At 34.0% G+C, this 288,283-nt stretch overlaps 1 protein-coding gene and 1 long non-coding RNA gene across 7 annotated transcripts; one reads left to right on the forward strand and one right to left on the reverse strand.

Moving 5' to 3' along the window:
* Positions 1-19,301: 19,301 nt before the first annotated feature.
* Positions 19,302-230,155, reverse strand: PDS5B (PDS5 cohesin associated factor B). Of its 6 annotated transcripts, none has more exons than XM_031960713.1 (36): positions 230,106-230,155; positions 177,197-177,314; positions 176,379-176,505; positions 171,316-171,519; positions 163,053-163,139; positions 162,843-162,940; positions 160,824-160,950; positions 158,401-158,481; positions 149,042-149,182; positions 141,388-141,503; positions 137,398-137,492; positions 131,223-131,368; positions 124,763-124,914; positions 123,290-123,403; positions 108,394-108,475; positions 101,902-101,950; positions 97,207-97,346; positions 96,322-96,437; positions 86,118-86,223; positions 83,464-83,624; positions 74,400-74,523; positions 70,997-71,155; positions 70,184-70,252; positions 69,320-69,456; positions 67,070-67,193; positions 61,955-62,159; positions 45,882-45,996; positions 44,827-44,959; positions 42,029-42,148; positions 39,928-39,990; positions 38,684-38,829; positions 35,741-35,840; positions 31,214-31,653; positions 31,012-31,119; positions 27,929-28,070; positions 19,302-22,585 (listed from the first exon to the last, which is right to left on the reverse strand). In XM_031960713.1, exons 2-36 carry the CDS (start codon positions 177,289-177,291, stop codon positions 22,550-22,552), a joined length of 4,458 nt encoding a protein of 1,485 aa, XP_031816573.1. In that variant the 5' UTR covers positions 177,292-177,314; positions 230,106-230,155; the 3' UTR covers positions 19,302-22,549. The 6 variants fall into 6 exon arrangements, with proteins under 6 accessions (XP_031816573.1, XP_031816574.1, XP_031816575.1 ...); XM_031960712.1 differs by having other exon boundaries at positions 22,550-22,585; positions 31,012-31,122; XM_031960714.1 differs by lacking the exon at positions 31,012-31,119.
* On the forward strand, positions 127,983-145,890 carry LOC100914030. Its single transcript, XR_147686.3, has 3 exons — positions 127,983-128,151; positions 144,678-144,771; positions 145,527-145,890. It is a non-coding gene; the product is annotated as an uncharacterized LOC100914030 (long non-coding RNA).
* Positions 230,156-288,283: the final 58,128 nt, after the last annotated feature.

Here is a 288,283-nt window from a genome sequence, read left to right on the forward strand (position 1 = left end):
TATTCTAAAATGTGATTTTAATGACACTGCTCTCTTTGAGTTCTCCTCCTAACTATCTTATCTATCTTATTTATGGATTACTAGTACTACTTACTCCTCCTCCTCCTCCTCCTCCTTCTCCTCTTTCTCCTCTTCCTCTTCCTCCTCCTCCTCCTCCTCTACTACTACTACTACTACTACTACTACTACTACTACTACTACTACTACTACTACTACTACTACTATTACTACTACTACTATCAGCACTCCTCCTCCTCCTCCTCCTCCTCCTCTTCTTCTTTCTTCTTCTTTTCTTCTTTTTCTTCTCTTCCTCTTTCTCCTCCTTCTCTTCTTCCTCCTCCTTTTTTTCCCTCCTCTCTTCTCTCGTCTCCTCTTTTCTCCTCTCTTCTTGGCCCCTTTCTTCTCCTTCCCTCCTTTTCTCTTATCTTTTTTCCTCTCCTCTCTTCTCTTCCCTGCCCTTGCATCCCATCCCCTCATCTCTTCTCCTTTCCTATTATCCTCCTATATTATTTCACTTATATTGATAATCTTGTCAGTTCCCATAGATTGAATTATCTCAGTACAAATAATTCTCAGATTCATTTGTCCAGCCTTAGCTTCTCTCATAACTTCTAGTCTCAAAATCTGTCTAGTGGACATTTCAAACAGTTTGTCCTGTAGACATCTTAAATTCAACATGTCCAAAGCTGAACTCATTATTTTCTACCCTCAAAATTTCCTATTACTATAAAAGAGCACCATCATCTTCTCTGTCACCCAGACTCACTCCCTCAAAGGCTACAGTACTGGAGTTTATAACCTTTCTGTCATCTGTGATTCCTCATTTTCCATACCCAATCAGTTGTCAAATTCTGTGGTTTTTACCTTTGTAACATCTCTCATTTATAAGTCCTCTTCTTTCTTTCTTTTTTTTAAATAGCCTTTTATTTACAGGTTATATGTATGGGTAACTTTACAGCATTGACAATTGCCAAACCTTTTGTTCCAATTTTTCCCCTCCTTCCCCCCACCCCCTCCCCCAGATGGCAAGATGACCAATATATGTTAAATATATTAAAGTATAAATTAAATACACAATAAGTATACATGACCAAACCATTATTTTGCTGTACAAAAAGAATCAGACTCTGAAATATTGTACAATTAGCCTGTGAAGGAAATCCAAAATGCAGGTGGGCAAAAATATAGGGATTGGGAATTCAATGTAATGGTTCTTAGTCATCTCCCAGAGTTCTTTCGCTGGGCGTAGCTGGTTCAGTTCATTACTGCTCTACTGGAACTGATTTGGTTGATCTCATTGCTGAGGATGGCCAGGTCCATCAGAACTGGTCATCATATAGTATTGTTGTTGAAGTGTATAATGATCTCCTGGCCCTGCTCATTTCACTTGGCATCAGTTCGTGTAAATCTCTCCAGGCCTTTCTGAAATCATCCTGTTGGTCATTTTTTACAGAATAATAATATTCCATAATATTCATATACCACAATTTATTCAGCCATTCTCCAACTGATGGGCATCCACTCAGTTTCCAGTTTCTGGCCACTACAAAGAAGGCCCTCTTCTTTCCTCTGATACTACCATTATGATGGTGCAGACCCTAATTAATCACTCATGCCAGGATTATTGCAAAAGCTTTCTGCTTGTCTTCTCTCCCACTCAAGTCCTTCCCTCACACATCTGTCAAAATGATCTTAAGCACAGGTCTGACCATGTAATCTGCCCTTCCCTAGCCCACTCCATCCCATCCAGTCTCTCCTTCTTAGCTCCAGGATCAAGTAGAAAATCTTGTTTGGCTTCTACCATCATAACCTGACCTTTCCTGGCCTTTCCTGTCTTCTTATACCTTACTCCTCCCTCCCTCCCTGCTCACTACGTGCTCCAAAATCCAGTAACACTGGCTTTCTTGTCATTCCTTAACAAGACACTCCTTACACTGGATATATCCCCCATCTTTGGAACTCTCTTCCTCCTCATTTTTAGCTCTGAACTTCCTTGACTTCCTTCAAGTCTTAGGAAATGTTCCCCCATCTGCAAAAATTATTTCCCAGTTCTCTTTTTTTTTTGGGGGGGGGGGAGAGAAGCGAGACCTTTTTTTTTATAAATAATAATTTTAATAATAGCTTTTTATTTCTCAAAATACATGTAAAGAGAATTTTCAACACTCACCCTTGCAAAACCTTGTGTTTCAAATTTTTCTCCCTCCCCACTCCTCTTCCTCTAGACAGCAAGTAATCCAATGTGCAATTCTTCTAAACAGATTTCCACATTTATCAAGTTGCACAAGAAAAATCAGATGAAAAGTGGAAAAGAAAAAGAAAAAAAAAGCAAATGAACAACAACAACAACAACAACAACAACAACAACAACAAAGGTGAAAATACTATTCTGTGATACACATTCAGTCTCCAAAGTTCTCTCTGGATGTGGAGGGCTCTTTTGACTATCATAAGTCTATTGGAATTGCCTCTATCACCTCATTGTTGAAAAGCACATCACAGTTGATCATTACATAATCTTGTTGTTGCTGTCTACCATGTTCTCTTGATTCTACTCACTTCACTTAGCATCAGTTAATGTAAGTTTTTTCAAGCTTTTCTGAAATCAGCCAGCTCATCATTTTTTACTGAATCTTTTTCTTATAAAATAATATTCCATTATTGTTGGAATCTTTACAAACTGTTAAGCCATTAGAATTGATAGAGACAATAATTATCTAATGGTTAGGGTTATCATTGATTTGATCTTAGAAGGAGACATTTTGGGCCAGAACTTGAAACAAGGTACTAAGTACAACTGATAGAAACGATGCTTGTGTTCACACCTTTAGAGAGCTCATAGAAGCAAGAAATATTTAAATACTCATTGGAGTTCACATGTTTGGGAGATTTCAGGGTTTAGAAAGAGATATCTGAATTCACACCTCCCTTAATTCCTGCCTCCAGAAGGCGGAGTCAGCCTTTTACACTCAGCATAAATACAACTCCAGTGAGCCACTCAAGAGACTTATTCCGGAACATTGACTGGGGTCGGAGAGGAGCACTCTGGGAAGAAGCCTATAAGCCCTCTCTCTTGAAGGCAAGAGAGATTCATTGCATCTTCCACCTTGGTGCTGGCTGGAGTCTGAAGGACAAACATTTGGATTTGGAGACATTCGGAGGGAGCTCTTAGAACCAAGCAGAGAGACAGGCCTCAACTAACTGGGCTATTTTGGAAGGAGAAAATAAACGTTTGTATTTTTACCAGCTGGCTGCATTTTGGGTGATTATTTACTTGCAACTGAAACTAAAGCTGCCTCCAGAAAACCTCCCTGAAAAACCTGCTTTCTCCCAGAGAGAACTATTATTATTTTAAAGAACAAAAACACCAACACATTAGATTCATTTATCATAACTTATTCAACCATTCCCTAATTGATGTTTCCAGTCCTCTTTAATCTTACTGCCTTCCCTCTGTTGATCATCCCCAATTTATCCTGTATATACCTTGCTTGTAAGTAGCTGTTTTCTCCTCATTAGACTATCGCCTCCTTGAGAGCAAGGTCTACTTTTTGCCCTTTTAAAAATTCCCCAGTGCTTTGCACACAATGGATAATTAATAATTGTTTAGTGTCTGACTGACTATGATTATTTTAGTTTTTAAAAATCAGAATCAAGGGGGAGCTAGGTGGCCCGGTGGATAGAGCACCAGCCTGAAGTCAGAAGGACCCGAGTTCAAATTTGGCCTCAGACACTTAACACTTCCTATTTCTGTGACCCTGGGCAAGTTACTTAATCCCAATTGTTTCAGCAAAAAAAAAAAAAGAAAAAATCAGAATCAGAAGACCCAGTTTTGAAACTGGGTCTTCTGATTCTGATTTTTTTTTTTTTAGTTCTTTATGCAAATAACAACTTTTGTTAGTTTCAACTTCCTTACCTATGAAAATTATTTATACTTCTTACATACAGAAGTGGGGGTCAAAGAGAGAAAAAGTGGAAAGGACCATATAAGTGTTAGGTATTGTTATTCTAGTACACTAGAGTATAGGAAAGAATGTCATTGTAATACAACAGTAAGATTTTTATCTGAGTAATTTAAGAAATCCAAACAAATATAATAATAAAATTGATGATTTATCATCATTTGAACTAATAAAAATTTAGTCTTCTCTCCCACTCAAGTCCTTCCCTCACACATCTGTCAAAATGATCTTAAGCACAGGTCTGATCATGTAATCTGCCCTTCCCTAGCCTAGGGATCTTGGCCCTGTAATTAGATTCTGACAATTACATGTAAATATTGTTAGACACAAATAAAATGAAATCTCTTGATTTACAAGTAAACCTGTTCATTTTTAATAATTAGATTTCACTTAGCAGCTCTCTAACCTTGGCATTTACACACAAAAAATTGATAATTATGTAAAGATTAAGGGATTAATGAAGAATATATCTCCCAAACAGAAATGATAGACAAAAGGTAAAATGACATGAAACATGGTTCTAGTCACAGTTTAGCTATGAAATAAATTCTAATCATTATAATGTGCCTGAGCAGAGATAATTCATGTTTGGTCCTCCCCAAGTGTAATCTGACAGAACCATAATATTAGAGAAATATCAGGAAAATTAGGGGAATTCAAATTTAAAATGACTTACTTTGGGAAGGTACCCAAATTTCTAACATAAATAAAGATAAAGCAGCTCAGATTGGCAGATGAATATCCTGGACTGCCCCTGACTGGGAAAGAGCAAGAAAGGCCTCTGACCCATGGATGAGGCTAGCAAGCAGGAAACAAGAAAATTTGGGAATCCTTTTCTGAGCTGGAAGATTGAACCAAGCAAGCTTGAAATATAGGATTGAGAACTGACAAGAACCTTGGAGATCAACTAATCTAATATGAGAAAATCATGAACTGAGAATTAAAGCAGGCTAATCAGAGTTAGGGTTAGACTAGATTAGGGTCATACAGTAAAGGAATATAGGTAGAAAAAATAAGCAGGCTTCACCAGAACAGGTAAGCCAAAATGGCAGGATGAAGATGAAAATTATCAAGAGGATGAAAATAACGGTGGCTAAGGTCAGACCACCACAGGATTACTCCTTTGAGGAAATAGTTGTACCAATTAAGACTTGAAGCCAAATCTCACCTTTTTGCAAATTAATCTGAGAGTTCCTGGCTTAGCCTATCCTACAATGGCCTGCTCTCACTTAAAAAAAAAAAAAAATAGCTCATTAAAAGGTATTAATCCACTGGGTTAGTGGAATAACTCATTTTTTTTTTTTTATTTCCTCCAAGGCTATGTTAGGAGAAAGAGCTAGTATATTGCTGAGGAGAATAAGAAACTTCCAGCTGAGCCTGAAATTCCTTAAATCTCTTGACTTTTGGCTATCTAATGTCTCTAGGATTGGAGCTACTGTCTCTGTGATGGGATTTATTATCTGGTTGTCATATAATTTGAGGACTTGTTGACTTAATTTCATTTCATGTGTATTCTTCATGACTTTAGTTCTATCCCTTCTTGGTTTGTATGTTTCCAAATGAGAGTCCTAACTTTTGCTTATCTTCATATGAAAATCATTTCATGTTCATTATTGTATTTGCCTATGTTGAGACATAATTTTAGCCATTTTTATATTTTTAAGGAGCACAAATGGTGTCATAGAGTATTGGAGTTGGAAGCCAGAAGACTCATGCTTAAATCTTCCTTCAGACACTTTCTGTGTGATCCTAGGAAATCATTTAAGCTTTCTGGGGCATGGTTTCCCTAAATACAAAATTAAAGCTTAAACTCTATAACTCTAAGGTCCTTTTTCATCTCTAAACTCATTATTCAAATGTGTACACTAAATTAAGCCTGTCATTCTCCCAACTCCAAAATGTTCCCAAAATTAATTTAATTCATTTACATTTACATTACACTGTGCTCATATTTTCTGACTCTTAATTCACACTAAACCAAACTTTTATCATCATTCAGTTGCATAAAAATTTATCAAATATAAGATCTCATTATATATATAACTGACTATACAATTTTAATTAATTTGGCAGAGCAAAACAGCATCTCAAATGGTCTCTTCCACAAAGGATTATCCCATGCATCTTTCACCATTAGGCTCAATGAATGGTACATTAAATACCTATGCTCATCAAAACATAATAGCCCTGTCAATAAAGCCAAAAATCTGAGAAGGAACAAGAGGAAACATGATATTCAATACAAATGAGAACTGAAAGGCTCAGAGTTAGAGACAGGAAAAGCAAAGGAAGAAAGATGACTGAATTGAATTGAAAAAACTTTTGTACTGGCTTACACTTCGTCACTTCACTAGTGATGAGTTAGTCACAACAAGGAGTGATTTGAGGTCCAAAATGGTGACAGGGCACAGAATGGAAAAGGTACTATCTTTAATACCTAATTGGTCAAATTTGTTCTGAAATTAATTATAGCATGGTCTTACTTACAGTGAGATATACTCTCTTATTAAGGTAGTAGCAAATTAGAACTTAATGCAAGTCAAGTTTTCTTTTCAACTTTAAGAGGAATAGAGAACCGGACTGAAAATTTCAAGAATCTTTTATTTGGTGACTGGATCTATTAGATAGTATAAGTTAGGAACATCAGTTGGGAGCAATGCTATATTTTCTGTGCCATTAGGAGGACTGACTAAATGAACTAAACTGTTGTTTTTTTGTTTTCCTAAAAGTCCTGGGTTTGGGGACTCAGAATAGATGCTTTAGTATTTGTTGGTTCCTCCCTTTATTATTTATGGGTTTATTAAAAATTATATATAATAATCAAGGATATCTACTGTTCTGTGGGGAGCCAATTATGTTTCTGCTGAGGAACATAACTCGTCTCCAATGAGAGGTAGCAAGTTAAGGAAGAGGATGGGATGTTCCCAATGAGTAGGAACTTAGAGCTGTTCTCATTGGATAAATTCACACTAACCACACTCATATATTGTTGTTTGTCCTTCATTCTCAAAGAGGATCACGACATTAGGGAGATGATGCCATTATGTGCCAAATAAATTGGATTTAAATGAGGCAGAGTTATGCAAAGTCACTTTCTCCTCTGGAGCCATCTGAGTCCAGTGGCTAGAAATAGATCAGGATGGCTAGAAATGGCCCCAAATGCAGTGGAAGACCTTGGCTTTTTTAACTAAAGTCTAATAGATTTCACTTTGACTGAGGTAATCCCCAATCAGTGATTAAAGCTACTCAAGAAATGGAGCAAAGAATGGCTAAGGTAAAAAAAAAAAAAATTAGTCCACTCTGGGAAGGGAAGATTCTCAGGGTTTCTGTCCAAAACAGAAACAATTATTTACATTCATTCTGAGCCAATTTGGGACCAAATGATGACTGGTTATTTGGTGTTGGGGCTGGCCTGGGACCTACATCAGATAAGAGACTGAGCTAGAGGATATGTGGCCTAACATCTGAGCATTACAGAGAGGTTGGCAACTCCTTTGTACCATCCCTCAGGTGACTGAGCCCAGAATTTGAATAGGAAAAGGTGAGTGATTACCAATGCCTCCTGGTGAATGTAGGTGCATATGCATATAAATGTGTACCTGTGTGTATATAAATGTGTTTCTATGTATGTGGATGAAATATATGTGGAAATGAAAGAAAGCCACTCCATTATATGTATGTATGTATACATGTATATGCATACATATATACATACACACACATAAATATATTATGTATGCATATATCTGTGTATACATATGTATATATAAAAATCATGAGATATGATACCACATTAATTACAATTATAAATACCACATTAATTATAGTGATAAATTTCTTTCCACAATATATAATCTGATAAGATACAGTTTCTGAATAAATGTCTTTCAACATGCATTACATTTGTAAGGTTTCTCTCTGGTGTTGAAGAAGACTGCTTCTACAAATAAAAGTTTTTCCACATAGATTACACTTTCTAGTGTAAAAATCTCTGATGACCAATATATATAAAGTCATACTTATATACATACATATGTATGTGTATCTGTATACACATATATGTGGACATACACATAAATATATTATTCAAAAATCCTCTCTGGTCATTATTATTAAAAAAGTTATATAACATGGGGAAAAAAATGATCAGTAAATAGATTCATCACTCTCTTGGAGTGGATCCAGTACAGAGTCAAGTTGAAGTGCAGTTCCCTATAGGTAGTAAAGTCCTCCTGGACTTCCATTTGTTCCCATTTGCAAATGCAAATTATTTATTTTATATATATTTATTTGTAAATGCATATTATATTTGTTTGTATTAAGTCCTGGAACAGTATCGAGTTGATGACATCTATACTCACTCAGGGGATTAAGTTATTTATCCACATAGAAAAATCAAGTGAATGAAGAATGCTTACTTGATCAGTGAGACAGACAATCTGTGGAGATAATCCATAAACATGTATACTTTGGACCAACTGCAAATGACAGACAAAGAGTAGGATAGAAAAAGTCAAAGGAAGAAAGCAAACTGCAAAGTTCTTGTAAATAAGCCCAAGTTCTTCCCTGAGAAATGGTCTCTCTTTTTAATATCTTGCTCTGTTGTATGTCTTATAGGGAAAACTAATCTCCAGAAAATTTAAAATGAGTATAATTGCAAGCCTGAGGGAGTGGTATCATAGTGTTGTCCTCTATAATAATGCAGAAAATAGGAGGAGAGGTGGATTAGGGGCAAAGATACTGAGTTTTGATCATAGTAAGCTTAAAATATCTACCAGATATCCAATTTGAGATGTCTGAAAAGTATTTAGAGATGTGAGATCAGAGTAGTAAGAGAAGACTTGAGAATCATCAGCATAGACATAGTAATTAAATCCATTGGAGCTAATGAGATCACCAAGTGAAGTAATATAGAGGGAGAAGAAGAGATTGAAACTAAGCAGAAGAGTGGGGATAAGAGTAGTCAGATGAAAAGGGATAGAGTAGAATTGCTCAAATAGGTAGAGGGGTTATTTATCCTTGATAAGAAATAAGGTCACCTCATCATGTTATGGGTAGCCAAGAAAACTAAACTCCATTTTGTTTGCACTTCCTCTATCTGATGCTGCTGGTACTGCAACCTCCATCCTGTCACCTTCCTTACTGCTGAAATAGCCAGGACTAACCTGTCCCTTAGGGCTGTGTTCCAAGAGGTCGCTAACCTGGAGAGTTTGATCGTATCACCACCACCTCCACTCTACTTTCCTGTTACAGCCCAGCAAACAGTCCTGTCCAATCCCTTATTCCTGCCCTGCAAGCCTCCAGCAACAGTCCTGAAAGCCTGAGATATCCTGTATCCAATTTACCTCTTGCCTAAATCAAAAGCTATATAAGTTTTACCTTTTGTTTCATTTGGTGAGTCTTTGTTGGTAATAGTGGGGAAATAACGCTCGCCAGTCCCTAAATTTATGGTATTGAGTTTGGGTGTATTGGTTCTGGCTTGGATTTTGGTTTGTGGCAGCAGCTAAAATTTTACCCACAACTTGATTCAGGGTGAAGGAGATAGGAGCAGACGGCATTGACTGAAAAGAGATGAGGAATAGAGCACAAAAGAGTTCCTTGTGAACAGCCTCAATTTTTTCTGTAAAATATGAAGTAAGAACTCTGATGAGAGAGGGGAGAGGAGAGAGAATCATGGAAGGTTTGAGGAGAGATGAAAAGTGGAAGAGTCACTGTGGAATGGGAGAGTTGATTAGGAAGATGTAGTAGGATTGCCTAGCAGCAGTTAGGGCTCAGTTGATGTTATAAAACATAAATTTGTAGTGGACCCAATAGAAAGTGTTATTTTCTCCACCATTCAGCAGCACAGTATAGATACAAAAACTAGGAATGAACAGTGGAAGGGATCCAAGGTTGAGGTTTTGCTAAGTGTAATTAGCAATATGATAAGAGAGAGGAATTTAAGAGAAGAGGATAATGTACGATTGTTTAATTGACTCCTAAGGAGACAAGATGGAAACAAGTGGCTAGAACAGAGAAGAAAGCTGGGAGAGAAGAGAGGGCTCAAAGGATTGGAGGTCATTGGTGGTGATGAAGGTTAGGGTAATGAAAACTAAGGGAAAGGGAAAAGCCAATAGATTAAGACCAGTTAAAGGGATTTCAGAATTCACTGAAGTGACATCATTGTGTGTAACTAAGGTGAAGTGGAGAAACAGCTCATGGAAGAAAAGTAGATTCAGGAACTGAATGATTAAGGTATTTGAAGAATAATTATTTATGTTGTAGTCCCCAAGTGTGAAGGCGGAGTTGGGGAGGACTGAAAATTTTAAGGAAGATATCTAATTGTAGAAGGAAGGGGGGGGTAACCTAGTCCTCTGTAGATAATCACTACCAGGATTTGGGGGGCAGGTAGGTGGTATAGTGGATAGAGTGCTGGGCCAAGAGTCAGGAAGACTCAGTTTTGTGAGTTCAAATCTGGCCTCAAACATTTACTAGCACCTGTGAGACCCTGGGCAAGTCACTTAACCCTGTTTGCTTCAGTTTCCTTACCTGTAAAATGAGCTGGAGAAAAAAAAAATGGCAAATCACTCTAGTGTCTTTGCCAAGAAAACTTCAAATGAGGTCATAGAGAGTCAGGCATGACTTAACAAAAACCAGGGTTTTGATTGGGTTGTAGATATGAATAATATGAACCTCAATGATAGAAAGGTTACTGAATGAAGGAAGAAGGGAGAGGACCTAGAAGTGGCAATGAGGAGCAAAGAGTATCCCAGCGTTGAACAGGGAGCCTTAAAATTCCAAGGATTTATGATTCTATTAAGAAGAAATTTACTTAGTGCTCAAAATTCATTTAAAGTATAGTTCCATTCACTTTTGTAAATGGAAATATTTCCTCAGCTCAAGCACATTATTTAAATTTTAAAAAGGGCAGCCATCAACTACATTTCCTCTCTTTCCTGCATTGATCAAAGTTGGAATCCCTCCTTACAACAAAAAATAGTAAAATGCTTCCAAGGCTTTAGACTGTGACAAATCACTGAGGATGTAGTATGAATAGTTACTTTTGAATCAGCAATACTTTAAAAATGACAGAAAAAAAAAAAAAAAGAATATACACTCACAAAAGGAAGTTGTCCTAAAAATTGTCATTAACAGAGTTGGCTACATCCTTAAAGCCATTTAATGAAAATTTCTTGTGTAAGTGCTCAAAACAAATTCCAAAGAAGTTTACTTATCTCATATTGAGATTTCCCCAATTTTTTCTCACCAAGCATTCCATTACCACATGGCTGAGTTTACAGCCTACCTATACTAGGTTTTAATTTAGGAAACAATATAAAGTGGTGTGATAGAAATTATAGGCTAACTAGCATTTAATAGGCATGGGTCCTTTCACATCTGTGAATGACTTTTGACAAGTCATTTAACCTATTTCATTTGACATTATCATTTCATATTGTTCTAGTTAGCATAAAGATGCTTGCCACACCACCCTCGTTAGGATTATTTTGATGATTTAATAACACATCTCCATGCACTCTCAAGTTTGCAAATCCCTTTTTTCACAACCTTTTAAGTAGCACAATTATTATGCCCATTATATTCATGATTTTAAGTTTGATTGTAAATTTTCTGATGGCAGTGACTGTGTTTTGGCTCCTTTTTTGTATCTTTTGACACAGTATCAGGCACATAATAGTTATTTAATGAATGTATCTAACAGTATAATTGATAAGCTCATCTTTGTACATTTTTGCATTACTGTTATCTTTTGTTTTTTCCCCTTAGCTTGAAGAAGGGAACCCAAAACTCAAACTCCTTGAATTTGTGGGACCTTGCCCTAGGAAGACAAGATAAACAACTTCATTCTGTTATCTAGGTGGGGTTGGTTCAGTCCTAAGCTAAAGAATTCCAACCCTATTCAATTGAAGATTTTCTATTCAATTCTAACTCCATCCACCAGCCTCATCAGGAAGGGGAGCAGGCCTGGTTTGTACCCAAAGACTTCTATTATAAAAAGAGCCAATTTGGGGCTCAATCCTTGCAGAGGACCTGCCATGCCATGCCATGCCATGCTATGCCAAGGAAACCTCTGCCCACTGGGATGATATTCTCTTCCAGCACTACCCTTTCTTTATCCTCATCCATTTCCCTAATGAGACTCTAAACCTCTTTCAGGATTTCTCTGCTTGAAACTTTACTTCTCTGTCAGACATTGTTTCTAAGGAATTCAGCCTTTCTATTCATGCATAGTAAAGGCTGACTTCCCAATGCCAATGACCTCTTTTATCAAACTAGCTTTATCATGTTTGTAAATTCTTTTACAGAGAACCTCTGTGCCACCAGAAGGGAGTCCCCCAAACTCCCTACCCTTGCACCAAATCCCAAGGGGGTGTAGGGGAGTCAAACCTCTCCATTTGGTTCCCTGAACCCCAAACCTGCCATTAGACCATATCATTTAACTCCCTGACTACCAGAAACCCTAATCTCATTTTGGTTCCCTAAATCTAGACCTCATCATTTGGTTCCCTGATAAAAGGGAACTCCAAAACCTAAACCTCATCAAGCTGAGTAAGGGAAATTCAATTTTAGGTTAAAAAGGAATATTGGCAGAATACCTCTATATCCAACATACAATTAGTATTTTTCCTTTTACCAAGAATGATTCTAAGAATGAAAAATATGCTGAGTTCATTGTAGAGGACCAAAGGAATTGAACCTTCAAATCACTGTGGGAGTACTCTGGGATAGAGGACACCATTCTCTTTGTAACTTGCAAGGGAAATTAATATAGTGAGGATAGAGGATGCTAGTGTGGATTTTCATAAATTCTAATTAGATACATATTCAATGATGTTAGAAATCTTAGAAATCATCTAGTCTTTTACATTCCCTTCTAATTGGCTCGATCTTGGTAGTTTTCCCCTCTTTCCTTTGACAAGGAACTATATCTTGTTGTTCTAGACGAAGGGGTCCTCAAACTACGGCCCGCCGGCCAGATGCGGCAGCTGAGGACGACTATCCCCCTCACCCAGGGCTATGAAGTTTCTTTATTTAAAGGCCCACAAAACAAAGTTTTTGTTTTTACTATAGTCCAGCCCTCCAACGGTCTGAGTGACAGTGAACTGGCCCTCTATTTAAAGGACCCCTGTGGGTATGACAGACAAGGGAGAGAAGGAACAGGTGCTCAATTAAGGAAGCTAGTTATAGTATGAGAAGGGAAGAATTGCGTTTAACTGTCACACAGTTAGTATATTACAGAGTTCAACTGAGCCCAGCACTTCTAGATTCTTAGACAGGTTCTATCATTTACTATTGTATACTACTTTTCCCAAAACATTGAAAGTATTGGGCTGAAGAAATAGAATGTTTCCTAAGCTTGGGCATCTCATTCACACTTCATACAAAGAAATCCAGTATTTCCTAGACTCTGTGGTGAATATTCTAGCAACTTTCCAACTCCATTCTGCTGTATTGAGGAAACAGAGTATTTAATTGGGAGCAAAGATGACTACTCTTTATAGAGTATGTGTGTGGACGCCTAAGTCATTTAAAAATTAGTACATTATCTCTAAATTCATAATTCAATTGTTTTTACATATTCTATTTTACTGCATTTCACTGCTTTGAATTCAGTTATCAGACAGTCTGATGAAAGATCCATGTATGGAATTCATGAGCTATGAATTTGAATATGTAAGTACTCCCAACTGCACCATGAAGGGGGAAACAGCAATAAAGAGATCTGAATTGGCCATTACATTACTATAATAATTTCTTATGATTAATGTATATAGAATCTATGATTTTGTCAAACTATATCAAGCAAGGTATAAAACAGAACTTGCCAAAAATGTTTGTCATGGTCATGGAGGACAAGATGTTCAGCCAAGTTAAAATTGAGCCATAATCACATTAATGGCCTAACTTGGAGTCCTAAAAGTTTTAATATATTTTGATAACTCTATTTCAAAGTATTTCCTTTGTAATCTTATTTTTTATGACATTTTTTTTACTTAAAAAAAAATTCTGAGAAAGTTCCACCAGACTGGTGGGTTCCATGACACAAGTTAAGTTAAGCATCCCTGTCTAGACTATGATATGCACATTTATGTTAGTCTGCAAAGCTAGACTATATACATATATATTAGACTAACTTGGTGACTGAACAATGAATTGAACAGAAGAGCAGTTTTAACTTTCAAAAACTGAAGAATGGTTTTTATGATCCCAAGTTTTTCCCTGAAACAAAGGCCCACATTTTAGCAGATATTTTTTGTTTAAAGCTGCAAATTGTAGACTATTGACTGCAAGTTGTAGACAAAGACTTGCTGCAAATTGCCCCCAAATGTAAGGTGTTGGGCATAGGACTGTAAATATTACCAATGAATTAGGCAGAAATGATGTAAAGAATATCATTAGATTTATTTTGTATCTGAAAAAGACCAGAAATGTAACAACCAAGAAATGGATATTCTGCATGTACCACACTGGCACCTAAGCAATGTCAGAAAGTCCTCACCACAATTGATAGCTCTATTGTGAAAGATTTTATTTCAGGTCTTTTATTATTCAAGTCTTTAAATCATTTCTTGAGTCCTTAAAGGCTTTTTAATTATTAGTTTTTTCTTTACCTGGTTTTGACCTATCCTAGGACATTGAAATTTTTCTTGGTGTCATTTCCTCAATCTTTCCACTATTTGCTAATCCTACTCCATGCCCCTTAACTCTCAGATGGATGTCCTTTGTTGTGATGGGGGAAGACACTTATGCAATTATTGCTGAGGGAAGACTCCATTAAAGGCAGCTAGTTAAGTGTCCCTGTGATTATTCATTCCTCTTGCAGTTAATTTCAAATGTTCTTTTGACTCATTAGCTGCTAAAGACATTTATTTGGGGATGGGGGAGATGTCAGTTGGGTAAACTTTGATGTGATTTCAAAAGCTTTTGGTCTATCAGAAGTTGCAGCTAATTTCACTTTCTTTGTAGTAGTTTTGAAGCTGTCATACTAAATTCACTGGGCTGGGATCAGAATGGTAGTGGACAGTGACCCTACCCTTGACTACGATTATTTGTAAATGACTTATGATCGCTCACCCTGCACCCAATTTTACACAAAACCTTTCTTGATCTTTTCAGATAAGTTTTCTCTCAAATTTTCTCAGAACATTTTGCTAATACTTCACCTTTGTCCCTATTAAAATATACTTTTTATTATGCCTATTTGTGAACGTCACATTTCCTCATTAAACTATAAACTTCTTGAGGTTGGAATCTGTATTGTTTTTCATCTTTGTATCTTCAGTAATACATATCAATCTTTAAAATGTTTGCAAAACATTTTACATATTCCATTTGATCCTCAAAACTATGAAATAGGTACTATTATATATCTTATTTTACAATGAGGAAATGAGACAAAGTTTCACAACTTCTCTATGGTCACACAGCTAGAAAGTGGCAGAATTTGAATTCAGATTTTCTGAGGACCAAGGCTTGCACACTCCACACAATACCACAGTGCCAGTGTTTGGAACTAAGGACAGCAGAGATCTGTACTGAAGATTATGAAACATTCTCAGACATTTCAAGTATGAGAAAATAATGCTTAAAAGCACAACTTCCTCAGTCTACAGCAACTACTGGATCCTGCTTCTTTTTTATGTAGTGGGTGCTTAGTAAATTAATTTCAATAAAGATGGTTTAATCAATGAATTTAATAATGGTGTGACAATTTAGATTATATGAATTCATTTTTTTCTTTATAGTTTCTTTCACTTTTCAATTTTTATTAGTCTACCATTGAACTCCATTAAATTTCTAACAAATTAAAACATTCTAATTCTTAGAATGTCACTGTAAATAATTCTAAAGGGAAACATTTAAATGGTTGTACAGACATGTCTAATATTCTCAGACTTGAGACTCTGAACCCATAGTTAATGGAGGGACACTGATCCAAAGACTGATGAGTGCCTTGCCTTTATAAACACTTATCTCCCTTTCTGAATCATTTAAGTCTTACTCTCGTAGGTGTCTCCCCCCACCCTCAGCCCCCAAAGTTTTCTTGTAACCTCTTGTGGTAATCTCAGCAGCTAGTGGACAATCTAGAAGATGTAGCTGCCTCCCACATGTATAAATCAAGTCCCAATTTCTCTCCTCAACTCATAGTGCATCACCAGTTGTTTGACTTGACTACCCCATAGGCATCTCTAAGTCAACATATCTAAAACAGAATTAATGATAATTCTCTCTAAATTTATACTTCTAGATGTCCTAATTTCTCATTAAGATAGATTAAGATAGATCTTTCCAGTCACCCAGGATAACAGCTTTTTTGTTGTGTCCAATTCTCCACTTGGGATTTTCTTGGCGGAGATACTAGAGTGGTTTATCATTTCCTTCTCCAGCTCATTTTATAGATGAGGAACTGAGACAAACCTGGTTAAGTGATTTGCCTAGAGTCACACAGCTTATAAATGAGACCAAATTTGAATTCAACTCTTCTTGACTCTAGGACTGGAGCTCTATCCATTGCACCATCTATTGCTCCCAGAATGGCAGCCTTAGTCATTCTCAAACTCTTCTTTTTCAATCCCCAAGTATAATAAACTTTGTCAATTTTATTTCTACAATGTCATTTTATCTATTCTCTTCTGTCCATTCAATGACTACCCCAATCAGGTCTTTGTTACCTTTTGCTGGGGCTTGCAAAAGCTTCCTAATTGGTATCTCTAATTCCAATCTTGCTTTTATGTCTCCCATTCTCCATGCAGTTGCTAAAATAATCTTCCTAAAAAATAGACCTAAGCACATTACCTTTCTTTCTGAGCATCTTCAGTAACACTCTTCTAGTACTGATTTAACAAGCATTTATCTACAATGTACCAGACACTGTGCTAAATATTAGGGATACAGACAAAAATTAAAGACCTTAACCTCAAGGAGCTTACATTGCATTAAAGACAACAATGAATGTAATGGAATACTATTATTCTATAAGAAATGATGAACAGGCTGATTTCAGAAAAGCTTAGGAAGACTTACATGAACTGCTGAATGAAGTGAGCAGAACTGTACAAACTCCAATAGACTTAGATCTCAGCAATAGTAATCCAAAACAATTCCAATATATTTTGGATGGAAAATGCCATCCATATCCAAAGAATCTGCACTCCAAGGTTCTTTCTGGTCTCTCCTCTGCTCACTTAAGAGCTGACTTTTTTTGCTGATCTCAGTGCATGCCCAGTTGCCATTATTTCTATGCAAATGACTCCTGGCTCTGTCATTCTAGCCCCAGTTTCTCTCCAGAATTATATATTCATTTCATCAATTACCTAAAGAATGCAGGAGATCTGGGGATATTTCTTTTTTTTTTTAATGTTAAATACAATTTATGTATACATAGCCATAGTTATTTTGCTGCACAAGAAGAATCGGACTTTGAAATAAGGTAAAATTAACTTGAGAAGGAAATCAAAAATCCAAGTGGACAAAAACAAGAGGGATTGGAAATACTATGTAGTGGTTCACACTCATTTCCCAGAGTTCTTTCGCTGGGTGCAGCTGGTTTTATTCATTATTGAACAAATGGAACTGATTTGGTTCATCTCATTGTTGAAGAGAGCCACGTTCATCATATAGTATTGTTGTTGAAGTATATAATGATCTCCTGTTCCTACTCATTTCACTCATCATCAGTTCATGTAAGTCTCTCCAGGCCTCTCTGAAATCATTTCTTACAGAACAATAGTATTCTATAACATTCACACACCACAATTTCTTCAGTCATTCTCCAATTGATGGGCATCCATTCAATTTGATCTGCGAATATGTCTAAGCAAAAAGGAGACATTCAGGAAAGAATGAAAATTAGGAATAGAAAGACGATTGGAGGGGTAAACTCTCATTAACGATTAGAAGGGCTGGGATCAAGAATGCAAGTAGAGGAACTAGCATTTGCAAGAAGGGTCACCTATTCTGAAACTGGGAAAAGGACAGAATGGGCGATGAAGTAATAATGGAATCCAGAGCAGAGAAGAGGGAAATCATGACACAATTTTTTCAGTCAAGTACTTGCAAAAGTCCACTTCAAAGAACTCTGAGGGTTATAGAAATATCTTCTCTACATATATTTTTGGAATTGGAACATAGTCTGTGATGAAAACTTAACAAAAAATTTATGCATATCAATTACATGCAGTATGTACAATCATGGCGTAATTTTTATCAGTAATCAAAATTTATAAAAGCATTTCTCATTTTTATTGAGAATTAACAATTAAAGGATTTATAAAACAATAGAGGATATCTCCTGGTGAGTTATTAACCAGACCTTCGTCAAGTCACCCTTTAAAAAGTATGCTTATAACACAAGGAACCATTATGTGAGAAAAGCTGGGCTGACGGAGTAAGGGGTGAAATAGGGAGGAGGGGGAAATTTTTCAGAAATCTTAAGGTTCTGTTCTCAAACCTATCTGAAGCCTTCTGAATAAAGTTTTTTTTGAAGTAATCTCAGAACTTTTAAAACAATGCAGATTTAGAGGGACATAAGTCAGATAAAGACTTGGTCGATGATAAGCATCATAAAATCTGTTAACTGGGAGGTAAAGTTATGTTAGCCTTAAGAAAGCAGTTAATGAATTTCATTATAACTTCAAAATGCTGAAGCTTTCTGCATTATACCTCCATTTATCTGCTTTTCATATTTGAGCAGAAAATGTAATTTGGACCAAGGTCTTTTGTTACCCTAAAAGATCCAGAGGCATTTTCAGTTTTTGTTTTTAATTTGTTGATTTATTGCAATTATCCCAATGAGTCCTCCAACCAAATTTCACTATTCTAACATCTCACATTTCTTATGGATCTCTAAAATTTTCTACTGATGTAAAGTTTTTTGGAAGGAAGAATTTCATTTATTCCTTTATGCTTATTCTTGCTTTAGTAGACATTAGTGATAAATTTTCCTGGACAAAAGATTCTTGCCTTGAGGACATTCTGATCCATAAAATATAAAGTTAAGATTAAATAATATTTGTATTCCCTTGAAAAAATTCCAAAGGTGCAAATCTTTTATCCTTATTTTTTGCCCTAGGTGATTTTCAGAGTTTAAATGGGTTAACCTGTAATTTGAAAACAAAAATTTATTCTCCAACCAGGAGTTTAAAATATTAATTTATCAAAATAAATTTCTTATTAGTGGCAGATAAATTTATGAATTATCCAATTTCTTCTTTTGGGAAAAAGTTAAGTAAAGACTTAAGACACAAAGGATAGGAATTTCCCCCCACTCCCCAAAAAAGAAAAAGGTGTATCCCACCCCCCACTGCACAAAATACTGATAAAACAGATGCTGAGACTATAGACAATGAACATAGGATGTATTGTGTGCAAGAAGTTGCCACCAGCAGTTATTTGTTTCCAATATTACTTATTTATACAAGAGACTTCACAATAATAAATATAAAGTAGATTAATTCTCGTGGGCTTTACCATTTTTCAGTGGCAGTTGGTACCTGTCAGTCAAGACTCTAAATGCCAGATCTAGACAATAAATTCAGCACCATTGGTTACATTAATTTTCTTCATTATGTAAATATAAGTCTCTAAATTTACAGATCAACAATATTCCTATTCAGGAAAAAAATGGGATTCTATTGGGACATTAAAATATGAAGATGAAAATCTATGAATCTATGGTTGAAAACTGATTTTCACATCTATTTTATTATTCAATGTTTTATAAAGTGACATGAAAGGTATTTTGTTCCTTCTTAACAAAAACTGTCATTTATTTATGTCTTAATTTAAATCTCCCCCCCACCCCCAATTTCAAAAATTTCCTAGGTATCTACTATTTGATATCATACTTTCATGGTAGTGAATGTAATTTATCCTTTACTATTTGGAAAAAGTTTTACTGCCACTTTTCTAATCTATATCAACCCAGACATTAAATTGTAATGAAAACTGGATAGAATGGTGCTGCTACATGGTACAGTAAGATAACCTATCTATAATATCCTCAGAATAGCATGTAGGAAATAAATATGAGTGTTTTTTTTTTAATTGCACTACAGCATGTATTTTAATAATAACTAAAGAAAAAAATATGCTATTAGAAAGGTTTTTATGCAGTTATTTTTGTTCTATTTATCAGCAAGTCTAGAAAATGTTAGCCCGTATAATGCAAATTTTTAAGATAGTGAGAATAATCATTTAAGATGGAGGCTCACAGAACATCAGTAGAATTTCATAACATCACTATACCTATTTTCCCAGTAAATAATGAATATTACACAAGCTGACTCAAGAGACAAACACATAACGAAACAGACAAATTAGCATTATATATAGACAGAATTTGCATTACAACATCATTATGACCAGGTGTATGTACATCATTAATGTTGATGAAATTTAGTTAACTATGATCATGCAAATAAATTTTTGATAATTCACAAGCAGTTTTAAGCTATTTTTCTTATTTTTAAAATGATCTCAAAGATATATTCAACATAAACATTTTCAGTGCAATCAAGTCAATGAAGAAAATATAAAGCTAGCTTTTATTCTTTATTTTATAGATTAAAAACTTGCACTGCTCAAACAGAAGTAGCCTATTTAGAAGAATTTTGCTAATGGAAATTTCACAATCAATGTACCTTTTAACCCAACATTAGCTGCCCTAGTGTACAGCAGTCTTCCCATAATCAGTGATGCCATCATGGGTATAAAATGAAGAATTGTTAAATATTGAGACAGGTTGTTAAACACAATTTCCTACATTAAAAAAATTAAGGTTTGACTGCTCCATTGGCATAAAGAAATATATACAAGAAAATCAAATTATTAGGATATATACATTGGAAAATGGTAAAAAGACATTTTCTAACAAAAATGTCCTCTTTATTACATCACCATCTATTATAACCTATGAAATATAACAAAAACATTGGTAGGTTACACACAAAAAAAAAAAGCTTCATTTTTTCAGTGAGATAAAATTTAATAAGTTAGATATTGATTTTTTTCTCATGTCAACTGCAAAGAAACAAAAGAACAGCATCTGAAGTAATAAAATGAGTCTAGCTAAACAAAGAAGTATTAACCTATACATTTTGGTTCAAAGATACAGTTCAAAAAACTGTATAGAGGATACTGTTGAGTAATTAATTTCTGTTTTTGCAGATTACAGAAAATAAAAAAAATTAAACTACTATTAAGTGTAGCGTAATGGTAATTCTCCTATTCCCCCCAAAGGAATTTCAAATAGATCTTGTAAGATTGCAAAATCTATAGTTGCTAAGTCAATAAAAATGTAAGCTCCAAATACAAAAAAACAAAAACATAAACAAAAACAAAACTTGGTTCACAAAAAATGAAGTACAATAATAAACTCTTGGTGGAAAATTCTGTTATGAGGCAATCATATACTACTGCTAGATACGAATTTCCAGAAAAGATTACATCCCATTTTAAGCACATTTTTCCCATAAACATGCAACTCACTATAAAATACAAAACACTTGGCTTTCAAGAACAGCTTTATAAAGACACTGCATCAATAAAATTTTTTTCTTTCTCATTAACTTACATTGTATTAAGAACTGTAATTTCACTAATGTTTATATCAGAATTCATATAATGTAATAATTTGCATTTTTTGAACATAATGTTCATGAGGAAATATCTACACACATTAACATACTAGACTATCAAAAACTTATTCAGTTACAGAATTTTATTGATACAGTAGATTAATAAAAACTGAAAGGGGATAAATGGGTAAGGAATTCAGTACATTATTTAACAGCACACACTTTAAAATTAAAATATTTTAAATCTCTCTTCCCTCCCGCCCTCTCCCCCTCCCCCCCTTCAAATGTTCAATGCCACAAAAGACCAGAATATTCTGGCACCAATACTGAGGTGTAAATTCAAACAAACTTAAGTACTATTTCACAATTTGCACCTGTTGTATTCATCATCCTATTAGACATCATTCAGCTGTAATGGCAGAGCAGTTTAGCACCTCTAAAGAGTAAAAGGTGCCCAGAAGTATAAACACTAGATTAGATACACAAAAGAAAAAAGACCATTCAACTTTCCAACAAATAGTGGCATGAAAATGACACTATTTGTCAAAACTGATTTTTTTTTTCACAGTAAAATGCCGAGTACAAACACAAACACTGACAGACACTGCTTAAGATCTAGTCTAACAAATTGTTTTCAAATCCATATAGTGAATAGTAGACCCAATAAACAGCTGGATACTGTCAGTTTTTTAAAGCCGCAAATAAAAGCTATACAAGCACTTTAGAAGTCAGAAACATTAAAAAAAAAAAAAAATTATATACAAGTTTCTCTTTAGTTCATGTCTACATAGCCAACGCACATTACTCTTTCACAAAGAACCAGTCAGTATCAACGTGTGTGTGGCTAAAGCTTGTGAATGAGGAACTGCAAATGCGTGGGGCAGTAAAAGCAAGGCTCAATCTTCCTTTCTTCAATAATCCCGATGTGCATCAACAGCTTAATTAAGCTTTAAACTTGACAACAAATGAATTCCTCAAAATTTCACTTAGGAGGCTTTTAATTATGATGGTTCATCGTCTTTCCCTTTTAGAGGTTCGCCGCCGTACCTATTAAAATCAATTATTGACAGTTTTAAAACAGGTTTTGGAAATTAAGCTGTAACTTGCATTATGGTTATCGTGTTTCAAACCCCCTTATTCTTCTTGCTTAATCTTGTTTTGGCCCAGTCTGACTGATGGCAACCCAAATTACTACTACTATGAGTCAGAGAGCAGTACCCACCCTGTGATCCTACTAGAAATGCCACTTTCCCAGTGGATGTGGATCTAGATACTTCTAAGATCTTGGCTCTAGGATAGCTATGGGTGCTCTGAAGCTCTAGTTTTCACCAGTGCCCTGCTACTATACCCTCAATACTATTAGGCCTTTCCATCCAACCTGTAACTTAAGTTTCCCATTATATGTTGTCTCCTTGAATTAGGATATCCTATGAGCTTTTTTTGAGAGCAGGGTCTACTGTGATTTTGTATTGTATTCCAGAGATTAGCACATTGTTTTCAGCACTGTTTTCCCAATATATTACATTCTTTAATTTATTTTTATCCTATTTTTCCTCATTATCTTTACCATTTAAAGTTAAGCAACACACATTTTGGATTTTGAAAAACTGTATAGTTCCTTAACTCTACTACTTCCACCAAAAGAGCCCTGGTAAAAATACAATTTTTCTGGAAACAAGAAATTTACATGTAGTTTGCTGAAATGACTAATGTCACAAAACTAAAAACTAACGTTTGCAACAAAGAACAATGAACAAATTCACTAATCAAAGATATAGTTATTGGTTTATACTTCCATTATAGATGATATAATAAGCCTCAGAGCTTGCCAAATATGTATCATGTGAAAATAAACTCACTTTGGTTCCTTTGCATGAAATTCACGTGCAAAATCATTTTATTAACCAGTCTTGAAAGGCATAAAAAGCTCAATTCAAATCAACACATTCTGGTTTGGGGAGCCTTTTTTTTTTTTTTTTTTTTTTTTAAATTAGAAGCCTGTTGATGTAGAAGGATCTTCTGTTTTATCCTAAGGCAAAAGTTCATAACATGAGGCCCAAAGACCAGGGAAGGAGTGTATAGATAAATTTCCTGTGGGGGGTCAGGAATGGGAAAGAATATTGTGAATTTGGATGGGAAAAAACTACATATTTATTTTCATTACTCTTTAACTGAAATTAAGCATTCAATTATTAATTTAAAAAAAAAAATTAAAACTTATTCTGAGAACTGCAGAGGCTTAAACACCATAGTGCCAAAGAGGTCTGTAACAAACAAGATTAAAAAAAAAAATCCTGACCTAGAAGCAATAGGGAGTTTTTTAGTCTATTAGAGAACTCTGTGGATGATAGACTGGAAGACTGGTGGGGAGAAAGGGTGATCAGGTGAGGGTGGGGAGATCAGAAGGAAGATTATTACAAGAATACAGGAGAAAAATGATGAGGGACCTGAAAAACAGGAATGATTATGTGAGTGGAGAGAAGAAAGATATGAAAGATGTTATGAAATGAGGAACCACAAGATTTGGCAGCCTATAGGATGTGGGAAGAGGGACATTCAATGTTCATACCTAGATTATGGTGAGATACTGGAAAGGATGCTGATGTCTTAAACAGAAACAGGAAAATTTGGAGGAGGAATGGATTTGAGGACGACTTCTGTTTTGGACATGTTGAATTTAGGGTGACTATGTGACACCCAGGTGAAAACATCCAACTGGTAACTGGCAATATGGAAACTGGAGTTTAGAGGAAAGATTAGTTTTTTTAAATGAAAAATGACCACAGGAGTATAAACATGGTAGAATCCTAATTAGTTAATTGCCCATAAGTTCCTCATTTTTGAGGATGATAATAACTGTTATGTCTCCAACTATAATAGATAGCAAAACAATTGTGTACATATGATTAACTGAATTAAATCCTCATTTCCACTACTTACAACAAGGACTTTTGTATTCTCTATTGCAGTGGATAGAAGACAGGGCCAGGGACAAGCTTTTGGATAAAGATCAAAGGAAGAGGAAATATAAGCAATAATGTCAATGTATATTACAGTTGCAATTACAATTGGATGGAAAAGGGAAAGAAAAAAAGTTCAAAGAACAGATTAAAAGCCTGCAATAAATTCATGGCATAATAGTGATAGAAGACTTCCAATTATCAAGTCACCTGCTAAAACCTAGTCTTTCTACTAAAAACAATTATTAATTTCTTGAACTGCCATAAAGGTATTTTCATATTTTAACAGGAGGAAGTTCTACTCTGGGTCTGATTCTTACAAAGTGGGAGGAACTAGCTGCTGGGATAGAAATAATAGGAATTCTATGCAGAAGTGACTAATACATATTAAAATTTGTGACTAAGATAAAACTCAATAATCTTTTGGAATAGATTTCAAAAGGCTCAAAGGAATTAAAAACAGGCTTCTATGAACTAAATTTCTAAAGAAGTCAGACTGGGGGAATGAGAAAGTTTTCAAAAATGAAATTCTGAAGACACAGTGAAACAATGCTAATAAGGAAAACAAGCCTTGTCTGAAGAAACCGACAGAAAATTACAAAGGAGTACCTAAGTCAACTTAGATGGTTAAGATACATGTAGAGAGGATGGAAACAAAAGCGAGTAATGAGGATAAGTGTGTCATAACTCAAAAGGAGTTAGGGACAAAAAGATTGTTAAAAGCTCTGTAGGAGAAAAAAAAAATCAAAGTTGGGAAAGGAATGCTATTTGAATGGAGTGAATCCAATGATATCAAAGAGAAGACAGAGTTTTTCAACTTAAATTTTATTTGTATTTTTTCTGCTTACCAAGCACTCAAGACAAAAGTGAAAGCCTGCTGTAAAGTAGTTTATAGTCTAACATAAAAAACAACATAATCTTGTCACTAAAGACCTAATGTAGAAAGTGAAGTTTAATTGAGATCAGAACCAAATTGAGCATTCTAAAAGAAGATGAGGAGGCAACATGTTCCAGGCATGCCAGTCCAAAGGCATCAGAAATAGGAGCTGAAGAGGTCACTAAATTCAGATAAAAGAGAAAAGGGACCAGAAAGAGCTTTATAATACAACTACTGCTAGGGATGTGAAATAATGATCCGGCCAAGGAGACTGAAAAAGGTCAGACAATTATGGGAACCAAGACAGAACAACAACACAAAAATATAGAGAACAGCATCCAGGAAGAAAGGATAGTCAGTGTCAAATAATCCAAGAGTTCAAGGATAAAGAAGAAATCATTATAGTGGATAATTAAGGGATCATTGGTACCTTTAGAGATAGCAATTTCAGTTGAGTGATTAAATTGAAAGTCAAAGGCTTTGTAAAAAATGAAAGAAAATAAAAGCAACCAAAAGTAGAAAGATTTTCTAGGATTTTGGCTGGGATAGGAAGAAGAGCTATGAGGGTAAAAGCTATAAGGATAGTTTAAAAAAAAAATCAATGATACGTATGTAAGAATGAAGAAATTTGTTTATTGGCAGTACAAAGAGAAGAGGAGATAGGAAAATATTACAGAGCTGATAGAGGGGAAATCATCTGCTGAACATCTGAGGGGATTAAATTAAAGGTACATGTAGAGGACCTAGAATTAGGGAGGAGAGTCACTTGTTCACCAGAAACTGAAAGAAAAGATAACAAGGAATAATGTCAAGAAAATATGAAATGAGGAGAGACAACAATTTCAGTGAACAACACTGAAGATACCTATATATAGGGACAAATATAGATAACTTGTTAGAATGTCAATATAAAGACTGCATAATATATTTACTTGAATTTACTAAGTTTAGGTTATTTGACCCAGAAGAATTACATTGGATGATCTGACAAAATTTGCCAAGATATTATTATCAAGCTATTATGAATAATGAATGAAATATGGAAAACAAAAAACAAACTTCAGGACTTATTTGGTGTAAATAGCTTGCTTTTGGAAAAAAAAAAAGAGGGGGGGAGAAATGATGATAAAAATTGAATCTAATAATAAGTGTAAGCCAATAAACCTGAATTTATTTCTAGCAAAATTTCCGAACATGATGCTTTTAAAAGCCAGTCTAAAATAACCAGACAAGAAAGGAGAAAGTACTATGTGTCAAGCTCTATACTAAGTTCTGGAGAAAGAGAAAAAAGGCTAAATATAGTCTCTGTGCTCAAGAGCATATATTATAATGGGAGAAAATGAGAAATAAATAAATACAAAAGATATAAAAAGTTAATAGAAGCTAAGTAATCTCAGAGGGGAAGTTATAATAGTTAGGAAGTTATAGCAGCAAGCAGGAAAGGCCTCTTGCAAAAGGTGGTACTTTAGCTAAGTCTTGATCGAAATTAGGGAAAAGTCAGTAGGCAGAAATGAGCTAAGAAATGATTGCATGCATGGGCAAAAGCCAGTACAAAGGCAGTTACAGGAGATCCGTGCTATATGGAAAGGACTGAAAGAAGGTCATTATAGCTAGATCATGAGAGTAGATGGATGGAAATTAAGGGCAAAGAACTAGAAACTTAGGAAGAAGACAAGTTATACATGGCAACAGAGGATTTCATATTTGATCCTATATAAGACAGGGAATTGTTTGAACTCACTAAGCAGGGGCATATTATGGTCAGATCTCCACAAATCATTTTTTGCAGCTGAGTGGATAATGAACTGGTGTTAGGAAGGAATTGAGGTAGATACCAATTAGATGGTTGTCAAAATAATCTAGCTGAGAGGAGACAAGGCCTCAACTAAAATCATGACTATTTAATATTTGTATGGGAAGAAAGGAATACACAAGAGAAACAGATTTGATAATGAACTGATTATTAGGTAGATTAAATCAAGGATGAGAATCTAGGTAACTGGAAGGACGATGGTTTGAAGTAGAGGAAAATATAAAAGGAAAAGTTTTTTTGGCAAATATGATTGTTTTAGAAAAGTTGAGTTTAAGATGTCTATAAAATATCCATTCAAGATGCATGATTATGTATGATTACATACTGAGATATGAAAATCACTTCCACAGAAATAAGTAAACGCAGGGGAGCTGAAAAGCTCCCCAAATGAGAAAGAATAGAACAAATAAGAGAAGAAGGCATGGGGAAAATGGTTGCTAAAGTTATAAGTTACAACTGAAGACTATCTGAATTACTGTATAGTCTGAATTGGAAGAAGAAATTCTGACAACAGTAAACTCACAGACCCTTAAAAATATTTAAATAATCAAATCCAATGACAGATTAAAGTGCCAGCAATATTAGTTCACAAATCCAGTCTAGAAAGTAGAAAACAATATCCAAATGCTTGTTTGCACACAAAGGAAAGTTTTATATTGATTTGACTAGGCTCTCATTATTCTTACTTCTTAATCCCTTTATCCCAATCTAGTTGAGGCAAGTAAAATTATAATACATACAGTGATTGTAGAAACTTCCTCTTCCTCCATTATTTCTTCTTGTGGAATGTCATCATTGACAGGAGAGCTACTCTGAAAAACATCCATCTCTTCACTTGATTCATTTTCTTTACTAGAAGCTTGTTTGGAGCGTCCAGTGCGGCTAGAGTCAAAATATAAGAAATTAAATTAACCCACTGAGCTATAATCATCAAACATCTTTAGAGAAAAAAACACCTTCAAATATCATGTAGCTTTCCATTGCTCATTTTTATCAGTGATTCTTTAAATGGGACTGAATACATTTCTGAATCCAAAACTTTGTTATTTTTAATCCAGAATAAAGACTGATCCAGATACAAAAATGTGCCAAATAGTACTAAAGTTATGCTTTTTAACCACTGAAGTAATATTTGTTCTCTCACCTACTGGTGGTGACTTCATGTCACGCCTACATTTCAAGGAGCCAAGTCTAATATCGAACAAAACTTACGTGGGAACAACAATGATAAGTCAGATATAGCAGAGCAATTTGTAAGTCAAAAATTGGTTCAAGTACCACTGCTCTACTTTGTGGCTATTCAATCTCTTCAGCAGTCTGAGCTTCAGTATTCTCATGTATTAAACAGAAGTAGCTCTAAATCAGTTATGTTATAATCCTACAAATACATCTTACAGGAATGTTGTAAGAAATTATTGAAATAATTAAAAAGCTATAAATATGTAAATCTTAAGTTTAGTATGATCTGAGACAGTGTCTTAAGTTTAATAATTCTACTTATCAATTACTGACAAGGTCAACTAGACCCAGGTTTTTCTGATAAAATGTTCTTGGAAAACTGCATTTTAAGGAGAACATAGTAAAGAGAAGTGAATAAACATACAGAAGTTTGTGTTCATCTGTGTGAATACATGTGGTGTTACTAGCGGAAAACATCAAATAAGTAGAGTTGAAGAATGTGTGTGTGTGTGTGTATGAGAGAGAGCGAGAGAGAGAGAGAGCGTTAGCATTACTTTGATAGCACATTGAAAAGGGGGAATTATCTATTTTTTCATAGTTTCAGATGCTGTTAACTCAAGAACAAGCATTCAAATTCTCAAAAGAACATAGGGTATTCCCATAATACATGGAATCAAATTCTCTTGATATTTTGTGTCCTAAGTAAACTACTCCAAAAGCTTCAAAATATATACTGCTTAATTAACAGTGAAATAAAAACAATTTAAAATCAAATGCTTTTTTCAAATATAGGTAGGTTAATAAAGATGAACAACACTGCCAAATATAATTTACATTTAAGTTAGAACTCAGCACTGAAGATTCAAAATAAAGTCTAGTGGTTCTTTTCAACAATGAAGTGCTTCAGGTCAATTCCAAAATGTGTGATGTGAATTCCAGACTTGTGATGGAGAGACCCATCTGCATCCAGAAAGAGGCCTGCCTGTGGGGACTGAATGCGAATCACAACACAGTATTTTATTTTTTTTGTTGTTTGCTCTTTTTTTTTCTTCTCATTTTTTTCCCTTTTTGATCTAATTTTTCTTGTGTACATAATAAATGTGGAAATATATATAGAAGAATTGCACATATTTAACATATAGTGGATTGTTTTATTGTCTAGGGGAGGAGTGGAAGAATGGGGGAAAGAATTTGAAAGACAAGGTTTTGCAAGAGTGAATGCTGAAACCTATCTTTGCATATCTTGAAAATAAAAAGCTATTATTTAAAAAAAAAAAAAAAAGTCTATCAGAGCTGGTTGCAGGATCACCTCCTGTGAATGTTTCTTAACTAAGTAAAGATATTTCCTTAGTTTGAAATGTGTAATCAATCCTATTCAATAACAGAAAAGAAATGACTCTATGACCTCTAAAAATTTATAATTTTCTGATTCTCAAAAAATTAATCCTTATCTTAATATGTAAGAGAATTAACCTACAAAATTTTAACATTAAGGATTTTTTATTTAGAAATTATTGGTTTTTCATTCTTTAAGCTTCCACATAAAATCACTAAAAAGAATACCCACCTGTATGGCTTTCTTTCCCCCCCACTGGAAAGAGGGGCAGGCTGGCAAAAAGGAGAATGAGGGAAGCATGCAAATCTGAGTAAGACTGCTTGTGGTTTTTGTTCCTCCCTGGTATTTAGCAGAAATAGGTATCTGATCCAACCATGAATACAACAGCATGTCTGCAAAGATTCTTTAAATTGAGGAGTTATATAACTATCTAAAATATCATTTATGCTACATACACATAAAAGTATTAATGAATTTCACTAAGTAATATGCTTAAATCATTTTATCCTGAATCTTTCTCATTTACATTTTTCAGGAAAAAAAAATGTGAAGTAAAGTAAAATTTTTAGCAAAAATGATACTGAAAACTAAAACTTATTTCTGAAAGTTGATCCAGCAGTACTATTATGTAAAACTTTTTACATAAAATATGTACCTGTAGGTATGTATGTATATATGTGTGTGTTTGTGTGTGTGTGTGTGTGTGTGTATACACACACACACACATACATATATATATATATATATATGCATTTGTGATTTGAAAACAAATATAATCCAGATAATCATTAAGAAAATATTCATGGGAAAATGAATATTTTTTATAATAATCTAAAAAAGAGCAATGCTATTTTCCAACAATCCTATTTCCTCTCTAGTATGTTCCCAAAGATGAATCTCAGAATGGGTAGGAGATTTTTTTTTTTTAAAAGAGGAAGGGGGAAACAGGAGTTCAAAGAATAGCAAGAAAAGAGAAAAGGACTTAAATCCAAAGTGCTGTGATACATTTCCGTCACAAAGAGCTTTCTTACATAATTACCACAGTGTCTCCATGTGTAGTGTAAATGAAGCATTTGGCATGCATTTATAAAGATTTGTTTTCAAGTTCAATAAATGTTAAAGTCGTGCTAGTGAGCTAAAATGGGCTCTTGATGGCCCAGTTAAAGATTGACAAAATTCTATTTTGCCAAGGATAATAGGGCTGATTAATATGTGTGGACTTAAATAGAGCACTGGATATACTATCATGAAATTTTATAATTATTTTAAATTTGTTTGCAATTTAATATTATTGCATTTACAACTTACACATTTTTTTTTGGTTGTGATGGTGATGGCGTTTTTGGTGGTCTTCCTCGTCTTTTCTGTGGTGTGGACTGTGTGGATTCAACTGCACTACTTTCAGAAGATTCTGCTCTGCTTTGGGGAAGACCCAAATTTTGATAACATCAAATTATGATTTATGATATCATAACTAAAACACAAGCAGTCAACAGTTACAGATACCCACCTCTGTTGTGCTCTCCTAGATGTTCTATGTTGTCTGCCCTTTTGTTTCTGTTCCATGTTTTCACTCTGTCTCTCTTCTTCTTCTTCCTCCTCTGCTGCTGGGGGTCCAGGTTTTTTCCTGCCTCCTCTCTTAGATGTTTTAATTGCTGGCTCTTCTTTTGGAGTGCCACTACCAACTGCTTTAGGGGGTCGCCCTCTTCTGCCCTTTTTAGGAGGACTATTCTGTTCATCCTCATTTTCTAAGGGATCTTCTTTGAGCCTCTTCTCTTCTGGCCACTGCTGTTCATCAGAATCAGACATAGCTGTGCCTCTTTTCCTCCCTCGCTGACTCCCCTTTGGTTTCTGTTCCTGAACCAATTTGGTTAAGTCATCCATACCTAATTTCTCTTCTGCATCTGTAACAGGTGTCTTCTTTCGACTCCTGGGCTTCTCAAGTTCAGACTGAAAATCACAATCAGATTATTGCTTTAATTAAAAGAATTATAACTACAGTGAAAAACATAGCAGGTAAAAATTATAGTTACCAATATTTGGTACACCTAAATAAATATACCTCAGAACAACAGTAATTAATTATCATGATATAAAAGCAGAGGGGGTGAAATTTTACAAAAAAAAAGGAATTTCTGAATTAAATAACTCAACCATTCTTATATGCAAATTGGTTCTTTTGGGAGAGGACAGAGAATAGAATGAGAGAACAGGAACATGACCAGTGATTATATCACTACAGAGAATTCTGGTTACTAATAACCTTCCATTCGTGCAAATGAGCAGGAACTATATAGTTATAGTTGTCAACTATATAGTTGTCAGAGGCACTAAGTGTGTTAAGTCACTTGCCCACAGTGATATAGCTAGACACAAGATTTGAAATTGGGTCTTTTGGATTTTTAAAACCAACCCATTAGCCACTGCATCAGAGAGCCTCTATTTAATTAGTTCTAATGAATTATTCTAGCAATCTGCAATGAACCTGTTCTTCTAGACAAGAAAGTAACTTTACAAATATATCAAGACAAAAGTAAATTCTACATAAGCATTATTAATCTGTAACTATTTCAAAGGATTCCTTTCATTTTGTAAATGAAAAATTCAAAGGTATAGAAGTACTAGTAAATGAATTTAAAGCTGATCGAAATATTTTTGGATGAAAAAAGTACTTTCCTTTCACCCAAATAATATTCCTTTCAACTACAAGTAATGAAAATTAATAGAATTTCACAGTAAATTACAATGCTGTTTATTTGGAATTTATAGCACTGGCTATAGATGGAGACTAAAAAGACTTTCTTAAGATGTTAAGTCACTAAACAATTTAATGTTTTAAGAAGTCTTTTCTCAATTACAGATTGACAATAACACTTAAGATCCACCAAGAAAGCATATAAAAAAATTAATAACCGCTCTACAGTCACATTACCTCCACGATTACTATCAGCATAGCATAAGAGAATGGAAGACTAGATGGCATCACATATACCATAGAAGATATTGGAAAATGAAGAGAGCACATAAAACCATCAAAGCTCACCATTTCTTAGGAGTCCATGTTTGACCAAATATTCTTTTTATACTCTTTGCAATGATAAAAGAAAATATGGTGTAAATCTGAGGCAGAAAAAACACACAGATAAACTGCCCTCCTAAGACTTTGGGTTAGTATGAATTACAAATACTTCTTAAATCAAGTTAAAAATTAATTCAATGTGCCTGGTTTGCAAACAAAAGTCAACTTTTCTTAGTGCTCCTAGCTTCCTTAAAATAACACAACTTAACTATTAAGCTCTTTTTTGGGGTTTATGTTAAAAAGAGACTGAAAAAGGTCCTGTGGTTATGTACCTACATTACAGTAAATTCATTATTCAAGGGCTCGTGTCATAAGAGTGGCTCCAATGACTTGTATTAGAAATATGCAAAGAGTTGAAAAGTTTTCATTAAAGAATTGTTCTCAGTTGCTCCAAAAGAGAAAATTACAAAAAGTAAAAGCAAAAGAAAGCAACTTCTCTCTCCCTATGAAGAAGAAAAATGCCTTCATAATTAAGCAATCAAGCAATGGGATGATTTGACTGCATCATGAAGCAGGGAGCTCACTCATCACATCAGATCATTTAAGCAGAGATTAGACAATGATCATCCATAGATATTGTAGACGGGATTTCTGTTAGGTGGAAGTTATGAATAGATAACTTCTTAAAATGTCCACCAACTCAAAGATTTTATGATTTTTATGGGCTGGGATTATAGGATCACTTTCTTATTCCAATTTATCATCTGGAAATAAAATTTCTTTTAAGTAAATAAAAAAGTACAAGTAAAGTTTAAATAGAAAAGGGGGGAAGTAAACCAGTAATAGGATACTACAGAAATACAATAAAAATTTTAAAAGAGGAATAATAGGACAAAGACAATATGGGCAAAATAGTTAACTAGAAAACCAATTTCAATTTTGTGTAAATTGGAATTAAGTAAAATATTTAGGAAAAAAATTACACAAAAACAATTATTTTAATATGGAACTTGGGTGACATCAGACAGGGCCAATAATAATTTATTTTGTGCCCTGAAGCACTATTATTCACATTACTTAAAGTAGCTTAAAAAAAAATCTCATCCTAATGGGCAAGTAAAAAGCTCAAAATCATTCTCAAAGTCTCTAATATTTTTATTATATTATACATTTATATTTTTATAGCACTACATAGGATTTGCATAAAGTTTTTATTCAATTAAATAAGTCAGATTATAGATGATGGAAATAACTTTATAAACAATATTGTAAAATATGTTTTCAGAAGTTTAGAACAACTTCAAAAACTGTAAATAATCTCAGCTTGGATCCTTGTGAGGATGAAAAATTTATGATTATAAAGTATATCTTATTAATAAAGTTAATAAATAATAATTAATAATTAAGTGAGAAGTATATCTTAAGGCTATGATTAGAAAATTCCCCATCAGGATATAATGAATAAAAATATAATTACTAATTGAATGGAGATTTTTTTTAAAAAATTGATTTCCTCACTGAAGACTATGATCTGGGAGACCCAGAAGCAGCAGATAAAATGGTAATTATATAAAAATCACTTCAACAAAGTTCACAAAAATAACAATTAAACCCATTATATCATCTTTTTATTTGGAGAGGTGTTCCATGCCACTATACTATAACTGCACAAGTTTCTTTTTTCTTTCTTTAAAAAAAAGTAAATGGCAAGTATAGATATCTTTTGCTCACCTAACAGCTGCTATTGGAATTCCTGTTTTGTAGTCATGGTAATTGATTCACAAAACAAGCCATTTGCTTTGGGGGAACAAAGAAGCTAGTAATGTCAATTAGTTTTTCATGGGTTTGAAAGATCAAATTGAGTATTGTTATTATGATATATGCATGATTATGCTAAGGTCATATTAAAGTGTATAGCTAGGTACTACTTCAAGTGTTCTAAAATATTTAACAGATTTACTTTTAAATGCTATTTTCAAATTGTTTCTATCACACACAAAAACTAAAACTACTGAAATTTAAAAGTTTAAGACTTATGATTTTCTAAGAAATCTGTATAATTTGTCTACTATCTAGGAAAACATGTCATGTTTGTGAAATTTCTAATTAAAATTATCAAGGTCCCTATCTTAACCTTTTGACATCAGATTACTTTTTGGATCAAACTATCCAAGAATATATTACTTGGACAACTTTTTAAATGCAAAGTACTATTGCTAATGTTATAAAGTAATATGTTACTAAATGGAATAAAATTTATTCATTGGAATGACAAATAAAAGGTAAATACTTTAATGTTATTGTAGGATTTCTTTATGTCATTATCTTAAAAACAAAACTTAAAAATTAAAATTTATAAAAGCCAAGAAATTCATAGAAACTTTTTTTGTGATAGCCCCAAACTGGGAACTGGGGGTGGGGGTGGGGGAGAATGTAAAGGGATATCCTATTTAGGAAATGGGTAAACAAAATTGTAGTATATGTATATAATGGAACGATAATTTCAGAAGAAACTAAAAATGTTTATGAAATAATGAAGATTATAGTAAACAAAACTAGGATAAAAACGTGACAACAAAAAAATGACAACACTGTAGAGAAAAATAACTTCGAAAGACTTTCCAACTGATTCATAGAATTCTGCAATGACAAAATATGAGCCCAAAAGAATGAAGATGCAATATGCTACTCATCACATGACTGTGAGGCAATAAATTCAAAAACCAGAAAGATAAAAGTTGGAAATTTGTTTTGCTGAATGACACATATTGAGGTATTTCCTTTGGGTTTGTTTTATTAATATTTGCTCAGCCGAAGAAAGGAGGGTGGTGGGAGGGATTAATTTAAAAAATTTTTTACTTGAAATATGAAAACGAAAAAAAAAATCTTCAAAGAGTGGAGCAAAAGAAAGAAAAAAATTAACTGATTTATTCTAGATTTATGAAGTTGAAAATTTCTACTACAGCATCAGTTTCACAATATAATTATTATCAGGCAAACCCAAGATCTCACTCTTACAAGATCAGAGTCGTCTCTCTTGTCACTTTTTTTTCCTGGCATGGGTGAAGACATTGAGAAATCTTCGTTTTCGCTATGATCCATTTCAGAACTGTCAAGCCTTTTAAAATAAATATTTATTATTATTTATAATTATCACATTTATCTATCTATCTATATATATATATATGTATCACACACACAGTCTCTTTCCCTCTCAAAAACCTGCCCAGAATGCCTTTATAGAATGAAACTATATATTCTTTGTAAGATTCTCATTTTTTCAGAATCTGAATAATTTAATTTTTTCACAATTCACTGAATATCAGCTGCAGTACTGTTTTTCAGAGCTTAAATTCTAATGTGAATTAATAATTTTAAAGAAATTAAGATTTTATATACATAAATTTACATCTATATAAATAAATATAGAGAGTAGAAGAGGGAAAAAAATGGGGGCTTTTCATATCTCACCAAACAGCAAGAAGTTCAATTGAATTTACTGAGCATCTATTATCTAGCACATGCAAAAAGCTATGGTGATATAAAAGAAAAATAAGACAATCCTCCCCCCAAGAGACAATAAAACATTTGCAGATGATGGCCTCAAAGGTCTTTTCAAGATTTAGATCTATGATTCTATGACCACAAAACTGATATACATGAAGCAAAGTTTTATATGACTTAATATCCACCACTGATATTCATGAAACAAAGTTTTATATGAGTTAATATCCATTAGGTGGTATAAACTTAAATTCAAGGAGAGGAACAAACATGGTCTGCTGGGAAAATAATGAGATCAACTTACACATTTGTGTTAGGATATAAGAAAAATAAAGTTGGAGTGAGTATATTAAGCAGAGAATCTTAACCCATGGGTGGAGGTGGTTCATAAACTTGTTTTTAAATTGTTTCAAAATAATGGACTTCCTTTGTAATCCTATATATTTATTTTATTTTTAAAATTCTGAGGAGTCCATAGACTTCAGAAGAATGATGAAGGGATCTATAACACAAAATAAAACTAAGAATCTATTTTATAAGAGGTCTTAAGTATCATTAGGAATGCAAGGAATTTGGATTTTACTATAGATAATGATAGTTATTTTAAGGAATAATGTAATCAAAACCATGTTTTAGGAATACTGATTTATTGCCGATATAGAAAATGGATTAAAAAAGAAACTGAAGTCAAGACAGTTACAGGGCTATTTCAGTAATATAGGCCTCAATACAAGGGTCTGAAACTAAGTGGTGGTAGAAGAAGAAATTTACCGAAGAAAGAGATATTACAAAGGGGACTTCTTGACTGGCTTTGAAAAAGTCAAGAGGGAGGAGTCAACAATGTTTCTGAAAGATTATTCAATCTCTCTAAGTGACTAGGAAAATGTCATCACTGACAAAGTGGAACTCAGAAAGTCATTTTGGAAACATAGTCTAAAATACTAAACTGAAGATATCTAAGAGAATATGTTCAGTTGACAGGCTAAAGATAGGGGATAATGTAGGAAATTTCAGTGTCAAAATAGTAATTATTGATGTTCTTGGGCAGGTATAAACATCATCACAAATGTCAGCAAGAGGCAGTATGGCCTAGTAGAATAAGTCAGACGTGGAGTCAGAAAGCTGTAAGTTGAAGTCCTGCCTCTGACAAATATTATAATCATGGGAAAGTCATTAAGTCTATAAGTTCCCCAAAACATATGAGGGTATACATTTCAAATATGCTATTCATCTCCACCTGAAGAAGTTTTGACAACAGGATTCCCTATATAGATAAAGTCTCAGCTCTGAACTATCATTTCTTATTTCCGTTTTTTTGGATCAGTTAGAAATATGACTCTCACCCCTATTCTATATATATCAAGATCACTGAAAAAGATAGATATCATTCCTCCCTTCTTTTATTTCGAAAGTATCTTATTTCATATTATCAGCTGTTATCTTGAAACTGGCAGCAACTAAAGCCTCTGTGATGTTCCACTGTAGTGAAGTAATATAAATCCAGCAAAATGGGTCTCTGAACATCTACTAAAATTACTGAAGAATTTTCAAAATTTAATTAGCTTCACACTAAAACTTTACAAAAGTAAAATGAAAAGGATGGCTTAAAATGAAAAAAGGGAAAGGGACCCGAGATGTGATTTTTATTGGTATAGGAAACTTCCAGGAGTGAAATATCCCAGGTTCACACACATTTTATCTTCTTGCTCTTACAGAATTTCCTAGAAAAGAAGTGCCAGACTTCCATGGGGTCCCAATTAGATTGAAAGGTAATTGGAAAGTTAACAAAATAAATAAAAACACAAGATAGATAATGTGGATTTGTGGTTTTTTAAGTAATATGAATCTATTTGTATCTGAGCTTGACATCACAAGTCACATGGCAAATACAGATTAGAGAAGGGACTTGCTGAAAGGAAGGAAACAAGTATTTCTATAGCACTTGTTCTGCCTGGAACTGTGAGAAACACTTTGTACATATCTCATGTGATCCTAACTACCATGGGATATAGACATTATTATTATTATTATTATTATTATTACTTTACAGAGGAGGAAAATGAACCAGATAGGAGTCAAGTAACTTGATCTGAGTCACATAGTTCACAAGGATATGAACTCAAGCTTGCCTTTCCTCATGCCATTATCTGCCTTCCTGGACTCTACCAACTCTGTATCCACTATATCACATTCTTAAAATTAGGTTATCATCATATCATTATAGGACAGTTCTTTCAACACTTGCTATGAGGAAGGGAGTGTAATCATCAGACCTTTAAGAATGAGCATTTCATATGACCTCTTTAATTCTTAAGTTGGAAAAGGATGACAGCCTATTTTAGAATACAAAGAATAATGACACATATATTTACACAAAATATTTCTGGTAGTTCGTTTTAAGTTAACTAACTTTATGACTCCATAATCATCGCTAAATGTGAACTATCTCATACATACCTTCCTTTAATTCTTCCTGGAGAACTTGGATTTGAGCTGCTACTTGCATTGCTCACAGTCTCCATCCTTGAAGATTTAGACTGAGATTGCTTGCCTGCTGATGAAAGAGGCTTATTAACAGCTCCAAGAACATTGGCTGTTTTAGGCTGAAATAAAAAAAAATAAAAGTTTGATCACCCAATTAAAAACAATAAATTACATGTTAAATAATTTGGAAACAACAAGTATTACTAGGAAAATATCTGAATATAAATCAAACACGAATAAATTGTCTTGTAAGTCTTATGTCTATTAACTAAATCTGAGCTAAGTATGGTAAGAAATGTTCTGTAATCCTTGCAACCAGGGCATTGAGGATAGTGAATCTTTTGAGTTTGCATTCTGAGAAAGAGTAGGTTAAGTTGTTCAGATGTTGGTTCTAAATTTGAAATTGTTATGGAGAGTGAGAAGTTACCAGGTTGCCTGGAGGCAGAGAAACAGAACATATCAAAACACCTGTGTTAATGAGTGGCCACTAAACTTACAGTCTGAGTGAGATAGAGACCCAGTCTTAAAAAATTCAATTAAATAAAGATAAATTTCACTCGAACATAGAGATAAAGCTACTTGGAAGGCAAATGAGTAGTTTCTCAATTACACAGAAAACAGTTCAAAAGGAAATGGAGAACTAATGAATATTGTAATTAACAACATCTTCATTCTTTGCCTGTTTCCTTGTAGCTAACAATAAACTAAATTCGATGTCAACAAGTACCTACTACTTTGCTAGACATTGTGTGCCACTTTTGAAGTTATAAAGAGAAAAATAAAATTGCCTCCTCCCTTTCCTCAAGCAGCTTACATTCAACTGGAAGAAAACAACATGTAAATAAGATATGTAATCAACAACACTAGCTATGTGCTATTGTTCTATAGAAAGATATAAGATTACATTTTGTTTTAGAATTTTCATTTTGATGTTGAAGGAAGCTGAATAAAAACTAGAGTACCATAATTTATTCCAAATTCTACTGGCTTCTTGAAGAAACACTATCAATTTATCACGCTTCAGTTTGCATTTTTGGAAAAGAGGTATATAATCATTTATTAGACAATAAGAATGTTTCTAAAAACTAATTTTTCTAGTTTATGTGAATTCTTAAGAGAAACATAAAAAGTACACAATGGAATTATGTGAGTAATTACATTAATGAAAAGAAACTATTCTACAATAAACAAACCCTTTGATTTTTGTCAATATGTACCTTTCCTGGAGTGAAGAAGGATTTCATTTCTGGAGGCAGATAATTTTTGGTGTTACTAAAGTTCTAAAAGCAAAGAGAAAAAGTAACATATATGAGATTATGTATCTATGAAATCAAGAAGATTAAATATATGATAGAAGAATAAATTCAATGTTACTAAATAAACATCATCTGAAATCTTAATTTTATTTTGAATTATTTCTAGTATCTTTCTGTGCATAAACCTCTTAACTGAGCCACTATTGTTAAATTATACTTCAGTCTACAAATTATAACTGTGATGAAGAACGTCATATTCTGTTTTTAGGGCTGACAAGTGGGCCCATTTGCCCATCTAAATTCTAATTAACTGTTTCCAGTTTCATCTTCATTCTTTGCCTATTTCCTTGTAGCTAACATTAAATTAAATTTGATGTCAACAAGTGCCTACTACTTTGCTAGGCATATTGTGTGCCAGGTTTTGAGGTTACAAAGAGAAAAATAAAACTGCCTCCTCCCTTTCCTCAAGAAGCTTACATTCATTACATTAGCCAATAAGAATGTTTCTAAAAACAACATGTATACATAAGATATGAAACATAAACAAATAAATAAAAGTACTTAGGGATAGAAAGTGCTAACAATGAAGAAAGTCAGGAGAGGTCTAATGAAGAAGAGGACACTTGAGTTGAGCTTTGAAGGAAGCCAAAGATCCTAAGAAATTAAAGTGAGGAAAGAGAACATGTCAACATTAATTACTGAGAAATGAAGAAAGGAGGCAGAATGTTATATGTGAGGGCTGACAAGCAGGCCAATCTAACTTGAAAATAAACTATGTGAAGAAAAATAATGTCTGGACAGAAAGGACAGATTGCAACATTATTTGCAAAAGCATATAAGTTTCCATTTAATCCTAGGGCAATAGGGAGTCATTGAAGCTTCCTGAGCAAGAAACTGACATGATTAGAATCAGTAAAAAGAATACCAATAAGAAGCTTTCCTGAGGGTGAACTGGAGAAGATAGGTTAGATATAGGAAGAGTAAGATTAAGGTAAAAGGTGTCAACTAAAGTTGGATGGGTAAGAGAATCTGAAGAGAGAAATGTTACAAAAATAGAAACTGGCAATTCATAGCAAATGTAAGTAAGTGAAAACAGAAAGAAAAATAAAGTATCAAAGATGATTCCAAGTTTGAAAACTCAAGGGGACTAGAAGAATGGTGGTACAGATAAAGGATGAGTTCAAAAGATGAATGGATTTAAGAATAAATGTGATCACTTTTAGACATATAGAACTTCAAATGATTACTGACCATCCAGGTGGCTATTTCTAACAAGGAGTCAGAGATATGCAACTGGAATTCAGGATAGAAAAAGGTGGACATATGTATCTGGATGACTCTACAAAGAGATAACTGAATACTTAGAGATTAGGAACCTTAGAAAGAACCCTGGGATATACTCATACCCAAAGGACAAGGCTTGTGTCCTATAATGGAGACCACACATTGGTCAGATAAGTGGGAAAAGACTCAGGAGAGGACAATGTCACCAAAAACCAAGAAAGAGAGATTATCTAGGAAGATGGATATTTAACACTATGAAATGCTGCAGAGAACTGAAAGATAAGAATCCAAAAAGGTAAATAGTGTTTAAGGGACTGTTGCTGACCTTGTAGGGAGTAGTTTTTGTTAAATGATGGGATCAAAAGTGAGTTTTATAACATTAGTAGAAAGTGAAGAAGTAGAATTATAAACAGAAGTTTTGCTCTGAATGGGAAATGAGACAACTCTTTATGCGTATATACTAGACTTTTAGCCCTAAATATTTTCATCTTGAGGCTCTACATAGTGACACTTGAGTTGCATACTTTTGACCACATTTCTTTCTTTCTGGATCCCAATTTTGCCTCTGATTGTAACTCTAACCTGGCTCACATATCAAAATATAATTCCAGTGAAGACTCCTAACCTTGCTTGAAGCTAACTTTGAACCTTAATACTTATAAGATGATTCTATCCTATTAATCTAGTCCAATTCCTAATCCTCTCCCCTTTTGACCTGACCTATATAAGCTGCCTATGACTTTATAACAGATTGTTTAAACTTACTCAAAATACCTACCTTGTCAGGTTGAGTGAAAAATCGTGCTGGAAGTACTGGGTCTTTTGGAGACTCCAAACTATACGTGGTACTCTTCGACATGATGATATTCATTGCCACATCACACACTGTGTACAGTTTCTACAATATTATTAAAATAAATATGGTATTTTAAATAAGAATAAACAGAGGAAAATGTGCCAGAAGAATTGGTCACCATTTTTTAAAATGGGAGAAAATGATGTATAATCAAAACTATACTTAAGTTGCTTATCTCATAAGGTTGTAAAAGAAATAGTTTGTAAACTGTATAAATGTTACATAAACACAGGTTTGTGTCATTATTGTTATTATTTTGGCTGAGGCAATTAGGGTTAAGTGACTTGCCCAGGGAAGTCTTAAGTATCTAGGAAGCTAGGGAAGTATTAAGTGTCTGAGATCACATTTGAACTCAGGTCTTCCAAGGGATTTCAAGGCTGGTGCTCTATCCACTGCGCCACCTAGCTGTCCCTCTATGTCACTATTTTAATGAAGAATGTTTAAATTACTAAATTTAACTTGTTAATCCTAAGTATTAAGAAAACTATATGCAGAATCATGCAAATTACAAAAATTACAGAATCATAGATATTTAAAAATCATGTAGTCCATACTCTTCATATCATAAACGAGGAAACTAAAGCCAAAATTAGGTCACTTGCAAAAAGTCACTTATCTTGTTAAAGGTAGAGAGACAAAGATAGAGTCCAGGTCTTTTGACTCACAGTACAGGCTAATTCTAGCTTATATCCACTTGTATACTAATCTCTGCTTCCAATTCTGGGAAAAGTAATCAAATCAACATTAACATTGCTTCTCAAAGTTATGTCAATTGATTGTCTTTGATTCTATTTACTATTCTTGGGATTTCCCAGACCAAAGTTTCTCCCCATCTCCACCCCTCTTCTTTTTGGGTTGTCTTCTCCAAATAGAATATAAACTTCTGGAGTGCATTTTTATCTCCAACACTTAGCATACAATACCTGATAGCACACAATGCCTGACATACATTAAGCATTTAATATGTACTTTTTCTTGTTTGTCTCTTTTCTTTCATTCATCATGGCACTTTACAAGAAAGGATAAATGCTGGTTATTTAAAAATTGAAATGTAACATCCTCATTGTTCAGTCATGTCTAACTTTATGTGACCCTATTTGGGGTTTTCTTGGCAAAAATAATGGAGCAGTTTGCCATTTCTATCTTCAGTTCATTTTACAGGTGAGGAAACAAAAGGTTAAGTGACTTCCTCAGAGTCACATTGCTGATAAGTGTTTGAGTCCAGATCTGAAATAAGAAGATAAGGTTGTCCTCCTGATTCCAGGTTCAGCACTCTATTCACTGCACCATTTAGCTGCCAAGTTGTCTTGTGATGTAAGTCAGCAAATTGTTTTTGATTTATTTATGCACAATTTTACAATTTTGAACCCAGTTTTATATTTGATACATGTATATGTACATGTGTGAATATACATACATGCATATGTAAATACTCAATTATAAAATCTGATCTTGTTATTTTAGTAAAACAAAAACTTCACTCCAGTTATTTACTTTAATTGCTCATTCTTCCTTAGGAACAATCTAATAACAATACCCATTCTAAGTAGGTTATTTCTACGTCTAAATTTAATGATCACACAAATGAACTTACTTAAGAGATGCTTATTTTACTGCAATTATCACAAAAGGTTGTGATAGGGTGCCTGAATAGAATAAGTAAATAATTCTAGACCGTAGCAAAAGATTTGTCTAAAACATAAAACATATTCAATTACTAACCATGTTCAAATGATTAGATATTACACCTACATGGAACACTGCTCTCAAATACTCTAAAATCTTGTGAAATTTGCTTGCATTTCAGATCATACTATATCTATACACACACACACACACACACACACACACACACACACACACACGTTATCCCACATTAAATAATAAATTTAAGTCAAACTGGATTTTCCCTTATAGGTAACTCAGAATATTCACTTTTAAGTTTACTGGTTAGATTGAAATCTTTTTCTTTAAAACCAAATTGAAGATACTTCTGATTTAATCAAGTTAAATAAAAGATTTATACTTTGGTTCAATAAATTGCTGAAACATTGTCCAACTCTTCTCATAACATCCTAAGATATTACAAGGATCTTCTCTTACACATGAATACATAATGATTAACACACAAATGACAAGCTTAAGTACTCAATCTACTTAGTTGTTTAGGACATGAAAAGGACTATAATTCCAGGCTGAATCACTTAGATATTCACACCTGCAACTTAGATGAGTTCCAGCCTTAGTCTGTAAGATAAAGATTTACTATTATGTTCATATCTCTTATTATTATAAAAATGTCATAAAAGGAAAAAAATAAGGACATAACTAAAGGGAATGTATGCATGTATGTCCGTATGTATGTAGAAACTTTCAAATTATTAAGAGCTGGATTCAAGTTCTGCCACTGCCAAATTGACTAGTTCCATGATCAAATGATTTAATAGTGATAGATAAAGATGTCAAATTTCTTGGGGAAGATGAGTTTCCAGACTTAGAATTAACCACAACAATAAAATCTCAAGTCTAGGACAAAAAGGGGGTGTGGGGAGAGAGGGAAAGAAAAGAGAAGGAACAAAACAAAGTAAATTAGAAGAAATATAAGACGATTTCAACTTATAGAAACAAGTTGTTTAGATGTTTTTAAATGTTAAAAAAATAGCATACTTAAAACCTAATACTTAAAAGTCAATTTATAATTTTGAACAAAAAATACTTACTTCATTCATTTTGGCATCATCTGGTCCTTGGGCATCTTTTGTTTGTTTAATATTTTCTACCATCTTTCGGATAAAGGCATGACTGTTATTTTCATTTTTAGCCATTAAGATTTCAAGGATAAACCAGAGACATCTAAAAAAAAAATGTAAGAGGAAAGTGAGTCATAATGTTAACAATTTATCTATTGATTTCACAGAATAAATTCAAGAAAACCAAAAGCAAAGGACCTAAGAATCTTCAAGGAATTCTGGTCAAGATAAAAAAAAGTCTAAGGAGGCACTAGATGGTGCAGTGGCCAAAGCACTAGCCCTAGATTCAGGAGGGAAAAAAAAAAGATCTACTAAATATAAACACACAAGCCACTTAAGCACAGGCCAATAATGAGAGTGAAATCCTTCTGAATTATTCCAAAGAATACTGACAGTGAAGGAATAAAATAAACAAAGTCTCTAGAATTAACCAAAAGGAAAAGAGATTCTAAAATGTGTGGCTCAAATATAATGTAGATATCAGAAGCAAGATTCAAATTTATTTTTAGCATTTGGAAGGAAAAGAATCACTTATTTTAAGTACTTTCTTTCACTAACATGCTACTTCTTCATATAGTAAAGGTTAACTCTAAATGGCTGTGTTGAAAAGCAAAGCTAGTTAGTATTACTACAGAAGAAAAGCTTGAAGTACATATACAGTTATAGATGACATCTTTGGTTTAAGAAGCATCTTAGTTAAAGTTGGAGAGGTTTCCTCACTCAAGAATTATCAATAAATTTTCACTTAAGTGTATGAACACTATTTAAGATCATATCTAAACTTTCAGAGAGAGAAGTCAGACTAATGAATCGAAGAAACAGTTTGAGGAAAACTTGTCGTGATTCAGACCATTAAAAAAGAAGGGACTTTACCAGAACCACTCCAAGTTTCATCAAAAAAACATAACTTAAGGAGATCAGCAGATGCTATATGTAACTGATGACAAACTACAACCCTAGAGGGCCTCTAAATGGGAAGTGGTAAAAGCGCGGTAGTGAAAAATGGGAAACATAAAGAGTCTTACTCTTTTACATCTTTAAGTTGTTCAATATCCTGGACTTTCACGTAATCTGGATCATGTGCCAAAAGATGAATAGTATAAGGGACAACATATTCTGGTAAGAGTGATAATAATTTTTCTGAAAAAGAAAAAAAAGTAGGGGAAAAGGGGAAGACAATTTGAGTTAGAAAGCAAAAGATACACACACACACACACACACACACACACACACACACACAGTCAGTAAATGCAGTGAATATGCTTTTATATGTTTTATAGTAAGCATTCCCATGGCAGATTTAAATCAGGATGTAGCCCAAATTAAATTAATACATGGCTGTGTCAGGCAGATCTTAAGCTATGTACAACTATGTCGCTTTCTCTATAGTCTCTTCCTCTATAGTCTCTTCCTCTATATTTTAACAACACAATTCTAACAAAATATAACTGAAAGCAAACGAATTCATGATTTATATGTACATGAGTATTATTGAATATATAATAATAAAACCTACCTTTTTAATAAAGTCTCATAACCTGATAAGCAAAAACCCCCATGAAGTTCATGTTTCTTCTGGCCTGGACTATTTACAAAAATATTAAGGGCTAGTGTCTATAAAAATATGCTATTTTTAATTAGAAAGAAGATGGACACATTGTGAAAATATGCCACTTTCTTAAATTTTTCTTGCCACTTTTGCCTCAAACTCATTGGCTGATATCAGGTTTGCTTTTCTTTTTGAGACATCATACTAGAGAATTTGAGGCTCAGAATGAGAAATACACTTTTGCACAAATTCATTGAGTAGATTTGTTTTGTTTTGCTACAGTAAGTTGTTACAGAGGTGTTTTAGGTGGGGAAATGGAGAACTTGGGAAGAAGAGTTAAAGTATTGATGATAATGCCAAAAGGGGAAAAAAAAAAAAAGATAGTCAATGAAGAATTTAAACAAAAATGTAGATAAAGAATTAAAGAAGTCACAGATAAACATGACAACTTTGAAGTTAACAAAAATTTGCTTTAAAAAAATGCAAGCTTTATATAACAAGCATGATTTAATATGTAATTCTTTTTCTGTTCATTTGTAAATATGAAAATGTTCATGCTTATCAAATTCAGAATAACAACAACAAAAATTAAAGTCTGCTACAGGTGAGGGCAAACCTTGGCCTTGTTCTTCACTATAACTATTCAGATCCTAGGGAAAGGATTTATTCATCAAAAAATTTAAAATTTCTTTCTTATTAGGAGTGATCTCAATATCATGGTAGTACTCCCAAGATTGTTTGGGGTCCAAACAGAGGCTAATGAAAGAAGAGCATTGTGGGTTATAAGTTCAATGTGAGTTTTTATTTTATTTTTTTTTTTTTTAATTTTCCCTAGATTTGGGGAAGGGAAGTAGGAGGGAGAATGTCTGGGTAACCATGAAGGCTTCATCTATTCTAAAATAATTCCCCAACATACAATATACATTTAGAGTAAAGTTCATAATTAATGGCAGTGGTTGTGAATTCATGCTTCATAAAATCTTGTTAACTTGTGGTCAGATATGATCAGATCATCGTTTGCATCTTAAGTGACCAATGAAAAGCTCAGATTATAAGGACAAATATCAGCTCTGCAAATTTTTTGTTTACTTATGTTCCCATTAGTCATATTATCATCAACCCACAACTAGCTTCTTTGTAGGCATCTTTTTAAGCCACATAACCATCTGGTAGGACTAAAGCTAGGCAAAATTTTAATTTTAGCCAAACTAAACAAAATAATACTTAATCAGACATAAGTAAACTATTACACATTAAAGTGAATAAATGAAGGGCAGAGTCATTGTTATACCCTGAATTTTGTGAAGCTAGTGTATCTACGTTGGAAAGCAGAATATCTAAGCTACAGTAACAGTTTATATATAATATAAATGAGGACACCCATGTCAACCTATAGGTGGATATTAATAAAAAGAAATTATCACAATACTTTCCTGCACCCTCAGTGAATTATCACATGAACCCTCCAAAAAAAACAAGAACATTTGAGATCAACAGGCCAATGCAGTTTCAGAGAGAAAAAGTCGCCCAATTACTTAGTGGGGTTATGATAATACTCATCATTTGACTCCAAATTCAGTACTCTTTCCCACTATATCAAACTGAATTCAAAAACACTTACCTATACTATCCTAATTTAATATCTAATACTGGTATCATAATTTTTCCATTCATCCATTAGTTTTCGTTAATTCTTTCCTTTCCCCTCTCCCTAAGTGGTCAAGTACTGTTGCTCTGTCTTTGCCTGGGCTTTTTTTTTTTTTTTTTGGGGGGGGGGGGGGGGGGGTTGTGCACTTTGCTTTTTTTAAAACTACCATTCATCTGAGTCTTAATCATCTTGACTAGAGGCCCCCCACTCCCATTTGCCAAAGACATCCCCCCCCTTAAAAGATTAAAATATAATTGGGAAATATTTAACAAAATAAATAAAAATACAATAGAACACAAATAATGTGTATTCTAAAACAATATGCTATGACGGGGATCTTTATGTATGTTTTGTGACCCCCTTTATATTTGAGTTTGACTAGTCAATTAGCCTCTTAACTGATATACACTAGTCAATTAGCCTCTTAACTGATATACACTGTGTAATCTTATTATATCTGGATCAAAAACTTCTAGTGGTTCCCCTAATGAAATAAAATATTGATATTAAATAATAAAATCTTTTCTCCTAAGAAATAAAATTATAAACTTAGAGCCTGCCATTCAAATCCTTTCATAACCTGATTCCAATTTATCCTTCAAGTTCTATGTATACTACTTTGTTTCATATAATCTATACTACACATAACCAACATCGTTTTAAAGGTTTTAAAAGCTTTATTTTGTAATTAAGAAAAAAGATTACTTTGAATCCACGATTAAAGAGGCAGGGGAGAGCTCTTAATTGAAATGAATATTTCTTGGAAAAGTATCATCTTACAATCTGCCAAGCAGGTAATAGGCAAGATTCCAGAGGTAGGAGAAAATTAGAGTTTTAGTGTTATGTCTATATTTGCATTCAAAAGAAGTTCACCCTATCTCAGGATAAAAATCATCCAAAAGGATTCTGGGAAGAAGACAAGAGTAGGTCAGAAAATTCTAAGCTCTCCAAATTTCTCCCACAAACAAAACAAAACTGCGCCTCAGGGCAAATGCAGACAGGTAAAAAACAAATGAGTTGGGGCAGAAGATTGGTCCTCCTAGGACCCAAATAAAGGTCCCACACAAGTTGGACATCAGGGCCCCTGTAAAGTGTAAACCCCTTCAAGCTAGCTCCACTGAAATGATGAGTGAAGAACCTTGAAAATAGCTGTGTTCATATATAGCCTCAGCCCCAACCACAAAAATGTTGTTCATCTCCTTAAGGGGGTGGGGAGTCAGGAGTAAGTCAGGGAAGAATGAGGGAGTCTCTACAGAGAACGAATACTAGGCTCATGTGTGCTGTTGAGGCAACCCTGGGAGAGAAGGAACTGGTATACTCAATATAAGTGCAAAAGCAGTGGGGAAATGAAGCTGCTGGTGGTGGGTATTTATGGAAGGAAGGAATTCCTGATTTTGGGTTCCAGATTAGAGGAAAAAACTGAAGGAGGACCTGAAGCCACAGGACTACTCTCCCCAACCTAGGACTGCAAACAATTACACTAACAAGTTTTTATTTAAAAAAAAAAAAAAAATCAAAGGAGGAAAAAAAACTAACAACAGGAAGTTATTATGGGAATAGAAAAGACAGGGATTCATCTTCAGTTCAGAGGAGGATACTGAAGTAAAAAAAGCCTCTCTTATTCTAAAATCAAATAGTTACCTGTCCAAAAAGAATTTACAGAAGGACTCAAAAAAGACTTTAGGAATCAAATGAGAGATTGAGGGGGAAAAAACAAGGCAAGAAAAACAATGTTTATGAAAAAGTCATCTGACTAGAAAAGGAGATCCAGAGTCTTAAGAAAATGAGTCTTTGAAAATTAGAATTGGGTAAGTTATAAGAGATGTTATAAGAGACAAAGAAATAATATACATATATAAAGAATGAAAAAATAAGATGCAAAACAATAGGTCTGAAGAACAGATCATGAAGACAAAATATAAGAATAATTAGACTACGTGAAAGCTATGACCAAAAAAGGAACAATCATAAAATAAGAAGTAATTAAAGAAAATTATTCTGAAGTGATAGAAGAGGAAATAGAAATAGAAAAAATCCATTGATCACCACTTGAAAGAGATCCTAGGAGGAAAAAAAAGAGAAACATCATTGCTACATTTAGAAACCTTCAGATGAAAGATAATACTTTACAAGCAACAACAACAAAACAACTCAAATATGCTGGAGCTACAATTAGAAGCATACAAGACCTACCAGCAGCTACAATAACAGACCAATTGTGGAATATTTTACACTGACAATCAAAAGAACTAGGCCTTCAGCCAAATATATTCTATTCAGCAAAATTTAAATATAAAACTGGATTTAAAAAAAGAAGAATATTCAATGAACTATCAGATTTTCAGAAGTTTGTTGCAAACAAAACTGAACTTAGATATTTCTACTCCATAGATCTACATCAGGAAAGGATTAAAGAGGGAACAATGGACAGACAGAGATACGTATCCCTAGAAAGATATATAACACCCTCCAAAATCTATCTTTGACTTATAAGAGCCAAGATCAAATGACTAATTTCAACAGACTCAATAAGGACAAACTATGTTTTATAAGTGGAAATATAAACCGTATGTCTAAGATTGTCATTAATAACAGGGTAGTCCAAAAGATTGGGATAGAGAGCTGAGTATGATGTGATTCTAAAAAGCAAAATAGTATAGGAAAAGGTAAAAACAGTAATTATGCCACTCGAAAGAGGTGCAAAAAGCAAGAAATGATACACAGGAATTAGATGGGGAAGAAGGGCTGAAAGTTATAATCATCTATTCACATCAAGAAAGGATTAAAGAGAGATCAAAAAGATAAACAGAAAGATAGCTAGATATAGAGCTACATATCCATAGAAGGATATGACCATCCCCCCAAATCTATAAATAATTAGGATGGGAAGAATAAAATAAGTTGGGATATATAGATTAACAAGAGTGGGATAAGGTATGTAGATTAGTGGAAAAGGGATAAAGAAGGAGGGAAATGATGAGGGCAGAGGATATGGGAAGATCCTGGAGGTTAGGGGGAGAGGTTAAATAATAAGCAATGGGTAGAAGTAATATAGAAAAGTCAGCAGGGATAGTAAACGAGATAATGCGTGCGTGTGTATGTGTGTGCGAGAGAGAGAAAGAGAGAGATATTATAAATACACATACATACCTTAATATGTTGTGCTTAATTAACTATAGCTTGCTTTGGGGAGATCAGAAAATTCTAAGCTTTCCAGATTTCCCCCACAAACAAAGTAAAAAGTGCACAGCAGAAGTGATTCAAGGCATGGAAAATATAAACTACATTCACAGAGAGAACTATGGAGATTCAATGTAGATTGAAATATATTATTTTTTACCTTTTTTTGTTTCTTTCTTTCTCGTGTTTATTTTCCCTTTTGGTTTGATTTTTCTTGTACAACATAACAAATATATTAATATGTTTAAAAGGATTGCACATATTTAACCTATATCAGATTACTTGATGTCTTGGAGCAGGAGAAGGTAAGGGAGGAAGAGAGAAAAATTTGGAACACAGTCTCACAAAAATGAATTTTGAAAATTATTTTTACATGTATTTGAAAAAATAAATATTATTAAGAAAAAAAGTACAGAACAGAGAACAAAGTAAAACCTATAAGGAAGCAAAGGACAATTCTAAATACAATGCGTTCTGTTATTATATATTCTTTCTTGAAATGGAAATTTATTGTTACATATTTTGAATTCTCTCATGTTCTGCTGTGCACATGGCAAGTTTTTTCCCCCTATTTTCTATTTGTTTTCATTTTTTTTAATTGGGAAAAAAAAATCCAATCCAAGAGATTGGAAGAGTAACTTCTGGTTCAAATAGGAAAAGATACCCCTCTTTCAAGGTCTGGATCAAAGCATCAGGAGATATTACTGGGATTAGCATTAAGGGCTGGGAGGTTTCAATCTTTAGAATGTTTAAGATTCTAAGTAATATAAACCTCAAAAGAACAACTAGGGGTGGGTATGTGTGTGTGTGTGTGAGAGAGAGAGAGAGAGAGAGAGAGGAAGGAAGAGGAGGAAGAAGGGAAAGAGTAAAGGGTGGCTGAGGATAAAGAGAGAGGAAAAGATTGATTACTGGGGATACAAATTAAAAAAAAAAACCTATCTAAACCTTGCCTTCATAGGGCATAGGCAGCAAAGTGGCCCAATGGATTAAGCATGGGGCCTCTGGAGTCAAGATCTGAATTCAAGACACATATTAGCTCTGTCAAGTCACTGTATGCCTCAATTTTATTGTAAATGGGAATTTTAACAGCACTATTCTCACATGGCTGTTGTGAGATCAAATGAAATATTTGTCAAGTGTTTAGCATATAGTAGGCATTTAAATGTTTGCTCTCTTTCTGATATTTAAGACTCTGAAGCATTTAATGTGTTTTTATTCACTATTAAAAAGCAATAGTCTGTTAGCTAAATGTTTAAATTTCCCATACTTCTGCTTTCTTTCTTATATATTGCTTTTCCTGCTCAAAGACTCCTCCTTATCCAGTTTAAACAATACTATGTTCTCCTTTTCTCTCTACCTTCCTTGAATTTTCCTTTTCTTCCTATTTACTTATGTTTCTTGGTTTTCCTGCTCACAACACACCTTGGACATCATCTCCTCTCTCCAGTTACAAAGCCAGTATCCTAGTTCAGGTCCTCATGACCTGACCACTTATCTAAACTACAACTAACAGCATTCTGATCTGATCTCCCCATTTTGCCTCCCACTCCAACCCATCCTCTACTAGCTCCCTAAGTAATGCAGAATTAACCATACCAGCCTCTTTACTAGTGGTTTATTCTAATCTCTAAAATCAAATATAAATTACTCTTGTTATTTAAAATTCATCTCAACCTGGCCTCTTCCTATCTTTCCAGTCTCTCTATATACTTGCTTCCCTGAAGTATTCTACAATACTATTTTACTTGCTGTTTCTTAAATATAACTTTCTATCTCCTATCTCCATACTCTTGCACTGGCTATCCCTCATGCCTGAAATGCTTTTGTCTCTTAGTATTTCCCTTTAAAATTTTTGTTTATCTTTAAAGCATGGTGAAAATGACCCTCTCTGTAGATGGTCTTTTCTGGTGGCCCAGTAGCTTGTGCTTGCATCTCCTCTAAATTTATCTTCTATGTTTTTCATACTTCTATTTTATATACATACTATTTCTTCCATTAGGCTATAAGCTCCCTAAGAACAGGGAGCCACTGAAGTTTACTAAGTAACAGTGGATAGGAGGAAAGATAACCAATACAAAGGCAAGATGAGGTCTCGTAGAAAGTGATTAAGATGGATGCACTGAGCTGCTACCTTAAATGGAATATCTAGGGGGAACTCTTCATTGTTCACCTTCCATAATCTCAAACTAGGAGGGAGGGTACACCAAAAGCAGGGGATTATTAAGATGATCTGAGATTCAGGGTTGATGTGATCTTACAGGATAATGAGACTATAAAGGATAAAATGAAGTCCAAGAAAAAACCTAGACTGGAAACAGAGGCCTTCAGAAGCATAAAAACAAACATCTGACTGGGGGGCTCCATCCCAGCAGAAGAAATATACTACTAACTTTGGACATAAACTTGGTAGGATCAATGCTATGCAGGACTTCAGCTAAATTGTGAGGCTAATCCCCTACTCTCTTCTCCCCCTCCCCCCCAAGTGGTTTTGGGAGGGTGGTTAAGCCTCTGAGACATTTGACAAGGCTCAGGAGGCATCAGAAAATGTATGTAACTCATATATGCATACATACATACATGCATGTGTGCATGCACGTGTGTGTGTGTGTGTGTATGTGTGTGTGTGTGTGAGAGAGAGAGAGAGACAGAGAGAGACAGAGAGAGAGAGAGACAGACAGACCTGAATGGGTGAAGAATTTCTCAGTACTAAGACTAAGTCACATATCTTGAATCAATTCCAAGTCTTGAATCCTGGGTTGCAGAGATCACGTGATCTCTAAAGGTCAGGCTCTCAAGAAGTGTCGCCCAGAGGAAGTGACATAACCCACAGGAAGCAAACAACATTGGTTAAGGATGGTTACTTCCTTTTAGGTAATTCAATGAGGGGGGTTGGACCTTTTATTAGTAAAAACTGAGAAGGCTGAAGCTGGTCAGGTTCCAGGAGCACATGGCCGTCTGGGCCACTCCTTGCAGGGATTAAATAAATTCTCTTTATATCTGAAGATGTCTCTGATTAGTTAATTTGGGAAAGGGCTCAAGCACCCATCCCACACAGCCGCAATATCCTTTTATAAAAGCTAATCTGGTGATAAAGGATTAAATGGAAGAGGTATTAGTTGCTGGCTCCCTAACAAAGAGAATACAGAAAGAGGTAGCTCCAGAGACAACAGCAAAACAAGATACCCCAAACTCCAACAGAGTGGCATCAAAACATACAAAAGAGCGACTAGGCCAGTATGGCTGGACTGCAAAGTACCTAAAGATGACAAATAATTAAAGTCTAATGTGCTGTATTAAAAGTACTAACAAAAATCAATCTGAAGTGTCAAATCTCACTTATTGTTTCATGATCTTTGGAAAATATAAATGAAAATGATTTTTTAAAATAAAAAATCTAATAAAGAATAAGGGTCAGTTATAGTGTTGTACTACAGGTCCTTTTTATTGTTTTGCCTCAGTTTCCCTGAACTTTTCTGCCTCAGTTTCCCTGAATTGTTCTGCCTCAATCCCCCTGGTTACAACATCACCTCTCCCTCTTAATCATTAGAATTTAAGTCTGACTACTCTTATGATTATAAACTGTAAAAGTTTAATCCAGATAAGAAGAAAAACCTTCTATCTTAGAAAATATGACTACAGACCTTCCCAATTTATCAGAATGTCCGGTGTCTCCCCCCATTCTGTCATTGTTCTTAATCCCAATTTATCAGAATTTATGGTCTTCACCCCCCATCCTATCAGAACTGGATTTATGGTCCATTGCTGCTCTCAGTGCTCAGACCTCAGTGCTCAGTGCCCCTACCTCGGTCTACCCTGATAGCTTAAGAGCTACATGTATATTATATTTCATAAGAAACTGACATTCCCTGCTGGATCCTTTGAGACATCAACCCTGGGGGCAACATGCCCCCAGCACAATCTCTCACTCTCAAATAAAACATTAAAAACTCTCTAATCTCTATCTTGCCTCAGTTTCTCTGGCATTACAATAGACATAAAAAATATAAAAATATTATTTAACTCTATTATAAGGAAGGAAATAGTCTTGTTTTAATTAATATAGCTGCAGAAAAGCTAAGCAGTTTGATGATACAAAGACTTATTAAGCTATTGTGAGAAAGACATTGTGTGAGGCACTAAGAATACAAAGGAAAGAAACAAAATTGTCCTTCCATTCAAGAATCTTTTATTCTACTGGAATTGAAGTATGTGCTTAAAACATTCTATACTATTTCCTAGTTAGAAATGAAGAGCATAGAATCTCAGAGCTGGGAAAGACCTCAGAGGTCATCTAGTCCAGTCTGTGTAGAAATCCCCTTTTAAAACATGTGTTTAAATGATCTCTGCATATTCTGTCTTCAACGATAGTTGAAAAACTCAAACTCTTGTAACAGTGTTGTTTTTTGCTTTACTTCTGTCAAACATTGTTCAGCATTTTTGTTCCAAACAACTTAATTTTTCACTTCTTTAAAGAGATACTTCCTCATAAATTCATTTTTTCCCTAATCTATTGTTTTTAAAATGTGCACTGAAAATTCCAATTTCTGACCTATATTCAAATATTCCCAATTTCTGCATTTATTTCTCTTTTGAACTAATCTGGAGAAGTTGTTATCTATGCCATCTGGAGAGTCCACAGGATTCCTTTAAAGTTTTTTTCCCCAACAGGCATTATTTAGTTTCCTTCATGTAATATTTTCTTTAATATTTTTGTTTATTCTTTGTTCAGGATTTAGAATGCTTTCTGTTGACTGACTGATCAATGTGTGAGGATTTTATTTAAGATTTTCTTTCTTCTTAATATCTTTGGTGAGTTTTCAAAAAAAAAAAAGTTTTCCCATCATTCATTTTTAATATCTCTCTTTGCTGCTGAGCAGCAAACCTCCCCATGTTAGAAGATAAGAATTCAGTATCCTCAACTCTTGTTTTGAATAGCCTGAGGGGAACAATTTACTATTCTTGGTCTTTGGTGCCTTCCCAAGTCCTATCTTCAGGTTTTATTTCCTTCTCAGGGTTGAGGAGAATTCTCATATACTTAATGAGTAATGTGTGACTCTCAAAGAGTCACTGCAACAATGACTGTAAGGCTAGCATAAGGCAGCATTATGTTTTTAACCTGTCCAATTCTTCCTTTTTCTCATGTAACTAAGCAGAATAAGGGTGGGAAAAAGAGTCTTCAGGCAAAAGCCACCACAACAATATGAAGCCCCTTTCTACTACACCAGAGTTGGAACCTAGCAATACTTTGTTTGTCCATACTCCTCTGCAAGGGTTATATGCTGGCAGATTGGGAAGAACTTAGTAAGTATAAGTATTATCTAGTGTTAATCTATAAGAATTTTATATTTTCAGAAATTGTGTTCTGTAAATTTAGTTGTAATCACTATATATTTAGAACACAATTCCTTTTATGGAAGATGAGACAATCATGAAACAAGTTAGAAAAAGTGAGCAATCTGCCCTCTACTGTGTGGGTAACTAGAACAAGTCATGTAACCTTTATGGTTCCCAGTTTCTTCATCTTTAAAATGAAGTGGGTAGAAAATATCACTGATAAAGCTCATTTTAGCACTAAATTTATGATCTCTGAAATGTTGCCTTCTAGACTTTGCTAGAAAAGCTAAAATCATGGGCTTGTCCATTACTACCTTGTCTATTTAAGACAGGCAATTCCATTTATGGATACAGAATTATGAAATTTTTCATTATATTATAGCATGACAAATTGTCACTCAGTAACTTTCATCAATCGCTCCTCAAAGAAAAGGCCTAAAATCTCTTCTATATAAATGTCCTTCAAATATTAGAGAAAATCAGGCACAGAATTTTCTCTAGGTTAAAAATATGTAGATCCTGCACATTCCTAGAGATTGGATTTTGACTTCCTTTAACATTCTTATTACCTCTCCAGTTATTGTCTTACCTAAATTTTGGCACCCAAAACCAAATACAATATACCAGATTTTTACCTCTTCATTTCCAATATAAAATCTTCTAATATCTTTCCTATATATCATATAATAAAGTAGGGAAGAATACAGTTTTCTTATAATGTCCCTTTGGGGGAGGAGGACACCTGGTGAGGGTTAGAAAACTACTATACTTTCAGTTATATAGCTTAAGAGGGCATTAAATTTTTTAGCTGCCATATCCCATTGAATAAACTCATGCTAGTCTGATTCTTAGGCCCATACTCTTTTTTCATAAAAATTATGGAAAACCCATTGTCTCTGACATCCTGTATTTAGCTATTTGTTTTCTGTTTTTAACCTGGATGTGCAGGATCTGGAGTCAGAGAAACATAAATTCAAATTCAACCTCTAACATCAGTGAATCATGTGACATCTGGCAAGTTATTTCATTTCTGTTTCAGTTTCCTTATGTATAAAATGGAGATAACATCAACTATGTCAGAGTATTGTTGTAAGGATGACATGAGCTTATATTTGTAAAGCACTTTAAAGAACTATAGATATGTTAGATAATATTATTTTTATTGTTATCATCATTATAGCTGGCCCATTATTCAAAAGTACTGACCTCATTAGTTATTTTGTGACACAACAAATCCAGTTATACCTCCTAGCTTTGGTTCACATTTAAATTTAATAAGTATACCACCTATGACTTTTAAATCTTTAATGAAAGTGTTGTGAAGAATTCAGCCACGAGCAGATTAAGAAAATCCACTAAAAATCTTTTGCCAACATCCTTAGCACTGATCACTATTCTTCAGATGGTCATTTAACGAATTCCAAATCCACAAAACTCAATCTACAATGGATGGAGGGAAGAAAGGCAAGAAGACAGCTTATTAAATGCTTACTATATTGCAGGACTACACTATGCTAAGTGCTTTACAAATATCTCTCTTAATCATCCAGCAAACAATCCTGGAAGAGAAATGCTATTACTATCCCCATTTTACAGCTAAGGAAATTAAGGGACTGGTTAAATGATTAGCCCAGGATCATACAGTTTTCTAAATATCTGACTCTGACTTTTACAATTTCTTTTTTCCTTGCTTTTTTATTATTTTTAAGTGTGAACTAGAATACTTTCATTCTGTTAATACCATTCATTCACTCATTCTGTTATCCAACTTGATTCATCTTTTGCTTTCTATTCTACCTCACCCACTGATTCTTTATGATTTCTTAAGAAATTTTAATCCTTACATCTTTCACATTATAGAAAATTTTCATTAACTTTTCTTTAAAATTTTTTGGTTATTACTTGTTTTTGGTGATAAGTAGTATAAGGTAAGGGTCAGTACAGATTCAGAGATGCTATATATAAAACAGTATAACATGGTTTCATAGGTGGATGGGATAGTAATTATACCATACCCTATAAATGATTTTTAAAAATTTACCCTTGCTCCTGCTTTGTTTGAGAGGCAAAAAGACAAGTCTGTTACTATCTCTTAATCAAAGGACCATAGCTCTGCAGATAGAAGGGACTTCAAAAGCCTTCTAGTCTACCTCCATTTTACAGAAAAGAAGAAAATGAGGCCCAGAGAGGGTTAAGCAACTTGACCAAACACAGAGAGCTATCAAAAGAAATTGCCCTCTGACCAGCAGGGTCAGGACTCTTTTCCTCATATAATCCCATGACAGGATTTGGACCGGGCTGACAAGATTCATATTTTTCTACCATTTTATAGGCTGTCTCGGAAGAATATTAGTGTTAAGAATTTTTTAAACTTCTTTTTTGTCTTATTTTTTCTCAATTACATGTAAAAAAAAATTAAATTTAAAAAAAAATTTTGAATTCTAAATTTTCTTTTCTCTTCCTGCCCTTCTCCTTGAGGAGAACAATATAATATTATTCATGTGATGACACAAAAACATATCTCCTTTTTACCTTCTAAAAAGCTTTTCATTTCACAGTAAAGCCAAGAGTGTTTGTTACAAGTCAGTCAATAAGCAGCACTTGTTAAATGTCTACTGTATACCATTAGAAACCACCAGAGAGAAATTTCAGTACAGAACTGAAATTCAAAAGGTGAAAAACTCCAGATCCTCCTCTTTGTGACTAATGACCTTGTTGTAAATCCACCAAAATAATCACTCAAAAATATTTGAGTGTACTAGTCACATAGAAATACCAAGTGGATTAAACATGCCTATTGTTAATACTATAAAATGCAGCTGGATATGCTTATAAAGCCAGTATATTTTGGAGAAATATTGTAGGTTGACAATGAAATTGATCAGAACTGAACATCAGGAAGAAAGGAGGCTGGACTGTATTTGAATTTCAACTCTTAGAAATGAATTATTCATTAAATCACAAAAGTCAAAATAGCACTCGAACTGCGAAGCTTAAAATAGTATAGAAACCAAGTATAAGTATATATGATTTTGAGAGATATCATCTATTTCTTACATTATAGGAAGTTCTACAAATATAAATGCTATTTTATTTCCCTAACATTAAATAAATAAATATTGCTCAAAAACAATTACATTGTTATTTTCACTAAAATGTAATTTAATTGCATTATTGAGAGGCAGCACTGTCTAACACAAAGGACACTGAAGTGAAGAGATTTGAATTCAAAAATCTAACTCTGCAACCAACTAACTTTGGGCAAGGCACTTAATTCCTTAGTTTTAATTTCCTCAACTGTAAATTATACAGTAGATGACTGCCTCAAATGTATCTTTTCCAGCCTTAAAATTCTATTATTTAAAATTTCTTCCAGTTTTGGGGCTCAAATTTGTTTTTATATTTTAAACTTTTTCATATTAATTCAAAATTTTTCTATTTTTAAAAATCCAACAGTATTTTATTTTCCAAATACATGTAAAGTTAGTTTTTGACATTCATTTTTGTAAAACTGTATTCCAAATTTTTTTTCTCTCCCTTTCTTCTCTCCCTTTTTCCTCAAGACAGCAAATAATCTGATACAGATGAAACATGTGCAATTCTTTTAAACATATTTCCAAATTTGTCATGTTGTGAGAGAAAATCAAGACCAAAAGGGGAAAAAAAATCACAAGAATGAAAAAGCAAACAAAAAAAAAGTGAAAATACTATGCTACGATTTATATTCAGAGTCTCCATAGTTCTGTCTCTAAATATGGATGACATTTTCCATCCCAAGTCTATTGGGATTTCATCTTATGTCCAAGAAAGAACATAGGTTTTAGAAGTCAGAGGAGCTGGATTCAATCCCTGCCCCAAACACAGATTACCTGTATAACTTTGGGGAGTTCATTTAACATGCCCTTAATTCAGGTTTATCACCTAGAAAACGAGGGTGCTGAATTGGATGGTCTCCAGGTTCCTTTCCAAATCTAAATCTATTATCCTATAATCTTATGTTTTGATTAAATGAAAGTAATAAAAAGGTTTTAAGAATTTTAAAGGTTATCAAATTAACAAAATAAAACAAAATAACACAAAACTAATATGATATTAGAAATATTTCATTTTAGAACTACAGACACATTTATAACAAAAAAAAAAATTGCTTGGCATTTCTTTAAAACTCTGGACTTAAAAGAATCTTTCCTCCTTGAAAATTTTGGAATATTGAACAGCAGTGTTACTTTTCTACTACTCATGTTTCACAACACCCTTTTACCAGGAGGAAAAAAAAAAATTGTTTCTATAAAGCCACATCTCCCTAGTTTACAAAAATTTTAAGGAATGGGATAAAGATCATCAGAAAACAAATCAGAAGGCAAAACAAACAAGATTATAAATCTTTCCTAGCTGAGCATTCAGTGTCCTTTGGCCAGATGTCCTTCAGCACTTGTTACTACGTTGCAAAATCAAGCCTCTTCCCTAGAATTCCAGGCTGCCCTTCTTAGACACCAGACTACTCACAGCATCGTGACTACTTGGTCAGCAGTGCTCATCAAAAAATCACTCTTCTGTCAAATACTCAATTCCAAGACAATTTAGAGCATCTCTAATCAAACCAATAAAAAATTTAGTCCTTTTAATATTTTTAGAGGGACTCTGGTTATAATCATAACCCAATAAAGTATTAATTCAAATCTCACACTTCTGTACAGCGCTGAACTATTACCCTACTCAAACTCAGAAACTTCCTATATAATTTAGGAGCCAAAGATGTGGAGTAGATTTAGACAACTGTGTATGATAAAATTAACAAATAATTTCTTATCAGTTTTAAAAATGAAGAAAATTAGGAAAGATGATATTCCAACAACACCAGTCTATATAAATGGCTCATATATAAATTTTTTTTCTTTGAAACGAAGTTAAGAAACAGTAGAGTTCATACCAAAATGCAAATACTATCAAGAAGAGATGTGAAGTACACAGCCAGGAACAGAGAAATACCTGTTCTCAATTAGTCAGGTGAAAACTATGATCAACAATGATCAAAGCCTCTCACTTTAAGCTTTCTTTCAACTGATAATTCTTAGATAATCTATAACCCAAAGAATATACCCACCTAGCAATAGTAGTTCTCAATATCCTGCTTTCTCTTCCTGGCCTTTTTCTCGTCTCATCTTCCATATAAAAAGATAATGAATAAAAAGCCTGACATTGAAATATTTGTGTCATTTCTGTAAGCTGACTATTTATGAAATTAAGTATTGAAAAAAATTTAAATTTATTTAAAGTAACAACAATTCAAGAAATGTAACAGCTTAGGTATGGGTTTATACAATTCTCAAATTATGTAAATTTGAAGTTTGCGTTATAATTCTGGAACACTTTCCCCATATTCTTACCACTAACTGCTGCATGTTGCTTCAGATATTCTCGTCTCACATTTATATTTTTCACCAGACACTGCCTGGCATGTGCTCTTCTCTCTTTCACTGGGTCTTTGGCACACAGTGCACAGATTGCCATGTATTCAAGTGGTAACCGTAATCTGGAAAGGCCCTTGTGAAGTTTCTGAGCAAACACTTGTCTTACTTGGTAGCATTCATCCTATGGGGGGAAAATATATTCCTTTTATCATGGAAATAACTATTTCAAGAAAGTTGATTGTTTAAGTAAACATATATAAACACACACATTTATAGATAGATGAATCAAAAAATCTTAGTAAAGCTTAAAGCCTAGTAATTTCAGAAGTATAAATACTACAAATTTCCAAAAACATCATTTGAAAGATTAAAACATTTTTATACTTTTTTAGCTTTGCAGATTTTAAATAACAAAATCTTAATAATTTATTTCCTAGGTGACATTTTCTCAGACCAGTAGAATGATAAAGTTAGTTCTCTCTACATTTTTCCATGAGGTTAGGTTAAAACTGTCCAGAAAGCATCAAAATTTCCTTGTTTGAATGCTCTTAAGGCTGCAGTTACAAATGCAAACCTTTTAAAGTCACTGAGTAACAGCTGATAAAAGTTTTTTTACAAAGCTCAAAAATCAATAATAGTAAAATGCAGCACAAGATGGTGGTTATGCTGGATTTTAATTTAATATTTTTTTTTAAATTAAGTATTAAAAATTTTTCAATTTTTTAAAAGCATTTGAAGCACTTCAGATTTCTGAAGTTATTAAAGCCAATACTAAGACTTTTGGTATACTGTGTATATATGCATTGTACATAAGTGTACATGCACAGTTATTTGCTTCAATAACTGGGTTTACTGTTTAACAAGCCAAGATGAAAGTAATAATTTATCTTAGATGTTAATCTCAAGATTATCATGCATATCTTGGACATGAACATAAACTTGACAGTCACAGATTCTTAATATGGTTTGTTAAAATAAAAAAAAAAATTGAACAGATTAACAAAGAAAAAAAGACAATGGATTTCAAAAGCTCATTTGACAAAATATTTCAACAAAAGCTTCCTACTTCTGGCAATTAATCTGGGACAAATTTCTTTTTTGTCAGAGGGAAGGGAAAAAAGAAATAAGGGGAGAATAGTAATTATTAACAGTAATTAACACCATATAGATTATTCCATTTATCAAGCATATTAAAAGCAATTAAAATACATAATTTTTCTTCTAAGTTCATGATTTTTAGCTTTGAGCTTTAGAACTGGGTGAATGTGGTCATTTAATTTCTCAGACTCCATTTCTTTTATCAGTAACATGGGGGTAATATTTGTTTTACCATCCATCTCATTGAGATTAAAAATCAGAAGTGGTAAATGATACTGTAATGTAAGCTATTTATTTAAATATCTTATTAACAAATTTACTGTAAATAAACCAAAGCTGAAATAAAATCCACTCTGTTGGACAAAGCTGAGCCAGTAAATATAAAATTTTTAAAAAGGAACTTAAAAAAGGAATTTTGAAAAGGAATTACGAAAAAGGGTTACTGTGCTTTACACTTACTCCTAAGAGAGATACCAATTTATTTCCAAAAGCAAAAAAACTTCCACGTGTATGAATCAAAGTCAAAAGGTTTTGATGCTATTGTTGTAGGATGATTTTCCCGCTTTCAACATAATGCAAAGCTACAGAGAAAATTTATTATTCAGAACTTCAAGATATCTTAGAATGGGAGGGGGAGGGAGGGTTCTTAACCTGTGATTCATAACCTAGGCTTTTTTTCTTCAATATTTTAGCTTCCTTTATAAACACATATATTTTATTTTAGACATTTAAAAACATTATTCTCAGAAAGGATCCTTAGGCTCCATTAGCTTGACAAAGGGACCTATGATACACAAAAAGATTAAGAATTTAAAATTTATCTAGTCTCTATCCATCATAATTTGAGAAGTTTTTTTGACCTAACAGAAAGACAGAAGAAGTTCTAGATTGGACAGGCTGTGTAACAAACAATAAAGATGGCACAGAAAAAAAAAGTAATCGCTGAGGATATTATTTGGATTAATACAAGAAGCAAAGAGAAGGAAGTTCAATTCTCCCAGGAGTATGTATGTGAGGAGAGAGGATAAAGGCGTAGGACATGCTAGTATCCTGGAAAACATGGTACAGTGGAAAGTCTTCAGAAGAACTGATCTGCAACTAAATATTTTCAGAAGGTCACTTAGCTTCTCTGTGCCTTTATTTCCAAGAGAAGACTTCTAGGATCATTTACAGATTAAAGGCTGAAAAATATATGTCCATAGCTAAGTAGGCGTTTTCAAAAGTTGGCCTAAGGGAGTATCATTTTTTAGTTTGTATTTCACTAAAATAGTTGATTTTTAAATCTCAATAATATGGATAAAAACCCATTTATAATATTCTGATAAAACTGGAGCAAATTCAACTGTAGAACAACTATTTTAAATTTTAAGGAAACCAAATGTTTTATGTGATACCAAAAATTAGAAGCAGTTCATTCATTCACTATTTACTGTGTATATACTATTTGTATATATTTTTATATATGCACAGAATTAAGTACAAGGTACTTATCTCTTAAATACCAAAACAAACCTTATGAGGTAATTGAGAGCAAATATTTTCCTCAAATTTCTCAGGTACAGTAAATATCACTTGAATTGACTCTTTTTAAAATAAACTTTTTTAAAAATAAAATTTAAAATAAACTAAACATACTGTTAAATGCCAAGAAACAATTAAATTTTGTTAGTTTCTATAATTTCCCACTAAGGTCCTATGGCTATCTTATAAGGCTATTTATGCTAAAAGAGTAGAAGTTGATAAAGGCACCAAAGACAGGCTACATATAAGTATGAGCCAAAAAAATATAAAGCAGTTTGAGGAATAGCTTAGTTCACCAGATGGCTGGAAGCAAAGTATTTAATTTCAGCCATAGTAACTCATGAAATCGTTCAGCCAGGCATGTAAGAATTGTGGTCTGCACTGGTAGAGGGAAGAGCCAAATAATGAAAAGGCAGATCTGCCATGTCTCTTCTGCTTTAGTATTTTTTGTTATAATTTACTTTTTCTATTTTATTAAAATATATTCTAGTATCTAGATTACAGGGGTCCTCAAACTTTCTAAATAGGGTGCCAGTTCACTATCCCTCAGACTGTTGGAGGGCCGGAGTATAGTAAAAATAAAAACTTTGTTTTGTGGGCCTTTTTTAGAAACTTCATAGCCCTGGGTGAAGGGGATAAATGTCCTCAGATACTGCATCTGGCTCACGGGCCGTAATTTGAGGACCCCTGATTCTAGAAGATTCTGTAGATTGCCAATGCCACTTAAAAACTTGAGCAATCAAAGCTACTATTCTAGGACCCCTAATTAAACAACAAAAACTCCATATATCATGGTAGAAAGAGTATTCAATTTAAAATGACCTAGTATTCAAATCCTAACCTGATAACCTGTGCAACTTTGGATAAGGTCACTTAATCTCTTTTTTTCTACCTTTATATAATGAGAGGGTTGAACGAAATGACCTCTCATGAACCTTTAAACCCCCTAATATAATCACATCTGTCTGATATGTTAACAACTCTATTAAGCAACAATTCTTATTCTAATAAGCATTAATATAACATTAATCATACAGTATTATATACACGAATAATACATTTTTATATCAACTTTACCACTAGTTAAATTCAAAAAACAGAAAAGGATGTTCAAAAATGCCTGATTGGAAATACAGCACTCAACATGTGTGACTACAAGAAAACAATTTTGCTCAGCCCCACCAAATCATATATATATAGCTACACCCTACCAAAAATCATTAATTGGCTTTGCAATAATGCATTAGTCGAATCTTTAGTAGACATTTTGTCTGGGTGAGCTACAACAGAATTTCAGGAAATTATGGTAAAATTTGGTGTTATTTCACACTATGAATTGTGTGTGTGACATATTTAGCCAGTTTTCATTGTTTATTTTCATAATTTTCAAATATTTGAAACAGTGCGAAGCTAAATATAGTGAGGCTCAACATATCAATTTGATATATGCCAAGCGACATTAAATATGGATATCATAATTACTAAAAGACAAGATGAAATGATAGGCAGTTTCTATAAAATAGATAAATAGAACATATTATGGAGTCAATTATCTGACATCGACTTCACTGTAACTTCCCCCAAATCTTATTTTTCTAGTCTAGTGTCCAATCTCTGAAACAAAGGACTCAAAATGTTAGTTTTAAGATTAGATAAAATATCATCTTAACAGAAAGTAGGACTTGACAATATTGCATATGCAAAACGAGAAACATTAGGTATCAAGTTCTGACAGAAACTGAAATCCACAGGATCTCAAAAATTACTGAAACATATAGAATTATATATGCACAAGTGGAAGACAAGAGTTTAAGATTTTATACTGACTATAATGCATAAAATTCATGGCATATTATATCACTCTTAAGAATTTCAGTCTCTTTAAAAATATTCTAAAATGATAGTTCAAATATCATATTAAAAATTCACACAATAAATGCTTTTAAGTGTAGAAGCCAAAAAATTAGTTCATTGTTTAGATATTTTCTACTGAATCCCAATCAAAAAAATTCTGAACATTACTAGATGGTTTGATCAGATCAGTTGCTGTGGATTTTTTTTAAAAAGTATCTTTCCAAGACTTCAAAAAAATGGTATCAGACTAGAGTGGTAATCACCAAAATGGCATGGCGACCAATTATAAATTTTAATTTTTTCCATTCAGTGGACTTTGGCAACACTTAAAATGGCCTAATACAGTTGTTTAAATGTTTAATGTTTAAATCCAACTCTGACATTTGTCACCTATATGGCTTTGGCCAAGGATTGCATGTCACGGAACCAAAAGATCCTTTTTCTCTATATATGCTATAATACAATCTGATATTAGAGAATCAAAAGTTCAGCACCACAGATTTAAAAAATAATTACAACCGAGTTAATTTATTATTTAGGTTTTTAAAATCTTATCATTTTGGATAGACTTTTTCTTACTGAAATCCACAGATTATAACATGTAGACATTTTCCTTACATTGATAGCTAAAGCACATAACTGATATTGTTCTAATGTGATGATTTCATGATAACAAGGTTCTTGGGCCAACTTCACAATCGCACTTCCAGCAGCCAGTCTCAGACGCGACATATCTGGTTTACTAAAAATAAAAAAGAAACATACATATTAGTTTTACTTTTTACTTTTTGCATATAATATTGCTACTTCCTGGATCTTTGTAATGACATATAACATTTATCATAAAATCAGATTCTATACATCTCCAGCATAAGACATAAGTATATATCAATTTAATGCTAACAAATTTTTTTGTTTTCCTTGAAAGAAATGACTTTTTGGTAAACCTAAATCTGTAGATATGCTATATGACTTTCAACACTGCTGTGTGTACATATGTATACATGTTCTTTAGTGGACGTGTTAAATATGGTAAATTAGCAAGTTTTAATTCCTAAGTAGTCAATTTATCACCAGTACAATATGAAATGGGGTGAAGAACTATGGATCAGTAATTTGGAAACCTGATCTGGTCAGAAAGATCTTATTTGACATTTGTAGTACATCATTTACCTCTTTTAGGTTTTAGATTTATCATCTACAAATGAGATACAGGAAAGGAAACAAATAATTGATATCTAATATGCCATGCCTAAATATTTATAAAATATCTTTTCTGAACTAGACAGCACACAAAGAGCTAGTGATGAACTGACTCAGCAAAGTTCTGAGATCAAGGCATATCTCTGACCCATCCTGACTGTGTCAAGCCATATAATTGCTAATTCTCTAATACTTTGATGTTCTTCATTTTAATAAAAGCCGTATTCCCATATCAAGCATTGACCAGAGATCTAACTCCCAAGTCAAACTATCCAAGTTTAAGTAAGCATTTCCCCCCAAAATAATAAGTAAATTTTTGAAAAGTTTTATATCGGTCATAATCACGTGTGGTTTTATGTAACTTCCCAAAGAATATGCTTTGGATTGGATGGAATACTTGGTTTAGAAGCTTGTTGGAAAGTGTCTTTTGTGTCAACCAAAATCAATAAAAAATGAAGTTGTAAAAGTGCTGGCTTTTAATAGTTTTCTGGGGTGTGAGAGATTTAGGAACTTGCGCAGTCTCACATAGCTAGTAGAAGACGAGAGACTGATTTTGACCCCACATCTTCTAGACAGCTCCCTTTAATAAAGTTGCAGAGTAAATGCCTATCTACACTGATAACAGAAACTAGTCTTATTAAAGACTCCCAATTTCACTGAAATTCCAGAAATGATTTCCTTAAAAGTGATTTTTAAAAGATCTCTACCATAGCCAAAACTGACAATGGTAAGCACTCTAATATTAGTTCCCATTTATATACAGCTATAGTTTACCAAAGCTTTTCTTATAAGAACCCTATCTTTAGCACAATTATTCCAGTTTTACAGATGAGCAAATGAAGGTTCTGAAAAATCAAGTTATTCCTAAATCTAGAGGTTAAAAGAGAAAGATTAGGGCTGATAATCATCAACATAGATGTTTTTACTGCTAGCAGTCATTAAAATCTTCAGCTAAACATTTTCCTAGCAATCTAGACTCCCTGAAATTACAAACCTCAATTGATGAAAATCAACTTTTATTTATTTTTATCTATTTTTCTACTTAGCGATTTTTAAAAGCCTCCATAACCTCCAGGTAGCAAAAGGAAATATAAGTAGTTGGAAAAGGATCATTACTCATTTCCTGGACTAAATTACAACCTTACTATAGAGTTCTCTCTATATGAATTGGTTAATTAATGTAAAAAGTTTTAGGTGACAGAGACTGGTTGAATTTTAATATTCCAATAATAAGTTAATATTCAAACAATTTACTAACATGAGAAGGTCTGAATATCAAGTAATGCACAGTAAAAAAAATGTATAAATTAATGGGGGAATAATGAATCCTGGAAAGGGAAGGAGGAAAGAGAAACATTCACATCAGATTATAATTGTAAGTATTTTTTAAAAAGTAAATTCATATTATATATTCCTTTGAGCTAACATTCAATAATATTAGATAATTTTTTAAAATGACGTATTTTTCTATACTATTTATTCAAAATGTATTTTCTATTCTATCTCTGCATACAAAACCATACAACAAAGAACCCCCTACAATGCTCCATTAGTTCCTTTTTTAACATAGAAAATACTGTCCAACATTAGTCATATTAGTCATTTTAGGATTAGGTAATTAAGTAATCATGATGTTTACATGATTCTGATTGATTAAATACATACCTAATTTTGCCCTGTTCTGTTAAGTCTCCATCGCTATGCAATATTGTTGTTAATAATCTCAGTGTAGAAGTTCCTGATTTGCTGTGATTGTTTTTCATTCCTAACAGCCATCGCACCATCATTTTAATGGCTTGAATCTAAAAAGACAAAAAAAGCAAAAAAAAAAAAAAAAAAAAAAAAGTTAAGAAATTACTGCTTTTTAAAAATCTAAGAAAATCATAAAATTCTTCAAAGACAGAGGATATCACAAAAAAGAATAACTTTCTTCTCTTCAGGTTATACTAAATAATTTCACTATCAATTTCTAAGTAAGGGATGAACCACCTTCAAAGCATCAAAGGTCATATGAAAGTTTTGCATGAGGACCCAAAACATAATTACTCAACACTCTCTCTATACCAAGTAAACAACTACTTCCTAAGAACAAAAAGGTAAGACACTCTAACCATTTCATTCCTTTGTGCCAGGGAGAACTGAACCATAATAATTTGGATCATATCAGCAATTTGAAATATCTTTCAGTGAATAAAGGAAACAGGCTAGTCAATAATTCTGAGGGACCTAGAAATAATTATGAAACTGGTAGATAAATGAAGGAAATTGAAGCTCAGTGTTAAAAAATTTGAGGACCAAGAAAAAAAGAAAGTTGACAACAAACATCTGTGAAGGGGTGGGAAGAATGGAATCTTCATATTTGTAGTTAATAAATTAAATATATTTTACCTACTTCCTACATCTTCAAAGTACATAAAACATCATGCTTTCAAAAGATCTTTTTGAGGAACAAATACAAACATTAAGGCAATCTAGTATGACAATAAGGGGCTAACATTTTAAGTTACCATATGGACATATGATACTCACTTTAACTAGTGTCTCAGGAGAAACTTCTTCATCAGGAACCCACAGCTTAGTTGTCTTTTTCCCTGGAAGCTAAACAAAATTAAAGCTTCTGAATAAAGAATACCTATATGTGCAAATATATATATATATATATACACACACACATGATTTTAGCTAAATCACTTAAAATCTCTGAACTGAAGGGGCTGAAGATGACTTTTTGAGATTCTATCAAATTGCAAAGGCTCTGAGTATAGTCTCAGCAACTCCATAAACCATGGCTGTAGATAGGGAATTTGAAGCAGGTAGCATTTAAGTTAATCTTGAAAAATGAGGTATAATTCATGTAATTAATAAGCAAATTGAGAGTGGAAGGGCAGAGAGCACAGAAGAAGAAAAAAAGGTCACTGAGCCAAAGATACATGGAAATAGAGGAAAGGAGGCAGTAATATAAGACAGCTAGAACATAAAGTAAGGCTAAGACAGTAGAGAATGATAAATATCACGTGTAATATTTAATCAAAGATCTGATTGTATCTAGTTTGATATATGTGCTCTCAATAGACTGTTGAAATAAATGAAGACTCCCACAAGTCTTAAGTTTAACAGCTTAAAACTACATTAAGATTTTTGACATATAAATGCAAACCTATATAAATTACTATATTATTACTATATAAATAATAATGTAAGTAATAAATTACTATATGCAACAAGTCTAAATATGTTATTTTCACTTTAGTTTGATTTTTCTAATTATTAAAAAATGTTCTGTATATTAAAAAACATATAAAACCTCAGTCTAACTTAAAAAGCAAAATAAAACTATTTTACCCGGTCATTCATAAGAAGATCTTTTACGATGAAAGTAGCTACCAAAGATTTCAAAGGAGCAGCAAATTGATCTGGTGCAAGAAGAGCTATGTGACCAATAGAAACCAATGGTGTTATGAGATGTTCAAGGTTGCTTGGGTCTAGGCTTTTATGCAGTGGCTGAAACAAGAAATGTTATGTTAGATATTTATATTAAAAAAAAAAAAACACTTATCAGAATAAAAAGTCAAGAACTTCACAGAAACCAGGGAAAAAAGATGTAAAGGAAGTAGATTCAGCAGTTATTAGACCTTAAAATTTTATTGTAAGGTGAGAACATTGTTAAAATGTAAAAATAATAATTTTGATTATTTTAAACTAATTTTTTTTTTTTATAAATAAAACTTAGGTAGCCAAGAACAGAAGGAATTGGCCAAAAAAAATTACACAATCTTATACACAATCTCGCAGATAGAATGTGACTAGGTCAAAATGTTGCTTTGATCTAGGAAATGAGCTGGTTGATTTTGAAAAATAGAAAGATTTGGATTTATGCTCACCTTCAGACAGGTGGAAATAAGCATAGTATACTCTTAGATGTATATCTTTGAGAATATATGTATAGGTATATTTATGTTTATAAAAAGCTATGCATGTGTAGTTTAACTGTAGTCTTCTTGGAAGTGGGGTGAGGAATAAAGTAAAAAGTACAGCACAGAACAAAAGAAAACCAAGTAAGGAAACAAAGAAAAGCTTTAAGTATGTGTTGTATTTATTACATAGGTTTTCCTAAAACGGAAATTTATTGTTTTATATTGAATCCTCATGTTCTCCTGTGTATATGGCAATTTTTTTTTCATTTTGTATTTAAGTTTAAAATAAATTTTAAAATTTACCCCCTCCCAAATCACTTAACCATGTCCTGCATTTTGAAAATTCAATACAAAAATTTGTTTTTTTGTGTAGTAACAATTTAAGATGTATACTAATTCCAAAACCCCCCAAAATTTCAACTAAGTAGTACATGAGATATAAGAAGATATATTTACAGTAATCTCATATTAAGGGTCTTAATAAAGATTGTTGTGCTATTAATATTACTTCAATAATGAGATGAAAAAGAAGTACAAAGTTTAATAACATATCGGAAATATTTTTTGTAAATAAAGATGGACATTCTGATTTATATTAAAAATTGTGAGGTGAAAAAATAATTACCTAGTTAGACCAGTAGGAAACATTAACATCTCTCTCTCTCTCCCTCCCTCCCCCCCCTCCCCCCCCCCCCCCCCCCTCTCTCTCTCTATATATATATGTGTGTGTGTGTGTGTGTGAAATATTAAATGGTTTAATTTGTGTTGCCCCAAATAGTATTCCTCTTTATTATTTCCCTTGGTCTCCCAATTCAGACCCAACTCTTCTTTTGTAGCCTAAAACCAAATACTAGGGAAATGCCTATCAAGAAAAGAGGGCTGCTGAGAACCAAATCAAATAACAGATGAACTTTGAAAGTTACACCACAAGACTAATGTAAGATATTATTGCTACCAACAAGATCCATTAAAAATAATAAACAAACAAACAAACAAATAAATGAATGAATGAAGAGTGATATGGAGACCACCTAAAATTAAAAAAAAAAACTTTCAGTAAAAATTTTCTAAATTTAAAACTATTCTCAAATATAAAACTAAGCTACATAAAAATAAGATTATTCCTTAAAATTAAAACTTTGAATGCAAAGAATACTATATTTGCTACTCATAATTAATGGTACAAAAAAAAGATTGGCAAAAAGAGGTAAAAGAGGGATAATAGGAGAAGGAAAATGAAGAGAGAAAAAAGCAGTTACAATAGAAAAAGAGTAGGATGATTCCAGAACAGATATACCCAATCATTTTGAGCTATTTATATTTCAATGATTTGAGTTAATTTAGCATACTTAATAAAAAATTTTATTTGGAAATCATAAATATTACTTCCCAGAGACCTCCAGTTGGTAAAGTATCAGATAAAAGCTTATATTTGTTATCATAACATTAAATCTCACAAGAGGGCTAAATATTATTTTAAACTGCAAAGAAAATATTAGTGGAATATATTTGGCCTAATAAAATCGTTTTATTTTGTCTATTTTTAATATATAAATTTTGGTTTTTTACTATCTGTGACTTCATCCATAAAGAGAACTTCTACTGAAGTTTTATTTGTTTTTGTTTTTTATCAATACAGAATGGCTACTACTGTAAAACTTGAAGTGTAAGGGGATGGCTGGGAAACAAGCCATTAAGTGCCATTTCACCAATGGAAGCATCAATGAACATTCTATAAGATTTACATTCAGCTTGTTTTTTAATGTCATAATTGTCATTTGATAATACAAAATAAATTTATTCAACAGAAATTACTTGTTTACTGACAATGCAATAGTTCATCTATATTTAAAAACTTTTTTCAATAAAACCCAGAGTTCAAAAATTATGTACTAACACCCTTTTATTCATACATTTAGTAGTACATTTAACAATAAACACTTAATAATCCCTATTATTTCCCTACTGGTTTGGTAAAAATATAAAATTCTCCTGATGAGCTTTCAAAAGCCTTTCACAATCGGGTTCTAATCTATGTTTTCAATTTCAATGTATATTTATAATCCATCTGCAGTCCAGAAAAAAATAGCCTTTGCTATGTTAACATGCATTTCATTTCCTATCTCTGTGTCTTTGCACTGGCTATCTCCTATATAATTTAATGCAACCTCTCCTCACTTCTATAATAAAATGCTTCTTGACCTTCAAGATATAAGACATTATTTTTTCTACATTCCCGATCCCCTCCACTTTTGGTGCTTTCATGCTCAAAATACCTTGGATTTAATTATTTTAAATATATCTATATTTATTTTCTTTTTACTCACTGTATATTTTTACATATATACGATTTTATCTCCTGCTAAAATGTGAGCTTGACAGCAGAGATCGCATTATTCATTCCATTTGATTCTTATCAATCAATCAATTATCTGTTGCTTATTAATGTGTAAGTGCTTAATAAACACTTTTTGATTAACTGAACTTCCGTAATTAATTCATGTAAGAAGTTGGGGGAGGGGAATGTATTCCTAAATAACTGTTATCAACAATAAAAGATATGGATTAGAAAGTATAATCAAATTACTTTCCATAAATCTCTAGTTTCCTTGAATTGTTAAAAATCAATTTAAAATGCTTTTCATACACCCACAAAAAATGTTTTTATAAGTTTTGCACTGAGATCTATAAATTTTCCAAAGCCATACATTCCAAAAATACATTCAATAGGACAAAATATTTCAAATATTGACCATATAGCAAAATCAAATGTTTGTATATCATTAAAATGTAAAAATCAGACTAATTTTTTTAAAACGGAATTTATTTACCTCAAATATCTGTGCAAACTGTGTCTCTTTACTGGAAAATATTGCATGGATACAGTGAATGGCATATTTGGCTTGACGTGGAGGTCCTTTTTTAGCTTTGTGATGTAGAACTGGAAGCAATGCCCTAAAATTAAGAAAAACAAAATAGAAAAATAGACATACACTTTATATTTTATTGTATATGCACTTAAAAGTATAGACAAATTTCCCAAAGGTCTATTCAAAATAAATTTTAGTACAGATTCATGTGTAGTAAAAAACTATGGTTAAAGGTGAAGTGAGTCTGCTCCCTCCTCTCTCCCCCATCCTTTACAGATGAAAATGAGAAGAACTGATTTTTGGATCAATAAGTGATATTAAAAATAATATTTGTGGTCTGCTTCCCTTTATCTATACAGTCCTGTTCCTCCCACCACAGTTCAGCTCCTTACACTATCTACCCAATCTTACACTATCTATAGAATGCAGGTCAAACTTCATTTGAAGGTCATTCTAATTTACTTTTCTATTCTAATCACCTACTGATTCTTTACATGAACTCAATATCCATTAATTTGCAATGTTCTCCAGAGATCTACTATACTTAGAAATTTCCACACTAACTTTTTGTTTGGAATTTCCTTCCATTCCGTTCAATTATCAAAGGTCCCATTTAAATTCCACATAAAAATACTTTCATTTTTACCATGCCAAATAAAAGTAACCCATTTCTTCCTCTTAATGCTACCTCTCTTGGTTTGGACAATTCATATGGAAGTTATATATATTGTTTTGTACTACAAATATTTTGTTTTCGTTATCTATTTACCTTATGTCAGGAGTCCTCAAACTTTTTAAACAGAGGGCCAGACTGTTGGAGGGCTGGACTATAGTAAAAACAAAAACTTTGTTTTGTGGGCCTTTAAATAAAGAAACTTCATAGCCCTGGGTGAGGGGAAAGGAATACTTTTCTAAGTGGGATGTGATCAATGGATATTGAATTAATGAATCAATGACCTTTAATAAATTCAGAGTGTTCTAGAACTTTCAGGGAGGTAGCTTGGTATAGAGAAAACACAATAAGGCAGTCAGAAGACCAAGTCCACCTTTAATAATGGTGTGCCATAGCTTATCATCTAAATTTCAGTTTTTACCTCTGCAAAGTAGAAATACTATTTTAATTACTTTGCCATTCTATTGTCAGAAAGGTGCTTTCTATCCTATAAAATACCATATAAATGAGCTTAAGTAATAATTATTTTAATAATAATAATAATTATATATTGTCTTCATAATGCTACCACCATACTGATCTAAATGTAGGCAATACTTTTTCCTATTCACAGGATCATAAAACTTTAAGAATTACATGGTACACAAAGGGTCCATGTTCATGTCCAAAAGTTCAATGTCCAAACAAGGGAAAAATCAAATCACAGATGACAAAATGGACAATTTACTAAACTCTATCACTTAATACAATAACACTACTACAAGCCTATATCTTAAAGACATTAATTAAAGGGGAAAAGGTCTTATTTATTTTATTTATTATTTAGTTCCTTTGGTGGTGACAAGAACTAGAAACTAACAGGACATCAAATCAATAGGGAAGTGACTAAATAATTTTTGTTATATAAATGTAATGAAATATTGCTGTACTACAAAACATGAAGCTATGCTTTCAAGAGACTCGTATGAACTGATGTAGAATGAAATGAGTAGAACTAAAAGAATAATTTATACAACAACATAAAAATAATTCTTATCTATTAAATAATCATTCACAATTTCAGACAACTTTAGAGGAAAGAATGCTGAAGTAAACATGCAGAATGAGAAATTACATTTCTGGACAAATCCCCACAGGGGAATTTGTTGTGACTGATGATGATACATATTTATTACAAGGGTTTTTGTTTTGTTTTTGCTTTCTTTTGGGGGATGGAATGAGCAGATTAACATTAAAAAAAAAAAAATTTGAATGGGACCCTTAAGAGAGTTCTTCCATTAAATTTAATTTCTTCATTTTACAAGTTACAGAAAAGAAGTGAGGTTTTCTCATGGTCCAAAGGTAGGTAAATTAGGATATGATTCCATGCAATTTAACTATAAAAAACCCAAGTGTAGCTTAGTCATTCTGTTTCTATCAGTCATCAGGATGGCATATTGTATGTGAAAAGACTGGGAAATGAAAACATCTTTAGATATTAAGAAATTTAACAAGGAATCTTTCACAGTAAGCATTTTTAAAAGTACTTAAATAATTATGTCTATATTTTTTTCCTCTTTTTAGAGGAATTTTCTGTTTTAGGTGAAGTTATGTTGAAAGGTAACTTCTATTTGGAACGTGAAAGTAAATTTTCTTAAGATGGAATGGTTAAGACCTACTATACAAATCAAAGTCACTAATAAAAGATTGTTGATTAGTTATAGGCCTTAAATGATTTTAGAACCAATAGTTTATTCCAATCATTTAACTCTAAAATCAGCACCCCAAAGGTCAAATATTCAACAATTTATTATTTTTCCACATAAAATTTGTATTTTAACATAAGTCAAGATAATTGTGACCCCTCCGTCTTGTGATAAAATAGTAAGATTTCAAAGAACAAACCTGAATAAGTAGACATACAGGTAAGCCCACATAAGATCTTTTTGGAAAGAGCCTCCTAGAAACTACAGAGTACAGTATGAGCATCTCACAGGGGGAGCTTGTAGAGGAGGTGGTTAAGTGACGAGTGATAATTTCTGAGTTTCGTGATAGTAAGAATGGTTCAGAATCTAAGAATATCCACCATAATGTAGCATAGATTTTCTATAATGTTATTCTTGAGAATATATACTATAATAGGAGCAGGTAGATGGCGTAGTGGATAGAGCACCAGCCCTGAAGTCAGGAGGACCTAAGTTCAAATCTGAACTCAGATACTTAACAAGTCCTAGCTGTGTGATACTGGGCAAGTCACTTAACCCCAATTGCCTCAGCAAACAACAACAACAACAAAAAACCACACCAAAAAATATTATAGTCACTGTTAAGGAAAACAAAAAACCAAAACTATCTCTTGGTATAAATTTAGACACTTGGGTTTACTAGGAAGAATGATGCATCTAAAAGTAACTGATTATATAAAAAGATAAATAGAATAATCTGAGAGATTTTTAAATACTGAAGGGCGACTACTACTATCTGACCGTTTTGGGTAAAAATAAAACTCCTCCCTCTTAGAGTGACATGCATTATGGAGGGGGAGGGGAACTCCACTAGAATATAAGAGCACAAACTTTTTTTTTCCCTATCAAGTGTCATTGACTAAGTAACATTCACTGATGACCATATAAGTAAGAGGTAATTTTTACAAAATATTAACTCAATTTTAAAATTAAAAAACCAAATGGTAATAACTAACAAAAACAAACAATATTGCATATAATAAATATCAGAAGGAAGTGATACCATGGCTCTAATGGATCAAGAGCTGGCCTCTAGACTACAGGTCTAATCCCATACACATTGGCAACAAGACTTTCTAGAAGTTATTTCATCTCCTGGTGCATCTCTCTTAAGAGACTCAGAGATGCCAACCACCAATGGAAGAGGGAGTTCTTTATACCAATAAAAGCAAAGGATTTTCCTAGAAGGAAGGAATTGAAAAGAGAATGGAAATGAAAAAGGAAAATAAAATACTGATTTGTAAAAAGGAAATATCAAGAAAAACCATGGGAGTGCACACAGGGATGGCAAAAGCATATGAGGAAATAAAATGCATTCCTCATTTGGTTAATGAGCACTAAAATAAACTATTACAGAAAAATTAAAATACACTCCAACACCACCCCCCATCACTCACATACACCTTTTCTGTACTGTCTTCTACAATTCAAATGACCTCTTTGAGATCAGAGACAGGCTTTCCTTTTGCTTGTTTTTTTAATCCTCATTATTTAAATAGCACAGAACCTGGCAGGCAGTAAATACTTAAATGTTAATTTCCTTTCTTCTTTTCTGCCCACTAAAGCCTGTCCATGTACTTAGCATCCTCATTTTTATGGGTGACTATATTATCAAAGCCAATCAGTCTTGAATTCTGAAGGTGATTTGACTCTACTCTTTCCTTCATCCTTCCAAATCCAATGGGTTAAGTCCTTCCTACTTTACAGATGTTCTAGATCTAGCATCTCTCTTCCTTCCCAACCTAAGATACTAGATCAGAAGCTGAATTCACCTTTGGCCTATAATAATTCTCCTACCTTGAATCACTGCTGCTGTTATTTCCCCTCTACAATCCATCCTTTGCCATCCATGTTAAAGAATCATCTTAATGCACCAATCTAATCACAATTTCTCCACTCAAAAAACTGTCAGTCTCTATTGCCTATAAAAAATACAAATCCTGCATAATTTAGTTTCAACTAACCTCTTTAGCTTTATTTCATAATGCTCTAATAAAACTGGGCATCTTCCTGGTCCCTCCCTTCTCTTAATCTTTCCCATCCTATTCTTTTCCACCCATGCTGTACCCAAGCCTGTAAAAGCCTTCTTCATTCCTATCTCACATTCAAAGTTGCCCTTATATCTCTGTTTATTGACATCCTTCTTCTCCTTCAAGGCCTGCTTCAGATACCTCTTCCTTCATAAAGCCTTCTAATTTGCTTTTCCTCGATTAATGTCGTGAAGTCAATATTTCACCCCTTTTATGAATTTAATAATTTTCCAACTATAGGAGTCTATATACCCCTTGAGTACAAGATTTTTTTTTAAATGTATGTTTCAGTGCTACTCATACAATAAAGGCTTAAAGGAAATAAAAACTTTGTCATACTGAAGTGAAATATATGGGTAAAAGAGCTTGCCTACTTTTAATCCCATGATTTATGTTTTATAATTGAAACAGAGGTTTACTTTCGTGTGACATTCTGAAAGTGTATGTATACTTTAAAATGATGTGGGTCTAGAAAATGACTGAAAAACTAAATGTGCATCTTTCAATTAAAAATTCCACTCCTGAAAATTCCACTGACATTAAAAAAAACTCATTATTTTGATTTACATTATTCTTTAAGAGATTGTGAAGTAATAGCTTCTAAGACACTATTTCAGAATGTAAAAAATTTACAAAGGGATTGAAATAGCCACAGAGTCCTTTATTTTGTCAAAAGACCTAGAGACTGATCAAGGTGATCTAGTTAAGAGTTGTGAATGAAGACACACTACTTAAAGGTCAGAGGCAAGAAGGCAAGGGCAGGGTCTAGAGTTGGGGGGGGGAGTTAAGTAGGATTCTAGTCAAGAGAGAATTGGTATGTGCATTAAGTCTACATCAGCAACACAAGATGAGAACAGAGAAACAGGGACAGGCTAAAAGAAGACAAGAGTTACTTGTAGGGTAAAAGTATGCTCTAGTGCATGGAAGGGAAGAGTCCCTTATCTGCAGGGTCTTTACTGATATGGTGAGTTGGGCAAGCCTTGTCATGCTGACAAGGTAGCACTCACAGGAATATGAACTCCCTTTGGCAAAGAGTATGCTCCCTTAGAGTTCACATCAATCAGAAAAGCCTAATTTAATGATTGTTAAATGTTTCCTTTAGAGCCAGCATTTAAATGTTAAATCCCCTTCCCCTGTTGTGCCACAGTTCTCTTTTAATGTCCTGACCCAGTTTCCCTAACTGTCCCATTTAGTTACTCTGCCTCAGGTTATAACCATTCCCTCTTAATGTTTAATAGGATAAAGGTTTTTATCCATTTTAGACATCATTAGCATATCAGAAGCCTCTCCAGTACCTCCCTCATTATGTCTTTCTAGGTGCCTGCCTCCATTATGTCATCCTCATCCTAGGTTCCTCCCCCCATTATATCATTGGTCTTGTTACCCTATAAAAGAATCTTGCACCCAACATTCCGGGCTGGATTCTTTGAGACAATAGTCTCATTCAGCCCTGAGACCAAACATGGATCCATTTGGTCCCAGTAAATCTCTCCATTTAATAAATTATTAAATTGTTCTCTAATCTCTATCTTGCTCAGTTTCTCCAGCATTACAGCCCCTACTCCCCTGCCCTCAAAACACATAGACACCTGCATATATACATATACACTTGCGTATATTCAATAAGTTTTTTTTTTTTCAGCATAGCTAAACCTTAATGGAAATATTCTACAGTAAAAAGCAAAGAAAAATTAAAAAAAAAAAAAAAAAGAAAGCGCACATTTAGGGTTAGAGCATTTAGGATTAGTTTTTTAGGGTTAGAGCACTATTGTTTAAAACTGTTTAACTGCTAATATAAAAGTTTTTATCCCTGAACTCTTAAAGGGACCAATTGATATAAACTGAGATCTTGAGGAGGGGAGGCAGGGGAAGAGTGGTCCTGGATTAGAAATCTCAAACCCTTCTGGGAGGGGCCCTACACTCTTGTTCATAGGGGAAGTAATATCATTCAACTGGAAATCTAGGCCTAGGACATGGTCAAGGCCCTCTATTGAGTTGAAAATTAGTCCCTCCAATTGCTCCCAAGCTCCAGATAAGCAAAGAAACTCAATAAAATCGAAAGTTTGTGTGCCCAGATCTTAAGTCCTAACAGGATTTTGCTGACAAAGAAAGTTGTTTTTTTAGTGTAATAAACACATTCTTGTCACAAACCTCGAGCCTATATTCACTGGGGTTTGCAAATTATTTCGCAAAACCTGTGCAATCAGCCAAGGGGATCCCACTGCTGTCAGGGGATCTCTCAACCTTTATTTCTCATACCTTAACACAATGATAATACACAACAATAATACAATGATAACAAACACACCAAGGCATAAATTATTTATCTGAACTCAGTGTTATCTGACATAGTATTTGCCACTGTCAATTTAAAACTACTACAAGCAGTATTCTTAACTTCATTTTAATCCTGACCAAGTTGGCTAAGTAATTTTCAGTTGAATATCAGTGTCAGAGATCTTCAGTGGACATCTGTCATATGCCACTGTGTGTAGTATTCATATACCCTAGTTATTATGGTAAATGAACGAGATGAGGTGAGATCTCTCAGGACAGTTGTGAAAAATCGAGTAAGGCTTCATCTATTTCAGAATTGGAGTAGGCCTGAAGGTCTTTGAGCATTGACTCAAGGGCATACCTAAGTCCCTTCTTGCTATCTTCCCATGACATCATTTTTTCCCTACTTCAATCAAATATGGGCAACTGTGTATTATTGGCAAGTTCAATTTTTTGGGTAGTTCCCACATTTAGAATGTTAAGACCTTCAACCAATGAGGATGATGGTCAGTGGTGGGAGGGGTGTTTGTGTTAGGGACTATTTAAAGTGTAAATAAAACCTGTCCCAGAAGGTGCTTCTTCCCTTTTCGCCCACAGCAACCTTTGGCTTTGCTTCAAGAGATCTCTCCAGCTTTTTATTAAATGGTGACCCCTCACCATTCTGGGCCTTACAAAAAGCATCATGTTACAAACCATTTAATTCCAGCGGGTTTTTGCAAATCATGGACAACATGGAAATGACTTAGTTCAATACAAAATTGGAATACTCATAATAGTAGTCAGTGTTGAGTGAATCCTCCTGGGCATTTGATTTATCCTATATCTGGAAAGAATAGCCTTACCTCTTTCCAAAAGGTTTTCCCCCTAGAGTTTGCTGAAATGCCTCTCAGGAGGGCCAGCCAACTGTGCCCGTTATGGTGAGGAAGCTTTTCTTGATTTCAAGCTTCAATTTGCGTATTTGCAAACTTGCAATGGCTGGTCTAATCCACCTTCCTGACAGCCCTTTAGCCACTTGGAGATAGCTGCCATAAGCCTTCCATTCCCAAACAAGCTTCTCTTTACATTCAGAATCTCCACGTCCTACAGCCAGGTCTAATATACATGAACTCCCTCTCATCAGTCTGAAATAAACTGCTCTATGTGGCAGAGTACCCCATAGATCATCATCACATCATGAAATTTCCAGTAGGATTTGGATTCTGCTTGAAATGTGCCATTGGTTTCTTAAATGACTAGCAATGTGATTGTTTAAAAGAGAAAGAACTTAGAAAATGCAGGTGAGGAAAAGGTTAGTGTACTTTTGTATTCTGCTGGATTTCAGGATGCAGTGGAACAAACTATGTTGTAATTTACAATCTCATTGTCAAAACACTGTAATATTGGGCACGTTTAACTTATTTAACTTTTGCTAATTTTCTTAAAATATTTGTGAAGTGTTATATTTTGTTTTTTAGGAAAACAGACCAAATAAAAATAGGAAAAAAAAAATACATGAATTACATAATTTTAGAACTGTTTACATTAATAAAATGGTGGGAGAAATAAATAAATAAAATAAGAAGCTAGACTTGTACAAAAGATTCTAACCCTTATTATAGAAAATATTGTTAATGAGGGCTGAATAAGACCCTAGGTCTATGTCTACCTCAGAGGTTTTATTTCCCCAATAAAAGACCAACTTGCACTGTAAACCCTAATTGATACCTATTAGATACTAATTCCTTTTTAAGGTTAGGCTTGCTAGTCAATGGTTTTAAATCCACCTTATGGTGGATCGTCTTATCATGGATAATTGCCTAAATTCTTTCTTAGGATTTGTTTGCTTTTTGGAGCTGAGGGTGCTTTAGAAACATTAAAACTAGGAGCTAGTGTCTTCCCCTTAATTAATTTCAAGTTCCACTAGGGAACTTGTCTTTTTCCATGTTAATCGCTAAAATCCCCTTTATTTGCTAAAAACCCTTATAGTGTTAGCCCACTGTGGGCAGCATAATAAACTCTTTGCCTTTTGATTTGAAGAAGGTCTAAATCTACAAATTCTTTTGAGACAACATGCAACACTTTCCTAAGACTCTAATACACTTTTGGAGTTACACCCCCTTATTCCCAACATTACTATGAGTTTCCAGGGTTTTTAAAAATTTCACCCAAATAAAAAATACATTTTAAGTTGTAAACCATACTATTGCTCTAGTTGATAACAAGTTCTGAGACTAGTCATGATTATATTTTCTGGGAAAAAACAAAAGATTAGAAAAATCTGATCTCATGAGAAGTATTTATACTTGCTTAAAAAGTGAACATAAATGGAATAAACAACTCACGATCTGATATGTGGGAAGTCTTCTTCAATTTTACTTCCTGTATTTTTGAAAATTTGTAATGCAGCTTCTGCTACTTTTTCATCATCCATTTTTAGGCAAGCCAGAAGAGATTCAAAAGTTTCCGCCGAATGAAATGAGATAGGATGTGTAAATGAGAGTACCTTAAAAAAATTATTAAAATGTTTATTATATTTGTATACCTTTATAAATATTTAAATGTTATTCTTTACCAAACTAGAAATATTATCTAACAAACACATTAGTGCTAATATGTATGAACCAGGCCTAATAAAACTTTTGACACTCAATTTCTTCTTATATATAATGAAATGGTTAGAATAGATTTCTGAGTTCTCTCCTAATTCTAACATTCAGTGATTCTCCTACCAACCATAAATTTAATTTAAAGTGGTAAAAAACATTATTAACTTTAGTTTATAATACTTTATTCCAGTGATGATATAGCTAAACTAGCGATAGACAGTGAAGAACTGATCTTAGTTTTCAAGAGGTCAAGGAAAAATTTTAGAAACATCACCTCAATAAGTAGTTTAGTTTTAATAATGCTATCATCCAGAAGATAACTTGTAAAAGTCCTTTAAATGATAATTTGGGACTACTACTTAAATGAAAACTATCACAATATCAATTTCTCACTTTCCCCACCTTGCCTGCTATAAATTTCTTATGATGAATAACAATTCATACTCATGTTCCATAACATTAACAGTCTATTTGTCTGCTTCCCCTCCCAACTTTCTGATTATTCTTTCTTGTTTATTTTATTAATTTCTCTTTTTAATCCCAGTCACTCTCCAAGGTTTAGTTTTTGGCCCCTTGCAGTAAAAATTAAAAGTTTTGGGGGAGGTTCATGCATTTTCACAACTTCAGATAATCCAGAATATGAGATGAGAGCAGGAAAAATATGATGGACTTGAAAGAAAGATTCTAGTTTCAGATCCCACCTCTGACATGTAATTAAACTCTATGGTCACAGACAAGTCTTTCAGTTTTCTTCATCTATAAAATGGGGGTAATAATTACAATGCTTAAATCACATGATTTTTGTTAGGTTCAAATGAGATAATGTAAAGAACTAAGAAGACTTTAAATATCAGTTGTTTTTATATTATCTCATCCACCTCTTCATTCAATAGATGAAAAAAGTGACACCCAAAGAAGTAAAATGAAGACTCCCCAAATCAGATCAGTAAGTGGCAAAGCAGGGCCTATATTCTATACCTAATATGCTGCCTAATGCAAACATCTACATTTTTGCTAAATTACTTTTCATCCTCAATCTATTATCATAAGCTTCAGTGACTATAAAAGATTGGATATTTAGTCACTGCCTCAGATATATAAAGGCAGATAACTGGTGTAAAAGAGTAGTAGGCATGGATTCATGAAGACTTGAATGCAAATTCTGCCTCAAATAATGGCTAGTTATATCACCCCAGACAGGTTATTTCTTTCAGCTTCAGGTTCCTCATGTGTAAAATGAGACTGAAAAGAGCAACTGCCTCAGAAGGTTGTTTTGAGGACCAACTTAAATAACATAGATAAAAGTTGTCTTTGTAAATTTAAACTACTAAACAAACAACAACTACTATCATTGTATAGTTTTAGTTAAATTCACTAATTTCTCCTTTCTTTCCATCATTGTATTATCTCTCTACCAATGGTATCGCCATCCCCTGGAAACTTATTGGATAATTCACACACTGAAAGTTTTCTTTGATTACTTCCTTTCTTTCATCATGTTTGTTACAAGTTTCAACTAGTTTCAACTACCCCCTTCTAGGTGGCTCCCAGATTTGGTAATTTTTCCTGGATGAGAAACTGAGACTCACAAACTTAAATGACTTGTCATGCTAAGTATTGACTGGGATTCAAACACAATGCTCTTTATGTTTTATTGCCTTATTTAATTAAGTACATTTTTAAATTCCTGAAAATAGGACTAAATCAAAGGCTGAGGAACATAGCTAGAGGATAGTTATAACATAAATTTTAAATTTTTCCCCCCACTGGAAATAATAACTTTAATCAGAGCCATCCTTTTGTGGGTAGTAAGAAGCAATTAAGAAGTTGATAGGCAGCAGAGTCACAGATTGGATAGATAGCCACAATACTCTCCTCACCTCTTCCCATGATAATTTAGGTAGGCTATGAGGAGATAGGACATACAGCCTTAGAGTTTCATTAGACCCACAAGTATAATTTATGCTATCTAAATATCAAATCTAAATCTACATAGCTAAATATATGATATTTAAATATTCAGTAACTTTCTAAAAAATGTTGTTTTATATAGAAATATTAAAAATAGACCAGCTTAAATTTCATCAAGTTAAACTATATATGAAACTGGAATTACTCTGTTACATAACAGTATTACACAGACCAAGTAACTAATTCTCAGTCTGGAAATACACATATATAAGTTTAAAGGAAGAAATTACATATAGAATCATAAAGAATAAGCTAAATGTATTAACAATATATTTTAATATATCAACTTATTAAATTATATGCATGACAGGTATTAGGGATACAAATAAAAAGAATGATAAAAAAACCCAACTTATAAAGAACCTTATATTTTAAAAAGGAAGATGTAAGAATGCATTCAATGTCAAAAGTGTACTTACCTTAAGCAATTCAAGGCCTGCCCTGATTGCTTGATCAGTTGGAACACCCTCATCTTCATCATCTGCTGTTCCATCTATTGACTTGTTCACTTGCTTAATAAGAGCACTAAAGAAAAAAGAATTTACCACTTTGAAAAAACATCCCTTAATACCAAAGTTAAAGAAAAAAAAAAAATTCAAATTGTTCATACATACACAAAAATTATACTTCATATAAATTCAAAATAACATTCCACATAATTTCAAAAGGAAAAACAATCACAGAGAATTTCAAAATTTAAATATAAGAAATTCCAAATTGCAGGCATCTTTTCAGAAATACCATTTTTTCTAATACTTATTATACTTATAATACTTATAATATACTTATTATACTTATAATACTTAAAGGAAGGAAAGAGTTTAAAAGATTATTGATTTTATCTTTCACATAAAGTAATCTAATAATAATGTTTACTAATTATAACCATTTATGAATATATCAGAATGCTCAAACTTCATTAGAATGATAACATGACTTGGTGGTTGACTTGTTAAAGTCTATCAACATTATAGAGTCAATGATATGATCAAAACAAAAACATCTAAATTTTTTTTAAGTACAGTAAGTTGGCAAGTTTTGAGTGCAATCAAGAATAGAATTATCTATTCTAAAAAGAAAAAGATTATCTATTCTTATAGTAAAAAAATATGAAAAACTCATTTAAAAGACACAGCAGAAGTTCACTATAACATTAAGATGGAAAAAGTCTCATAAGCCCTCTATTCTAAGCCATGCCTCAAAGGAACTCCCAACCAAAACATGCTCAACAAATGGTCATCCAGCCTCTACCCAAACACCTCCAAAGAGAGTGAAACCACCATTTTCAGAGGCTACCTTTTTCATTTTAAGGTACACTGTCAGGAAATTTTTTTCTGGCAAGAAAGTCCATACTAAATTCCGATCCACTGCCCCAGATTCTGCTTTCTGGGGTCAAGTATAATAAAACTAATCCCTGTTCTTTTCAATAGCTTTTCAAATATTAGAACTCAACTATCACACCATCCATTCTGTCTTCTCCCCAAACCCTCAGGTTAAAACATTCCTAGCCCTTCATCCAATCCTCTTATAACATAGATTCAAGGCAGTAGTTTCCTCCTCCTCCAGATATTCTTGTCAGCTTGTCAATTTCTTTTCTTTTTGGTAGCCCAGAAATTAACATAATACTCTAAATATGGTAACATCAAGGAAAAGTACTGAGAAATTATCACCTCCTTAATTCCCAGAAATTCAGCACAAGACTTCATTTTTTTCCCCTATCACATCTGATTCTTATTAAACTTGTAATCTACCTAAACCCACAGATCTTCTTTTTCACACAAACTCTTTTCTAATCCTATCTTTCACATCCTATAATTCTGAATTTAACTTTTTGGACCCAAGTACATATAAGATTTTATAATCATCTCTATTTTTTTTTTCCTTTTTTTGAGTGAAATAGTATGTATCCTCCTTTGCCCCTCAGGTTGCAAATACAGAAGCCCTTCACAGACTCAATACAGTGCTGTTTGCAAGGAAAATCTGACCAATTATTTTCCAACCTAGATCACCTCCTTAGGTAAACCTGGCATGCCCCCAGATCTTAAGGACTCCTAATACTGGTAGCAGACAGTTCAAACACCTAATCAGTTTGGCACATTACTGGTTCAGAACCCCAGCTTCAAATCTTCTCAGTAGCAGAGATTATTGTCATGGAGCCTCCACACTCAGTTTAATTTATTTAATTTCATTACATTAAGTTAAATATTTCAGACTGTCAAAATTTTTCTGAATGTGTTAATTTGATCTCTTACCCTTGTATCATTTCCCTAAAAGAACAGGGTTCTGTTTCAGATCTTCACCTAAAAAAGGCTACTGCAATCTTTAATAAAGGAGAAGATTACCTCTTTCTTCAAAACCTTAAAGATGTACTATCTTACCCTGGGAGCTTTCCTTGATCCTGATGTCTTTGCATCTCCTGAGAAAATTACTTGACATACTTTTATAAAAGCTTCTTATAAATAAATGCTTGTTAAATAGTTAAGATGACCAGAGTTGAAATCCTCTAAAATTTATTCTGTGAACTTGGGTCAATCATTTACTCCCTTTAAGGATTCAAGGAGTCAAATGAGTTGGGAAAGAGGGAAAAGCTTAGTGAAAGCTGACTGCTTTCCAGCTTGAGCTTTTCCAAGATCCTGCATGATCTTCTCAATAACTACTATTCTCTGCTTCCTTAAACTACCTTGTATAATACTTCCTTATGTTCAGGAATACCCAAGAAAAATAAAAGCTTAAGGGTAAAGAAATTTTCATGTGCCCAGCACCTACCAGTGATTTATACAAAGAAAAGGTGGTTGCTATTCATATCACTGCCTAAATTGCAGAAAGTCATCAAGCATTTACTAAGTACCTACTACTATGTACCAGGCACTGTGAAAAGAACTGACAATATATTTTTAAAAAGACAATTCACATTTTTAGAAATCACAATATGACAAGCGATACAAAATGCAAACAACTATATACATGATTAAAAGAAGTACAAAGCTGGAAAAAAAAATTTTTACAGTCAGTGTTTCTGATAAAGGTCTCATTTCTAAAGTATATAAAGAATTGTATCAAATTTGTAAGAATACAAATCATTCCCCAAGAGATAAATGATCAAATATATAAACAATTTTCAGATGAAGAAATTAAAGTCATTTATAATTATATGAAAAAATGCTCTAAATCATTATTGATTTGAGAAATGTAAATTAAAACAACTCTGAGGTACCACATCACACCTCTCAGACTGGCTAAGATGACAGGAAAAAATAATGACAAATACTGGAGGGGATGTTGGAAAACTGGGACACTAATACATTGTTGGAGTTGTGAACTGATCCACCTATTCTGGAGAACAATCTGACACTACCCCAAAGGGCTATAAAACTGTGCACATCCTTTTTAACCCAGCAGTGCCATTACTGGTCTGCATCCCAAGGAAATCATAAAAGAGGGGAAAGGACTCACATGTGCAAAAATATTTGTAGCAGATCTTTTTGTGATAGCAAAGAATTGGAAAAGGAAGGGATGCCCCTCAATTGTGAAATGGCTGAACAAATTGTGGTACATGAAGGTAATGGATTATTATTTTCTATAAAAAATGAACAAGCTGATTTTAGAAAGGTCTGGAAATATTTACATGAACTGATGCTGAACGATACGAGCAGAACCAGGAATACACTGCACACAATAATAGCAAGAATGTGCGATGATCAACTATGAGTAAGGAATGATATCATCATCTTTATAAAATATTTAATCAAATTTTCTACTTATTGGCATTAATCACATGGCATGTGTCTCTTATGGCAATCTCTCAGGTCTAAAATACATTCGTTACTCAACTGGGATTCAGAGAATTTCTGACTTCAGACTATTCAAAGTTTTTCTTCTGCCAATGGACAATGCCCTTCTTCCCTTCAAATCTTCTATCTATCTATCTATATGTCTGTCTATCTGCCTGTCTATTTATTTATTTGTTGTTATTATTATTATTGTTGTTGCTGAGGGTTACACAGCTAAGGAGTTTTAAGAATCTGAGGCCAGATTTGAACTCCAGTAAATCCTGCCTTCAAGGCTGATCCAATCTTGTATTTATTTTGCAAATATGTATACATGTTATCTTCCCTAACAGAAGGATACCTCCTTAAAAGCAGGGACTATTAAACTTTTATATTTATATCCCCATCACCAGGCAAATTGCTTAGCATAAATGATTAATGAATTATCAAAAAGTTACAATAGTGTTTTTTTTTGTTTTGCAAATTATATGGTAGAGCAGACAATTTTCAGTTGCAAGGTCAATAGTATCAAGAGACTTCTGTGTTTAGTTACAAAACTAGGATTTTATGTAGCAATGAGAAGTCAATTACAAAGTCCCATCTCCAATAAAATGTCTGTCCTCCAAATCATGTAGACTCTCTGACAGATGCAATCGAAGACACAATTTTATTCAATTTTCTGAGGATCATTATCAATCATGGTAGATATGCTCCCTCCTCATGTTCAGCAGTGTCATGAAGTGACATAAAGACTGTCCTGTTTAGGACAGTATATGTTTATATAATCCAAATAAGTGACCTCACTGCAGAGAGGAGAAAGAGATTCTGTTTGCTGATGATATTATGCTTATTTTCATCAAGCCCTAGTATATGACAGAATCTTTTCAATGAATCCCACAGCTACATAAGAGATTGAACTAAGAATCCATATAGGAAAAAAACAAGTAAATGGAAAATGCACAGTATCCAATTCTAACAAAGTTGGATAGGCAACCACAACACAGAAACTTTAGATCTTATACAACATGAATACTTTTCAAAAATAAGTGAACACTAGCTCTGGCAAGTATTAAATAAAATTTTAATTGACTACATTTTAATGATAAATGCATGATCACTGACATGGAAATTATATTAAAACTTATGTTTAAGAATAGTCATACCACTCACTTGTTAAAATAAAGCTCAAAATCAGCACCAGGTAAGAATGATATCATAACATTTAGATAATACTTTAAAGTTTGTAAACATGCATCATCTTATTTGATTCTCACAAAAATCCTATTAACTACTACAGGTAATATTTACTAATATTTATTTTACAGATATAAGAAACTGAGGCAAGAGAAGTTAAGTGATTTTATCAAGGATCATATAGTCATTAAGTGTTTCAGGTAGGATTTGAAGTTAAGATTTTCCTAATTTCAAGTTCAGTGTTATAATTCACTGGATGAAAACAAAGGACACAGATGAAGAGTATGTAATTAAAATGTTAAATCTAACCTAATCAAATAGACCATTCACATAAAAAAAAAATGAAAAATGGATAAAAGAAAAGCCATAAAGAGAGAATATCATAATATTCTATGGAAGTTTAACTAGTATGAAGCAATTAACAAAGTACATCAGAAACTAAACTACTTCAACCACTAAACAATATCCTTGCCAAACTGCCTCTTACCTCCAGAATCAAATACAAAACTGTTTGAAATCCAAAGCCCTTCATAATTTAACTCCTTCCTATTTTTCCAGTCTCCTTACATTTTATTCACTCCCATATGAGCTGTCAATGACACTGTCTCCTTGCTATTTTTCATATAAGACAAACACTACATCTTCCAATTCTAAGCATTTTCTCTCACTGTTTCCAAGCTCTAGAACACTCTTCCCTCCTCTTCTCTGACTTCTGGATACCTTGGCTTCCTTTAAAATCCCAGCTAAAATCCCACCTTCTACAGGAAGGTATGGACTCTTCTTCATATGCTAGCGCCTTCCTTCTGTTGATTATTTACAATTTATCTTTAATAATGATATGGGCTTAAGTTCAAAAGAAATAATTTCAGATGACAGAGATAGTAATAAATTGCATAGTGAATATAAGTAGGCTATAGAATTTGTTAAACTGTTAATCTTTTATTATTTGTTATCATTTCCCAATACATCCCTTCTAACCATTTTTAGAGTTTTAATTCTTCTAAGAAAGGAAAATAACTCAATCCAATAAAAATCAATGCATACATCAACCAACTCTCAACACTGTGAGCCTGGTTTCACATTTGACTGTAATATATTACTAACCTCAAATTGCATATGGGATTTGGAATAAAAGGATAGGCTGATCTTTCTTACTAATCAGATTTTTTTTTATCCTTCCAGAGAATTGCACTCTGATCCTTGTGCTCTAATAAATAACGAAGCAATGTCTGTCAAGATATTTAATTATAACAACTAATAGAAGTCTGGAAGAAATTTAAGAAATGATATTAATGAACTTCCCTAGAATAATAATATTATTATTAGTGGAACTTTTCAACCAATATTGTATTCATTGCTTATCTTTAACCTGTTTTTGACCCTGGATTCATCAAATCTTTTCAACATTTGAGGATGAAGAATATTAACTTCAACTAACAGGAACAGGAGATCAGATTACCATTGCTACTTCCAGTTCAGTCTACCAGGAATACTTACAACACTAGGAAGATTTTTTTTTTTTTGGGGGGGGGGAGGGAGGAAAGAGGATGGAAGGGACTTGTTTTTGAAGAGGTCGGGAGGAAAGGATAATAGAAAGGGAAAAAATGAAGAAACAAAAGGAATGAATTAAGGAAAAAGTTTGCTCCTTTATTATATGGCTTTACCATGCTAACTAGGTCCACTACAAACTTACAATAACCTTTACTATGTTCTCTCTGCTGCTCAGTAAATTTCAGAAATCATTTCTTGATGATTCCTCCTCTCTATTTTTCCCTCAGATGCTTTAAAAACCATTCTGGGGCCTCCATTGTTTGAAAAAACCAATTCTGTCACATAATTAACTAAACAAAGCCATCAATAATGATAGCTTCCTAAAATTTCCTCTCTATTTAGCTTAATATATTTGTCTCTTTTCTAATGCTTTCCTATTTCCCTCCTGTTTTAGAAAAAAAAATCCCCTCCTTTCCCAGACTAATGCTCTCTTAGTAATTCTTGATCCTATTAATTAATAATGGAGCCCATTTGAGTGGGAATATAGAGAAAGAAAAACATAAGCAATATCATAATGATAGTTTAACATTTACAAAAAAGACATTAACTGAAATGCTACTTTTACTCTGTTTTCCCATGAATCACAACTTTCAATTCAATAAAAATGTATTATTCACCAGCTGTATATAAGGTACCATTGTCAATGAATTTATAGTGAAATGGACATAACAAAAATGATTAAAAGAGAACCAAAATCCAAAGCAGGTAAAGATATAAGGGAACACCAAAAGATATTATCTAGTCAGGGTACTAAAGAAGCTTTCATTTATTGAATCTGAGGAACAAGAGTAAGGAGAATAACTTATAAGAACATTGAAAAACATCATTTACTTTTTTTCAGAAAGGTGAGGAAAATGGATAGCTGAAATTATCAAACAGCAGAATACATTTCAATAATTTTATAAGGCATTTTATTAAAAGGCCTTGAAAGGGACTAAGCTGAGTACTAAGCTGAGTACCAAAAGTCCTTGGTGGCCTCAAGAATTAGTCATGAAATGCATATCCTTTTACCTAATAATATCACTATTAGACATGAATCCCAAAGAGATTTTTAAAAAAGGAAAAGGACCTATATATCTACAATAATATTTATAGTTCTCCTTTTCTCAGGGCAAAAAATTGGAAACTGAGGGAACACACAACAATTGGGAAATGGCTGAATAAAGTGTGACATGTGAGTATGATGTGAAATTATTGTTCTATGGGAAATTATGAGCAAAATGCTCTCAGAAAAATCTGGAAAATTTTCCATGAAATGTACAGTATTTTGAAGTAACAGCAGTGTTCTGGGATGATCAGCTATGAATGCCTTTGCTGTTGTCAACAATACAATGATCCATGACTACTCTGAAGGACTTATGATGAAAAATGAATGAATCTTCTTAGTTCCCTGGTCAAGGAAAGGCAGGTAAAATACTCTGCAGACCACTGCTGCTTCCAAGTTGTCCTCCTCCCTCCCATTCAGTAATTTCTCTTCCATTGAGATCCAAGCTATTTATATCTATCAGTCCAATTCAAATCCTGTTAGCTGTTGTCTACAGATGCCTAAGGTCATTTGTCTTTCTTCTTCAGGGAATTCAATACTTGGCCTAGATTTTTCTTACCTCAACTCCTTACCCTCATACATATTTATTCTCTAACACCCCAATCTTTCAGTTCTTCAACCTACTCTCACCTCTTAAGCTATTTATTCATCCTATCTCAGTTACATAGAAATATGATCATATGATCATATCATCACAAATATATCATCTAACCGTAATCTATTGGTTTTTCATCTTTCCCTCTGCCTTCCCTTACATACTCCTATATTTTCTGCTTCTACTTGGTATCACATTCATATTGAGTGAAATGGAAAACTGAGGACTTCTCAGACTAAGACTCGGCACTAAAGGTTTAAATATTAAAGCTCTGGGGAGAAGAACAGAGACTTTCCAAGAGAAAACATTTAAGAGAGAACTCAGAGAAGAATCTGATTAACTATGTAATGGCTTGAGATAATCAAGTAATCTACAAATTAGCTAACCTCTATTTGTTAATTGAGAAAAGCCTGAGGTAAAACCAAGTCGTCTCAAGTTATTTTAGAAACCTCTAATTCCTCTGACTTAATTGATTAACCTTAGAAGTAGAACAGACTCTTTTGAAACAGGTATTGCTTAACCAAGACCCTAGTGCCACAAAAGCCCACCTATATTCCAGAGACAAAGGTCAAGTATTCCAATGATTTTAGGAGGATTAACAGGAGATGGGTGGATGAATAGTTTCTGTAAATTTTTTTTGACCATTTAAATTCTCTCTCAGCTTTGGTGAAAACGCCCCTCCTCTCTCTGAGACTCCAGTGAGTGGGCTGTCAGCTTCTCACGAGATTCTGATAAAACTTCTGTTCTTCACCTTGAGATATCTCTCAGTATTTTGAATTAGGGGTTGTTATCTCACACAATATTTTATAAACATCTCTGCCAAAATAAAATATGAATATTGGAAACATTTACTACTCATTACCAAATAAATTCTTCTTTTACAACTAATTCTGAGTTACATTTTTGCAAGTTTGTTAAAAATCCATTATATTTACCCTATAGTAAAATGTCTGGACTAGCTCCCTGGAGGGCCTCAGGATCAGCCAGAGTCAGGATAAATCAAAGTCCTTGGTCTTTAAGGGGAGAAGTAAAGGATATATTTGCCAAAAATATATCCTGGATTCTGGAGTCCAGAGTCTTTAGCCTCTCTCCTCCTCCTCTTGACACCAAGTGACTCTGACTCCTCTCCCCAAGCCCTCCAATCCCTGCCTACGATTATCTCACTAACAAACGTTCAGCAAGCACCAAGGGTGAGGAGAGACAATATCTAAATAGAGCTATTATCTCACATTGAATAGGTAGCCTTAAGTGTTCTCTTGTCTGATTCAGAGTTTCAGCCCTCTACACTATAGTTAAGGTGTTTGGATCTTTTTGTTTTTAATATTGATATCTAGGATTTATTAAAGTGCTACTAGGCAATACAAACTGTTCCCAAAGAAAAGTGAATAGGGTCCCAAATTTAGAGAGGGAAGGAAACGCAGAAATCAACCAATCCAATTCTTTTAGTCTACAAATGAATAAAGCAGGGCACAAGAAAGTTACTTGCCTAAGGTCACACAGGCAATAAGACTGACACTACAGTTTATCACATCTTCAATAAATAACCAAAGAAACTCTGAAAGCTTGAAGGTAATTTAGAAATAATCTTGAGTCCCCCCCCCCCATTTTAGAAATAAGAAAAGTAAAGTATAGAGAAAAGAAAGGATGTGGTTAAAGATATAATAGTTAAAAAGAGCTTATTTCACATCAATAAATAAAAGGCATATAAATTAATTTGATAAGAGAAATAATTCAGTGTATTTAGAATGGGATTCAGAATCATATATTTAGAATAACACAACAAAGCATCTAAAATGAAAAGAAAAAACTAGTTTATATTTAACAAATAAAATATTCCCATAAATACCATCACAACACTTTTGCACAACAACAAAAAAATTTCAGACTTTGGACAAATTCATTGTTAGCATCATTTAGTACATTTCTAGAACAATGAAGCAATTTCAAATCGAAAGAAAAAAGAAGCAAACAATAACAAAATTGAGCTCTTATATACTTTTTCTTTAAAGAATATAGAACATAAGATAAATGATTTTCTATGAAATAGAAAAAATATATAACTTGTCCAAATTTAGAGGTGAACAAAATTTTAAAAACATTTTTGTATGGCGGCTCAATAACTGCTCTTGAAAATAGTCAAATCTGAAATGTCTGGGCTAAATATAATACGTAATGTTTTCCAGTAGAAAAACATTATTTTCTTTGTAATTATAGTTCACTTAGGGTAAGGCTAAAATTGATATCTATCATTTGAGTTTTGTCATTTAAAAAGAGAGATGATGTAGATATATGTTAAACAACTGTCAAAACCAAACAAGGAATATGATAATAATATAGCATAAATTGAACAATAAACAGGAGAAATAAGAAATTATAAGAAAGAACTAATATAAATAAGCAAGGGGAATGAAATACTACTGAATAAGTTTAAGAGAGTTAACAGCATAAGAGACTTTTATATTTGCAAATACCTTATAGATTCAGTATCTATATGCACTGGAGCTATCCTCTCCAGGAGGAATTTAATCATTTCCAGAAAAGGATTTGTAGGTTGTTTGGGGTTGCCCAACTTCTTGGTTATTTCACGCTGTAACACATATTTTACAATATTAATAACAATTTTCTAAAAATCCAAATAATTTAAAATAAAATACATGAATAGTTTCCAGAAGAAAAAACTATCCATGTCAAAAAAGAAGGAAAAAAATGTAAATTGAATTTTTAGCTATGCTCTCAAATCTATCAAATTTAAAATGCAAGAAAACTTACTAAACTATTCATAAACTTTAACCTAGCAATCCCATTAAGAAAGTCAATTACAAAAGGAAAAGTCCTTTAAATATCAAAATATATAGTAGCACATTTTCCTACAGGAAAATACTAGAGCCAAACAAAGTAAGTAACCATCACCTGATGAGTGGATGAACAAATTATATTCCATGTGTTTAATGGAATATTATTGTGCTATATGATCTGATTAATATGATGGAATCAAAGAAACATCAATAGACTTGAATGAACTGACAGAATGGAGAAAGTAGAGAACCAGACACAATGATTACAGTATCTTAAATGAAAAGTATACTAAAAACTTCAGATTAAATTTAAATTAAATTAAATTACCAAAACTGATCTCAGACAGAGGATGAAAATACTTTCCTACTAGACAGAAGGGATAGAGTAATTCTACTTCTACTATATTTAATGTGATTATTATCAGGTTTCTTTATTTACTTCATTATTTCTGATATAAAAGTAGGTTTAGGAGGAGTGCGCAACAAGTAACCAGCATACAAATATAACAGATCAATAAAACATTTTAAATAAATAAAAGATATTTGAAATTTTATCCTTACCACACATCCTTCAGCCTGCTTACAGGAACATGTTGGACTAACAAGCATTTCTAACTGGTTTCTTATTTTCTCATCATCTTCTAACACTTGTGTGAATTTTTTCATAAAATCCTGAGCCTTACCAGGATCAGGCAAATTTCCTTTAAGCAAATAATGAAAACAAAATTATAAATTATAAAAACTATAAATAAAGACATTCTCAGAATTTTATATTATGAATGCATTCTGTTCCTTACATCAATTTTAGGATTAGTGATCCTAAAATGAACCAGATTCTGGGAATTGGTAAAAATAACAATTCAGAGTCAAGCCTCACACAAAGAAGTCTAATTTGTATATAACCAATTAAGATTTTGTGCAGCTGAACTGTATTATAGAAAAACAATCATTAAGATGGGAAGGCTTTTATTAGAAGGGACTAAACTGATTAATTTTAGGTAGCTTTTTATAAAATGCAGTAATACTAAATGTATCAATAATACTTAATAATCAATATTAAATGTCAAATCCATAACGATATCTATTGATTTTTAAATCATTAAACAGATTCAGACCTTTGTAAGTCGTGACAACTATTAATACCTTAATGGTTGTTTAAAGAATGTTGCCCTATTTCAATTGGTTTTGTATTGGTTTTGAATAATTTGTCAAATTAGGAAAGCCTCATACAAAGGAGTTATGATCAATTAGAAATAGCAAAGAGGAAGCAATCAGCTCTAAATGGTACAACTACTATAAAATAACTACATTAAGAAAATTGAGTTTTTGGAGGAGTCAGCATTGTTTTTTTTTAACTACCTCACAGCATCCCTAAATTAGCAAAACACATATTAAAAGTAACTCACTGTTTAAATGATGATTAAATTTTTTCTTTGATTTTATCATACCAATGAGAATGTCAGTGATCATGTTTAACAAAGAGCTCACAGGGCCTACAGTATGCACTGAACTAATATAAATTCGTCTCATTTACAATATCTGATACAATTTGTTTTTAAAATTACAATAGCAGTTTTCTTATGCAGATGAAGTTCTAAATTCATGTATAGAATTATAAAGTCAAATCCCAGAAATTTAGCCTTGGTAAATGAACAATAGATAGGGATGATACAGTATAGGAACTTTCCTCCTTCTTCAAAATGCAATGGATCTATAACTTAGAAGTTGAGGGACTTGGTCCATTATGACATAGCTATTTTAAGAGGTGAGACTTGAATAATGCTTTTCCTGACTACAAGTCCAGTACTTTACCATTTAACCATACTGCTTCTCTTAAACCCTGCTTCCCCCTAATCTAAACTTTCTTAGATCACTAAGTTCAGAAATCACACTTTCTTCTTTCTCCAGTTTAACACAGGTGGATTTCTGGAAAAACACTCCCTAAGGTATCCACAACTATGCATCTGGATTAACAATTTACATTTTTAAATTCTGCAAAATATTTTACATACATTGTCTCATTTGAGACTCAATCTTGTGAAAATAATACTTGATGTAGTATTCCTTTCCTTAAAAGATGAGAATCGAATTATGAAAAAATTAATAAAACAAGGTATTCACAAAACAATGAAGTGACAAAGAAGAAAAAGTATTATAGTAGCAGAACAATTTTTTTGGTAGTGAAGAACAAGAAGGAATGATTTACAAGTAGTTTCTATCTCCATGCACACGGGAGAGAATAAATGTCACAAATAAAAATATCTTGAGCTCTCTTATTCTTTTGTTTGTTTGTTTATTTCCTATGTTCAGTAATAGGGCCTATAGTAGGTATTCCTGATATCTGAACTAGAATAATTTTTAGTAAAGGAGAATTATCAACCTATTTTCAAAGAGGTTCTCATGTAATTAACATATCTTTAACCTAAATTTTGGCTTATAGAAGATTAACTGTGAAATTAAAGCTATACATAAATTAACATTTCAAGGAATTATTCTATATAGGAAATTTTCTTCATACTCTTTAACAACTTTGTTCCCTCCGATTGACTAAAGTTCATCTCAAAACCTAAATTTTAAGAAGGATGCCCAAACCCATTAGGCTGTCATTTATCTCCAGACTGCATCTCTTCAGACTTTCTCTTCTATCTCACCAGGCTAGGAAATTTCATCTCTTTTCCTGTATCTCCTCTCCCCACCATCCCACTTTTTAGCTGCCTTTTATATGTTACCTCCTCCCTCCCCCACTAAACTGTTAATTGCTTAAGAGCAAAACTGTCCTTCTGCTTATATTTATATTTCCAGCACTAGACACTGTGCCTGACAAATGAGTGCTCAATAAATGCTTGCTGTCTTAACTTGACAAAAGCAATGATGACAAAAGCAATGCAGGGAGTTTTCCCTGAAAGGAAGGAAAGGGATAATAGAGTAGTTCCAAAAAGTTCTTTAGATATATCTTAACACTTTAACTATCAATTCAACACCAACAAGGTGCTTGGAAAATAAAAATATGTAAACAGTCCTTGCTTTCTAGAAACTGGCATTCTACTAGTTTGATATACTATGTACAAAAAGAAATAAAGCATAGAGGCAGCTAGGTGGCACAGTGAAGAGAGCACCAGTCCTGAAGTCAGGATGAACTGAGTTCAAATCTAACCTCAGATACTTAATACTTTCTGGCTGTGTGACCTTGGGCAAGTCATTCAACTCCAATTGCTTCAGCAAAAAAAAAAAAAAAAAAAAAAAGTATACATAAAGTAATTTCAGGAAAGAGAGAGAGAGAGAGAGAGAGGGAGAGTGCGAGCATGAACAACTGGTCAGAATTAAGAAAAATCTGGCAGAAACTCATTGGAATTATGCTTTAAAGGAAAGAAAGCAAAGTAAAGGATTTAAGAGGTATGGAAAACAAAGAAGACTTAAAACTTATAAATCTTAAAAGTTAAGGATGACTCCAGGGTAGAAACCCAAGCAACTGAAAAGATGGTGGTACTACCAACAAAAATGGACTTTTGTAAAAAGAATGAGTTTGGATGTGGAAGAAGAGATAGTTCAATTTTATACATGTTAAATTTGAGATACTTATTGGATATCTAGATACAGATATATAGAAGGCAATCTGTAATTCAGAAATATAATTTAGAAGAGAAATGAGGAATAAAAACGTGGACTTGGGAACTATATGCATAAATACAACTGAGAAAATTATCAATCAGTCATCCAACAAGAATTTTATAAGGCATTTGTGAGTAGGAACTGGCCAGGTACTGAAGATAAAAATACAAATGTGTGACAATCCATGTCCTCAAGAATCTTATGCTTTGGAGAAAGACAAGGCACAAGGACAGAATCATGGGGGGGGGATATATACACTTAATGAACTGAAGAAAAATGGTGATGGTCCACACCAAAAGAAACTGATAAAGAATGATGAGAGAAATAGGAGAACTAAGAGAGAAAAATGTTAGGAAGGAAAGAATATTCAGGGGGAGAAGTGATAGAACATGGCAAAAGATGCTGAGATGTCAAGACTCAGAGAAAAGGATATGGGATTAAGCAGTTAGATTACTGGTAATATTACAGAAAGCAATGCTCAAGAACCAGAGTTAATAAAGACAACAATTTCTGGTAATTTGTCTGTGAAATCATAAGACATCATAACTTGAGGCAATGATAGCGTCACAGCAAGGCTTTTTTTTTTTTAAAGGATAAAGAAGATGTGAAAATATTTGTAGAGTATATGTGGAAGAATGAAATTTGGTAAAGAAAATCTTCCCAAGAGGACTGGACAAAACTGAAGAATAAAAGATAATGAAGAAGGGTTAAAAAAAAAAATTTATATATATATATATATATATATGAAGAAAAATGAAAGAGTTCACAATAGATGTCCTCTCTTAAGGGAGGAGACAAGAACTTCTGCTGAGAGGCAGATGTAAAGAATAGTTCACACAGTCTCAGAAAAAAGCTAAGTTTTGAAAAGCCCATGTCAAAAATGTGATATAAAATTAAATAGTGAAGAACTGCCATGTCTTAGTAAAAGTTCACTTAGATTAAAAAATATAAATTTTACAGTGAGCTCAGTTGGCATGGTTGTTTCATTTTTGACAGGAGGAGTGACAGGTTAAGGGTTCAAGAAAGGCATAACTAATGATAGGGACAAGAAGCTAAAGGATTCAAGTACAGCTGATAGTATATGGTTAAATGAAGAAAAATAGTCCAAAACAGGAGTTAGAGACTAGAAGTATAGAGGAAGACAGAGAGAATGGGGAAGATCAAGTTTTGGTTAATATTAAAAAAGGTTTAAGAAGGATGAGAGAGAGGGACAGATGTAAAAATATGAAGTTATAATCATGAAGGGAAATTGCAATATTCTTAATAAAGGAGCTGAAAAAATTTGGGGTCATGTTCTCATCAATGATATAATCATTCTCATGTGTGGCTGGGGTGCAGTGAAGTTGGTAGAAATACTAATTGTGTACATAGAAGATCTGGGAAACCAAATATTTGAGGGGACATGAACATGCAACTATCTTCATTGCTTCTCTCTTGAAATATACTAAGTATCACATACAGAAAAAGAACATGAAAAAATGGCAAATCACAAAAAATCAGCAAGAAAGCTAGTGAGGATGACAATGTATCTTCTTTTCCTACATTATCATTTAAAAGCAACTATACAAAATATGAAAAATTCCCATGTAAAAGGGATATTGAAATTCAATCTTGAGAATTATATGGAAAAAATTTTAAATGACTTACTTGTAATTATCATCACTTTTGAAAATATGGCTTTACCACTGGCATCTGTCTGTAAGTCACAAAAAAAAAAAAAAAAGAAAAAGAAAAAAGAAAATCATAAGTCATTGCAAATAATCTTCATTATATATAAACATGTAAAGGATTTTTTTTTTTTAAATTTCAGGAGCATGAGGAACTCTATCCTTCACACAGACACGTTTGATTTAATAATTATTATTATTAAAGGGAGTTAGTTCACTGGCTCAGAGAGGTAAACTGACATGCCCAGGATCATGAACCACATAAAGAGTTAAAGATATTTAAATCTACAGTATCTTGATCAAAGTTGATTTTGTACTCTACTACACCATAATGCCTCTATAATTTTTATTATAAACTAAAAATTTCATTTAAAAGTTAATTTTTCATTAAAAATAATTTTTAAAAGCATGATTTACTGTGTGTTCTCCATTCCAAAGACTTGATGCCATTGATAAAAGGCAAAGTAAATGTTTTATGTTGATATGCACTGATAACATATAAATTTCATCTTTTGAAATGATATTCAAAAAGAAAATAACTTAAATTCCAAAAACATCTTACCTTAATAGTTTCTCTTCTGAAAAAATGCTTGCTAATTAGAGTATTTGCACCAGATTTCCCTAAAGGAGGCAATCCTAAATACACTATAAATCAATTTTCCCTTCTACTACAAGCAGGAACATTAGATTCACAATTTTCATATCTTTTCCAAATTATTTGTGATTAACAAATAATTTCTATGTAATTCATAGATATGTTTTCATTTCTTTATATGTTGTGACAACACAAAAACTCCAAGTTTAAAAGGTAGTTTTCTAAGTGCCTATAGAGGAAAAAAAGACAACTCTATCTCATTTATTTACAATGATAGCAACAAGGGAAAGTTGAATTATTTTTGAAAAAATACTCAAATGAGAGAGAAGCCAAAATACCTGAGCATTAGAAAGTGATAAGAATAATAAAGGCAGGAATCTCAGCAAGTCACTCTGTCACTCTAAACAAACAGAGCATATAAGCTGGTTGTAGATGGACGAATCCAGCAACAGTCTAAGTCTAGTGTTGTTCAGATACAAGTTTGGGTTACGAACTTATAAAGCTCAGTTCTGAGGGTTTGCAATCAGATATTAAAAACTGTTAGAGAGGGGCAGTTAGTTGGTGTAGTGGATAGAGTACCAGCCTTGAAGTCAGGAGGACCTGAGTTCAAAGCTAGTCTCAAACATTTAACATTTCCTGGCTGTGTGACCCTGAGCAAGTCACAGCCCCAATTGCCTCAGCAACCAAAAACAAACAAACAAAAAAAAACTGGTATAGATTACTCAGGTAGTACTAAAAGCTTGGAGATATCCAGACTGAAGGGTCCCTGACATCATAGAATAACACAAAATTTAATAGCCCCAGAAAGCAACAGAACCATTCCAGCTATTCCCTCCAAAAATGTACAGGGCTTTGATCTAACACAAAATTAAAAGACAAGAAGTAGTTTTGAAGAATGAAAAAAACAAAAAAGAATCTCTCAAAAAAAGCTAGTATGGTGATACTGAAAATCAGAACAGGCCAAATAGAAGCCAGTAACTCCATGTGAGAAAATAAAAAATATTAAAACAGTCAAGAGTGGAGGAAAAAACAAATAGAAGAAAATGTAAAGGAACTCAAATCACCTCCTCCAAAATTAAAAAAAAAATTTTTACTAGAAAAATGACCAAAGGAAAAAAAAATAAAAATCACTGGTCTTATTTGCAAATCTCAATATAAAATTTCGAGAAATTTTAAAACTGCCTATATTTCTTAGAATGAAAGGACAAAATGAAAGATGAAATAATCATTCAGTAACTTACTGAAACAACAAAATGAAAACCCTTGAGAACATTACAGCCAAAATCCTGAGCTTCACAGTTTAAAAAAAAACAAAAACCAAGCAGCCAAAAAGAAGCTATGGCTAACATCACACATGGTTTAGCTGCCAATGCCCTAAAAAAGCAGAGCTTGGGATATGACATTCCAAGAAGGTAAAGGATATAGGCTTATATCCAACAGTAACTTAACAAGCAAAACAGGATATAATCCTACAAGGAAAAAAAATAAAATCTTTACTGAAATAGAGAACTCGCAAGCTTTCTTGATGAAAAGATGAAAGCTTCACAGAAACTCTGAAGGTCAAATACAGCAACTGGGGGAGGAAGGGAGGAAGGAGTGGTAGAGAAGAGGGGAAGGGAAGACAAACATGAGTAAATAATCACAAGGGACCAAATAAGAATAAATTGCTTACATTCTTATCTGGGGAAATATGTCTCCTCTGAACCCTCAAATTAGGAAAATGAGGACAGGGAAGAAGGGGATAACAAATTTTTTATCTGAACTGATCAAAGTAAAGAATAATACACATATAGGTGAGTACAGAAAAACTTTTCACCCAAAAGAAAGGGAAAGGGGAGGAACAAGAAGATGCTTAGGAGAGATGGTAAATTTAAGTAGGAATTAATCTTGAGGGGGAAAAAACTCTTAAGAATGTACAAAAAGATTTATATATATATATATCTTTTGAGGTGGCAAAGAATGGGAATCTGAATAATGTAATATTACTGTGCAGTAAAAAAAAAAAATGAAGGAGATGGTTTCAGATAAAACTGGGAAGATTTGTAGAACTAAGGTAAAGTGAACAAAACCAGGAAAAAAATTTATATAATGACAACAATATTTTAAAGACAAAGAACTTTGAAAAACTTCAGAATTCTAACCAGCATAAACAAAAACCATGATTATAATGAACTCAGTAGTCTGTGAAATGCTACCTCCCTACTGAAAGGTAAAAGACTCAAGAATACAAAATGAGAGAAATATTTTTCTTACAAAGCCAATGTTGAAATTCATTTTGCTTGATTATACTTATTTGAATCAGGGGTTTTGATTTTCTTGCTTTCTCAACTGGGGTGAGGAATGGAGAGTGAAGCTGAGAGACAGGACTTTACTGGAAAAAAATTAAAGGGAAAAAAAAGGAAAATTTTTCCTAATCACGTGCACAACCAAAAAAAAAAAAAAAAAAAAGAGAGAGAGAGAAATTTATATGGATTTTGGATTCTACTTAATGTAAGCATTACTTCTCAGATTTTCTCTGAAACCTAACCCTCTCTATCCAAACTTTGCAATTTTTGTACACATTGTCCCTTAGTGAACAACAGTAATCATATATACATACATATATGCATATATACATTCAGACAGGCACATACAGATGAAATTCCAACAATTTACAGAACTGAACTGTCAATCTAGACAATCAATATTCTTCAAATTGCAAAATATTAACAGCTACATGACAGAAGGCTCTAAATTACCAACAATAAGTACAAATGAAAACAACCTTGAGGGCTCACATCACAGAAAATTGGCAAAGATGACCAAAATAATAGCAATACTGAATGGTGAAGGAAATGGAAGATAGGCACACCAACAGATTGTTGATAGACCTCTGAAACTTAGAAAACTATTTGGGATCATTCAAATAAAGTGAATAAAATGTCCATACTCTGCTTATATCACCAAGAAGCCACTGCCAAGAAAAAAAATCCTCATAGATATCAAAATATTTATAGCAGCATAAGTAAATGCCTATTGACTGAAGAATAGCCAAATCAACTGTGGCTCACTAATGTAATGGAATACTACTGTATTATAAGAATTAATGTGATGAATACATAACATAGAATGATGGAAAGATCTTTAAAAATTGATGCAGAACAGCGTGAAGTATGTAGTATAAGTGATATAATTTGTTCCATCACATATCCAAAATGGCAAAAAAATGAAAACAAGAAGACTATTTGTAGAGATATTTTACTAAGAGCAAAGGAAAGGAAGATGATAATGAAAATTTAAAACATTCACTGACTAAACTAAAGTTTCACTGACTAAAAAAACTTTCTGTTTTCCTGATATTTCATTATACCAATCAAAGTTCCTAAATCTTTTAAAGTCCTTTGTCTTTAGAATATTGTTGTCATTATATAAATTCTTCTGGTTCTATTCAATTCACTCTATATCAGTTTACTCTTATCCACTGTTTCTACAATTAGTGCAATTTTCTTCTGACGAGAAATGATAGCAAATGCTCAAAAGTATTTGGACAAGACAGGAAGCAGAGCCATAAGGACTTGCCTTTTATACCTCTTCATTCCCTTCTTACTCAAACCACTAGCACAAAGTCAGTTCTTTTACTTAAGGCAAGATGATACTAATATGCCTTTTTTAAAGTGATGATTTTTTTTTTTAATTTACAGTTTCATATATAACTTCACATACAATTCTCTTTTTTTTCTTCCACTTTACAGATGGAAATGCTTGTGTTTTAGGTCTTTAAGTTCAGAATAAGAATAAAAGTAAAAAATAGGAAGTGTTATAAAAATAAAAAATAGGAAGCATTTATAATAGCACTAAAGATTTGCAAATTATCTTACTTTATTATTATCTCATTTGACTCATAACAACTATGGGAGGTAGCTAATACTATTATCATTTCCATTTTACAGCTGAGGAAAATGAAGTAGGCAAAGTTAAATAACTTGCCAAACATCTACTAAATGTTTGAAGCCTAGTCTTTTTTCAAAAACTGGAAAATGATTTATATGAAACAGCTAAATTAATGCCTAGGAAAATAGCAACAATCTTCACAGGTACTTCACAGCTGGTGATTTTATTACTGATTCTTCTACATTGTGATAAAGATTCCTTGAACAATGAGATCAGTAAAATAAGCTTCTGTTTCTTTGAAAACAGTGAAGTACAATGGAGACTGTATAATAGTTGCATAAGAAATGAATAAAAATTGCATTTTCTTTGGCTTTCCTCTATACTTAGAATGCTCTCCTCCCCCCCCCATGTATTGTTTTCTGTTTTAAATCTTTTATCCTACTATCTTTTTTTTTAAGTTGATAATCTAATTTCTCCTAGATTTTAACTCATTTTATGTTCTATAAAATATAAAGTTCACAAACACATTTTTTCTTTGCATATTATTTTCTGCCATACTGTTTTCCAATTTCCCAGTAGTTTTTGTCAAATAATGAGTTCTTGTCCTAAATGCATGGAATTTTAGGTCTACCAAAGACTAAAAATAATTATAGTAATTTACCACAAAATACTGGGTACTTAATTTATTCCACTGATCCACCTTTCTATTTCTTAGTACCAGACTGTTTTGATGAGTACCACTTAATAAAGACAGTCTGAGATCTATTACAACTAGGCCACCTACTTTTACATTTTTTTTCATTTATTTTATTGATATTCTTGTCTTTTTTCTTCTAAATAAATTGTTATTATTTTTTCCAGCACTACAAAATAATTTTTAGTAGTTTGATTGACACCGAATAAGGAGATTTAGATAGATTTGTCACTTTTGTTCTCATGGTTTGACCTATCCATGAGATGAGCAATGAATGCTTTTCAAATTGTCTTTAAAGTTATTATGCTTTTAAATTAAAAGAAAAAATAAACTTATAGGATGTTGAAGTGTGTATTTTTTTCATCTGAGCTGCAAACTATTTTGTATCTTCCTTTTACAAATGATAAAATGGAGACTCAGAGAAGTTAAGTGATTTACTTGTAGTCAAAAAGCTAGAAAGTAAGGATATGAAACCAAGTTTTCATGATATTAGGTCCAGTACTCTTTCCATTCTGTTACACTGATCTCCAAAAGTTTTAAGATATTACAAAACAGTTTCCTGGATCTAAAAGGACATAAAGTCCAAGAATTTTCAAACACAAAATAATTATCCTTTATAATTAGATAGCATCTTTTCCTAATCAGCTGAGAGGCAGCCTGGTAGAGTCAAAAGGGAGTTAGCCTTAAAGCCAAAAAGATCTGGGTTCAGTCCTAAGAATGACACTAAATAATTCTGTCCAAGTCATTTATCCTATCAGTTTCTTAGGCAATGCTCTGAGACTGTAAATTGAAGGAAGGAGCTGACTTTCATTAGTAGGAAGTTCCCCACCTGGAAGTTTCCTCTATCAACTAAAATATATTTAGTTTCTTTTCTATTTGCTTTTTAAATAGCTTATGACTAATACAAATGTAAAAATGTCATAAGCAACATCTAGTACTATACTATGCATCTAGAGAAGCAAGAAATAGTAAACAAATTTTTCTCTGTGTTTATATAGTGTGTGCGTGTGTTTGTGTGTGTGTGTGTGTGTGTGTGTATGTTAGGGAATGAGCTGGTGGTAAAGTCTACAACAATGATATCATCAGTATAGGGAAAAAATTCCCTCTACTAATCCTTGTCTGTAACTCTATAGGTTTAGAAATCTGCCTATGATAATGAAAGGTTAAGTGTCTGTCTAGGGTCAACACAAGCATGCATATCTTCCTTACTACAACTCTGGGCTCTTTATCTCCAATGCTATGTACAAACTGAGAAAATAATGCACTAATCCAACATCAAAAATAATTTAAGCAATCAAAAAAATTACACTTACTTTGGGCTGTTTAATTAAATCTAGCAAATCCTTTACTTGATGCCGGAGAAGGTTCTGACATTTCCACATTTCATTCAAGGCTCTGAAAAAATAACAGATAAATATAACCCCAAAAGAAAACTATCTTAATAACATTCCAACAATATTAAAATGCTTTAAATATTATGCAGCATTCATAATTCCTAAAAACTCACAACTGAAATCTATTTATTTTATCGCCATCACCTAAGAATTTTCTTTAAACCATGTCCAATATCTATCTAATCACTCCTAAACTGTCCTAAAAAGGACAGCAATTGCATTACAATCAACTACTTAAAACAGTATCTTAACGGTGACTAAAAGAGATCTATCTGTATCAAAATGTTTTCATTTATATAATGAAGTATTGTTCCTAAGCTTGATAAATACAGAGGTGCTTCATCTTTATTGACAGTTGATTCTCAGTTGATAGTGACAAAATATAGCTTCTAGGGGAGACAGCAATAATAAGTCCCCTGACCTTAAGGAGCTTCTGTTCTAACAATAAGTCAGTGATTCTAAATCTTTTGGCTTTGGAATCTATATCCTGAGGCCATCTGATCTAAGAATGCTATTGTTCTGTCAATGATTATAAAAGTCTTCTGGCCTAGGAATATAATAACATTTTTTCCTTTAGACTTTAGGTGACTTAGACTTAACTTAGGCTTAGACTTTACTGATCATGAGACTACTGTTCTAACAACCTGTCAATGATTTCAAGTCTTCTGGTCTTAGAATAGTCCTACAAACATTACTGTCTGTTGGGCAGTGATAACCAAATTCTTGAGGCCACTCCTTGGTTCTACCTCTAGACCATAAAATTAGCATATCTATAACATGAAGATCTAGATAAATATGTCTGCTTAGGCTTCTCTGCTAAATTCTCCTGGAATTTAGACCAATTCAACTGGTGTTACAATTACAATAAACCTTCCCCTTTGACTTGGAAGAGGGTTTAAGCCTGAAAATTCTTTTGAGATAACTAGCAACACTGGTCTGTGATCCCAACCTTTTGGAGTGCCTGCCCAACCTCAAAAACAGTATGTCATATTTAAAGCTTATCAGTGTTCTTGGATTTTTAAATGTATTAAGAGTATCTTACAATTTAAAGGAGTCTATTATTAATTTAAAAAACAAATAATTCTTTTAAAACATAAAAAATTTCTGTTGTTTTATAGTTTATCATTACTCATATTTTAATATCTATATCTAATATCTAAAATCACTGAAATTATATATATGCTGTTGTTAGCCATTTCAGTATTGTTTGACTTTTTCAGATTCCATTTGGGAAAGGTACTTGGCAAAAGTGGTTTGTGTTTCCTTCTCCAGCTTATTTTACATATGAGGAACTGATTTGCCCAGGGATACAGTAGTTAAATGCAGATTAGTTGTCAATTAGTTGGGTGTACCAGATTCCAGACCAGGTGCTCTATCAACCTCACTACCTAGCAGTCTCGGCTATACATATGCACTCATTCTACATGAATACATCTTGATCAACTTCCTCATTTCATAAATGAGGATAATGAGGACCAGAGAAGGTAGCCACTTGTTCAAAGTCATACAGGTCTTATAGAGGCAAGATGTGAAATCATGTTTTTGGATTCCAGAGTAAGAGGCTTTTCTGTCACATCAAACTGTTTGGTTTGGTTTTGATGCTGTTTGAGTGGTCTAGATTAGTGGCTATAAGAGAGTTGTTAAGAATCCCTTTTAAATGGACTGCAGGTTTTAGGTGTGAAAGAATTCACTCATTCCAGAATTATTAGTTGCAAAATGAGAGTTTATTGTTAGATAGAAATCAGTTTATCAAGAGACTGACTTCTATAGTGACAGATCTATGGAAAATGGAGTTTTGCACTGAGAATGCAGTTCTCATTGGACAGAAGGTCCTGGCAGCAAAGGAAGCTACCAAGGCCCATCTGCAAAAGACCTTCATTGAAGTAAGCTGTTATATTGGGTGTCTTGGTGGGGGCTGGGACGGCCCAAGCAGGTCAGACCCAGTGGGGGCTAGTGAGTGGAGTCCCAAGTTGGCTCAGCTACAAGATGGGTTTCAATTTGAGCTGGAATTTGAATAGAATTGAATACAAGATCTTTAATTTGAATTGGAATTCTTTTGTTCAGGACTGAACCAACCTCACCTAGATAACAGAATGAAACTGTCTTGTTTCCCTCGGGTGGGATCCCTCACTGAGGCAGAGTTGAAAATTTTCTCCTTCAAGGAGTTTTAGAGTTTCAGGGTCCCTTCTTCAGTTTTACTCCTACTCTACTTGGGTGGAGAAGGAGAACACAGGAGATATCTGATATCAGTATAAAAAGAAATTAAACTTGTGGTGTCAAACTCAAATGATAACTTAGAAAACTACAAATTAATATTATCTTTGTTTTACCATATTTTTATTTAATTTGATAAACAGTTTCCAATTACATTTTGAGCTGGTTCAGGCCACAATGGGGAGTCTTGGAGGCTATATATATTCATCTAAGTCTGAGTTTGATACCTCTGATAGAGACCATATTAAAACCATGGAAGTAATAGTAACAGAAGTGAACGAAGTAGGAGAAATGGAATATTTCTACTTCTTCACGGAGTTATCCTCTAGAAATTTTTAAGCCATATGAATACCCAAAATGTTAAAGAGTTGCACATGCTCAAGTATATTTAGAAAAAAAAAATCTTCCTTTCTACAGCCACATATATGTACAAATATACACAAATACTTGGATTTATAACAGAAGACAAATTCAGGTGGGCATCATAAACTTAAGGGAAAATCTGAATTTCAATGAAAGGATAATTAGGATCCCATGGTCAAACTCTACAGGAAAGATATGCTTAACAGAAATTAGGCTCTCAAAAATTAAGTGCTAGTATGACAGAAACTAGGCACCAATATACATCTAACACCTATACAAAAAAGGTCAAAATGAGTTCATAATTTAGAAATAAAGGGTGATAAGTAAATTAGGAGAACAAGGAATAGTCTACCTCTCAGATATGTGGAGGAATTTATGGCCAAGGAAGAATTAGACAACATTATGAAATGCAAAATGGATAATTTTGATTATATCGAGTTGAAAAGTTTTTCTACTAACAAAACCAATGCAGACAAGATTAGAAGGGAAGTATAAAACTGGGGGAAATTTTTACATCCAAGATTTCTGATAAAGGCTTCATTTCTAAAATTATAGAGAGAACTGACACAAATGTATAAGAATATAAGCCACCCTCCAACTGATAACTGGCCAAAGGATATGAACAATTTTCAAATAAAGAAATTAAAATTATTTCTAGTAATATGAAAAAAATGCTCTAAATCACCATTGATTAGAGAAATGTAAATTAAGATAAATGTGAGGTACCACTACATAAATCTCAGATTGACTAAAATGATACGAAAAGATAAGGATAAATGATGGAGGAAATGTGGGAAAACTGGGACATTACTACATTTTTGGTAGAGTTGTGAACTAATCCAACCATTCTGGAGAGCAGTTTGGAACTATGCCCCTGACTCATTTAAAAAAATCAGATTTTAAAATAAAAAGGCAAAAGGGGAGAGATAAATGAAGACAAATGCAAGAAAAAGAGGATGATAATAGTCAAGAGAGAAGAAATACCAATTTTGCTTCAATTTTCACTACAAAGGAGAATGCTTACCAGACTTGTTCATCTGTCTTATAATACAACTTTGATTTTTGAGCTCGCCACATACAATTCTTCTACCCTCAATTCTTTCCCAGGCCATCTCCTCTCTTTCACAATTTGATTCTTTGGTGAACCATTGATGGTGAAAAAAAAATCACTGTTAACATTACAGACTCTTGCCTCTGTATCCTATGTGTTCATGTCTTGATAAGTCTTCAATGACTCCTACCATCAACAAACAGCCTTCATTTCTATATGGGCATATATGCTACTAAACTTAGCTGGTAAAAAAAATCACAAAATCATGGTGATTGGGACAACAAATTTGTTACATAATCCTAACTGCAGCTTCACTGCAATAAGGCAATTATTTTGCATATCCAAATCAATTCACTAACTTATTATGGCATCTTTTCCAAACCTTTTCATCTTTCTTCAAATTTTCCATGTTATTCCCCCCTATCATAATAGGCATCTAAGAGCAAGGAATATCTCGTATTTTATTGAAATGCCTTTTATGAAAAACAATTTCTTATCTTACTCTACTCAAATGTCTTCAGCCATTCTTTCTTCCTTCATTCTTGAATCACATGAAGAGATGACCTTTCCTGTCAAAGCTAACTCCTCCACATATACAGATAATACACTGCGCATCCTACCTAGTTTACCACCAGACTATATCCTATATCATCCTCATCTTCTTACTCATCTTCAGTCTCTCTCTTCCTGCCTACAAACATACATATATTTCCCTCATTCTGAAGAAACTCACTTGATCCGTATGTACGAACTACTATCCTATATTCTCTTCTTCCTTTCATAGCTAAATTCTTTAAGAAGGCTATTATTGGTATCTCCACTTCTTTTCCTCTTATTCTTTCCCTAGCTTTCTGCAGCTAAACTTGACTTCATCACACAATTGAAATTGCTCTCCCAAGTTATTTTGATCCAGTCTCAAAACTTCTGCACCATTCTTGTACTTCATGCCAAATATCTAGTCCATTGCTGAGTCTTATTATACCTTCCAAACAATTTTCATATATGTCCCCATGTTTCCTCCAATACAATCACTACCCTGGTTCAAGCCCTCATCACTTCATGCTTGAACTATTCTTACAGTCTGCTAGTTAATCTTTTTGTCTCAAATCTCAATCCAAGCCAATGATTCTCAACCCAAATGAAAAAAGTAATATTTTTAAAGTTTAGGTTTGACCATCCCCCATCCTTCCTTACTTAGTTTTCTCTAGTGGCTCCCTATTGCCTTTAAGATGAAAAATAAGATCCATTTAACTTCTGAAAATTTTCACAGTCTGGTCTCTTCCTACTTCCAAATTTTTTTACACTTTATACTCCTCTACATCTTCTATAATTCAGCAACACTACTCTGCTTGCTGTTCCTCATATATGACATTCCGTTCCTTTCTCTGAGCCTTTGCACTATTATTCACTCTTAGAATACTTCCTCTTCTGACTTTTGCTTCCTAGATTCCCTATTTTCCTTTAATTTATATCTTAATTTATTCAGGAAGCATTTGTTTTCATACTTACTAGTGCCTTCTACTCTGCAATTACCTTTCATTCTCTTATATCTACACACATAGTTTAAGTGTATGTCTCTCCTATTTGCATGTGAGCCCCTTCAAAGCAGAGAATGTTTTTCTTTCTCTTTGTATCCCCGGTATAGGGGTTAAAAAGCATAATGTGTAGAACCTAGTAAGCACTTAATAAATGCTTTTTGATTAACAGAACTTAGAAGGCAATGTTTTCTTGCCCAAATTCATGATTTTATTTGTGAATGAGTCACTCTCTGCACAGAACTTCCTCCACTAATTCATTGCCAACATGAATGAAGGCCTCTATGATTTGAACTTATATAGCCCTGAGTAATAAGTTTCAGAAGCACAACTTGAACCCAGGATTTCAAAACCAGTTCTATAACACCACAATATGTCACATCTCATAGGTCTAAAATTCAATGTGAATAAATGTAAAGACATATAATTGTGTAAGAACTGTAAAAATACAGGATACACGAATCATGATTATGCTAGTTCATGAGAAAAACAACTGTAGGTGCAACAGTGTGATACAATAACTAAGAAAGTATTGTGTTCTTTATGATCCTTTAATAAAGCCATGACAATCTTTATCAAAATACACACTTCAAAGGTACAAATTGCAACCTTTCTTTCTCTCTTTAGATCCTTTGCAATTCCTTTTGAGCTGCTTCCATAGATCCTTCAGAGATAAGCTAACCCACCAGAATCTGGTTACTAGGTTCAGCAATCAGGCTATTATCACTTTATCTCATGGTACTATCAAATCCTTTTATTTTTTCAATTACATATTACACTTACATCATATCTTGCACAAAAACAATCTTTAGTAGTGTGCTACAGTCTGACCAGGAATTTTTACAATTCAATTGAGTGACAAAACTTTGAAACTTCAAGAACTCTAATGATGCTTCATGCTACATATAGCATTACTCAAAAACTATTCTTATTAAAATTACAGTATTTTTATCCAAGAGCTACATTATAAAAGCAAAATGTCAAGGAAGAAGGAGATACTGATAGTTCCATTTTAAACTAATCTACTGAAAACATATATTAAATATTATGTTCAGACCTTTGTACCATATAATGATGGAATATTAACTGGAAAACTCTATATGGAAAACTAGAATGTATAATCTAGTAGAAACTAAGTACAGACCAACCTCTCACAACACATAAGAAAATAAGCTTCAAAATAAGCTTGTTACATGCTTTAGAAATAAAGAGTAACACAATAAATATATTAAAGAAATTATGTCATGTCATATGAGTGTACACAAAAAATGCATGACTAAACTGAGGATAAAGAGGATCACAAAGCAAAATGGGTAAAATGAATTATAAAATTTTTTTTCACCAAAAACCAGAATTCAGCTAAAATTAGGAGAAGCAGGGAAATGATTAAAATTTATACAGCAAACTACTCACGTACAGATCCCTGCTTTAAGATATAGAGAAGACTGATTCAAATTTATAAGAAATTTCCCAATAATCAAAAAGTATAAATATGTCCTTTTCAGAGGAAAAAATGAAAGCTATCAATATATGAAAAAAAAAATCTAAACAATTAATAATTAGAGAAACAAAGCAACTCTGAAGTACCACTTCATACCTATCAGATTGGCTAAGTTTAACAAAAAAACGGAAAATGACTTGCTGGCGAGGCAATGAGAAAAACGTGCATTAAAGAACTGTGGGTGGATATGTGAAGAGGTCTAAATATTCTGGAAAGCAACTTGGAACTCTCCCTCAAAAGCTATTAAAGTGCATTTACCCTTTGAGCAATATTGCTACTATGTCTATACCCAAAAAAAGATTAAAGAGCAAAAGGACACACGCATATAAAAATATTTATATTAGAGGGTGACAAAGAATTGGAAACTGAGAGGAAGCCCATTTTTTGAGGAATAGCTAAAGAAGTTATGGTAGATAATCAATATGGAATATTATTGTGTTCCTAAAAACCTAGGAAGACTTGGAGGAACTGATACAAAGCGAAGTGAGCAGAACCAAGAGAGCACAATTTGTAAAATAACAATAGTTGTAAAGATAATGAACATTGAAAGACTTAACAACTCTCACAAACACTATTAAATCACAAATGCAAAGAACTTATGATAAAACAGGCACCCTACTGCTGGATAGAGAGATAGATGATAGATGATGGATTCAAAGTGCAAATGGAAGCATTTTTCTTCTTTCTTTTAAAAATATGACTAATGCAGCATTCATTTTGCATGACGGTGCATATTTTAATGGATCTTGCCTTCTCAATGGGCTTGGAAGAGGAAGAACAGAAAGAAAATTTGAAAGTGAAAATAAAACAATTTTTAAAAACTATTTGGAGGGGAAGCAAAAGCAATCTGATTAAAGTAATTTCTGCTAAGGGTAAAAAAATCAATCATAAATAAACTTAAAACAACTCAAGTCCTACTTCACACACATCAAATTGGCAAAACTAACAACAATAACAAAAGACAAATTTTGGAAAGGCTATCAGAAGTACATTAATGCACTGGGATTAATGGGATTAATCTAGTCTAACTGGGATCTAGTCCAACTATTCTGGAAAGCAATTTGAAACTATGTCTATTCAATAAATTATTAAATTACACATAAACTCTGACTCAGTAAAAATACCACATACCATTACTAGACATATACCACAAAAAGATCAAAGAACTGAAGCAAAATGAGCTGAGCAAAAACAGGAGAACAATTTATAGGATAACTACAATGTTGGAAATTCTTTGAAAATCTGAGGAACTCTGTTCAACACAATGACCAACTATGAATCCAAAAGACAGAAATTGCAACATGCCACTCAATTCTGACAGACCAATTTTGTTTGGATATGGCCGATGCTGGAATGAGACATATTTTGCTTGGATTTTGCTGATGATGGAATTTGTTTTTACTATACATACTTGGCACTGGGGTTTTGTTTTTCTTTCTTAAAGAAGAGAGAAGAAGTGAATACTTGTTGATACGAAAATAATTTAACCAAAATTTTCTTTCAGTACTTCAAAGCAAAAAGTATCATTCCCGTTGCATACATGCAAATCTCCAATTTTCTTTCTGAAATATTGGAGCTATTTCATTGTGTTATGCTATAGTTCTCAATTTTTCTAATTACCCTGACCCTGTCCTGACTCAGTTTCTCTGCTTTTCAAAGCTCAGTCCTGCAAAACCCCCCTCCCTCTTTATCAGAATATTTGATAAGGATGAAAGATCTTATGTTTCAGACTATCAGAATGTCTCTCCCCATTCTAAGCTACCAGAATGTGAGATACTGTCTTATCAAGATGCCTCTTCCCATGCCCCGGGTGCCTCCACCTATTATGTCATCTCATTTCCAGAGGCTCACTCCACCCTGTCAAGAGTCTCATTCCTGCTCTCAGCACTCTGATTCCACCCCCTGCCTCAATCTACCCACTGAGTCTGAGCCATGTGTATATAGGTCATTGAGAACTCACATTGTTTGCTGGATTCTTGGAGATCATAGTCTCATTCAGCCCTGGGACCAAACAATGGATCCATTTGATCCCAGTAAATCTCTCTCTTTAAATAAATTATTAAATACTCTCTAATCTCTATCTTGCTTCAGTTTCTCTGGCATTATATTTTGGAGGTCCCACCAAGTTGTTAGAAAATGAGCAGGATTAGAGATAAGAAACTTTCGGGTCTTCCCCTTGGGCCTGGAGAGGCTGACCCTCTGGAATTTTTTTTCCCAGAGCCTCTGTAAAGAGAGCAGTTTCCAGCCACAACTGTGCCTGACGGTGGATACCTCCATTTTGGCCACAAGAGAGTAAATTATGATTGCACAGCCTAATGTATGCCATGTCTGTAGGTGACTTGTTTGTCACTTGTGACTTGTTTAGTTCAGAGCTCTGCTAAATTAAGAAATTTGGGAATTGGCTGTTTCAATGTTGCAATTGCACTTAGTATGAAATTTACTTGTGATCTTAAACTTTTAAAAACTGGCACTCAGATAGCTTAGATTCAGGCGAGGCTTGGATGGAGCTACTCTAGATAAGGCCTCTGGAGAACAAAAGGAGTTTATGCTAATTGCTTTGAACTCTGGTTGGAGAAACATCTGATTAGAAATTTTAGGATGATTTTAAAATTGTGGGAAATAATTTTACTCTTGCTTTTGAATGCCAGATTTGTTCTGAATATTCTTTTGGGCAGTTTTAAATTGTAGGAAATAATTTTACTGTTGCCTATGCAGGCTAGATTTAGTTATCTTTAAATGTAAGATCTTAAGAACTTGTTGGAGTGAAGTTCTGTTAACTTGCCTTTAATTAGGTTAAAAAAAAAAAAAAAAAAAGGTCTGACTTTTCTAAAGGCTTCAACTCTGGTCAAAGTTGAGGCTTAGGAAAAGTCCATTGGGAATAATGGCCAGCCACGTGGGGCTCCAGAGAAATTCATTATTTGAAATATGATAGGAAAAGCAGTTTTATAATACTGGGAATTTAAAGCTGTATTTGATTGGATTTTAAGTTAAAATATGGGTTATTAAAACAAAATGCCAGTAGCTTACCTTGGGAGTCTCTGATCTGTTTCGTCACTCCTGTTACCCCAGTTCCTTCATTAGTATTGATATCAGGACTCTAATAGTTCGGGGTTGCCTGCCTTGGTCTAACTGCATAATTTGCTCAGAAATCTGTTTCCCAGTAAGCAGCATCTGTTCTATCAGAGGGGACAGGTGGAGCTACTCCAGGCCCCACTTTTCTCCTCTTTTGGAGTCCCTGACAGACTAGGGGGTGCCTTCTTAGGATGGGCAGCAGGACTGTCTTGAGCACTGCTATTCAGCAGAGGCCGAGTTAAATGCACAAATGACCACAGACCTAACTCACAGTGAACTGTCCATCTCAAACTGGATTCTCTGGCTGAGATGTTCCCCAAATGCAGAAGCCTGTATGTCTCCCTAAATGAGGAATGCTGTTTCATGCTAAAAACTCTGGGATTATCAGAGAGGAACTGGTCCTTGTTATAAGTCCTTGCATGTTTCTAGTTTTAGGTTGGTTTATTTGCTTTACTTAGGGCTGATCAAAATTAGGGTGCTAAGACTTTCTAGAGGAAGATAATTCAATGATTTGAATATTCAGAAGAGAGAGTGTGGAATATTGTGCCATAGTTCTCAGTTTCTCTAATTATCCTGACCCTGTTCTGGCTCAGTCCTGCAAAACCTCCCCCTCCCTCTTTATCAGAATATTTGATAAGGATAAAAGATCTTATGTTTTAGAATATCAGAATGCCTCTCTCCATCCCGAGCTAGTAGAATGTGACATACTGTCTTATCCCCTGCCCAGGGTGCCTCCCCCTATCATGTTATCTCATCTCCAGAGGCTCACCCCACCCTGTCAGAGTCCCATTCCAGCTCTCAGCACCCTGACTCTGCCCCTGCCTCAATCTACCCCCCTTGAGTTTGAGCCATGTGTATATAGGTCATTGAGAACTCACATTGTTTGCTGGATTCTTGGAGACCGTAGTCTCATTCAGCCCTGGGACCAAACCATGGATCTATTTGCTCCCAGTAAATCTCTCTTTAAATAAATTATTAAATACTCTCTAATCTCTACTAACACTAATCTCTAACTAACACAAAAAGGAAAAATTTTCATCAACTTCATTATTTCAAAAAAATATATATTTTAAACCATCCTCCAATCCTTATAGGAAGTGCTATTAAGATTCCAAGATAAATACAAAAAGAAAAAATAGGCAACTTTTATTTTAAAAAATTAATAAACTTTGCCAAAACAAAATCAATGGAAGTAGATTAAAAAAAATTAATGGGTAAAAGGGAAACTTTGCATTAAAAATATTGGATAAAAGATGGATATTCAAAATTAGGGGACTTGACATGAATACATAAAACTAATACATTTTCCAACAGATAAATGATCTACCCACTGCACCACTGTTATCCTCAGTTGTTATGGCTGTTGTTTATCCTTCATTTTTGAAGAGGACCAATGACATCATGAAGATGATGCCTAGATATGCACATGAATTGGATTTAATTGAGGCAGAACTGTGCAAAGTAGTCTGCTCCAAAGGCATCCAAGTTCAGTGACAAGAAAAAAACGTCAAGATGACTGGCAATGGTCCAAGCTGAGGTGGGTACTTTCACCATTCTAAATTAAGATCCTTCCTAAGTCTTATTTTGTTTCAGGCAAATGCCCATAACAAAAACTAAGGGCTAAGATAGCTTAATTTGCCAACCCAACAATTGCAATTTACACTCATTCTAAGCCATGGAAACCTAAATAGAAAGCAAAAAGACTTCTGGCTGGGGGGCTATTCAATGAAAGCCAGAGTGATCAGAGTTCAAAGGGATAGACTAATAACTTCTTTTAAATCACAATGTGCTTTTTTAAATCCTGTTTTTTAAGAGCTATATTTCAAGAAATCATAAATGAAAATTGTACAGGATAAAAAATAAATTGTTTAGCTTTGGGAGAAAAAAATTTACAATCACACACACATCAAAGGATATGAAAAATAATTTTCAAAAAATTAATTTTAAAACATTAGCAACTATATGAAAAAATATTCCAAATTCCTAATAAGAAAAAAAAGATAAATTTAAACAATTCTCATGTTATCATTTAAGAAGCACTTCACGTATGGACTGGTAGAAGGTTTAAAAATTCATGTTTTTCTGAATATGATATAATAACTAATAAAAATGTTAAGAGGATTTGTGGGAAGGCACAAGGTACTGTCAGTAAAGTTGTGAATTAATACAACACTTGTGAAAAAATTTCGAATCATGCAAGAAAAGTTACAAAACTATTTCTATCTTCTCATCTATTGATACAACTAGGGGATATTTACCTCAAGTAGTTCAAAATCAAAAAAGCTCTATTTGAACCGAATTTTCTAATAGTTCTTTGTTTTTATTAAAGTAAGAGACTAGGGAGAAAGTAAGCATTTGCTGAGAAATCACTGAATGTATTATGACAGCAAGACAATGAAATTTTATGGAGGGACAGGAGAAAGTAATAAACATTTATATAGAGTCTATTATATATTATTCTAAGTATTTAACAAATATTATTCCATTGGATATGATTTGATTACACTGGGCCAGGAACAACTATTATTTCAAATTTCAAGAAGCATGGAAAGACTTATATATGAACTGATACAGAGGAAAGGACCCATTAGCTACTGAAAATGAATGGAACAATGATAAACAGCAAGGCAGAAGCAAATCAGAATATTTCTTATGTTTTTCAGATTTAGTTGTCAAGGATAATGACTTTTGATCTGGAGAAAACAGAAGAACTGATACACAAAACAGGTAAGAAGCTAATAAGAAAACAATTGTCCATAATGCAGTCAAGTCACCTGGCCAGAATGAGTAATTTAAAGAACTGGCAAATGTAAAGAAAAGCATGATTAGTGACAAAAAAAAAAAAAAAAAAAAAAAAAAAAAAATCCCAGAGAACATAAAAGGAAGCACAGGATGCAAGAAAAGTCAAAATTGCTGATTTAAAAAAAAAAAAAAAAAAAAAAAAAAAAAGAGAGAGAGAGAGAGAGACAATGGAATCTTTGTTTAAGCCAATTATATAGTCTGTTTCCTCTCCTTATCAGCAAAGGAAATTGCCACAAACTATCAAATAATTGAAGGAATTTAAATATGAGCTCTCTTTTCTCCCAATTTTACATATGAAATTTTAAATAATAAACAATCTCCATTTTTTTCCCCTTTGTAGTCTCAGGAAAGAGAGGGTTTTTCTACTTCTACTTGTAACCCTGATCTCTTCAAAGAATTTTTATAATCTTTTCTCCCTTTCTACATTTCAGTCTTTCTTATACATGTTATTTTTTTTTTAACATACCCAGCTTTCCCCCTTCCAAAACATAAAAATACACTTTACTAGACCCTTTTACCCCATAAGCCATTATCCTATTTCTTTCACAATCTAGAAGAATTACACTTCATACATCTCTCTACTTCCTCACCTTCAATTTCAAAATTCATAATGACGTGGTTTTCCACCACTCTACAAAGTTACCAATGATTCCTGTAATACTATATCCAATACTAATTTTTCTGGAATTGTTCTTCAAATCAGACAACAATCATTCAATAAACATCTACGATGTAGCAGATACTGCACTGTGTTAAGCCCTAAAAATACACAAAAAGGCAAATAATACACTTTCAAGATCCCATTCTAATATCAGACCACCAATGCTTTAGTGAATCTTTAGGGGCCTTTCTTCTTTCTCAGGGTGATTTGATTACTTCCCATAAGCTTAACTGTTATTACCAAGCAACTTTCTATCTATATACATATACAATGTACTCTTTTCTTCTTAGCTCCAGTTCAGCATCAGCAAATATTCACCAATATTGTATTGCAATAAGCACCTCAAACTCATCAAGTCCAAAACTGAACTCATTCCTCCCCCACCCCCACCCCAGCCAAATCTATCTCTCCTAATAACATCTTGATTTCTGTGAAGGGCATCACCATCTTTTTAATTATGCAGATTTGCAACTTTGCAATTATCTTCAACAATTTCCTTTTCTTCTTACTTCCTACCTATACCCCAATAGTTAAAAAATTGCTGTCTTATTTACTCTACTTCTAGACTCTCATATTCACCTTTTTTTTTTTTTTTTTAACTGACATCCCAGTTCTAATGGAATCAACAAGCATTCAATACTCATCTACTAAGCACCAGATACTGTGTTAAGCACTGGTAACCAGTCCTCTTCCTCAGCCCATCCAGATAACAGCCCCCTAAAGTTGAACCTTGAGTCTCTCCACTATAATCCATTCTCCATACAACTGTAATATTGATATTTTTAAAGCACAAGTCTGAATTTATCCATCTACTGGTCAAAAACCTCCAGTGGCTCTGGATAAAATATAAATTCCTCTTATTTGACTTTTAAGCATTTCACATCTGGATCTAACTTATAATTCCAGATTGATTTTGTACGTTTAACAGTTTATTCTATATATCTGGAATGAATGTTCTCCATCCTGATCTCCAGGTCTTAGAATCTCTATCTCCATTTAAAGGTTTAGCTCAGAAGCCACTTTCTATAAAAAGTCTTTCTTGATTCTCTCAACTGTTGGTTAGCAGGTCAACCTCCTCTTACCTCAAAATTGCCTTGAATAAATTTTGCGTTCACTTACCCATGCATATATTGTCTCTATGCACACTAGGTCATAAATTTCTTAAGGGTAAGGATTGTTTTAACTTTTTGCATATCTAGCACAGGTCCTGATACATAGTTAACACTGAGTTTATAACAACCACAAAAACAAAAACACAAAATAGTGCATTTATATAGAACTTGAGGGTTTGCAAAGTGAGAAGTTCAAACTTGAAGGTTTACAAACAAGATCTATTTCATTTGATGCTTACTACAGCCTTGAGAAGTAAGTACTAAGATTCCCATTTTGCAACTTGTCCAGGGTCACAAAGCTATTAAGTGTCTGAGACTAAATTTCAATTCTGCTGTTCCAGACTTTAAGCTTGAGGTACTATTCTGGGTACTACTTAGCAACCTATAAAACACTTGTATAACTGAATTTGAATATTCTAACTAAAATATTTTTGTTCTTTATATTACTGTTACCAAATGTGATTATACTGCAAAAGATGAAAACTAAAGTCATTGGAAACCTACTTCACAGCATTTAAGTCCAATGTAGCATACAGGTAATATAAACATTTCATTCGTTCTGTAGTTTCCAAATTGTGAGGAACCATGTATTGAGCAAAGATGCGTTCAACAAGCAACCTGTAAGGGAATGTTGAGAAAAAAATGTTTACTGACAAAAAAAGCACTGGTCATGTAAGTTTGAACATGGTATTTTTAAAAGATAGTAGAAATTATAAATTAGATAATTAAATAAGTTAAAAATAAATACAAAAGAATTATGAAGGTTATTTCACACTCATTTCTATCATGGGTAAAATTTGGTCAATAGGTTAAAAAAATGCTATAGAAAGTAAGTAAATTAGTATGTAGTGGCATCAGAAGTCTAAAATACATACATACATACATACATATACATATATATATATATATACTTGAAATTTTTTACAGAAATATATTAAAAACTGCAAAGCTTGCTAAGGAAACAACAAATAAATTGCAAACCATAAGCGGTACTTTTCTGCATGTCAGAAGATTGATAACTAAGAAAGGTCCTCACTTCAAAATTAAAGAAAGGTCAACTGTTTCAGTTAAAAGTAATAAAGTGGCTAACAATCTCTTTGACTATTATTACTTTGTCACTATAATCAAATGACTGAATTTGTCATTAGTACAGCTTAACCTTGATTTTGAAGACAAATTCATAATAGGTTGCTATGTTTTCTTATTAAGTGTTTAAAGATCAAAGAATTATTTTTCTCTTCTAAAATCCTTATTAAAAAAAAAAAAAACTTTAACCAACCCCCCCAAATAATAATAATAATTTAAAAGCTTAGAGACTAAGTAAATGCTTGCTTCCAAAAATTATTCTACTAAAAAATGAGGTACACTTTTATTTTTAAAAAATAAACAGAAAAACTCACACCCTGCCCTTAAGTGATTTGTAGAGAAATCAATCATTGTCATGGAGAAGACACTACAGAAATTACAGTAATGTCACAAGGGTCTATCAGCAATGACCTTTGTTCTATATTAATGTGAGAGTGGGAAAGTTTCAATTGTAGGATCAGAGAGACAAAACAGCCCACAGAGATTTTGTTAGCTACAGATACTTTTTCAAATTATTTCCTTAACACTGAAACAATCAGCCAATGGTTAGGCAATCCAAGATTCTGAAGGCAGGGTGTAAAGAGGAGATATTATGATTATAGTTTTGAAGTCAAATACTAAATCTGAACAGTATCTGATAGATAGAAAAGTTCTCATTCTTCTCTGCAGGTCTCTAGTACCTATAAGACCATCATGGGATTTTATGAATGTAAAGAAGAGCATGATTACTATACAGAACAGGAATACGCGTCCAGTCTCAGATTATAATTAGATACCTTTTAAATAGTTTAAATTAGTTGAATTCCTTATTCCGTTCCTTCATACATTTGTTAGGTTCTGATTCTAAAAGTCTTCTATTAATGAATCAATGCTCCAATGGTTTAAACCTACCGGTCATCAATACTGTTTTGATAATATATATGTAGTAATTTGTCCTTGATCCATGAAATTTGTTTTGCAGCTTCCTTTCCAGCCTCTGATTGCAACGAATATTTCTTGTAAATTTGGGCAAGTCCCATCATGGCTTCTTTTCTTACTCGCCACTTAAAAAAGAATATAGTGTTATTTTTAAAATGTCATTTTTATTAAATAAGTTCAGAAGAGGTCATACTACACATGAAATTACTAAATAACCAATTATACTTATGAATATACTCTTTAAGAAAACATGACCATATGAAAAGTTTGTCATAAATTTATATCTGATTTTTAATATTTTCATGGAAGAAGCTTTTAAGTTTAATACCTACCATGATTTAAAGATGCAAATATTAAAAATACAAATAATCAAATAAAAATAGAACTGCTTAGCAAACTCATGTACCATAATCTTTTTATTTTCCTAACAATTAAAAGTACCTCAAGTACAAAGGAGTAAGCCGTTAATACTTCAAAAAAATCTGTAATTTCAATAATGTAAATAATTCGCTACCAATGTATCACAAGTCCTGGGAAATAGCTTAAATGCATTTCTACTCACAGAAAAATATTGTCACCTAGTAGCTAATTTTTCTTTTGATTTTCAGCACAATGTCTTGCATACAATAAGCACTTAATATTTTAGAAATTGAACTGAAATAAAATCATAAATTTTCTGGATTATATTTTATATCACTTTTTATGCTCAAGTTATTATTGGTAGTATGTTATTATCTATTATATCCACTAAGCAGGTTTTCATTGTCTTTTGGCAAATCAGACTTTGGGTCTTTAAAGATTGTAGTATTTTCCATGACATATCCATAAAGCAATAAAAAATGCTGGTGTTTAAAAAATTAATGTCTTTCACAGAGAAACCTAAGACTAATAAAGAGTTATGGAATTCCCCAATTACAATACAGGCTGTGCTCTTCTTCGTAATCACTGCTGATCATCATTACCTGTCCAAAGCAGTGATCAAAATGTTCCACCATATTATTTTTGGGTTTTTTTATTACAACTTTTTTTAAATTGTGAACTTAGCAAACAACATTTTTAAACTTTTTTTTTTATTCTGAATTTAAAATAAAGCAAACATTTCTATAACAAAGTTGAAGAGAAACAGGATTGCACCTGAATATGCAGATTCAACTTGTTCTTCCTTTCAAATACACAAAGTTATAGTGTAACTTTTTTTCTCTCTCCCTTTCCTTCTACCCCTTACCCCTAGAGATGGTTACCATTAGACACAAATGTGTGTGTGTGTGTGTGTGTGTGTGTGAATTCTTTGGATACAAACTGCATCTTCATTCATGGGATTCATTCATTGCCATTAACTTGTATTTTTTTTTCAGAATGATGTGGTTGCTCAAAGTTGTTCTTAAAACTGTATAGGTATATGAGATTATCTTATCTTGGTTCTGGGTTCTGCTCATTTTGTTCTTCATTATTTTGTGCAAGTCTCTCCATGTTTTTCTAAAATCACCACGCTCATCAATTCTTATAATTGACAAGCATTTACCACATTTGTTCAGTCATTTGCCAGTTAACAGATATTCCCACAATTTCTAGTTCTTTGTAACCACAAATAAAGCTGCTACAAATATTTTAGAATATATTGGGTTTTTTTTCTTTTTCCCTTAATCATTTCCGGAAACAGACCTAATAGTGTCAGAAGTCACTGGGTCAAAAGTCAAAGTATAACAACTCTTTGGGCATAATTCCAAATCACTTTCCAAAAGATCTGATCAGTTCAGATCCACCAACAATGAATTTAAAAAATCCGGAATTTTTACATATTCCCTCTAACATTTGTCACTTTCCAGTTCTAGCATTTTAGCTAATCTGCCAGGTATAAAATGCTATCTCAAAGTTTTTTTCATTTGCATTTTTCTAATCAATAATGATTTAGGGCCCTTTTTCATATGACCATAAATTGTTTTGATTTTTTTCCTCAGAAAAGTGCCTTTTCTATTCTTTGACTATTTATCAGGGAACCACCATATTCTCACAATAGCCATTTGCATATGAGCTTGTATTCTAAATTTATTCTGACACTGGCTATTCTCCAATAAGAAGGTTATGTATTTCTTAGCTAGGGTAATTTGTATGTTGTTTTGGCATCTTTGAGTCATTGCATGAAATATTTATAGGAAATGATAAGAATCTCTGTTGTTTTTTTTTTAACCCAGTTTCTAATTTTCAGTACCAAAAGATTTTTTTTAATACTTAATACTCAAACTAATGAAATATTTCAGTCATCCCATTTAGTATTGAATTTGACATTTCTTTTAACAAGTTAAGTGATGTGATTATAGTAATCTAGTAGCAGCTAAGTGATATTGTAGAAAGAACACTAAAGATGGGATCAAGGATCAAAAAGATTTGAGTTCAAATATAACCATAGACAATTAGCAGACATGTGATCCTGGGCAAGTCACTCAATCTCTGGCTGTCTCATTTTCTTAATCTGTAAAATGGGTATAATAACAAGTTGTAAGAATCAAATAAGATAATATTTGCAAAGTGTTTTGCAAACTTTACAACATTATGTAAAAGCTATTTATTATCATCATCAAGTCAAATGATTTTGATAACATCTATATTAGGAACCAGAATCTCAAATTCATTCTTTTTTATCTTGTTCAGAGCTTATCATGTTCAGTGTCTTCTAATTCTCTCTTTGTGATAGATATATAGCACTGAAGTAATCTACAAGTTTTACTCTTCTTGAATTTAATATTAAGCCATAGTTTCTAACAAAATTTTCAACTACTTTTCTGAACAAAATCATGATGAAGTCAACAAATAGCAATTTATAAAACTTGGTTTGAAAGATTCTTCTCAAGTTCTTCATTGAATTTGTCAAGACAATTGGGATTAAATGACTTACCCAGGGTCACACAGCTATAGTGTTAAATGCCTGAGACTGGATTTGAGTTCAGGAACCATCTAGCTGCCCCACATAACCTATTAATTATCTTTACAATGATCTTTTTGCTTAGGATTATCAGAAGGATATATATATATATATATATATATATCTTAAAAAATCATTTAAACTGCCTAATAGGCTGCTCAGGACTATACATATATACATATCTTAGAAAATCATTTAAACTGCTGCTCCTCCTTCAGGGGAATTACTACTCTAGATGACAGTTTTGAGAGCTTGTCTAAAGCAAGACTGGTGGTATGAGAGATGCTAATTGCAGAATTTTTGCATCTATCTGACTGTTGATGGCAGTTGGTTGGCAGTTGATCCTTGGTAATGAAAAAGATGGGTACCCTCTCCACAACGATTTCTTCTTTCAATAATGACTTTGGAGACTGGACTGGAAATTATGTCTGGAGGTTTAAGAGTGAGTACACTATTTCCAAGGCTCTCAGGGTTTATGGTCCTGGTGGTACCCTCATCAGGTTCTGAGGAAAGATGGTAATGAGGGTGGTGGTGGTGATCATATTAATTTGACTTGTGAAGGGAAGAAGAGGCATTTCAAAGATTTGAGATCTGACCCATGTTCTGCCATATAGTAATACTAAACAAATAATAAACAGAAGTTACAGGGAAAGTTAAAAGGATACTGGATCAGGACTATATTCAAACATCTTACCTCAGACACCAATTTGTTGGAGACTCATATCCTGTGTATAAAACTGAGGAAATACATGTACTATTCACCTTGAAGCTATACTTTAACATAATTTGTTAATCCTTAAAACATTTATCTAGCTGTGTAACCTTGAACAATTTAACCTCTCTGAGATTTATTTTCCACATCTGCAAAATTATAAAAATAAAACAGGAACAGAGCTAGCAGGTCTCCTTGACCTTCAAATTTTTACATTCTATGATGTAAAAAAATCTCCATTTTGTACCCTGTACAAATGTTCGTCTTTCCCTCCCTTTTCTTTTCTTCTGCAACCTGTTTTTGTCCTTTTGATCTTATCTTTCCATGGCAACTGCTCTTTCTAAACTCGATGGTATCTCATTAGTTAACAAATTCAATATTCTAATTTTCCTTGACTTCTCTGCAACTTTAGACACCACTGAAGGCTGTTCTCCTTTAAACTCTCTTTTACATTTTCAGACACCACTTTCAGTTCTCCTCCTAGCTATATGACTACTCCTCAATTCCTTTACTGAATCCTCATCTAGATCAGCCCCCATAGGTATTCTTCAGGGTTCTATCTTGAGCTGTCTTCTCTTCTCTCATCAGTTCCCATAGATTTAATCACTATCTTTCCCACTGATGATTGTCATCTTTCCTACTCTAATCTCAATAATGCCTTTCCAACTCCCTTTCACACATCTCACACATATGTTCAAAACAGAAGTTATTTCCCCCCCCCTAAACTCTAACTTCCATATTCTTACTGTTGAGGACAATACTATCTTCCTAGTCCTCCAGTCCTGAAATCTAGGAGCCATGCTGGATTCCTCAATCTCTCTCATACCCCTATATACCTCCTACTGCGAAGACTTCTTGATTTTTCCTTTGCAACATCTCTTGAATATGCCCTATTCTCTCCTGTGACACTGTCACCATTCTAATGCAGGTCTTTATTATTTCATATCTGAACTACTGTCTAATAGTCTGCTAGTGGGTTGATTGCCCTAAAACAGGATCTTTCATGTCCATACACACACATACACACACTCCTATACCCCAACTCAATTTCCAGTAGCTTCCTATTACCTACAATATCAAATACAAAATGCTCTGTTTGGCATTCAAAGCTCTTAATACTCGAATCCTATATTACCCTAGAAGTCTTCTTAAAACTTATTTTTCAACTCATATTTTTTGATTTAGTGATACTATTCTCCTTGAACAAGTCATTCCAAATCTCCTTTCCTCCTATATGTTCTGTACACAGCTTGCTCCATTTGTGTATGTATATACACACACGTGTCAGTGTACATTTCCATACTGTCTTACCCATTAGATTGTAAACTCCTTTACATGAAGCACTGTAATTGACATACTGTAGGTACTTAATAAATTGTTTATTGATTGATCTGGCTAAAATGTGTGGTGGAGACACTGATGGTTGAAATTAATAACTGAAGAGTCAGTTTGGAGAATTTCTTTGGATTTCATTTAATGTTGATATTTCTGTCCCATATTTTAAACAAAAACTTGGCAACTAGAAAATTGTCATATAATGGTTCTGGTACATTTCCAAAGAAGATTATGTACTAATATTTCAAAACTACTTAATACATACAGCTAAAGATACTGAATAAATTTGAAACATTTACCTGCTGTTCCCTAATTTTCCTTGCCTATATTGAATAGATCACTAAATGCAATGATTCACCAAATAAATTTAATAACTGATGAGAAATCCACATTACTTAGAAGGCTCATTTGGAAGCAACTACATGCCAGCATTAGAGTCAGTAAGTCAACTAAGCATTTACTGAGTGCTTATTATGTGGTAGACAATGAACTAAGTGCTTGATGAATTAGAGAGATAATTCAGTGCTACATTAACACACGCTTATTACAGGGACAAAAGTTCCAGGCTGAAGAAAGTAAAACTAGAACTAGTCATATGTTGCTCTAAGAGAACTAGGTTGTTTTTTTTTTAAACACATGGTCACAATATCACAAACAATACTCCACTAAAATAAACACTGATCACATTGAATTAACATTAATATTGGCACCTATATCTTGACGGGAGACAGAAAAAAGAATAAGAGATGTAACAAAGCATGAGTTTCAAAGGATCTCTAAAAATCAATATTTAAAATCATAAAAATTATGGTCACCACATGAAGTAAAAGCCCAGGAATGAGAGAGAAGGGTTTAAGTTCTTGAATTTACCTCTACTATAAGAATCTCATTTCTAAATTTAACAATGAGACAATAATTATTTGGGGCAACAAAAGTGCCATTAGAAATTCAACAGAGAGGCAGTATTATTACGAGTAGAAAAGAAGACCTGCTTTAAACCTAGGAAGTTCTATCTTTCTTTCTTTTTTTTTTTTGGCTGAAGCAATAGGGGTCAAGTGGCTTGCCCAGGGACACACAGCTAGGAAGTGTTAAGTGTCTGAGGCCAGATTTGAATTCAGGTGCTCTTGACCTCAGGAATGGTGCACTATCCACTGCACCAACAAGCTGCCAGAAGTCCTATCTTTGACATAAACAGTACTGTGTGACCATCAGCAAGTGATTTCCTATCTCCATACTACAAGCAACTACCAAAACTAAAAATTAACAGAAGACTTTGTACAAGTTTTGTAGGTCTGCAAGTTTCTTCAACATGAATTCTCTATACCAGCTATTTCCCCAGTAAATGTGCTACCAAGTCTATCAAGAGAGGAAGAAAATATGAAATATTCAAATATGGAACATTTAGCATATTTAAATATGAAATATTTAGCAGCTCAAACTACAAATAATCACTCATGCCTACTTACCCGTTTGTCTAATGTTCGTTCTCGCACAAAATTAAGTAAGTGATCATTAACAAGTAGAATATCTTTTTTAGCTGCTGTAACTATAGATACAATAACATCATGTCTAATGGCTTCTTCAGGATCATGTGATCTCACTTTAAGATATTCTGAAAGAAAAAAATTTCTATAATGAAAATTTTTTAAGCTTAAACCAATTAAATAACTCATATAAGTAATGAAAACATAACTAAAAAAGAAAAAGGAATTAGTAAAGTTTAACAAAAACTATGTCACCAGGATCTGAAAAAAAAAAACTGTTTATTTATATTAGTTTAACACAAATAAGTGATAGATTTTTTTAACCATTATTTCTTTGACTTATGCTACTGCATATAAAAGGGAGAAGAAGAAACAGAATATATGTATGTATATGTATGTATATATATATATATATATCACTCACACACACACACACACATACATACACATATGTTGGTAGGTAAAAAGTTAGAGTGTATTATAATGTAAAAACAAATCTGTTCTTTCAGAGAAAGATCAGAATGTTTCCTTTATGATCCCTTAAATTATATACAGTTTTGTTAAAGGGTTGATATTTAGGAGAACATATAGTGAATGAATCTTTAGCTAGCTCTGCCATTTACTTGTTGAGTAATTTTGCTCGTTATTTAACTCATCTAGCCTCAGTTTCCTCATCTGTATAATTAAAGGATTGTATTAAATAATCTCTAAAAACCATTTCAGCTTTTAAGTCTAGAAGCCTAACACTGAAATATGAAGTAAAGAGACCAATATAATTAAAGTATTAAAATCTCTCTCAGATAGCAGAATGTTAGGATATATCAACAAAACAGAAAGTATTCATCAAATAATTAATCACTAACAGATAGCTTATCTACAGCAAACACTTTTTTCATCGAGGTCTTCTTGACTGAGAAAATGTCTCTATTTTAAAAATTTGTAATTTAACCAACATCTCCATTGATACTGATTTCCTACATTAGCAAGTAATCTTCCAGAAGTGCCACAGTTCGAAAATTGATCAACCTACCACTAAATGTTCATGAGCCTCTTTGGACTGCCAAAAAAAACCTTATTACTAAATCTTTTGTTGTTGGAAAAGAAAGAAAGAAGATGGAGAGGAGAACAGAGAAGCAGGGGAAAGTGAGAGAGGAAAGAAGAGAGGAAGAGAGATGGAAAAAGGAGAGGGAGAAAAAGAGAAAGAGAGACAGAGGAGAGTAAGATAAGGCATTTGAAGAATAAAATTTTTACTTTTTTAGCAACAGAGATGAATCACACAATAGGGTTTCTGCATACATAAAGATCCATTATTAGCATACATATCTATGTTCATCTCTTTTTCTAAATTGGTCTAAGTGGAATATATAGAATATGAAGACAAAATGAAAAGCAACCTATACCCTCAAGAGGACTACAAAACACACACACACACACACACACACACACACACACACACACACACACACTCTGTGAGGAGGGAAAAATTTTTAAAGCTAGGGAAATAAGGAAAAGCTTTTCAAAGAAAGTGGCATTATAAATTAAAGGTAATTAGGAATTCTAAAAGGCAAAAATGAAGAGGAAATAAATTCCAAGAGAAGTAGGCTAATACAAAAACAAGGAGACAAAAAATGGAATGTTGAATTCAGGAAACAAAAAGACTGGCTTGGGTTGCTAAAGTTTATTGATTTAGAGAATAACATGGTCAGACCTGACCTTTAGAAAGACTATGTTGGGAAACAGTATAGAGGACTATATGTAGACTATAAGCAAGGTATCCAACCAAGAGGCTGTTCTAATCCTTCAAGTGAGAAACAGTGCACATGTAAACTAAGATGAGGGCCATGTGGGAAAAAGGTACAATTCAGAAATATCATGGAAATTCAAGTGATTAGATTTAGCAATTAATTCAACATAGTAGATAGAGATGATGATATAGAGATAGATGAATCAAGGTTAATGCTAAGGCTGCAAATCTAGATGATAGGAAATAAGGTAAAGGAAAAGAGTTCAAGAAAATGGGAGAAGAGTTTTGTTTATTACTATTTTGTTTAGTACTATTTATATAGCACTTTTAACATTTGCAAAGTGATTTACAAATAAAATCTCATTTTATTCTTATAACCATCCTAGGAATGGATGCTATTTTGATCTTCTATGATCTATTATGATCTTTTAAAGATAAACTTAGGCAGACAGAAATTAAGTGACTTGATCAGTCACACAGAGCTAGTAATTGTTTTGATTAGATTAGAACTCCAGAATCAAATTTTAGCTCCTATACAACCAACTGCTATAATATTTGAGACATCCTCAATTTGCTGTTGTTCACTATTGCTTCAATAGTTTTTCAATCATGTCTGATTCTTTATGACCCCACCATTTGAGGGTTTTATTGGCAAGGCTACTGTAGTGGGTTTGCCATTACCTTCTCTATCTCATTTGGTAAGGAACTGAAGTAAATAGGGCTAATTGAACAGGGTCATATTGCTAATAAGTGTCTGAGGCCAGATTTGAAATCAGGAAGATGAGTCTACTTGACTACAACACCTAACTGTCCCAAGACATCCAAAAAGAAATATGAAAAAGGGTTGGGATTTGGGAAAAGAAACTAAAGCTATTACTTGTAACTGATACTTGTAAAGAAACCATTTAACCATGAATGAAAGCTGATAAAAATCAATAAAAGGAACAGAAAACAAAGAAAAAAGAGAAGGACCCAGGACAGGTCCTGAGGGGGACACTAATGGTTAGGCGGTAGGTAGGATATGGATAATGTAGTGGTTTCTGAAAACAAATTGAGAAGTATAAGAGGAAAAGACCTAAAATGAGATGTTTCTTAATGTAAGATCCAAAAGAATGGAAAGACAAAAAAGATTTGAGAGGAGTAAGTATAAGTTTTTCAGACAAAGACCAAGATATAGTACCATTTTACTGTGGCTCCCAATATCCTCTGACAGCAGAAGGTCTCATTAGTTAGTTCTCCCTTAAGCATTAAGAAGAAAAAAAAATTAGACCTAGTATTAGAGGTCCTAGCTTTAATTGAGAAATCCTGTTAACAAAAAAAAATCTGTTTTTTGATCTCTAGACCTAATTGGAATCTGGTCAAGCAATGGCCTTATTCAGTATTAGATGACTCTAGGCTGAGACTATAGGGCAACTGTTTGAGGGTGTGAAATAAAGAGAAAGCAGGAAAAGAAGAGGCCTCTCAACTAGTCCTTGAGTAGAGCTAAGAAACCCAATGTATAACACTTAGGTTTTCCTAAACCTAGCTATATATTTAAGCCATGTTTACTCTCTGGCTCAAGAATACCATACTGTCCTTTAAATCTTTACCTTCTGAGACTTCCTTATATTATTTTCTTCTGAATACAAATACTGTGCACTTTACATTGTAATGTAATATATATTACAATATACAATATACAAACAGTATCTAATCCTAGCATATAAAGGAGATGTAAATAGAAATAATTAGCCACTCCTATGACTAGGAAAGCACACACTCATATAAACCTATCAAAATCATTTGATTCATCAAATTTTAACTCAAATACTACTCCTCCATGATCTCATGCGTCTCCAAGTGGTCTTTTCTTCCTCAATATTTCTGGTTATAAAGTTATTATTGTATATATTATACTGACCAAGTGGAACATAAGCACTTCTTGAAGGAAGAGATTGTTGTGTTTCTAAATTTTATATTCTAAATGCCTATAACACTACACTGCATACACAAATAATTTAATAAATGTCTGAAATAAACTAGCAAATCAACAAACATTTATTAAATGATTACTATGTACTAGGCACTGAAGGAATACACAAAAAAGTAAAAGCATTATTCCTGCTTTCGAGTAATTCATTTTCTAATAGGAAAACATCAATAACAATGACATAATCTTGAAGGCACTATTGGATAGGATTGAGGCAAGAGGCTAGAGAAACGTTTCCTGAAAAAGATAAGATTTAAGCAGTCTGGAAGGAATCCAAGAAGTCCAAGAGACAGAGGTAAAGTAGGAGACTATACTAGGCAAAGGAGTCAAAGTATCAGTGCAAAGATGCAGAGACAAGAGAGCATCAGCTGCTAGGAAAAGCAAATGGATCAGCAGAGCTGTAGTGTAGAGTGAAGAACAGTAAAAAAAATAAAAAACTAAGAAGAGTAGAAGGCATAAGTCATAGATAAAGATATTCATGAGTATGAAAGTAGATGAGCTGTGGATGATAGCTAGACCAAAGATATGATCATTATCTGTGTATCTGATATGGAATGGAAAAGCAAGGCTTGAGAAGAGAATAGAATGAGAACAGAAGGAGAATGACCTGATGCCTGAAAGATGATACCCATTAGAATTGAATTGATAGAAAGAATACCCAATAGAAGTGAATTGAAAAGCTGTCCATGAAAACCAAAAGAGAACTGAAAAATCTGTCAACTCAATACAATTATCAAATCCCAAAGCACTACAAAACTTAGAGGTAGACATAATCCTAAGAGATCATCTTTTAATCGAATCCCTTCATTACTTTATAGAGGAAGATACTGAAACCCTAAAAGATTAATTTATAACAACCCATAGACTTCAATCTATTCTAGACCATCATAAAGATTATCGAAAAAGGCACTCTCCAAAACCAACAAAATCTCCAAAGAGGCCTAGAATGATGTCCCTTGGGCAGAGGTCAGAGGGCAACAGGAAAAAAATACTACCATGGAAGCATTCTTAAGACTGTTAATAACTTCATAGATCACTAATAATAGTGAACATGTATGTAGTGTCTTAAAGTTTACAAAATGTTTTACATATAGAACCAAAGTACTTTAAAAGTAATTCCCCCAAAGTACCTTTCCTGCAAAATTTTCCTGTTCTGACATCTCCTCAAAAATTATCTTATTAGGCAATTTCCTATTTGACTCTCTATCCTCAGTGACTAACACAATTGTTGTGCATATATTAGGTATTATTAAAGGTTTGTAAAATTCAGTTTTGTTAAATAAGTGAAATGCTCAATGGATAAAGCTATTAAATAGTAATGAAAAATCTCAATATTCCTATGAAAGTCATTTTAAACTGTTCTGAAGTCAAATATAAAGTAGGCTTCCTTATCTCTTAAGAATGCTAAGTTTCTAAAAGTATTAATCAGTCACTGACACTAGCTAACTGGGTACCAACAATGAAAAAGTGGGTTCTTAGAAGAAAATGTTAAGTCCCATGAAAAAAAGTTTTAATAGTTATTTTCATAGACATAAAAGCATTTTTACTGAAGGCTTAAGACAGAAATGATAACCTATATGCAAAGTTACTTTAAACATTTTAGCTTCAGCTATATTTGGGAACAAAATGACCTTTAATTTTAACTTTCCTAAATGTCCTAAAATATTTCCCCCATTAAAGTTCACTTCAAAAACCACAATGATAAATAACATCATTTAATTAATCTATAAACTTCTTTTACTACTTGAACTATATAAAGCACATTAGCAGTTCAGAATTTCTACATTCCAACAAAGGAGTTAGGATCTATAATTGTTTACCTTTAAACATTGTTTTCTAAAAACTGTCACTTTATAAAGTGAAATCCTCATGGGAAAACCAACAATTCAGTGTTAAATCTACTTAAGACCCCAGAAATCCTAAATCCCCTAGAAATTTAGAATTGCCCCAAGATTAAGAGATATATTCCCTCCAAAGAGTCCTAGTTTTATCAGATATCTTCTACATTACATTGTAGAGTTACAGATTTTAGCATGCTAAGGCGGCCAGGTAGGTGATATAGTAGATTGAATGCAAAGAATGGAGCAGGAAGACTCAATGTTCTAAGTTCAAATGTGGTCTCAGACACTTACCAGTTGTATGATCCTGGGAAAGCCATTTAAACTTGTTTGCGTCATTTTCCTCATCTATTAAGTGAGCTGAAGAGGGAAATGCCAAGCCACTCCAGAATCTTTACTAAGAAAACCCAAATGGGTTTCTTCAAGAGTCAGACAACTGAAAACAACTCACTATCAAAGGAGGCAAGCCTCATCAATGATGAACAAATATGGCTATCAATACAGGTGAAAAAGCAATTTATCTGTTGAAAAAATCTCCAATGTAGCATATAAAATGAATAATTAATCATCTTTTTTAAAAATTTCTTTTAAAAAATTCCTTAATACCTGTTAAATCCTTTGCCAAATCAGGATGGTTCATAAGGCAATGGCTGGCAAATTTCACACATTCAAGCCGTATAGGTACATGAATATCATTAAACCTATTTAAAATATAAAAAGAAAAAAACATTATGTTTAAAATACAAAAATAAGGAGTAAAGCGTGAACTCAATTCTTACTCCAAAGATTTATTTCATTTAAGAAAAAGACATTTTGAAAGCTGGATTAGAACTACTTGTTTCTATTTTCTTATACTACAAAATCCTAAAAAATGTTGTCAAGTCATTGATTTTGTGTGTATCTGAATGCTGCATAAAAATAATAAAAATTATTCAAATAAATTTTTTTTTTACATGGCCAGGGAAACATTTTAGAGAAGTATTCATTTAAAGAAAGGTGATTTCTTTTTTTTGAAAGTAGTCGTGTAGAATACTGAGATAACATGATTAAGTTGATTTAAAAATAAAACTCTATGATGACAACTTTATTAAGAATGTGCTGGAATGTAGCAGTATAGTACAATGGAAAGAAAATTGAAATTTAAGAAATGGTTTTCAGTTCCATTTCTGCCAACTCCTCTAGGTTATAGTGAATTTAATCAAGTCCCTTGAAGTCTCTTATCTTGTTTCCTTAGCAAAGTGTTTTGCAAAACATCAAGAACTATTTCATAAATGGACATTACTACTATTAATCCAATTTAATGTTAATGAGATAGCTAATTTTCTTCAGGGTCATTAAGTTCCTAATAATCTGAAAAAAAATTTAGAAATATAAAAAACCCTAAAAATTTACATTTTCATCAATACTCAATAATTTCAAAAATCTTAATTTTGAGAGAAAGAATCCCTGAAACCTTTTCATAATATTCCCTCCATTTTGAAGGGAGGGAAAGGGGGGATGGAGAGAGTCTAAATAAGTGATTTCAGCAGTAGGAGGAATTGCTCCTTTAGAAATTCCTTCCACAGATGAAAATTAGCATAACTCGTTTTTAACATTCTTAAAGAATGGCTGGAGCACTGAGCAGTTTAATAAGAGTAGCCAGTATTCATACAGATCATATGAAACTAGCTCTTCCTGATTTCAAGATTCTTTACTGAGAAACAATGCTTCAAAATCCTATATATATACACAAGTATGAAAATAAAAGTCAAAGTTAACCAGATGAATATTATAAATAAGAAAAAAAATTGTCTGAATGTGCCAAATTTAACCATTAATGTTTATTTACATCAAATAATCTTAATTATGGAATTAAGCACACAATAAATGGAAGTTTCAAAATTGGATTCTAGTTCATAGCCCCGTACAAGTCTCAATAAAGCTTAATAAATGAAATCTGACGTTACATTCCTCTTAATACTTTAGTTTTCCAGATTTACAAGATGAAAATAAAAATATCTACCACATACATCACAATTTAGCAAGATAATCATAAAGAATCTATAGTTCTTGTGTACAAATAATTAATTTCTAGATTAAAATTTAAAATGTAATTTAATGAAAAATTTTCTCTTAAGAGCCTTTTAAAGTAATTATTAATTAATTATTAATGTAATTAATAGTCTCCAAGAACTAGAATTAAAAACTAATTGTAATTAAAAAGCATTACTTAGTTTCAAAATATTAACTAAAGTGTTTAAAATTTTAATTTTCTCATGTAAATCACTTAATTTTATTTCAAGATTATAACTGGTTCAGAGACTTTGTAAATCACTGAGATCAACCCCTTCATAAAAGGAAGTGTGTGTGTGTGTGTGTGTGTGTGTGTGTGTATACACACATGAACATTGGTTATTTCTTCAAGTTCACATAAACAGCAAGCGCAATCAAATTCAAAACATTTTATATTACAGACCAATTTTTAATAACCAAATTCATGAGTTAAAATCTTAGCACTGAAAAAATAGATAACAATTCAAATTTAAGATATCAGTTATAATTTAGTCCAAAAGTTTATATTGTGAACACTAAAATATATACATATTCTTGAATCAAAACGTTCATTTAAATAATGGCTACAACAAAGAACCTAAATATTTTGGTAAATATTTCAATAAAATATATTTTGATATTCAAGCTCTAAATTTTAAAATTCATATAATTCTTTTAAAAAAACAAAGTATTCTAAAAATCAAAAACTATAAACATCCATGTGTGAATTATTCATGCATCCTCTGAAACTGAGCTACTTCCATTCTCAAAAATCCCATTAGGCCCTCATATAGAACACTTGATCTGGACTAATAGATGCTCTTTCTGCATTTCAAAGACAAAGAAGTAACTGCAAGATTTTTTGTTTCTATTAGTCTTGGTAACCAAATGAATTAAGAAATTGCCTAAATTAGGTACTGAGTAAATGAAATAAATATGGTACTACTAGGAGGGTAATGGAATACACTAGAAATACAAGAAATATAGAAAGCCTCAAAAATAATAGAAAACTGAAAAAAAAAAAAAAACAGTAGAAAGCTGAAAAAAACAAAAACAAAGAACACAGTGGACAGAAAAGTAAGAGTAAGAATGAATAGACAGAATCTAGAATATTAATGAGAATAAATGAAAACTTACAATTTTTTGCACAAAAATTTGTTATTTACTTCACAAAGTAAACTCAATCGTTTGAATTACAATTTATTATTATTTCTTTTGGTTCAGACCCCTGGGTTTTGGGGTTTTTTTATGCCAAACATGGTAGGAATATATGTTAAATACAATATATGCATACATATTTGTGCAATTATTTTGTTGCACAAGAAAAATCAAATCAAACAGGGAAAAAATGAGAAAGAAAATGAAAACAAACAAACAAAAAAAAAAACCACAACAAAAAGAGTGAAGATACTATGTTGTGAATCATACTCAGTCCCTACACTCTTCTCTCTGAATGTAGATGGCTCTCTTCATCACAAGATCATTGAAAATGGTCTGAATCATCTCATTGTTGAAGAGACAAAACCATTTTTTAAGAGTTAACTAAGAATGAAACCAATCAATTTCAGAAAGTCATTCTCCTTTTTGTTGTTTTTTTTTAAAGTAATATTGCAATACCTGTCACTTAATTATCTTTATACTTAATTTCAAAGTCAACTGCATGAATCATATCACATTTAGATATCATCACTAATCACAACAATGAAATATATTAAAATGAAATATTCAATATAGGAATGTCAGAAAAAAACTATTTGTCAATGATATACTAAATATTCAAAAAATACTTGAGTAGATTCTAAGTGTGAAGAGCAGGGGGGAAAATCTAACCTTGTCATCTAATCAGCTGACAAAAAAAAATTTTTTTTTAAATTTCTTATTTTATATATTTTCTTGAAATAGAAATTTATTATTATGTATTTTGAATTCTCCTCAGTGTTCTGCTGGACATGTGACAATGTTATTTTTTATTTTAATTTTTTTTCTATCCTGTTCTTTCTTATTTTGCATTTAGTTCAATATAAAAATTTAAAATAATCTTATGAATATTTTTTTATCATAGCTTTTTATTGACAAAACATATGCATGGATAATTTTTCAACCTTGTCCTTTGCAATCATTTCTGTTCCAACTGTTCCCTTCCCTTCCTCCACCCTGCCTCCTCTAGATGGCAGGCAATCTGATACATGTTAAATGTGTTAAAGTATATCTTAAATACAATATATGTGTACATATCTGTACAGTTCTCTTATTGCCCGAGAAAAATCAGATTCAGAAAGATAAAAATAACCTGGGAAGAAAAACAAAAATCTGGTAATAAATTTTACCAATGAAATCAAATTGGGAGAAGAAAAGACGGAAAGGCACATGTACAAGAATGGCTAATTATTATAAGTTCTGAAAAAAATCACATATGAGATTACTGATCATCATTATTTATGTCATGTTACATATGAAGAATTCAGACTTAATTTTTGATCTTGTTTAAAATGAAAGATTTTGTGTGAAATATCAGTAGACTTCAACATTTTCTCTTAAAGAAAGGGAAATAAAAACAGCACATACCTTCCCAAATAGCACTGCCAAAGTGGTTTATTTTGAGATGCCAATTCTGAATCCTTTGCCCCAAACATTTTTGCTAGCAGTTTAACAACTTGCAGCCGTTCTTCATTGTCATTGCTCTGGAAAATAAATTGTCAAAAATATGTGAGAAATAGCATGTTTACAATCAATATATGCATCAGAAACACAAAAGTTTGTATTAGAGTAAGCTTCACAATAAAATGGGGTAAAGAATCTAACTTAACTAAAATAAAACAACTGATTAAGGAATGGATTATACCTTCAAAGAAATGATAAAGTAGCCACCAAGCAACTTCATTTTAAAATGAACATCATTAAGAATGGACACCAAGAACATACTTTTCTACCACATACAATAAAATTTACAATACATTTCAAAATTGCAAAAAAGTCTAAAATTATACATTAAACTAGAAAATCTTTTCTCAGTATAAGTATTCCCTAATCCAACTGTATTTTTTAGAAATTACATAGAATAAGACTATTGAATATACAATAAAAAAATTACATACAATATTACCCATAAGAATAATTAACAATCCTGGATCTATATGACCATAGATTTTCTATGACATTCAAAAAGAAAAAAATTCTGAAACCAAATTAATCTTAATTAAAAATATAAGCAAATGCCACATTGTGTTGCTTCAGGGTGATTACAATGAAGTCAAAACAGAAATAGCACATAAATTTTTTTCCCCAATAAACGAAAGTTACGTATTTTGTTTTATGAAATAATGATGAAAGCAAGATACTTCATCTCTTTTAGATTTCAATACAATTCTATTTATTTGTCAAGTACACTTTATGATATTACTTCAACACTGGGCTATTAAAAAATTAAAATATTGCTCACATTAAATTTTTTAAAGAGTAATCACAAAATAGCCAATTCTATTTTTATTGAAAATAGTTCTGATAAGGTTTTTTGTTTCATGAAACTCTTGACGATTTATATGGATAAGATAAATGGAATATTGCTGTTCTATAAAAAATAAGGAACAAGCTGATTTTAGAAAGGTCTGGAAAGATTTACACGAACTGATGCTAAGTGAAATAAGCAAAAGCAGGAATACATTGTACACAATAACAGCAAGAATGTGTGATGATCAACTATGGTTGATCTTCCTTGATTCTTCTCAGTGGTTCAATGATCTAAAGTAATCCCTATAGACGTTGGACAGAAAATGCCATCTGCATCCAGAAGAAAAGGGAGACAGCATGTGTCACATTCAATGTTCACTTCTTTTTATCTGTTGGTTTTCCCTTTTGCTATGATTTTTCTTTCCAACATGATTCACAAAGCAATGTGTATTAAAAATATTTAATATTATCTATCTTTCTTGATCTAAGACTATAATTCTATTATCATTATGATAAAAAGGACCTCCATATCAATATTTGAAATTAGGATTGTCTGATTTCCACACTGGTTGTTATAAACTTTTATCATAAAATAGGTTCATCACTTTGTTTGCTATTTATACTTCAAAGAGGACCAATAATATCATGAGAGTGTTGTCTTGACTTTGTTAGGAGCTATTAAACTTTTCTTTTAAGTTTCTATATTTTCTAGAAACACTGAACCCAAAGCAAGCAGAAGACGACCTTGACTGTATCAAGAATGGAGCTCCCCCCCTGAGCTGACAATTTGTTACTGCTTCCCAAGCTTGATTCTCTCTGTGTTCTTGGGAGGTAAACCAGGTACTAGCCAACTGTGCTAGGCTGAGATAATGCTTGTGTAGCTGGAGTTGGCTGGAGTCCTGCCTTGTTCTATCTTCCTTCTATCTTCAGTCTAGTAGTTCCCAAGGGGAACTATTACCATCATTTTGTTCCTCCTTGTGGAAGGTGGTCTTGTCTTTTTTTTCTACCTTTGCTGCACCTTGTCTCCCTGCCATTCCATGCCCTTTTCTGGTATCCCTTACTCCCTTTCTTTTGCTATGAGGACTGGGAACTATTTGCTTTACTCTGATTTCCACCTACGAATTTATTCCTCTTGTACTACAAAATCAAAATTTTCCGGTAAGTTTCCTGAAGGTGTGATTTTCCAGTTGACAACTTGCAAGTGAATTGGATTTAAGTGAGTCAGGGCTGTGCAAAGTCATCAGCCTCACTCTCCTCCAGAGACATCAAGAGTCCAATGGCAAGGAGGACAACTGTTGATGGCCCCAAATCAGTAGGAGACCTTGGCCTTTTCAAGCTAAGTTCTTTCTCAGATTTCAGTTTGTCTAAAGCAAACTCCCCATTAATGATTCAAGGCTAGGTAAGATTTGAGGCAAAAGATGATCTACTTTGCCTTCTCAGAACAATCAAGTCAGGACTAGAAAATCCTCAAGGTTTCTGGCCAGGACAGAAATCACTTTTTATTTACACTCTGAGCTATCAAAACCCAAATAATAAACGGGTGAGATTTGAGGTGGTTATCACCTAAAGACAGGTCTGGGGTGCTATGGTGCATCCCTGGCTCTAAAGCCAGGAAGACCTTGGTTTAAATCCTCCCTGAGACAATAATCTAATAATAGCTATGTAACACAAGGCAAGTTACTTGATCTTTGCTTTAATTTCCTCAACTATAAAATGGAGATAATAGTACTACTTATATGTCACAGGAATGTTGAAGGGGGGAATCAAATAAGATATTTGTAGAGCTTTTAGCATATTAAGTGCTTAAATAAATATTTATCCTTTTCCTTTCAGAAGTTTTATGTTTCTAACTAGTTTCTTGGCTTTAGAATCCTAAAATCATATTTTGTCTTGTCTTTTTGAGATTAAGACAACATTAAAAGCACAGGATTCTAGATTATCTTTTCTCAATTTTTAAAATTTTAGGAATAGATTGGGAAGTTTCCCAATATTAGAGAACGTTAGCTTGCACACATACCCCAATATCTCATTTGCAGATGGCATTTAGAAAAATACTCCTTTGGTAGTCTGATAAAGCATTAGATCTGTAAACTAACTTTGACAGTTTTGTCATTTTCAAGATATTGGCACAAGTCACAAATGCTAAATATCCCTTCCCCTATTTAAGCTGTTCTTCACTTCTTTAAAGATTATTTTGCAACTGACCTATATTGAGTGTGTTTTGGTAAAACTCTCAAATATTTGATGCATCATGCTGTTTAAATGAGATTATTGTTTTATTTTGTTTCTGTTATTGTCTTGCATATTGTTGTTATTATATGGCAATACTTTTTATTTTTGTGGGCTTATTTTGGAGCCTGAAAAATTGCTGGTTACTGATTAATTCAATTTCTTTACACATTCTCTAGAATTTCCAAGCAAACCACCATGTCATCTTCAAACAGAGAGGAGAAAATGACTAATTGTGGAGTAACAAACCAGATGAATACAGAGAATCTTGAGGTATGGATGAACTGATGCAAAGTGAAGGATGCAGAACCAAGAAAACAATATACACAATAACTACAAGAATATAAACAATAAATATTTATCCCTAAATAATCTAAAGTGGATGTAGCAAATTAGAACAAGCTTGGCCCCAAAAAACAGAAATGACAAGATCTTTAAGTATAAATATTGTTTATATTGTTTATAATGTAAAATTATCCTGATGTACTGATGATCTTTACTGAAATTTTTCTTCTCTTCCTCTCTTTCTAAAATAAATTTTAAAAAATAGAGGATGACTTTCTGGAAGGGGGTGGAAAAGAAAAAAAAATTACTAGGAAATCTAGGTTACACAAAAACAAAAGTTATTACTAAGATTTTTCTTTTTATTTTTTAAGAGGAGAGTTGAAGAGAGATAGAAAGATTTAAGTTCATCCTCATTTCAGCTTAACCCTAGATGAGTTTGTTACCCTATGCAAAACACTTAACCACTCAGCGACAGAGGCAATTCTTTATGACTATAAACTGGATAAAAACTATCAATTTATATAGGTAAAGAAAATTTCTTCACCGACAGTTCTTTACACCAATGAAATTGTAAGTCCTGACAAAAAATAATAATAATAAAAGTTAGAGAAACAAATGACTATTATAAACTACAGATAGCTTTTTTGCAATCTCTCCCAGTTCCTAACAGAATGCTCTGCACACAAAAAGTGCTTAATATGTTTGGTAAATTGAACTGGTTAATTTTTTTTTTTTTTTTAAAGAATGGGAGAATCATATTAAGGACAAAGAACAGAAGACCGCCAAAATATTTTACATTCTCTATGAGAAAGAAAAAAAAAAATCTCTTAACTAGATTCCATGTAGAAAAAAAGTTCTGAAAATATTTTTAAACCACAACAGGAAGAATATGTGAAGAACAAGCAAAACTGTTTAAAGGCAGGAGACTTGGAGCATCAATACAAAGAAATATTAAAGCCTACAAGTTTTCCTTGAAGTACAAAGAAAAGGTTATTTTATTTAAATAGTGATGATAGCCAAGAGCTATTTCCTTACGTAGCATTCTAATTTCTCTATCATTTTCTTAAATTCATATAATTTTTCCTTTTTTAACTAATTAAAGCAGACTTTTTTTTTTATGGAGTTATTTCAATTGTGTCTGACTTGTCATGACATCATTTGGAGTTTCTTAGCAAAGATACTGGAGTGGACTGCCATTTCCTTTTCCACCTCATATTACAGATGAAGAAACTTGAGGCAAAAAGGGTTAAGTGGTTTGCTCAGGATCATATAGATAGTACATGTATGAGATTATATTTGAACTTTGTTCTTTCTGACTCCAGGCCTACTGTCTTATCCACTGCACCACTTAACAAGGTAGAGAGGTGGTATTTAAGAAATGTTAAGTGAGGCATATATGCTACATGAACACTGTATTGATATTTTTGCTAAATGACATGTTTAAAATAAAAATTCATTCATTTTTATTATTTAAATAATACTGGTCTTAGGAGACTGAGGTTCAAGTTCTCTAAAACTAATTTTAATGTCCTGAGCAAGTTAACATCTTTGAGGTTCTCTTCCTTAACCTATTAAATAAACATTTTCAAACTTCACAATGTGCATTACTAAAGTACCTGTATCTATGAAAATTATCAATTCAGTCTCCAATAATGAGGGTTTTAATCAGAAAAATACAACAACAGACTTACTCAAGAAATGGTGTATCCAGAAAGGCCTGGAGTGACTTAGATGAACTGATGCTGAGTGAAAGGAGCAGGACAAGGAGATCATTATATACTTCAACAACAAAACTATATGATGATCAATTCTTTTTTTTTTTTGTTTTGTTTTTGTTTTTTTTTTGATCCTGCCCATATCTTTTATTTTATTTTTATTTTTTTTTATTTAATAGCCTTTTATTTACAGGATATATACATGGGTAACTTTACAGCATTAACAATTGCCAAACCTCTTGTTCCAATTTTTCACCTCTTACCCCCACCCCCTCCCCTAGATGGCAGGATGACCAGTAGATGTTAAATATATTAAAATATAAATTAGATACACAATAAGTATACATGACCAAAACGTTATTTTGCTGTACAAAAAGAATCAGACTCTGAAATATTGTACAATTAGCTTGTGAAGGAAATCAAAAATGCAGGTGTGCATAAATATAGGGATTGGGAATTCAATGTAATGGTTTTTAGTCATCTCCCAGAGTTCTTTTTCTGGGTATAGCTAGTTCAGTTCATTACTGCTCCATTAGAAATGATTTGGTTGATCTCGTTGCTGAGGATGGCCAGGTCCATCAGAACTGGTCATCATATAGTATTGTTGTTGAAGTATATAATGATCTCCTGGTCCTGCTCATTTCACTCAGCATCAGTTCGTGTAAGTCTCTCCAGGCCCTTTCTGAAATCATCCTGTTGGTCATTTCTTACAGAACAGTAATATTCCATAATTTTCATATACCACAATTTATTCAGCCATTCTCCAACTGATGGACATCCATTCAGTTTCCAGTTTCTAGCCACTACAAAAAGGGCTGCCACAAACATTCGTGCACATACAGGTCCCTTTCCCTTCTTTGAGATCTTTTTGGGATATAAGCCCAGTAGTAACACTGCTGGATCAAAGGGTATGCACAGTTTGATAACTTTTTTGAGCATAGATACAAACTACTCTCCAAAATGGTTGGATTCGTTCACAACTCCACCAACAATGAATCAATGTCCCAGTTTTCCCACATCCCCTCCAACAATCATATGATGATCAATTCTGATGGACGTGGCCCTCTTCAACAATGAGATGAACCAAATCGGTTCCAATAGAGCAGTAATGAATTGAACCAGCTAGACCCAGCGAAAGAACTCTGGGAGATGATTATGAACCACCACAGATAATTTCCAATCCCTCTATTTTTGTCCACCTGCATTTTTGATCTCCTTCACAGGCTAATTGCACACTATTTCAAAGTCTGATTCTTTTTGTACAGCAAAATAATTGTTTGGACCTGTATACATATATTGTATTTAACATATTTAACATGTATTGGTCCGCCTCCATCTGGGGGAAGGGGTGGGGGCAAGGAGGGGAAAAGTTGGAATAAAAGGTTTTGCAATTGTCAATGCTGAAAAATTATCCATGAATATATCTTGTAAATAAAAAGCTATTAAAAAAAAAAAAAGTGAGTGCATCTACACTTTGAATAAACTCTACCATTCCATCAGTCCAAGGACTGTAATGGATATGCAATATGGCTACTCAGTTAGCACACAAAACATAAATGGGCACTAAAAAAAGAAGCGTCTGAATTTAAGTTGCAATTACATTACTTTATTTTGCTTGTTTTGTTGATGTTTTAAAGAAGTAGCTGATAGCACTACAGTGCATAATAGAGCACTGGGCCTATAGACACGAAGACCTGAATTCAAATCCAAACTCAGAAATTTACTAACTTTATGACCTTGGAATTTACTAACTTTATGACCTTCATACATGAGAAATCAACCAATAGGCACAAAAAATTTATGTTATATAAATTCAACTGGACCCTCACTGCTGCATATTAATTTTTTATTCTAAAGATGGACTTTCTAATATCTCAAGATAAAAAGAATTGAGAGGGGGGGAAAAAAGAGATGATTTTGCTTGGGAATATCCAGTTCTTGATATTACCCTCTTAAGCCTTTTTCATTCCCTGTCTTCGTCCTTGTTAAACCTGATATTATTCCCTCACAAAGTTGTGTGTGTTAAACATGCTTTTGCCCATTCTACGTTAGAGATTTTTCACATGACTACATAAACAAACCTTTCCTCCACTTTTGCATACTTTTCCCCCACACCCCAATTGTAAGAAATCTTATTAACTCCTTCCAATTGCTAAAAAAAAAAAAATTTACCTTTTGGCTTCTCTGGACTCTGATGTTTGTATTTAAAAGTTTCTACTCAACTCTACCATTTTTTCATCAGAAATGCTTCTAAGTACTCTACCACAGTAAAAATCCATTTTCCCCCATTGGATGATATATAGCTCTGCAAGGTAAATTATTCTTTTTCCTTTGGAGAGGGTGTGAGGAACAGTAGTTATATCCAAAAGTGAAACAAATTTAAATAATGAAATAAATTTTTAAAAAAATTTTTTGATAATTTTTTCAGATATTTGTCTAAAGAAAAAAGTATTTTATATTAGGCTATTTAAAAAATATAAAACTCAAAAAGCCAAAAAATACCATTTTAACGAGCTCAAATATAATTTTTAAAATGCAGTTACCTTCAGTTTAAATTCAAGCTGTGGTAAAACAGATAGTAACAAATGACTGTCGATATTGTAGAGTTCCAGTATTAAGTCAAAAACGTGCTCTGATAGATCACTGATAGATGTTTTTCCAAGCATAAGAACCTGATTAAAAAACTTGAAAGAAAATAAAATAGTCAGCATTACAAACACCAAAAAAAAATTAAATCATATTTTACCATTGCATGCTAAATTACTATACAAATTTCCTAAGTCCTTGGATATTCCTAGTTTCTGAACAAGGGTCTCCAAATGACTAAGACTTTTTACCAAGGCCTACATATAAATGTGTTCATGTGGATATTTACATAAAATGTATACATAATTTGTGTATGTATGTATGTGTATATGATATATACATATACACATGTTTATATATATATATAACATATATATTCATTTACCAACAATCCATTCCCAAGTTATTTCCTTACTCATACTGCCTCTTCTATATGCTAATAAGCAAACTGATATATTGTATCAAAAAACCTAATTTAATATCTCTATTGCCTTTTCTCAGAATATTCCCAATCCCCATAATACCCTCCCATACATTTATCCATCCTTTGAAACCCAAGTGAAACATTACTTCCCCTGGGAAATTTTTCCCTCATACTACATCTAAACTCACAAAGTACTTTGCATCTTTTAAAAATATCCTTTTGTGTTAGCATTATTTCAGTGCATATGTAATATCCTTCAAAAGAAAAACTGTAAATTTTACTTCAAATATACTTAGCTTGCTATATTTGATTTCTAAACTTTATAAGATATTTCTAAGAAGAAAAACAATCCAGCCTTCTTTGCAACTATTACCAAACCTTAAGATTACAAAATCCGAAGACAAACCAAAGTGGGTCATTTTTCTAGCCCATGATTACAAATCTGTGACCAGTTTAGAAACTATCAGCAAAGATCAGATGTTCTCTCTCTCTTTGTATGTGTGTCTGTCTCTCTGTTTTTCTCTCTCCCTCTCCCCCCTTCCCTCTTCTTTCTCTCCCTCTCCCTTGTCCCCCCCACCTCCATCTTCCACCTAATAGGACTTGGGGTCAGTAACTGTCTAAAAGAACTCTTCCTCAACTCTCCAATTACACTACCAGACCCAAATCTAAACTCTAGAACCATTCAGGAGGGCAGCAATAAAACTTTATCCTAAATCAAGCTGTTTAGAATCCATCAAAAGTTTTAAACCTCCTAATTTGAGCTGTCCCTTTGATTCCTGAAGACCACAGCAATCAACACAGAATATGCCATGGCATTTTCCAGATAACAGAGGCTTGAATCATTCAAGGCTGCTACATTCCTTCCAAAAGTATACAGAGCTTAGCCCTAACACAAAAATTCAATTTAGGAAATAAAACTACAAGAACGAATAAATAAAAAGAGAACAATAACAAAAAGCCTCTATGAAAAATTTTTAATGACACGAAGGAAACCAGACACCAGCTCACAAGAGAATGACTCCAAAGCATTAACAAGCTTAGCATAAAGTATTCTAGAATTCCTATAAAAGCAATTTTAAAAAATGAGTTTGTAGATTAAATAAAATGAGAGAACTTGAGAAAAGAAATGAGAGTTATGGAAGAAATAACTGAAAGGAGAATTAAGAGCTTAGTACAATAATTATAAAATATAACCATAGCAAAAGAGAATCAATATGGAACAGGGAATGACTCCCAGAAACAATGCAATATAAGATAGCATAGTTAAATACAAAGAACACCCAGTTTTGAGTCAGACCTGAAGTTAAGTCCTGAAGTGTGACAGAATTAAAATTACTTAATCACTGAGCTTTAGTTTCTTCATTTGTAAAGGAAATATAACAGTTAGTTGAACTACCTTTCTTACAAAGTTTTTGTGAGAAAAATATTTTAGCCATACAAATGTAAGCTATTGGTGCTTTATCTAGTTGGAGTAAATATTCTGCAACAGTACATTTTCTGTTATCCTACCTAACAATGATATTGATGACAATATTGTTTTATCTTAGCTGATCTTCACAACAACCTTCTGAGAGTAAGTACTCTTATATTATCATCATCTTATAGGAAACAGACTTGAGAGAGGTTAAATGACTTGCCCAGGATCACAAAACCAATGTCTGAGGTAAAACTTGGATTCATGTCTTGATTATAGGTCTGACACGACTACTATGATACCTAGCTACCTCCCTTATAAACTGGATATAGTTGTTTGGGTTGTTTGGTTTTGTTTGGTTTTGTTTTGTTTTGATACTTTCATAAATCTGTGATTTCATCAATTTAGGTACTTACCATGCCATTACAAAAGACAATGAAAAACTACAAAGATGGCAGAGTAGGAAGAAACATACAGGCCAACTTCCCAAACTAAATTCTACCCCCACACCCAACTACTCCAACAAAAACCTAGAAAGAGTTGTGATCAGGAAATAAAAGGAAAAAAAATAAGTTAGTCATTTTTCCAGTCCAAGAAAACATAAGGAGACAGAGCTGTCTATGGACACTGGTGAAAATTGTAGGCAGGAAAGAAGGAAGCATAAAGTCCTCCAGCATATACATATACATATGTGTGTGTACACGTAAATGTATATGTATGTATATTTAACTGGATCATCTACTGTGTACTAATGGAAGAAACAATATGATCCTGGATCAAGCAGGGACTACAGAAGGGAAGGTTCTAACACCATATGTAGCAAGATCAGGAGTCACCTGGACCTCTGTCATGATTCCAGAGCTAAGTGCCCATATCAAGAATGAACTAAAGAGGAAACTAAGAATAATAGCAATAGTTGCAGACCAAGTCAAGATGCTTGAGGCTGTGTACTCTACAAGGAACAAAAGTCAAAAGTAGCTTTGTGATTGACCCTGGAGCAGGATCTCAAATCCAGCAGCCTCAATCTTGCAGCTAAGTAAGAAATCAGAGCTCAAATCAAAGACAAAAATGAAATTCTGGGCCTCTGAATCTGCAGAACTTCAAATTAGCTGACAAGGAATGACCAGCAAAGATCTATTAGCATTCCAAGCAGGAGCAAGCCTATAACTGTTTAGGGAACATTAGCTTGCAAACCTCAGGAATGAATAGTACCATTATCGGACCACTTTCATTGCTCTAAAGGCTTTTTCACAAGTCTGACTTTTTTTTTTTAAAACAAGACTGAGGTATTCCTAAGATCCTAGAAGAACAAAACATTTGAAACCTGGAGTAAGCAGCAACAGGACCTCAAAGTATAAAGCTGGACCAAAGTCTATACGATACCCACTGCTGCAGTTGTGTAATAAAATGGACTTTTAACTTAACTCCTCCCAAATCCAATGAAGTTAGTTCTCACATTTCAAAAAAAAAAAAAAAAAGTGATGAATATAAACAAAAAAACTCCTAATATGTGTGCATATTATCTGTGTGCACATGGATGATACACACACATCCTGGTAACAATTATGTAAAAAAGAAAGTAAAAGCAAATCAAAGGGGGGGGGGGGGCGGCAAAATTCCAACAAGATGGGAAAAGGTCACAGAATGAAGGGTTTTGATTTTTTGGGAGGTGGCCTTTTTTTGTTATCGCTTCATTTGGTTTTACTTAAGAGTTTGAGGTAAAATTTTAGAGCTTTTTGATATATATCTTTGTGGTTAAATTGTTAATTTTGAAAAATTATCATTTTATAGCGCTATGGATAAAATGTTACACTTAAAGAGAAAGGAAAATCTGATTCTGAATTCTGAAAACTTATAGCTAGCTATGTGACCCTGAACAAATCTAAGCCCGAGTCTTCATCTGTAAAATTAAAGAGATAGTACTATCTCACATGATTCTAAGGATCAAAGATAATACATGTAAAGCATTTTGCAAATTCTAAAACATTATATAAGTGTTAACTACTGCTTTTAATAAAACAAGGAAGTTTATTTTAATTATATTTTCAAAATTTCTGAATAGCTGGCCTTCAAGATTTAAAGTTGTTTTTTATATATTATTTGAATGAATAATTAAAAAAAGCATTTATTAGAGCACTTACAATGTGCTAGGTACTACTGAAGATATAAGCAGAAAAAGAGCTTACATATTAATTTAATGGTACTATTACCCCCACTTTACAGATGAAGAAATTAAAGCTGAGAGAGATTAACTGACTTGCCTTTGGTTGCACAGCTATTAAGTGCCCAAGGCAGAAATCAAATTCAGATCTTCAAACTACAAGTCTGGCACTACTCTGAAATAAGGAAGTAATAGAGAAACAAGAATCCAAATATGGGGGGAGAAGAACCAATTGGATGAAATTCTGATCTGACAGTTCTCTTTATCTTTATCACCATAGGCTTCTGAAAAAAAGTATGACAGAAATAAAAACTAGAGGTAATTCTCTTTCTATAAAGGGCAGGGGATTAATGGATGTCATTTTGAGGTACTAATGACTGGGAAGGGATTTATCTCATTTATTTTGCATTTCATGTAGAAACAGCTTCTTAGTACTTTCTTAGGCTTTATATCTCTATAACAAAGCATACCTTCTTTTTTCTTTTATTCTCCTAGTCAAAAAGAAATGGTCAATATATGTTTTCCTTTCTTACGTTTGCACCAACACCAATTATCAAGAATTAATGACTTTGTAAAAAAATTCTGCTTTAAGTCATAGCCTCAAGAGGAAGATCAACTGTCTTGCTTTGGTAGACCACTGTCACAGAAAAGTAGTCATTCAAAGGCCTAAAAGATGAAGTTAGGAAATGAGAAAACACATAAATAAAGTTGTTTTTACCCAGAACAAAATGGAACTGGTCAAAATAGAAAAAAAAATTTAGTCAAGACAACAAAAACAAGTCTGTAAGAGTGATTGTTAAGTCTGAAAAGACACATTCCCCAGATGCTACTTCCTTAATAAACTAAATTTATAACCCCCAATTATGTACATCATATTACAGTCATAAAATAAAAATTAAAAGGATACTGTTTACTTAAATGCTCCCAAAAACAATAAAAATATTATACTATCATGACAATCATTATTATACATATTTTAAATTTTTAAGATTAATTTTTTTAAAACAAAGTGGGCCAAAATCCGCATAAGGCTAAGACATTGTTATTAATAACTAAAGTTTCCCCCTTTTCTAAATCCTTATTTTAACGTTTACTCTCAAGAAGGACTTTACAGAAAATGAGACAGGATTAATTTTTTTCTTTTCTTTTCTTTCTTTCTTTCTTTTTTTTTTTTGCTGAGGCAACTGGGGTTAAGTAACTTGCCCAGGATCACACGGCTAGGAAGTTTAAAGCATCTGAGACCAGATTTGAACTTAGGTCCTCCTGACTTCAGGACTGGTGCTCTGTTCACTGTGCCATCTAGCTGCCCTGACTAGATTAAATTTCTTGTCAAGACTTGTCAAGGTATGGTAGCTATTCTGTTCTATCCTGGTGGGGTACTTTCTATGTTCTCTTCAGATTTGAGTGGAGATAAATTCAGGTCCAGTCCCTCATTGTAATATTCATTCCATCATTAGCAATTAACAATCAGAATCGAATGCCACCTTGTGAACAACCACTCTTGAAGGATATCTAAACCAAGCTCCACTGCCATGACTGTCTTTGGTTTAAGAGAGAAGCCAAATGACGATCTTTGTATTTAAATACTGGCATCATTAGTAAAATGATTAATTACCCAGATTTGTCTTGAATCTTTTTAAATGCAATGATTTATAATAATTAATGAAGACTATGATAACTAACAGACATTTTTCACAACTTTTCTACTTTCATCCCATTTAACATATCAAAAGCACATCCAGAAAGGATAAATCAGAGAAGTTTGATTGTAAAGATTCCTCCTACTTAAATAATAGAAAATCATCTGTAGAAACTCAGCATCAAAACTGGAAGAAAGGATAAATGTATGCAGCATATTTGCCTAGGACAACAACTTCCTTCTTTTCATCCTTATAATATCTTGAAGTTCATAGGCTAGATTTCTTTCTTAAGGACCGTAGCTAGAAACCTTGCAGGTTCTCCTCTCCCAGATTAATTCCTTTTTTTGAAATAAGTACAAAAGGCCATTTTCTGCCTCATTTCTTTCTTACCTAGCCTTAATCACTGAATGGGCCTCAGGCCTCAGTCAAACTGAAACCTATTAAAGACTTTAGTTGAAAAAGGCCAACATCTCTTACAGCATCTAGAGTCATCTCAAGTCAATCCGATCTATATCTGGCCACTGGATCCAGATGGCTCCAGGGACAAAGCTGGTAACTTTGCACAGTTTTCCCTCATGCAAATATAATTCACTTGTGTATTAAGGCATCACTTCCTTTATGTCATGATTGCCTTCGAATAAAATTTAAAAATAAATAAATGTGTTTTTTTTTGAGAACATCAAGAACTACAAATGTTCATTTGAATTTGCATAATACCACTTTCTCTTGATTCTTTTCTCCTGACTACTTCTCATGTTCCTTCAATGGATTAATATTCTCCCTTCCTCCTTTCTTCTCTCTCTGTCTCCCTTGGACAATAGTTCAATTAGTCTAACTTCAATGCTCATCTCAATAGACAACTTCTATATGTCTATGTATGTGCATGTGAAGACATACACAACTTAACAACATATCCCTTGAGTTGACTAGTTGAGTATGAACTGACTCTTAGAAAAATTCTAAAACATACTATTAAAAAGAAAATTGGAAAACATCTGGGAAAGGAAATGATGGCCACAATGCCAGCACAACTTGACTACAAAAGGCTAACTTTCTTTTTTGAAAGTTATTAATTAGCAGATCAGAGAAATATGATAAATATAATGTTTTAGCAAAGTATTAAAGTAACTCCATTCTTGAAGAAAAGATGGAGACTATGAACTAAATAAGAATATAATTAAATAAATTAAGAAATGGTTAAATGACTTGACCCAAAGAGCATTGTAATCATACCAACTTGGAAAAAGCTCTTCAGTGAAATGCTCTGCTTGGACCTTGATTTTTTTAACATCAATGACTTAGAGATGGCAACTGGAAATCATCTGCTCCTTCATTTTATAGGAAACTAAAGCTCATGGAGATTGTGATGCATCTCAGATCATATATCCCCATAAGCATTAAAGCTAAAGTTCAAATTCCATTCTCCTACCTTCCAGAGTAGTACTTGTCCACTGTACAATGCTAACTCATCTCATCTCTACTTGACTACAACATCTTTATCTGAGCACAGCTATAAAAATATACACTGTCTACCTCATAAGGTATTACATGATAATGGATGTATAAAATGCTATGCAATATCAGTGTGAACATGAATAGCACTGAACTTGACTTAAGTTCAAATCCTACCTCAAACAATCAAGTTACATGGCTATGGACGGATTACTTAATATCTGAGTCTTAGGTAACTTACTAACATCACCACAAAGTTATGGATGGACTACAATCTGCCTCAACCAAGGAAATAACAGATCCTTGACATAATTACATACTATAATTATTTGTGTACTTTTTTAATGTAAACATATAAACACCTTAAAAGCAGAGACTGTGTAGCTATCTTTATAATCCCTATGTAACTCAACACCACTTTGTATATGTCACTATTGTCGTTTCTGACTCTTTTTATGATTCCACTGGGGTTTTCTTGGCAAAATGTGGTTTGTTATTTCTTTTCCGGTTCATCATAAATGAGGAAACAGAGGCAACCAAAGTTAAATACCTTGCCCAGGATCACACAGCCAGCTAAGTATTTGAGGCTGGTTCAGGAAGATGAGTTTTCCTAATTCCAGGTGTGACACTGTGTCACCTAGCTGCCCTAATTTGTATATAAGAGAGACTCATTATGTGTGGAAGGCATACTCCTCAAAAATGCAGACACAAAACTATGCATAAGGGAAAAATACCATATTAAATAATGGAATAATGAATCAAAATGATGTTAATAGACTAGAAAACTGGGTCGAATCTCTATTACAATGAAATTTTAAAAAAAGAAAAATATAACATTTTATACTTGGATTCAAAAAAGATAAATTTCACTAGTAAAAGATGGGGGAGGCATGATTAAGTATCAATTAATTTGACAATTATCTGGAGATTTTAGTGAACTACAGGTTTAATATGAATCAGCAGTGTGTTACATGACAGTCAATATGACCTTGGCATTTATTGAGAGACATAGCAACCAGGGATGTCATGGAAATAGTTCCACTACTACTCTGCTCTGTCCTGACCCCAACTGTGTTGAGTTCTGATCACCACATTTTTAGAAAGGACAACAAGCTAGAGTGTGTCTTAAGGAAGTCAACCATAATGGTAAAAAGTGATGAGGTCCTATGAGAATCAGCTGAAGGAAGTAATAATATTTAACTCAAGAGAAGGAAAAAAAATCAAGAGCAAGGTGATATAGTACCTTCAAGTACTCAAAAATCTCTCCTGTGAAAAAAAGAATAGATTTCATGCTTGGCCAAGAGAGCAGAACTCAAAATCGAAAAAAGGAAAATTCTGACTTCAAGCAAAAAATAATTTCCTAACAATGAAAACTATGCCAAAGTGAAATGGCCTGCTTTTGAAAATAGTGTATTCTCCCCATGCTGAAAAATTCACAAAAAACTACTTTTTGTGTATTTTATTAAAACCCTTTTTCAGGTGTGAAATGAGCTAGATGGTTCAAATTCATGCCATTCTCTTTTCCACAAATATTCAACAGCACCCTATTACTTCTGGAGCAAAATTAAAAAACTCTGTGTTGGCAGGCAGCCCTCTACCACAAAGTGGCTTAGACCTACCTTTGTAGTTTTATTTCGCTCTACCCAGTTCATACACCCTTCATTTTAAGTCAGAAAAGGATGCTTCTTATACACACTATTTAACTTTATTATCCCTTTTACCTTTGCACAAGATGACTCCAACATTTGGAATACACGATCTCTCTATCTCAAAAACTTCCTAGTTTTTTTCATATACATTTCAATTTAGGTACCACCACCACCAGTAACAAGCTGTGTCTAATGTCCCTGCTTCTATTTTAAGAACTATTTCACAAAAGTACTTTGTATTACTTTGTCTTTATTTACTTAAGAGGTTTTTGTCACTAAGAAGAATATAAATTGCTTGAGAGCAGGAACTGCTGTGCAGTACTTTGCACAATGTCAGCATGTTAATAAATGTTTGCTGATAAATTCTATTTCTAAAGAGAAAAAGTACACACAAATCATCAAAATCATCAATAATATTAGAAACAAAGTGATAAATCTTTAGAAAATGAAACTAAATAATTATTTCTTTAAATAAAAGGGGGAAAGGAAATATATGATTTCTGTATGTGTAATTTCTTAAAATTTCAAAACTTCTGCCTACATTAACTGACAATAAAGTATATATTCGAGACTTACATTAGTAATATACGGTTCAATAGCTTGAGCTGTTCTCTTCAGTAAAGCCTTGGCCAGGTCATATGCTTGTTTGTTTAAATTCTGAAAAATATAAATACCACTAATCAACATAAACTAATAAAGCATTTCAATTGTTTTCCAGTCATTTTCAATTCTTTATAACCCCATTTGAGGTTTTCTGGGCAAAGATACTGGAGTGGTCTGCCACTCCAGCTCATTTTTCAGATGAAAGAAACTGAGGCAAACAAGGTTAAGGGACTTTATGCAAGGTAATGTCTGAAGACTGTTTTCGACTAAAGTCCAGTGCTCTATCTACTATGCCAACTGGATGCCCCATGGGTAGATTAGAGGGCTGAATTTAATTGATAATGTGAAATTACAAAATGAAAATATTAAGCTGAGTTTACTTCAGAATCAAAGACAAAATAACATACTTGTGACATCTCTCTACCAATGTATTTTTGTGTGTTAAGCTTCTTGACAGAAAGGACTCTTGTCTCTTCCTATCCCCAGCATTTATCATATTGTCATGCATTTCATAGGCATTAAGTTCATACAATTGTTGAACTCCTTGCTCATAATAACTAGCTGCATGATATTTTCCAGAACCCTTTTACATATATTCCTTCAGATGACACTCAACATCCATTTTATAAATGGAAAACAGAACAAGAAAATAATCCAAGTTCACAAAGCTGGTACCATCAATGGAACTAAAACTGGTTTTCTGAATGCTAGTTCTATGATCTTTTCACAAATTTATACTACCTTATTTATATGCACACAGCCTGAATTCCTACATAAAAATGGTTAGATCCTTTATCCATCTATATTCTTTCTCCTTCTTTGTGATTCTTCGATTCTTAGAAACAAAAACCCACTTCTCTTTAATGGTTCCAGTCCTAGAGCCTAATATTAAGAAACAAACTAGAGACAGAAAGAATCATAGATTTAGAATTGGAGAGCAGCTTCTAGACTCTCCAAAAGTAAAGTTTAAATTCTGGTTCAGTCAAAAAAAAAAAAAAAAAAGTGGGGGGGAGGGGTGGGGAAAGGGGAGGAAGACAATCCTCAAAAGAGGTATCTTCTTGAAATACTAATATTAAATGCCAAACCAAAAAAGAACTGCCTTCATGTTGGAGTGGGTGCTCAATCTACAAATTTAACAAGCCCAATTCTTTATACTACAGTTGTGTGTGTATATTCCTAGAAAGATTCTTCCTTATAAATCTCCCCTCCTCCACCATAAAGTTTCCTTTCTCTCCTTCTGTTGTAGTGTTCTTACACATTAATGTATAAGACTCATATAAATACCTTTAACTCTCAGTTCTTCAGGCAACTCTCTGAGACTAAGTTACAGAAAGACAGAGTGCAAAAAGGTATGAAATGGTAAGATAGTCTCCTCATCCAAGAAGTTCCCTATATTAATGAAATCCTATGTCCTATCTCAAAATCTGTTTCATTATTAAACTAGAATATATATAAGGACTATATATAACACAAAAGGATGTAAGTTTCAAAACTACAAAAAGTCTTAAAATACAATTACAATTTTCTTACTAAGATGCCAAGACAATTCAATGAAAAATTAGTCATATTTGATCAGATACATATGAAACTTTTAGTCACAATTTTAATTTTCAATTATTTGAGGAATATTAAAACCATAATACTTCAATAAAATTATGTTAATATTTATTATAAACAAATTCATTCATATGGAGCTGTAAAAAACAATAAACAGTTACATTCCTATAATAGAGGAAAACCAGAAGTCTGGAACGGAAAACAGTCCAGAGAAGGGGGAGCAGGAGAACTTCTGAAACCAGTTTAAACTAGGTAAAACTGAACAGAACAAGTTGCGTATTTAAAAAAAAAAAAAAAGACAGAAAGCAACACAAAAGATCATAGCGTATCTAAAGTGCACATACTTTATAAATATTAACTTCTCCCCAGGAGGAATTCAGGCTCATTTTAATAGTCATACAATATATGTGGCAGGAGGATGGACATTTTAAGAGGTGAATGTTATTGGAAGATTGGGAAAGACTTAACTTCATCATCCCAGTCATGGGGGAGAGACTTCATAGCCAGGATAAGGGATAAAAGGATATTCCCCGACTTTTGTAAGGTATACTTGAGCTCATTTTGAGTTTTCACATCTACTTCCTGTAATACCATACTAAAAGTTTAAATTGCTTTACTCATTGAAATTTTCATTTACTGTCCCCTTTATTTAGCGTTCAGAATTTTATTTCCAACAAAACTATGTCATTTTTTTTAAATGTTAAATTCCAGGCACAAATATGCTTAAGTATAAAAATAATATATATTCACAATTTCACTCCACACTTAATACAATGCTTTAATCATAGTACATGATTATCAAATGTTTTAAGTTAAATGAATAGTGTATTCCAATTTACCTTGTGGGCAGGCACCAGATTTACTAGAACTGTATCCAAAAGCTCCTGAGAAACAGTATCTCCCTCACAAATAATAGAGCTCATCAGATCCACCATGTGCATATGAACTTTTTGATTGTGGCCATTGCTAAAATTAGAGAAAGTTTCAATATTTTTAAGTGGATTAGTACAGCAGATAGCAATTTAATCACAAGAGTATTGCCAAGTTTGTACTTTATAAAACAATAGGAAAATAATAAAGTAGGCTTTAAGGCTTTTATATCCCTTCTTGTATTTTAAAGTATTATCAACAGAGCAGTCAATTTCTTATTACTTTATATTAATTATAACCAAATATTCCACAAAGCAATTTGAAAATTTACAAGGCAAATAGTTCTGATAAAATTCAGTGTAACAAATTGTGATGACCCCATTAGCACCCTGGATACTTTAGAATCAGCCGGAGTCAGGCTCAGCAAAAGTCCTTGATCTTTATTCTTTGTGGAGGTGAACGGAATGGAAATATGAAGTGAGAGAAATCGTGACAAGACTCTGGCCAGAAGTAACTCTGGCTTTCTCACTCCACCCCCTAAATCCTGCCTCAATCTCTCTATACACCAACAGATCAAAACCTGCACAGAGTAGTGGGCAGGGCCATTCTTTCTCCAAGTATCTGCTAATAGAGTATTGTCCAATTGGTAATTAGCCTTAAGTGCTCTGACCTCAGTGCATCAACTCAATTTCAGCCCATTACAACAAATCATTTTTAATAATACATTTTAAAATACCTACAACCCTCAACTAATCACACCAATGAAAAAAGGGTTAATTTAAAATAATTAACACTTCAAAATTATTTACATTGGCTTTGGAACACATTATATATTTTTCTAAAGCATCAATACTACAAAATTGTACTTCATTTAACCTAATCCAAAAGTGTTTGTAAAGGGCTGAAACTATTGAATCGATGCACTGAGGTCAGGACTTCTGAGCACTTGAGGCTAACTTCTGATCGGATGATACTTTATGGGCATATGCTTGGAAAATGGTCCTTTCAACTATCCATACTGGCTCAATGATCAGTGTATAGAGGATTGTAGGAGGGACTAGGGGGTGGAGAAAAGCTAGCCAGGGACACACTCTCTGTGGGAGACGAGGGAGAAGGCAGTCTTGGAGATTCTGCTTCCATCCTGTTCAATCCTGCATCTAAGACCAAGAATAAAGAAGGACTTTTGCTTATCCTGTCTCAGGCTGATTCTGGGGTGTCCTGGGTGCTAGCGCGGTCGTTACAAGTGTTATCTATTATGAAGTGGGATTCAGTCTGGGAAAAACAATGTGAATATCATTCAGAAAGAAAGGCTTGATAACAAGTTACTAAAAACAAGAATTCCAAAACCATATAATAAAGCTGCAATATGTTAAAAGGGATACTCATCCTTGAGCAAACAAGACAGACAAAAGGGAACCAGGGGATCAAGAGAAAATACACTCTATTTACATGCTTCAATAGGATACGTTAAGAGCTCACAGATTCATTCCTCATTTGCTTTTGTGATCACCATAATCTACTACAATTACTTGTAGTGATATTACCATGTCAACAGCCAAGGAGAGGAAAGGAAGCTCTTGATTTTTTAATTACTCTGATGATTTCACTTTAATAACACACACAGAATTGCACATGTTTAACTTCTATTGGATTGTTTGATACTTATAGGAGCAGGAAAAGCAGGAAAAAATGTGAAACAAGGTTTTGCAAAGATGAATGTTGAAAACTATCTTTGCATGTATTTGAAAAAATAAAAATCTATCTTAAAATATTTTTAAATAACACATTATTTACAAATTTACAACTCTCCTACACCTATTGTTTATCAATATAATAGAACAATTTACCAACTACTATATTGTGCTAAATGACTTAAACACAAAACCTAAAGAATTTGTGAGTTTTAAAATTTGCTTTAAATCTGAAACATAACATCCAAACAAATCATATCCTAAGATAAAAATAGATATCAAATAAAATTAACTTACTTTATGACTGAAAACAAAGTCCTATAAAGCTGCGTGAAAATTTCATTGCTATCTTCTAATTCAAAGCATATGTTATAGGACTTGACCCAAGCAATGTTCTAAAATCAAAAAATAGAAAACATGGAGAGAAAAATTTAACGATAAAATTTCAAAATATAAAGATCTGAGAAAAAAGTTTTAACAATAAAGATGAAAGGTATAAAATATTACCTCAAGTAAATAAAAATATCTATTGAACTGCGGACTTTTTGTATCTTCTAATCCTTTCAATTGTCTTGTTATAAACATAAATATATCCTTAAAAAAAAAAAAAATTCAGTTACACACCAAATGAAAAGTTAAATCCTATTCATTTTTATACAAAGACACACACAAAGATAAGTGAAAAATCAGAGCTATGACACAGTAAAGACAGTAAGAAATTGCCTTTTATAAGACAGAATAAATTCTTAACATTGTTATAGTGCAAAAAATAAATAAATAACAGTTCAGTTACATACCAAATGAAAAGCTGAATCCTATATTCATTTTTATCCAAATACACACACACACACACACAGACAAGTGAAAAATCAGAGTTATGACACAGTAAAGACAGTAAGAAATTACCTTTTATAAGACAGAATAAATTCTTAACATTGTATATAGTGCCTAACAGAATGTTTAATTGTATATTCATGTAAGAAATGTCATAAATGGCAGGTAGGTGGTGCAGTGGATAGAGCACCAGCCCTGAAATCAGGAGGACCCAAGTTCACATCGGGTCTCAGACACTTAACATGTGCTAGCTGTATGACTCTGGGCAAGTCACTTAACCCCAATTGTCTCAGGAAAAAAAAAAAAGAAGAAATGTCATAAATGTGGGAAGGTAAGTCACCTAACCAAACAATGTATACAAAAATCAAAGAATTCACACTCGAAAGAAATTCATAAAAATAAAAAAAGGGTGGGAAGGCTAACTTCTAATATGGTAAAGCTTAATAACTTCAGAGAATTAATCTTGGAGGACTACAGGAATATAACTAACTTGAGAAACTTTAAATACAGGTTATTTATTCTCTATATCATGACCTCCCACCTCTGGATTACCACAGTACTATTTATTCTATTCTCCATGAATTTCTCTCTATGTTATTTCTCTTGACTCTATTATCACCCATGAGAGAAATTGCATATAAGTAATATAGTATCAAATCCTGATACATCTATTTACATATCTCCCATACCTGCCTTTCATTACTCTCTTGAGCATTGATCAATTCTCACCTCCATAACTAAAAAGATCACCTAATTGCCTCTCCCCACTCCAATTCAGCTTTCACACTGATAACAACCGTGATTTTTCTTAAATAAAAAGAATCTGATTATATGGTTCCCTGTTCAATAAGCTACATGTTTTTAATTATACTTCTGTTGTTAATCTCTCAAGTTGTCACTTTCAACTATCGTTCCTAGTTGTGTTTTTTTATTACTTGTACAAATCATTTATCAATTCTTTCCTCTCTTGGCTTCTTAAATCCTCTCCTAAAGTTTAGTCCTAACCTATTCTCCAACTTCATATTCATGCCCTCTATTGACTCTTATTTAGCCAAACTCTACTTGTACATTATAAGCATTTCAAATTTCTTTCTTCATACTCTCTGTGATTCCATTAGCAATGCCTATTGCCTGAAAAGCTGACCCACTAATTAACTCAATACAGCCTCCTTGACTTTGCATTTCAATTTAAATCACCTGAATGTGGACATTGATCAAGCTCAAAAAAATTTAAATCTGTTCTATTTTCAATTACTTTAATCTGTAGAATATGAATGATAATTCTAGAACTAGTACACAATACAGACAAACTGAAGACTTCTCATGAACTTGATCAATTAGGGACTAAAAGCATTTATCGGAAGATCATGTTATAAATAGTATGTAACATTGATGCTAAAGTGCAAGAAACAAAAAGAAAAAAGGGGGAAAGTTCTGCTTAAGAGACCTTAAATCAAATTGGATGAAAAGCAATTTCGGCAAAGGAGCTTATGTACTAAGAAAGATTAATAAGGATAAAACTAAGTAATTCGAAAAAACCATATTATTAAGGAGTTAAAGTCAAAGGTTAATGGAACACAATTTGAGGTTATATAATTAGATTTAACTTTGAAACTTTAAAGGAAGCCAGGAACTAGAACTGGAAAAAGGAGGAAATAGGACTCTCTTGCAGCAGACCATGAAAATACAGAGTCAAGACAAAGAGCAATTTTTTTCCCAGGGGACTAAAGGGAGGCTTGGTATTACTGGATAGTAAAATTAATGAAGGGAAGTAAAACATAAGACAACCAGAAAAGAACCAGATTATGAGGAGTTTTAAAAGTCAAACAGATATAACATGAGAACCACTGAAATTTTTGAGGAAGGGGATTACATAATTAGACTTTCACTTTATGAAAATCACTTTTACAGTAGAACACGAATGAACTGGAAAAGGAATAAACTTCAGACTGCTGGTTGCAGCAGGCTATTGAAAGGGTCTAAGCTTGAAGTAATAAAGGTCTGCACCAGACTGAAAGGAATTTGAGGTGAGGGGAGTGGGACTGTTTCTAGACTTGTAATAAGGGTAGCATTGATGGGATTTGGCAATTGGATTGGATTAAGTGTGAGGGATGAGAAAGAAGAGCTGTAGATAACAAGATTTTGACTCTGGGGGATCTGGAGGAATAGTGACAGTCTTGACAGTAATAGCAAAGTAAAGAAAAAAGTTGGGTTCTGTGGGAAAAGGAAATTAATTTCATTTCTGACATGTTAGGTTTAACATGTCTACAGGACATCCAGATCAGAAAGCAAATGGGCATTTGGAGATGTCAGACTAAAGGTCAAAAAAGAGATTAAAACTAAATAAATAGATCTGAGCATAAAGGGGACAGCTGAATTCAAGGGAATTGATGAGATCACCAACTGAGATGACATAAAAGGGAAAATAGGTTCCAGGAGAGAGTGTTGAAAGACATCCACCTTTAGTAGGCATGACCTAGATGAAGATCCCTCAAAGGAGACTGAGAATGAGTAGTTGGACATATAGGAGGAACCAGGAATGAGCACTGTTATAAAAACCTACAGGAAAGAATACTATGGAGAAGAGGATGATCAACAGTGTCAAAGGCTGCAAAGAATGATGACTGAGAAAAGGCTGTTACATTTAGCAATTAAAAGATCACTGGAAAATTCTGAAGAGGGCATTTTCAGTTAAATGACACCAGACACCAGAGAGAGTAAGTTGGGAAAGAAAAATGGAAGCCATCAAATGATTACAGTCTTCTCAAAGAGATAAGCCACAAAGAAGAAAGTTATGACAGGAAAACTGAGACTGCTTATATTAAGTCAGAGTTTTATGAGGATTGGGAAGTACAGTAATGTTGGAAAGAAGGAAGAAAGGAAGGAAATGAGCATTTATTAAGCATTTACTACATGCCAGATTGTACACTGTGCCAAGTACTTCACAGTGATTATCTCATTTGATCTTCACAATAAGTCTGGGAAGTAAGTGCTACTATCATCTTCATTTTACAGTTAAGAAAACTTAAGTAAATAAAGGCTAAGTGAATTGCCCAAGATCACATAAGTCATCCTAATACCAAGCCCAGTGTTCCATCCACTGTGCCACCTTGCTGTCTCCATGTTTGAGGCAGTAAAAAAAAAAAAAAAAAAAAAAAAAAAAAGACCAATAGACAGAAATAGAGAGGAATGACAAAGGGGGCAATTTGCTGCAGAAGGCAGAATAGAATGGGATCATTTGTGGAAGTAGAGGCATATGCTCTGGCATAGACAAAGGCCAGAATAATATGTAATGTAGGAATGAAGGCAAAGATAGTGGCATAAGACATCTATAAGATATGAGATAAGGACAAAGGGATAAGAAGGAATTCTCAACAAATGGTCTCAAATTTTTTTCCCCAGGAAAATGAGGCAAGTTCCTTAGCTGAGTGGGTGTGAAAAGGGCATGCTATTAAAAGATCAGAGAAGGAATAAAAAGGTTTAGAAAAGACCCTGTAGTGATTGTGAATAGACTACGAAGAAATAAATGACTGCTGGGTCACATTTGAGATGACTTAACATTAATTTGTAGGGGACCTGGTCAATATGGTTTTGTGATTTTCTCTAGCTTCATTCAACATCACACAAATGGGAGCAAAGACAGTAGATGATGGGAGACTATCCCAAAAACTAACATTTGGTAGAAAAAGATCAATAGGAAAGTGACATAAGAGGGCAGCATGGAGTTAAGCTAGCTCATGAAATCAAAATGGGGAATGAAGGAAAGTACAGAGTGTAAAAGTGCTAGCCTGGGAAAGAAGTAAAGGATAGTATGTTTAGAGCCTCATGGTGAAGAGAAAAATAGATTTAGGTGTTAAAGCAAAGGAAAAAGATAGAAAGATAAAAGATGATATGATAAGAGCATCTCAGAGTTCACCAATTAAAAAATGGAACATTTGTGAAGCTCAAATGAGACTGCAAAATGCTTTCACATATCTTGAAGTGCTTTAGAAATGACACTTAGCAGTTTTCATAATTACTTTTTGCTCATTTTATTTTTAGCTTGCTTATCAAATCCTTCAATTCTTTTTGGCATCACTATTTGTCATTTAAGCACAACTTTTTTCTTTTTTGCAGGAATAGTCTACTATTCACACAATTTTATTATCTCTTAAAAAACATTTCTTCACTCTATATATAATATGTTTTAACTTTTCATAAAATTATCTCAATCATTTCTTGAAAAATTGATCTTGATATTTTGACTTTTTATTAAAGTGAACAAAATATAAAACATTTCTATTATGTAGAGGGTACTGTACTAGGCACAAGGTTAGAAGAGATAAAATGTAGTCCTTTACCAGGACCTTACATTCTAATGATAATTAAACATATCTTAAAGAACTGAATCATGTTCATATTCTAAAAAAAGAAAAAGAAATTTAAATTTTAAATAATGAATATAACTTCAAAACATGGGGGTGAAATTAGAAGGGGATTATCTTCAAAAGAATTCTTAGGTTCAATCTCAATTCTGGGAGAAATTAGAATTAGAAATTAGAATCTTATACTTGATACAATAAATTTTTTTTAATATTTTATTTTCCTCAACTGCATGTAAAAACAATTTTAACCTTTTTTTAAACTATGAATTCCAAAATCTCTCCTTCCCTCCTCAAAGATAAGCAATTTTATATAGCTATATATGTCCTGCAACAAATATTTCTCTATTAGTCACGCTGTGAAAGAAAACAGAACAAACAAAAATTTTAAGTTTTTAGAAGTATGCTTCGATTTACATTCAGACTCATTCTGTTCTTTCTCTGGAGGTGGATAGCATTTTTTTATGTCTTTCAGAATTACCTTGGATCACCAAGTGCTAACAGCTAAGTCATTCAGTTAATCATTATACACTTATTGCTGTTCTTGTGTAAAAACTGGTTCTGCTCATTCCACTTTGCATCAGTTCATGTAAGTCTTTTCAGACTTTTCTAAGTACATCCTTCTCTTTATTTCCAATAACACAGTATTATCATATACCACAATTTGCTTGGCCAATTTCCAATTCTTTGCCTCTAGAAAAAGGGCTGGCATAAATATTTTTGTACATATAGATCTTTTTTCTTCTTGTTTAAAATCTTTTTGGAATATAGAACTAATAGTGGTATTGCTGGGTCAAAGGGTATGCATGGTTTTTATAGCACTTTGGATACAGTCACAACTCCATTAACAATGGTTAAGTGTAGGAGCAGCCAGATGGTGCAATGAGAGCATCAGACCTGAAGTCAAGAGGTCCTGAGTTCAAATCTGACCTCAGACATTTCCTAGTTGTATGATCCTGAGCAAATCACCTAACCCCAAGTGCCTCAGTAAGGGGAGTGGGGGGTGGGGGGGAGGGGGTGTAAAAAACAAACCAACAAAAAAAAACCAATGCTTAATTATCTCAATTTTCCCATATCACCTCCAACAGTTTATTTTCTTTTTCTGTCACATTAGCCAATCTGATATAGGTATGGGGTAGTACCTTATAATTGTTTTAATTTGCATTTCTTTAATCAATAGTGATTTAGTGCATTTTTTCATATAACTATAAATAGTTTTGATTAACTATGTCTCATATCTGTTCTATTTTCTGATCATTCATCAATTGCATTGACTTTTATTCTTATTAATTTGATTCAGTTCTCAATATAGTTGAGATATTAGGCCACAATAAACTTTTGAAGGATACACGACTAATATATAAATAATCATATCATAACAAAGAGTAAAATAGAAGATAACTTTTACAACAAAGCATAAACAAGGTCACAGGAAATAAATGGGACATTTCCAATGATATAAACTGACAAGTGTTTTTTCAACAAAAAGCAAGTCAAGGAAAAAATTTAAGTGGGAGAAAAATATCTTCAAAATTAATTTACCTAATTTAAGGTCTTATATTCAAGATATACAAATATATAAAAATTGAGTCATTCCTCAATAGATAAGCAATGGCTATATTAACAGGCAGCTCTTAAGGAAAAATAAGAAAAACATAAAAAAAATGCTCCACAATAAAAATCATTAATGCAAATAAAAATAATTCTGAGATTCTACTTCACACTTTTATCAGATTGGCAAAGATAACAAAAAAAGAAAAGAAAAAGAAAAATGACAATTGTTGAAATCATGGGAAGAGAAAATACTAGAGTACTGATATTTATGGCTATGAATTAGTACAATAATTCTAAAAAGCCATTTGGAACCATATTCCTAAAAAATCATTAAACGTGATATACTTTTTGACCCAACAATAAATACCACTAAGGGGTAAATACACTCCCCACCCCCCCCAAAAAAAAAAGATGAAACAAAGAATATGTGTAAAAAAATTTTTTTTTCAGTATTGCTTATTGTAGAAAATAACAAAACAAATAGGTGCATATTAATTGAGGAATGTTTCAACAATCTATAACAAATAAATGTAACAATGTTACTGTGAGGTAAGAGATGATAAAAGGAATAGATTCAAAGAAACCTGGGAAGGATTATATGAATTTATATAAAGTAAAAGAAAGAAAAACCAGGAGAACTCTATGCAATGACCACAACATTGTAAAAGAAAACGCTTCTAATGTAAAAACACTCTAATCAATGCCATGACTAATTAGGACTTGGAAGGAAGTGTGCTTTCTTCTTGGTGCAAAAGGAGATATGTATGACTACAACAATAGTAACATTTTGCTTGACTATACTTTTGTTAAGAGAGGACTTTATTTAGGGAGACAAGAAAATGGGGGAGAATAATAATAGTGATAAGAAAAAAAGTATCCTTAAATATTTTTAAAATGCAAAGTACAGAACAGAAGAAAGCCTAGGAGACATAGACAAGTAGGGAAATGCTGGTATTATGTAATACTTATACAAACACACACACAACCACAGGTATAATTTAAAAAAAAAAAAAATGTTACAGTGAGTTGAGAGCCAATCCTAGAGTCAGGAAGATCTAAATTCTAGTTCCAACTTTAACACATAAAGACTATGGAAGTGAGCAAATTACTTAACCTTTTAATGCTCTAGATCCCAGCTTTTTAAACTGTGTTCTTGTAATCACAAAATTATGATTTGTTATCAGTAAAGTTTGCTTTGCATATCTATTTTACATAACTATATATCTGAGGTCAAGTAAAAATTTTTCAGGCAAAAAGGGGTTGCAAGTGGAAAAAGTTTATGAAACTCTGATCTAAACCAGGGTTTCTGGAAATGGAAACTCAAATGGAAAGTGCCACTAAACTGTACATAAAAATATCTCTGGAAGTGGTACATTAACTTATAAAAACAACTATTAACATTATCTATGTCCTATTCCATTTTTATCTTGCTTTGTTAAATATTTCCCAATTACATTTTAATAAGGTTCAAGTTGTACTCAGGTGTATATCACCACAATTTAGCCTACTGCTAGCCACATATGAGACACCTCGGATCTAGACAAAAACTATAAATTGCAAAGAAGGTACTAATTTATAGTGGTAGAAATCATATGTTCAATCCTTATCTCCTATTTCTAAAAAATACAGATTCATGGTTTCAACCATAATTTCCATTTTTCTGGCCACCTTTGCATACAGAAACATTCACATTTATTGGTGATATTCTATTTCATAATAAAAAAAATTAAGAGGTAGCGGACAATGAGTTAAAGAAATAATACAGAGTACTAACATAAGTTTTATCTTTAGGATTCCAAAAAACTTCTCAAAGAATCAAATCTCAAAATAAGAATTGCAAAAGAAAAAAAAGGGGTTTTTCTAAGCATAACAGCATTCTGAGAAATATCAAATTCTTTAATGATTACTTTGATAGTTATTGTCACACCTTAAATAAAAACAATTCAAAACAGTCAAAAACTGACAAGAGCTACAACATAGCATCAACCTGGAAAGAAATTTTAAAAATACATCATACTTGCCTTCAGTTTGTCTGGTGAAGTATAAGGTGCTTCAGGAGCATAAATCCTAAATATATCAGCAAGACAACATGCCACCAGTAAGCGAACATCTTTATCAGGATGCTTGAGGAAAAAATCTGAAGCAAGGTGTAAAGCAAGGTTTAGATACAGCTCCTTTTCTTCTTCCGAGTCCTGGTCCATATCCATGAAAGTTTTTACAACCATCTACATAAAAATAAAATCTCAATCAAATAAAAAAGTTCTTCTTATGAATAATGTTTAAGAAATATTGATTACATTATTTTATTATCAATACATATCATTCCTTTTTTATTCCAGAAACTAGAAATCATATTTCATGATTTGATTTCATATTCGGATTTTCCTACATATAAGAAGGAACCATAAGCAAAGTTATTCAATAACAGAATAAAATTTCAGGATTAGTGAACATGATTTGGGTTGTTCAGAAGATTAAGATTCATAATTGATTACTGAGAAAAAAACTCATAATGTTTTATACTCTTTTTTGTTTTGTTTTGTTTCTATGAATACTGAGCACATATTCTAAAATTTCTAACTATTATTTTACCTTAATATCTTTTTTCCCTTAAATAATGAGAAGAAAAATAAATAATGCAAAATAAAATTACATGTAATAATCTAGCTTCCCATTTGGACTGTCAAACCAAAAGCAAAGTTTATGAACTAATTTGTCTTAAAAGAACAAAAGAAAAGTTACATATACAATACATCTATGTTGTGAAGAGGGGAGATATGTCCAGTATACATTCTCAATGTCATAAAGGGCAACTACCAAACTACCTCACTGACGGAAAATATACCACACTGGTTTATGGACTCCATTTTTAAATTTTTTTTGCCCCAATACAACATAATGGGTCTTATGTGGCAGAGAAAAGGGAATTAAAACGCTATATGAAATTCTATTTCTCTAAAATCACCTCATAATAAACAAGTGAATTAGAAACCACAAGAAAGGTTGGTAAGGACACAGAATCATCGAATCTAATTTAATTCCAGAATAATTGTTTACAATGACTTATATTAAAACAGTGTTAAGACATCATGGTTTAGTGTATATTCAGTCAGCCAATCAGTCAGCAGGTATATAAAGAAAGGCAAACATATTTCCTATTCTCAAGGAGCCTACAGTCTAACGAACAAGAATTAAGAGAACTTTTGTAATTAAAGGAATTTTATATTGAAATATCTATCTATTGGTATCTAGCTAAAAGAAAAGGGTCCTCATTTGGCTTCCACTAGGTGGTGCTACAAATGCAAATCAAAAAGTATTAGGTCATTTTTCATTTACAGCTATCAAATACGTATAAAATATATATATGCAGGGCTGAAAGATAGAATGATAGAATAGAGATGGCCTTGGGATCAAGATGTAGATTTAAAGTCCTGTCTCTATGATATATCAAATATGCAACCATGGGCAAGTTATTAAACCTCTATTCTCTAAGGAAATTCTCTAAATTAATAGGAAATTGATCATATTCTTCAAGGAAAAAAAACTTTCGCACTGAAGCTTCCTACACCAATGAAATCACAGGTCCAAATTAAAAATAAAGTACCATATCAAAAGGTATGCAACACTTGCTAGTCCATGCCTGAGCAAAAGTGACCTAAATTTGTACTAGGTATTTCCATCCCACTTCAGAGTTGTTCTTCAGGTAAAAAGTAGTTTGGCAACTTAGAGAATCATCAGGAAGACACCCAGGTAATTCCAAGAAAAGTAGCAGGGACTTAAAGAGTCTAGACAAGATTAAACATATTTATACATATCCAAAAATATATATTTATAGTTTTCTCTAAATGGCTAGTTTAAATAGTGATAAACCCTAAATTATCGAAAATTAACAAATAAATAATATTACAAGTTAGTCCTTCCTATGTGGACAGATCTGTGATCTCAATGGTAATCACCCCTAAAATGAATGGCAAAGATGACAATCTCATCCATGCCTTTTCATTCTGTGCTGTTATTGTCCATAGGCTTTTTAATATTTCTATAGCAAGAATGCACAACAATTACTGAATCTCAGTAATTGTAAATTATCCACATCCTGGAAAAGCAATAAAATCTGATTATAGGATGAAAAATTTTGAGTTGGAAGAGTCTTTAAATATTATCCTGTCCAAATTTCTCATTTTAGAAAAAAAGCAATTGAGAGCGCCAAAAAAGTAAATCAAAAACTAATCTTCTTTTCAATGGCAGCTTATAACCCAAGGGATCAGTTTTGCCTTCTTTCCATCATCTTCAGAATCTTTATTTTTGCACATCAACCTTCAGGTAATTATCTCACTTGATCTTACTACTGTACCCAACGTAGCTTTAAAAATCATTTTTCTTGACTAGGCTCATCCTCACGATTCTTACAAGAATGTACTATTTTATATTCATTCTCAGTTACCTATCTTGCTTCCTTACTGGATTTACTGGATGGATGACAAATCTGAAAGGGATAATGGAGGTCATTCAAGTTCAACACCCTCATTTTACAGGTGAATTAACTAAAACTTAGAAAGATTAAATTACTTGTCCAGGATCACAAAATTAGTAACTATCTAAGGCATGATTCAAACACCAATCTTCCTGACTCCTAACCCAGCTCTCTAACTTCTATATGCATCTCTTTAAAATATAAGAAGTAAATTAGATTTCTGGACAATTGAACCAGCAACAGGAGTACTTCTGTTAATTCTGTTAAAATTCTGATTAATTTTTTTTTCCTCCCTTGAAAGCATCTTTTAAATTGAACTGCTATATCTAGTTTTAGAGCATGGAATCATACCTGTACTTTCTTTCTGAATTCAGAAATCTGTCCAATCAGAGCCTATAGAGCAAGGCATCAAAGGCTATCTAACATTTCCTTATCTGCCAAACTATGACAGGATAGTCACTTATTCTTTAGGGTTCTGACATTACTACTTACCTGTCAAAATCAAGTACAAAACAGCAATAATTGCCCTTCTTCACTTCATTTCGAGGAATAAAATTACTAGGAAAGCAAATGAAGAACTTTTCGGGTGCTACAATTTTAGCAGTTTCAATGGATTGGGTTTGTGTTAATATAAGGAAAATGTAAATTAACAAAATGTATATGAACACGTTTCATTATTTAATAATAATAATAGAAAACCTTTTCTAACATACATAGATGTGGGCAAATTAAGTAGGATAGCATGTTAAATCCATTCAGTGCTTTCTTACTTAACTAAAAAAAAAGGCCACCTGCTCTAGCTATATTAGGCATAAACATGCAATTATACAGTAATATATTAAGAGCCATTTCTGACTATAAAAATATACCATATAAACATGTCAGTGCTCTCTAATTTTCAATTTAATATTTTCAGAGAGCTCAGGTCAAGCTGTAGAGATAATGGATAGAGACAATTAAAGAGTAAAACTAAATTGATTACTGATCTAATTTTAATGAAAAAAATACTCTAAAATATGAGGAAGACAGTGATGACGGATGATGGTAATAGTGATTGTCACAGTAGTCACAGTAGCACTGGTAGTAGTGAGAATTCCTCTATTGTTTTAAGATTTACAAAGCTTACATGCCTTCATTTGATCCTCACAACTACCATTCTAGAAAGTAGTTAGTATTATTATTCCCATTTTACAGATGAGAAAACTTAGGCTGACAGAGATTAAAAGACATGTCTAGCATCACACAGCTAGAAAGTGACTGAGGCAGCATATAAACTCAAGTCTTCAAATTAGCTCTTTCTACCATGCAACCTAGAAGCCTCAATATATACATGAAAACTTGATATCCCTCTCTTTTTGGTGCTTGGAATCATGTTTTACATGAGGTGTTTAGACAAATAGTTACAAAAAGGCAATCAAACAACAAGACCATATCCTAGGCTCTGTGAATATAAATATAAAACAGCCTGCCTTCAAATAACTTATATCTTAATGAAGTGGACACACAGAGCACACATAAATAGATTCAAGACATATAAATATTAATCAAATATAAGATTACTATGGAAAAGAAGGCCCTAGCAGTACCCTACGGAACAGGATCAGGAAAGATCTCCAAAAGTACTTGGTACTTGAACTGAATATAACCGAAAGTAGGAATTTGGGGATGCGCAAGAACAGGACAAGAGGACAGCAAGTGAAAAAAAGATGGACAATGAAGCATCATAAGGAATAATATTAAACAGGACAGAGTAGCTGAATTGTGTAGAAAGCATGGAAGAGACAGTAATGGATACGTCAACTAGAAAGGTAAGAAAAGTCCAAGTTTCAAAGGGCCTTAAATGCCAAAGAGAACTTATAGTTTATACTAAGAGGTAGAGAAAATCACCTAAGTTTATTAAGTATAAGGGAAGACATGGTCAAAGTTATTTTTCAGGAAAATCACTTTTGACAGCTATGTAGAGGAATAGACTAGAGATAAAGGTAGAAAGACCAAATACAATGCTATCGCAATAGTCCAAATGAAAAGTGATATACCACTAGAGTGCAAACTATGTAAATGGAAACAGGTGGACATATCAGAGAGAGGTTACAGAAATCTAACAACTGTATATATAAAGAAAAAAGCTGAGGATGAAAAAAAGGTTTTCAATCTTTAATAATAGGGAAGTCTGGAAAAGGGGTCAATTTTTGGAAAGATATTAAGTTCTGTTTAGAACATCCTGAGTTTGAAGAACCTAACACATATCTAGTTCAATGTGTAGCAAGCAGTTCTTAATACAGGACAAGCTCAGAAGAGAAACTAGGGCTGGATGTACAGCTCTAGAAGCATGGTATACAGATAGGATAATTAACTCCATGGAACTGATATGGTCAATAAGAGCTAGGGTTCAAGTTCTAGAGTCAATAAAAGCTGTTCAAGTTATCCATATGATTCATAATGGCCAAGTCATTTAACTTGTCAGTGCTCCCAGAAACTATGAAACAAGGCAGATAACGGCATGAATTTGCCTAAAGAGAATTCTTTACACCAATGACATCACAGGTCCAATCCCAAAAAAGTACAAAATAAAAATAAATGTGGCTTTTATTATAGCCAGACAATACTAACCTTTAATCGTCTCACCATCTCCTCTTTAGATATTTTGTCTGAGATCTCTTTGACGCCAGGAGGATAAGTAATTTTTCCATCATTGGCCCTTGTCTTTGAATGAGCCATGATTGAAATATTTTCAACCCTAAAACAAGAAAAAAAAAAAAAATTAAGGTATGTTTTGTATATTCACATATAAAATATTAACTAGATGCTACAGGACAAAGAATATCAATATAGACATATCCCCATATAATCTTGCCCTATAACTCCTGTTCATTAATAATATTAACCACACCCCACCACAATCCCACTGTAGTTTCATTAATTTCTCCAGCTCCTGAACAAGAAAACTCCTACTCTTACTCCTTTTCCCATCCCCCTCCCCCATTCCCTCTGTCTTTGGTTTCCTTTTTACAGCCATATGTTCATGAAACAAATTAACAGGGAATAATATGCCTATAAAACACAATTTAGAAACAAATTAAAGTACAGCTATTGTCTAAGTTATAAAAACTTGCCTAAAATAATTAGAAAATTATTACTGATATAATGAGGTGTGTAAAAATTAATCTATAGGAATGGCTAAGTAAGTTGGAATACATGAATGTAATAAAACATTATTATGCTATAAGAAATAATTAATATGATAAATACAAAGAATGGAAACACTTAAAATGAACTGATGCAAAATGAAGTAGAACCAGAAAAATAATATGTACAATGACTAACAATGAAAATGAAAAAACGACAACTAAAACTGAAGATTGCAAAATTATAATGACCAAGCTTGGCCCCAAAAGAGATATGAGAAAGTATTTCATCCCCAGCCCTACCCTTGTTGCAGATGTGGGGCGACACTGAATATAATTTCAGACTTGTTCAATATGCTGGTGAGTTTTGCTGAACTTTTTTTCCCCCTCTTTTTCATCCTTTGTTATAAAGGCTGGTTTTCTAGGAGGGAAAGGGGAAGGGATATATGAGGAAATGCAGGTGATATAAAAAACAAAAGACCTCAATTAAAGTTATTTTTAAATTATTTTATAAAGTTTTACCCAAAATTTAAATAATTTTGGTTAATCTGACTACCTAATACTAAATTTCCTCTTTTGGACAACCTGTTCTTGTTGGTGCCAACAAAATTCTTTGCCATTACTTTTTCTAGCCTTGTCCAACAAATAATACTTTTTTCAAATATACTATATGGTTGTGAGCAGTTGGACCACTCACCATTCCTAAATCAACAATACCCTTTTTCCACCTCTATACACCAGTTGCCTTATACATGAAATGCACTCCTCATCAAATCTCCTGTTGAATTCCACAAGTACCAACCATGCTCCTCATCTCTACTCCTCTAATTTCTCATAATATTTTGCCATGCCAAAGGGTCAGTCACAGCATTTAAAGAGACAAAAAATGTAGAAGATTATCTAGTTCAAATCCCTCATTTTTACAGGGAAGGAAAAGGCTTCACTTCTTCAGTCTCTCAGAGATATTTAGTTACAGGTCCAAAGATTATACATCTCTCTTAGTACTTTCCCCTTCTTTTTCATAAGAGCATAAGTATATATCAAAATCTGTTAAAAGTTATCTACATTCTTATCACTTATTCTCTCCTTAATTTCTTTGTAATGTCTTCAACTCCTACTACTTCTACTGAAATCTAACTATTAGAGACTACCAAATATTTCCTAATTGAAAGCCAAGATTGAGTACAATAGAAAAAGCAATGGATATATAGTAAGAAAAATCTTGGTTCAAATCTTGGCTCTTACTACCTCTTATATTTAGGCAACTCATTCTACCTGTTTGGATCTCAATCCCATCATCTGTAAAATGAAGGAGTTGGTATTCTTCTAAGTTTCTTTTCAGTTCTAAATCTATGACTAAGTCTAAAAAACATTTTTTCAATTCTGACTCCTTAATATATCTATGGTATTTGATGTTATTTATTCGATTGACTTACTCCTAAGTGGGCTTCAAAGAGATGTTTGTCTTTACTCCTTTACTCCTAGCATTATCCTATTTTACTCCTTACCTTTATTTTGATGCTATCTCCCAACCCTAACCTGTGAGTATTAACCAAAGTTTTGTTCTCAGGTCTCATTTCTTCACTCTTCTTCCACACTTCATCTGATTTTGCTTCATGACTTGACCAATTGTAAACAGCTAACTCTCAAAAATCTTTATCTCCAGTCCTGACTACTCTCCTAAAGCTTCAGAATTAAATCTCCATCTTTATGTCCTGCAGACATTATAAATTCAAAAAGTTCTAGAATTTTATGAAATGAGTAAAAGGAAGCAAAGTCAAAGCAACAATATAAAAAAAGACTACAATGCAAACAAAAACACCAGCACAAGGCAACAAAACATTATCAAATACAATAGACAATGCTGGTAGCAAATTACTAAAGTCAAAGCATACAACCTTCCTTCCCATTAAATAGTAAACTACAAAACAGATATTAAAATGTACCATTAATAATTCATTTCAACAAGCATTTATTAAGTATATACAATATGCTAGGCATTGTGCTGGATCCTCATTATTCAAAGATTTAAAAAAAAAAAAGTTCTTACCCTCAAGGAGCTTATTCTACTCAAGAACTTACTATAACATGAAACATATTACAAGGATAACTGAGCTGGAAAGAAAGTAATAACTAGTAGGAAAAGGGAAGACTTGAGAGAAAAGATGGCACCTGACCTGAGTTTTGAAAGAATTGAGAGACAAAAGTGAGAAGACTTCTGTTCAAGGAATATTGAAAGGGAGGGACTGCTAGAAAACAACATATAAGTCTTCCCCCCTCCTCCAAAAAAGTCAGCATGTTCAAAACAGAATCTAATGGCATAATGAAAAGAACAGTGCACTTAGAACCAAGTTACATAGGACAGGTTCACATTCCAGTTCTAAACATTTATTAAATGTGTGACCACGAAGTAAATTAATTATATGAGTTTCAGTGTCCTTATCTGTAAACAGGGATAATAACTATTATCTACTTCAAAAAATTGTTTAAAGTGCTTTGTAAAAATCATTATGCAATTATACATTCTACACATCATATAAATGTGAAATAGTATTTTCTAAACCTGCTCAAGTTCAAAATTTTAACTATCTTTAATTATTCTTTCACTCTTACTTCTCATTGCTATTAGTTATTTAAGTCCTACTGTTTTAGTCTCCTTATTATCCAGAACAAATAGTATTTAACAATGAATGAGTAGTCAAAAGATACTAACAAACACTCTCCAAAGAAATTTTAAACTATCATAATAACATAGGAAATAATGCTCCAAATCACTAATACTAAATCAAGGTAACTCAGATTTCACTTTATCCTCGGAAAATTGGCAGTGGTGACCAACTGGAAGAATAATCAATGGTGTAGAAGTTGTGTAAAGACATGCATAATAATAATACAATATTGATGGAACTTTGAATTAATGAAGCCATTTTAGTAAACAATTTAGTATTATGCTTTAGAAAAAAGAACTAAAGTATTTATACTTTTTGACACAGATCTCACTGCTAAGAGTATATAACCTCCCCTCAAAAAAGTCAGACAAAAGGAAAAGTCCTATGAAGCAAAAAGAAAATAATAAAATTTTTCTTTTTTAAAAATTGCCCCCCCCCCAAAGGGTGGAGAAGTAGGGGAGAGAGGGAGTTTTACAGCTAGGAGGCAAAGTTGATAGAGTAACAATCATAAAGTCAGTTATGACTTTAGTTCACATTTATACACTAACTAGCTTTGTGACCCCGAGAAAGTCACTTTAACTTTGGTTGCCTCTAAAAAAATTGTCTATCATCCATATCCATGCAGGGGCCATTCTAATCCAAAATTTTGCCCAAGAATCCATCCCATCCCTCAACCCCACTAGGCTAGTCCTCTCCTCTAAAAATTCCGACCTGTCCCTTTTTAATAAATTCAAAAAAGGATATCCAGAATAAGCAATAGATGCTCATGAAAATTTTGTATAAATGGAAAAGTTGGAATAAGGATAATTATTGGTATTTTCACATTTGTTTTTTCCTCTAATTTTGTAATCATAAATATCTGACAAACATATGTAATAGTATACACTTATCATAGTAAACATTGTTAATAAATATTTTTTAAAATTTATTTTGTAATTGTGTAATAATAATCTGGGGAATTTTGATTTTTGTTCCACACTCTCTTTGATATGCCTTCAGAAATGATCTGATGTGGGGAGCAGCTAGGTGGCACAATGGATAGAGCACCAGCCCTGAAGTCGAGAGGACCCGAGTTCAAATCTCATCTCAGACACTTAACAATTCCAAGCTGTGTGACCCTGAGCTAGTCACTTAACCCTAATTGCCTCAGTGAAAAAAAAGTAGAAATGAGGTGATGGCTCTAATTGTTATAACAACTATAGGACAGACCTCTCTTTTATATGTACTTGGTCTGGCTGCTTTTTCTACACATCAATAACTATTAAGTTTCAAGTCCAAATGGTGGCTTCAGCATGTACATGGCTGAAAAAAAAGATGTTACTAGAATCTCTGTAAATGTTTTCCATTTTATAATGTTTTTTGCCAATTAAAGCTCTAGTCAAAGTTTCATTAATCCTGATTTTCTCTCTTCACTACTTCTCTTTATTTTGTGAGGCACTCTTTCCTCTAAGATTTTCAAGGTGAATTTATATTCTACCTGGTGTAGCCCTTAAGAACATCCCCTTGGCAAAGAAATCAAGTTTACTAGCTGGGATGATTCCTAGGTTCCTCTGGTCTCACCATGGAAAATCAATAAACACTTATTAAAAATCTACTTGTGCCAGGAACCATGTTAGGTATGGAGGAATCAAAAGTGAAATAATCTTTATTCTAATGACTTTACATTCTAATAGGGCAGATCTGGATTTAAATTTAAAAACTAATTAAAATTCAATTAAACTTTTATAAAAAGCATATAATTAGGATCTATTTCCTTTCATCCATCCATTTCCCACTTTTAGCATCAAAAATTCACTTAATTAAATCAGAATCATTTCAAACGCAAACTATATTGTTCCCTTGTCTTTATTCATTCTCTCACCTTAATTCATTTGGATCAGTGGTCTGTCTTTAAGTCTGCCTAAATCTTAAGAGAAGATTCAGGAAAGACTGACAAACCAATGGCTTCCTGTTCATTAAAATATAACCAATTAAACTTTTTTGCTCATTATGTGAATTCTTTTCTCAGATGAAGAAGTGATGATGGATATAAATGATGCTTCCATGTAGGCTCCAAGATTTTGGCCTGCCTCATTCCTTACTCCGTTTTAAACCATATTATTCAACATTTTTTGTCAACCTCCTCTTTTCATTAAAGTCACTTCATTTAAATGTGTATTCTCTTTTAATAAAGATCTTAGAAAAGATTTTTCTAGAATTCTCTACTATTTCATTCCTTTGCAACAATTGTTGGTGGAAAAGCTATAATTATTTTTATAGTCCTTTATCACAAGTACTTCAATATAAGACCACCAAATGTCCAGCAAAATGCACAATAAGACTTTAAGACTACCTCTGAGCCATCAAAACAGAACTTTGTGGAAAGTACTAAAAATACCATTTTTAAATGTATCAAACTTTATTTTTACAAAATCATCTTGTCTTTTTCTACAAAAAGCTCTTTACTCATTCTTTACTCTGATTATCTGACTTAACATTAGATCATTCTAGATCCCAATAATTCTAAACTGCATTATGAATGACAGTGAAACAGGATCCAAGAGACATAGAAAAGACCAAGTCACGATCTGTGTTGGTATCACATTTTTCTCTGAAAATTAAGGGGATTGAGTTTACATGATAAGACACCCCTCCCCAAATCAGAGGAAAGAATTAAATGGAAGAACAACAACTATACCTTTAAAATCTACCTTAAAAGATTTAAAAAGATATAGTTATCTCTAAAAATCCTAAATGACACAATTTTATAGTCATAAGAATCAAACAATTTTCAAGTTTTTAATCTGAAGGCATTCACTGTGCTATAAAATTTCCTGTAACTAGTTCCCAATACAACCAGTAGATGGTACTCTCCATGTGGACAAGCCTACAAGAACACATTTAAACAGAAAAGTAAAGTCACTCAGCAAGGGTTATAAATTAAAAACTGGGTAAATATATTATAAAGAAAAAAAAATAAAAATATATACAAAATGAAGTAATATGCCCTTTAAAATATCTACTAGAAGACAGTATTCATATATTTTTATATTAAATAACTTAAAAATAATCACTGATATACAAGAGATATCTATCATAAATATGCTATTGACATGACAATAAAACGTACTTTTATACCAATTCCAGATTAAATGAGTTGCTAAAGAATAATATGTAAATTTTATAATTTAAATATTTCAAATATTTTAGAGGTCCTTCTCATTTAAGAAAATCTTTTTAAAAATAATACATTTCCCTGCTACTTTAACTTTACTTTTTAGTTTAGTTTTTTCATCTAGAAATTTTGTTGTTGTTGTCTTATAGGAACCAAAAAAACACAGAAAAACAATGTCATGGATGAGGTAAGAAATCATGGTAAAGTTATATGGTAAAAACAAAAGGAAAAGGCCAAGCCTTGGCTTTTCTAATCAAAGACAATGCTGGGAGTAATTCTTAAAATATTTATATTTTAGACTATATTTAACATAAAATTCTAGTACCTCAAGGCCCACAAACTAAGAGTCATTCTATATCATTTATTACTCATTATCTTTTATACAAATGGCCATATGCAGCCTGTTGCCAAGGCTTCTTAATTTCATGTCTGTAATATTTCTTGAATATGCACCCTTTTCTTCTCTGACACTAATACTTGAAAGCTGGTCCTCCACACCTTACAATCTGCTAGTGAGTGTGCCTTCCTCAATCTCTTCCCACTCCAATCTATCCCACCATTCAGCCACTAAAATGATTTTCCTAAAACACAAATCTGATCAATCACCCCATCCCCACTCCACAAATGCCAGTAAGTTCCCATCACCACCAGAAACAAATACAAAACTTTGTTTGGTATTCAAAACCCTTCATAACCTAGTCCCCATCTTTCCAGTCTTCTTACATCCTATTTCCCCATGTACACTCTCTGATCCAATGACACTGGCCTCCTAGCAGTTCCACAAATAAAATGCTCCACATCTCTTAGCTCCAAGCATTTTCTCTGGCTGAACCTCTTGCTCGGATAATGTTCTCACTTGGACACTAGGTCTTTCAGTCTTCCTTTAAGTCACAAATAAAATCCCCCCTCCTAAAGGAAGCCTTCCCTAACCCCTCTTAATTCCAGTGCTTTTCCTTCTTTTTTAATTATGTCTTATTTATCCTATATATATCTTCCTTTGAATGTATCTGCATTTTGTCCCACCCCTTAGATTGCAAATTCCCTAAGAACAAAGTCTATCTTTTGCCCTGTTTTGTATCTCTAGAGATTAACACATTATAGATGCTTAATAAATTTTTACTAATCAACACTAGACTGTTGGAACCAAGATTTAGATAATGCTAACACTCTCCCACAAGTCTTTCCAATGGCAACTAAAATTACCTTGGATGTGGATAACCCAACTGTTAATTTGCTATCCCATACATCTTATCTAATTCCTGAGAAAACATAACTATTATTTTCCTGATTTTACAAATAAAAAAATTAAGGTCAAGTTTACCTTGCTGCATAATTCATGATGAAATAAAGATTTTCAGACTCTAACCTAACATCCTCTTCATTAAACCAAGTCTATCCTCAAAAACATTAGTTCATTTAGAAGCAAAAAAGGATTATAGTTCTAAGAATTTGTGTGTGTATATGTATATATATGTGTGAGTACATATATATATATATAAATGTGTATACATATATGCACATATATATTTTAAAACTATTGTTTATAGTTTTTATAGTTTAGAGTCTTTTGTTTAAAGAATTCCCAAAGAAAGCTAGCTGTCCAATAATTAGAACAGAAACAGGACCACAAAAATAATCTTAATTCCAAACCTTTTCAACATCACTATTTCCAAGACATAATGCAGTAGCTATAGCTCCATCTTTTAAAAATAATTTATTTTCTCTTCCTATTCTTTTTAATCTCTTTCCACGTCAGCAATCCTTTACAATTACATGCAGCTAAGTAACTTAACCTTCCAATTCTTCCCTTTTTCATCTTAGCTGTAGTCCAATGAGCAATGGACTTAAAAGTTGGGAAAACAAGTTCAAACCATAGGTATCTCAGACAAGATTCTAGATGGGCCTAGGCAAGTCACTTAATCTCTCAATTTCCTCTTGTGTAAAATTAAAGATGGTAAAATAAGGATAAAACCTACCTCACAGGATTATTATGAAGAACAAATGAGATAATACATGTAACTTTTCATATACATCTTAAAGCAATCAAAAGCTGAAGGCCTTGCTTCACATTTAACTGAAAAAACTGAGGTCATTGGTAAAGAGCTTCTCCTTCCACATCACACAGATAATTTCAACCACTGTCTTTACCTCTTTCTTGCCACAGTAAACTATTCTATTTGCAAAAATGATAACATTCCATCCCATCTTCTACAGCAGATTGCCCCCTCTATAATCAATCTCATTCGTTTTCCATCTGTCCTTCCTACTAATGCTTCCCTACTGTCTTCAAAAATGTCCAAATCTATTCCATTGAAGAATGTGACCATGCTGTTAAAAAACAAATCAAAGGGACAGATTCAGAGAAATCTAGGAAGATTTATATGATGCTGAATGAAGGTAACAACACAAGAATTTATACAGTGTCTACAAGATAAAAAAAATGTTAATACTAAAAAACTTAGTTACTTTGATTAATGAAATAACCAATCATAACTCCAAAAGAGGAAACATACTTCGTTTCCCAAATCTTGACAGAAGAGTTGGGCTAAGGCAACAGACATATTTTCAGACATGGGCAATGTGTTGATTTGTTTGCTTGACTATTCAAATTACAGGAGAGAGGGTGGCATTGAGAAGCGAACAGTTGAGAAAGAGGGAATAGTATAGTGATAATGATTCCTCTCAGGTTTCTCTCTAGACTTTTAACTCCCATAGAAACCTCTTCATCTTGGAAGCTCTATTGCAACTCAATCCCTCTGGATTTTGGGGGGTTTTTTTTAAGCTTCTTTTTTATATGCAGTGTTTTTCCCTCTTAGAATGTAAGTGCCTTTGTAGTTAGAGGCTTTCTGCAAAAGTATTTGCATTCTCAATCTTAGCACAATTTCTGGCACATAGTAAGCATTCAAAAAATGTTTTCTGAATGAAATAAGATAAAGATCATCAAAGAAGCACAGAAGAGAATAAAAGGTAGCCCAGAGGAGAGACAGAAACAGGACAGTTTTGAAACTATCATGTTTGTATATTATGGAAAACAGCATTTCCTTATATAACACCTGAACTATTGCAGTAACCTGCTGGTCAGTCTTATTATGTCAAGCCTCTTCTCACGCCAGTCCAATATTCCATTCAACTTTCAAACTCATCTTCCTAAAGTGAAGGTCTGACCATGTTAACCTCCTGCCCCTTCTCAATCAACTAACTCCATATTGCCACCAGGATCAAATATAAAATTCTCTATTTGACTTTTAAAGCTTTCATAATCTGGTTCTTACCTTTCCTGTCCTCTTGTAACTCATTATTTTTTCTTGTACTCTGTGATCCAGTGACATTAAATGTTACTCAAATACAATACTCTATCTCCTTACTTAGGGCACTTTCAGACTGTCCCTCTTTTCTGGAACTCTATCCTTCCTCATCTCTGTCACCTGGAATTCCTGGCTTCTTTCAAGTCTCAATAATAAGTTTTACCTTCTACAAAATGTTTTTCCCAGTGCTCCTTAATGTTAAGTGTCTTCCCTTGGAGACCACTTCCAATTAATCCTGTATAGAACTTGTTTGTATAGTTGTTTGCATGATATTTCCTTCAGATTGTAAATTCCTTGAGATTAGAAACTGGGGGGTTTGTTTGGTTGATTTGGGTTTTTGGGTTTTTGTTTTTGTTTTTTTTGCTTTTCCTTGTATCCCCAATAGCTGATGCATAGTTAAGTGCTCAATAAAAAGATGGAGAGAAGTTGCCACAATGAAATTGACAAGCTTTGACAAAAAAAAAAAAAAAAAAAGCTGACAGGGAATTTGAAGTGAAGATGGAGGGAGAAGTAGAGGAAGACACTTGAGAACCCTGACAGACAAAATGGACTAATTCTGGATAACAAATGTTGAAGTTTGATAATATTTATCCATCTCAGAATGACAAAGTAAAATTAACATTCTGGAGGGAAAAATAATGTTAGAGCACAGACCTTTGTTTACTTATCTTTCTTCTTAAACCAGTCAAGATAATTCAAGTGGGGGAAGTTACTAACGGGGACAATAAGAAAGGTTTCCAAGAGGAAGTGGAAGGTGAAGAAAGAAAAAGGACTAATAAGGAAAAGTGTGATCAGTATGTATCCCAGGAATAAGGAACACTTGTGCAAACCCCACAATGAAGATCTAGGGGAACAATAAGAGTCATGAAAGGAAGTAATGTAGAACAAACATAGAAGGCAAGCAAGAAATTTTGATCTCCAACACATTTATCTATTTACTTATTTACACTAAACTGCATACATCTTTGGAACCAGCAATACTAATGAGATAGGCATATACAGTCAGTCAATAAACAAATCCAAAGCAATCCCAATAAACTTTGAACAGAAAATGCCATCTGCATCCAGAAAAAGAACTATGGAGACCGAATGTCAATAAAAATATGCTATGCTCACTTCTTTTTTGTGGGTTTTTTTTTTTTAATCGTGATTCATAAATAAATTTTTTTTAAAAAGAAAAAATAAGCATTTAAGTATCTATGTGCCTGGTATTTGCCAAGCACTGCAGATTTAAAGGAAGGGAAAAGGTTTTTCCTGCTCTTGAGAAATTCACAATTTAATAAAGGAGACAACATTCAAATAGTTACATACAAATATGCTCTTCTTAGGATAATTAGGAAATAATTAATAGAGGGAGTCAAGATTAAGAGAAATCAAGAAAAGTTTTCCTGGAGAAGGAAGATTTTAGGTGAGACTTGGAAGGAAGTCAGTGAAGCATGCTTTATATATCTTTTTAAGTAATAGTTGACCATTGTACATATACACTTCTGATGTAGGTCCCCATCACCTCACATCTGGATTATTACAAAAACCTGCTGGTGGCTAAGTCTACCATAAATCTCTTCACCTTCCAGTCATTTAGCCACTTAAAAGAATTTTCCTAAAGCACAGGTTCTGATCACTCCTTAGTCAATAAAGTATGTTTCCCTTCACCACCTCTTAACTAGAAAAATAATGGTCTTTTAGTCCAAATGAAGAGACATTTTTAGATATTAAAAACTAATACATTTTCATATGCATTTATTTTGCTTGACTATTCTTATTTGCTATGAGGGAGGACTTTTTTGTGAAGAGGAATCAGCAATTAATGACCATAGCAGAAAAGTGTTAATAAAACATTTTATGATATACACAATAGACCAGGAGAAAGAAGTCACAGACAAGGACAGCTTCTGGTATTGGTATTAAATGTAATTAATATAAACGTTCTATTTGAAGTCCTCTGTTTGGCTCCCCCATCTCATTCCACCACCTCACCTTTTCAACTTTTCTTAGACCTTTCCCTGCTCCTCACTTACTGTTGAGTCAATGACACTGGTTTCCTTATTGTTGTTCCTGGAATGACACTCCATCTCTAGACTCTGGACATTTTCTCAGTCTGTCCCCTATTCGTCTATCTCCTTGCTTCACTGCCTAACTAAATCCTAACTAAAATCTTCCTTTTCCCAGAAAACTTTCTCAATTTTTCTTAATCTTGACTCCTTCAATAATTATTTTCTATTTATCCTGTGTACAGCATATTTGTATGTAGCTATTTGCATGTTGTTTTCCTCATTAAATTGTAAGCTCCTCAAGGACAGGAAGTATCTTTTCCCTTTTTAAAAAAATAGAAATCAGTGAGTAACGATCCCAGCAGAAAAGTATCAATAAAACATTTTATAATATACACAATAGATCAGTATAGGAAGTTCAGAAGGAGACAGACAAGGACAGCTTTTTGTATTAAATGTGTTTAAAATAAACATTCTATTTTTAAAACTGTATAACTAAAGTTATTTAAAAGTTATTTTTCCTTTCCATGTTGAAATGTTTGTGTTTAAGATCATAGTAAAAAGAAAAAGCAAATTTTTAACTTAAAAACATGGGTAGAGGAAGGAGAAATAATCTGAAGCCAGATTATGAAAGACCACAAATCAGGCTGAAGAGTTCATATTTTAGCCTTAGCCATAGGGGACAGCACGGAAATGGCATACTGAAACATTTGCTTTAGGAAGATTTTTGGGGCAGCTACATGGAAGACTGATTAAAGCAAAGAGACTGGAAGCAAGAAAACCAATTTTAAAATTTATTCTATGAGAAGAGTGGATAAGAACAGAAATAATACAATGGTGGTTTTAGGAAATGAGAGGAATTTTCAGATTTAGACAATATGAAAGGTAAGTAGATATGCAACTGATTTGTTTATGAGGGACAAAATAGAGGAAAGAATCAAGGATGACTCTTAAGTTGGAAGACTAAATGATGATGGTCCTCTAACAGAAATAAGAAATATTAAAGGAGGAGCAAGTTAAAAAGAGAGTTTAAAAGTTTAAAGAAACAATGTAGAAAAGTCAATCTAGAAGTACTATGCTATTTATACTAGTGGTTCTCTAAATATAGTCCAGAGAATGGGGGGCAAAGAGGAAGGGATGGGTGTCTCTGAAATCTTTTCTGAGAATCTACAAATTCAAAATTAGTTTTTATTTCTAATATGGTAAATGTCTACAAATATGAACCACATAAAAACTCTTTGGTCAGATCCTTAGTAATTTTTAATACTACAAAGATACTAAGAACAAAAGTTGGAGAACTGATTTATATTACCTTGTTAAATGATTTTATTTATGTGTATGGATATATATATATAAATTTTTATAAAACACTTAGATTTGTACAAAACTTGAAGATTTACAAACATTACAACAACCCAACTTCCTGGAGTAAGTTGCAAAAGTATTTCCCCCCATGTTACAGACGAATGCATTGAGTCTCAAAGTGGTTACAAAACTAGCCTGCTATGGCACAGGTATAAAAAGCAGTCAAACTCAGATCTCATGAGTCCCACACAAGTCCAACATTCTTTCCCTAACACTAAATTATAAACAAGATATGATACTAACAAGAAAATATACTGGCCTTCAAATTCAAATATACTGTACCTAATTTCAAAGCCCAGCTCTAGTCTTTCCTTAGAAAAGCTTCTTAAGTTCTGTGGCCTCAGTTTCCTCATCTGTAAAATGGGGGAGGGGGCAGAGAAGAGAAGGAAAAAGAGAGAATGCCCTAGATAAATTATCTCTAAGATCCTTCCCATTTCCAAATCTATGATCCTTCTTGTCTGTACTGCTAGCTTAAAAAAAAAAAAAATTACTCCTGTGGGAGGGGTGCTAGGCAAGCAGACATTTTTATCTCAGCAAATAGGATGGGGTTTCACTTACTAACTATACTTATACAATTTGGAGAATTGGATCTAGAACAGCTTTGATATCATTTCAGAACAAAGCAACTTCTCAATATTTATCATTTCACTGGACTATTTCAACAATGGAAAATTGCTAGCTAAATTCATCTGAGCTACAAAAATTTTATTATTCCAACAATAAAATGTTTCATTAAAGTTATAAGAACTAAAATCAGCAAGCAGTTTAAATGCATGACAAGGTTTTTCTTCCACTTCTCTCTGCAATTTTAAAGAAAAAAGTCCTGCATCTTGACAATTGCATATCTATGTCTACTATTCTGAATTTATCACTAAAGGAGTATTGCAATATGTATAACAGAACAGAAAGAGTTGTACATGAAATGGCCCATCTCCTATATAGCTTGCATTTCCTTTTACATTATGTATATATAATCCACAGATAATAAATTCAACCTATAGCTTTCAAAGCTGTCTCATTTGTTTTCTTTTATTCTTCTTTCTATTCTTTTCTGAGCATTTTTTTAAAACTTACCTATCCATTTCAATGGTTACCAAAAATTAATGGAACTTGTTTCTGAAAAACAATTTTAAAACTTAAAGACAGACTGGCATCAACAGCAACTCAACTTCTTTCAAAAGAATACAGATACCAATCGATATTTGAGAAAACCTTTAGATCTTATTTAAAAAAAAAAAATGGCTGGAAATCTGCCACAATGTAAACATTTTCTTTTCTTTTCTTCTTTTTTATGCATAGCCAGATCATAGATTTAGAACTGGAAGACCTTAGAGGTCAGCGAATTTAAACTTATTTTGGAGGTAAGGCAACTGAAACTCAGGAAAGTTAAATGATTTGTCTAAGCTCACAGATTTGGCAGAAAAAGCAGGATTTCACTTGCTTAAACAAATGATAAGAGGCAAGCAGAAAAAAAATTTCTGTTTTGCATGCTGAGGTACAACTCTCAAAACAAGGCATCCTTTCTTTCATAAAGTACAAAAAGGCAATAAACAAAACAAAACTCTCAGAAAGTCTTTTAAAACCATAGAACTTGTACAATGGAAGAAATTGTGCTTTTCTTCTTCTTTAAATGCCTGAGCAAATAAGAGATCATGGTTTTTATGAGTTCCCTCATGGGAAGCTGATTAATGTCCATAATTACTGAACGCACAAAGTTAAGAAAACAAATCCACTGGGGATAATTTTTAAGATCAGCTAAAGGATTCAAATTTGGAAATAACAAATTTTCCCTCAGAGGTGATCTCTAATTGCATATTACCAAAGAAGATACTTAACAAGCTAATAAAAATTGAAACAATTCTAACAATTATAAATTATATCCTGTCAAATTAGCTATCATCATTATAAAATGCTAAAATTCTATTAAGTATCTTAAAACAAAAAATTTTAGCTCATTTGCTAGTGCCTATCATTGCACTTAAACATTTTTTTATTTAATTTTATTTGTTTTTTATAATTTATAAATTTCATTTTTTAATTTTACTTATATATATATATATGTATAATTTATAAATTAAATTTATAAAAATAAATTTTATTTAATGTTCTTTCTGCACATGCACTTTTAGGCACTCTGAAGCAATGTGTAACATGCTATATGCTGTGTAACAGCAAAACTGCTCTCAAGGAGCTTACAATCTAAAAACAAACAAAATCAATGTAGACATACTGAATAAGGCATTTTGTAAAAATGAATTTTTTTTTTTTTTTTGCTTCTGTTGAAACATCTGACTGAAAGAAGCATGAGGGCAGGATCAAAATTAGAGGTAGGAAAGTGGCTGCAACTTCAGGTGACCCTACATTCAATGGGGAACCCTTCGGTAGCTGGAGGCACACTCAAAATGAGTGGTTCTCCAGCATAAGGAGGGAGACAAAGGGAATCCCACAGTGGCATCCCAAGGTGGAAAGGAAATCTAATACTCCTATTAGAAAATCATACTACCTCAATAGGCAAATTTGATGCAATAGAGGATAGATTTCTAAACACATTTTTTTTTCAAAATGACATTATATCAGGTAACCCTTATTTTATGGCAGACAGAGCCACCTCAGGAAAACAGAGGTCTACAGAGACATGTGGATAAGACAGCTCTGATCTTTGGGAAGCTTCACAATCCCAGTAGGAATAAGAATTAGAAGAAATAGTAGAATGGGGAAATGACTTACATCATTTTCATCAAAAATGTCTGATTTACAGTATACAAATGGGACAGGTAGGTGGTACAGCAGATTGAGTGAGCCAAAGTTCCATTGTAGAGACTGAAAGACTCATTGAGTTCAAATCTAGCCTCAAATACTAGTTGTGTGACCTTGGGCTAATCACTTAACCCTATTTGCCTTCATTTCCTCATCTGTAAAATATGCTAGAAAAGGAAATGATAAACCTTTCCAATATCTTTGCAAAGAAAACCCCACAAAAGTTCCCAAAGGAGACCACAAAAAGTTGGATTGAAACTAAACCACAACCACAAAACAGCATACCATTCTCCAATAGATAAGCAGTCTAAAGATTCAGAAGAAAAAAAAAAGATTTGAAAAGTACAAACTACAAATGAAAACATATTTCCCAAATAGCATAAACAAGTGCAAAGTGAACTGAGTATCTTTACACTGTGCAAATTGGCAAAGATGACAAAAATGAAAGAAGCAATGATAGAAGCTGGAAGGAGACAGATACTGCTGGTAGAAATGTTAAGTAGTTCATTATCAAGTATTCTGCATATCAATTTGGAATTATATTAGAAAAATTACACTCTCTGGCCTCCTTCATTCCAACACACTATCTCTGGACATCTATAATTCCATTGCAATCAGGAATCTTCCATGTCACCTTTCATCTCTCCCTTTCAGATACATAGAAGTGCCTAATACACTGGGACAACTCTACCTCAAAACCAAACCTCTACAGAAATATTAACTTATCTGAATTCAATTCCTCAAAGATTTCCATCCTATCATCTCAGTGATTCTAAACTTCTGGGTTGCCATTCTTTGTCCCTCATGGACTGCTGCTCTTTTATTACCATCCCATCCTCAAAACCCAATCTTCCCTACATCTCATTCTAAAGTTACATATCCCTTCCACCTAGCATCTTTGCACTACCTGATCTACAGATAAACTTGCTTTCATCTTAAATCTTTTGCTTTTTTTCTCCATCCCTCTAGCACTCATAGCCTTCTGATGACATAGCTTCCCTGGACACCCTTTTTCAGCACCATTTGATTGCACTGGTGATGATTGGGTGTTAGAATTCTCGTTAGCAGATTGAAGGAGTCCTACCAAATTCCTTTTATGACACAGACATGGTACTGATACCTAAACCAGATAGGTTAAAAACAGAGAAAGAAAATTATAGACCAATCTCCCTAGTGAATATTGATGCTAAAATCTTAAATAAAATATTAGTAAAAAGATTACAGAAAATCATTCCCAGGATAACACACTATGACCAAGTAGGATTTATACCAGGAATGCAGGGCTGGTTCAACAGTAGGAAAATTATTAGCATAATTGACTGTATCAATAACCAAATTAGCAAAAACCATATGATCATCTCAATAGATGCAGAAAAAGCATTTGATAAAATCCAACATTATTCCTAATTAAAAACCCTTGAGAGGATAGGAATAAATGGACTTTTCCTTAAAACAGTCAGGAGCATATATTTAAAACCGTCAGTAAGTATCACATGTAATGGGGATAAACTGGAACCATTCCCAATAAGATCAGGAGTGAAACAAGGTTGCCCACTATCACCATTATTATTCAATATAGTATTAGAAATGCTAGCCTCGGAAAATAAGAGTTGAGAAAGAGATCAAAGGAATTAGAATAGGCAACGTGGAAACCAAATTATCACTCTTTGTAGATGATATGATGGTATACTTAGAGAACCCCAGAGATTCTACAAAAAAGCCATTAGAAATAATTCACAACTTTAGCAAAGTTGCAGGATACAAAATAAATCCACATAAATCCTCAGCATTTTTATACATCACCAACAAAATCCAACAGCAAGAGATACAAAGAGAAATTCCATTCAAAATAACTGTTGATAGCACAAAATATTAGGGAATCCATCTACCAAAGGAAAGTCGGAAATTACATGAGCAAAATTACAAAACACTTTCCACACAAATAAAGTCAGATTTAAATAATTGGAAAAATGTTAAATGCTCTTGGATAATAAAGATGACAATACTCCTTAAACTAATCTATTTATTTAGTGTTATACCAATCAGACTCCCAAGAAACTATTTTAATGACCTAGAAAAAATAACAACAAAATTCATATGGAAGAAAAAAAAGGTCGAGAATTTCAAGGGAAGTAATGAAAAAAAAAAAAAAATCAAATGAAGGTAGCCTAGCTGTATCTGATCTAAAACTATATTATAAAGCAGCGGTCACCAAAACCATTTGGTATTGGCTAAGATATAGATTAGTTGATCAGTGGAATAGGTTAGGTTCACAGGACAAAATAGTCAATAACTATAGCAATCTTGTGTTTGACAAACCCAAAGATCCCAACTTCTGGGATAAGAATTCATTATTTGACAAAAACTGCTGGGAAAACTGAAAATTAATATTAGCAGAAATTAGGCATGAACCCACACTTAACACCTCATACCAAGATAAGATCAAAATGGATCCATGATTTAGGCATAATGAAGGAGATTATAACTAAATTAGAGGAACATAAGATAGTTTACTTCTCAGACTTGTGGAGGAGGAAGGAATTTGTAACAAAGACGAACTAGAGAACATTATTGATCACAGAATAGAAAATTTTGATTATATCAAATTAAAAAGCATTAAAAACTAATGCAGATAACATTAGAAGGGAAGAAATGACCAGCAGAATGAATACAGAGAGGCTTGGAAAGACTTACATGAACTTATGCTGAGTGAAATGAACAGAACCAGGAGATCATTATACACTTCAACAGCAATACTGTATGAGGATGTATTCTGATGGAAGTGGATATCCTCAACAAAGAGAAAATCTAATTCAGTTCCAATTGCTCAATGATGGACAGAATTAGTTACACCCAGAGAAGAAACACTGGGAAATGAGTGTGAACTGTTTACATTTTTGTTTTTCTTCTCAGGTTATTTTTACCTTCTGAATCCAATTCTTCCTGTGCAACAAGAGAATTGTTAGGTTCTGCACACATATATATTGTATCTAGGATATACTATAACATATTTAAGATGTATAAGACTGCCCGCCACCTAGGGGAGGAGGTGGAGGGAGGAAAGGGAAAAGTCGGAAGTGAGTGCAAGAAATAATATTGTAAAAAATTACCCATCCACCATATGTACTGTCAATAAAAAGTTATTTTAAAAAATGGGATCTGGAAATATCAGGAGGAAATAATGGTTATTAAAAAGAAACCATTGTAATTGGGGAGGGGAAAAAAAGAATTCTCCTTAGCACTTTTAACAACCATCACTCAATAACCCTTCCACCCTTAAAGTTCACTTAACTTATAATTTTTACCCAACCAAGATTCTGTTGTCTATTATCTATAAACATATAGAACATAGTTCTTTCTTCCTTCCTTTAACAAATTCAATGCCTGGTTTACAACAAATTCCTGCCCTAAAACTAAAAGGAACACACACACACACACACACACACATAAAATAACACCCTTCAAATATACTAACCTCCCAATTCTTTCCCATAACTATTTCTCTATCCCACCTCAGTAATAAAGAAAGACAACCCATTCACCCACAAATATACCAATTCCATGTTTGTGGACTCCAGAAATTCCTTTAACTAATCACAATCTATTGTCATTCCCCGTCTCTCTTTGCTTTGCAAACTCAAACTCCTCCAAATTGAGACCTCTGGAATCATCTATCCCTCAATTCTTTCCTAAGTTATTACACTTAGAGTGGCTACATTCTCTTCCATTCTCAATGCTGACCTTCTGATGAACATCTTCTCTCAAGTTGCTTGCCCTTTTATCTAAAATCTTACCCTTTCAAAGTCAGCCTAGTATTATTGCCACCAATGGCTGCCTTCACTCCTACTTTTATGTTGCTGAACAAAGCTGAAGAATTCACAAAGCATGCTATCTAGGTACATACAAATTGGTATCACAAAATATCAACTGGACCTGTAGCAAGGTAATACCTACAGGATTGCAATACCTTAAGGCAGCTAAGTGACACTGCATTAAGTTGTACCTGGAGTCAAGAAGATCTGAGTTTAAATCCAGCCTCAGGCACTAATTAACCAAATCACTTAAGTGACACAGTCATTTAATTTCTGAATGCCTCAATTTCCAAAAATACAAAATGGGGACAATAATAGCATCTACCTCAGAGAGTTACTGTTTAGATCAAATGAATTAATATTTTTAAAATGTTTATTAGCACAGTGATTGATGTTTAATAAATGCTTATTCCTCTCTTCCTTGTATAATTCCCAAATCAATTCATTTATTTTACTAAACCACAATTTTGCCAAAACTTTTCATCCCTCCTTAAATCTTTCATTGTTCCCCATCTCTCCAACTTCTCAGCTGATAATTGTCTCATAATTAACTAAAAAAGAGAGAAGGAGGGAGGAAGAGAGAAGGGAAAACGAGGGAGAAAGAATACAAAAGATGAAGCTATTGGCTCCATCTTCTCCAGTCTTCCCGAACCTAGGGCAAAGAGGGACAGGAGACAAAGGAGCACACTATTACAAGTACAGGTATGGTCAACAGGGGGCTAAAATACCAAGTCTAGAGCCAAGAGGATTTGAATTCAAATATGGCCTCAGAAACATACTAGCCATTCATTCTGGGCAAGTCTCATGAAACATTAAAGAGAGGTCTGTTTCTTCATCTTTATAATGAAGATTAATAGTACCTACCTCCCAGCATTCTAGTGAGGATCAAATGAATTAACTGTAAAAAGGGACAGTGCCTGGTACATTATAAGTACTATGTTAGGTAGCAGTGGTGACAGTAGTAGTAGCAATAGTAAATGTAAAATGATACAGGTTTCCACCAGAGTGATGATAGTGTCAGAGGAGAGAAAGAATAATTTATGGGATGTTGGGCATGTAAAATCAATAGGACTTGAAAAATGGAAAAGGGGAAGTGAAAGTGAAGAGTTAAAAACAATATATAAATTGTGAGTTTAGGTTGCTGGAAGGAAGGTGGTGCTCACAACAGTTATATAGAAAATATAAAGAAGAAAGAATGGGTTCTATGGAAAATATAATACATTTGAGTTTTTAAGAAGTCTATGGGTCATATATGTATAATTTTTAAAAGTTTTACAAAATACAAAAAAAAAAAATGTATACTTATGTCCAAGTTTTCAAGTTATGTCCAAAAAGCAATGGGAGATGTGACAAAAAAGAGAGCAGACAGAATAGGGATGGATAAGTAAATCTGAGAAGCATATTCATAGAAGATAATTGAATCTATATGACCTGATGAGATTATCAAGTGAAAGAGTGTAAAGAAAAGGAAGAGGACCCAGGATGGAGCCGATATCCATGAAGATCCACCAAGGGAGAATCCACCAAGTGGTCATAGAGATAGGAGAACCACATTACAAAAACTCAAAAGGGTGAGCATCACTAAGAAGATAGTGATCAGAAGTATCAAAGGCTGAAGAGGTTTGAAATAGTTGAGAATTGAGAAAAGATCACTATATTTGCCAAATAAAAGATCACTGGTAACTTTGAAGATTGCATTTTCAGTTAAATGATGAGATCCAGATTGTAGGAACTTGGAGAAAAGAGCAAAAAAAGTGATAAGCTTTAAAAAAAATTTTGTATACAGACTTCTCAACAAAGTTAACAACAAAGGGACAAGAGATATGGCAAAGACAACTAAATGGAATGGTTAGATCAAGTGAAGGTTTTTTGAGGACTGAGAAGTCATGTATGTATGTTGGTAAAAAGGAAGGAAATGAGCATTTATTAAGCATTCACTATGTGCCAGATTGTATATTGTGCTAAGTACTTCATAAATGTTATCTCATTTATTTGACCCAACTGCTAATAATTTAAGACATTAATTCTGAGCATTATCTAATAAATCCTAACCAATGTATTAAATTCTTTTTAAAATAATTATTTTTAAAAATAATGAAGATTTAATAGCCAAAATCCTTAATTTTGGCAGTTGTATAGTACCATCTTGTGGACAGACAAGTAAACTGGCAATAGAAAAAACTAGGGGGAAAAGAGTAGGGAGGAGAGACCTTTTACTCTTTTTCATGATTTGAGAAAAGAAAAATAGGATGGGAATGACAAACTTTCACCGATTGGAAAAAAAAAACAAAAATTTAAGCAAAATTAAAAAAGAATCTCCAAGTTCACGTATTTTTCACTGGGGCTCCTGTTGATATCATGAAATCAGATAGAAAAAAAAAGGAAATTCTGTAATAAGAACACCAGTAAAGAGGGATAAACCCTGTTCCACCAGTTAGAGAGTTGGTAATCTCAAAGAGGGACTAAAGGAACTGGCTTGTCCCTTACCCCCCACTGGAAAATTTGGAAGAGATTGCTTCCATAGGGCAAACTCTTAGTGACGTTATTCTGCTTACTTAAAGCCCCCCAAAATCGGCACTTCACCAAATTCATCTATACTCCAAGATTATCTATTGTTCTACCTTCATATAAAAATTAACATTCACTGCATGCATTTCAATGTGATTTAATTTTAATTATGCTTTCCTAAACCTATTTATTGACAGCCTAATATCCCAATCACTCCATTTCCAAAGGTATTTTGCCTGTAAATACAAATTAATCTCTAGTAGTAATAGTATCACAATGTTATAAAGTGAAAGCAGAACTGAATTTGAAGTCTCCATCTTCAACCTTCATTTATCCACGAGTGACCAAAAAGTCACAATCTCTGCTGACTTCCTACATGTAAAGAAGCTTTTATAAGGTTAAGTGAGAAAGTAAAACTAGATAATCTTTTAAATTACACTTCTAAAATCATATGATCAAACATAATACACAGGTCCGAAAAGCTGTGTCTTGAATAATCAGCGTTTCAAGTCAACTGAACCACCATAGAATCCTCTGAATTTTATGAATTTCAGTGTGGAGTCTATTCTTTTGTACCACTACTCTTCAGTGACCTCCTCCCACTAGTCTTCCCATTAGTGATCTTTAAAAAAGCTGGAGAAGGGAAAAATGATTTGTAAATGGTCTCTCCCCTTAGTTTTCTATAGAAGAGTACTCACACTATCTGAAATTATACCAGAGATGTAGCTTTGACTGAAGAGAAAGAAAACAGTATTTTATAGCATGGAACACTTCAGGAAGAAGACCTAGGTCAAAACATTGGTCATAAAAGGAACTTCATGGGTAATCTAGTCCCAGTTCCCTAATTCTCCCCTTCACTAGATAAAACAATGGTTTACTACAGAGAGAAAAGATAAGATCTGCCTAGTCATTGTTTTACACACAAGCACACCCATTAGCTTTTTGTTATTCAGATTACAGACATGGCAATTATTTACTACTCAGACCTAATAATCATGCATACAGCAAATTAGGAAATCAAAGAAGAAAAAATTACACCTCAGAAAAATGGACACAGGGCCAAATCCTGCCCCTAAAATTGCTAGGAGACTAAGAAACAAGTCTCAAACTATGAATGACATCACCCTCCTCCAAGTCAAATCCCATTTGTAAATGATTTGCTGATTTGTAAATCTAGCTATAAAGCTAGATTTTTCCAAACTAGGAGTCCTAAACCAATGAAATTAGAAATTATTATTAATGATAAGAGGGTGAGACAGATTCATTCCATTGTCCACCTTTGTGGTGGCTGGAGGCTGAAGCACAAACCTTTGGATTAAGAGACATTCCGAGAGAAGCCTTCTCTCGGAATGTCTCTTAATCCAAAGGACTGGTGGCAGGAGCTTAAGCTCTCAGAACCAAGGGAAGAAATTCAATTCGATCTTCAATCTTCCTGGTGGCTGGCTTAGACTCCTCCACTTCCACCACTAAGACCAAGGCCTAACTGAAAGGCTCTCCAGAAAGGAAATAAAGGATATGAAGTATAAGAAAGCTAACTGGGCCCCAAGAAAGGAGAAAAGACTTTGAAGGAGACAATAAAGGATTTGGACTTTAACACCTGGCTGCACTTGTGGTGATTACTGAACTGAAACAAAGGCTGCCTCCAGAGACCCCCCCCAAGAAAACCTTAACAGAGAAATTACATTTTAGAGAGAATATTACACATTTAAATGACACTTGAAAATTTGCACAGTGCTGCATAAACATCATCTCATTTGATTCCCACAATTCCACGAAATAGGTATATAATTCCCCTTTTACAGAGAGACAGAGACAAAACAGGAACCCCAGTCATCTGGTACTTGTCCCCTTATGTATCTAACAAATTGATTATTCTACTTTAATTCCTATAAGTGTTTTATACTCACCTAATTCCCTTTTATTTATATCCTACTTGTTTCCCCAATTATCCTTTCCCTACTTTCCTTCCAATTTGGCCACAGAATTCAGGAATGAAAACTGAAAGGGATCTCAGTAGCCATCTAGTTCAACCCACACTCAAAAGGAATCACCACTATAACATACTTGACAATCACTCAGCTTCTGCTCCAAGATGTCTTGGACAAGACTAAAAAACCGGTTGACTTTGTCCATTCTACTTTCCCTCTCTTCTTATTTCCATTTCCTAGATACTATGGCTTTCGCCAAGTCTCAGCTAAAGTCCAGAGCTTTTCCCAGTACCCCTTAATCTTAAACCTCTCTAAACTACTCCAATTTATCCTGTATCTTTCTTTTGCACATAGTTGTTTGCATGCTATCTTCTCTATAGGGCTTTAAGTTTCTTAAGACTTTTTTTCCCCTTTCCACTGTTTGCCCAGAGCTTAGCACAGTGTCTGACACAGAGTAATCTAATAAATGCTTATTAACAGCTATAAATGTTAGGACATTTTTCCTGGCACTAAGGATAAATTTGCCTCTTTGCAGCTTCCACTCTTTGTTCTTAGTTCTGTCCTACCAGACAAGAACAAGTATAATCCCTGCTATAATAGGATAGTCCTTTAAACACAACTATTCACTGCTGAGTCTTCTCTTGTACAGATCACAACATGCCCAGTTCCTGCAACCAATCTTCAGATCATAGAGTCAAGGTCCCTCACACTACTCAGGGGTTGCCCTCTTCTAGGCTCTCTCCAGCTTATCAATATCATTCTGAAATTGTGCTCAGAAAGAGCACAATACTCTAGATATGGTCTAAGTAAAGGAGCAAATTATATGATTATCACTTCCATATTCCTGAAAGATGTTTCTCCTAAAGCAACCTAAAAATGCATTAGCTTTTTTTAAAATTTTATTTATTTTTTTTCTTAAAGCTTTTTATTTACAAAATATATTCATGAGTAATTTTTCAACACTGACCCTTGCAAAACCTTTTGTTCCAAATTTTTCCCTCCTTCCCCCCAACCTCTCCCCTAGCCCAATATATGTTAAAATCTGTTCAATCCAATATATGTATACATATTTATAGTTATCTTCCTACACAAGAAAAATCAGATCAAGAAGGAAAAAAAACTTGAGAAAGAAAACAAAATGCAAACAACAGAGACTGAGAATGCTATGTTGTCTTTCACATTCAGTTCTCATGGTCCTCTCTCTGGATGTAGATGGCTCTTTTCATCACTGAACAAGTGGCACTGGTTTGGATCACTTCATTGTTGAAAAGAGCCATATCCATCAGAATTGATCATCATGTAGTATTGTTGTTGAAGTGTATAATGATCTCCTGATTCTGCTCATTTCACTTAGCATCAGTTCATGTATGTCTTTCCAAGCCTCTCTATTCATCCTGCTGGTCATTTCTTACAGAACAATAACATTCCATAACATTCATATACCATAATTTATTCAGCCATTCTCCAACTGATGGGCATCCTTCAGTTTCTAGTTTCTTGCCACTACAAAAAAGACTGCCACAAACATTTTTGCACATGTGGGTCCCTTTCTCTCCTTTAAGATCTCTTTGGGATATAATCCCAAAGTAAACACTGCTGAATCAAAGGATATGTGCACAGTTTGATAACTTTTTGAGCACAGTTCCAAAGTGCTCTCCAGAATAGTTGGATCCATTCACAGTCCCACCAACAATGTATCAGTGTCCTAGTTTTTCCACATGCCCTCCAACATTGGTCATTATCATTTCCTGTCATCTTATCCAATCTGACAAGTGTGTAGTGGTATCTCAGAGTTGTCTTAATTTGAATTTCTCTGATCAGTAGTGATTTGGAACATTTTTTCATATTGCATTAATTTTTTAAACATAAACATTTCATTGATTTTTCTTCCCATTGCTGTATTATCTAGCTTATTATGTCCCAAAGAGATATTAAAGAAGGAAAAGGGACCCGTATGTGCAAAAATGTTTGTGGCAGCCCTTTTCATAGTGGCTAGAAACTGGAAATTGAAGGGATGCCCACTAATTGAAGAATGGCTGAATAAACTGTGGTGTATGGATGTTATGAAATATTATTGTTCTATAAGAAATGGCCAGCAGGATGAATAGAGAGGCTTGGAAGGACATTCATGAACTGATGCTAAGTGAAATGAGCAGAATCAGGAGATCATTATACACTTCAACAACAATACTACATGATGATCAATTCTGATGGATATGGCTCTCTTCAACAATGAGAGGATCCAAATCAGTTCCAATTGATCTGTAATGAACAGTTACATCCAGAGAAAGAACACTGGGAAATGAATATGGACCACCAACATAACATTTCCACTCTTTCTGTTATTGTTTGCTTGCATTTTTGTTTTTTTCTTCTCAGGTTATTTTTATCTTCTTTCTAAATCTGATCTTTCTTGTGCAACAAGGTAAAGGAATAAATGAACATATTGTATTTAACATATACTTTTACATATTTAACATGTATGGGACTACCTGCTATCTAGAGGAGGAGGTGGAGGGAAGAAGGGGAAAAGTCGAAACAGAAGTTTTTGCAAGGGTCAATGTTGAAAAATTACCCACGCATATGTTTTGTATATAAAAAGCTATAATAAAAAAATTATCTAGCTTGTTTTCCATTGTTGTCATCACTTCTCAGCACTGCTAATGTGTATGGTTATATTTATGCTGTATATATACTTATATATACATATATATATTGAGGAGCTTACATTCCAAATGAGGGAGACACTTATGTATTTGTCTCCTTCATTAGAATGTAAGGGCAATTTGAAATTTGCCCAAAGAGTTATCTAACTGTGCATACCCTTTGACCCAGCAGTGTTTCTACTGAGTTTATATCCCAAAGAGATCTTAAAGAAGGAAAAGGGACCCTCACGAGCAAAGATGTCTGTAGCAGCCCTTTTCGCAGTGGCAAGAAACTGGAAACTTGAACGGATGTCCATTAATTGGAGAATGGCTGAATAAGTTAAGGTACATGAATGTTATGGAATATTATTGTTCTGTAAGAAACGACCAGCAGGACAATTTCAGAGAGGCCTGGAGAGACTTACATGAACTGATGTTAAGTGAAATGAGCAGAACCAGGAAACTGTTATATACAGCAACAACGATCAATTCGGATGGACATGGCTCTCTTCAACAATGAGATGATTCGGATCAGTTCCAACTGTTTAGTGATGAAGAGAGCTATCTACACCCAGAGAGAGGACTGAATTTGGTTCACAACATAACATTTTCACTCTTTTTGTTGTTGTTTGCTTGCATTTTATTTTGCTTTTCATCTTTTTTCCTGGTTTGATTTTATTTTTATTGTGCAGCAAGATAATTGCATAAATATGTATGCATATATTGGATTTAACATATATTTCTACCACATTTAATATATATTGGACTACTTACTATCTAGGAGAGGGGGTCATGGAAGGGGGGAGAATTGGAACACAAGGTTTTATAAGGGCTAATGTTGAATAATTGGCCACGCATGTTCTGAAAAATAAAAAACTTTAATAAAGGGGAAAAAAGGTAATAAAAAAGAATAAATCTCAGAGATTATTTAGTGTTCATAAGTTTTTCTTTTTCTTTTTTTTTTCAGTAACAGAGTCTAACACTTAAAACTTTTTAGTGAAAAAATTTTAAATGATTTTTTTCTTTTTTTGCTTTCCCCTTTTTCCCTACTGGAGAATAAAGAGACAAGCAGAACATTTGAGAGAGAATTCCAAGAAGGTTCCTCCATAGGTTGCCAGACTGTGTCTAATTTTAGCTATCTATCTCTCAAAGGGAGATAGATGATAGCTCTCTCAATGTCCTTTATTACCTTAAGCTCCAGGATTACTTCCCAAGTTTGGGACCAGACATCTGCAATGTTACTCTTACGAACGCATCAATCACTGCAATTAATATTGTTAAGACTCATTTCAACCTCTCTCCTAAGACTTGTATATATACTGAATATTATAATATATATTATAAATATATATACTTGTGTATTCAGTGTGAGCTTTGACTAAAGAAGGCATCATGTAGACTAACTAAAGGAGAACTAAACAGAGGAATAAACAACTAGTCCCATCTCTACCAAAAGTAAATGATTGATTTTCAACAGGTCACTTGACTTCCTGAGATTCCTGATCATCTCTAAGGTTTCTTCCATTTTCATATTCTCTAGTTCTATGGAAAAATCAGGATTCATCCCTCTTAAGGGATGTTTAGCAACAGCCTTTTAAAATATGATACCTAGAACTGACTACAATACTCTATATGTGACCTAAATAGAACATGGTATAAGGGATTATCACCTCTATTTGTTTTGAATTGATGCTTCTAAGAATACAGCCTAAGATAATGTTAATTTTCTAAGCTTCCACATCATACTTCTCTAATTCAGATTTCCCCCCACACACACAGGGACTGTTCTCTAGCTACTTCACCAGTTTATGCCTGATATGATTTTTCTTAATAAATATAGTCTAAGTTTTTATATATAACCACTACAAATTTTCAGATAATATTGGATCCATTTTTCTAGAGATCCTGTCATACTAAATATTAGGAATCATTGCCAACTTTAGTTTATATATGCAAATCTGATGAGCTGGGTGGTACTGTGGATAAATTGGAAAGACATTGAGTCAGGAAATGTTGAGAGTTCAAACCCTTTATCAAATACTTATTAGCTGTGTGACCTTGGACAAGTCACTTACTCTGTCTGCCTTAATTCCCTTGTCTATAAAATGAGATGGAAAAGGAAATTGCAAACCACTCCAGTATTTCTGTCAAAAAAGACCCCAAATGAGGTCACAAAGAGTTGGACATGACTGAAAATAACTGAACATTAGCATGGTACTAGTAAGTACTAGTAAGTAAGACAGAGTTTAGGCTGGATTCTTTGAGACGATAGTTTCATTCAGTCCTGGGACCAAACATGGATCCATTTGGTCTCAGTAAATCTCTCCATTTAATAAACTATTAAATTGGAAAAAAAAAAAAAAAAAAAAAAAAAAGACAGGGTTTAAATCTAGTCTTCAGCCACTATAAATTGCCTCTCTAACAATAACAACTTACACCTATTCCTCACAACAACCCTGTGGAATATACAGTGCAACTATTATCTTCATTTCACAGGTGAGAATACTGAAATTCTGAGAAGGAAAATGACTAATTCATAGCAACACATCACCTGAGGTGGTATTTGAATCCAGGTCCAAGAATAACTCATTTTATCTTTATTTTTCTTCTCCCTAACTACAGAGTAAACATACCCTCAGGAAAGAAATAAATGGAATATAGTTGTGCATTTCTGAAAATTGTAGACTGCTAACAAAATAATCAAAAATAGTGTACTTCTTAAAAAAATAGTGGGACTTAAGTCCCAAAACTTGGAATATAAATCTAAGAAATTAATCATTTTATTATAATTTTATGTAAAGTAGGAAATGTTAACTTTACTGGAATGATAGAATATTAATTTTTATGATACATACTATACATGTTACATAAGTATGTAACAATATATAAAATATATTATATAACATAGTAGGAGCAGCTAGGTGACACAGTAGATAAGACTCTCAGGCCTAGAATTAAGAACATCTGAGCTCAAATCCAGCTTCAGACATACTATAATGTGTGACCTTGGGCAAGTCACTTAACTTTTGTTTGACTCAGTTTCCTCATCTGTAAAATGCAGGTAAAAATAGAACCTACTTCTCAAGGTGGTTGTGAGGATGAATAGATGCTATATAAATGTCTTATTATGATAGCATATTCTACTTTAGAAATAATTTTTATACATCAGTATTTATGAAACAAAGGTCAGGTCAATGAAAAAATTCAATGAGCTCTTCTGACAAGTAAACCATGTATATATTTGTAAAAAGCTAAGTTTTATATAGATATAAGCTACTACTTCTAATATTACTCTAAACAACGGGTATTACATTTGGAATCTGAGAGGCGGGTTTTAATCTATCATATTCTTGGGCAAGTCATTTAAAGTCAGATTCTTATTTGTAAAAAGAAAAGGAGTAGACTACATTATCTCTCCCTTCCAACTTTAAATTATGATTTAGCCCTTCAATTTAGTAGTGTCTAACTCAGTAATCACCTATGAAATGCTTACTGCCTTCAATTAACTTCAACTATCTTTTTTCTTTTTCTCTTTTTTTTTTTGGGGGGGGGGGAGGAGAGTGAAGGAAGGCTAGGCAATTGGCTGGATCTGAACTTAGGTCTTCCTGACTTCAGGGCAGGTACTCTATTCACTGTGCCATCTAGACAACCCAACCTCAACTATCTTACTGTACTTTTTCATCTCAACTTGGGAATTTTTTCTCTCGATCTTCCTCTTCCCTTATGTCCAAGTCTGACTTGATATTCCCTCTCTCTCTGTCTCTCTCCCATAATCATTTTCAGTCATGTCCAACTCTTCATGACCCCCCATTAGGGATTTTCTTGGCAAAGATACTACAGTACTTTGGCACTTCCTTCTCCAACTCATTTTACAGAGGAGGAACTTAAGCAAACAGGGTAAAGTGACTTGCCCAAGGTCACATAATTATTAAGTATCTCATGATATGGAAATATGGAAGACTAAATGGAATGGAACATTTATTTCATAGATTGTCAGATTCAACAGATGTGTTAGTTAATTTTGCTGAACTGCTTTTTTCCTCATACTCTTTGATAAAGGAGATGGCTCACTGAGTAAGGGAGAAGCAAAGGGTATGTTTGGAAATGAGGGCTTTGTTTAAAAAAAAAAAAAGCTGGATCAATAAAAATGTTGAGTAGCATAAGGTGTGGGACAGCTGGGTGGTACTGTGGATAAAGTGAAAGATGCATTGTACAGCAAACCTAAATCAGATACATTTGAACTTGTCACTTGTCATAACTATTCTTGCCCTCTGGCGAAAAGCAGAATAAACCTTAAGCCACATGACAACCCTCCAAAAAAAATACAAAAACTTTAACATATTCCTCCAGGCTAAATAAACAAGGTTCTTCCAATTTATCATAATAGGGCATAATCTCTTTTGTTTATGAGAATGGGTCTCAACTCAAATATGCTGGAAGTTGCAGCAGCCACTCATGGGTCTAAAACCACTATCAATATGGAAATTTTCCATTTTTCACTCTTCCTAGACAACATGATAGCCCTCCATTACCAGAAGCTCCCCATAATTATAAAGTGCATAGCACAATGTATGATACATGGTAGGCACTAAGTTAGCTATTGTTATTATTATACTGTTGCCAGACTTAATGGGTCCAATGAATTTAACCCCACTACAACAACTCCAGAGCTGAAATAATTAATCCATCAGCCTCAGATTCAACATAGCAAGCCATCATATCCAGTAATAAAGCATATTTCAACACCCCTACTCATCCTGGTCATTCTCTAGTTAATCAAGCTGCTTCCAAAAATGTGGCATCAAAATGGATATGATTATTTGATTTGATTGTATTAAGTTAAAAAGTTTTTGTACAAACAAAACCAATGCACACAAGATTAGAAGGGAAGCAGTAAACTGGGGGGAAAAAATTTACCTCCAAGGATTCTGATAAAGGCCTCATTTTTAAAATATATAGCGAATTGATTCAAATTTATAAGAGTATAAGCCATTCTCCAACTGACAAATGGTCAAAGCATATGAACAATTTTCAGATGAAGAAATTGAAACCATCTCTAGTAATATATGAATAAGTTGTAGTATATGAATGTTATGGAATATTACTGTTCTACAAGAAACTATCAGCAGGATAATTTCAGAGAGGCCAAGAGAGAGTTACATGAACTGATGGTAAGCGAAGAGGACATTGTACACACAAGATTATATGATGTTTAATTCTGATGGACGTGGCTCTTTTCAACAGTGACGTGATTCAGACCAATTCCAATAGTATTGTGATGAAGATGTACCCAGAGAAAGGACTGTGGGGACTGAGCATGGATCATAACATAGTATTTTCACTTTTGTTGTTGTTTTGCAATTTTTGATCTGGTTTTTCTTGGGCAGCATAATTGTGAATATATAGATAGTATAGAAGAGCTGCACATATTTAACATGTATTGGATTGCTTGCCATCTAGGGAAGAGGTGGGGGAAAGAGAGTAAGGAAAAAAACTTTGGAACACGAGATTCTGCAGAAGTGAATGTTGAAGATTATCTATGGACGTGTTTTGAAAATTAAAAGTTTTATTAAAAAAAATGTGGCATCCACTTCAGATATAATCTGAACAAAGCAAAACACAGTAGTAATATCACCTTCCTAAATTCTAGACACAATGATGGATGCATGCATGCATGGATGACTGAAAAAGTATGTATTACCTTTTGAATGTGCAAAGCATTGTGCTAATGATTGGGAATACAAATTCTTTTTTTTCTTCTTCTTTTTTTAAATAATTAACTTTTTTATTAACAGAACCTATGCCTGGGTAATTTTTTACAACATTATCCCTTGCACTCACTTCTGTTCCAACTTTTCCCCTCCCTCCCTCCACCCCCTCTTCCAGATGGCAAGCAGTCTTATACATGTTAAATATGTTATAGTACATCCTAGATACAATATATGTGTGCAGAACTGAACAATTCTCTTGTTCAGGAAGAATTGGATTCAGAAGGTAAAAATAACCCAGGAAAAAAAACAAAAATGCAAACAGTTTACATTCATTTCCCAGTGTTCTTTCTTTGGATGTAGCTGCTTCTGTCCATCATTGAGCTCAATTGAAACCGAGTTAGATCTTCTCTCTGTCAAAGAAATCCACTTCCATCAGAATACATCTTCATACAGTATCGTTGTTAAAGTATATAATGATCTCCTGGTTCTGTTCATTTCACTCAGCATAAGTTCATGTAAGTCTCTCCAAGCCTTTCTGTATTCATCCTGCTGGTCATTTCTTAGTGGACAATAATAGGGAATACAAGTTCAAAGACGTTTATAGTCTAGGGAAAAAGACAATATATATACATATATATAGAGAGAGTGGAAAGGGTGAGGGGGAAGGAAGGATGCTGGGTTACAAAAGGTTTTAAATGTGAAACAGAGAATTCTGTATTTGATCCTAGAGGACTAAGTAGCCAACAGAGTTGGAAGGATGGGGATGTAGACTGATATGTTAAGTTGAATAGAGGATGTACTGTTGTTGGAAGAGACTTGTGGCAGGCAGACTCATCATGGCTACTACAATGGTCCAGGTAGGTGATGAGGGGCCTACAAATGGGTGGTGACAGTATCAAAGGAAAGAAACTATGTATTGGAGAAATCTTATAAAGGTGAAATCTTAGCCTAGTGGCAAGAAATAAAATATAGGGCAGAGGAGAGGGAAGGAAGGAGCAGAGAGTAAGAGTAAGGAGATAAAGTATGACACCTAGGTTGCAAACCTGAGAGAATGGGAAGATGATGGTACCTTCAAAAGTAATAAGGAAGTTTGCAAGGGGAGAGAGTTTAGAAGGAAAGATGAGTTCCATTCTGGATTTTTTGAGGTTAAAAAGTCTATTGGACATCCAGTTTAAGATGCCAGAATGGAAGCCAGCAGAGAGATTAGGACAGGATAGTAAAATTGAAAAACATCAGCAAGGAAATGAAATTAACAAGTGAAGTTATAAAAGAGGAAGTAAAGAAGAGGATTCAGGACAGAGCCCTATGGGACACCTGGTTAGAAGGAATGATTTAGATCAGGATCCACCTAAGGCAACTAAGAAGGAGTAAGTAAGCAGGAGGAGAACCCAGAAACACAATGCTATTCCAAAAACCTAGGAGTGAAGACAGTGATCAGCTGTGTCAAATACTAGGTCAAAAAGAAGGATTGAGGAAAGGTCATTGATGTGACAAGAGATCATTGACAACTGGAGAGAGCAATTTCAGTGCGATAAAGAGGTCTGAAACAGGAGAATAAAGGATTAAGAAGTGAGTATATGACATGTCTTCTCTGAAAAGTAGTGATTTGTATTGTCACCAGAGCATAAAATGAGGATGGCATGGCAAAGATGAATTATAATAGTGAATTATCACATTTTAAGAGTGCTGGACCAAAGACAGGAGCTGCAATGTTGGACTGGAGGCAGAAAATAGAATTACAGCAACATGGCAGAAAGACAGAATCTGTGTGTGTATGTATGTATATATATCACACACACACATTGCCCATTTCTAAACCATACTACCATGCTGCCCAAACTCCTCATCCTCTCGTATTCCCATACCACCCAAATCTTAAATTCTTCCTTCTAGAACACCCTGGACTTTTACAACTTATCTTGCTGGAAACTCGACCTCTGTATAACTTTAGTCCTATTGTAACCCACACAGCTGGTGCTTATCCCCTAATGCTTTTTGTTCTTCTTCATGTATCTTCACCGCTTGAATTGCAATTTCCTTGAGGGCAGTAACCATATTGCTTTCTTGAATTTATATTCAAATGTTTAGCAAAAAAATTCATAGTAATCATTTAATAAGTGCTTTATTATTCATTCACATATTTCATTTGGTCCTCATTACAAGCCTCTAAGGTTAGGTAAAGTTCATTGTAATGAGGGGAAATATTTATGCTGATCAGTCACACCTGGCCTTTTACTCAGAAAATGTCATTGAATTTCTTCACTGACCCCATTTCATAAATGTCTAAGTCTCAGTCTAAGAATCAGCCATATCACACTGCTGACTTATACTGTGCATTTAAGTCCACAAAATCATTAGTTCTTTATTTGATGAATATTAAAGATTTTATGTATTTTACCTCTTTTTGTATATTGACTTTGTAAGTGGCTAAGTTTATAATGATTTTTTAAATAATAATTTTTTATTTTCAAAATACATACAAAGATAGTTTAACATTTACCCCTGAAAACCTTGTCTTCCAAATTTTTCTCCCTTCCTTTCCCCAACCTTCCTTCCTAGGCAGCAAGTAATCCAATACAGGTTAAACATGAGCAATTCTTCTAAACATATTTATTTATACATTTATCATGCTGCACAAGAAAAATCAGATCAAAAAGGGGAAAAAAAAAAGCAAACAACAACAACAACAAAAAAAAAAAAAGGTGAAGATACTATGTTGTGATCCATATTCAGTCCTCACAGCCTTCTTTCTATATGCAAATGGATCTCTCCATCATAAGTTTATTAGTATAATGATTTTTTTTTAAAGTAAAAGGTAACACCCCAGTTGTCCTTATCGAAATATACCATGCCATCAGGGAGGTAATGCAATGTATGAAATGCAAGTGAACTATCGGATCTAGATGAGGGAGGGCTGTGCAAGGACACCTGCCTCACTTTCCCCTCCAGAGCCATCTGGGTCCAGTGGCAAGATATAGATCAAAATGACTGGAGATAGCCCTGGATGAAATGAGCGACTTTGTCCTTTTTAAGCTAAGAGTTCCAACAGGTCTCAGTTTGATTGAAGCCAAACCCACAGTGATTAAGACTAGGTAGCAGTTGAGGAAGAGTCTCCTCTTTCCCCTAGTCCAAAAAAAATCTAGATAAATGAATAAATGAATGAATGAATCTGGCAGAAGAAAACCTTTAGGGTACGCAAAGCAGTTTTAAAAACTCACTTTAGTCCAAGGGCTTTAAAAATATATTCAAAGGGAGGAGTAGTCTAGGATGTTTTCCTCAATCATTAAGGATAGGGAAACACTGCATAAAAGATTTCTGATAAATATTTTGTGATATTTAATAAAAGATATAGCTCAAAACACCTTCAAAAGATATCAATATTCCAGTAAAAATTTTTGTGGTGGCAAGTAGGCGCCATTGGGAAAAGGAACGTGAAAATTCATTGCTTCAGTGAAATTGTACATAAGACAGTGGACAGTGTTTGAGAATCACTTTTCTAAACAAATAGCAGATAATTCACAAATTATTTAAAGCAGATAACAACTACTGAACATTTTACAGAGTTTTGATAACCTTGGAAGGTCATATCTGAGAAGAAATGTATACTTTTAACTTTCCAAATAACCCCTTTAAACAACAATTTCATGTATATTTTAACTTTCTTGAATCATATTCTTCCTAATTCCTTAATCAAATAAGCCTTTATTAAATGCCTACTCAGTGTCACAAATTATGAGGAACTAAAGATACAAGGAAAAAAAAATAAAAAACAATCCCTATCCTTGAGTATCATATTCTTTTGGGCAGCATAGAGTTGTTGTAGTAGCAGTAGCCATAGTAGTAATAGTAGCAGTAAAAGATAGAGCCACCCTAGAGGGCAGGAACCTCTGATCACAATGGCTGAAACAATAACACTTCAGACATTTTACTTCTCAGTGTTCTAGGGCAAAGCTTCTTAAACTGTGGGTCAAGAATCTTTATGGGATCATCTAACAATGTAAGGACCAAGAAATTATGATTTATTATCAGTTATATACCCCCTATACCATAGGTCACATAAAAGTTTCTCTAGAGAAAAGAGGTCGGAAGTGAAAAAAATTTTAGAAGCTCTGCTCTAGCAGACCACACATAGCAGAGAAGGCAATGCCCTACATTGGTATAATTTGTTTCCTATTCTGGGAGCATCATATAGCAGTGAAATCACAAGTCCAGCTTCTAGACCATGGGAATACCATGATTACACAATAGATAATGCAATGGAGAAGTGAACCCAAAAGTAAGGAGGACTTGAATTCAAATCCAGACTCAAGACAACTTCTAGCTGTGTGTCTGGCACATGGCCAACACTAACTATTAAATGTTTATTCCCTTTCCAGACTACTATGTTCACTATGCTAAGCATTTTCCAAATATTATCTCATTTGATTGTCACAACTACCCTGGGAGATAGAGGCCATTATTATCGTGTCCCCATTTTGTAACTGAAGAAATTGAGGCAGACAAGGTTAAGTGACTTATCCAGGAGTATGCAGCTAGAATCTAAAGCTGTATGTGAACTCGGGTCTTCCTGACACCAAGCCCAGAATTCTATGGGCTGTGCCACTTAGATTAGTCCCATTGCAGGGACTAGTAGTGAGGTATATATCATTGACTATATATTATACGTATTAGTGCCTTAAAATAATTAAGTTCAATTTCCTGATGCCCTCCAGCTATTCCACCCAGATGGGGTCAGGGCTGCTAAGCTCATTTGTATTTAGGGAGGAGCTCTAGCATAGCTCCCAACCTGAACACTGTCCTATATTTAATAATTTCTACTCTGAGATTTGAATTCCTATTTGTCTGAGTTGCTTTTAAATGTGGCTAAGAAGTTATTGTCCCAAGCCAAGTAACCTTTCTGCATAAAGAAATCTTCTTTTAACTGTTCAATAGCCAGTTCAATGAGTGCCTCATTTCATTCTAATATCAAATCAAAACAGCCTTCAGGCATAACCCCAACATAAAGTACTCAAGCACAGAAGGGATGGTTGCAATATTCTTTTCCCAATTGTTACATTTCAAGCGCAGTTCCTAATAAAGAACATTAACCTAAAACCACCAACTTTCTTCTGTGATATGCACAAGATATTAAATAATCCCTTTCAAGAAAGCCACTACAACTTTATATCTAGATTCTGTTCAATTCAGCATAATAACCATTCACATTAAGGTTTGCAGATTTTCTTTATCATCTACATTTTACAAATGAAGAAGAAACTCAAGTTCAAAGAGGATAAAAGTGAATTGTTTGTCACAAATAACCACAGACAGAGGAGGAACTCAAATAACTGGAGTACTCAACATTTTTTGTCATAGTCAATACACATTTATTTTCTTCTATATGCCAGGTATTGTGCAAACAAAGAAAATCAAAAAAGCTCATTAACTGGAGAGAAAAATGCAAATAATTATGTAAAAATATGACACAGTTTGTAAATAATCAACAGAGGGAGTGCACTAGAATTCCTATAACAAAGGGGCAGGGAATCTTTTTTTCTGCCATGGGCCATCTTTATAACATCATTTGCAGGCCATACAAAATTATCTATTTATAAACTCAAGCAGTGAGCAGTTGTTTGTTGTACCTAGCTTTCAGCTCATCATCACCTGCAGATGATTTAGCAAATGATTTCCCATGGGGAAGGCATCCCCACCTCCTGCCATAGAAGATGGGGTTTTACCTGACTCCTGGAGAAAGTCAAGAGGCAGGGGTGAGTAGCAGAGGGCATTTCCAGGAAAGGGAGTTGGGTAAGGGGGGCAAAAGAGAAATAATAATGTTTAGAGTATAAAGTCAGAATGTCTTACTGAGAAACAAGGAAGCCAATACCAGTAGATTTCAGAGTAAACAGCTGAATCTAAGGTATAAGAAAAATGGAAAGTTGGGAGTAAAGGGCATTTAGTTTAATGTTGGGATAAAAAGAAGCACACATTGAATAGATTATCAAACATTTAAAAGATCTACTTAGCCGAACACAGTCAAGTATATGTGCAACAAGACTACTGAAGGTTTTTGAACTACCTTGGATTTTATATCTGATCACAGCAGAGATAAAGATCCACTACAGTTTACTGAGTTGTGGGGTTAACAATCAGATTTGTACTTTTGGAAGATCAATTTGACAAATAAGTACCAGATGTTCTTCAAAGGGGAGACCTGTGGCAGGGAAAACAGCTAGCAGGCTATCGCAATAGTCTACATATATAATGATTGAGGTCTATACCAGGGTAGTAGCAGAGAAAAAGAGATATGTAGTAAGGAGGCAAAAATCTACTAACTTTGGCAATAGATTGCATATAGTGTGGAAGAGGGCGAGAATGAGTGAAGTGTGAACTTGGAGAATGATAGTACCCTCAAATAGCAGAAAGATAAATGATTTGGGGAATAATGAATTTAACTTTGAATTGGATGAGTTTAAGATACCTCCTGGAAATCTAGTTCATGGTATCAAAAAGCTAAAGACAGGAGACTGAAGGTCAGCAGGAGTTAGAGCTGAATCATCAGCACAGATATCTTTTAATCCAAGGGAAATGATGAGACTATCAAAAGAAATAATATAGTAGGAGAAAAGAAGATGGCTCAGGTCAATTTAGATCTCAAGGAAGATTCACCAAAGTCTGAGAGTGGTCAGATAAATAGGAGGAAAACCAGTGTAGGATAGTGTCTTTAAAATGTAGAGAATAGAGTATCAAAGAGACAAAGATGACTGACAGTATCAAAAGCTTCAGAAAAATCAAAAAGGATGAGGACTGAGAAAAGGTCATTAGATTTAGCAATTAACAAATCACTGCTAAGAAGTTTGAAGAAGAGTAGTTTAAGTTGAATTTTGGTGGAAGTCAAAACAGTGGAGATTTAACAAAGCAGGAAAACAGAGGTTCCTACAAATAGGAGCTTAGCTCGAAAGAAGCCCAGGCAAAAAAGGCAGAAAAGAAAATGAGATGATAGTTAGCAGGATCAAATGATGTTTTTTTTGAGGAAGAGCAAGACAAAGATTTTTTACAGAAGAGGAACACATGGACATGTTTATAAACGTAAGGAAGTAGGGAGAGGATGAATATAAATGAGAGTTGGGAGACAATCTCTTGAAAAAGGCAGGACAAAAAATAATTATCTACATGTACAACAGGTATCAGGATTAGCCTTGGCAAGGCAAAGGGCCACCTCTTTTTGGGATGAAGGAGGAAATGATGACAAGGTATTTAGGTAATCTGAGATATAAACTATCAGTTTATAGAAGCAGGAAAGCCAAAGAAGATGGAACTTTCTCAAGTAATAACGAACAACAGAACTGAGGAAAAGTAAAAAACTATTTCCCTGGTTGTAGACTAGAGAAACTTCTTTTCTGGGACCCCACCCAAAGAGCAGAAAGAGAATAACCTGACAAATTCTAAGTTGTAATAATTCTAATACTTTAATTCTGAATTCTAAGCTCTTTCCAATGCATCTCTATTGCCTCCCATAAATGGGAAAGAAGCTTTTAGAGATAAGATAAAGGCTAGTCCTAAGCAAAATTTATTCTTCTATGTCCACCTCTCCTACCTCTTACCTTGCCCCTCTCACCAGCATTTCTTCATGGTATTTTACACAGGGTATCCCAAAAATCCTTCATGTTGTTTTAAATCTTTAAAACTTAAAATTATACTAAGACTTCTGGGACGATATGTATTCCCAAAACTTCATACCATAATAACCAACTAGTCTAAGACATCTTTGTCCCTCTAGTTTTCCTTTGTAGCACATACCCAAAGCTCCCAAAATGCTCGCTCCTCCAATTTACCAATACTCTGATAGCACAGTGGCTGGCACACAGTAAGTGTGTAATAAAAGCTTTATTGTTCATCATTCATACTTCTAGTTAGGCATTAGGAAAACAAACCAATAAAAATAATTCCTACTAAGTTACTGACAACTCCCTACAACCTTTCTGGGATATTAGCTCAAAGAAATCTTTTAATTTGTAAAATTTAATTCAGAGTGGCAAAGAAATTTAACTTCTATCACCACTACTCTGCCTACTTCCTTACATAAGGATACTCCTGGGGGAAAAAAAAAAAATCAGACCAACATGTCCAACCCTGAGCATCTAAAACCAACTGACAAAGTGAATCCTCCTTAAAATTAGCCTAATTAGTCACCTGAAGTTCATATTTCTTTCTTTTTTCAAGGAGGGAAGGAGAGAAGAGGGCAATCAGGTTTTGTCCAGGTTCACACAATAAGTATCTGTGATTGCATTTGAACTCAAGACCTCCAGACTCCAGGGCAAGTAGATGTCCCTGAAGTTCACATTTCCAATGAAAAGTACATATCAATTTATAATATTCACAAATGAGATTTTTGGCTTCTACAAAGCATTTTTGCATCATTCAGGTGTATGATTTTACCTGTAGTTCAACAGATTTGTTGCAATCTTCAAATATGGCTTTATATGGCTTTAGTTAGAATATTTTTTAACTTAACATTATACAAAAATAGTTTTCCCATCTCCACACAGATGTGATATAGGTTCTAACTTCCTCACTTTCCTTAGTAAATTTGAGTTACTGTCCTTCTAGTTATCCTTCTGGTTATTAAAAATATATACAAGAAAAGAGGTACATGTTTAACATATATTGAACTGCTTGCTGTCTAGGGGAAATGGGTGGGGAAGAGGAGGAGAAAGATCTGGAGTGTGGAGTTTTGCAAAGGTGAATGTTGCTATCTTTGCATGTGTTTTGAAAATAAATAGCTATTATTTAAATACCCCACACTCACATATGTACACATAATGTAACAGATCTGCAGTGTAACATACAATACATCATAAAGGGAAATGACTAGTTTATTTGGGATTGTTTGTGTGTAAAATTCAGAGTAAAAATAATTTAAGTATCTCTAGTGTCCTTTAATAAGTAGAATCTGGCTTTTTTTTTTTTTTTAAGATAATGAAGCTCTCCTAACAATATATTCCACAAAGCAAGTTTATGTGACTTTAATGAAAAAAGATTGTATTATAAAACAAGAGAAGCAGAACATATACACCTATGAGCAGGTGATGTGTTCTTAATCAAATAAGAAATGGGGCAATTACAAAAGATAAAACAGATAATTATAATTACATGAAACTAAAAAGCTTCTCCACAAATGCACACATAAGAAGAAAAAATAATAAAATGGGGGGGGGGGGAACATTATTTAAAATTTTCCTGATAAAGGTTTGGAATCAAAGATAACAACAAATGCATATACATACATACATACATATATATATACACACATATATATATACAGATATATATATACACACACACACATATGTATATAATAAGCAGGGGTAGGTAATACATACTTATATAGACATATACATATAAGTATATATGTATATAAATATAAAAGTATATTTATACACATATACATGTGAACAGTTCTCAAAAGAACTACGATCAACAACATTAGAGAAATGCCAATCAAAACAATGCTGAGGTTTTATCCCACACCCTTTAAAAGTTGGCAAAAATGACAAAAGACAGAATAGTCTTACTGGAGGAATTGTGGAAAAATAAGTGCATTAGTACATTGCTTCTGGAACTCTAAATCAGTACAGCTTTTTGGGGAAGCAATTTGGAATTATGCAAACGGGGCTATTAAAATGTCCATACCCTTTGATCTGGAGATTCCACTGCCATGTTTATACCCACCAAGAAACCACTGATGAGAGGAAAATTGCCATATATGCTAAAATATTTAGAGCACTTTTTTTTAATAGCAAAAAATTGGAAACAAAGTAGATGTTCATCAATTAGGGAATAGCAAAACAAAGTATGGTACCTAACAATAATGAATTATTTTTGTGCTGGATGAAAAGAGAAATGCATGTAAAGAATTACATGAACTAGAATAAAGCTAAAAAAAAAAGCCCCATTATACACAAACAAAAACAATATATTACAAAAATATAAATGGAAAGAAGCACTAAAAAAAGTATCCAAAGGCAATGTTGCAAAAAAGTATACGAACAAGTCCGGCTCAAAAGAAGAGAAGAAAGAATATACTCCTACTCCATTGGAAATATGGGATGTCCATCTAAATATTTGCACATTTTTGTGATACATTGATAAGCTAAGCTGGTATGGGATGGCTGTGAAGGGGAGTGATACTGGAAGAAATTATGGTGACAAAGAAAAAAACAAAATCTTACTTAAAACAATAAGAAAAATAAAATAAGCTATCTTTTCCAACAAAAGTATTGAAATAAGAATAACCAAAGACTTAATGGGATTATAAATATGTTCTGGACTTTAATCCTGTTTTTATAAACATCAATGTTAAAGTTGTGATGAACAAAACCTAGAAACCAAACAATAAATACTCCTAGACTCAGCCAAATAAATGTTATCTCTATTTTAACTGAAGTCAAGTGATTTCCCCAATATCATACTGCAAAGTAGAAGTGGAAAAACTAAAAAAAATTCTTGCTTTGTTTAGTGATATTCTTTTTACTATACAATTCTACACTGCATAGAGTCTAAAAGCCAAATAAGAATTAAAGGTTTTTATTATTTTATTATTCTTTTCCTAATTAACTCTCCCATTTGTTACAGCTCTTTTCTCCTTTCCTCAATCCTCTTATATCACCCTTACCCCTTTTAATAGTTGTATGGCTCCCATTCAGCTGATAATGAGCTGGGGAAAAAATACATCCAACATAAACAACTCCTTCTCCCCTTCATTACATCTCAAAACACCTTACCTCCAATTCTCTCCTTCACTACAAAGTGATTAGGAGTTAGTTGGTTGGTGAGTTGGTTGTTGTCCTTCATTCTCAAAGGGGACTAAAATGACATCATTATATTAGAGTCAAGTTAGTATGTCCAACTGGGGCTGATTAGATCAAAATGAGCTTAGAATGCTCTACCACACACACAAATAATCATTTGGGTTGAATTCTCTAACTTTGTACATCTCGTGTTTCTTCTGAGCTAATTCAATTCTGCTTTACTCCTCCAGCACACCAGCTTCTCTGATGAGAGCATGCCAGGCTGGGCAGTCCTGTGCCAGTGTCTCTCCCATCTCATAAAATCAATTCTAAAGTTCTTAATACTTATTATATTAATAATTATTCTTGTATTGCTTTTTCTGACCACTTTGTAAGCACTTACCCTGTGTGAGTTCTCCATAAAATCTTTTAGTCAAGCATACATTTGGCATTTGAACTAGCATTTGATTAGCCCAAAAGAATTAAGCTCTGTAGTAGAGTTTGAATGCTTGGAAGTTTAGTTTGAGAAAGAATCTCAGGGTCTGGTGGTATCTTATCCTGCCCAAGTGATCTTCAGAATCTTCTTACAATTCAAATGGAAGCGATTCAGTTTCCTGGCATGGCACTATTATACTGTCCAAGTTTCACAATGAGGTCAGCAAAATGGCTCTATAGACCTTCAGTTTGATAGTAAGTCTAATACCTCTCCTCTCCCACACTTTGCGCTTCAGAGCCTTACAAACAATAAACTACCCCTGGCTCCCTATGTATCTACCTCATTATCAATATACGTACATCCCTAGAAAGTATACTGCCAAGGTAATGAACTTATCCACAGAATTCAAAACTTCTCCATTTGCTACAACAGATGGTTCCATATATGAATGGTATGATGCTGGCTTGATGGCTGTGTTTTCTTGTTCTGATTCCATTTCTACTCCACAAGCAGAGTTCCCCCGCAATTACCTCGCCTGTCTCAATAATATCCAATCTTCTATTCACTTGTTCTTTCCCTACAATCCACAAACATGTCTTTAGTCTCCCCATCCTTTAAAATAAATTTTAAAACTCTAAAAACAATACCTCACCCTTTCCATTTCCTCTCCTCTGTCATTAGCTAAACTACTAGAAATACTTGTCAATATTCACTGCCTCCACTTGCTTTCTCAATCATTTCTCAACAATCCCTTATAATCTGACTTTTCCAAGTTATCCATGATCTCTTAAACGACATGCAATGGCCTTTTTCTCAGTACTCATCCTTTTTTGGCTTCTTTATAACACTTGATACTGTTGACTACCCTTTCTTCTTCCTGGATATTTCCTATGTGGGTTTAAACTTTGTTCCCTCTTGGTTGTTTTCTTATTGCAATAACCCAAACAAGAGTATGTTTGTAAGAGGAGAGAAAGGGACCTAACACAAGAAATGTGGAAGGATGGATGACAATAATTGACAGCAAATCATATATGGAGATGAGTGAGACAGAGAGTGATAAAGAGATTAACAGTAACATGTAAAATTCGGGAGCAAGAGGTTTGAGATGCCTAAAGAAAATACACTTTCAGAGAGATGCCACAGGAGTGTAAAGTGTTAAGATTGGAGTTGAATATTTAACATGTATGGAACTACCTGCCATCTAGGGAAGGAGGTGGAGGAAAGGAGAGGAAAAGTTGAAAGAAAAGTTTTTGCAAGGTTCAATGTTGAAAAATTACCCATGCATACGTTTTGGGTATAAAAAACTATTAAAAAAAAAAAAAAAAAAAGACTGGAGTTGAGGAGAGGCTTGATACATAGATATGAGAACTATCCGCAAAGAGGCATAACTCAACCCATGGGAGTCTGTCAGCCATAAACACTAATTAAGTGCCTACTATGTGTCAAGCACTGCTAAGATCACCAAATAAATTACTTTTTTTTTTTAGAGCCAAAAGAGAAAGGGCTTAAAGACCTTAGAGGATTTAGTGGGAACAAGGACTGAAGAACAAGAAAAGGAATCTGAAGTGGTTGCATAAGTAGGAAAACCAGGGAAAAAACAGTAACACAAAAACCTAGAGGATAAAGCATCTCAAAAAAGAAAGTGATCACAATGACAAATGTGGCAGAGTAGTGAGAATATTGCCAATAAATATGGTGATTAAGAGATTATTGGTAACTTTGGAAAGAGCATTTTCAGTTGAATAATTAGAAGACAGATTCTAGAGTTTAGAAGAGAGAAGGGAATGAAATGGAGATATTGATTATAACTTTCTTAAGTAGTTTAGCCACAGATAGAGGAGAAATACAAGATATGATATGAGAACAAGTGGGGATGGTCAGATTAAGAATTTTTTTAAGGAGGGGGAAACAATGATGTTTGGGGGCAACAAGGAAAGAACCAATAGACAGAAAAATATGAAAATAAGATATAGCAAGAATTAGATAATGGTAGAGGCAATTTGGTGGAGAAAATTAGTAGGGATAAGATGGAGGATAGGACTGTATATGCCATTTAGGAAATCATTAATAAAAGGTTTGCCTTTGCAAGAAGGGAAGTTCATCATCAAAGACCCCAATTAAAAAAAAAAAAAAAAAAGGAAATCAAATGCTTAACTGGACATTTCCCACTAGATGTTCATAGGTATGTCAAATATAGTTTCTTAAACTGAACTTATTATCCTCTCCCCAAAAAAAACCATTTATCTTCCTACCTTCTTTATTTTTATAAAAGGTACCACCACACAATCATTTACCTGGATGTACAAACTTGAATCATCTTCATCTCCTCACTCTCTCTGCTCTGGCTACCACATATATAATTAGTTGTCAAATTTTGTGATATTACTTAATTATACCTCCTTCAAATACTATTGTCTGTCCCCTGTTCAAATTCACTTTGTACAGCTTTTAGCATTTACTTTCATGCACATATATATACTCTTTTCCCATACAATGCAAGTTTATTGAAGGCAAATGCTGTTTAGTTTTCATTCTTGTATTCTCATTATCTAGGAGATATTAATACTTAACTGTTTGATCAGTATGAATTATGAACCATGCTTGGCCAATTCATATTGGACTTACTAGGAAGCTATATACTCAGGATGGGTCAAAAGTTCTCTGGGATTCACAAATAACTATAATTACACTCTGCTTTTAAATTTAGAACAATAGGCTATATGTAACCCAACAGTTCACATGAATTTGTGTAGCCATTACAACTTGCACACTACTTTAGATATTTTCACACCTATAATATTTTTTCTCACACTAGAATCAAAGGTTGTAGTAGCAGCATAGATATAGCAATGTCAGCTTATATTTATATAAAAACTTTACAGTTTACAAAACACTTTTCCCAGAACTACTCTGTAAGAGAGTCTGTACAACATTTATTATCCTTTACAGCTCAGGAATCTAAGAGACTCAGACTTGTCAAAGGTCACATAGGGAGGATCCAGCTATACTAACTCCATGATGGGGTTCTTCCCACTACACTATGGGCATTCTCAGCAAGTAAAATCATTATCAACATCTTCCTAGATGTTAAAACATCTATTTCTTTCCTCAAACAACCCCACCTCAGCCATTCCCAGAAACAATTCCTTCTCTCCCTTTTTCTAGGTATTACTTTAGCTAATATGTGGGGGGATTTTTTGGGCAAGTCAACTAGTCAAGATATAATTTTGATTACTACTTAAATGTCTAAATATTACTAGCAGTCACTACCGATTCAGAGAGGATGTTCCTTTCACTTCTCCCACTGTATTTAAAGAATAAATGCATGGGGAAAGGAAAAAAAGTTATGAGAATCTCACTCTGTTTTGTACCTTGCCTTTGTCTCGGATCTATAGCTGAAATATTCCTTACCAGAAAAAGCACAATCTGCTATGGGCTATATAGGAAGGACACATGGGTCATGCCAATTGTTGCCTAATGCATCCATCTCCACTATTTATTCATCAAGATAAAACTGCTACTAATAATGGTACACTTCACCAACAGCCAAAGATAAATATCATCACTGAAAAATAGCATCCTGAATTTCAAGCTACAGTTATCCACCATCTCTATTCAAGTTCCTGGAAGTTCGATAGTGTTCTCAAGTCTAAATGAAGTGTGCATAGAACAAAGATCAATAAAACGTAGCATTCCTTCATTTACCTTAGTTAAACAGAGTTACAAAGTAGAACTGAAAGGGACCTTATAAAAACAAGGCCATCTCCCTTATTTTACAAATGATGAAACAGAGCCCTAGAAAGGTTAAAAGGCTTGCCCTGGGTTAAATATGTAATACGTATCTGAGATGAAATTTGAACCCAGGTCTTTCTGAGTCCAACACTCTAATATACTACAAATAGCTGCCTTTCTTTTTTTTAGAGAAATAGCAATGCTATTCAGAAAGTCTGAATGTAACCTTAAGTACAAATGTAAATATCTGTAACAACTTGTCAACAATATTGAATTCTACATGTTAATATTCGAAATCCTGTATCATCGTGATTTCAGTGTCACAGAAATTGAGTTCAAAATTCTTTCAACATAATCATCTTCTTACCTTTATTGTCCAAAAAATAGTAACAGAAATGAACTAATTTGTTAAATCACTCATTAGTTTAACAAATAAAGTTCACAAAGGTAATTTTATTCAGTTTTAGAGGAGAGGCAATCAAGTGACTTGCCTAAGATCACAGAACTAGTGTCTGATCTTGGATTTGAATTCAAATCCTTCTGACTCCAAAGCTGGTAGTACTCTAAGTAACTAGTGCTTCGTGGTTATCCCACAAAAGTAGTTTTAAAAAAGCTAAACGAGTCATAAATGCTTTTAAGGGATTACAACCATCCTACAATATGTGAAATGCTATTATTTGGTAAATGTATCAATATGACAAAGATCTGCGCTTTCCTTGGTGTAGAAACTCTAACAAGCAGAGAGCAACTGTCTGTCTTGGTAATAAGTAAGTTAACTCTTGGGAGGGGGTTATCAGTGATCAAAGAGGAAAAGTGTCTTGACCTTTACGGTCAAGCAGCAATGGTTAGAGATGGTACCTTTTTTGAAATCCTACTTTCCCTGTTTATAAAGTCCAATATTCTACCCACTACCTCAACTGACTTGATATTTTTAAAAGAAACACAGAATTTACAAAGTTATCAAGTCACATGAAAAAATTCTCTAAACTGTTACTGATTAGAGAAATACAAATTAAAATTCTGAGAAACCACCTCATACTTATCAGATTGGCTAACATGACAGAAATGTAAAATGACAAATATTGGAGGGAATGTGAAAGAATTGAGACACTAATGCACTAATGGTAGAGTTATAAACTAGTCCAACCATACTGGATTACAATTTGGAACTAGGCCCAAAGGGCTATAAAAATGTGCATATCTTTCAACCCAATGGTACTACTAGGTCTGTACCCAATGAGATCAAAAAAAAAAAAAAAAGAAACAGGACTTAAATGTACAAAGATAAAGCAGCTCTTTTTGTAAACCAAGAGGATGTCCATCAACTGGGAAATGGATTAATACTAAATGTTGGTATATAACTGTGATGGAATACTATTGTGCCATAATAAATAAGAAGCAAGATAGTTTCAGTATAGTTTCAGAAAAATCTGGGAAGACTTTTATGAACTCATCCAAAGTGAAGTAACCAAAAACAGAACACTGTACACTGTTACAGCAATAGTGTGAGGATTATCAATAGTGAAAGGCTTGGCTACTGTGATCAAGACAATGATCCAAGACAATTCCAAAGGACCCGTGATTAAAAAAAAAAAAAAAAAAGTTATTTATATCTAGAGAGAACAGATCTTCCTGACTTCTGGCAAAGACCTCTATCCATAAACTTACTATCATTATATACGAAATGTTGAAAAGTTAAGTATTTAATAAAAGTATCAACTTTCAGTGAACAAATTATGCAAACTAGCTTTACATGATTTAATCTAAAGTCAGTCCTAGAAACAAGAAAAAGGTATTTTTTGTTTCCTCCTGGTACCAAAACCACAAATTTTTCTTTCTTCTCCCTACTTGACACCAAGTTAGAATTTGGAGTGCTGGGCTACTCTCTAAGCTGTCCAATCTTATTTTCATTCTTTTAAGGACAGAGGACAACCACCACCACCACCACTACTGAGAAAAACTCAATGGAATCCCAGGATTAATACTGCCCTGGCTTTCAGAGAATCTGTCAAAATATCCAGACCAGTGACACCTGGCCTAAAGAAGACACTGGGCACCTGACTTCACTTGGGTCGCCCGATTTAAAGTTCTGCTTCCCTTTCTACTTTTCCTCTCACCCCTTCCACATTATTCTAAAAATGCTTGGTTTGATTTGTAAGTGTAATATTAGTCATTTATTAAGTACCACAATTGTTGCTTATCATCAAACATGTCAAATAAATATTTAAGTTAAACATCATTATAATGCTAAATTTTGCTGATATATCCTCAGTCTTCAGTTTGTTGGTCACACAATATGATCAATTATTGACAACGAAATTAAAGAAAACGTTACTCTCAAAATAGAACTAATTCTTAATTTAAATTGCTAAGGAGACAAAAATATAGTACTACCTTGAAAAAGACTGCCTATATTTTAAGCAAAGAATTGGGCCTTAACACTCCTCCAAAATAAGATATATTACAAATGATTTGATAGCTTCAAATAGAAAATTCAAAGATAAATCCACTCCCAGTGTCTATAGGTGTATATGTGTATATACACTTATATAATTTTTTTAACTGCCCTATAATAAGAAGAAAGTCAAAACACAAACTTTTCTAAATATCTAAAATCCTGTAATGGATATTGACTCTGGGGTAGACTGAAAATTAAGGGAGAAAAAGATACAAATTTGAATTTTTAAAATGACACTACATTTCCCAAATTATAAGTTTCACAAATAAAAACTAATATTATATATTGAGAAGATTTATATTATGAAAAAACAAGCAGCTTCATACAAAAACAAAAAAACATCTTCAGAAGCAGGTAACTAGACACAACCTCCATAGAAACTGTCAAAGCTAGATTAAGCAAAAGAACATCTGGTAGTTTACTTTGAAATGCTGCTTCTTGGCTGATTTTGTGGCCTGGGAAAGAAATAATTTACTGCCATACAAAGAACCCTATGTTCAGGCTCTGGCTCACTCCCCCACACAAACTAAGTATTAAATGAAAAGTACCCCTTGAACCAGGAGTCAAGACCTTACTTCCGGTCTAGGTTCCATCATCATATATCTGGTATTTTGACCCGAGGCCTCAGTTTCCTCATTTTCAAAACTAAAGAAATTGGATGTGCTTCAGCTCTAATTTCCCTTCTAGTTCTAAAATTTATACTCCAATAAAACTATATCTTATTTATCAGTATTCATACAAACTAACATTTGCTTACTTTCTAAAAAGAGGAATTTTTTTTATTGTCTTCTTGATACTATTTCCACACTTCAGATAATAACTCCTCCCCAAAATCACAACTCAAAAAGTTCTAAGGACTCTGAATCACATGAAAGCAGTGAACAATTCTGTTTTCTCCCAATGTTTTGGACATAAATTCTATCACATTACAATTCTCAAGAGAATAATTTGAGAAAGGTATCATTCCCTTCTCAGATATAACAAACTGCCCGATAATTCCCCAGTCTGAAAGTACTTATTATTTTAAATCAATTTTACAAAATAACCTCAAAACACACAAGGAAGCTTTTCCCTCACCAAGAGTCAACTCATGGTAACAAGTCATTTTAAACAAGCAATCTTGATCACATGACTTTATTACAGCAAGCACCAGTATAATCCACACCAAAATGTCCTCTACTTATAAGAAAATGAGAAAAAGAAAAGAGGGTTATTTAAAAAAAAAAATTGGAGGAAGAATCTGAATACTAGAATTAAAATGCTGAGGAGACAGCCACAATGGAGAAAGAAATAAATGCTGAAAAAAAAAAAAAAAAAAAAGAAAATATTTGGGTTTTTTTTAAGAACATAAAATTCAGATACCCAAAGAGAAATGGAACAGCACAACAAAAATTATAAAAGTAAAAAAAAAATAAAAATAAAAAGCTTAAATGTAACATGTTATTTCTGCAGACATAAAAAGCATTTCTGAAAGGAAATATAGGTTCCTATAAACACACATACACACACATAATTAAATGTTCAAATGACCATATGATTTAACTCATTTTTTAATGAACTTATGTTTCTAAGATGTTTTCATTACACATGTATGGTTCCTTAGAAAAAATTAAATTTTGAAATAAAAAAGCCAAACTATTACAATTTAAACTTTTAAATTACTTATCTGCTTATTCTTCACAAGCAATTAAATTCTGTGCTGACATAGAAAATAAGAGTGCACATGCTAACACACTAAAAACACACATTTTAGGGATTGAACTTGCCCCAGAACAACTCATACTTGTGGGAGGGTTTATTGTCTTTAATTATGTCGATCCAATATAAAATGTGTACTCCAGGGTGCCAAGACCAAAATGTATTCATTCAAACCTTAATTCTGATTTATGTTTCATCTTATTTTCACTTTCCTATTAGATAGATTAACTGATTTAGAAGATAAGACAAACCATTCAATTCTTATACCTACTTCTACATCTGTTAAAGGAACAGTGCTGATTAGATTGCCATTCAAAATGTAAATGCTAAGATTTAAAATTTATAATCTGCCTCTTCTAATAAAATACAAACAGATTTTTAAGTGTTAGCATTATTTGAGAAGAGAATATAGGATCTCAAACAACAAAAATATCCTTAACTATAAAAAGACACACTACTATATGAAATATACTGCGTATTATTTCATAAACATTACAGCAAAACAGACCACAGCAGTCCACTAGATACCTGGTTTAGAAGATGGACAATCCATTCAACTCTCACACTTACTTCTAGATTTAGTAAAACAGCATGCTGATTAGATTGTCATTCAAAATATATATGGTAAGATTTTAAAATTACAGCTGCCTCCTCTAATAAAATACAAATAGATTTTTAAGTGTTAAGCTTTAATTGAGAAGAGGATATATCCTTAAATGTAAAAAGACACTCCAGAGACTTCAGCATGTACTTCATGAAAACTATAGCAAACCAGACCCCAACAGCCCACATAATAAAAGGGTAGAAATAAATAAAATGAACTGATAAACTAAAGGCACTTTCAGAGGGCTGTCTTCACTTCAAAATATGTTTTCTAGTATTAACTACTGCTTAACAGTTCAGAATACTATGCTCCAGTGCTGGGGATACATATATCCCTTTTTGATTCAAACCTGCACTGAACTCACGATACTCATTAACTAGTGTAGTGCAGTGCGATGCAGGCTTATACCTCATGGTTCAAATTCATACGCTTAAATTATTACGTGTAACATATGTTCTGGGGAAATAAAATACAAAAAGCACGCCCCACAGCCAGAAACTTTTTTTAAAGTATCCACAAGGGAGACAAAAACTAGCCATCAAGATCCACAAGAACATGTGAATATTCTGCAGTTCCATAACAATTTTCATTCCGGTTCCAACTGAGAGGATCAGATCGAACACAACTGTCACCAGGGCGCAGTAATTTAAAGCAAGTCCTCGTCCTTCTCCATGAGATTCTAGGGTTCCCTGGCCCACCGCCTCCACCGGCGGCCGGTGAGATTTACCTCAGGCGACTGACAAGTTACAGTATAAGAACGACCGACAGATTGTATCCTCCTCTCACTCGGAGCAGAGGCTGAGACAGCGTGTGCGCAAAGGGGAAACCCCGGGCTCGCGGGGCGCAGGGGGCGGCTGCGGGGTGCCGGCAGCCCTGAGTCAGGGCAAACAGGCAGAGGGAAGCGGGGGGGCCCCGGAGAGGGGCCCGGCGGGGAGGCTTCAGCCCCCCGGCTTTCACAGCGCTGCCTTTCTCCTCCCCTTCCCAACCCACTCCACCCCTGGAAAGGGAAAAAACCCGCCAGAGGATTCAACAGGAGAACCGCGCCGCCCGCCTGCGGTCCGCGAAACAGCCCGAGCCCGAGCCCGAGCCCGAGCCCAGGCCGGCGGCGGCGGCGGCCGCCACCGGGGAGCGGGGGGAGGGGAGCAGCGGGAAGGGGAGCCCAGGAAACCGGGGGCTGTTCCTTCCCCGGCCCCCGCGGCCAAGGTCGCCCGCCTCCCCCGGGCTGCCCGGAGCCCGGGCCCCGCGGCCGCCCCGCCCGGAGGAAGGCGGCAAGTTTAATTTCTTAGAAGCCGCGGATAAAGCCAGCGGCGCGCGCACGCGTGTGTGTTGTGTGTGCGCGCGCGCGCGTGTATGTGTATGTGTGTGTGTGTGTGTGCGCAGGGGGGGGTGGGAGGGGGTCGCAGGAGGTCCTGGCCCCCGCCCCCTCCCCCCGCCCGAGGCCGGAGACACCTCCCGGCCAAGGGGCGGCTAAGCCCTCGAGGCGAGCCGAGCCGAGTCGGAGACAGGACGGCCGCGGCTTCTGCAGGGCGGGCGGGCGGGCGGGCGGTGCTTCAGCCCCCGCCAAAGACACACACGCGCACCCTTACCCACACGCTACCGACCGCGGGGAAATGGAGCGCCGGGGCCAGCAAGAAGAAACCTTTTCTTCCATTAATTGAATTGTTTCCTACCTCCGGCTGCCGGACTCGCTGCTCCTCGCACTCCGTTGCTCTCCGGGATCCGCCGCCGCCGCCGCCGCCGCCGCCGCCGCCGCATCCAATCGCCTCCTCCTCCCCCTCCCCTCCCCTTCCGCAGCTCACCCGGCCGTTCCTCCTCCTCTCCGCTTCAAAATGGCGCCAAGCGTTCTCCGGCGGCTGCTCCAATCGAACTGCCGCGGAGAGCACCCAGGGGCAGGCGGAGCGCGGCGCGGGGGCGCAGCGCCCCCTGCCGACCGGCCCGCCGTCCTGAAACCAGCGGACCAGCTAGACTGGGTGTCGGTCAACCGGCCAACCCGCCTCCCCAGCGAACCGCGTCCTCGCGCGCCAGGGCGCGCGCGCTCGTGCTCAGAGCACGCACCCTCCCACACTGGCAGCTGTCAATCACCCCGCGGCTTCAGTTTCTTTTGCGTCTCTCGGGAAAAGCACTGAAGAGAAGCCGACCTCTGCGTTTCACGTGCTGGAGATAACAAATTGGGATGCATTTTGTTCCAGAAAGAGAGATGGGGCTAGATGACATAGTACGCTTTCTTTGCACTTAGGTGGGAACTTTGGCCCAATCAGAAGGAACTGCCTTACGGGATCCACTGTTCTGTGCTGTGCGTTTTGGCTTTTCTCTCTCTCTCTCCTTCTTTTTGGTTATTTTTTGTTTTACATTTAGTCATCAACAAACACATTCTAGTATTCAAAAAAAAGCTGTCCTCTTACTTCCCCCCTTTGTATGTCGTCTTCCCCTTTGGACTGTGAGCTCCCGGAGGGCAGGGACGCTAGTAATGGAATGTCCAATGGGTAGCACAGTGCCTGGCGCGTAATGGGTGGGTAATAAATGCTAACTGCATGAAACTCTGAAGTTCTGCTACGGGCCTATTGGTATAAATAGCTAGCAAGATTGTTATAGAACTGCTATTTCTCCTTCTGCATTTTTGTTTTCTCTGCGTTTCTATAGTATTCATTGCCCCTAAAAATTTCTCTGCCTTTTTACAAAAGTAAATCCTACTAGTTTTTTTTCAATTCTAGTGATGACGAATGCCATGTGGCCATATATATATATATATATATATATAAAAGTATCATCACAATGCATCCTCTTCATAGAGGTATATTATATGTATATGTATACCTCTATATATACCATCTATATACCATATATATATACATCTATATATACCATATATATATATATATATACACCTCTATATATACCATATATATACATCTATATATACCATATATATATATATATGCCTCTATATCTACCATATATTTGTACCTCTATATATGCCATCTATATATACCATATATATATATATATATATACATATATATACCATATATATATATATATATACCACACATATATATATATATATATATATATATATATATACACACCTCTATATATGCCATATATATACCTCTATATATACTATATATATATATGCCTCTATCTACCATATATTTGTACCTCTATATATGCCATCTATATATACCATATATATACACACCTCTATATATACCATATATATACATCTATATATGCACTAGTATAGTATATCACTCATCATTTATAGTACATATATACATCTATATATATCATATATATATATATATATATATGCCTCTATATCTACCATATATTTGTATCTCTATATATGCCATCTATATATACCATGTATATACATCTATATATACCATTTATATGTATATATATACATCTCTATATATACCATATATATATATCATATATATGCCTCTATATCTACCATATATTTGTATCTCTATATATGCCATCTATATATACCATGTATATACATCTATATATACCATTTATATGTATATATATACATCTCTATATATGCCATATATATATATCATATATATGTGCCTCTATATCTACCATATATTTGTATCTCTATATATGCCATCTATATATACCATGTATATACATCTATATATACCATTTATATGTATATATATACATCTCTATATATACCATATATATATATCATATATATATGCCTCTATATCTACCATATATTTGTATCTCTATATATGCCATCTATATATACCATGTATATACATCTATATATACCATTTATATGTATATATATACACCTCTATATATAGCATATATATACATCTATATATACCATATATACACACCTCTATATATGCCATATATACACATCTATATATACCATGTATATATATATATGTACACCTCTATATATACAATATATATACATCTATATATATCATATATATATATGCCTCTATATCTACCATATATTTGTAGCTCTATATATGCCATCTATATATACCATATATATATACACACCTCTATATATAGCATATATATACCATATATATATGTACACCTCTATATATACCATATATATATGCATCTATATATACCATATATATATATATATATACCTCTATATCTACCATATATTTATACCTCTATATATACCTCTATATATGCCATCTATATATACCATCTATATACCATATATATACATCTATATATACCATATATATATATATATATATCATCTATATACCATATATATACAACTATATATACTATATATATATATATATATATATGATATATATATATTATAGATATATATATCTAACATATATATATCTATAACATATATATATATATACACCTCTATGAAGAGGATGCATTGTGATGATACTTTTTTTAGAAATTATTTTTCAATAGATAGAAATAGTACTGGTTTTAGGAGATGAATTCTCAACACAAAAATCTGACTTCAAGAGGCCACTAGGTGGTGCAGTGTAATCAGTGCTGGATTTTGAATTAGGAAAAGGAAATCCGCGTTTAAATATTACTTCAGATTCTTAACCTTTCTATGCCCCAGTTTCCTTATGTGTAAAACGGAATTAAAAACAGTATCTCACATACTCTACAGGGTTGTATTTAAGTATGTATTAATTAATTAATGTATGAGTATTTAAAAGAAATAAAGCATTTTGCATCCTTTTAAAAACTATATGAATACTATTATCATCTTTGTTATTATTTGAGAAGCACTCCTGATTTCTAGATAGTGAGTGGCTGTTGCTCCCAGGTCCTCCCAGTCTTCCAGGCTTTTCTTGATAAGGTTGGGACGATTTCTCACTTTTATCATATCTTATCTCCACTAGAAACTAAGAACGGCAAGAATGTGTCCAGTCTCTGGCCTTACCAAAAGCTATTTGTGAGAGTACTCACACAGCCATCTGCATCTGAATCTTCAGTTACCATTGCCAACATCCCAAAATTGATGAGATTTTTTTTTTCCTGTATAAATGTACTTTTAAAATAGTTTTATTCCCAGAATAAAGGTATCACCAGTATCTACCACAATTCTAGATATAAAACTGGCATTTATATATTGCTTATAGAATCTAATAAGAAAAGGCAAATTGCAGTGAGTCTGACAAGTTTATGTTACCATATTTTACAGGCTATACCATCACTTAATAAGGTTATATTGTTATGCAGACTAATTTGTCATAGTGGGATAAAACAATATTGCATTTCACTTTCACAAAACTTCATCATCTCAGTGTGATGAAACTAAACTATAAATTACCATCTCATCTAGCTCCACTGAGCAAGACAGCTTTGATATACAGTTATTCAAATGAAGAAAAGACATCTGACTATGATGTAGGTTTTCAGGATCAAGGCATATTTCCTTGATTCTTCAAGACCTTTCATAATTTTCACAATATACAATAAAATATAAAACTCTAGCAAGTCAAGCTGAAAGTAAAAAGAGGTTACACCTCATAAAATCTTGTGCAAAAGAAAAATTGATTTCAAGAGAGATAATTTTATTTTTCATAACTATAAAGACCCTTAAAAACAAATGATCAACTTGAAAAAAATAGGGACTTGAATTAAGAAACACTGAACATGTTTTGTAAGGTTGGCAAGAGTAAACAATTTTACTATCATAAAAATGGTAGAGACTAATGTTGTATGAGGTGCTGAAGGCCTAGAATTGTTATAAAGGCAACTTCTTGAACTGTATCACCAGAATCACCAAGTAATGATCATCAAAACCAGTGAACTCTTAGATAGTATCAAATGAGTGTATAGAAATGTAAAGCTGAAGTGACAATACAAAAATTGAAATAAATACTCTGCTGTAAGGCTTACAAAGGATTTAACATACATTATCTCAGATGATTCTCACAACAACTTCATGAGGTCAATAATGAAATTATTATGATTCCCAAAAAACCATTAAAGAAAATGACACAGAAAAATTAAATGATTTACCAGAGTCATATAATAAATGGCAGAGTTATCATATGTTGTACAATATCAAAACATTCAAACTTTTCAATGGTCTATTCAACATTTTAGTCCAAAATAAAGGTCAAACAGCATGATCAACTCTATTAAATGTATACAAATAAAAGGACAAATCCACCCTCAAAGTAGCTCACTCAGTAGAGATTTATGTCTTGAATATCACAAATAGTATGACTTTCTGCAAATAGTGTCTACTCTATCAAACTAGAAAATTTGTAAGTGTGAACGGGGTAAAAAACAGAGTTACATGGTTGGAATTATCTCCAACTATGAAAGACCAAATGACAGCTATAATATGGAGCTGCCCATGTCTACCCTTAACCCATCTGACTCTTCAGGTTGTCTAGATTTTGTAGATAACCCTTGAAGTAGAAAAAAAAGGAAAAACAGGAGTTATCCATGGCTTCCATTTATTCAGAAGATTAGACCTGCGGACCTAGGATTTCCCCTTAAAATGCCTTAGGCCAGGTCCCCCCTGTGATTGAAAAATCAGAGGAACTCTTTGCTCAAGTTTAGATCTGGCTATCATCCAGCTTGCTGATCCTCCCTTTGGTCTCAAGCTTTGATTCTGCTTGCTCCCTTGGATCCTGCTGAATTTGTGTTGCCAAATGGATTGCTAAAATAGCTTATTGCTTCTGGCCCTTCCTGAGATCTGTGTTTAACAAGCTCTTTTTGGATTTCATCCACTCAGGAAAAAACCTGCCTTCTGACCTGTTGTTTTACCAGAATTATGATTATCTTGCTGCTGACCTCCCTTCCCTAACTCTTACCCCATAGGCACATCCCCAATAGGATCACTGCTCTCTTTGACCCTATTTCCTAAGGAAAGCTCAGAAGGGTGGAAAAAACTGGTATATCACCCAGAGAGTCCTGTAACACACGGTGACCCTCAAAATTCTTCAGTACTTGGAAAAAAGCATCTCTGTAGATGGTTAACTACAAAATTATCTCTTGACAGTCTGGAATTTTAACTTGTACCATTTGGAAGTAAGTTGTTTCCTGGATGATAAAATAACAGAACCTTGTACCAATAATGTTGTTACTGGTTGTTTTGTTTTTATATCATTGTATTCATTAAGATATACTAGTATTAGCCATTTAAAAAATTAAGAATGTAGGCAGCAACTTAAAGTAGACTGTGAATAGTACATACATACTATATAGAAATGGTAAAAATAAAACAGAGGAATAAAGGTAACTTAAATTGTCCAAGATGTAGGAAGAACAAGGGAATTCATGTAAGAAAAGATGACATATACACTAGATTATAACTATGTTTTCCAGGTTACTTGGGATGAAGGAAGTATAAACTGAAGTGGGATAAAATAATCTATCCCTATTCATAAGAAGCCATCTTTGCAGGTTATTTGGAGTTACCCAAACACATCTTTTTTTCTATGTCACTATCCTCTTTCTTCCCCCAAAATACACCCCTTTCCCATAAGTTCCAGAGCCCCACTATTCATGTTAGACAAATTCTCTGGGTTAAAGGAGTATCTTCAAAAAACCATTATCAAGATGTAGCTTTTAATTAATCAAGTGACATTAATTTATTTGAACTCCTAAAAAAATTGTAGAGAACAGGGACCTGAGGGAATAAGAATGTCAAGAATCAGGAAGCAAAAGAAAGTAGTTGAAAATTTTTGGAGGATGATGGACAGGGAGTATTGGAACCTTCTGAATGCCCTTGGAATTCACACTAAGTAAAGAAGTAGTCTATTCTGTCTATACAAGAGACCAGACTGAGTCACCAATATGATTAGAGTGTAACAGAAAGGTCCCTACACCCCAAAATGTTCCCCTACTGATATCTAAAATTCTTTCCTTGGTGATTTCCTACTTTGTGTTAAGTCTTGGGTTTACTGTGTGATCCTTTAAAAATATTCCTGTGAATATCAACTCCTAATACCTTAGTAAAAAGTAATGTAGTATACTGGCAAAAGGTAATCAGTCAGTCAATCAATAAGTATTTATTAACCTCTGTTACTCTGTGTCAGGCACTTTGCTATACTCTGGGAATAGCAAAAAAAAAAAAAAAAAAAAAAAAAAAGCTATATGCATGCCTATTTGTATGTATATATATATATGCACAGATAAACAGACAATTTAATAAGGAAACAACATGGAAAATTAGAAGTCAAGAACACCTGGCTTTTCATCCAGCTTTCCATCCTTACTAGCTGTGTATCCATCAGCAATTAACTTAACATTTCTTAGCCTCAGTTTTCTCATGCTTAAAATAAGAATAATAATACTTATTGTACTTATCACCTTATCACTTATCAACTTTAAGTGCGATAAAAATGTCAGTAAGTCATATTATATATGAATTAGGTGAAGGGATGTTAAGAAAACTGAAAATTTCCAAAACAAACTTTTTGGCGCCCAATGTGGGGAACCCCCGACCCTGGGATTAAGAGTCCCATGCTCTACCTACTGAGCTAGCCAGGCCTTGGGACCAGTCTTGGTCTCAGCAGAATAATCACCTTAATGTGCCAAGAACCCAATAATAGATTTTAAAGTTATTTTAACAGTCTCATTATCATCCATGCTCTTTCAGTATCAGATGTTTCTTGAATCTTCTTGAAACAGTCTCTTGTGTTAGAAATCCAATGATTCCTGAAGATTTTAAAGTTTTTAACAGTCTCATTGTCAGCCATGCTCCTTCAGTGTCAAATGTTTTCTTGAATCTTCTCCTTTGTTTTGAGGTCTTTCTCTTTATCATCTGGTAATTATATTGGAGTGTTTGCACTGGACACTGCCCTGTTTGGTAAAAAGGCCTGTATTCTCCCCAACTGTAATCCTGATTGCTTTTCTGTTGGTTGACATCAGAGTCCTGAATTTCTAAAGATTCTCTTAGGTGTAACCTCAGCTGCTATCATGCCCCACCTGTCCTTTGATTGATACTTAGGAGCTGAGCCTTGCCTTTCACTTCTCTGAGTCAATCTACATTCAGAGGCCCAGTGAAAGCCTCCATTGCATTTTGGACATGGGGTTTTGGGTCTTCTCTCACCCTGTCTTCTCATTCTATCTCCATATCTGCATTGGGCCCTCAAATGTCCAACTTTTCCACACTGAAAACATCGACGAGTTTCTCTAGAATTCCGTTGCCAAGAAGGACCCTGTCTTTCCATGTTCATCATAGTTTGGGTATAATAAGCATTTGTGCCCACTGTGGCACAGCGTCTTATGATCTCCTCTAAAGGAGCATCTTTGTCTAGTCCCCATATAATTCTTTTGCAAATCTCATTGGAATTTTCCTTAGCCAGATGTATAGTCATTATTTCTGTAGCAGCATTATCTCCAATGGTTCTGATCATAGCTGTTTGCAAACGTCCCATAAAATCTGCAAAAGGTTCATTGGGACCTTGCTCTATTTTTGTGAAAGCTTTGTTTCCATCTTTTTGTCCAGGGAGAGAATTCCAAGCTTTTATTGCAGCCTTAGAAATTTGCTCATACGCTGGCATAGGATAATAAATCTGTTCTGAATTCTCTGCAAACTGACCTTCACCAGCTAATTGGTCAAAAGTGATTTGTCCACTAGTTCCTGTTTGCCTATTGCGTTGAGCTTGAAGCCTACACAAACTTCTAAAATTTGCTTAAGATAGGAATATCCTTTAAAAAAAAAAAAAAAAAGTGGGTCCCATGCTAAGTGAAATGAGTAGAACCAAAAGAACATTGTACACAGCAACAACAAGATTATATGGTGATCAACTCTGTTGGACTTGACTCTTTTCAACAATAAGGTGATTCAGGCCAATTCCAATAGACTTGTGATGGAGAGAGCCATCTGTATCCAAAGAGAGGACTGTGGGAACTGAATGTGGACCACAACATAGTATTTGCATTTTTTTTGTTGCTGTTTGCTTGCTCTTTTTTTTTTCCTTTCTCATTTTTTTCCTTTTTGATCTGATTTTTCTTGTGCACCATGATAAATGTGGAAATATGTATAGAAGAATTGCACATGTTTAACCTATTTTAGATTACTTGCTGTCTAGGGAAAAGGATGGGGGAAGGAAGGGAGAAATTGGAACACAAGGTTTTGCAAGGATAAATGTTGAAAACTATTTGCATACTTTTGAAAATAAAAAGTTATTATTTTAAAAAATAGTGGGTCATATTTTAAAATGTGATTAAGATAAGAATATGCTCCCCTTTTTAAAATGAATCACAGATCAAAAACCAAAGAAGTCAAGTGGTACAGTGAATAGTGCATTGGATTTGGAGCCAGGAAGATCTGAGTTCAAATCCTGTCTCAAACATTTACTAACTGTGTGACCCTGGGAAAGTCATTTAGCCTCTTCTTGCCTAAATTTCCACATCTGTAAAATGGAACTACTCACAACATCTACTTCCCAGAGTTTTTATGAGGACCAAATAAGATAATATATAAAGTGTTTTGCAGACCTTAAAGTTCTGTACAAATGCTAGTGATGATGATAGTATTGATAGTGATAATGATATTTCCAAAGATATTAGTATTTAATTATCCACTTAATTATATTCAGCTTCAATTACAATCTATTAACATTATCTTTCTATATATTGGCTGCTTATACTCTCCTGGCCTACTAATTCATATCAAATGAGGATCAAATGAGATAATAATTGTAAAGCACATCTCACAACCCAATGAGTGAAACTCCTCTATGCAAAAGTTTGCTAACTGGGGAAAAGGGGCCCAGGATTGTGGAGGAATACAGAAAGAGAGAGAGACAGACAGACAGACAGACAGACAGACACAGAGAGAGACAGAGACAGGGACAGAGACAGAGACAGAGAGAGACAAAGAGTGAGACAAAGAGTGAGACAGAGAGATAGAGACAGAGAGAGAGACAGAGACAGAGAGACTTAAATAATCATAGAGATAGTATCCTTGGATTCTCTTGAGAGTCATACAGAATAGACTACTATAGGAAATGAGCCTTAGGGTGTACTGGCTATACATTGCTATATACAATTGCCAAAGCCAGTATTATTCACTCTTTTTTCTATAGTAAGCATTTAATCATGTGTACAATCTATTGGCACATAATAAATAATGAGAAGACTATTTAGATACCCTGTAGGCAATGGAATTTGTTGTTGGAATGCTGTTTTAAACTCCTTATACCAATAGCACTTTACTATTATTCCTCCTTTTTAACCCTTATAAAACTTTGAAAAAGAGATATTTTAAGTTGATACCAGTTTAGGTAAATCCCTTTAAACAAAACAATCTAAAAATACAGGACAGATTTTCCTTCGTTTTTGTGATACTAATTATTCTACAGAACAAAAACTTATTGCAAGCCAGGGTGACAAGTCCAAAAACCATCTCTGACAAATTGGCCCTGTGACCCTCACTCACAATTGCTGATACATCAATAGAGAATTTCCTTAACAAGATCTTCTTTGCACACTTCTTAAATCAGTTTTGACCCACCTCCCTCCAAAAAAAAGCTGAAGTCATATACTTCTCTCCAGTATTGGTATTACTTTAAATAGAGTCCCACATTCAGATGAGAAAAAATCATCCTATATGGGAAAAAAATGGTCAAGTTTTTTTTTTTAATCCTGAATAACTGTTTGATCTATATTTTTCACATAGTCTTTAAATTGGGTCCTGCAAATATTTCCATTACATTAATAGCAAGTCTCTGGACCAAAACTAAGGACAGGCAAAATTGGTTGCTGTTTGGAGCACAATATGGCAAGGGGATACAAATAAGAACATCCTTTAATAAGTATACAGTACACCTATTTATAATGCGAGAAAAATTCCATTTTCTCTAGCAAATAGGTATTTATTTTGTGTCATATAAAGAAAGGATAGAAACAAGCGTTTATTAAGTACCTATTATGTACCAAGTACTATGCAAAGTGTTTTGCAAATATTATTTCATATGAGTTTCCTAAGAACCCTAGGAGATAGCTCCATTTTATAGTGAGGAAATTGGAATATAATTGATATAAAATCACAATTAACCTATATGCTGAGCTGCTTTTACCAGGGTGGACCACAGGTTTGTGGAACCACAGGGGAGAATATATATAAAGAAAAAAACTATTGTAAATTTAATAGCATAGAAAGAATATTGAGTACATACCTGTCACCTCTAAATTCAAGTAGATTACTTTTTTTTTCCTGAGGCAATTGGGGATAAGTGATTTGCCCAGGGTCACAAAGCTAGAAAGTGTTAAGTGTCTGAGGCCACATTTGAACTCAGGTCCTCCTGACTTCAGGACTGGTACTCTATCCACTGTACCACCTAGCTGCCTCAGGTACTGTAATTTTTAAATCTTATCTCATATATATAGGTGCATTATCTCAGTTTTGAGTAGGCACATTTAAACATACTCCCACCAACAAATGAACATTTCCTGGGGGGGAAAATTAAGATCAATAAAATAGGAACAAATTTTTGGGAAAAGCTGGTTTTTAATACAGATTATTTTACTAAATTCAAATTGCTATGGCAAGATATTGAGCTAGAAAAATTCAATTGAAAATTCAGTTGAAAAAGTGAATCTGGAGCTCAGGAGAGAGGTTGGAATACGAAAATAAGAGAAAATATAGCTCCTCCATTTCCTTATATTAGCAGCTAGGTAGGAGAGTGTCTGAGGGTCTGGAGGAGAGGAGGTAAGTCATAGAGATGAGAAAGACTGCAAGAATTTGCCATTTTCTCCTCCAGCTCATTTTGCAAATGAGGAAACTGAGGCAAATAGGATTAAAAGACTTGCCCAGGATCACATAGCTAATGTTTGAAGCCTGATTTCAACACAGGAAGATGAGTCATCCTAACTCCATGGCCAGCACTCTATCCACTTCACCACCTAGTTACTAATATAAGGAAATGGAGGCCCCCTCAAAAGATAGAAAACTTCTCTAAGGTCACAAGGCTTTACAGAGCCTTTAGTAGTCAAAAAAGTAAGTAAGTAAGGGGAAAAAAATACATTACATCTCACAGGCAGAAGTTTGCATCTCCTTCAAACTTAAATCTAACCTAAGTCTTGAACAAATAGATGATGAGTTTGCAAAAACATTTGAGACATTTAAGAGAGGGTTGGGATGGGAATGTCTTGCCTTCAGGAGCAGATGAGTTCTTCCATGAAGAAATAATTGCTCTGTCCAAGGATTTGTTTGGTATTTTTATATATTTTATTACTATTTGAAAGTAGTTTAGACAGGAAGAGAACTATATTTAATTGACTACATTTAATAAATAAAAGCAAAACTCCAAAAATTTTTAAATTATTTTCTAGAAGAAATAAAGATTTGTATTTGGAAGCAATATTCATTATCTACCAAATCATCATCTTGAAAAAAATATAGAGTCAAGACTAATTTACTAAAATGTTCATGAAAAAATGCCTAGAAGATTATGGCACTGTGAATAGAGTGCTTGTTTGATTTAGTGTCAGGATAATAGGAGTCTAAAACCATGTCTGTTATTGACTAGCTATGTGACAATGGGAAATGATTCAACCTTCCTAAACATCAGGTTCCTCATCTATAAAAAGGGGATAATTACATCTAAAGTACTTAAATCACAATTAAAATGATATAAAGTACTTTGACATTTTTAAAAAATTTTAATTACTATACTTATTGCATCACATCACAATGACTCCTGGAGATGCTGATAGAAATGCTATAAGCTTTGTATGTATGTGTATGATTCAATCTATTTTATTTTTAATTTATGGAATCAAACAAGCATTTCTATAATAAAATAAAAAAGATTTTACATGAAACTGCAAATCTATTACATTTAATTTACTATTTCCTTTAAATAAAGTTATCCTGTAAATTTCTTTTTTTCTTGTGCTTCAATACTCCAATTACACATATATGTTTGTTTTCATTATAAATAGACATATGATAGTATTGGGGGACTTAATACCATTAGCACCATGTGATACCATGTGAACAGGAGCATCTGGGGGATTTAGCCATCAGTAGGGATTTCAATTTGGGCTTTGAACATGTGTGGTTTTTTTAATTTTTATTTTTATTATAGCTTTTTTATATATAAAACATATGCATGGGTAATTTTTCAACAATGACCCTTACAAAAACTTCCCCTCCTTCCCTCCATCCCCTCCCCTAAATGGCAGGTAGTCCCATACATGTTAAATAGAACATGTTTGTTCCTATTTCTCTAACATCAAGTTCTCCCACTAATTCTTTATTATAATGAATATATCGGAATTGTATGAAAAGAGAAATAAATATAGAGGAAAATTACAGTGATGTAAAACCAAAAGCTATCAATAGCAATTGTATTAAATAATAATTATTTAGATTACACTCAAAATCTTGGTGAGAGATAGTATACTAGAATAGCAGGTATCCAAAGACCTGGGTGCAATTCCTAGGTCTGCCATTTATTAACTGTATGACTTTGAACAAGTCACTCCAACTCTAGGAGATTCAACTTCTTCCTCTGTAAAAGGGGAATGATAATATTCCCATTCCCTACCTTATATGACTATAGTAAGAAAAGCATTGAATAAACTCTAAAGTGTCACATATATTTGAGTTGTTATTATTATCAATATTATGTATGGAGGGGTTGCAATTTGCACTATGGGAAGAAGTTATTTACCTATAAGATCACATATCCCTTCACTTATTATTATTATTATTTATGACTATTCTTCCAAGATAAACAAGTGACATCCCATATTCTAAAACAGAAATCCATTAACCTGAGTTCATGCTTTCCTATGGACGAACTTGAATACTAAGCAAAGACATTTAAACTTTATTCTAAAGGCAAGAGGGAACCACTGATTATTTTCAAGCAAAAAAGTGATATGATCAGACTTTTAAAATATTTCTCTTGTAGATTATACAAGAGTTGAAATGGTAGGAAAGATGTGGAAAGCCTTGCAAAAATCTGAGATGATAATCAAGCCTATTTTTAATTGTAGCAGTGGGGATAAGGAACAGGGTACAAATGCAAAGAGTGGTATATACATATCAATTAGATATGAGAGAGAATAAAGAAGCAAGAAGCAAGGTTAACTCCAAGATTTGTGGTACCAAAGACAAAATTGTGACATCAGAAGGAGAATGATGTTTGACAAGAATACTAATATTTAAAGATGTGGCTCTGCAACTCAGAAAACAGTTCAGGTCTGAAAATGCATATTTGTCAACAATATTTATTAAGCAAATATGTCAGTGCTCTATGCAAAGTAAACACAGAAGTCTATGGCATAAAGGTGGCTATTAACAACTGTGAGAGTGAATATGTCACTGTATACAAAGGAAGAGAAACAAGAATGGACCAGACAAGAATGGAACACCTGAACACTCACTTTTAGGGTTTAGAAGGAAGCTATGGAGCCAGAGAAGCCACAATCAGAGATATTGGAGGAGAGGATGAGGTGGGAAATAAACTCCATTATATCACGAGGAGATTACTGGGAAAGATTGAAATAAGGAAAAATTCCATGACAATTATAACTATCAAAATGTGAAACTTCCTAACATCCCCTTCCCTGGAGATCTTCAAGCAAAAATTAGATGATGATTTTTCAAGTAGGATGTAGAAGCAGTTTTTTTCAAATATAGATTAGAATCAACTATGTGCTGGGAACTGTGCAAAGTGCTAAGGATACAAAAAGAGACATTAGCTAGCCTTCAAAGAAGTCACAATTCAATGGGAGAAAACAACACATTAAAAAGAAACTTAACTTCCTAGCTGGGTGACCCTGGGCAAGTCACTTAGCCCCAATTGCCTCAGCAAAAAAAAAAAAAAAAAAAAAAAAAAAAAAAAAGGAGGAAAAGAGGTTACCTGTAATGGGATATGATGAAATCCTGTGTACAAGGTGGAAAATGAACTGAGGATGAGTGGGTTTCAGAATAGATTTCATCATGCAGAATAATGAGTTTCTGGAAATCATGAAGTTCAGGAAAGTAATGTGGTAGAACCTAATGATATGAATTCCTTTGGTGCCCTCCTTAAAAAGTGGAGGATCTGGTAGGAGCGCTCTAATATCCATCTTCTACCTTGGCCAAGCAGAGAGAGTGAAGAGCCCCAGGATCAGGGCTATTGAGGAGTGTGTGTCAGATCTGATTTAATCTTGCAAAATCATGAATCTCTGGAGATCCTGAACTTCAGGAAAGTCCAGAAAAGTAGGGGACATAAAGGATTAGAGAGATCGAAGAAATCTCTACCTGTGAGATTCTGTGAGTCTCATATTCCATGGCCTTCCCCTACTCTTGGATACTCTATGTTCCCATAGGTAAGCAATCATTGGTCTCTGACTGGTTCAAAAAAACTATGGAGTTATAAAACTATGCATACCATTTGGTTTTATTATTATTATTATTGGGGGTTTTTTTTGGAAAGGGCTGGGAGGATGTTTGGTTTTTTTTTTTTTCCTCGAAATAAAGAAGTGATATTTTTAAATGAAAAAAAGAAAAAAAAAAGTCACCGTTGGGTCTGTATCCTAAAGACATCCTAAAAGAGGAAAAAGGACACACTTGTGCAAAAAGGTTTGTACCAGGGTTTTTTTGGTTTTGTTTTTGTTTGTTTATTTTTTTTTTTAGTGGCAAGAAATTGGAAATTAAGTAGATGTCCATCAACTGGGAAATGGCTGAATAATTTATGCTATATAAATGTAACAGAATATTGTTAAAAATTTTTAATAATAGCTTTTATTTTCAAAATGATACAGTTTTCAACATTCACCCTTGCAAAACCTTGTGTTCCACTTTTTTCTCCCTCACTTCTTCCCACTCCTCTCCCCCAGACAGCAAATAATCTAATAAATAGTTTAAACATGTGCACTTCTTCTAAACATATTTCCACATTTATGTATAAAAAAGAAAAAATAGAAGGAAAAAAGGGGAAAAAAAGATGAAAATACTATGTAGTGATCCATATTCAGTCCCCATCGTCTTCTTTCTGGACACAAATAGCTCTTTCCATCACAAGTCTATTGAAATTGCCTGGAAGCATTTCACTGTTGAAAAGAGCCAAGTCCATCACAGTTGAACATCACACAAACTTCTTGTTGCTATATACAAAGTTCTCTTAGTTCTACTCACTTCACTTAGCATCAGTTTGTGTAACTCTCTCCAGGACTTTCTGAAATTGTCCTTCTGATTATTTCTTATAGAACAATAATATTCCATAACATTCATATTCCATACTTTATTCAACCATCTCCCATCTGATGGGCATTCACTCATTTTCTAGTTCTCTGTCACTACAAAAAGGGCTGCTACAAACATTTTTGCATATGTGGGTTCTTTTGCCTTTTTATGATCTCTTTGGGATACAGACATTGCTGGATCAAAAGGTATGCATGGTTTGGTAGGCCTTTGGGCATATTTCCATATTGTTCTCCAGAGTGATTGGATCAGTTCACAACTCCATCAACAATGTTTTCACAGTTTTCCCTCCAACATTTATCATTATCTTTTCCTGAAATTTTAGCCAATCTGAGAAGTGTGTAGTGGTACCTCAGAGTTGTCTTAATTTTCATTTCTCTGATCAATAGCGATTGATATCACACTTTATGTCTAAATTATTAACCCATTTCTATCTTATCTTAGTATAAAGCATTAGTTGTTAGTCAATGCCTAGTTTCTGCCATACTATTTTCCAATTTTCCCAATAATTTTTGTCAAACAGTGAGTTCTTATCCCAGAAGTTGGAGTCTTTGGGTTATCAAACACTGAATTTTGTAACTTGTGAACCTAACCTGGAATATTATTGTTCTATAAGAAATTGCAGCCTAATTTCAAAAACGTCTAGAAAGACTTACATGAACAGATAGTAAGTGAAGTGAGTATACAGTGAACCTTGTATACAGCAACAAGATTACGTGATGATCAACTGTGATAGACTTGGCTCTTTTCAACAAATGAAATGGTTCAAGGCAATTTCAATACACTTGTAACGGGAAGAGTCATTTACATCCAGAGAGAGAACTATGGAGACTTAATGTGAGCCAAAGCAGGGTATTTTCACTTTTTTGTTGTTGCTATTTAAGCAAAGATTTTTTCCCCCTAGTTCATATCTCTTCTTCAATTTCTAACTGAAATTATTTTATTTATGCAAGAGTTTTCAAATTTCAAGAGGCCTAAAAAAGGCAGAGAAATTTTTAGGGGCAATAAATACTATAGAAAAGCAGAGAAAATAAAAATGCAGAAGGAGAAATAACAGTTTTATTACAATCTTGTTAAATATTTATATAAATAAGCACGTAGCAAAACTTCACAGTTTAATCCAGTTAACATTTATTACCCACCTATTATGTGCCAGGCACTGTGCTATTCATTGGACATTCCATTAATAGTGTCCCTGCCCTCAGAGAGCTCACAGTCCAAAGGGGAAGACAACATACAAAAAGGGGAGAGAAGTAAGAGGACAGCTTTTTTTTTTTTTTGAATACTAAAATGTGTTTGTTGATGAAAGAAAAAGAAAACTGTATACTAGTTATTTGCATGATTCAGAGGGATGCTTTCCTGAACTCTTACAGGTGGATGTCTTATGTGGACAAGAGCTAGGGGACAACCTTAGCCTCTGCTTAAGGTGGGATCCTTTTGACTCTGTTTCCCAGTTCTGTTTTTTTGTTTGTTTGTTTCCTACCTGATTATTCCTGAGTCTGGTTATGAAGTAGAATTGTTACTGCACAATTGGTTGTCAGAGCTAAGGATGCTTTATCCTGTCATGTATGTGTTCTCAGGCTGAGATCCTGAAGAATCAGTTTTGACTGATTATATTATAATCATGTCTCTGCTTTTTCCTCTTACAGCAAATTTCTGTAATCGGAGCAAGTGGTCGGTAGAAGACATGAACACAATACAAGTATGTAAATTGTAGAGGGCTGAAGCTATTGAATCGAAGCACTGAGGTCAGGACAGCCGAGTGCTTGAGGCTAACATCTGATCGGATGATACTCTATGGGCATATGCTTGGAAAATGGTCCTTTCCACTATCCGTACTGGCTCAAGGATCAGTGTATAGAGGATTGTAGGAGGGACTAGGGGGTGGAGAAAAGCTAGCCAGGGACACACTCTCTGCGGGAGACGAGGGAGAAAGCAGTCGTGGAGAATCTGCTTCCATCCTGTTCAATCCTGAGTCTAAAAGCAAGAATAAAGACAGACTTTTGCTTATCCTGACTCAGGCTGATTCTGGGGGGGTGTCCTGGGTGCTAGTGCCGTCATTACAGTAGATGATACTTGATCTGCAGCTCAGCCCTCCAAGGCTGCTCTCTGACTGCTGCCATAAAAACCCTTAATTTTGTTGGTTCCTGGGGTGAGAGTTTCTTTGTCTGAAGGTCCACTTTGCCTATCAGTCTGTTAAGTATTTGGGTCATGAAGTAATCCCCAGCTCCCTTTTGCTCACTTATGGAGAGGAAGCAGACAATCTTATCATGCCCTAATTAGGCCAAGGCTTTTTAAGAACTTGAAAGCTAAACTGACCTCTCTCCCACCTTAGCCTTACCCAAAGTCTTTTACTCTGTATGTTAATGAAAGGTAGGGCCAAGTCCTAGGGGTCTTGACTCAGTCCCTGAGACCCAATTCCAGACTCCTTGCTTAGTTCTCAAAGAAACTTGGCATCTTTGGGGTGACCCTCCCACCTAGAGTAATGGCTGCCATAGTCTTTTTAATTGAGGAAGCCTCTAAGCTTACCCTAGGCCAGTTATTGGAGATTCTAACTTCCCACCAGGTTCAGAGCATTTTTGCCCTCACTAGAGCTTTAGAATTGGGGAAAGGAATGAGACTGAATATCTATACTTACTCCAAATATGTCTTTCATGTTTGGCATATTCAGGGGGACTATATTGAAAGAAAGGGGATTTTTGACAGCCAAACATTCCCCTACTAAACATGCAGGGGAACAATTACTACAAACTGTCTATGGACCTAGAGAGGTTTCTATTATGTTTCATAAACACATTCCCCCCTTACAATAGAAGGGGGATTCACATCAGGCTAAGGGAAACAGGCTTACAGATTCAGCTACCCATGATGCTGCCTTTTTCCCCCTGGCCATGGCACCTTTAATTCCCCAACTCCTGGCTCCTACACTCCCTCATATAACTCCCAGGTAAGTAAATTCTGAAAGGGATGTTAAATTCCCCATCCTGAAACCTATTTGGAGAAGGGGTACATATTTAAAGGAGGACTGGCAGATGGATTTTGCACATATGCCCTCTAGCAGAGTGTGAAGATCGTATATTTTTAAATCAGCAGGAGTCAGGAATTCAGGTTAGGGGAAAACCATCAGTCTTTATTCTCAGTGAAGAAGGATCGGAGGTGGAAGAGAATCGGCGATAGCAATGTGTGCAGCTGACTCAAGAAGCTAGCTCGACCAGCAGCCACACAACCAGCAGCTCGAAGTCTTGAACCCAGGCCCATTCTCTCCCAGCTTCTCTTCCTGTCTCTCTCTCTGCCTCCACCCACCAAAATCGTCATTTCCTATACAACACATCAGGACTTGCAGGGAGAGTGGGCAGGGACCATTCTTTATCCAATCATGTATATTAATAGAGTATAGCCCAATTACTATTTAGCCTCACGTACTTGGGACCTCAGTGCATCAACTCAAACCTCAGCCCATTACATCTCCCGCTTTCTTTTATTTTAGAACACAGGTGGTCATGCCATCCCTGACTCCTCAGGGAGGTCAGAGCCCCCAAGGGGAGGTGATCACAGCCTCCCTGACTTCTCAGGAAAGGAGGTGAAAGCACCGAAAAGGAGGTGATCACAGCCTCCCTAACTTCTCAGGAAAGGCGGTGGAAAGCACTAAAAGGAGATGATCATGCCCTCCTGACATCTCAGGAAGGAGATGAAAAGCACCAAAGGAAATGGGGTTGTTAGAGGTTTCTGGGCTGAAGGGTCTTGTATGACAAACCCATCAGCATGGGAGGTATTACACAAGCAATAGCAATAAGCAGAGGCTATTAAGGATGACCCTCCTTCAGTCATTGCAGGCTTGATGTTGTGACAAACATGAATTGTCCCGCAAAGTAGTGGAATAGCAAACAATATAAATCAACATGGTGTTGGAAAGATCACCAGAAGTCCTAAAGGAGGTATGTAAACAACAGTCACACATACACCTTCTTCAGCGAAGAGATAGTCCAAATCCAGTCATTGTCCATTGTTTCACATGTCAGGGAATCCAATGATCCCCTGAGTTTTGAAGTCCTGCAAAAGTCTTTTTATGTGTTAGGGAATCCAATGATTCCAGCAGATTTTGAAGTCCTGTAACAGTTTTATCATTTCTCAGAGAATCCAATGATTCCTGAGGATTTAAGTCCTATGTCTCAGAGAATCCAATGATTCCTGAGGATTTAAGTCCTATGTCTCAGAGAATCCAATGATTCCTGAGGGTTTTCGAGTCCTATGGCTCAGAGAATCCAATGATTCCTGAGGGTTTTGAAGTCCAACAATCTTTGATGTCCATGAGTCAAACACCATAACTGCCACGCTCTTTTCAATGGTGAGCACAATCAGCAACAGAACCACCCATATTTGTTTCTCCTTTGTTTCAAGGGTCTGTCGCTCTCTCTGATGGACAAGCGAATATGGCTCATTGGCACCCATCTGATTCCTTCTCCACCTGTAGAGATACAAGAAACCTCTCCCAAAGCAGTTAGCCTATTTGGTCCCTTTCCATTCACACTTTCTGGGTTCTCCACATCACCTGGCGATTATCTAAAGATAGTGGAGTTGTTGGACTGGACACTGACCTTCCGTGGGTTATAAAACCTGTCAGCGGAGCCAGTGCATCTTTTCAAAAATCAAGAAGTTAATAGTATAAAAGATCTAGATTTAGAAGTTCTTCTAGGGTTACCTGTGCTCTTTCTTTTGTTTTTGGAGGAGCGCCTTAATATCTCTGTTTCTCCTCTCCACTATTGCCTGTCCTTGAGGATTAAAAAGGTATGCCCGTGGTGTAAAATTATACTGTGCACAAAGTGTGCAAAATGTTTGGAAGTATAAGCAGGACATTGTCTGTTTTATTGCTTGTGGCTTTACCCATAATCCAAATGCTTGTTGAGGAATTAGTGACCACTGGCTGTCTCTTTCTGCTGGCATTGCAAAGTGAATCCAAAAGGTGTCTACCACAACATGGATGAAAGACAGACGACCAAAAGATTTATAATGGGTACATCCATTTGCCAGATTTCATTGGTCTCAAACCACGAGGGTTCTTCCTGGAGGCAGTGTAGGAGCATGGAAAGGAAGGCAAGCCGTACAGGCTTTTACTATGCTCCTAGCTTCCTCTCTTGTTATTCCAAATTGTAAATGTAAAGCTCGAGCAGCCTGATGATATTTAGAATGAGATCCCTGGGTTTCTTGGAATAAAGGAGTATTGACCAACATAGTTAGAAGGCTATCTGCCTTTGAATTGCCATCAAATATGGGACCTGGAAGTCCACTATGAAAATGGACATGTAACATATAGATCTTACCTGGATGTTTTCTCACTTGCTCTTGAAGTTTCTTAAAGAGCTGATATATATTAGAGGCTGCAATTTTATTTGGGCTGTGGCAATTCTTTGTACCACACCTACTGAATAGGCCAAATCAGATATTATATTTATATCTCCTGGATAATAAGTAAGAGCTAGAATGATCGCGTACAATTCATTCTGCTGAGTGGACTGAAAATGCATCCGTGAAGATAGTTGGTCCTTTAAGAGGAACTTTAGAAACTTTTTCTTCAAGAGTCCATCGCCAATTATGTAATAGTCTAGTTATCTTTAATGGAGACCCATGTAAAAAATTTGGAGCCATGGCTAATAAAATTTGCCACTCTGGATGTTTCTAACACACATTAATTTGTTATTGGTATAAAAGGTGTATATCTTTTCAGGTCTTGTCCCAGATAATTGTACTGTCTTAGTGGCCTTTAATAAAATTCTAGCCACAAGCACTAGGTAGGGAAGTAAGGCTTTTGTTCTGGTTGTGCTGGGAGGTTCACCCCTTATCACACTGTGTCCTTGATGAAGGACTCATTGGTGCCTCTTTTGGCAAAAACTGATATCTCCAAGGGTTTTTGAGTGACTCTTTCAACCACATTGGATAAAGCCAGTTCAACTTCTCTCAAAGCCTCTTGAGCTTCTTTTGTAAGCTGGCGTGGTGAATTTAAAGCACTGTCTCCCCTTAAAATATCATATAATGATTGTAACTGATAGGTAGTCAAACCTAACACTGGTCGCATCCATTGGATATCTCCTATCAATTTCTGAAAATCATTCAATGTGTTTAGCTTTTCTGTTCTTAAGGAGAGTTTTTGAACTGTAAGCACCTTAGGGTATACTTCATATCCTAAATATTGAAAAGGAGCATGTCTTTGAATTTTTTCTGGTGCTATGTATAATTTGTAATTCCTTAGTGTTTCTATGGTCTTTTGTAGACATGCTTCTAATATTTGTTCCTCAGGTGCACATCCCAATATATCATCCATGTAATTTAATAGCATAAATTTTGGGAATGCTTTTCTTACTGGAGCAAGAGCAGCAGCAACATACATTTGACACATAGTAGGGCTGTTTTTCATTCCCTGTGGCAAAACTGTCCATTCATATCTTTTATAAGGCTCAGCTAAGTTAACGCTGGCACTGAAAAGGCAAATCTTTTTCATATCCTTCTTATCTAGAGGGATAGAATAGAAACAATCCTTAATATCTATACCAAAGGCTTCTTAGGCAATGAGTAGGAGATGGAAGTCCAGGCTGAAGAGTTCCCATAGTTTCCATCTGTTCATTCACTTTTCTTAAATCCGTTAACATCCTCCATTTTCTAGATTTCTTTTTCACAACAAACACTGGGGAATTCAGGACTTAGAAAGGTTTTAAGTGTCCCTTGGTCAAGCTGTCCTGTACTATATCTAATAAGGCCTGAATTTTATCTTTACTTAAGGGCCACTGCTCTATCCACACTGGTGTATCAGTTTTCCATTGGATAGGAACAGGTGAAATATTCAGGCCTTCAACAGCAGCCCTCTTAAAACCAAGTACTCATTTTAACCCTAATTGCTGTAAAACGTCTCTTCCCCAAGATTGATGGGTTTTTTCAACTATAAAAGGAGTAAAACTCCTGTTTTGCCTTCAAAGTCCATCTCATAGGGCAGCACTAACTCAGCTGCTATTGATCCTCCTAAAGACATGTAGGTGTCTGCTTTAATCTTTTTGGCCAGTGACTGGGCCAGCTGGATTCTAATGACCGTCCGTCCACAGTGTCTACCAATCCTTTCCAATGGAAGGCCATTTATATAGATTGTGAGCATAGGGTTCAGTTGTTCAGTTGCTGTCAGTAAATTGCTGGATTTTGTGATCTGGAATCAGAATCTGAGTGACTATCACCAAGCTGCTTATTAGGATTCTGTATGAGTAAACCTGATGCTACTATTTCTCCTGGGTGATAAGTCACACATTGTCTGCCTGTATTGGTGACTGGGATATTATCTACACATTTCCCAGTTTCCCACATCAGTATGTGGATGGACACTGTTTTGTAAGTACTCTCAGGAGGTAAAGTGGTCAAGCCTACTGTGCCTGGAGGCAAGGGATCCATAGGCTGGAGAGGAACAGATTTCACCTCTCCAGGGAGTATCTTAGTTGTCTCAGCTGCATACAACTCTATTCTCCCTAATTGTAATCCCTTTCTTCCATCAGGTTGCTTCCTGGCTGATTGATTGTGTAATCCCTTTCTGCCATCATATGGCTTCCTGGCTGATTGGTCATATTGGGGTATTGGCCGTCTAGGCACTCTCTGGGTGCACCATTGGCTGCCATCATGCCCCAAGTGTTTTTTGCCTGGGGCCCTCATCCCGTTTGCCTGAACCTGTCTACATTCTGAGGCCCAATGGAAGCCTCTGTTGCATTTTGGACATGGGGTACTGGGTCTTGTTCTCCCACCCTGTTTTCTCACTCTGCCTCTATACCAACATTGAGCTTTCAGATGCCCTACTTTACCACACTGAAAGCATTGACGTGTCTCTCTAGAAGTCCCTTGCCGAAAGGGACCCTGTCTACCCATGTTGGGATCTTGGAAAGTCTGCATCATAGTCTGGCTATAAAAGGCATTTGTACCCACTGTGGCACAGCGTCTTATGAACTCCTCTAAAGGAGCATCCTTGTGCAGTCCTAGTATAATCCTTCTGCACACCTCATTAGCATTTTCCTTAGCAAGTTACCTTATTAAAACATCTGTTGATGGATTTTCCCCATTAGTTCTTGTGATAGCAGTCTGCAAACATCCCACAAAGTCAGCAAAGGGTTCATCTGGCCCTTGCATTATTTTTGTGAAGGCCTCACCTTTGTCATTTTTTATTGTGAATCAAAGCCAGCTTTGATAGCTTGCAGCAATTTGCCTATGCTGCTACTGAATAATTAATCTGTGCTGTGACGTTGGACCTATACCTTGTAGTAGGTCATAGGTGATCGCAGCATGAACAGCATTTTGACTATTTTGTTGGGCTTGTATCCTACAGAACTCACTATATTCAGAAAGCCACATGTAATTTTGTCCAGGTTCTAGGCATACCCTTGCTATAGATTTCCAGTCATCAGGAGTCAAGATTTCAAAAGCCAAATTCTGTAACAGCATCTTAACATCAGCTGATGTAGCCCCATAAAGAGTGCAAGCCTTTTTCAGATCTTTAATGATTTCTAGGTTAAAAGGGGCATATCTCCGACTTTGTTGATGGGAGGCATTAGACTGGGAAATTACAGGAAACATAAGTGGCTGAAGCTCCCGGATGTCCACACCCTTTTCTTTGGCCTTCATTAAGCCCTCTTGCAGTCCGCTCATGATTGGATGCTGGGGGGGTGCTGTGTCACTGCCCTCCCTGCCCTCTTCCCTTCCATCCTGGAGGGTGGAGTTGGTGGAGGAGAGTCAATCACTTGCTCCTGGGTGGGGCTGAAGCTGCCTCCTGAGGGGGAAGGTCACCACACCCTTGCTCACTTAAGTCTCCATGCCCTGTGGGCATATGGTCATTAATCTCTTCCTTGTCTTCCTCCTTAATATCATGGCTAATTTGAGAAGGAGTAGAAGGAGCCACGTTTTTTCTTTCTTCTAGGGATAGGGTTTCTTAGTGCTAACTGAAATATATTGTATAAATAAAATGCCTCGATGGAAATTGAGTGAGGACCACATTCTCTGAAATGCATGGACATCTCTTGTCCAACCCGGGACCAGTTATCTCGAGAGATCTGCTCCTCCTCTATGAACCAAGGGGAGATGCAGTTTAATATACCCACAAATCTTGCTATCTGTTCCCAAGTTATAAGTAACCCATGTATTTCTATCAGCTTAATCATGCTTTCTATAGCACCACTCTTGGGTGGGGTTGGGGGCGGGGATGGAGAGTCTTTAGCTAGCATTTGTCCCATTTTAGCCAAAAAAAAAAAAAAAAAAGATTACTGGTTTAGTTTTTAAGAAAATAAGTTCCCTGTTTGCCTATTAACAATACTCACTCCTGGTCACCGGAGACTTCTTCAGTCCTTGGTTCCCACCGTTGGGCGCCAAATGTGAAGATCGTGTATTTTTAAATCAGCAGGAGTCAGGAATTCAGGTTAGGGGAAAACCATCAGTCTTTATTCTCAGTGAAGAAGGATAGGAGGTGGAAGAGAATCAGCGATAGCAATGTGTGCAGCTGACTCAAGAAGCTAGCTCAATCAGCAGCCACACAACCAGCAGCTCGGAGTCTCGAACCCAGGCCCAATCTCTCCCAGCTTCTCTTCCTGTCTCCCTCTCTGCCTCCACCCACCAAAATCATCATTTCCTATATCAGGACTTGCAGGGAGAGTGGGCAGGGACCATTCTTTATCCAATCATGTATATTAATAGAGTATAGCCCAATTACTATTTAGCCTCACGTACTTGGGACCTCAGTGTATCAACTCAAATCTCAGCCCATTACAGCAGAGGTTTCAAACTGCTTTTGGTTTTGGTACTAATTGGGTAAAAGCTATTTCTTGTAAGACTGAAAAGGCTCTAGAAGTTTTGCAAAAGGAGACCATACTCACTTAAGGCCACAATGCTCCACCCATTGCCCCATCTGCTTTGAGAAAACAAAAGCAGGAATTTGGGGAAAATGTTCTTTGGTATTTATTCTAAGAAAAGCTGTCTGGATGAGATACATTCATAGCAGTCTCATTTGCCACCCCTCCCAAGTCTTCCTTTGGGTGGGATCCCTGGGGTTCCCTAGTAACCCCATACTATTAATTCCATCTTTGTTCTATTTTTTTGCTCACATTTAGTCTTTGCATTTTTAATCTGCTTGTGAGAGTTTGTTTCTTCCACACTCCAAGTCATGAAATCCAACTACTTGGTCAACATGAAATCACCTGAGACCTGATTCTGACATTCAGCACCAGATGCTGCTGCTCCTGCCTACAAGTCTCTTGCCTCCTCTTCTCAGTCTGGATACCACTGGACAGGGTGAGCTCTATACCCCTCGTCAGCCTGAAGCAGCTCCAGAAGATGAGACCTTTGTCCCTTTGTCCCAATGAGTCTGGGTCTGGACTGCTTGAGGTGGGAAGGATGGGATAATGGCCCTGAGGCCCTTGGGCCTCCACAGTGCTGGAGTTCTATGGATAACACTGGCTTCCGGATGCCAATCTGTTCTGGGATGACTGGGTTTCCAAGACAAATGGTGGGAGTCAGTGGAAGCGGGGTCTCTGATTCCTGCTTATTGCTTTAAGCAGCAATATCCTGTCACCCACTTGCTTATGCACTTAATCACTAGAATAGTTCAAGATTTCTTAGTCAAAGTGGCTCCTAAAAGCTTCCACTAATGTGCAGATGTTGGTTCTAAATGGTAGAGGGCAGGTTACAATTATTACTGAAGAGGGACCAGCCTAAAGGCTTAGGTAACTAGGAAGGTCTAGGTAACAGGTAACAAGGATGTCCTTGTAGAAGAAATGTATCAGGACTGGTGTGAGAAATCTTCAAAGTTTGAAATAAAGAAGAGGGAGTGAATGGGACCAGGGGAAGATTTCTCAGAAAGTTTATGAGATGGAGTGGATCAGACCCTAGGCCTAAGCTCTAGGAAGTCACATGACCCACAGGAATAGAGAGCATTGCTGACCATTGGTCAGTGGTTACTTCCTTTTCAGTCCATCCAATGAACCCAAGTCTTTTGCTATTTAATTCATTTCCTGTTTGCTGCCCAGGGCCATATACCATGCTGAACTGCTCAGCTGGAATGCTTGGGCCTCTCCTTGCAAGGACCAAATGCTTTCTGTTTATGTCTGAAGATGCCTCTGAGTGGTCGTTTTGGTTAAGGGGGTCTAGCACCCTGTCCCACACAGTATCCTAGTGAAGTGAGGCAAAGGACAGGCAACAGAGAAGAGTTTTTAAACCCTAAAACAACCATTGGAGCTCATTACATCGTGTGGTGGGGGACCAGTGAAATTGTTGAGATTGGGAAAGGGGATCCCAAAAGTCCCAGACCAATGTCACGAGATGTCTCAAAAAAATTTGCAGGCTTGAACCCATCTCCTAATCAAAGGGCAAAGTTTTATTGAAAGTAAGGGTATGCCATTACAAAGCTGATTGAATTCTAAGGAAATCCAGTAAAGAAACTGAAGCAAGGAGATACCACTTTCAATCATAGATATGCTAATTCTATGGTTCAAAGTAGGAAGGAGTGGTTCTCGATTGACCAGCTTATTACTGACAAGATTAGCAGTCATCAATGAATTGGAGTGGTCTTTTTCACTATTGTCTCAGACTTTGATCTGTGGGAGTTTCCTGAAGCCAGAAGCTATCTGGCTAAGTGGTCTGAATCAGATAGATTGGGAGTGCAAGTTTCCTGAGGCAGATTCAAAAGCTAGAAGACCCAGGACCACTGACCCATTAAAACAGAAGCTTCCCAAGGTTAGGGGACCACAAAATCACATTACATCAAAATGATCAGATCTTTATTTTAGAAATATTAGTTTGAATGGAGGCTGGACTAGAATAGAGAGAGTTGTGGCAGACAGAGCAATCAGCAGGCTATTGCAATAGTCTAGGTATAAAGAGATGAAGGTTGGCACCAGGTTGGAAGCAGTGTCAGAGGAGGGAATGGGATATATGTTTGAGATATTAGGAAAGGAAAATCAAAAGGCCTTGCTTGGCAACATATAGCTGTGTGGGATAGTAGTGACCACTAAAAAAAAAAAATCAGCAGTCCAAGTATGAGTTGAGGAAAAAAGTTTATTTCTTTTTCATGAGAAAGAGTGTAGAGTCTCTTTCACACAAAGCATGGTTTTAGAGAGAAACACACACCCAACCAAAAGGCATTCCCTTTTTTATTCCCCAATACAAGTTTCCCTTCCCAACGTCCTTGTTCCTTTCTCCATTGATTGGGATTTCTAAGGTGCAGTTTCTAAAAAAAATTAGGTAAGAAAGCCTGAGGCTATCAAATATGGGTGTTTCCCATTTAATCCAGTCTCTGCTCCCAAGAAGCTTCTAATGTAGAAGGGGAAGATACAATGGAAAGCAGAGGTACAAAGAACAAAACATTCTTTTCAAATCTCAGGCCACCATCCCTGACTACAAAACCTAGTTCCTGCCCCTAAGGATCTTGCATTCTTACACACTTTTGGGGGAGATGACTGTCACTCCACCACCCTATAGGTTTCAATTTTCTAATTTGTTTCATTTCTCAAATTTAATTTTTATACTGTGGAAACCAAATAAATCTACTTCTCACATAGATATGGTAGGCCAGAGAATAAAAAGTGCAATGAGCAACTGAGAGAATGATAGGAACTTTAATAAAAATAAGGAAATTTGGAAGCAGGGAGGGTTTAAGGAATAAGTTAATGAGCTCAGTTTTGATGTGTTGAATTTTAGATGTCTATAGGACAAAGAGTTTGAAATATCTACAAGTCAATTGGAAATAAAAGACTGGAGATCTGCAGAGAAGTTAGAATTAGATTAGTGGATCTGAAAATTATTTGCATAGAGACAGTAATTCAATCTATGGGAGCTGATGAGATCATCAAGTAAAATAGTATATAGAGAAAAGAAAGCCCAGGAAAATCCTGTAGGACACTCCACCATTAGTGAGTGTAACCTAGTCCAAAGCTTCTTAAACTTTTTCATAACCACTTTTTGCCAAAGAAAATTTTATAGGACCCTTGTTATATAAAATAGGTATGCATGAGACTGATTGGATGAAGTTTTCCTAGTATTGAGACTAGGCTTAAATCACATGATCCCTATACCCAGAGCAGGAAGATGAGATCTTGGGGCTCAGGATTCAGGAAGTCACATGATCCCTATTCCCAGTCTTGAACTTGGGGTTGCAGGGAGCACCTGGTCTCTAAAGGTCAAACCCTGGATCTTTTCCCATTTAATCGGGTGGGCTGCTTCTTGCTGGTCAAGTTCAGGAGCACATGGCAGGAGCTGGGATGGCTGCCAGGTGTGTGTCTGGTCCTCTTCTTGCAGGGATTAAATAAATGCTTTCTCATTGTACCTGAAGTTGTGTCTGATTAGTTAACTTGGGAAAATTTAGCACCTGTCCCACACAGGTTTATAAAATGGGGATACAAATCAAACATCGACTGATCATAATAAAACCCCTCACATTCAATTACATCACCCCATATGGGATTGCAAACCAAAGGTTAAGAAGCTGGGGCTACAGGAAGCCAAGTGGCCCAGAGGATAGAGCACCAGCCCTGAAGTCAGGAGGACCTGAGTTCAAATCCGGTTTCAGGCATTTAACACTTCCTGGCTGGGTGACCCTAGGCAAGTCACTTAAACCTAATTGCCTCAGCAAAAAAAAGAAGAAGAAGCTGGGACTAGATGAAAAGCCAGCCAGAAATTAAGCAACAGTGGTTAGATAGATCAAAGGAAAAGCAGGAGAAAGTAACATCACAAAAATTTAGAGAGAAAAGAGTATCAAGGATGTATGGAACAAAAAGTTTATTACAATCTTGTGAGAAAGGGCATCTTCCATCTGACAAGGTGTCAACAAAAGGAGTGCAAAGTGAAAACTGCAAAACACAAGATTAATTACCCTGAATGCTGAAGCCCCGACCTCCACCTGGCCTTTTCTCCCATTGTTTGGGGGAGTCCGGTTTATGTTCTAATCTTGGAAATCTAACCTAGCACTAAAAGAATAAATTGCCTTTAATAGAGGTACTTTAATGCTATTTAAAAGATGGTGGTGATGTAAACTGTAATCGCCTTGATCTTTGTGGGGGTGGGGGGAGGATGGATCTGGGTTAGAGAAACCCTAAAAATCTCAAACTCCTCTAGGCCTCTGGGAAGGGCCCCCACCCTCCTATTCACTGAGGAAATTCAGATGGTAATCTCCTCTTACAATTCAATTGGAGATTTTGGCCTAGAGCATTACCACCCTTTATTGAGCTGAAAATTAGTCCCTCATGTCAATAAAAAGTTATTATAATAAATTAAAAAAAAAAAGAAAATTAATCCCTCAAATTCATCTGAAGATTTCTGCCTATATCCAGGCCATAAAATCTCAATATAATCAAAGGTTGAAACCTCAAACTTTTGCTAAAAATCCTAGGATTTAGCCCCCTGAGAAGTTGGTTCTTCTCAGTATAAACCCATCTTTGCTAAAAACCTGCTTTGGCTAAAATTCCTTTCAGGATTTAGCCCACTGAAGAAATTATTTCTTCTCAGTGTAATAAACCATTTTTTGCTATAAACTCATCTATATTTGGGATTGTGAATTCTTTCACAAAACTTATGACACTGACTAGGAGAACCCATTGCTGTCAGATCTCTCAACCCTCATTTCTCACACCTCAACAGTGGGAAACAGGAAGGGGTAAAAACCTGCAATTTTTTTAGCTATATCTCTATTTGTTATTATAAAGTCTCAAATCACAATTAAGGTACAGTTTAAAGCTATATTCCCATGATTTTCTTCACTCAGTTAATTCCTGTAGAGGACCGAAGATAATGGGGAACTCTGAGAAAAGTAGACTTGAAGCAAAGATACTTAATGCAAGGTGTTAACTCAGTGCCATTAATGAGATGATGGTTCTCTAGCTCATATATACTTAGTATGGTGATCTAATGGTTCTCTAATTCACACATATTTAGTGTGCTGTAATAATGTAATCATACTAAGATATTTAAGGGCTGAGAAGACTGGAAATAGAGACATTCCTATCTTTGACCATCCTCCTGGTGGCTCTCCTGCTTCCTTCATTCCTCCACTAAGATCAAGGTTGGTCCTGAGATCCTCCAGAAAGCTAGCCTGGACATTACAAATTCCACACACAAGAAGAGAATGATTTATAATGACAAAGACTGGAGAGAAATCAGGAAGGATGGTAATAGAGAGGTTTTGAAAGGGGAGGTTTTGTGGGAAAAGATAAATTCTGTTTTGGACATGTTGAATTTGAGGTACTTAAGGGTCTTCCCTATTGCACCAACAACTATACTTTGTCTAAAAAAATAATAATAAAAAGTCTAATTTCTGAGAATCTTCCATGACTTTTAAATCAATTGCCTTTTTTGAATGCTAAAAAATCTTTTCTCTCAATTCTGAATGTTTTAAATCTGTTCTTCTAAAGTCTGGGGTACAGACCAAGTTGTGCTTAGGCTCCAACTTGTTATCAATTACAAAATCACATTTTTTTGGTAAGTCAGATTTTAATCAAAGATTGAACTCTATATTCATGGATCTATTGTGGAGAACAGGGCTAGAAAAAATTGGTGTTATGGAGTCCTTCTTTAATACCCATGCAAAAGAAAAGTTCTTTCACAATGACTGAGTTTGGAATTTAGCATCCAAGCTATGAAATTATGAAACACATAAATGTCATGTTTATGAAATAAAATGTCATTCTATTGTAACATAATAGCTCAACTTATGATAAGGCACCAATATTTATGGTGGCATAATCAATAAAATGCATCATTGTTGGTAAATTAGTGAAGACAAAATTCATGCATGTCTTTATTATGACTATATATTAAATGGATATTGATTCAATGCTCCCTTTGCATAAAGATTAATCCACAAGTTATAACTAGAAATAACCTTGGAAGCAAATAATATAAGAAAGATAATCACAAGCAAAAATAACATAAAAAACAATGGAAATTTATTTTTGGAAGAAGGAAATTTTTAGTATGCTATGAATTAAAACTATTAAATGGTATTTTACCACAAAGACTTAGAAAATAATTATAAAATAAAAATAATTATAAAATAAGAGTTTTGTAATGTTTTTGGAATTACCAACTCAAAGTATATGAATATCAATGTTTTCTGAGTAAAAATGGAGTCTCATGAATGATGTCAAAGGGCATATGGCTGATTGGCAATTTGAGTTTTTTAAGCAGACTTCCCTTGGTAGTGATTTGGAAAGATTTTTTTCTATTCTTCCTTTTGATTTTGTTCACTTTCAATCACATGTGAGAAATTTATTGTCATTGTGAGAATCATTGCTGTTCAATGTCATAAATACTGCCATAAACATACCATGCCAATGTAAGAGGGAGCTGTATTTTCATTGGTTCAAATTTGGGAACTCATGATGTGAATTTGTGAACTGTATCCTGTCTAGTTCTTGGTTACAGAGGATGCATGCCCTAGGACGTTTCATAGAGTTTAAATGATTTGCCCAATATCACATAGCTAGTAAATGTAAAGGGAAATCAGGTTTTCCATAAATCTAAGACCCATTCTCGATCCCAACTGCTCACTCCCTCAACTCTACCCTCCAAAAGTTCCCCTCTAGAATAATCAATCCTTCCACAAATCCTTTGTGTATGACTGCTCAAGAATGTACAAACTTGCTTTCATCATAAATCTTTTTTCTTTTTCCTTTCTCCATCCTTCCCTCTTCTGGCACTCCTTGAGTCTTGGCTCTTTCCTGACTTCACTGCATTTCTGACCACATATATCCCCAACTCTCCAGTGGGGACAGGGTTTTTTGAGCATTCCTTGCTCCCCATTGCTTACATCCTGACTTTCCATCTATCACCATCACTCAGAAACCCCTCCTCCTTTGAAGCTCACATTATTCAATTTGATCACCCAGTTTGGATCCTAAGAGTTATCCTCCATTGACATTCAGAAAACTTTTCCTTCTTCCTCCTTACTTCCTTAGTGCCTTGTTCAGTCTTTTCTCATTCCCTCAATTACTTCCCTAATAATAGGGAACTTTACCATACTTACTGATAGATCTCAAGTACCCTTACTTCCCATCAGTCCTTCAATCTACTCAATTTTCATAACCACTTCATCTACCCACAGATATAATCAACTGTTCACTTCCTCCCCTGTCCTGATTTGGATAATGCCTTTCCAAACTTGAACCTTAGATTATTCTACTGCCTTTTTCTCTATTTCTCTATTCAAGCGCTGCTGTATAGAGCCAGCTGGTGACTGAGTATATTACAAAGGTATGTTACATAATCTTATTAGGGCCTCATCAAAGCAAGGCAATCCCTTTAAACCTCCCATTCAGCACAATAGATATTCTGAATCTTTTTATACCTTCCTCAGACTTCCTATAGTACTCCTCCATCTTCAATTTTTCCTCAGCTAAGGACCTCACTTCATATTTCACTGAAAAATTGAAAGTATTTACAGAAATTCTCCTCTTTCCCTTTTTTCCCTCCTCTTCCCCCTCATATCACTCAGATCTCTCCCCTATCTTTTTCTTCATTACTCTCTCTCAGGAAAAGATGGCCTTTCTCTCTTTTAAAGCAAGCTCTTGTTCATTTTTGCTCTTCTTCTCCATCACGTTGTCCCCTTTGTCACCTCCATTTTCTCCAATCTCCAATTTCTCCCCAATTATTGGCTTCTTTCCTGCTTTCTACAAACATACCCATATCTCTCCCATTCACTGGGAACAGGTTAGATACACAAAAACAGAAGGAAATTGATCTGATAGCCTAGCATTCAATAAACACAAAGATCCCAGCTACTAAGACAAGGATTCACTATTTGATTTTCTTAAATTGCTGGGGAAATTGAATAGCAATATGAAAAAAATTAGATTTAGATGAACACCTTGCACTTTATACCAAGATAAACTCCAAATGGATAATTGAACTTCATATAAAAAGTAACATTATAAACAAATTAGAGAAACATGGAAAAAAATATCTATCAAATGTATAGATTGAAGGAAAGTCAAGATAAAAAAGATCACAGAAGATAAAGTGGATGATTTTAAACAGATAGAACTTAAGTTTTATTACAAATATATCTACAAAGCAAAGATTAAAAGGGACACATTAATTGGGAAAAAAAGTCTTTGCAGCAAGTTTTATTTCTACCTAAGTACTCTGAGGGGAATGAAATGTAATAAGTATTTATTAAGCACTTACTAGGTACCAGGTGCTGAGCTAAGTGCTTTATAAATATCTCAGGAGATAGGTACTATTATTATCCCTATTTTATAGTTGAGGAAACTGAGGTAGATGGGACACAGAACTAGAAAGTACCTTAAGTTGGATTTGAACTCAGGTCTTCTTGACTCTAGGCCTAGCATTGTGTCACCTAGCTGTCTGAGAGGGAGACCATTCTTCACTGTCATTGTCTAGCACACCTGTGTTCGCCTAATCCAAATACCCACTTTCCATTTTACCATTTACCAATCAAATTAGCTTTTCCAAAGGAATATTTACTTTAAGGGCATAACAAAAGGAAATTTACAAATATGTTCCCCTCTGACAGATGAGGGTATAATCTCTCCTACATCCCATCAGTATGTGGGGAGGGAAGAAGAATTCCATTCATAGTTCAGCTCAGTTCTTACATAGCACTAGTTCTACCAATTTCCAAGTTCAAAGTCCCCCTGAGATTGTGTCCCAAGACCCTAATTTCTTGGTGCTCCCTCACTAGGTTACTTGCAATTATCTGATGTGGAATCCTGGGTTCCAAATTCCTGGTGACTTGAGTTTTCAGCCTGATGACTCCATTCTCTATACCTAGAACTGAAAAAAAAGTAAGCAAAATCCTAAGCCCATTTCTCAGGACCAAATAGATGGCCTAAGAAAAGGGTATAGTAGCCCTCAGGCATTTCTTATTATTTCAAGATGTTTCATTCAGTACCTTTTTTTTTTTCCCTGAGCGAATTGGGATTAAGTGACTTGCCCAGGGTCACACAACCAGGAAGTGTTAAGTGCCTGAAATCAGATTTGAATTCAAGTCTTCCTGATTTTAGGACTGGTGCTCTAACCACTGTGCAACCTAGCTGCCTCCATTCAGTACATCTTTAAAGAGTTCTGGCTAAGTAGCTAATTGGAGCAAGTACATGACACAGTAAAATAAAAAGAAAATGGCAAACTACTTCCTGACAGATAGTTGATGGATTCAGGATACAGAATGAGTCTTTTTTTTTTTTTTTTTAATTAAAGCTTTTTATTTTCAAAACATATACATGGATAGTTTTTCAACATTGACCCTTGCATAGCCTTGTGCTCCAAATTTTCCCCTTCTTCCCTCCACTCCTTCCCCTAGATGGCAAGTAATCCAATATATGATATACATTTTAAAATATATGTAAAATCCAAAATATGTAAACATTTGTACAATTATCTTGTTGCACAAGAAGGATCAGATCAAAAAAGAAAGAAAATGAATAAGAAAACAAAATGCAAACAACAACAAAAAGAGGGAGAATGTTATGTTGTGGTCCACACTCAGTTCCCACAGTCCTTTCTCTGGGTGCAGATGGCTCTCTTCATCACAAGACCATTTAAACTGCCTTCAATAATCTCATTGTTGGAAAGAGTCACATTCATCAGAACTGATCGTAATATAATATTGTTGCCATGAGACTTTTTTTTTTAAGAACATGGTCAATGAAAGAATTTGTTCTCTTTGACTTATGCATATCTGTTACAAGAAATTTTTTTTTCTTGGAGAGAAAATAGGTTTGTTCATTTAAAAAAATAAAACTTTATGGCCTCAGACATTTAATTCTTCATAGCATGTGACCCTGGGCAAGTCATTTAACCCCAATTGCCTCAGGAAAAAAGATAAAACTTTAATTTAAAAAATGTTCACTTGATCTCTTCTTAACTTCTAGCTAAGGTCCATTTTTTTCTCTCTTTGTTGGCTCAACTCCTTGTAAAAGCCACTTACAATTGGTACTTCCTCTTTTTCTTTCAATTCTAAACTCTGAAATCTGACTTCCAAGTTGATTACTTAACTGAAGCTGCTCACTGTAAAATTACTGGTGATCTCTCAACCAGTGAGCTCATTCCCTTCTTGACTTTGCTTCTGACTTTCTGGTTGCAGCCATCAATCTCAGTTGCCTTTGTACCTGGAGGCTTCCCATCCTGAACCCTCCTGTGGCCATGCCAGTTTCCATTTCCCATTGTGTGGATACAGAGACCAACTCAAATTGACTACTCGGAGATCTCTCAAAGTGAAGGTAGAAAGTTTTTTATTAGAATCTCACAAGAAGGCTTCAGTCCCCACTCTTAGTAAATCCAGAATGAGGAGAGTCAGATTACAGAAAGGAGGGTGGGATTAAATAAACAAGCACTGCCCAACCCCTCCCAAAAATCCCTTTATGCAAAACGTTTAATCTAGATTGACTCTTGCCATTACTTTTCCCTTATGTAGCAGATAGGGTAATAATAGGCTGACTAGAGATGAGGTAACTACATAAAAAGTTTCATTTCTTCAAGGTCACATGATTTCTAAGAAAGCAAAACAAAGCCTAAGGCTTCTCTTACTTTCTCAGATAGTTACTGAGAAAACACATTGCTTACCCCACTCACCATTGATGAGTTTCTTCAAGAGGTCACCATTTTGAGGAGGGGGCTGGGCTGGCCATCTTTCATTTCATACTCCTTGATTTTTCTAACTTTGTTACCATGTCATCATATTCATACCTTTCCATGCCCTTTTCCCTTCTGTATGTTGCTTTCTTCTATTAGAAAATAAAAACCTTGAATGTTGTACACAGGAACAGCAATATTAATAATCAACTATGAATGACTTAGCTATTTATTCTCAGTCACACAAGATAATTTCAAAGGACTCATGATGAAAAATGCTAACCACTTCCAGAGAAAGATAATGAAGAATGAAAGCAAATCAAAGCATACTGTTTTTCATTTTCTGTATTTCTGTGTATGTGTATTTTTCTTTGACTTTTTTCACAACATGACTAACATGGCAATATGTTTTGCATGACTGAACATGTATAATCTATAACAAATTGCTTTCTGTCTGAGGGATAAAGGAGATGAAGGAGGGAAATTTGGAACAAAAAAAATTTTTATTGAATGTTAAAATTTGTCTTTATGTTCACCTGGGGGGAAAATATTGTTAAAAAGAAAAGAAAAAAAAAGAATGTCTCTTTTTCCCCCTTGTATTTGTATCCCCAGTACTTTGCACTATGTCTGGCACATAAATGCTAAATAAATTCTATTTGCCTTGCCTTTAACTCTTAATTGCTAAATCTAATGCTCTTTTTAAAAATCATTCTTTTTGAGTTCTGGTCAACCTTTGATTTTGCTTACACTTTTATCCTGAATAATTTCTGCTCTTGAGGTTTTCATAACAATACTTTTTCTTTTAATCCTTATTCTTCTTGACTTCTCTTCACCCTTTGATTCTGCTTATACTTCTGAATACTCTCTGCTCTTAAGGTTTTCATAACAATACTTTTTCTTGGTTTTCTTCCTATCTGTCAAACCACTGCTTCCCAGTCTTCATGGCTTGTTTTTATCCAGATTCCCATCTGATCTGGTGCAGTGAATAAAGCATCAGACATGTAGTTCAGAAAACTTGAGTTCAAATCCAGCCTCAGACATTGACTACCTGTGTGACCCTTAAGGTAAGCAAATCACTTAACTCTGCCAACCTCAGTTTCCTCATTTGCAAAAATGAACTGGAGAAGGAAATGGCAAACTACTCCAGGATCTTTGCTAAGAAACCCCTCCCCCCCCCCAAAGGGATCATAAAGAGTTGAAAACAACTGAAAAATGACTCAATAATAAGAAATCCAAGCATTTATTTAATCCCTGCAGGGAGAGGTCCACACACCTGGGAGCCATACCAACTCCTGCCATGTGCTCCTGAACCTGACCAGCAGAAAGCAGAACACCTGGTTAAATGGGAAAAGATCCGAGTCTTTTCATTGGATAGACTAAAAGGAAGTAACCATCCTTGACCAACCATAGAGTTGCTTTACTAGTTTTATCATTAGCAATGATTCCTAAGGCCCATTTGTTTTCATTCTCTAGGATGGTTGGCTCTAAATCAGTATCTATATCATTGTGGTTATCAGTGATGTTAAGAGCTTTATTGTATAGTTCTCATATTATAGTTCTTGCCACCTTGTTTTAATCTCTTCTGTTTCTGTTAAATCCCTACCACTTTTGTCTTTTATCATAACCACTTCTGCATGAAACTTTCTCTTGATATTTTGAATTTTCTTGAAGAAATCTCATCTTTCCCCTTTTATTGTTTTCTTCTATTTCTTTACATTGCTCATTAAGAAACCTTCTTATCTCTCTTTGATTGTCTATTTTCTAGAATTCTGCATTCAGTTGAGTATATCTTTCCATTTCTCTTTTACCTTTTGCTTTCCTTCTTTTCTCATCTATCTGTAAAACCTTATCAAGCAACTATTTTGGCTTTTTTTTACTTTTCTTTTCCTGTGGAACATTATTTGTTGCTGCTTATTACACAATATTGTGAACCTCTCTCCACAGTTCTTTAGTCATTCTATCTACCACATCTAATCCTTTAAATCAATTTATCACCTCTACTTCATATTCATAAGAGATGTTATATGTTTCAACGGTTTGCGCTTCTTTTTTCAATTTAAGTCTGAATTTTAGCAAAAGCAGCTCATGATTTGAGTTATAGTCAGCTTCAGTTCTTGTTTTAACTGACTGTATAAAGCTTCGTCACTTTTGGCTGCAAAGTATATAATCCATCTGATTTCTATATTGCCTACCTGGTGATGTCCATGTGTAGAGTTGTCTTAGAGAGTAAAAAAAAAAAAATGTTATGACCAGTAAGTTATTTTGACAAAGTTCTATTAGTCTCTGCCCTGCTTCATTTTGTATTCCAAGGCCAAACTTGCCTGTTATTCTAATTATCTTTTGATTTCTTATTTTCGTATTACAATCTTCCATAATGAATGGGACATCTTTATGTGTGTGTGTGTGTGATTTCTAGAAAATGATGTTCATCTTCATAGATATTAGACTAGTTTGCCATGTCCTTCTCCAGCTCATTTTACAAATGAGGAAACTGAGGCAAACACATTTAAGTAACTTGCCAGGATCCCACAGTTAGCAAGTGTCTGAGGCAGAATTTGCCCTCAGAACTGACTCCAGGCTTGGCACTCTATCTACTGTGCCATTTAGCTGCCCTTGCTTATTCTTTACTGCTCTTCCTGTACTCTAAGATCCAGAAATACTAGTTTTGTTTATTATTCTTCTTTTGTGATATTCCATTTTCTGACTTTATCCCTTTTCAGTGGCTATGCCTATGTTTGGAAAGCTCTTTCTTTTTAGCTCTACCTCCTGGTTTTTCAGCAAGACTGAGCTTAAATTCTACTTTCTGCAAAAGACAGTTCTCCATCATTTCTATTGTTAATGCCTTTCTTCTCATTTATACTATATATGTTAGGTATCTGCACAACTCTAGCCTCAAGAAGCTTACAGTCTCTTTATCCCAGTTTATTAACACTCTATTCATTAAATGGAAATCTTGGAGCAAATATGTATTTTTAAAAATTATATTTAGAATAAATAGGAAGTAACTAAGAAAGTGAAGGCTTAAGTACATATTTGTCCACTTGTTCTCACACATTAAATTATAATATCCTTCAGAAGGAGAAGTGTCTTTTGCTTCTTTTTGTGTTCCTAGCAATTGGCTCTGGTCTTGACACATACTAGGTACTGAAAATTGTTTATTGATGATTATGATTGATTAAACCATCACAGGTTCCTGATTTGTAGGTATGTAATTTTTAATATATCTTGAACTATAGTTAGGCAATGAATTTGGCCCAGAATCAGATATAAGGAAAAGAACAGATTGAATTGCATTGTGTAATGCTTTTTATGCCTCCAGGCTTCTCCCTAAAATGAAGGCCCCAGCTTTTAACACAAATATTCTTGCAGCAATGCTATCTGGATGAAAATCACAGAATTCTATTCTTCAAAGTAATTAAGTTGTAAGGTACCCGAAGGATAAGAGAACAGCCTGCTTTTATTATCAATAAACATCTACCTAAAAGAATGTAAAGGATTTTTCCAAGAATATGTGTAATTAGAGGAGGGAAACAGATGGACAATCCATGTGTTCCAGTAACGCTTTTCCAATAATATGAGCTCCCAGTGTATTTTATGGATCCCTTTAGAGGATTATGAGAGTATATGGATAAGAATGTATAAATGGATTTGCTCTATATTGTTGAAAAAGTATCCACATTGATGAGATCATAGACCTGTTAAAGTAGTAAAATAAAAAAAGACAGCAATTTATATGTTAATATTAAGTCAAGCTTTATTATCTGTTTATTGTCATTGATATCCCATGTTCAGTGGATGAAATTCTAGGTTTCACATAGTCTTCTCTTCAATAGTTCAGTAGAATATCTCTCAAAGCAGAAGGTGTCCCTTTTCAAATTATATATCTTGGAAAAATCCTTTACTTCTTTTTAGGTGGATGTTTATTGATAATAAAAGCAATCTGTTGTCTAATCCTTTGGGTATCCTATGACTTAAAATCTGTGAAGAATAAATTCTGTAATTCTCAGCCATATAGCATCTCTGCAAGAATATTTGTGTCAAAAGCATGGACTTTTATTTTAAGGGAGAAGCCTGGAGCCATAAAAAACATTACACAATTTCCCAAATGCAATCCAATCTGTTCTTTTCCTTATATCTGAATCTAGACCATATTTTGGTAGATTTCCTTTGAAGTCTGGTGAAGCGTACGGTCCCTTTTCAGAATAATATTTTTAAATGTATAAAATAAAATAAATAGGATTACCAAGAAAACCAATTTTATTGAAATATAATTATGAAAATAATTTTCAAAGAAACCAAGAAGTATACAGAGTCTAGATTAAGAACCTTTTATTTGGAAGGTTAAGTACATTGACAGAATAAATCAGTTGGTGGGACAAATTGATGAATATTAGGTTTGACTTTGGCCATATAGTCTTTTTTTTAAAAGTAGGACATTCTTTAATGTTTAATCTGCATTATTAATATTTTCCCCATCACTTTCTTAGACAATCAACAAAACAATAAATCAAGCCCTAGTTTATAGCATTTGTCAATTTTCAAGCTGTAAATGTTCATGCTAAAAATTTAATAATCAACTCTCTTGAGCCCCTTGAAGTTGATTCTAGCACAACCCTGCCTATATGTCTTCTTTTTTTAATTATTATTATAATATTATAGCTTTTATTTACCAGATATATGCATGGATATTTTTTCCAGCATTGACAATTGCAAAACCTTTTTTTCCTTTTCCCCACCTTCCCCCAGATGACAGATTGACCAATATATGTTAAATATGTTGAAGTATAAGTTAAATACAATATATGCATACATGTCCAAACAGTTATTTTGCTGTACAAAAAGAATCGGACTTTGAAATAGTGTACAATTAGCCTGTGAAGGAAATCAAAAATGCAGGCAGACAAAAATAGAGGGATTGGGAATTCTATGTAGTGGTTCATAGTCATCTCCCAGAATTCTTTCATTGGGTGTAGCTGGTTCAATTCATTACTGCTCTATTGGAACTGATTTGGTTCATCTCATTGTTGAAGAAGGCCACATCCATCAGAACTGATCATCATATAGTATTGTTGTTGAGATATATAATGATCTCCTGGTCCTACTCATTTCAATCAGCATCAGTTCGTGTAAGTCTCTCCAGGCCTTTCTGAAATCATCCTGCTGGTCATTTCTTACAGAACAATAATATTCCATAATATTCATAAACCACAATTTATTCAGCCATTCTCCAATTGATGGACATCCACTCAGTTTCCAGTTTCTGGCCACTACAACGAGCATTGCCACAAACATTCTTGCACACACAGGTCTCTTTCCCTTCTTTAAAATCTCTTTGGGATATAAGCCCAGTAGTAATACTGCTGGATCAAAGGGTATGCACAGTTGGACTGTTTGAGCATAGTTCTAAATTGCTCTCCAGAATGGCTGGATGTATTCACAATTCTACCACCAATGTATCAGTGTCCCAGTTTTCCCACATCCCCTCCAACATTCCACATTATGTTTTCCTATCTTTCTAGCCAATCTCACAGGTGTGTAGTGGTATCTCAGAGTTGTCTTAATTTGCATTTCTCTGATTAATAATGACTTGGAGCAGCTTTTCATATGGCTAGAAATAGTTTCAATTTTTTCATCTGAGAATTGTCTGTTCATATCCTTTGACCATTTATCAATTGGAGAATGGCTTGATTTCTTATAAATTACAGTCAATTCTCTATATATTTTGGAAATGAGGTCTTTATCAGAACCTTTGATTGTAAAAATGTTTTCCTAGTTTATTGCTTCCCTTCTAATCTTGTCTGCATTAGTTTTGTTTGTAAAAAGCTTTTCAATTTGATATAATCAAAATTTTCTATTTTGTGATGGATAATGATCTCTAGTTCTTCTTTGGTCATAAATTCCTTCCTCTTCCACAGGTCTGAGAGGTAAACTATTCTATGTTCTTCTAATTTATTTATAATCTCATTCCTTATGCCTAGGTCATGAACCCATTTTGACCTTATCTTGGTGTATGGTGTTAAAGTGTGGGTCAATGCCTAGTTTCTGCCATACTAATTTCTAATTTTCCCAGCAATTTTTGTCAAACAATGAGTTCTTATCCCAACAGCTGGGGTTTTGGGTCTGTCAAACACTAGAGTATTAAGGTTATTGACTGATTTGTCCTTTGAACCTAACTTATTCCACTGATCAACTAGTCTATTTCTTACCCAATACCAAATGCTTTATAATTTAATTTTAGATCTGGTACAGCTAGGTCATTTGTTGTTGGGTTTTTTTTTTTCATTAATTCCCTTGAAATTCTTGACCTTTTGTTTTTCCATATGAACTTTGTTGTTATTTTTTCTAGGTCATTAAAATAGTTTCTTGAGAGTCTGATTGGTATAGCACTAAATAAATAGATTAGTTTAGATAGTATTGTCATCTTTATTATATTTGCTCGCCCTATCCAAGAGCACTTACTATTTTTCCAAGTGGTTAGATCTGACTTTATTTGTGTGGAAAGTATTTTGTAGTTTTGCTCATATAGTTTCTGATTTTCCCTTGGCAGACTGATTCCTAAATAATTTATACTATCAGTAGTTACTTTAAATGAATTTCTCTTTGTAACTCTAACTGTTGGATTTTGTTAGTGATATATAAGAATGCTGATAACTTATGTGGGTTTATTTTGTATCCCGCAACTTTGCTAAAGGTGTGGATTATTTCTAATAGCTTTTTAGTAGAATCTCTGGGGTTGTCTAAGTATACCATCATATCATCAGCAAAGAGTGATAATTTGGTTTTTCATTATTTATTCTAATTCCCTTAATCTCTTTTTTCAACTCTTATTGCCAAAGCTAGCATTTCTAATACAATATTGAATAGTGATAGTGATAGTGAGCAACCTTCTTTCACTCCTGATAACATTGGGAATGGTTCCAGTTTATCCCCATTACATATGATGCTTACTGATGGTTTTAAATAGATGCTACTGATTATTTTAAGGAAAAGTTCATTTATTCCTATATTCTCAAGTGTTTTTTAATAGGAATGGATGTTAGATTTTATCAAATGCTTTTTCTGCATCTATTGAGATGAACATATGGTTTTTGTTAATTTGGTTATTCATATGGTCAATTACAGTAATAGTTTTCCTAATATTGAACCAGCCCTGCATTCTTGGTATAAATCCTACTTGATAATGGTGATCATGGATCATCCTGGGGATGATTTTCTGTAGTCTTTTTGCTAATATCTTAAGATTTTAGCATCAATATTCATTATAGGGATTAGTCTATAATTTTCTTTCTCTGTTTTCAACCTACCTGGATTAGGTATCAGTACCATGTCTATGTCATAAAAAGAATTTGGTAGGACTCCTTCATTCCCTATTTTTTTCAAATAGTTTATGTAGCATTGGGGATAATTGTTCTTTTAATGTTTGATAGAATTCACATGTAAATCCATCTGGTCCTGGGGATTTTTTCTTAAGGAGTTGACAGCTTGTTCTATTTCTTTTTCTGAAATGGAACTATTTAAGCAATTTACTTTCTCCTCTGTTAATCTAGGAAGCCTATATTTTTATTTATTTATTATTGAGACAATCAGGACAGGAGTTATTAAAATCATTCCCACCTACCTTTTTTGTCATAGACTTCATTGATAGTCTGGTGAAGCCCATGGTCCCCATTTTTCTTCATCTTGATAAGGGTCAGATCTCCTTTCTTCCACCTTATATTCCATTTCATCTCTCTCTCTCTCTCTCATCCCCCTTTGTTGAAGTTTTGTTTCTATTTCCTTTAGTAAATTTTCAGTGCCTCTAACATTTGGAGTGTGAAGAAGCATTATTTCAGTTTTTTCAGTTTTTTTTTCCTCAAAAGATAGATAGGCCTATTTATAAATAATAATCACTTGGCTTAGGCAGAAATATAAACATCTCAAAAATCAATGCATAATTTCCTCTACCATACATAATGGTTGAGATTTTCAACTTAGTTTCTTGAATCTACTTTGGGATGTTCATATCTGAGCCTGAAAAACCAGTTAAAACTTTTTATACTCAATTATTACTTCTTAAGTTTTTGACAAATTCCCTTCCCTTGTCTCAAGACTATATGGCCAAGATATAGGCAGGGCAGAGCCAAGATGGTGGAGAAGACACACTGGACTTTCTAAGCTCCTCTCAGAACCTCACGACCTATTATTAAATTGGGCCTCAAAAATAGTGTTTGACTGGTAAAATTCACAAAGATCAGAAGGACAACAACTTACCAGCTGAAGATAATCTAGAAGACTGCCAGAAAAGGTTTGTCCTGAGGAGTGGGAACAGACCAGCTCAAACAGGGATAGAGAATTAGAGGCTAGCATATTGAGCAGACCCGTGGTTAGAAAATTTACAGAGACGACTCTGCCATAGGCTGACTGCTCTGCTCTGTGAATTTTACCAGTCAAGTGCTATTTTTGAGACTGAATTTAATAATTGGTTGTGAGGTTATGAGGGGGGCTCAGCCTGGGGCAATAGAACTTCCGCAGTGCAACTGCATTTCCCTGGGCAGAGTGAAGTGGCCCTGTAGCTATTCCCTGCACAACTGCTAATACCCACAGCCCCACAATAGGCTTTGAGTTGGGGTAGGCTCTCAATAAATTGCTTGTTTGCTGATTATCAGACTTGGTCAGTGTGCTAATTGATTTGGCTTAATTGTAGGGTTTTTTTTTTTTGTTTTTTTTTTGCTACAAAGAAAATTTTCATTGGGAAGAAGAAAGGAAAGGAGGAAAGAATTCTTAAATCCAAAGAATCCAAATTTAAAAATAACAGAGAAATTAAAGAAATGACATCAATAAAATTTTTTTTTCAAAAAAGCTTAGATGTCATGCTTATTATATTTGCCCATTGCAAGAAGCTAGCAGGGCTAATTAATACTGAGTTAAGTTTCAAAAGGATCTTGATAAATTAAATTGATGAACTAAATCTAATGGGATAAATTTAATGTAAATAAATGTAAATTTAGCATATAAAAAAGTTAAATCTTTTTTTTTATTTTTTTTTTATTTAATAGCCTTTTATTTACAGGATATATACATGAGTAACTTTACAGCATTAACAACTGCCAAACCTCTTGTTCCAATTTTTCACCTCTTACCCCCCCACCCCCTCCCCTAGATGGCAGGATGACCAGTAGATGTTAAATATATTAAAATATAAATTAGATACACAATAAGTATACATGACCAAAACGTTATTTTGCTGTAGAAAAAGAATCAGACTCTGAAATATTGTACAATTAGCTTGTGAAGGAATTCAAAAATGCAGGTGTGCATAAATATAGGGATTGGGAATTCAATGTAATGGTTTTTAGTCATCTCCCAGAGTTCTTTTTCTGGGCATAGCTAGTTCAGTTCATTACTGCTCCAATAGAAATGATTTGGTTGATCTCGTTGCTGAGGATGGCCTGGTCCATCAGAACTGGTCATCATACAGTATTGTTGTTGAAGTATATAATGATCTCCCGGTCCTGCTCATTTCACTCAGCATCAGTTCATGTAAGTCTCTCCAGGCCTTTCTGAAATTATCCTGTTGGTCATTTCTTACAGAACAGTAATATTCCATAATTTTCATATACCACAATTTATTCAACCATTCTCCAACTGATGGGCATCCACTCAGTTTCCAGTTTCTAGCCACTACAAAGAGGGCTGCCACAAACATTCGTGCACATACAGGTCCCTTTCCCTTCTTTATAATCTCTTTTTGGGATATAATCCCAGTAGTAACACTGCTGGATCAAAGGGTATGCACAGTTTGATAACTTTTTGAGCATAGTTCCAAACTACTCTCCAGAATGGTTGGATTCGTTCACAACTCCACCAACAATGCATCAATGTCCCAGTTTTCCCGCATCCCCTCCAACAATCATCATTATTTTTTCCTGTCATCTTAGCCAATCTGACAGGTGTGTAGTGGTATCTTAGAGTTGTCTTAATTTGCATTTCTCTGATTAATAATGACTTGGAGCATCTTTTCATATGACTAGAAATAGTTTCAATTTCTTCATCTGAGAATTGTCTGTTCATATCCTTTGACCATTTTTCAATTGGAGAATGGCTTGATTTAAAAAAGTTAAATCTTAAGCTACATTTAGAGGGTAAAAGTTTCATCTTTGGAACACCATTCATCAGAATCTCCCCAAGCCCTGGCAGAGAAGGGTAGCTGATATAGTACATGAACTTCTAAACTTGTTTTTTTTCCTAAATTTCTCCATCCTTTGTGGGAAAACTGGGTCACTCATACATTGTTGGTAGAAATGTGAACGAATCCAACCATTCTGGAGAGCAATTTGGAACTATGCTGAAAAAGTTATCAAACTGTGCATACCCATTGATCCAGCAGTGTTTCTACTGAGCTTATATCCCAAAGAGATCTTAAAGGAGGGAAAGGGATCCATATATGTAAAAAATGCTTGTGGCGCCCTTTTTGTAGTGGCTAGAAACTGGAAACTGAATGGATACCCATCAATTGGAGAATGGCTGAATAAATTATGGTATATGAATGTTATGGAATATATTATTGTTCTGTAAGAAATGACCAGAAAGATGATTTCAGAGAGGCCTGGAAAGATTTACATGAATTGATGCTGAGTGAAATGAGCAGAACCAAGAGATCATTATATATGGCAACAAGACTATATGACACATCAATTCTGATGGACATGGCTCTCTTCAACAATGAGATGATTTAAACTAGTTACACTTTCTCAGTGATGAAGAGGGACATCTACACCCAGAGAAAGGACAGGAAAACTAAGTGTGGACCACAACATAGCATTCTTACTCTCTCTATTGTTGTTTGCTTGCATTTTATTTTCTTTCATAGTTTTTTTCTTCCTTTTTGATCTGATTTTTCTTGTGCAGCAAGATAATTGTATAAATATGTATACATATATTGGATTTAACATATTTTAACATATTTGATGTATTGGCTTACCTGCCTTCTAGGGGAGGGGATTGGGGGGAAGGAGGGGAAAATTTGGAACAGAAGATTTTGCAAGGGTCAATGTTGAAAAATTACCCATGCTTATGTCTTGTAAATAAAAAGCTTTAATAAAAAAAAAATTCCCCAACCTTAAAAACAAAACAAAACAAAAATTAAAAAATAACTTTCAATAGACTTTTCTACTTTTTTTTATATCTCCTTTTTTTATACCCCTTCTCACTTCTCACTTCTCACTTCTCTTCTTGTATATCTTCAAATATGCCCAAGATTAGAGAGAGGGGAAACAATTGAAGGGGAAATCTGCTGGAATAAATGGAGAATATGGTATTAGAACAGTTGACTTTGAGAAAGAGTAGGGCCCTCTCATTAACAGAAACTGGAATAGAAGAGGAAAGTGTGGGTGATGAAATGAAGGAGTTTTATGATGAAGAGAAAAGAAAAGGGAATTCACAATAAATGGTCTCAATTTTTTCATTAAAGTAAGAAATGAAGTGTTCCGACCAAAAAATAGAAGAGGGAGAGAGGAGAGAAACCTTTTGAAGGCCCTCTTGAAATTAAATAACATATATTTGCAATTTATCCAGTTAGCACAATTGTATGACTTTCTTCAACTCCTTAGCTACATCTGAACGAAAAGGGAGGCAGCGTGGTGGAATAATTCAGCCTTAGGTTTTGACAAAGAATGAAAGACCATAGGTCAAGAGGATAAAAGATTCAAGACTATAGGGGCAGTTGAATTGGAAGTGAATTGGTTAAAATTTATGAGAGAGATTGGAAAGAAAAATGAAGAAAGAACAGATGGAATAATCACTGAAAGTACTAAGCAGTGGAAAAACTGGAGATGAGAATGAAGAAAAAGAATAGGTTTTGGAGGAGTAAGACATGAAAGAAAATTATTATCAAATAAAGCAATATGAGTTGAGTTTTGGAAGTGGAGTAGTTGTGGTTAATGTTGATTGTCAGGGTATGACCATCTCTGTGTGTGGTTAAGGTAGAATTAAAGAGTACATCATAGGATTTGAGAGCACTGAAGTCCTTATGATATTTATGGGAATAGTAACAATTTTATAGAAATTCCCTACTATAGTGCAGAAATTGGGGAGGAGAGGAAGATGAGAGGAAATGAGCTGAATAATATACTGCTTGAGAAAAGAAGAAAAATTAGTTTGGGATAATGATAATAGTGACTAAGATCTATATGAAGGAAATGTTTAATAGAATGAACTCTAAAGGAGATGTTATTGAATGGTGACAGCAAAGGAAGTGCAATGTTCTCTTCTCTAAAGTGTAATGTTCTAGAGGGGAGAGAAGAATACATTGTGTAAGCAGACTATCCACTATTTTATTCTCTTCAAATATAGGTCCTAGTCCTCCATGTGAGAGTGGATGTGCTTTACATAAAAAGCATGGACTCTCATTAAAATCACCTCTTGTACTCTTGAAACAATGAGAAGATAGGTCTTGTTTAAGTCTTTTTTATATATGCTGTCTCTATTCTCTGGATCACCCCAAGTGCATAGTGACTATCTGAAATGATATTGATGGGTCTGTCTATTTTCAATGCTTGTATAATGGCATACATATATATTTACAGCAAAATGAGCTGTATACATTAGAGATGCCGAATTGTGGGGAATATATGGCTGCTTTATTTTGCTTGGTGTCATCAGTGAACACATTAGGGCCTTTAAGTGGATGTGTTTTTGTTTTTATGGGAAATATCCATTGCCACTGTTCATCTTTTAACTCTAACAAAATGGTGCAGGTTTCCTGAATAGCTATTAAGCAATCTAACCTATTCTTGTCTATATTAATCCATATAATTCCTTTTTCTTCTGTTAATTAGATAATTTGCTATTCCAGCTGTCATGCCTTTTCTTTATAACAAATACAGGAAAGTTCCATGGGCTGTTTGTTTCCTCAATGTATCCTAATTCTAATTGTTCTTGTAATAATTGATGCAGAGTGGCTATTTTCTCTTTGGTCAGGAGCCATTCATTGCTCCACCCATACTGGTGTGTCAGTAGTCATTTTTAGAGTGATGGAAGCTGCAGCAGCAATGACCCCTCCTAAAATTCTGTGGTGATTTTCATCCCTAATTGATGTAATATATCCCTACCCCATAAGTTAATATGTAAGCTATCTATTATTAAAGCACCAAAGATCTATGTGGCCTCTGTACTTCTCAGCAGGGTCCCATAACTCAGAACTATCTCAAAGATACTTGTGTGGGATGGCAACCCCTAATTCAAAATGACTACTCAGAGATTTCAAAATGAAGAACAGAGCATTCTCTTGTAAGGTTTGTACAAAGAATTTCATTTTCCCAAACCCATCAGACCTTCATAAACTAAAATTTAGGTCATAAATTCAATCTATCTTAGTTAATGATTTTATGAGAAACTACATAAACTACATAATCCCTCATAATAAGGAGATTTATTTAGAGTAATCCGTTAAGCCAGAGGGGTTAAAAGGTTTCTAGAAAAACTAAGGAGACTTAGTTTACCTCAGGCTTCCTCAATCAACAAATAGAGATAGCTAGTTTGAAGACTTTTTGAATATCTCCAGGCCATTAAATAATTAGTCAGGTTCTTCTCTAAGCAGTTAAGGTCAAGGGGGGTTATCTCAGGTATTTCTTAAAATAGCAAGTCTTTGCTCTTCTTCCCAGAACCATAATGATTAACAGACCCTTGGTGCTGAGTCTTGAATTGCCCAAAGTTATTATTCTGAGAAGTCCTCAGTTTCCCATTTCACTAATACTTGATCATAATACTGTCAAGGTTAGACTTATGCTTTAGAAAAACTTTTTTTTCAGCAGCTATTGAAGGATAGATTCAAGAGGGGAATATTTGGGAGCAGGGAAACCAATAAGCAGCTTGCTTCATGCAAGAGGTGATGAAAGCCTAGAGTAGTGGCAATGTGAATGAAGAGGCAATGGATGCAAGTTATATTATGCAGAAAGAGATGACAAGACCATTAGTGATCCTTTTGATATATGGGATGAGAAAGAATAAAGAAAAGAGGATTTTTATGAAGTTGTTAATGTGAGTTAGAATCCTCAAAAGAACTAGGAAATTTAGAGGATGGATTTAAGAGTATAATTGGTGGGATCCAGGCAGCTTCACCTTCCTGTGTGTTGTCAGACATCCTGGTCATGTCCCCAAGGCTAAATTTTCCCCATAAAATCTACTTATGGACTATGTCATATTACTGACCTCCCTGATCAGTCTGCCATTGACATTCTGCCTCATGGTGTCTCTCCTAGTCCTACTATACTTCTCAACCTACTTCTTCTCCTTATAGCTAGCTAACTCTTTTGGGGTACTGAGTCTCTTTCAGGTTTTAGCCTGCCAACTAACAGCATGCCCTAATCTCATGGAGTGTTTCCTTTCTCCAACTTGCCCTTTCCATCATTAATTATTAAAACTTTTCTCTGCTCTTCCAATTCTATTTCATATTTACTATTTCTGGTGTCTATTGTATCCCATTATTTTACCTGTAACTTCTTCCCCTAAATAAACCTACCTCTTGCCAAAGAAAATGGCAATGGTGAATTTTTCACATTATTGAACTCTAACATCTGGTGCCTACCATCATTTGGGGTCTACATCAACCAAATTGATATAAACTGAGATCTTTTGGGGGGAAGGGTTAGAGACACTCTGATGTGAACTGTGTCCCCTTTAATCTGTGGGGGAAAGGTGATTTGGGGTCTCAAACTCTCCTCTAGGAGGAGCACACCCTTCTGTCCATGAGGGAAACTCCCAAAATAAGTAATCTCATTCAATTTTGAATTGAATTGAATTGAAAATCAGTCTCTCAGATTCATCCAGAGATTAGGTCCCTCAGGACCAAAGGTCAAAGCAGCCCCAATATATCTAGCACTGTTATGCCCAGACATCTTTGCAGAAATCCTAACTGGATTTTGCCTACTGATGAAGATATTTTCTTCTCAGTGTAAATGTACCTTTGCTAATTCCCTAAAAGGACTCTGTCCATTAAGAAAGCTGGTCTTCTCAACTCTAAGATACCACTATACACCTGTCAGATTGGCTAAGATGACAGGAAAAAATAATGATGATTGTTGGAGGGGATGCGGGAAAACTGGGACATTGATGCATTGTTGGTGGAGTTGTGAACGAATCCAACCATTCTGGAGAGTAGTTTGGAACTATGCTCAAAAAGTTATCAAACTGTGCACCCTTTGATCCAGCAGTGTTACTACTGGGATTATATCCCAAAGAGATTATAAAGAAGGGAAAGGGACCTGTATGTGCACGAATGTTTGTGGCAGCCCTTTTTGTAGTGGCTAGAAACTGGAAACTGAATGGATGTCCATCAGTTGGAGAATGGCTGAATAAATTGTGGTATATGAATATTATGGAATATTATTGTTCTGTAAGAAAAGACCAACAGGATGATTTCAGAAAGGCCTGGAGAGACTTACACGAACTGATGCTGAGTGAAATGAGCAGGACCAGGAGATCATTATATATTTGAACAGCAATACTATATGATGACCAGTTCTGATGGACCTGGCCATATTCAGCAACGAGATCAACTAAATCATTTCCAATGGAGCAGTAACGAACTGAACCAGCTATGCCCAAAGAAAGAACTCTGGGTGATGACTAAAAACCATTACATTGAATTCCCAATCCCTATATTTGTGCCCACTTGTATTTTTGATTTCCTTCACAAGCTAATTGTACAATATTTCAGAGTCTGATTCTTTTTGTACAGCAAAATAACGGTTTGATCATGTATACTTATTGTGTATCTAATTTATATTTTAATATATTTAACATCTACTGGTCATCCTGCCATCTGGGGGAGGGGGTGGGGGGTAAGAGGTGAAAAATTGGAACAAGAGGTTTGGCAATTGTTAATGCTGTAAAGGTACCCATGCATATAACCTGTAAATAAAAGGCTATTAAATTAAAAAAAAGAAAAAGAAAAAGAAAAAAAAAAAGAAAGCTGTCTTCTTGGTGCAAATAAATCCCCTTTTGCCACAGACTTCAGGTTTGCAAGTTCTGTGAAAGATTTCTTATCCTCAATTCTCATACCTCATCAAAATCATTTAATACCTAGAGAACATAAGCAAAACCCCAGAAAAGAGAGACTAATACCCTAATAGGCCATGAGAGCTCCATCAGAAATATACAGCACTAAGCAAAGTTCCCAACAAGAAAATAAGAATAGAAGATAAATAAACAAGCACACACACAAAAAGACTTGTACAATAAAGAATTGTTGCAATGCTAGGGAATAACCTAAACACAACCTTAGAGAGGAGAATAACTTCAAAACATCTATAAGCAAAGCTTCAAAAAAGAAAAAATCAACCTCAAAACAGAAACAGCCTGATCACAAGATCAATCAGAATTCCTAGAAGAAATTAAGGAATAGGTTTTTCTTTTTAAGTTGCAAAAATAATGATATAAATGAAATGAAAAAAACTAGAGGGAAAAATTGGAAAAGAAATGAGAAATTTGGAGGATAGTCTTCTAAGATAATCAATAGCTTAGCACAAAAAATACAAAATGTTATCCATTCAAAAGAATCTTTGAAAATTAGGATGGACTAAAGTAAAGATTAGCAGAGTCTACATCAATATATCACAAATATTTTATATTATGACTAGGTTAGATTAGTGCTAGGAATTTGGAATTGATTCAATGTTATGAAAACTATGAATATAATTGATCATAATAGCAACAAGAACAACAAAAACATGATTCTATCATTAGAAGAAGCTTTTGACAAAATGCAATACACATTTCTATTTTTAAAAAAAATTCCTATATCTATCTAAAATTGGTAGCCAACATTATATGTAACAAGGATGAATTAGAATTCTTTCCCATAATGTGGGGTAAAACCAAGATATTCATTGTTAGCATTGTTGTTTTATTGCCAATTATAGCAATAAGTCAAAGAAAAGAAATTGAATAAATACATCAACTAAATGAAAAAAAAAACATTATTCACTGATATAATGGTTTACTTATGGACATTTAAAGAGTCAACTAAAAAACCAATTGAAACAATTAATAACCAATAAGATATAAAATAAATTCACATAGTCACTATTTTTGTGTATTTCTAATAAACCCCCCAGAAAGAGATAGAGAAATAACTACAGAATATATAAAAGACATGGTATTCTAACAACCAATACACATACAGAAACAATACAATTATAAAACACTAAGTAAAGACAGCTAAAAAATTGGAGAAATATTAATTGCTCAAAAGTAGGCTGAACCAATATAAAAAAAACAATATTACATAAATTAATTTACTTATTTAGGGCATGCAAAAAATTGTCAAAGGATAACTTTATAAAGCTAGAAAATAAATAACATTCATCTGGAGGAACAAAAGGTCAAGCATTTCGAAAGAAATAATGAAAAAAACAATTGAAAAGGAAAGGGACCTAGCATTACCAGATCTCAACTATGCTACAATGGTAACCATTAGAATAATCTGGTATTGTTTAAATAGAGAATTTGACTATAGTAGCTGATGAGATACATATCATACCAAAGTAAATGAACCTAGTCATTTAGTTCAAAAAGTCCAAAGACCACAATTACTAGGATAAAGACTCACTATCTAACCAAAACTGCTAAGAATAGTGGACTAGCAGAAATTAAAATGAGACTAACACTTTATGCTTCATGGCAAGAAAATTTCTAAATAAATACATGACCCAGCCATGAAAAGTTATTTTATAAACAAATCAGAGCACCAGTTTTCAAATTTCTTGGCATCAAGATCTCTTTACAATTTAAAAAATTTTTGAAGACTCCAAAGAGAATTTGTTTTTATAGATTATAGCTTTTGATGTTTTCCATATTCAGAATTAAAACTGATAAAATTTTAAAATATCCTTTAATTTATTTAAAATAATAATAAATCCATTACATGTAAATATACATGTTATATTTTAAAAATTAAGATTTTTTCCACACTTCCAAAAAATCACTGAGGAGAATGACACTTTTTCCATACTTTTGCAAATCTCCTTTATGTTTAGCTTAACTGGAAACAGTTGGATTCTTCTATCTGCTTGCAATACTTTGATTTGTAAAAATAAGTGAAGAAAATCTGGTATCATATGATATGTTGCTAGAAAAGGGAAGAATATTTTAATAAACAATTAACATCCTAATATTATTATGAAATTAGTTTTGACTCTCTGAAAGGACCTCAGAGACCTCCAGGGATCCTCTGACTATACTTTGAGGAACAAGGAAGAAATGATTTTTCAAATCTATAGATAGGGAACAAGTTCAGTTGATCAAATATGGTATAGAAAAGATCAGAGAAGAAAATTTTGGTTACATAAAATTTAAATGTTTGTGTACAAACAAGCTCAATCCAACTAAGATTCGAAGGAAATTGTTAACTGGGGGAAAATGCTTTGCAACAAGTTTTTCTGATAAAGATCTGATGTCTAATATATATATATATATATATATATATATATGTCTAATATATAATACAGATGTATATATATAACTACATATATTGTTGCTTGTCCTTTATTTTGGAAGAAGACCATGACATCAGGAAGGTGATGCCATGACATGTAAGTGAACTGGATTTAAGTAAGGGAAGGCTATGCAAGGTCACCTGCCTCATTTTCCCTTCCAAAACCATATGGGTCCAGTGGCCAGATATAGATCAGGATGACTAGAGATGGTCCTGGATGCATTTATACAGACTGCAACTGAGTTTAGCTATTGTTACCTATTATTCTAAGTATTAAAGTCTGTTCATTTATTAAAGGAATATTCTCAGAGATATGTTTTTAGAAAACTAGACTATGTAAAAAAGGCTTTTAAAATTGAATATTTTTAAAAGTCCAATTAAACTAAAACTTTTTACTAAACACCTACTAAATGAGTCAATATAAGGGATTTTTTAGGTGACAAAAACGTTTTATAAGGTAAGTTCTTTATTACAGTAAAGAATTTTTGTACATACTTATATTGAATTTAAATTTATAAGAACCATTTCCCAATTCATAAGAATTTAAGGATACAAATAGGTAATTCTCAAGGAAAGATATCCCAGTCATCTACAGTCATACAAAAAATATTTCAAATGATTAAAAAGAGAAATGGAAACTGAAGCTTCTCTGAGATTCTAACTTTCATACATCAGATTGACAAAGTTGGCATAGGAATGTGCTTGTTGGTAGAGTGGTAAATTGATCTAGTTATTCTAGAAAACAATTTGGAACAAAGTTATTCAACTGTGCACATCCTTTGATCCACTTATACCACTTCTAGGCAAATAAAACTAAGGAGATCAGAGAAAGAGGAAAAGGTCATATATGTACAAAAATATTTATAATTGGTTTTTGTGGTAGCAAAAAACTGTAAAGAAAGGGGGTGTTCATTAGCAGGAGAATATTTGAACAAGTTATTGCTTATGAATGTTTTGTACTATAAAAAATAAAACTTAGGAAGACACGTGAACTGATGATGAGTAAAGTGAATGCCAAAAGAATAATTTATAATATTACATTAAATTTATAAAAATGAACAATTTTGAAAAACTTAAGAACTCTGAGCTAAACAATGATCAATCCTGATTCCAGAGATGATGAAGAATGTTATTCACTTACTGACAGGAAGGTGATTGACTAAATATATAGAACAAGACATATGTTAGTCTTGGTCAATATGGGAATTTGTTTTCCTTAACTATGCTTATTTGTTACAAGATTTCTTTTTCTTTTTCTTAGAGGGATTTGAGGGAAAGAAAAAATGCTTGACAACTGAAAAAATTAAGAATAAAAAATTCCAACCTAACCTAAAGATGTTGACACCCCAAAATGAGAATTGGATTGGAAAAAAGAACATGGATGCAAATTATGCTGTCTTAAGGAGCTGATCAAAAGAATCACTTTAGTCAACATGCATCCAAGATTAAAATTATTTTATAAAATTTTACAGAGAAGGATGTTGGAAGATTATAAGAAGGATTTTCTCACCAAACCACAGGTAATAGAGGGAAAATAAAACAAAAACTTTAAAGCAAACTTTGTGAGTGACTCAAATGAACAAAATGTTAGTATATATAGTTACAGATTTGAAATTCCTTTGAGGCTTTTAAAAGCATTTCCTCTTAAAGTCTTCCACAGTCCATGTCGTAAGATTTTATTAAATGTCTATGGTATGCTTAATGAATTATTCTTGTGAATCAAAAAAGAACTTTATCACACTAACAGGAAGCTGAATAGCATGTGATTTTAATCAGGAATCTTGGCACTTGAGATGAATTGCTTTTTCCTTGGAAATGATGGACACATAGAAGCAGACCATCAGTATATTTTGTCCTATATGGTCCTGTGTCTTTTGTATTTTCTTCACTGTTTCTTCATTACAATGGAAAGCCCATTAAATCATGGGTAGGGATGGATTTCAGAGATTATTAATCCAAATCAACATTACCTTTGCTACTGTGAAAAGTTATGACAATATATGTGTATACATGTGCATATTTCTGAGATTAACATATAAAACAAGCATTTTCATATACAAAGTAGAATATTTTTAAAAGATGACTTTTTCACATACAGTTTGTTTTTTTCCTTTTGTAATAAATTCAACACAAAACTTTCAAAGCTCCCTTGTTTGCTATCTGTTTTGACTATAACAATTTACTACTTCTGGATCTATTCAGAATCCTTGTAATTCTAAATTGTAGACTGCCTACACAGATGCTCCCTTCTCTGATCAGCATGCCAAGTTTCTTACATCTTATCAGCCTATCTTTCAGGTATCCCTTTCCACTTTTCACTATGTCCTCTGGATATCCCCTGTTCTATTATTTTTTATTTTGTTAAATATTTCTCAATTACATGTAAACAAAATTCTTAACAATTAATTTTTTTAATTTGAGTTCTAAATAATTTCTCTCTCTCATCCCATCCCTCTCCTTGGGAAGGTAAGCAATTTTATATTAATTACACACATGAAGTCATGCAAAACATATTTCCATATTAGCCATGTTACAAGAGAAAACACAGACAAAAAAAATGAAACCAGGGTATTTTTTTTTTTACAACATTATCCCTTGCACTCACTTCTGTTTCAACTTTTCCCTTACCTCCCTCCACCCCCTCCCCTAGATGGCAGGCAGTCTTATACATGTTAAATATGTTATAGTATATCTTAGATGCAATATATGTGTGCAGAACCGAACAGTTCTCTTGTTACACAGGAAGAATTGGAATCAAAAGGTAAAAATAACCTGGGAAGAAAAACAAAAATGCAAATAGTTCACACTCATTTTCCAGTGTTCCTTTTCCCGGTGTAGCTGATTCTGTCCATCATTGATCAATTGATACTGAATTAGATCTTCTTTTTGTTGACGAAATCCACTTCCATCAGAATACATCCTCATACAGTATTGTTGTTGAAGTATATAATGATCTCCTGGTTCTGTTCATTTCACTCAGCATCACTTCATGTAAGTCTTTCCAAGCCTCTCTGTATTCATCCTGCTGGTCATTTCTCACAGAACAATAATATTCCATACTATTCAGATACCACAACTTATTCAGCCTTCTCTAAATGATAGACATCCATTCAATTTCCAGTTTCTAGCCACTACAAAAAGGGCTGCCACAAACATCTTGGCACATTCAGGTCCCTTTCCCTTCTTTAGTATCTTTTTGGGATATAAGCCCAGTAGTAACACTGCTGGATCAAAGGGTAAGCACAGTTTGATAATTTTTTGGGCATAATTCCAGATTGCTTTCCAGAATGGTTGGATTTGTTCACAACTCCACCAACAATGCATCAGTGTCTCAGTTTTCCTGCATCCTCTCCAACATTCATCATTATTTTTCCTGTGATCTTAGCCAATTTGATAGGTGTGTAGTGGTATCTCAGAGTTCTCTTAATTTGCAGAGAAATAAAGTTTTTAAAAAAAGATGCTTCAATTTGCATTCAAAGCTCATCAATTCTCTCTCTGGTAGTGGATAGCATTGTTCTTCAAAGTCCTTTTGAATGGTCTTGACTTACTGTCTTTTAAAAAATAATAATAGCTTTTTAATTTTCAAAATATCTGCAAAGATAGTTTTCAACACTGCAAAATCTTGTGTTCCAAATTTTTTCTCA

The sequence above is a fragment of the Sarcophilus harrisii genome, chromosome 3 (assembly GCF_902635505.1).
Source record: "Sarcophilus harrisii chromosome 3, mSarHar1.11, whole genome shotgun sequence".
In the NCBI taxonomy this organism is placed as follows: Eukaryota; Metazoa; Chordata; class Mammalia; order Dasyuromorphia; family Dasyuridae; genus Sarcophilus; species Sarcophilus harrisii.

Coding starts and splice junctions, on each gene's coding strand:
- PDS5B (XM_031960712.1), bottom strand. CDS start 177,291: ATGAAAAAGAGGGGGAAAAAAAGTTCAGCAAAACTCACCAGCATATTG. Junction 171,520..176,378: donor AGATGGTGAGACGATTAAAG/GTTAGTATTGTC, acceptor ATTTTTATGTAG/ATGGTTGTAAAAACTTTCAT. Junction 44,960..45,881: donor CAACTTAAAGATGTAAAAGA/GTAAGACTCTTT, acceptor TTTTTTTTTTAG/ATGTCTCTGGTTTATCCTTG.